Source organism: Oncorhynchus mykiss, chromosome 16 (genome assembly GCF_013265735.2).
Source record: "Oncorhynchus mykiss isolate Arlee chromosome 16, USDA_OmykA_1.1, whole genome shotgun sequence".
Lineage (NCBI taxonomy): Eukaryota > Metazoa > Chordata > Actinopteri > Salmoniformes > Salmonidae > Oncorhynchus > Oncorhynchus mykiss.
Window position 1 is genome coordinate 14,968,325 of NC_048580.1, and position 232,112 is coordinate 15,200,436.

Below are 232,112 nucleotides of genomic sequence, written 5' to 3' on the forward strand. Positions count from 1 at the left end.
AGTGTTCCAGGTCTCCTCAGTGCGTCAAAATCACTCATCCACTGCAGGGGCCTCGGTCTGGATCGGATGCCAAGGTGCCAGGGCCGGTTGATACCCCAACACACACTGGAAAGGAGTGAGGTTAGTGGAGGAGTGGCAGAGGGAATTCTGTGCGTACACACCCAAGGTAGAAAATCCGCCTACTACCCCGGCCAGTCCTGATAGTAACACCTCAGGAACCTGCCCACTTCCGGATTGACCCTCTCCACCTGCCCATTAGCTTGAGGGCGGTACCCGGAGGTGAGACTGACCGTGACCCCCAGGCATTCCATGAATGCTTTCCATATGTGTGAGGTGAACTGAGGGCCACGATCTGACACAATGTTCTCCGGGATCCCGTAATGCCGAAAGACGTGCGTAAAAAGAGCCTCCATAATTTGAATGGCCGACGGGAGCCAAGGCAGAGGAAGGAGGTGACAAGCTTTGGAAAACCGGTCCACAAACTACGAGAACAGTGGTGTTCCCCTGGGAGGGGCGAAGGTCAGTAACAAAGTCCAGCAAGAGGTGAGACCAGGGTCATTGTGGAACTGGAAGGGGAAGGTGTGTGGTTTCTTAAACTGGGCACAGATGGAGCAGGAAGAGACGTAAACCCTGACGTCCCTCTCGAAGGTACGGCCTATCACAGGATGACCCGACACAGGCACCGTGTGCACCCAAGTAAGAAGGCACACCCGTGGGCATGTAGGAGCGGTTCTCCGGGCATTGTGCAGGTGCAGGTTCTGAACGCATGGCCTGCTGTATGTCGGCGTCCACGTCCCACACCACTGGCGCGATGATACAGGATGGAGGTATGATGGGGGTCTCCTCTCCCTCCCTCTCCTCTGTGTCATAGAGACAAGACAGGGTGTACGCCTTCACGTTCTTTGAGCCTGGCCTATAAGAAAGCGTGAATTGGAACCTGGCGAAGAATAGAGCCCACCTGGCCTGTCTCGAGTTTAGCCTCTTCGCTGCCCTAATGCACTCCAGGTTACGGTGTTCCATCCACACCAGGAAAGGGTTTTTGGACCCCTCCAGCCAGTGCCTCCACGCCTTCCAAGCCTTCTTGACCACCAAGAGTTCCCGGTCCCCTACTTAGTAGTTTCTCTGGGCGGGTCTCAGCTGCTTGGAGTAAAAGGCGCAGGGCCGCAGCTTTGGAGGGGTTCTGGTGCGCTGGTACAGCGCTGCGCCGACTCCTACTTAAGGAGGTATCCACCTCGACGATGAAGGGAAGTGAGGGTTCAGAATGTGCCAGCACGGGAGCAGTGGTGAAATGTACCTTCAGTGTCTCAAACTCCCTCTACGCCTCCGCCGTCCAACGAAGCCGCTCAGCAGGGAGTTAAGGAGCACGACCACCGTGCTGAAGCCCTGGATGAACCTCCGGAAATAGTTTGACGAACCCCAGGAATCACTGGACTACTTTCACAGAGTTGGGGATGGGTCATGACCTGACTGCGCCGACGCGCTGCTCCTCCATCTCCACTCCCTCCGTGGATATGACTGTAGGGGAACCAAAGCAATGCGTAATGTAGTGGCAGCTCTGGAAATTCCCGGCAGCTCCGGAAATCAATCAGAGCTAACGGGAGTGAGGGTTAGGGGTTTAAGGGAATTTTATGGGAAAACACACTGGTTGAGTTGACAGAAAAGGAGGGGAGATCTTGCATCCTACCTGGGTTGGAGCAGGGGAATTCCCTGGCTTGTCACCTCCTCGCCTGTTAGTGGATAGAGGGCAGGTCGGAGAGAAATTACCCCTTTCTCCACAATATGAGCAGGTGCCCAGATTCCTCCTTTTCCTACGCTCTGCCTCGGGCAAATGTGCAGAGCCCACCTCCATCCTCTGGCCACGGAGCAGGTGTAGCCATGGGCTCCGGATTCTCTGCAGGTCTTCGGCTGGAGCGCAGGAGGTTGTCCAAACGAATCGCCATGCTGATGAGCTGGTCGAGTAACAGGTAGTCATCATGGCAGGCTAACTCCAACTGTACCTCCTCCCTCAGTCCGCTGCGGAACGCGGTGGCCAGTAAAACAAGTGCACAATAACACGTAGCATGGAAGCCAATACAACAGCACAGGTACTCACAGGACCAACAAGGACAATGAGGAACAGAGGGCACATATATACACATACTAATCAGTGGGAATGGGAACAAGGTGTGCGTAATGAATCCGGGGTTGGTGGTAATGATCCAGTGACGCCTAAAAAGCCGGTGACGTAGACCTCTGGAACTTGTGAACAGAATGAGCAGCAGAACAGGGGGAACTGTTCTTTGGGTTAGTATTGAGGAGTAACTACAATGTTGTTGATCCATCCTCAGTTTTCTCCTATCACAGCCATTAAACTCTGTAACTGTTTTAAAGTCACCATGGGCCTCAAGGTGAAATCTCTGAGCGGTTTCCTTCCTCTCCGGCAACTGAGATAGGAAGGACGCCTGTATCTTTGTATTGACTGGGTGTATTCATACACCATCCAAAGTATAATTAATAACCTCACCGTGCTCAAAGGGATATTCAATGTATGTTATTGTATCTACCAGTAGGTGCCCCTATTTGCGAGTCATTGGAAAACCTCCCTCGTCTTTCCCTCGTCTTTGTGGTCGACTCTGTGTTTGAAATTCACTGCTCGACTGAGGAACCTAACAGATAATTGTATGTCTGGGGAACAGAGATGAGGTAGTCATTCCAAATCATGTTAAACACTATTATTGCACACATTCAATGTATGTGACTTGTTAAGCAAATGTTTAATGCTGAATTTATTTAAGCTTGCCATAACAAATATGTTGAATACTTATTGACTCAAGACATTTAACATATAAATGTTTTATTCATTTGTAAGAATTTCTAAAAACATAATTCCATTGTGAAATTATGGGGTATTGTGTGTAGGCCGGTGAAACAATCTCAATTTAATCTATTTTAAATTCAGGCTGTAACACAACAAAATGTGGAAAAAGCCAAGGGATGTGAATACTTTCTGACGCAGCTGTATGTGTGCTTTCCCTCTTTCCCAATTCGACAAGAATTATATCGTCATTTTATATGTTATTATATGGATTAACATCTACTTTCTTGTAGTTTGAATAGTGCAGAACGGATGGTTGGAGCTTTGGGAGTTCTGTCTGTCAACAGACAAGACTTAAGGCAGCAGGGCCGGCAGATAGCTTCTGGTATCAACTGCCCAAAGGGGGGAGGGGGGGGGGGAGTAGAAAAGGGATGAATAAAAGACAGGAGACCATGTTAGCCTTCAAGGCTGCAGGAGCTCCAGTCAGCACTGTTTAGGGCCAATGTGATTCGTCAGGGATAGGGAGCAGAAGCCTTGCTGCTGTTATGTTGGCCCCTCATGTCTGTCACGTCACCCTGTGAAAGCCAATCTCTTTTCATTAGCGCCATTCTCACACTGCCATCTGAGGTGCTCCAACACACACACACACACACACACACACACACACACACACACACACACACACACACACACACACACACACACACACACACGCACACACACACACATCAGCTTCAGCCGAGACTTGAGGCAATAGGACTCCTGACAGTTGGAGACATGTACACGTATTGTATGTAGACAGATTTGCTCTTCACATACAATATTCATAAGAATACCCATGTTCTCTCCTCTCACATTTTGTCTTTCCCTCGTGCTCTGCTTCACACGCATGCACACACGTGTAATGAACTGGGGTCTCCCAAAGGAGCAACCAACATCTTAGACCGCTAGACCAAGAGGAAATTGTCCCTTGGGCTGAGGGTAGAGGTTTCAGGCCGGGCTACCTTGTCACGCAGACCATGACCGACTCATGTCTGCTACACACACACACACACACACACACACACACACACACACACACACACACACACACACACACACACACACACACACACACACACACACACACACACACACACACACACACACACACACACCACTCAGGGTAGTGCTTTACTCCTAACGAGTTAGGGTACTACATAATTTAGCAGACACACTTATCTGGGCTGATTTGCCATGCTATCAATGTCTACATCACAGCTTGGTGTTCAGAAGAGCAGAGACTGAGCCTGGAGGCTAGGCTAGCACATCCCAGTCCCCTGAGGGGACCCCACAACCCAATACTCAGGATTCATTAGAACCCAGGCTACAAAGTTAGGTCTGTGTATACAAACACTGGTAAAAGCTGGAGTTTCTAGTGCATCCACCACCAACATTAAGGGAATTTCACACATGAGCTGCTGCGGACACGACCTGCCTTACAGTTTTTTTCGATTGCTAAACGACAGTGGACACAACTGGAGTCACATGTGCAAAACTCTAACTACAGTCTGCACAGCAGCAGTTCATGTGGACCAAACTCTAGTTTGTTTTTCATTGCTTGCACACAGTTTTCAAAACTCTACACACTTATCCCATGACTTTAACCACAACCTACACAACACTGTGGATTTACAGCACTTTGTTCAAATGCTAACACACTGCTGTCAAAACTGTGAACCACACATTCAAAACGGAATAGATTTCAGCCTTGTGCCTTTCAAACACTGCTGATTGCAATTTCAGCTGAAAGGCTAAGCAGGTGTCTTGTTTTAGACTTGTTAGTGAACACACACACATATTACAGTATATATAGGTAGAGCTCAGAAAGACTCATTTTGGAAATGGAACAAGGAAGATGGGTTCGTGGAGAGAGAAGGGTGGCAGGGAGAGGGCGGATGCGTGGAGGAAGACAAAGAAGACAAAGAGCTGTTATTTCAGATGAAATAAGGGCTACACTTATAGACCATGTCGTGAACCATGGTCTCTCATTGAGAGAGGCAGGGTTGAGGGTGCAACCCAATCTGCAAAGAGCCACGGTGGCATCTGTAATGTGAATCTTCCATCATGCCAACAGGTGAGAGTTACATCCTTACAGTAAATGAAAACATTACAGGAATCTATTTTGTATTGCAATTATAGAATATTTACACAGATATATATTACAGTAAGTAACCCAAAGGCTGCCCCCAACAGGGGGAAGAGGAAAAATATTTTCAGATGCGCAGGAAAATGCTATTGTTGACATGGTTGTTGTCAACAATGCAATAAAACTGCGGGAGATTCAAGATAGAGTGCTGGCTGATAATGATATATTTGAAAATGTTAATTCTGTCAGCACAACAACTATTGCTCGAGTCCTAAAGAAACACCAAGTTACAATGAAACAGTTATACACTGTACCGTTCGAGAGAAACAGTGAACGGGTAAAAGAGCAAAGATACCAATATGTCCAGGTAAGACGTCTGAGGTTACGTACACAGCTATACAAAATATTTACAGTAAAAAAAAAACACTAGCATTTCTACAGTAAAACTGTGCACTTACTGTTTTTCAGAGAGTAATGGAGGTGGAAGCACTGGAAAGACCACATTCATTTGTATTTATCGATGAAGCTGGATTTAACCTTGCCAAAACACGGTGCAGAGGAAGGAATGTTATAGGTCAAAGGGCTACTGTGGAGGTTCCAGGCCAAAGGGGGGGAAATATCACCATGTGTGCTGCAATGGCCAATGATGGTTTGCTTCTCAACTCACCACTCATTGGCCCATACAACACAGAAAGGCTTATAGCTTTCCTAGAACAGCTCTATGCTCAGCTAGTGCCAGCAGAACAGGGGGAGCCAGTAAGAAACCCCCAAGTTTCTGTCATAGTTTGCGATAACGCTGCTTTTCACCACTCTGCAGCTGTCACAGATTGGTTTGCAGCACATCACAGATTTATGGTTTTGTACCTGCCTGCATATTCACCCTTCCTCAACCCAATAGAGGAGTTTTTCTCTGCCTGGAGGTGGAAAGTGTTTGGTCACCACCCACATGACCAAATGTCTCTTTTGGAAGCCATGCGTGCCGGATGTGAGGACACGAGTCCAGAGGACTGCCAGGGATGGATAAGGCACTCCAGATGGTTCTTCCCCAGGTGCATGGCAAGAGAAAACATTAGATGTGATGTTGAAGAAAACCTGTGGCCTGATGCTAGAGAGAGGCAGGATTAGCCCCTAAATTATTTGTTCGAATTACAGTATGTACTTTTATTTTCTACCTTTTTTTTCTCAATACCGTAATTCCGTAAATTACTACAGACTATTGAAGCAAACTGCTAATTTTCATTTACCTTAAAGAATTGTTATGTTCTAAAAATTTTAATAAATCATGTGAAAAAATGTCACTCTTTTCTTTGAAGAAAATATTACTTTGTATGAAGTCACTGAAATTGTTCAAACTGTAAAGATGAAAAGTTTGTATTTTCTGTATTGGTGTTTGATGCTAGTGTTTTTACTCTCAGTGTGTTCTGAGTGACAGTGTGTGTTATCTCAGTGAGGGTTGTGCATAGTGTTTGGCTGCACTGAGCGTGTTTTGAGCCATGTGTTAAGAGTTGTGTTGCTTGGAATGAGTTTTGCAGGTGATGTGAACTGTTTAGCTCAGGTGACTGTTGGTAGTGCAGACTGTAGTTAGAGTTTTGCACATGTGACTCCAGTTGTGCCCACTGTCGTTTAGCAATCGAAAAAAACTGTAATGTAGAGAATACGCTGTCCAGTAAGGTAAACAAGCATCATTGCTGCATGAATGAATACACACACACACACACACACACACACACACACACACACACACACACACACACTGTAGATAAATCAAATCAATCAAATCAAATTTATTTTATATAGCCCTTCGTACATCAGCTGATATCTCAAAGTGCTGTACAGAAACCCAGCCTAAAACCCCAAACAGCAAGCAATGCAGGTGAAGAAGCACGGTGGCTAGGAAAAACTCCCTAGAAAGGCCAAAACCTAGGAAGAAACCTAGAGAGGAACCAGGCTATGTGGGGTGGCCAGTCCTCTTCTGGCTGTGCCGGGTGGAGATTATAACAGAACATGGCCAAGATGTTCAAATGTTCATAAATGATCAGCATGGTCGAATAATAATAAGGCAGAACAGTTGAAACTGGAGCAGCAGCACAGCCAGGTGGACTGGGGACAGCAAGGAGTCATCATGTCAGGTAGTCCTGGGGCATGGTCCTAGGGCTCAGGTCCTCCGAGAGAGAGAAAGAGAGAAGGAGAGAATTAGAGAACGCACACTTAGATTCACACAGGACACCGAATAGGACAGGAGAAGTACTCCAGATATAACAAACTGACCCTAGCCCCCCGACACATAAACTACTGCAGCATAAATACTGGAGGCTGAGACAGGAGGGGTCAGGAGACACTGTGGCCCACTCCGAGGACACCCCCGGACAGGGCCAAACAGGAAGGATATAACCCCACCCACTTTGCCAAAGCACAGCCCCCACACCACTAGAGGGATATCTTCAACCACCAACTTACCATCCTGAGACAAGGCTGAGTATAGCCCACAAAGACCTCCGCCACGGCACAACTTAAGGGGGGGGGGGGGGGGGGGCGCCAACCCAGACAGGATGACCACATCAGTGACTCAACCCACTCAGGTGACGCACCTCCTCCAGGGACGGCATGAGAGAGCCCCAGTAAAGCCAGTGACTCAGCCCCTGTAATAGGGTTAGAGGCAGAGAATCCCAGTGATACAGTATACAGTACATGCAGAGACGAGGTGGAGGTGCAGCATTTAATCACGATGATTGGACCTCAATTGCAAAGGTCAGCCAGTTGGCAATTGTCGCTATCATAGCTGCACATAGACCACACACAGGAGCTCTCCCTCTCTATCATAGCTGCACGTAGACCACACACAGGAGCTCTCCCTCTCTATCATAGCTGCACGTAGACCACACACAGGAGCTCTCCCTCTCTATCATAGCTGCACATAGACCACACACAGGAGCTCTCCCTCTCTATCATAGCTGCACGTAGACCACACACAGGAGCTCTCCATCTCTATCATAGCTGCACATAGACCACACACAGGAGCTCTCCCTCTCTATCATAGCTGCACGTAGACCACACACAGGAGCTCTCCCTCTCTATCATATCTGCACGTAGACCACACACAGGAGCTCTCCCTCTCTATCATAGCTGCACGTAGACCACACACAGGAGCTCTCCCTCTCGATCGTAGCTGCACGTAGACCACACACAGGAGCTCTCCCTCTCTATCATAGCTGCACGTAGACCACACACAGGAGCTCTCCCTCTCGATCGTAGCTGCACATAGACCACACAGCTGAGCTCTCCCTCTCGATCGTAGCTGCACATAGACCACACATCTGAGCTCTCCCTCTCGATCGCAGCTGCACGTAGACCACACAGCTGAGCTCTCCCTCTCGATCGTAGCTGCACGTAGACCACACAGCAGAGCTCTCCCTCTCGATCGTAGCTGCACGTAGACCACACAGCTGAGCTCTCCCTCTCAATCGTAGCTGCACGTAGACCACACAGCTGAGCTCTCCCTCTCTCCTTTTCTCTTCTCTCTCCACACCCTCCCTGTCCTCACGATTCTCTCTCTCGCTCGCTCTCCCCGCTCCACTGAATCATATTCCAAAGCCTGCCACCCCTACCACTCTGCCCAAACAGGCTCCCTCCACTCTGCCCAGCTCTTGCCACCCACCACATGACCAACCGGGAACACTGCAGCAGATAATTACGGAGACTTCTGGGCAGACTCCCACTGTGAGCCCAGGTTTCCCAAATAGGCAGGCAGAAAAAGCTGGCAGGGAGGCAGTATGCCAAGACTCTGGAAAGCCAATCTCTGGTCCATGTGGATCCAGGTCTAATGAGTCAATTAGCTTCAGAATTAGCATGATTAATTACCAGAGCAGCTAACCAAGCTGGTAGCGCCTTGCAGGCCTGGCTTAGTGTAGAATAGTGAACCCAGAGTAGTGAAGGGAGGTGATAGGTGGGAATGAGGAACGCACAAACTGTACCCGTATTTATTGCAGATTAAGAATTTCAGGATACATGTCTTGTCTCAAACATTTGTCCATAGAAGCAACATTCAAGGAAGTCACAACATCAACTGGTAAGAATCACACCGTTTCACAGAGACATTATCAGTGTGCCCTCGGCTCAGTCTGGCGTCAAACTTGAACTATAAGAGTCAACACTGGCAGACATTTGATACTGGCAGTCAAACAGGTCAAAAGGTAGAAGATCATTACTTAGTTACAACAGATAACTGTAGACTCAAACACAGGAAAATAAGTTAGCAAATCATTTCTCATTACAAGTTCCTACTGCAGCTAAGACGAGGCCTAAATGCTAAACAGCATAATTAGGGATTACCCGTTTTCCAGCTCTGGACAGAGCCTAACTCTCCCCCTTAGCAATTTAAAATGTCCCCTAATCAGACCTTTACTCTGTTCCAGCTGTTTGATAGGTGTTATTAAAAGTGTAGCACAGAGGATTTAGCGTACCTTAACTTGTCTATACTTCCATGCTCGACTTGCAAGACAACCAATGTCTTCTAAATGCCCATGTCTAGTTGCAGGGGGTTCATTTGAATTTACAAAATGCTCCGTTATTGAATTAAAAGAAACGTTTTGATCCATCTAGTAATCTGACAATGCGTGCTCTGCCATCTTGTCTCTTTCAAATCTTCTCTCATTGATTGAGACAGGTAGTTGTCCACCCCGAAGGGCCGCATGTCATGATGACACTCACCTATCTCAATCAATGAGGGAACATTTGAAATAGATAAGATGGCAGCGTACACATTGTTGGATTACTTCATGGAGCAAAACCAGGGCTGGAATACCGAACGGGCATGCAGAGCCTTGGGGCCCACAACCTTCAGAGAGCCCCCCCCCCCAAAAAAAAAATATACATTAGCCTGTTACAATCTGCAAGCTACAACTTAGCAGGACTAAAGGGAGTCCCCCAGGACAGTGAACACCAAGGATGCAACAAACAAACTACTATGGAGTATATCTGATGCCTATATGATCTTATCTCCAATGTGTAAACGGCAACAATAAAAAAAAACACATGGAATCTGATCTTTTGACTCCCGATGTATGCCACCTCTATATGTGGATCTGAATCCTCATACAAACCCCATCCTCCATATGTGACCTCTGTCTGGACACTCTTTGGTGTTGCTCTGAAGTGCGTTTTTATTCATCTTTTTTTTTTCACATGCCGTTACCATGACAACCCCCCAAAATCTAAAAGGAAGAGTGACAGGAAGTGAGCATTGCATATGTGTGCTACTTCAGAGGCAATGTCAGTGTGAATGTTCAAATCTGATGTGGGTCAAATGCATAGCAGCGGGAAGCAGGGGTGCTGAGGGTGCTGAGGGGGCTGAGGGGGCTGAGGGGGCTGAGGGTGCTGAGGGGGCTGAGGGGGCTGAGGGTGCTGAGGGGGCTGAGGGTGCTGAGGGTGCTGAGGGTGCTGAGGGTGCTGAGGGGGCTGAGGGTGCTGAGGGGGCTGAGGGGGCTGAGGGGGCTGAGGGGGCTGCTGCAAGACATGTGTGAACTAGGCCGTTATTGCTCCTGTTTGTGCGGAGAAAAGATTATAAAAATGAAATCAGTTTTGGGTTCTTAGGGTGGCTGTTTAAATGCAGCCATAAACAGCTGCATTAAAAAAACCTGATTAGAGCTACTCAGGGAGATTGAAAACACAGGTGAGCTGAGTGCTAATTATTTAACTCACCACACCTGGCTTAACCTAAGCAATCAATTTGGTAGCAAACAATTAAGGTCGGGGACACCAAAACCAGTGGATAACTATGCATGGCAATGAACATGTGCACTTTGTCAAAACCGCATAGATAGATACTGATACGCATTTTAGATGATCATATTGTTAGAAAGTAAATTTTAAACATATATTAAAATGGTAAAGAGGCCAGATTCAGGCTGAAAGAAAATGGGTCTGGATGGAAGAGGAATCACAGTGGTACAATCCAGTAGCAGAGCTGTTGAATACTGAGTGGAACATCATCATCACAGAGCGTGTGCCATTGAATGCTTGCTCGCTTGTCAAATATTCGGAGTGCACTGCCTTTCAAATAGCCTGCCTGCCCCAAGTGTAATGCTAATAATGATAGCATCCCTGTATGAATGGATGGAGAGAGATATGAATATTGCTCTCTCCTGTAAAGACAGCTCATCTCCTCCCCCTGTGCTGTACCGTTCCTTTGACACACACACAGTATCCATCACACGTTAGTGGCAGTATGGAGGTGAAAGGAATTATGGGTCTGACGTGTGACAGAGCCTCCACACACTCACACACCTTAACACTTCAAACAACTACACATGCATGCACACACACCCGAAACAACATACACACACCCAAAACAACAAACACACACACACACCTGAAACAACACACACCTGAAACAGCACACACACACACACCTGAAACAACACACACACACACACACACCTGAAACAACACACACACACACCTGAAACAACACACACACACACCTGAAACAACACACAACCAAAGCAACATACACATACACCTGAAACAACACACACAACCAAAACAACATATACACACATACACACCTGAAACAACATATACACACACACACACAACCGAAGCAACATACACACACACCTGAAGCAAAACACAAACCTGGACCTAAAACTACTTTAAACCTCACCAACTCAAGACATGTTAGTTCTGAATGCAGAACTGAAAAATAAATCCTGCAAAAACATCTTCACAGACAAGCATTTTGTCGTGAGAGGATCACCATGAGGTGTAGTCGATAATTTTCACATGGAATATTATAGTGCTGTAATCTATCTCTCCATCATCCTGGCCTGATTGAGGATTTTTATTTTACCTTTATTTAACTAAGCAAGTCAGTTAAGAACAAATTGTTATTACAAATACGGCCTACCCTGGCCAAACCTGTGCGCCGCCCTATGGGACTCCCAATCACAGCCGGATGTGATACAGCCTGAATTCAAACCAGGGCCTGTAGTGACACCTCTTGCACTGAGATGCAGTGCCTTAGACTGCTGCGCCACTCGGAGCCCAATGTACAGGAAGTAAATGTTTATGAGGACGTATTTAAGTATTATCAGACATAGATCAAACAATGAATTTGTGAGTGAGGAGCCAACATCACTTCCAAAAGAGAGGACTCCTCCTTCTGCGGCTAAGAATTCCTGCCAACAGTGCTGGAACAGTGGAGCACTACTGTCTGTGTGCGTTTGTCGAGGGGATATAGTGCCCACTACTGGCCTCAAAGAGCAATTCGGGAACAACTGGTCCATACCCATAGGTTTCCAGACTGAGAGAATGGCAAGAGGGTGCACTCGTATACTCCTTTTCATGAATTTAATAGGATTGATGTAAGCATTGGTTTCCATCTTTGTTACATCCATGCGAGAAAGAGTGCAAGAGCACAATGTGGGAGACGGGTGGACAATCGGTGCGCAGACCAAGAAAGAGGTCTGTTGTTGTTGAAAAGTATTGAATGTACACAACAGGATAGTAGTATGTATTCTTGGGTCCACACCAATGCCTCCTACTGAATATCTTCCTTGAGGGAAACCAGTAGGCACACATCATAGGGTGACTAGAACTTGAAATGCAGTGACGGTTTGGGCAGAGCATTTCTAATGTCTTCACATCACAGATGTATAAGGAACATTAAGACAATGACAATTAATGTTGAAGAGGAACACTATCTGATTAACATATTGTCAGTAAATTGCTTATGAGTCTATCTTGAATGATGGTGGCATTTGGGCATGGCATTTTGGAAAAAACAGACTTTTTCAAAATGGCCTACAGGCCCTTTTTAATAGTTGTGCACTACTTAGGGAATAAGGTGTGGTTTGGGATGCAGGCTCGGTTTGAATGGAGTATATCTCCGTGGCGGGCCCAGCCTCTCCAGACGTTTACGTGATTGTATGCAGTTTCCCAGGGACACAGCACCATCCAATGGCAAATTGATGAAATCATCTCAAAGATCCCCAAAATGGAGTCTGTCTGGCCTGGGTGTACACCACTCCATACAACACGTGCCATCACAGCTCGTGGTCCAGGGACACGCTGGGGCTATGCCTGGTGGCCACCCACTGGGAGGTCCAGGGAGTCCAGGACCAGGCCCAAGGATGATGGAGAGGGTGATTAAAACACAAAGAAGCCCTGTTAATACTGGATGAGCGAGAGAGAGAGAGAGAGAGAGAGAGAGAGAGAGAGAGAGAGAGAGAGGGAGAGTAAGGTGGAGCGTGGCTCTAAATTGGACCGTATATCTCTGGTGCAGCCCAGTCCTGCGTCACCCCACTGGTGACAGATGAGGGAAGCACTGTAACTTCTTCAGCACAGGCAGTGCCCACTGAAGGAAAATCCCTTGTCCTATATATAGTGAGAGACTAAATACTCATAAAAATGCTGTAGAGCAATCCTTTAAAATCTTCCAGTAATGTCAGCTTTAGGTCATTCAGAGGCAGAGTTGGGGAAGCTAACTAAAGTTACTTTGAAAAAGTAGTTCACTACCTCTAAATTATCATATCTAAATCTCAAATGTCATAGACTACAAATTGCAAGACAGATCACTATGGAATCAGATGTTAACAGACAGTGCATTGTAGCCTATAACACAGATACTATGTTTCAAGTGAGAATTAGGCAGGTCTGATGCCGAAAATGAATGAAATTCTAACCCACTTCACCTGTATTTTATTTTTGCAAAAAAAGTAGTGTGTAGTTCCAGTAGTTAGCTACACCACTGCATGGTAAACAAAAGTAATTAACTACTGAAAACACTACTAATATTGTAATTTAGTTCAATTACCACCAAGCTACTGCAAAATGTATTTAAATGACTAGTTACTAACTACATGTAGTCTACTCCCCAACACTGTTCAGAGGTTGGAATAAAATGCTAGTCTGGGGCTGGTATAAAAATGCTACTATTTGACACATTTTCAATGTCAAAAGATTCACAGATAAACAGGAAACCTTTGGAAATCTGACTGGCTGAATGGTTGACTTTCCAGACAATAATATTGGTTTTCTACAATGTCTGAACATTTTTGGTCGACACCCTGAACAGCAAACGGTAATGAACACATTTGAAAACATGTTTTATGAGAGAGAAAAAGATGGAGATGCACGTCAAATGAGCCATAAGTTCATTGGAGAATAGTCGGTGAGATCAACAAGAAAACCAGAGAATGAGGCCAGACGGGACAGTTTTGTTTTGTTTGTTTTTCATCATTTGGCAGACGCTCTAGTCCGGAGTGACTAGGGTTAAGTGCCTAGCTCGAGGGCACATCAACAGATTTTTCACCTAGTAGGGACGGGGATTCAAACCAGCAGCCTTGAGAGCATGCTTCCTGCTGTTTGACAGTCAGTGTACCCTGTCTCCCTGATAGGAGTGGTCGAGGCCTCCTCTCACACCAGACAAGGTTGATAATAGGACCTGACGTGTATGAGACACCAGCTCAGAACTCTCTCCCATCCATCCTGGCTTTATCCATAATTAACAGATCAGAAGAGGTGCTACACGTTCATTCTGGAAACGCAGTGAGACACAGATGAAAGGGTCACGTTATAAAACCTTTCCCCCAAAAAATGCTGTCAAACTATGTGATATTTTATGCAACAGCTCACTGCATATAGATAGAGGAATTAACCAGCAGGAAAATGTACTCTCTGTTTCTACCATCTACATCCCTTCAGTAGAGTTCTTCCACTATATCTGTTCCACCACCCAACCATAACTTAGTATGGTGCATCCATCTATTCAACGCTATGTATGTAAATACCATACATCTACCCAAAGCACAAGCCATCTAGTCATTCTGAATAGCTCATCCATCTGGCCTAAACAACACAGCACACTGTAGATATTCAGAATATGGCCTATCTATCTACCCTTACTACAAATCATCCATAAACGAGGTGTAGTATCCATCTATCCATCGATCCATCCACACCGTGTAGTGGAGGTGCACATCTGTCTGGCACCCTAAATATGGCCCATATCTGTTACAGACACACAGTGCTCGAGGGTATGAGGGTAACACTCCTCAAAACATTTCTCTGAGTCAATTATACAGGGGGATGCAAATAGGGGTCCTTTGGGTCCGGCCTCATTTTGGAAATAGTTTGTGGTTGGGGAAGATGCAGAGAGCCTTGGTTTTGCTCTGAAATGAATTGTCCTCCTGTGTGAATATGCTAGAGATGTGACGCTGATGACATGTGGGGTGGAACAGTGTGTTGTTCCTCCATGTCAAACCAAAATGAAGATTTCACAGCTTTTCCAATTAATTTCCATTACATTGCTGGAGGAATCCTCTAAATAGGAGGGGGTTCTGAAAGCAGAATTTGTTAACCAGGTAGGTGTTGATTCTACTCCAAGTCTGAAGTCCATATATACGATTTGAAGCTAGAAGTTTGAAATGAATTACAAAATGGAATCTACTGTACAGTATGGCCTTCCAACATTGAATTGCACATGAAAAACATGAAAATGCATAATTCAAGGAAAAGTCTGTGGGTGAATTGGAGGGAAAATCATGTTCTGTGCGCTTCACTCCTACTTCGTGCTAGTCCTATTAGCTGCCATGGAAATCAACGTCTCTGCACATTCTCTGAAGGGTTCGCATTTACTCCTGCAGATGTTGAATATGTATTAAGTTGTTCTGCCTATGACCTGCTTTCCTCTGCTCTCCTGCCTGTCTAAATGGCGAGCCTGCCTTGCTAATTGTAATAATATGGCTAATGTCAGTAGTTGTTCTGCTTGTCTGGAGGTCTAGGCTCCCTGCTAATGTCAGTAGTTTTTCTACTGCCTATCTGAAGGGGTGGGGAGTGAGTGAGTGAGTGAGTGAGTGAGTGAGTGAGTGAGTGAGTGAGTGAGTGAGTGAGTGAGTGAGTGAGTGAGTGAGTGAGTGAGTGAGTGAGTGAGTGAGTGAGTGAGTGAGTGAGTGAGTGAGTGAGAGAGAGAGAGAGAGAGAGAGAGAGAGAGAGAGAGAGAGAGAGAGAGAGAGAGAGTATAAAGGGACAGGGGGCATAGCTAGAGAGAGAGAGAGAGAGAGAGAGAGAGAGAGAGGGAAAAGGGGCGAGATAAACAGAAGCGCCGGTGCATTCAGAGATGCATCAGAGGATCCGCACCAGGCTGTGGGCATCTTTCCCCATAATGGATTTAATGACACATAAACACACACACACACACACAAACTAAAACACAACTCCAGCCCCACACCTCACACTCAAAAGAAGAGTGGGATTGTGATTTTACACATTAGCATTTGTACAGAACACATGCTATGAAGAGGAGAGAGGTGGGCAGTTAATGTAATCTCTAGGATTAGTCATCCTCTATGTGCTCTTTGATGGGAAAAGACTGGCTATCCTGATGTGTTGTTAACATCGTGGGCCAGCACTGCGGGACACAGACCCACACCGTGCACCACAGTCCATGGGCACCAAAGAGCGGGGGTGTCCCCGCCCCTCTTCACTCACACGGATGTTAGATTTGTTGGTGAGCAGAGCAGAGCAGGGTTAAGGTTAGGGGAAATGGGACTGAGAATGGGAATTAATTGTGTGTGTGTGAGTGTGTGAGAGAGAGAGAGAGAGAGAGAGAGAGAGAGAGAGAGAGAGAGAGAAAATATATATATATATGGAGAGAGAAAAGAGAGAGAGAAAATGACTCTTCATTAATTTTTCAACATTTATCTGCACAAGACAAATTCACAAACCTTACTGGGGACGCCAGCACATTACTTATACATTTCCAGGAATAGCGTTGACCAATTTCACGAGATTCAGCTCAGCCCAGTACCCAGCACACTAGTTGGTGAAAGTAATGTGATTCTTATACTCCAGTGCCAGGCTTAAACCCAACACGTGAATACTGAAGTGTGACAATAAGAATATATTCCAAGCGGTGGAGGCATGTTTGATGTAGTTGATACCTTTCCACCTATTCCGCTCCAGCTCCATTACCATGAGCCCGTCCTCCCCAATTAAGGTGCCACCAACCTCCTGTGATTCCAAGATATTGTTTTTCTATCCATTTTGTGCTAACTCACTGACTGAGCTACCTAACAGGTTTCCTAAGATGGCTGCATCTTCTTCACTCAGAAAAACGACAAGCAGAAAGCCATATTCACACCGTCTGGATATGCACAAACATACATAATGCTGTGTTCATAACCAAGTGGGAAGGTGGTAATTAAAAGTGGTGAAGTCGTAAATACCAGCTGGATGCATTCACGTACTTTAAACTCATTGAGAAACGCTAATAGCCAACCAGCTGCGTAAACCAAAAACTAAAGGTACAGCTGTCATTCTTGTAAACAAATTATAGTGTTTAAAAAACATGCTTTTTTTTGTAAAAATAAATGTAACTGCCAAAAACACTGTCAATGAGGTCATTTCCTTAGTAGGGTACGTCAGAGGTCTGCATGTGGGAGAAGTCAGAGCTCAGAGATGATAGACAAGTTTCCCACTAGTAATTATAGTTATAGGGCTGTTCTAGACTATTTTTCCCAGTCGTGTGTGGTAAATACCACCTTCCCACTTGAATGCAGCATAAATAAGGCTACAAATACATACCCATACAGAGCCTTCAGAAAGTATTTATACCCCTTGACTTATTCCACCATTTGTTGTTGCTTTTTTCTCACCCTCTTACACACATTACCCTGTAATGAAAAAGTGCAAACATGTTTCTTAAAAAAAAAAAGCTAATTTATTGAAAATGAAATACTGAAATATATCATTTACATGAGTATTCACACCCATTTGCTATGACCCTCAAACCCTCAAAACCCCAAATTGAGCTCAGGTGCATCCAATTTCCTTTGATCATCCTTGAAATGTTGGTACATTTGTGGCCAATTCAATGATTTGGACATGTTTTAGAAAGAAACACACCTTTCTATATAAGGTCCCACGGTTGACATTGCAGGTCAGAGCAGAAACTATACCATGAAGTCCAAGGAACCGTCCGTAAATCTCCGAGACATAATTGTGATGAGGCGTATATCTGAGGAAGGGAATAAATCTATTTCTAGAGTGTTGAAAGTTTCCAAGAGCACAGTGGTCTCCATGATTGGGAAACTCTCACTAGAGTTGACCGTCCGACCAAACTGAGCAACAATGCTAGAAGGACCTTGGTCAGGGAGGTGACTAAGAACCCAATGGCAACTCTGACAGAACTACAGAGTTCCTTCGCTGAGATGGGAGAACCTGCCAGCAGTAAAGTTTCTACAGCACTTCACCAAGTTGAGCTTGAGTTGCCAGACAGAAGCCACTCCTGAGAAAAAGGCACATCACAGCATGCCTGAAGTTTGCGAAAAGGCACGTGAAAGACTCTGACATCAAACAAATGTGAATTTGGCCTGAATGCAAAACGCTATGGTTTGGAGAAACCAGGCACCCATCTAACACCATCCCTACCGTGAAGCATGGTGGTGGCAGCATCAGGCTATGGGAATTATTTTCAGTGGCAGGGACTGGAAGACTGGTAAGGATAGAGAGAACAATGAATGGAGCCAAACACAGGTGAATCCTTGATGAGAACCTGCTTCAGAGTGCAAACAACCTTAGGCTGGGGGGCGAAGATTTACGTTCCAACAGTACAATGACCCCATACAGCCAAAGCAATGCTGGAATGGCTTCATAACAAGAATGTGAAAGTGCTTGAGTTGCCCAGCCAAAGCCCAGACTTCAATCCCATTGAAAATATGTGAAAGGACTTGAAGATTGCTGAGAAAACCTGCAAGAAAATATTTGAGAAGATTTTCAAAACCAGATGTGCAAAACTGATGCAGACATACCCAAGATGACTCATCGCCGCCAAAGGTGCTTCTGCAAAGTATTGACTCAAGGGTGGAAATTCTTATGTAAATGAGACATTTCTGTATTTCATTTTCAATACATTTTCAAATATTTCTAAAAACATCTTTTCACTTTGTCATTGTTGGGTATTGTGTGTAGATGGGTGAGAAAAAAATATATAAACGTAATCCATTTTGAATTCAGGCTGTAACATAACAGAATATGGAATAAGTCAAGTGATATGAATACTTTCTGAAGGCACTTAGGCTGTTAGGCGCCATTAGGTATCAATTGCTTCATAATACCATTAATCCACATAGTTAATAATACATGGTCACTGCCATAATAATCGTTTGAAAGCAAGCAGAAATTTGATCCCAGTGGATGATGTACAGACTTGAAAATTGCTTTTGCAAATTAACGACTCCTTGATGCAGCCTAAAGTAGATACAATACAGTAATCCTATATGTTTCTCAGGAGTAGGCAGAGAGGAAGAGAGGCAGAGAGAGAGAAAGTCAAAGGAAATAGTTAGGTGGAAAGAGAGAAGGGAAAGGAAGAGAGAGAGGTGGGAAGAGAGAGAGAGAAACCAGTGCACGCAGCAGAGAGAAAGAAGCAGAGCTCTGGTGGAAAGAGAAAACATTGATCCCCAATTTAATTGGCTTCACACCACCAGTGTGTCTTATGCCCACAGGCTAATAAATAAACCCTCCAATCTGGCAACCGCTGGCTCTCAGTATGCAGTGTTCCCCATTTATAATACATAATGTTATTTTTTATTTTAAATACAGATCTCTTCTATAAACTACAAATAGAAATGTGTTTTCAAACTAGCCTTGACTTCTTTGTGCATAAAAATATCAAAGTCTGGTTTTCAAACGTGAAATGTCTCTTAATCTTCTTCATTTGGTTTTCAAAGAAAACCTATTTTAGTATCAATAAAAGGTATTTGATAAATGCATGGAAGTGAAAACAAGAGCTAGTAACATAAGCATTTCACTGCACCTGCGATAAAATCTGCTAAATATCTGGACCTGACAAACATTTTTTTATTTGATTTGTGAAGACTCTACTGTGTAAGTAAGACCTTCAACTGGCAATGTCATTTTTATTTCTCTCTCTCTCTCTCTCTCTGAATTGTTCTCTCTTTCCCCAAAGGTTGTCATAACAGTTGAGGTTCATGATGTTCTGAGAGAGAACTGAGGTGCTTTTCTACCTTCAGAGTATTCTCATCCTCACCTCTACTGTTAAAATAATTATGCCCTTTCGAAAAGTGCATAAATAAAAATGTTTTCATGTAGGCCTACCAGATCTTGGAATTTTAACAGCAATGCTGAGAAAAATCTCCAGTATTCTGATTTGAAACCCTGTATCCAAGCCATTGGTTGCATCCCAAATGGCACTCCATTCCCTATTTAGTGCACTACGTTTGACCAGGGCCATTGGAACTGGTTAAAAGCAGTGAACTATATGGGGAATAGGGTCCCATTTGTGGCTAATCCATCTTTTAGAATATTCATGAGAGTCATCCCATTCAATCCCTATTTCTTTGGCACACTGATAGCTCAGTAGTTGATATTTGTTAGAGGCGTGTTTCACACATCAAGCTCACAGATAGCAACAGGAGGGAATCAGTGGAGGCCACTGAGGGAAGGACGGCTCATAGTAATCGCTGGACTGGAGTCCCTGAAATGGTATCAACCACATTTAAACCACAAGTCCATTGACTAAATTCCAGACATCATTATGAGCTGTCCTCTCCTCACCAGCCTCCACAGGAGGGAATGCTGTGCATGTGTGTCCTCTGCTTAGCCTAATGCCCTAAAATTCAACTCTGGACATCAAAGCTAGTTCCACTGTTTTTTTTATCGTTCCCCTCTAACCAGGGACTGATTTAGACCTGGGACACCAGGTGGGTGCAATTAATTATCAGGTAGAACAGAAAACCAACGGGCTCTGGACCTCGTAGGGTCAGAGTTGAATACCACTGGTCTATATATTCTAGTCACCCAAACCCTTCTGGCCTGCTATATTGAACACGGTAATGATAGAAAGAGATATTGACAAAATTTCAGAGAGAGGGAACTGTTAGATGTAATAAAAGGCTTCCATACAAAATGCATTTGCTTGGATCGCCTCCCATCTGTACCAGTCTGATTGGGCTTCATTCACTGCGGTGAAGATGGATAAAAACACATCTCATCTCCCAGCGCGGAGGACTTGGCCAAGGCCAGCCAAACTGTTTCTTAGAAGCTGTTTCAAAGTGTAAGTCCTGGCCTCTGCACACAATTTAGCGTCATTTAACTTTGATTTAGTTAGTTCAATTGATGGGCTTTGCCAAAACAGAGTCAGATACTGTATGTTCAAATATACTGGATGGAGGGATGGAGTGATATGGACTGGTAAAAAAGGAAGATTGCACATTAGATTGAACCTACTGACTGTGCAGTGCAGTTATAAAACACATGAACTCTGTAGCCAATATATAAACACTATTATAAACTGGATGGTTTGAGCCCTGAATGCTGATTGACTGACAGCCGTGGAATATCAGACCATATACCACAGGTATGACAAATAATATTCATTTTATTATGTTGGTAATCAATTTATAATAGCAATAAGGCACCTTGGGGTTTGTGGTATATGGCCAATATACCACGGCTAATGGCTGTATCCAGGTACTCTGCGTTGCGTTGTGCATATGAACAATCCTTAGCCGTGGTATATTGGCCATATACCACACACCTCTGGCCTTATTGCTTAATTATAGTGTACCATAGACTCCACACAGACAGAGCACTGATTACTTGACATTACACATTCACTTGTTAAGAGGCTAACCTATTACCACTATTTTGGGGGCTTTTGTGGGATGTTGTGTCATGGTCCGCTGGAGAATTTTGTCTATTTACTGGTTTGTCCCAGGGACACCACCTGATGGTTGCAAAGAACCCCCCCCCCCCCCCCCCCCCCCCATTTTTATTCTACCTAGGACTTACACACCCTAGTTTCATTACACAGCACCCCTAGTTACTGTTGCCAAGCCCATCATCAAGACCCGTATTGGTAAACCACTGATCCAGTCACAGCTCTTTGTCTTTTGGCAATGCTAGGGAAACCCACACGCAATGCTTTTAACATAGTGTTTTCAATTGACATATTTGACGTACATGATTACATTGTGTATGTTCATTCATACATAAACTGTTATTTTATAGTGTCCTCGCCTGGGATTTGAACTCACAACTTCTTTGTTGTCTGATCTTCCTGCTACGTATCAATTACTTATTTCACCTGTTGGCGTTGCACTTCAATGTAAATCTCAGATCTGTTAAAAAAATACCCTGAAGAAAAACTACTATATTTATCATAGTGATTTAGGAGTTTGATTAAAATCGAATAACATCCAACAACATTAGGAAACTATACTGAAAATCCAAACGCTGAAATAAGTCAATTAAATCAATAGAGAATAGTCAGATTAATTTATAATTAAAATAGCAGGGCAGATGGCACTATTTCGCTAAGTGCAGAGATATATTATAGGTAATGAACATGCAGGGGACTTCTGTAATTCGACACTACAGCCAAACTACACCGTCTTTACGCAACCGCAGAAGAATAAAAAACAGGAAGTAGTTGGTTGTTGTTAGCTAGCTACTATTTTTGACAATCCCTAATGTAACATCTTACATCCTTTGTCATCCCGTCTTTCATAGCCCTTATGCTGGCATTATCTGTTTAACTTTCCTTTATGTTTTATAACTACTTTGATGCTTAGCTGTTTACTATCCCCATTGAAATGTAGCTATAAAGCTTCTGTTTTTGTCATGTTAGCTAAAAGGTATATGTGCTTGTAGGATGTTCATAATGGTATACTTACCCATTCTACTTACCTCTTTTGACCTGTTGCCAAGGACTCCCTCGACTTAAGACTGAAAACTGGAGGCCATTGTTGGAAAGATTAACATTGTTTATCAAATGTTTTTCTGTGTTGTCTTATGTCAGCTCTGTTAGTAGAAGATTGATAATGGCTTTTAATTGGTTTTCTCTTGTGCTTGTCTTTATTTTCTAAAAGGTTACGTGGTGGAGAAATGTGGCTGCAACAAAAAAAGAGGATCTGAAGATCTGTGGAGGCTCCTCAGAGGAGGAAGGAAAGGACCATCCTCCTCAGTGAATTTAGGGGGGGGGGGGGGGAATAGTGAAACATTAAAAAAGTGATGTTACTGAAACACATGGCTCAAACAGAGAGGGATGCTATGTTAGCTAGCTGGCTATGGCTACCCAACATTGGAACTCTTCCAAGTCCAGGTAAGCTTTTGGTTTGATTAATTTACTGCCACCGGGGCCCAGCGGTGTGAGTGCTAAACTGCTTGCTGACTGTACAATGTACTGCATGATTATAGCAGGTTTACTAACACTTTAGTTCTATTAGCTACTGCATGTTGACTATGACGTTAGCTAATATGGTGGCAACGGTGTAGGCTGTGTGTAGTGGTTAGCAGTTATGATATGAAGGTTTGGCTTGGAAAGGTTTTTTCACCTGGTCCCAGACAGCTGATGTGTTTTCCACAAGAGAAGGGAAATGGTGAGAGGAGGAGAGCGTGTAGATGCGAGAAGGAATTGTGTAGCCTCTGGAGGCACGCGAAGGCTCAATTGAGCTCAGTACCGCATCACTGTGCTTCTCTTAGTATGTGTAACAATGTGGAGGGCTCCATATAGCTTGTATTGACATGACTGGTTGACGGTAGGTGGGGGCGCGAGGTCCTGTATCATCACAAATTAACTTCCTTGACAACAGCTCTGCACAACTAAGCGCAAGTATGAATGATTGCCCTGACCGCTGCAGAGGCCATATCACCGTAAATGCCGCACGGTCAATGCAGACGTCGGATTGACCACGCAGAGCCTTTTATGGTGGTGCACATCTGTCTGTGCCTAGAGGATGGTTTTGACTAGATGGGATGCTGCTAATGTCACAAGTGACTTTTCCTAGCATGTTTGGATAATTTACGCAGTAGGTTAGAGAATTAACGTAGCAGGTTAGAATAATTAGGTTAAGGTTAGGACAAGGGTTAAGGTTTGCTAAAATTATAGGTGACGTCTAGAAGGGTTGTTCCTAATGTGAAAGTGACGAGACCCTAGATGATGGCGAGGGCTTGCTACCGCAGCCAGCACGGTAGCCTCAAACAGGTGCAAGGTTAGAAATCAACTCGGCGCCGGATTATAGACGGAATGTAGTTTACAATATTTTTACACTATTTTATACAAAATTATCAAGCAATAGCCTGGCTAGCCAATATTTGAGGAATATACTATATAATGACCAGTGGTGGAAGAAGTACCCAATTGTCATACTTGAGTAAAAGTATAGATACGTTGATAGAAAATTACTCAAGTAAAAGTGAGTTACCCAGTAAAATACTACTTAAAGTAAAAGTTTAAAAGTATTTGGTTTTAAATATACTTAAGTATCAAATGGAAATGGAATTGATCAAATGTACTTAAGTATCAAAAGTAAAAGTATAAATCATTTCAAATTACTTATATTAAGCAAACCAGACGGCACCATTTCTTGTTTTTTTTTATTTATGGATAACCAGGGGCACGCTCCAACAGTCAGACATAATTTACAAACAAAGCATGTGTTTAGTGAGTCTGCCAGAACCGAGGCAGGAATGTACTCTTTACATGTGCTTGAATTTGACAATTTTCCTGTCCTTCTAAGCATTCAAAATGTAAGGAGTACTTTAAGGTGTCAGGGGAAATGTATGAAAAAAAGTACATTATTTTCTTTAGGAATGTAGCAAAGTAAATTGTCATGAAATAAAAATAGTAAAGTAAAGTATACCAAAAAAACTCCTTAAGTAGTACTTTAAAGTATTTTTACGTAAGTACTTTACATCACTGATGATGACCATGGGTTCTGTTTCCTCTGCTGTTATGAACTAAGTGTATTTCCAATAGGCCTAGATGAATGCCCTCTTTTTCTTCTCCCAGTAAAATGCTAATTAGGTTTCAAATTAGGCTAATTTGTGAAAATAACGGATATGGTGATGTTTTACTTCTTCGCTAAAAGCAATGGTTTATTAGCAATCTACCATGACACAATTATTTTTCAGATTTGATCCGTCTTAAATCAGATAGGCCTACTAATTTCATCAAGTGAATTGTTTTAGGCCTATTAAAATCCGCATATCAGGAATAACTCGAATAATTTGATTATAATTTCCAGGTAAATCCCTTTTCATTAGAATGCGCTTGTTTCATTACTTTACTCGATGCGCAGCCGAATTTAATGACTTCTGACAAGTGTGAGCCTCTCTCCAACACTTGGCTCGTGCGTCCGGTTTGCGTCTTTTGTTGGTGATGGCAAACACTGAAAAGAAGAAGCTTTTCCCCTTTTACCCTCCACGGCTAATCCCGTCAGTGAAATTTGGCCTCATTTCTTCTTGTCTTGCTCTGACAGACATGTATGCACTCCAATTTACCCTCGTCATGGGGGGGGGGGGGGGGGGGGGGGGGGCGCTCTAATCTACTCGTCCGGCGGGGTTTGATCGCAGGCCTGCCTCCTCCGTTCAATGAGACGCTTCATTAAGTTTAATATGAGGAGTGTGCCAACAACTGTCAGGACCTCCTACCACGTGTTGCTGGAGCTCGCCAACTATCCAACTCTGAGACCACTCTACAATATGTGTGTATTATTCATTTACAGATTTTTGAAGAGGCAGATGCCAGAGTAGGGAAAGCGTGGGTTACCGCAGTGTTGATGTGCGCAGAGAAAATAGGGCCCACATCGCTTTAGTGGACAGCGCTAAATCGGATGAGATTATACACATTGCGTTTGTGTCTTGCCTGTCCGTTATCTTACTGTTCATTTATCTTTTTACATAAGTATAAATACATGTGACCCAAGGTTTTCCTCTCTCTCTTTTGTGAGCATAAGGCTACACCCTTGAATTAAATGATCCAGCCTAAAAAACAATTTGTGACTATGTAAATGAAGGCCTATGATATCTCTTAAAAGTCTATTTCATTTACGAAATTATGAAAACGTTGTTTTGGGAATTAGGGGGGGGGGGGGGGGGGGGGGAGAGAGAAGATATTAGCTATTAGCATATAGGATAAATCTTAATAAAATTATTAGACAACAAGCTCTAAAAAAGTGGCCTGATCGCACTTCTGCCCAGAGCCCAGCCAAGCCCCATGCGCAGAGTGATCACTCAGATGGACCTAATCCACTTTTGATGAACTTGGTTAATAAGACTTCCTGCTGACATTATCAAAGGGATCTAACTCTATTCATTACGCGCACACGACCCTTGCCACGCCCATAGCATCCTCACAAACTCTGGCGTTTGTCAATAAATTCTCCCCTCACACCAGAAACTTTTTTAAGCCACGGGTGTAGAAGTTCAGTTACGTCTGCACTGTTGAATCTATACCCTAGTCAGGACAATGCAACGCCGCAAAAGTCTATTTGCGCCATACATCTCCAGAAACGCAGACACTGTTGTGGATTTGAAAGTGCATCCTATAGACCTGCCACATGGAGCTCTTGTGCAGACCAGTTGGATAGAGGAGAGAGCAGAGCGCAGGAGCGAATGTGACACGTGCGCTATTGGGGAACTCAGATTGCCAGGGCTCGGATACATCGAACAGGACCAGAGCACCATCGACAGAGCGCAAAGGCGGCGGCGCATGGCTGCAAACGCCCGGGAGAGGAGGAGGATGCTCGGCCTCAATGTTGCCTTCGACCGGCTCAGGAGCGTTATCCCTAACCTGGAGAGCGACAAGAAGCTGTCCAAATCAGAGACTCTTCAGATGGCGCAGATATACATATCGACGCTCAGCGACTTGTTGCAGGACAGGCCCTCCGTAGCGGAATTCAGCACCACTGCATTTGAGAGCACGGCGAAGGTGGATACGGCCCCAACCGGAAGGTCAACAATGAACTCCACAGAAGACGCAACTGTAAAGCTACCTGGGCCAGGTACATTCAATATATGTAGAGACAGTGGAAACGTGATGCGCGCGCCTTTCGAAGAACAGAAGACAGAGCTGCGAGGGTTTATGAACCTGTGGGAGAGAACTAGTGGCACAAAATAACTGATTCTATTTGTTTGTGTTTACTAATGTTTTTTTTCTTCATACAAAACATGTTGATTCTTGTTTGAAACCTTATGTAGATTATCTGGCTGAAGTAAAAAAAACATATTTACGCATCAATGTGAGCTTTATCTAAAGGCTTCGGCTTCTTTCGCATGCCTGAAAGTTATAGGGCCAGTTTATGCTCTGTAAAAACGGGCAATAGATTCTTCCAAAACATGATACAAAAATACAAAAAGTATCAGACACCGGTATACTGAAAGTAGCAATTTTTATTCTAGTTAAAATTATATACAGGTAACCAAAGACATTCTTGAAATTGGTACAAAGATCATGTTCCTGCATTTGGCTTTGTATACCTTTTTAATCTGACTTTCAAATAACTGAGAAATGCTGTATAAAATAAAAATAGGGTTGGATTCAGAAAAGTAGTCTACAGTTTCTAATTTCCAATAGGCAATATTTACAAATGTATTTACATTATTCCATTCATTTCCAGATTTGTGAATAAAGCTCTTGTAAACTTTAGAAGTGTTGAAATAGCTTAGAAAGTACTGATGAGGGTGTGTGTCTTAGCACAGCCATGAGAAACAAAACAACACAGAAATACACACCAAATGAGAATAAATGCAACTTTAGAAAATTTAAATCTTAGCCTCAACAACCACAACATCCAAGGTAGGATAAAATGATATTAGTTTTATGGGAGAAATCTATGGGAAACAGCATATGACCAATGCAGTAGCTGACACTGTTCTAAAGCCGATAGCAGTCCTAATCTAGCCTGAAATTAACAAAATTGAGAGCCCCGGTTATGAAACTTAGATGGAGTATGGGTACAGCAACCACTAGAGGCTTGGTTCATGAATAGTCATCTTATCAGTTCTAGTGCTTCATTTTAAAAGTTTGAAATGCTACAAATATGGTAGGCTTCCAGTCCCGTTGATTTATTATGTTGAAATTAACTGAGAAACCTCAATAAAGCAATTGAAACATTGCAGAGAAAAGGGGACTGTTTTTTTATTTATTCAAAAACAGAAGTGTTGCTGGCGAGATTGGAAACCAACAATTTGTGAAATGTTCTACAGCCTTCAATTGGTAGGTGAAGCACTGTGGTCATTCAGACTAACAGAGGCTCTCCCGTCCAAATTCAAAGGCACAAACATCCATACTTTCCTGTTGGCCATAACTAATAATGATGGGGGTAAGACTAAGTTAAATTATGCAGTTCTCGTACGTTAGTGAACACTACAGATGGGGACCATTTCAGGTCTGTCCTCGAAGAGCTAGAATCTCTGATAATATTGATTTGGACAGACCGAGAGGTGAGGGACTGACCAAACTAACAATTCTGTCTCACCCTCACCTCTTTGTGCACATTGAAAGAGAACTCAAATCTATTCGAACTGGACAAACACTGGTTGAATAAACGTCGTTGCCACATCATTTCAACAACAACAAAATGTATGTGATGACGATGAATCAACGTGGAAAACTGATTGGATTTGCAAAAACTCATCAACGTATTTAATCAAATTGTTCACCCAACTTTGAACCTAAATCCAATGACCTAGTGAAATCTTTTTGATTTCACATTAGTTGATAACTCAACCAAATGTAACAGATATCCATTAACGTCTGTGCCTGGTGGGTTCGACACCCCTCACTCAACTACAAAGAGGTTTTTAGAACACAAAAAAGCAGAACAGTCGTGAAAGCAATACAATGGCATCAGTGCAGCGGGTCAATGGGGCTCTGGAGGCTTTCAGCATTTCAAAGAAGGCTGAGAGCTCTGGCTCCTATTCCAGTTCTGTGGGTCACTGCCCAACTCTTTCTATGGATTCAGAGGGGGGAATTCAGGCACTTCGATGACAATTGAAAGTTAACAGAGGAAGAAGGCAGGGAAAGAGCCATCTTTTACAGCAGACAGAAAACAAAACCCAAAACAAAGGAGGAAATTATGTCACAGTCTGGCCCTTCCACAAAAACATGTCGAGGCAGATAGCTGTAATAAGGAGGGGAAATATTGATTTGGAATACAAGGAGTTTTTATATAAATGTACAACCTGAATAGAACAAGTGGGGAAATCAATTAAAGAAAAAAAATCATATTGAATGAATATCAATGAGTCAATCATAAATTATATTTTCACGAGGGAACAGAACAACCCAACGTTGAGAACAAAGTCAAGAATTTAACGGGAGTTTTATTGGATTTACTTCTCTGGTTATTCCAAGCAGACGTCATAATAATAGGAGTGGTGGAATGCTGAAACAGTGCTTCAGGCCTCACGTGTGTGAGGGGAGACCATCACAGTTTGTATAGTGAACGTGGGGATGACAATGATGGGTGGTCGTTATTAGCAGGCTGTGTGGGTGGTCTCTGGGGTAGGGTCCACCCAACTGTCCTGGTCTCTGTGTGAGGCGAGCAGTAAGTCCCCAGTGTGACCAGTGTGGGCCCTTTCTGCAGAGCCAGGCCTCTCTAACAGTGCTCTAGATAGTCAATGACCCGAGAGATGGACTTCTGCCCTGCGGTGCCCACATCACACTATGGAGAGAGAGGGGGGGGGGGGGGGTGAAAGAGAGAGAGAGAAAGCAGAGGTCAGTTACCACACACTGAAGCACTCTCCACACAACATCCCTATTTAAACATAAGGCTACAGGAACCAGAGAGGGATACTACTCATGAGCCTGTACAAGCTCAATGACACAATGAAGAAGCCACAATAAAGACATTTAAAAACAGACATTTTGCCTCCCGAGTGGCACAGTGGTTTAAGGCACTGCATCGCAGTGCTTGAGGCATCACTACAGACCCGTTACGTCCGGGTTAGGGGAGGGTTTGGCTGGCCGAGATTTCCTTGTCCCATCGCACTCTAGCGGCTCCCTGTGGCAAGCTGGGCACATGCAAGTCGACTTTGGTCGCCAGCTGGATGGCGTTTCCTCCGACACATTGGTGCGGCTGGCTTCCGGGTGAAACAAGCAGTGTGTCAAGAAGCAGTGTGGCTTGGCAGGGTCGTGTTTCGGAGGACGCATGGCTCTCGATCTTCGCATCTCCCGAGTGCGTAGGGGAGTTGCAGCAATGGGACAAGACTAACTACAAATTGGATATCACGAAATTGGGGAGAAAAAGTAGTTTTTAAAAAAGTTATAAAAACTGACATTTTTTTTATGTGAGAGAACTTACTGTAAGATTCATGAAATTGAGGAACTTCTTGAGCATTTCTGTCATTATTGAGAAATCTCCTTTGGGCAGGCTTTCCCTCACAGTAGTCACATTCATCTGAAAGAGAAGACTATGAATCAGCATTGAAACCATTGTTAGTTCTACTCATGTCCAATCTCTGATGATATTCAATCACAACAGGCAGATATAGAATGTCAGCGAACAGTAATTCTAGTGATAAACTAATCTCCATGTCCAAATCATCTCTTCGAGGGAAGACGCACCAGAACTGTAGCCACCATAACCAAGGTTAGTCATGCGCAGTGGATTACATGCTGGGTGTCAACGAACGGTGGTGATACAACATGTAGAATCGTTGAGAAAAGAAAATGATGGCCGATGTTCTGTGGTCAGAGGCGCTAGAATGGCCGGTCCACTCAGCCATCCATCTCTCTGATGCGATTCCTCCATTAAAAGCCGTATTCAGTTAGTTTAGGCTAAAACTTAGGAATTCAGTCATTGGAACTTGTCCAGTCCTTCTAGTGTACCCAACTAGTTATTTTGTTTGATATATGTTTTTGTTTTATTACAGATGACAGAGGTAGCGAGTAAAAGTTGGAGGGCGCTGAAAGAACAATGAGCCGGGTTTGGAACCATTCTGGCAGCAGTATGTATTCTACAGGCCGCTAGACCAGCCAGGCCACAGTCATTTTGTTTTAAGACAAAAGTCTTGTTTAAAGTCTGAGGCGTGACCTTTATGAGATAGAACACAGAGCCCTGTCCAGATAAAAGCCACAGCCTGGGACTGGTACAGGTTTATCAGAGAGGGATAACGTCCATGGCACATCAATCACAACCTAGCTGCCCTATGGGAGACTCAGCGAGAGAGAGTCCATTACTGCAGATGTACTGAGCTCTCAAGGCATCATTGGATCACTAATAACATCTTCAAAAGATTAAAGCCAGAATAACATTATCACAGCTTTTATTTTCCTTTTCCACAGTCGGGCCGTGAAACTTTTAAGATGGCAATTTTGAAGGAAACCATTGATGGTCCCTGAGAGAGGCTTTAAAATGACACAGATGACGGATGTTTATTGCAGCCGTTCGAACGAGCCATCGCAGACGAGTCAACTTGTCTAAATGGTGATGTGGGTATTTGAAGTGAACGTTGGGTACATGAGGAAACGACAGTCTAGTTTAACATGCATAATGGGGTGACCTCGGCACTAGCTATGCTGTACACAATGGATTAGTTCGCCTTACCTACGTTAAGATAAATGGCCAAAATGTAATGTACAGTGCATTCAGAAAGTGTTCAGACCCCTTGACTTTTTATTTTCCACATTTCGTGACATTACAGCATTATTCTAAAATTGATTATTTCCACCCTCAATCTACACAATACCCCATAATGACAAAGCAAAAACCGGTTCTAGAAATTTTGGCTAATGTATTACAAGAAAATAAAAATATCACAAGTATTCAGACCCTTTACTCAGTACTTTGTTTAAGCACCTTTGGCAGCGATTATAGCATTGTAGCAAGTCTTCTTGGGTATGACGCTACAAGCTTGGTAAACCTGTATTTGGGGAGTTGGTCCCATTCTTCTCTGCCAATCCTCTCAGGCTCTGTCAGGTTGGATGGGGAGCATCGCTGCACAGCTATTTTCAGGTCTCTCCAGAGATGTTCAATCGGGTTCAAGTCCAGGACACTCTAGGACCTTGAGACTCGTCCTGAAGCAACTCCTGCGTTGTCTTAGCTGTGTGCTCAAGATCGTTGTCCTGTTGGAAGGTGAACTTTCGCCTTAGTCTGAGGTCCTGAGCAGTCTCAAGCAGGTTTTCATCAAGGATATGTGTACTTTGCTCCGTTCATCTTTCCCTCAATCCTGACAAGTCTCCCAGTCCCTGCCACTAAAAAATATCCCCACAGCATGATGCCGTCACCACCATGCTTCACTTTAGGGATGCTGCCAGGTTTCCTCCAGACATGACGCTTGGCATTCAGGCAAAAGAGTTCAATCTTGGTTTCATCAGACCAGAGAATCTTGTTTCTTATGGTCTGAGTCCTTTAGGTGCATTTTGGAAAACTCCAAGCGGGCTGTCATGTGCTTTTTACTGAGGAGTGGCTTCCGTCTGGTCACTCTACCATAAAGGCCTGGTTGGTGGAGTGCTGCAGAGATGGTTGTCCTTCTGGAAGGTTCTCCCATCTCCACAAAGGAACTCTGTCAGTGACCACCAGGTTCTTGGTCACCTCCCTGACCAAGACCCTTCTCCCCCGATTGCTCAGTTTAGCCGGGTGGCCAGCTCTAAGAATAGTCTTGGTGGTTCCAAACTTCTTCCATTTAAGAATGATAGACACCACTATGTTCTTGGGACCTTCAATGCTGCAGACATGTCTTGGTACCCTTCCCCAGATCTGTGCATCGACACAATCCTGTCTGGGACCTCTACGGACAATTCCTTCAACCTCATGGCTTGGTTTTTGCTCTGATATGACCTATATAGACAGGTGTGTCTTTCCAAATCATGTCCAATCAATAGAATTTATCACTGGTAGACTCCAATCAAGTTGTAGAAACATCAGAAGGATGATCACCGGAAACAGGATGCTCACTCATAGCAAAGGGTCTGAATACTTATGTAATTAAGTTTTGTTTTGAATTTTGTATAAATGTATAAAAATGTATACAAACCTGTTTTCAATGTCATTATGGGGTATTGCGTGTAGATTGATGAGGAAAACAAATCATTAAATCCATTTTAGAATAAGGCTCTAAACTTAAAATGTGCAAAAAGGGAAGGGGTCTGAATACTTCCCGAATGCACTGTAAACTGTAGCCTAAAGTCTGCATGTCTAATGAACAAGGCCAAACTAGGTCTATACAACCCATTATGTGATGTGACCTTGTCTCATTGCTTCAACATGAAGTTGCTGCATCGGTTCAGGGTTAAACAGTTGTGTCGAGAACGGATCAATGATTTCACTGTTATTATCGACATTCGTTATGTTTCTTTATTCATCTCTCATCTCGCCTATTGCTTGTGTTTTTATCATTTAAATGATTTTCTGTAAAGTGTGTTCCGGATTTGAACTGCAATTTAAATAACAGTTTATTTGATTATGTAGAGCAGCCATGCCACTCAGAGCTGGCAGTGTGAGTGTCAGGAGTGCAAGGAGAGTGTCCTTACCGGACTCCCCTGACAGAGACAGCCCAGTAGCAGTGCTGTGTAGGAGGCCACTATGCTGTCCTCCATGTGCTTCCCAGCATGCTGAAGAGCTGCAGCAGGAAGGGATGGAGGGAGAAGGGAGAAAGTGTCAGTCACCAAAATATTCATAGAATAACCAATACAACTCCTAACCTATATTCCAAACATGGGTTCCTCCGAATCTCTTTTCAGAGTTACCTAGGTGCCATTATGCATCTATTACATTACACTCGGTTATATTTTATTGACTTATTTTGCGTTTATTTAACCAAGTAGGTCATTGGTAAGACCTTTGGTAAGGTCTATCTCCTCGTTCTCTTCCTCTTTCTTGGCCTTCTCTTTCTCGCTGACGGCATTGGCGTTGTTGTTCTCTGAGGCCACCCATTGGATCTCGCCACCAGACTCCTGCCACTCGCCGCTCTGGTCCAGCTTGGGCTTGGGCACATCATTGATGAAGTCATCAGTCTCCGCCTCTGCCGCTATGGCCGCTTGCTCCCGCTGGAGGAAGAGCTGAGGGCACAAACACAAATCGGGTCAGAAAAGGTCGCACGTACATGTAAATCAGTAATCAACCCACCCATAAAAAAAATCCAATCAAACGTTATTTGTCACATGCACCAAATACAACAGGTGTAGACTTCACCACAAAATACTTACTTACGAGCACTTTCCCAACAATGCAGAGTTAAATAGTTTTTAAAAATGTAGAAAAGGGAAATAGTAACAATAATGAGGCTATATACAGTGGGGCAAAAAAGTATTTAGTCAGCCACCAATTGTGCAAGTTCTCCCACTTAAAAACATGAGAGAGGCGTGTAATTTTCAAAGGTACACTTCAACTATGACAGACAAAATGAGAAAAAAAATCCAGAAAATCACATTGTTCACATTGTTTTTTATGAATTTATTTGCAAATTATGGTGGAAAATAAGCATTTGGTCACCTACAAACAAGCAAGATTTCTGGCTCTCAGACCTGTAACTTCTTCTTTAAGAGGCTCCTCTGTCCTCCACTCGTTACCTGTATTAATGGCACCTGTTTGAACTTGTTATCAGTATAAAAGACACCCGTCCACAACCTCAAACAGTCACACTCCAAACTCTACTATGGCCAAGACCAAAGAGCTGTCAAAGGACACCAGAAACAAAATTGTAGACCTACACCAGGCTGGGAAGACAATCTGCAATAGGTAAGCAGTTTGGTTTGAAGAAATCAACTGTGGGAGCAATTATTAGGAAATGGAAGACATACAAGACCACTGATAATCTCCCTCGATCTGGGGCTCCACGCAAGATCTCACCCCGTGGGGTCAAGATGATCACAAGAACGGTGAGCAAAAATCCCAGAACCACACGTGGGGACCTAGTGAATGACCTGCAGAAAGCTGGGACCAAAGTAACAAAGCCTACCATCAGTAACACACTACGCCGCCAGGGACTCAAATCCTGCAGTGCCAGACGTGTCCCCCTGCTTAAGCCAGTACATGTCCAGGCCCGTCTGAAGTTGGCTAGAGAGCATTTGGATGATCCAGAAGAAGATTGGGAGAATGTCATATGGTCAGATGAAACCAAAATATAACTTTTTGGTAAAAACTAAACTCGTCGTGTTTGGAGGACAAAGAATGTTGAGTTTTATCCAAAGAACACCATACCTACTGTGAAGCATGGGGGTGGAAACATCATGCTTTGGGGCTGTTTTTCTGCAAAGGGACCAGGACGACTGATCCGTGTAAAGGAAAGAATGAATGGGGCCATGTATCGTGAGATTTTGAGTGAAAACCTCCTTCCATCAGCAAGGGCATTGAAGATGAAACGTGGCTGGGTCTTTCAGCATGACAATGATCCCAAACACACATCCCGGTCAACGAAGGAGTGGCTTCGTAAGAAGCATTTCAAGGTCCTGGAGTGGCCTAGCCTGTCTCCAGATCTCAACTCCATAGAAAATCTTTGGAGGGAGTTGAAAGTCTGTGTTGCCCAGCAACAGCCCCAAAACACCACTGCTCTAGAGGAGATCTGCATGGAGGAATGGGCCAAAATACCAGCAACAGTGTGTGAAAACCTTGTGAAGACTTACAGAAAACATTTGACCTCTGTCATTGCCAACAAAGGGTATATAACAAAGTATTGAGAAACTTTTGTTATTGACCAAATACTTATTTTCCACCATAATTTGCAAATAAATTCATAAAAAAATCCTACAATGTGATTTTCTGAATTTTTTTCCCTCATTTTGTCTGTCATAGTTGAAGTGTACCTATGATGAAAATTACAGGCCTCGCCTTTTTAAGTGGGAGAACTTGCACAATTGGTGGCTGACTAAATACTTTTTTGCCCCACTGTACAAGGAGCACCGGTACCAATGTGCAGGGGTACGAGGTAGTTGAGTTAATATGTACATGCGGGTAGGGGTAAAAGTGACTAGGCAATCAGGATAGATAATAAAACAGAGTAGCAGCAGTGTAATGTGAAGAGTGAAATAGTGTGAAAGTGTGTTTGGCGTCAACATGCATGTGTGTGTGAGCGGAAGTAGTCTGTGTGTGTTGGAGTGTCAGTGTAGTATCTGAGCGTGGGTAGAGTTCAGTGAGTGTGCATAGAGCCATTGCAAGAAAGATAAAAAGGGGGTCAAAGCAAATAGTCTATGTAAGGGATAATCAACGAGGGGCTAGGAGTTCTCTGGAAAATAATGAACGGCGTGGAAGGTGTGTTCCACGACGAGCTAGCGGAGTGGAACTGACCTCCCACAGAGATGCATTATTTTCCAGACAACGCAGAGCCCCAAGCTGATTGTCCCTTTTATACCATGGCTATAATTTAACACATTTACTGCTGTTAATGTGTTTATTTTGCAGGTAGACGTGTTCAACATCCACTGAAGTAGCTAGCAAGTTTACTAGATAGGACAGTAGTTGCCTAGACAACCAAAACCAGCACTAGCTATTATGAAAATCTAACTCAACAATGTTTTCAATTTGACTTTTGCTTTTCAAAAGCAGCTCAAAGAGCATAGCCATTGAATTCTACCGTGCAAATAAACCATGTGTTATAGAAATAATGCACGCTCTAGAATGCACATCAAGCCAATCAATATTCAACAATGCCATGGTATAAATCCATTTATAAACTGGGTAGGTCGAGCCCTGAAGGCTGATTGGCTTACAGCCGTGGTATATCAGGGGTATGACAAAACAATATTTGCGTATGTAACCAGTTTATAATAGTAATAAGGCACTCTGGATCTTCCTGTGGCGGTCCTCATGAGAGCCAGTTTCATCGTAGCACAGTTGGTTTTGGCGACTGCACTTAAAGACACTTGAAATGTTCCGGGTAGGGGTAAAAGTGACTAGGCAATCAGGATAGATAATAAAACAGAGTAGCAGCAGTGTAATGTGAAGAGTGAAATAGTGTGAAAGTGTGTTTGGCTGACCATGTCTTAAAGTAATGATGAACCGTCGTTTCTCTTTGCTTATTTGAGCTATTCTTGCCCTAATATGGACTTGGGTCTTTTACCAAATAGGGCTATCTTCAGTATACCACCCCTACCTTGTCACAACACAACTGATTGGCTCAAATGTATTAAGGAAAGAAATTCCACAAATTAACTTTTAACAAGGCACAACTGTTAATTGAAAAGCATTCCAGTTGACTAACGCATGATGCTGGTTGAGAGAATTCCAAGAGTGTGCAAAGCTGTCATCAAGGCCAAGGGTGGCTACTTTGAAGAATCTCAAATATAAAATATATTTTGACTTGTTAACTACATAATTCCAAATGTGTTATTTCATAGTTGTCATGTCTTCACTATTATTCTACAATGTAAGAAAACAGTACAAATAAAGAAAAACCCTTGAATGAGTAGGTGTGTCCAAACTTTTGACTGGTACTGAATATACAACTCCAATAAAATATATTATTCTATATCTATGCCTATGAGATCGCATTATTGCTCATTGAAGTGTAGGAGACCTCAATACGACCTATGAGCCCACAAACACACACACCCTTCAGTTCTCTAACCCACCTGCACCAGGGCAGCGATGGCAGTGAGCGATCCTTCTGTCTTGAGCTCCTCTTTGTCAGCCACCAGGACAGAGTTGAAGGGAGCTCCTCCATCCATCGCCATCTCCACCAGGCAGTAGCGGTTCCTGGCACTGTACTCCACCAGGTTGATCAGCAGGCCCAGCCCCTGGAGAATCATCACACGTCAAATTGAAGAAATACACCCCCCCCCCTCACACGCAAACCGAGCTATACAAACCCCTACAAACCCACACTACACCCCCCTCACCAGTACTCGGATGTCGAACCTCCTCTCCTGAGGAAGGTACTGTGGGACCCGGAGCACACAGTTCAACGATGTCATCATCATGTCCTCCTGCTCGCCTGTCTTGGTGCTTCCCCATTCTACACACACAGGGTAGAACACAGTCACTATGGGGCCTCATCAACAGTTATGTGCATAACACATTTTGGAAGCCGAATTTCTTTAGGGGTCAAATTAAAAAGCATTAACGCACTTCTGTGAATGAGAGGCGAGTGCTGCCCAGTGCCCAAGATGGTGTAGGTATGCTTATGTCCTCAATAACCATAATCATATACGACCACCACAGTGGCATTGGCACCATCTGCTCATTCTGTGTCCAGATGATACTTTGTGAGCCATGGAGTGTGTGTGTCTCTATATTCAAGTGTGTGTGTGCGCACGCCTCACCATTGTCGTGGGTGAGGTTTAGCAGCACGCCGATGATGGCCCTCATGCAGTCCTCCACGGCTTTGCCCACATTGCTGTGGCTGGTGTAGGGCAGGGCGGTGCCCGCCAAACACAGGGCGCTGTTCACTCCCATCTCCCGGCTATAGCGCTGGATCATCTCCTCGCAGTGCCACAGAGCCCTGTCAATACCCCCACACAGGGAAAATGGATTATTCATTAGTTTATGTACCAAGGACCAAGGAAGCACAACAGTATTGAACCAGAGGTAGTCAGCTATATAGCGCACTTCCATTTACGGCCCCTTACGTCCACTCAAGTTTGAAGATTCTCATATTTCAGCATTGAACTTTTAGCCTTCTGATGTTGTGCTGGGAGATAATAGTCTTAATATTTGATGGGAGGATTGTTTGGCTGACAGACTGGACTGAAAGGGTCTGGAAGACAGCTCTGGAGGGACTTGATACTGAATTAAACACTACCACAACGGCAGTGTGTGTCTGGCAAATAAGCTTCAACGATTTCTTCAGGGCAACAATTCTTCCTATTGGGTTTTTGTATTATTCAGACAACGCGGGAAAAGCTAGTGCTTGTAAACCAATGAAAAACTGGTATGAAATTATTTGAATGCAGTAACACACGTTTACGTTGTGTCTCTTTACACATACAGTGGGGTCCGAAATGATAGATTAAGATGATTGATTAAGATGATTAAGATGAGCCATAATGACAATTCAAATAATGAGCTATATTACATGCAAAAAAAGGGGGACATTTTGTATACTAATACAATTGCCTAGATAGAGTTGAGAGAATTTAAAAAAATGTTTTTTAATTTTTTTTTAAAGGTATTGGGTCAAAATTAGACACCCCTACATATTCTCATCAACTAGTCAAATGTTTTGTATTTGATGTCATATTCCTAGCACCCAATGACTGCATCAAGCTTGTGACTCCACAAACTTGTTGGATGCATTTGCAGTTAGTTTTGGTTGTGTGTCAGATTATTTTGTGCCAAATAGAAATGGTAAATTTGTCATTTTTGAGTAACTTATTGTAAATAAGAATAGAATCTTTCTTGTGGATGCTGCCATGATTACAGATAATCCTGAACGATTGGTGAATAATGATGATTGAGCAAGAGGGTCAAAGACCATTACCCGCCAGAAACGCTAACCTCTCACCATTACCAATAACGGGAGGGTTAGCATGACTTGGTGGTATCATCTTTCACCCTCTAATTTCCTCATGCATAATTCTTCACGATTCATTCAGGATTATCCGTAATGGTAGCATTCACATTAAATGTAGAAGAGTTTAGAAACATTCCATTCTTATTTACAATAAAAGTGACTACAAAATGACAATACAAAATGTATAACCAAAATTAACTGCAAATGCATCCAACAAGTTTGTAGAGTCACAAGATTGATGTATTCAATGCATGCTGGGAATATGGCATCAAATACTAAAAATGTTTGAGAACTTTAACAAATCTGAACAATTGTATTAGCATACAATATAGCTCAGTATATTTGGGGGTATATATTTATTTTCAATAGTCATTATTGCTCATCTTTATTAAGGGTGTCAATTTCGGACTCCACTTTAGACATACGCCTACACCATTAGGAAGACAGCATCCCCGACAATACATTTTAAAAAAGGCAGTGCGAAGCGGGAGAGAACGAAGGGTGAATTTAACCATAACAAAAGGTTAGCAACAGACGTGCATGACTGCAGCATGGCTAACCAGCAGCAAAACAGCTTCATGCAAAATAAAAACAATAATGAGATTTGAAATAATGGGGGATCATCCGTTAAGGCAGAGAGGAGAGCAAAGGCAGAGTTAATATATTATCTGGCGGAGGGGGCTGTTAATGAGGGCCTCTGCGCTGCTGTGTACTGCTGTGTGGCTCGACCCCTCCGATTTCTCCCCCCGTAATAGAATTAGCGCGGCCGGCTGAATGCGGCTAATGAAGCTGCTGTGTGCGATGTCAGAGCGGCTCTTTGTTGACCCAGTCGGAGAAGCCTCCTGGCTGGGGGTGCAAGGGGTGACGCAGGGGTTAGGAACCTGAGCAGAGCGACCAAGGCCCTGGCTGCAGGCAACGAACCCTGCCCGGGACAGGGCTAATTCAGGTATAAAGACAGAACAGTGGCTGTGGTGGGACGAGGGGTGGAGGGGTTGGGGCACTGGAACGATTGGGGGGTGGCTGAACCATACAAGGGGAGAGTGGGGGTATTGAAAGGGAGATGGTAGGTAAGGCAAACGTATACGGGGCAGAGTTAGCTTTACAGACCGGCATAGGAGCAGGACGAGGGGGGAATGCCGTGATTGACTATGTCAAAACAGAACCCAACACACAGCATAATGAAAACTGACATTTCCCAATACAGCTGCATACAGACACTTTTGTACATTAATTACTCTTGTAACACAATGTAGTGTCAGTGAGGAGTCCGGTGCATTTCTGTAGCCAAAGAAGACTGAATTGTGTGGGTGTTAGTGGCCCACTATATGGCATGCATCCAAAATGGCACCCTATTCCTTATAATGCGCATCAACTTTTGACCAGGGCCCCTATGTAGGGAACAAGATGACCCCTCAACCTCATGACCAGGGGCCCTATGTAGGGAACAGGATGACCCCTCAACCTCAATGAGATGCTGTCTGGCGATACAGGTGATAAATGCAATACACAGTCTGGAGCTTAATGCACAACACACAATGTGTGTGTGTGTGTGTGTGTGTGCGCATCCATACAGGCCACTTACTTGGCTGAAGAGCAGATAAGCTGGGAGTCCTTATAAGCGATCAGGTAGCCCTGGTTCTCTGGGTTGTGAACAGTTACCTGCACAGAGCAACAACAGAGTTACAGAGTAAATACAACACTTTATCTCAAATCAAGTGAATGCATTACTGCACACAGAGTCCCTTCTAGAAGACTCCCACTGGATTCACTGACTGAGTTGATCAATAAGCGCAGGCTTAGTGCCAGGTTTGCACGCACACACACACACACACTAATCTAGCCTCAGCAGACCTGCAATCTAAACCTTCACTCTGTACTCGGGCTGAGATTGAAACCGAGCACAACTGTAGGCTTAGGAGGCATGAGCAGCTGTTACTAAGATCAATATTTTCCATGGATACTTTATAAATGACATTAAATAAGATCTAGGAAGCGCTATGAGCGGGGCCCCGATTAGGAATCCAGCCTTCTGGTGGCCAGAAGTGTTGTCCATTAGTATGTGTACTCACGCTCTCCAACACCCGTAGACACCTCTCAGCTCCCCACAGTGACGCCATCAGCTTCTCCTCATCATCCTCGTGGCGCAGGTTCTCCACACATTCTTTTACTGCAGAAACAAGGAAAGTTGGTTCAACCACAACCACCTAAATCAGGTAAGAGTTGGACCAAAACAATGGAAAGGCCACGTCATGCCCACGTCCGCCCTTGGAGGACAGATCCAACATCCCCTCATTGCCTGCCATCAAAATGTGCCTACATTTAGGCTATTCTTTATTAGTGATTTAAAAAAAAACATCAATATTATTTGATGATATCATAGCAATACCGTAACTCAATGTTCAAAAATTTGCTAAGTTGCATTAGCTAGTGCCAGTCGGTTGTGCCTGCGCCAAAACACCGGTATTTATCATCCTATAGCTTGTTCTCCATCTTTTTAAATAGTGAGCCAACATGTTTTCAGCACTTTTATTTCCATGACTGACCAAAATGAAATTTCTCCTGCCCTCTCATCTCTGCAGCATACACAGTGAGCAATATGTTTGGAACATCGAATCGCAACACATATAGAATCGTGTGAATCTCAATACATATCGGCATCGAAGTATGGTAATAATATATTGTGAAGTCCTTGTCAACTCCCGGCTCCATTGTTTATATGTGTAATTCACATTACGTTGGGGTAAAAATCTGACTATAATGCTGGTATGGATGGCTCAGTCTCCATAGCAACGGCTCCGCTTGGGCTGCTCTGTTCAATGAAGAGACATAAGAGAGCAGTTAACGACTTGTCACTCAAAACTCAATGAACATTTTCTGTGAAATAATTTCCCTCTACATTTCACAAGGTTGAAGCACTTCTTGCATCATGTTCTGATCTTAATGAGACATGAAGATATCACTTAACCAGAGCAACTTGAACAGACCCTACCCGGCCCTAACCTGCTGTATAATGTCGGGGTCCGTTGGGCTCGGGGAGCAGAGCTCTAATGTCAACCCCAATACGTTCATGTCATCGCCACCAATCAACTGCATTACACCTAAGGAGGACTTCAAATACCACCAACGATTTCCAGTGGTGTAAAGTACTTAAGTAAAAAATGACTACTTAAGTTGTTTTTTGGGGTACCTGTACTTTATATTTGAAAATGTTACTTCACCAAATTCCTAAAGAAAATAATATACCTTTTACTCCATACATTTTCCCGACACCCAAAAGTATGTTACATTTTGAATGCTTAGCAGGACAGGAAAATGGTTCAATCCACGCATTTATCAAGAGAACGTCCCTGGTCATCCCTTTTGCCTCTAATCTGACAGACAAGATTTTGGAGTGCGCCCCTGGCTATCCAAAAAAATTAAATTGCTTAATGTAAGAAATTTGAAATTATTTACAATTTTATTTTTGATACTTAAGAATAATTAAACACAAATCATTTCACTTTAGTAATATTGAGTCATTTTCTAATAAAAGGTATCTTTACTTTAAGTATGATAATTGGGTACTTTTTCCACCACTGCCGATGTCTATATCATAGCTATGCCACCAGCTTATCCGAAGAGGAGTTAGCATTTAGCAAAAAATACTAAATCTGAAAATTACAACTTAGAAATATTATGGAGTGAAAACAGCCAAATAGGATTTTAACCAGACTGTGGGCCTCTAAAAATACAAATACAGTGGCTTGCGAAAGTATTCACCCCTTTGCCATTTTTCAGATTTTGTTGCCTTACAACCTGGAATTGAAATAGATTTTTGGGGGTTTGTATCATTTGATTTACACAACATGCCTACTACTTTAAAGACGCTAAATATTTTTTTATTGTGAAACAAACAAGAAGTAAGACACCAAAACAGAACTTGAGCATGCATAACTATTCACACCCGCAAAGTCAATACTGTAGAGCCACCTTTTGCAGCTGAAAATCTCTTGGGGTATGTCTCTATAAGCTTGGCACATCTAGCCACTGGGACTTTTGCCCATTCTTCATGGCAAAACTGCTCCAGCCCCTTCAAGTTGGATGGGTTCCGCTGGTTACAGCAATATTTAAGTCATGCCACAGATTCTCAATTGGATTGACCCTTAAACCACTTGAGTGATGCTTGAGCAGTATGCTTAGGGTCATTGGCCTGCTGGAAGGTGAATGTTCATCCCATTCTCAATTCTCTGGAAGACTGAAACAGGTTTACCTCAAGAAATTCCATGTATAAAGCGCCATTCATCATTGCTTAAATTCTGACCAGTTTCCCAGTCCCAACCGATTAAAAACATCCCCACCGCATGATGCTGCCACCACCATGCTTCACTGTGGGGATGCTATTCTTGGGCTGATGAGGTGTTGGGTTTACGCCAGACATAGCGTTTTCCATGATGGCCATAAAGCTCAATTTTAGTCTCATCTGACCAGAGTACCTTCTTCCATGTGTTTGGGGAGTCTCCCACATGCTTTTTGGCGAACACCAAATGTGTTTGCTTATTTTCTTTCTTTAAGCAATGGCTTTTTTTCTGGCCACTCTGTGGAGTGTACGGCTCAGTGGTCTTATGGACAGCTACTCCAATCTCCGCTCTGGAGCTTTGCAGCTCCTTCAGGGTTATCTTTGGTCTGTTGCCTCTCTGAATAATGCCCTCCTTGCCCGGTAAATGCGTTTTTGTGGGCGGCCCTCTCTTGGCAGGTTTGTTGTGGTGCCATATTCTTTCCATTTTTTAATAACGTATTTAATGGTGCTCCGTGGGACGTTCAAAGATTCAGATATTTCTTTTTATAACCCAACCCTGATATGTACTTCTCCACAACTTTGTCCCTGACCTGTTTGGAGAGCTCCTTGGTCTTCATGGTGCCGCTTGCTTGGTGGTACCACTTGCTTATTGGTGTTGTAGACCCTGGGGCTTTTCAGAACAGGTGTATATATACTGAGATCATGTAACAGAATGCACACAGGTGGACTAACTAATTATGTGTCTTCTGAAGGTAATTGGTTGCACCAGATCTAATTTAGGGGCTTCATAGCAAAGGGGTGAATACATATGCATGCACCACTTTTCCGTTTTTAAATTGAAATTTTAAAACAAGTTACTTTTTCATTTCACTTCGCCAATTGACTATTTTGTGTATGTCCATTACATGAAATCCAAATAAAAATCTAATTACAGATTGTTATGCAATAAAATAGGAAAAACGAAAAGGGGGATGAATACTTTGGCAAAGCACTGTAGCGACAGATTTGATTAATATCCACCTCATTTGACCGGCTTTGTTTTGAATAGGCACCAATCACTGCGTCCGTGTTCTATCCCCCAACAGTCTGTGTTCCATTGATCTCTTATCCCCATCCATTCTGGTATCGCTGAGCCAAAATGTCAACCCAGCTACAACTCCTTTTAAGAACATTGTTTCATTGTGTTATGGAATAGGTTAGGTAGATGGCAGACCACAGCTTACTACCACTTCCACACTCCATTTCCCCTGGTGGCAGCAGCAACCATGTCCAGACGTTGAGCCTGGTTGATAAGCACTTTAGGTGCTGCCAATTAGGGTGATCGTGACTAAGTGTCCAAGCGGTGGGTTTGTTTGGTGGCCATTTCATTCGATGTTCAGTCATGCATTGCTCTGATGCCGGAAAATGAAGGAAATTCACATGAGCACCACAATGTCTACTCCACCAATGCTCTACCAAGGTTTCCCAGCACACAGCTTTGACCCACTACAGTAGCTATGTTAGTCTATTGTACTTCAAACGATGTGTAGGCAGGTTGCGTAAGATAAAGTCTCAAACCATTGGTCTCTCAAGTCTCCACCGTTCTCTTCTCCGTAGAAGCAAGACGTGCGCACTCGTACACACACACACACCACACTCTCCGTCTATAGCCACTCAACAAAGCTCTTTTAAGAGCAATGTAATAAGTGAAAATAAGCACAGACCGTGTGTGCACTGGGGCTGGGAGCAGGGCGTCAAAAAAGGCAAACCCAGGACCTTCAGATCTCTGTGACACACACAAAAACAGTCACACAGCCAACCAGGTTACCATGCATGGCATCATCCTTTGAATCCTCAAAGGTCACGCAAGCAAGCAATGTTTGTGTTGTTTAACCTGGGTGCACTCCCACCCCAAGGATACTTTTCACTTAGATGGCAACTTCAGGTTTTAGAGAACACATTGAAAAGTAACTTGACACTGATAGTCAGCGCAACACATGGATTACAATGACATTAAGAAAATTGCATTGACAGAGGGAGTGTACTGAATCAATGCATAAGGTAAGGGCTGTATAACATTAGCTAGCTACATAGCTAAGCAAGCCAAATTGACCAGTGTATGGAGTAACGTTAGCTAACATAAGATGAACAACACCCATTGCGTGTTTTATACATTAGCAGCGTGGCAGTTTCCCAAAGTTTGGTGTTGACTATGAACTTTACATACTTTAGCTAGCTGGGCTTTGTGGAAGAATGTCAAAATACAGCACGTGTTAGAGCCTTGTTGGTTTCTAGCTAGCTAACGTTCCTGGCTAATGTTAGTTGGCTACCTTACTGGCAATATAGCGAATATCCTTGGCTGCTCTTATTTGTGTTCGTGCTTTGATTACATGCAAGTGTCAAGGTCAACAGTTTAAAACAGATGACTTCAGCCATGTGAAAAACCTTCCATAGCAAAATAAAGCTAGCTTCCTTTGCTTGTTGCTTGCCTCTCATCCAACTGGTGTTAGCTAGCTAATAGCACTGTTGCTGCGTAACCCAACTGCTTTCGTCCGGTTTTCGAACTCAGTTTTGGCTGAAAAGACCGTAGCATTGTCAGAAATGCTTTAGCATTGTCAGAAATGCTAAATAAAGGTAGCACCTCCTTGGTTCTTAAAGACAGAAATGAGCACGTAAGGGATAAATTATACATTTAATAAAAACAGTTACACCTACAAACTTAGTCAATCTAAAAAAATGAAATCCAATGGTAACTTTATGTACGCTACATTCTCGTTTTAATTCAAAGTCTAGAATTTGAGCTAAGCAGAGCGCAGAAAATACTAAATTGCTCAAAGTCTGATGTGTGGTTGTTGGTAACAGCCAGACTGCTCATGACGAGAGTGTGTTGCGTCACTCCAATTCAATTGATTAGCAAATATTCAACATTGTGTCATATTGGCTTAGATATGATGGTAGGGAGATTTGAATTTAACATTGAGCTTCAACCAATGCCATATTGAACATTAGTATACTGCCACAGTGATTCCACCATTTGGGATCTCCTTGATTTCCCCACAGGTAGTCATGAGTCAGTCATGAGTGAGCTTCAACAGGGCTGTCTGTATCCAGACAAACACAATGAAAAAGTAACACAAAATACTAATAACATTCAATACGAATACATTTTTTGTCATACCAACAATGCATTTTGAATCTAATTGAATTGTCAGCTCCTAGGATCAGGGGAACCGCCTTTCGGGGTGTTTAGCCTAGACACAGAACACACAGTTTCAGGGTAACGTGGTGTAGGTCTAGCTCACCTTTATCCACTATGTGGTCCAGGCCTCCAAGAAGCCTTAGCTCCTCTTTAAACCAGTCCCCGGCCCGCTTGGAGGTCAGCGATAACAAGGTCTCCATGGCTAAATGCCCCGTCTGCGTTCGCAACAGATACACAGGGAGTAATGAAAACACATTTACATCACACATACAGGGTATAAAATGGACATTACTGACCGTGTACTGTGATTCAAAGAGGCCAACTATGACAGACAATAACAGGAGGAAAAACAGGAACAAAAATATGACTTCCGTCCTTCCAGTGAAGGAGGGTGCCAGGAGAAGCTAGTTTGCATGCAGGTGGCGTTTGAATCCAACCAAAACAATACTGCCGTCTCTAATTACATTGTCGATAAAAATAAGCTTTCTAACACTATTAAATATTTTAAAGCAAACTGTTGAGCTCAAACGATAAGAGAATCTAATGATTCATTCAACATGGAAGCTAACAGTCTAACAGTCAGAAATATTAAGAGTGCTTAAACGAATGAAAATAAGTTGGAGGCATTGAGGTGAATGGTCAGTCTGCTCTCTGAAGAATAGGGGCTGCATCCCAAATGGCACCCTACTTTTGACCGGAGCCCTATGGGCCCTTGTCAAAAGTAGTGCACTACATAGGGATTAGGTTGCCATGTAGGACACCGACTACAACATCAGCAGAGAGGATATTTATAGAGGATGGGAGTGAAAAAATACAAACATCAAAAGGCCCTGTCATTACGTCATCAGACATTCAAATTAATCAGATCAAACTGTTTAAACTCTGCAGTTTGCCAGACCCAATTCAAATACATGATTTCCATTGGCTCTACCGTGCAAAGCCATAGTGTCAGAGTCGACTGTTCATCCCTTTCTACAAGGGGATAGGTCACCATTTTTTTAAAAATGTATACATACAGTATCAGTCAAAAGTTTGGACACCTACTCATTCAAGAGTTGTTTTTTTACCATTTTCTATATTGTAGAATAATAGTGAAGACATCAAAACTATGAAATAACACATATGGAATAATGTAGTAACCAAAAAAAGTGTTAAATCAAAATATATTTTAGATTGTTCAAAGTAGCCACACTTTGCCTTGACGACAGCTTTGCACTCTCTTGGCATTCTCTCAATCATCTTCACCTGGAGTTCCCACATATGCTGAGCACTTGTTGGCGGCTTTTCCTTCACTCTGCGATCCAACTCATCTCAATTGGGTTGAGTTTGGGTGGTTGTGGAGGCTAGGTCATCTGATGCAGCACTCCATCCCTCTCAATCTTGGTCAAATATCCCTTACACAGCCTGGAGGTATGCTTTGGGTCATTGTCCTGTTGAAAAACAAATTACATCCAATCTGGTTTGCGCTTAGTCGGACTGGTGTGTCGCTGCAGAATGCTGTGGTAGGCATGCTGGTTAAGTGTGTCTGGAATTCTAAATAAGTCACAGACAGTGTCACCAGCAAATCACCCCCATACCATCACACCACCTCCATGCTTCACGGTGAGAACCACATGCGGAGATCATCCGTTCACCTACTCTGTATCTCAAAGACACGGTGGTTGGAACCCAATAACTCAAATTTGGACTCATCAGAACAAAGGACAGATTTCCACCGGTCCAATGTCCATTGCTTGTGTTTCTTGGCCTAAACAAGTCTCTTCTTATTATTGGTGTCCTTTAGTAGTGGTTTCTTAGCAGCAATTCAACCATGAAGGCCTGATTCATGCTGAACACTTGATGTTGAGATGTGTCTGTTACTTGAACTCAGTGAAACACTTATTTGGGCTGCAATTTCTGAGGCTGGTAACTCCAATGAACTTATCCTCTGCGGCACAGGTAACTCTGGGTCTTCCTTTCCTGTAGCAGTCCTCATAAGAGCCTGTTTCATCATAGCGATTGATGGTGTTTGCGACAGCACTTGAAGAAACTTGAAATGTTCCGGATTGACTGACCTTCATGTCTTAACGTAATGATGGATTGACATTTCTCTTTGCTTATTTGAGCTGTTCTTGGCATAATATGGACTTGGTCTTTCACCAAATACACTACCGTTCAAAAGTTTGGGGTCACTTAGAAATGTCCTTGTTTTTTAAAAAAGCACATTTTTGGTCCATTAAAATAGCATCAAATTGATCAGAAATACAGCGTAGACATTGTTAACGTTGTAAATAATGACTATTGTAGCTGGAAACGGTTGATTTGTAACTGAATATCTACATAGGCGTACAGAGGCCCATTATCAGCAACCATCAGTCCTGTGTTCAAATAACACATTGTGTTAGCTAATCGAAGTTTAGCATTTTAAAAGGCTAATTGATCATTATAAAACCCTTTCACAATTATGTTACCACAGCTGAAAACAGTTGTTTTGATAAAATAAGCAATAAAACGGGCCTTCTTTAGACTAGTTGAATATCTGGAGCATCAGCATTTGTGGGTTCGATTACAGGTTCAAAATGGCCAGAAACTCGTCAGTCTATTCTTGTTCAGAGAAATGAAGGCTATTCCATGTGAGAAATTGCCAAGAAACTGAAGATCTCGTACAACGCTGTGTACTACTCTCTTCACAAAACAGAGCATACTGGCTCTAACCAGAATAGAAAGAGGTGCACAACTGAGCAAGAGGACAAGTACATTAGAGTGTCTAGTTTGAGAAACAGACACCTCACAAGTCCTCAACTGACAGCTCCATTAAACAGTACCCGCAAAACACCAGTCTCAAAGTCAACTCTGAAGAAGCGACTCCGGGATGCTGGCCTTCTAGGCAGAGTACCTCTGTCCAGTATCTGTTATTTTGCCCATCTTAATCTTTTATTGACCAGTCTGAGATATGGCATTTTCTTTGCAACTCTGCCTAGAAGGCCAGCATCCCGGAGTCGGCTCTTCACACCTATGTGAATAATCCAATAAAAATCCTTTGTTTCCAGCTACAATAGTCATTTACAATATTAACAATGTCTACACTGTATTTCTGATCAATTTCAAGACTCTTGAAATGTTCCGGATTGACTGACCATGTCTTAAAGTAATGATGAACCGTCGTTTCTCTTTGCTTATTTGAGCTATTCTTGCCCTAATATGGACTTGGTCTTTTACCAAATAGGACTATCTTCAGTATACCACCCCTACCTTGTCACAACACAACTGATTGGCTGAAACGCATTAAGGAAAGAAATTCCACAAATTAACTTTTAACAAGGTATACCTGTTAATTGAAAAGCATTCCAGGTGACTAAGCTGGTTGAGAGAATGCCAAGAGTGTGCAAAGCTGTCATCAAGGCAAAGGGTGGCTACTACAAATATATTTTGATTAGTTTAACACTTTTTTGGTTACAACATGTTTTAATATATGCTTCTTCATAGTTTTGATGTCTTCGCTATTATTCTACAATGTAGAAAGTAGTAAAAATAAAAACCCTTGAATGAGTAGGTGTCCAAACATTTGACTGGTACTATCTATATAAAAATGTTATTATAAGTCATGTTTTTTTGTTAACGGTTACAGATACCTGACTGAGGGTTTTTCCACCCAACAACGCAGTGGTGGTTAGAGCGTTGGGCCAGTAACCGAAAGGTTGCTAGATCAAATCCCCGAGCTTACAAGTTAAAAATCTATCATTCTGCCCCTGAACAAGGCAGAATGACAGCGTAGACACTGTTCCTAGGCGGTCAAATAAGAATTTGTTCTTAACTGACTTGCTTAGTTAAATAAAGGTTAAACAAAAAGACAGGAGGACAGAGGGTTGCAGCTAGCCTCCATCCTCTAAGCAAAAACCAGGGTCGTATTCATTAGGGAACCAAATGGAAAAGAACAGACAAACCGAGAAGGACCACCTGAACTTGTCCAATAGGAAACAAAAAAAGTGTGTTTTCCTTTACATAACATTTGTAGTTGAATATGACCCAAGGAGGACTATCTCTACAGGAGACCCGTACCGTGATGTTCTCCAGGTCCAGGTGCTTGTTGTGCACCGTATCGCACAGCTTGCGGATCTTCTCCTTGACCTTTGACATCTCCTTGGTGGTGAGCTGGTCGTCCTTGGCCACTGAGTGGTCCCCATCCAGCTCCAGCAGGCGGATCATCAGGTCTAGACTGGCCCGGTCCAGGTCCATGTTGAGTCTGTCTCGGCTCAGTATGTACATCAAGCTAGCTGTGCACAGGGACAGGTTCTAGAGGGGGGGAGGACAGAGAAAGGATATGTGAACCTGATATCCTGACTTTTTAAAGTGGTGTCCACAGATCTGACAGAAACCAAGTCAAGTCAGCCACCATCTCTGAAGAGGCAGGGGGCTTCACTTACCGGGTGCTGTGGGGCGTCGTTGAGTGTCTTGAAGACCTGGGCCACCTTCCCCCTGGCCCTCAGATGCATCCTGAAGCTGGGCATGGCACACCTGGTGGCCAGGCTAATGACACTGCAGGAGAGGACAGATAAATACTGTTTTATTGAATTGAACAGAGAGGGGGGGGTCACTGCCTCTGCAAGATCATCAAGCTCTTTACTGCCATGAATCATTACCTTAACCATAATGAATATGCCAAAGAATGTGACCCTGTATCAGCAGTTAGTGGAAACTAGTCTTACCTAAGGCAGCGTGTGTTGAGGGGCTGGCCACTCTTCAGGCCGGTGGCCAGGTACTCGAAGTCGTCGGTGAACTCCTGGTTCTCTCCAAACTCCACCACGTCGTTGAAGTGCTTGACATGCTGGACTACCGTGTATAGCTGGGACAAAGAGTTGTTGGGTTCATCAAATCACATAACGTAGGTACTAGATCGAGCTTAGAGCCCAGTCCTGCTATTCCCAGCATCAGAGCTATGCACCCACCAACCGCCTGCCTTGTTGGTCAGGAGCCAAGACCACAAACACAAGACAGCAAATGAAACTGCAGATGGAATTTAAAGATGTGAGATACTCATTACACTGCTCCTGCCTATGGAACTGCCCACACTGCAGTTCCTAGAGGGGCTCACACTGCTTAGCATGCAAGACACCTCTGTAATAAGATAAATAACTACAGATGGTTACATTAACCACTGTTTAGCGATTCAAGGATCCTGCAGTACTGTCTTATAGGAGGTATGGAGTAATCGATACACAGCCTCAGAATTCACTGATTCGTTTCAAGAGGCTATTTCTAAATAAGATGAATTACACCTGACCAAACAAGATATGTCTGATCGTTATCCTTTCAGTTGAATTGGTGCTTTTGTTTAACAACATTTTCAACATTGTAAACCAGGTCCCATATTCATTAGGTGATCAAGGATCAGGTCCCCCTGTCCAAATAAAACGTATTCATTATGATCTGGAAGGCAAAACTGATCATAGATCAGCATGTTTAATCCAAGATGATTGATACATACAGCCCCAGGACAATCGCTTGTGTTTTTATAGGCTGTACTTCATAGATACTGAGATCCAGACACAACCTGTGTTCGAATACCCATACTGACATACTACATACTTAATGAGCATATATACACACACACACACACACACAATGTACTAATTAGTTAATTTTAGTATACTGTAAACGAACGGTATTGTTTCAGTTGAGTGTACTAGCGCTACACCTGTCTCCCTCTTGTTAGCATAACAAATTACTAGCTAGACATTTTACAACTTCGGGTGCATTCTTCAATTCAATCTGGAGTGCCAGAGTGCGCTCTGGGCGTTAGTAAATACATCAGTTATTCTGAGCTCTGGTACACTCGAGAGTGACGAGAGTGCTTTGAAATCAGAGTAGCTAGCCAGAGCGAATTTACGAACGCACCCAAATGTCCATTGAGAACACACAACTATACCACTTAAGAATGACTGGAATAATCAATAAACGTTGGGTAGTAAGTTAGATAGCATATAGTTAATATACTGGCAAGTTAAATGCATTAATAGCAAACTAACGTTAGGTAGCTAGCTAAAATACCGGTACATACTGCTGTAATGATATGCTATGTGGCTAGTAACGATAGCCTAGCTAACAGATTGTTAGCAAACATAACGTGTAAGGTAATTTACTTGAAAAGTCATTCTTTTATTTGTCAATTATTGACAGCAAAGAATTTGTATCGGCTCTCGTTGGACTTCAGCTGCATATTTTACGCCGTTTTCTGAAGAATTACATTACAGGCACTAAAAACATGGAAATAGTGTCCACTGTTAGTATTTAATACGACATCCCGGAGCTTTTGGCATTCTAACTATATCCATTCTATGACCAATAAGCATACTACATACTAAATTTACCTCAAATAGTACGGTTAGTATGAGTATTCGAACACAGCTACAGTGATGGGCTGCCAGGTAGAACAGAAGCTCACCTCCTTGTGCTCTTTCCTACATTTCAGTGCAGTGACGATGTCCTGGTAGGGCTCAGTGGGGAACGACACAGACTTGATAACTTTGGGAGGCGGGCATGGCGGTGCCTTGAACAGGCCATCGTCTTTGTGAGAGTTAGTAGAGTCCTTGCTGCCCCCGCTTGACTGGCTAGCCTGGTAGATAGAACGAGAAAGAAACGAGAGAGAGAGAGAAACAAGAGAGGATAAGGAAGGTGTGTGTGTGTGTGAGAGAGAGTGAGAAGGGCAGAAGTAGAGAGTGGGTCAGAGGGAGACAAGCAGAACCACACAGCCACCTGCTCTCAGCTCAGTACACGGCGCTGCTGCTGATTCATGCTGTTGAATACCAGCCAACAGCATCCTGCCCCTTACATAAGGCCAGATAAGGCCCAGTAAAAACACTCAGTTTCACACCACACACAGGCTCTGAGTCTCTTCTAGCAGTTTGAGGGAAGGCAAGGGATGAGGGAGTTAAAAGGACCTGTAATATATGGCTAACATTACGGATAAGGAGGAGCGTTCAGAGCGGTACTAACATCATTGGTAAGACGGAGGAGCGCTCAGAGCCGTCCTAACATTATCGGTAAAGAGCGTTCAGAGCTGTGATGCATTTTTAAAAGGATAATGAATTCCAGGAAATGGCACGGTGCCACACATGCATCTAATGACATATGGAAAATGAATCAGACGCAGGGTGCATCCTAAAATAGCACCCGAGTGCACTATAAAAAGGGAATAGGTGCCAATTGGGACACACCATGAAGTAGAGTGGCCTTAAGGTGGTAAACCACAGTGAAGAGGCCAACTGGAGCATCGTTTGTGGTGGAGGGAGGGTGAGAGTGAGGGTGGAAAGGGAGTGTCACATGGAAGTTATGGGTCGAGGGCATGGAAAATTGCATTAGTGTTCACCATGTTGCTGGTACTTGAACAGAGAGAGCAAGAGAGAATGAGACAGAAAATGAGAGTTTGTGGTGCAGTGTTCACCAACTGCAGAAATCTCATACCTCTAGCTAGCTGGATAGGCAGGCTGATGGGAGTGCCAGGTCTAGTATTTGGCGTGGGGTTGGTGGGTGACACCCGTAACTAGGGTGGTGATTGGGGGGGTTACTCACGGGTGCAGTGGTTGAACGGAGTAAAGGTGGCGGGGGCAGCTCCTCTGGCTCTCTGTTCCAGTGTCTGGCATTGTACACAGCTTTAGTGGGAGACTACAGGTGAAACAGAAAAACACGAGGTAAGTCCATCAGGTTACTTCACATTCCATCACAGTTCAGCCCTTCCTGCTAGAACAGTGTTAGGTAGAATACATCAAATGAGAATCATTGATCACCACACACACTACATCCCAACTGCAACAGTATGCTGTGTTTAAAAACAACTAAGCTTATTCAAAGTATAGTCAATATCTCCTAATTCGAGGTGATTTCTGATACTAGACGTGATCTCTATGTCTTGGAACATAGCACCTCAATTCACTCGTCAAAGTAGAGCAGGGGTTCCCAAACTGTGTTGTGCAGTTTAAAAAAAAATACGGATAAGAAAGTATGTACGTTTTCATTAGAGTTTTATCTTTCAAAATATTTTGTAGCATAAACCGTTCAAAAGAGAGCCATATTTGTAGGAAGAAAACAGAAACCGCTGTTCACTATAACCGCATCTAGCGGCTACCGGAGGTGACTGATGTAACCCCGGTTCTATGAACCAAGGACAACTTTTCCCTCGCACCCCCATTTAGAGAGAGACGATAGAGAGAGAATATACAGAGAGCGGATTGGATACAAGACATCAGCCTTTGTTGGTTCCTATAACAAAGAAGCCCCAGGGAGAGAGAGAAACTAAATGAATGCCTATTAAACCACCAGAGGCAGTCAGGACTGCTCAAACAGCAGGACTGACTGGAGACAACAGCCAGCGCTGTGTACACACACACACAGGCATGGGTATGCACACAGTCACGTAAACCTCCTCTCTGCTTAAAGGGAGGCTATTGGCTCAGCCTGTTGCTGGGATATTAATAATGAATCAAAGAAAAAGGAGAAATAAAACAGACATTGTTGTCTGAGGACAGAGCACTGCAGGAAACAATGAACGGAGACGTTCATTTAGGCCCTCTACTCTTAACAATGATCCTAATCAAGAGGACACAGACAGGAAGATTCAACGCCCACCCCGCACCCCACCCCCATGGGAGTGTGAGCTCATGACAAAAGGCATTTTCTGTAAACATGGGCACTTATCGGTCACGCGCGCGCGCGCACACACACACAAAAACACGAGAAGGTCAGATACAAGGAAATGAACACTTGAGCCCTCCCCAACACTGCCAAATTAAGTCATGTTTGACCAAGGCCCTCTGAGACTAGTGCAAGTAAACACAGACACAGACACTTAGCAGAAGACTGAGGAGCTGTCATTTACAGCTGTAGGTGGGGTTCAATTAAACCATTCAACCAGCCATCAGCTGTTGTGCTCCAGGACCACTCAAGACAGTAACAGCAGCCCTGCTCTGGTCTTATGAGAGATGGGCAATTCCATGATAACGGAAATACGCTGAGACTCCGATTTGTCACGTAAAAAAAAAAAAAATGTATACCAATCAAAAAACATTTAAATCAAAGTTTAACCATAGAACAAGGACTACTTTTAACAACTTCCACCACTGAATATTTTACAAAAACATTTACAGGAAGAACTGTGCAGATACAACGTTTGTCAATTGTCCAAAGTAGTCTTTGTGCATATAGTTGTATGCTTTGTTAAACTGAAATCAATCGTTTTTGTTTGGCATACATTGAAGTGAAAAATCGGAATCCCGGCTTAGTGATTCCGATACCGTGGAACACACCACATGCAAACATACTTGTATGACTCATGACCACACCGTCTCACACACACGCCAATGCCGTTAAACCTCAAATGAGCCTCAGATTTAAAAGCTGTCGTTATAACACAAAAACAAAGCTGTGAAAGAAAATAGAAAAAATCCACTTAATGTTCCTGCCAGCCATCTGCCAACCCAACCCTGGAAACCAGTTGGTTTTGTTAAAGACAATCACAGAACGTGTGGAAACAGACAGAGGGCATTACTATGTATGAATCCAACATGACAACCTACACCACACATACTTGTGACCAGGGCCCCTAAAGTACTTCATATATAAGGGAATAGAGTGCCATTTGGAATGTACACTACCACCAGCAAGGTATCTGACGAGATTATTGCCTCGTTCTCTACCGTATTCAGCCCAGTCTTCTACGCCATGCTGTCGGTGAGCCACTGAAGTCATTAAGCCAGAGTGAGAATGATTATGATGAGGAGTGGGGGGAATGCTGGGACTTTAAACACCTGTGCATCTCTACCGAGGAGAGAATTGGGCTTGACACTATAAATAACCTGTGGCGCATTCTTAGGGCTCTGCAGGATATTTTAACAAGGTGATATGTCGAGAACGGCGTAACTGCCATATCCTGCAATATAGAGCAAAAAGGCCTTAAAAAGACAAAAAATATATATATATTATTTGGGGAGAACCCTGATTCTAATTGAATTACTTTTAACTGTCTGAAATGAGTCACTACCAACCATCATTAACACCCACAACAATAAACCCCGTGAGGAGAATAGCACTCAAGGTAGGTTAAAAATGTTCTGAGTCTTCCTGCAATCCAATGCTGCTGTTTTAAATCGGGCCAGCACAACCCACCCAACCAACATGCATCCTGTTACCGATGCCTGGCCTGCAGAAATCATTTTCACGGCGCAATGAGAGCACACAAGCTCTCAGGTTCAACTGTTGCATGTATAAAAATGCCCAACATCCATCTTGTGCACAAACATTGGAGCTCAAAGCCAATCCAAGAGAAGGCAGGAGCCATAAGCCTCTCCTTAGGCAACAGGCACACAAACAGGAAGAGAGGTTGGTTCAGCAGAACCAGACACAATAACAGATTGAAAACAGGAAGAGGAATCCTAGAAAAATCTATAAAGCAATAATAGCAAGACTTTTAGGAGAGATATGGGCCAAATCACTGCCTGGGGACAACCACCAGGGAGATAGAGAAAAAACAGCCAAGTTAACTAGAGGACTGCGAGTGAGGAAGATGGACAGACAAAGAGAGTTGAAAAGAGTGTGGGCAAAATGAGAGAGACAGTAGATGTATTATATCCATGATTAATGTAGGAGAGCCAACCTGGCTCAGAGTCTAGAAGTGTGCTGTGAACAGAGGGGAGGGAAGGGCAGCCTTGGAAGGTCCATAAGCAGCAGACAGAGCCCTAACCAGCCTGACAGAGAGCTACTCAATAAACACAACACACTCGCTGTTCAGCCACATCCACTCATCCAGACTGGAGCAGTGCTAGGTGCCCATATACAGAACTGACATGAATTAGTCAGAGACCACATGATAATGATGGTGGCCATTAAATCAACCTCGAACATCTGACAGCCGACATCAACAGATTGGCATACGGGCAACTCTACGGTAACAGAATGATGCGGACTCCGATGTTTCGCTTTAAAATGTACGTCAAACCAAACTCCATGCACAAGGCACACCGAAAATTAGACAAAAACACATTTACTTTAAGCACAGTGCAGATGAAAAGCTAACAGAATGAAGGCACAAACAGAGAAAACCGTCATTCTGTTACCAAACTTTGCGTCTGCACTGTTCTTCAAGTAAATGTGTTTATTTTCAAATTCAGTGGAAATTGTTATAAATTGTCCTTGTGCATAGCATGTTAAACTTTACAATCATTGGTTGTTGTTTGGCATACATTTTAAAGAGACAAATACAGAGGCCCAAAATGTCCATACACAAATAATGCATCAAGCACAACTGGTTATGCAGAATGAAAGAGGGAATTGTTGGATTATTATGCAAAACAGCAGCATTTTTTCTGTCATTTGTAAGCAAACCGCATGAGAAGAAGATAGATTGTTATGCATCCAATTCAAATCGTTTTTTTGTAAGGGTTCTTTAGTTACAGGCTATGCCCCAAATGGCAGCCTATTACCTACATAGTGCACAACGGGGCCCTGGTCAAAAATAGTGCACTATATAGGGAAGCGTACGCAATTCAGGACATGTCCATGTAAACTGCATGCGCCAGAGTGCCACTTCACTACCCCTGCAGTTGGGCCAGTCGCAATAGAAAACGCTGCCTTTTGATGACTCATGAATAGCCAGGTCCTTTTGGAGGGCTATTGTTTTTCAAACGAGTTCAGCGCTTTTATTATTTTACTTGCATGGAGTACCTCACAGGGCTATGTATGAGGAATCTCTGAGCAGAAAACACCTCCAAAGACTTGGAAGGCACCGTGGCACTCCACAGGTTTGTAGTAGCCCGAATGCAAAGACAGATTTATGAGAATACACCTAAAATGTGCAAGTTGCCTTTGACTATATGAACCATTGTATGACCTAAAACCTGTACTTAACAACCTCAACACATAAAATGTGCCGGATTTTTCCACAAAATGATTTCACATTCCATTCTAAACATGGCCTTGGTCTTAAAGATCAATAGTGGAGCACTTACAGATGAAGTCCATCTAAGCGAGATTGGAGAACGGGCATTACTGGTTCTCTGGATGAATAAAACATTAAATAAATGACCGTTGCTAGGTATGGAACTTCAGCTAAATGAGTGGAGTCCCATAGGTGGGGGCGCTTCACACCTATTAGTACCTAGGACCAGAGACCTTCAGTGACAGCTCTCATCGCTCCATTCATCCACATACAAATAATCCAACAAGCTGTTTTGGCCTGGCATCTCAGCAGCGCATACAGAGTATAGTCTACTCATTCTCTGATGAACGTTCTGGGTCTAGTTCATTGGGCACCAAACAGACTGAAACAGGGAGGGAACTACCTGACCATGTCCAATAAAAAGAGCTTTTTTGTTTTCCGTTGGAAAACGTTTCACTGAGATGTGTCGCTGTGGCCTGATGAACGCGATCCTGGACTTGAGTACAGGGAGAGTTGCCATAGAACACTTCTTACCTTTTTGGGGCCACTGAAGATCTTCCTATTGGTCTCCTTGGATTTCTCCACCTGTTTTGCCTGAGGTCTCCTGGGCATCTCTAGGCCCACAGAGGCAGAGTTGTCCTCTGGGAAGTCCATCACATCTACAGGGGACATGCCAAAAGGTGTGTTAGAATAGGACGGGAACATCACAGTTCATTACCAAGTCCATAGAACTACAAACAGAATCCTATCGTGAATTATAAGATCTGTGACGCAGACATTACTAGCCTAAATTGTTTGAGTATAGTAGATTTACATTTTAGTCATTTAGCAGATGCTCTTATCCAGAGCGACTTACAGGAGCAATTAGGGTTAACTCTCAAAAGTCGATGTTCGTGCCCCGCGGAAATCTAATTAGCGTCATTAAAAAAATCCACATCAAAATCCGCCAGGTTAAGCTAGACGTGTGTTTTTTATTTTTTTAACATGGGCTGCGTCTCAATCCACTGCACTCGCCTGACGTCGGTACAGATGATTTGCCAACTTCTGTCTGTAGCGCCCCAACAGTTTGGGCTACACACTAATCCCTCTATGGAAAGGTGAGTCTCTCACGAACATGTCGGTTGTTTTGCTCTAGGATGCCCACAAGCCTCTGAAGACAAGTCTAAAAGGTAGCCAGGTATCCGTTTTAAAAAATGAATGGAAGTATATATGGAGATGCTTTAGGCACTAAACTAAGGGGTCAATACATGTAATAAATAAATGAAGTATTTCCCTCAGATATAAGACAAACACTCCCGGACGAACTTCCTTTTGCTTTTTTTGTGACCGTTTATCCATGTACAAAGCTGTTATTCAATGCATGTCTATGGGCTAATAGCAGTAAAGCCAAATTCAAGGGTTCAAAATATTTTGACAATTTTGTATACTTACAGCAGCCCTAAAATTCCAAATCAAATCACTAAATGATCGTTGGTAACACAATTCCTTGTTGGCTTAGTAGAAACCCATATGTTAGCTTTAGCAAGGTGTACACTACACGATTTAGGCCACAATTTATACTGAACTAAATATAATAACGCAACAAAGTTAGGAGTTCATACGGAAATCAGTCAATTGAAATAAATTCATTAGGACCTAATCATTGCATTTCACAACTGGTAATACAGATATGGATCGATTGGTCACAAATACCTTAAAGGTAGGGGAGTGGATCAGAAAAACAGTATCTGGTGTGACCACCATTTGCCTCATAAATCGAAGCGCGACACATCAACCTTCACATAGAGTTATTCAGGCTGTTGATTGTGGCCTGTGGAATGTTGTCCCACTCCTCTTCAATGGCTGTGCCAAGGTGCTGGACATCAGAGGGAACTGGAACACGCTGCTGAACACGGCAATCCAGATCATTCCAAACATGATCAATGGGTGACATGTCTGGTGAGCATGCAGGAAATGGAACTGAGACATCTTCAGCTTCCAGGACTTGTGTACAGCAACATGGGGTTGTGCATTATCATGCTGAACGTAACGTGATGGCGGCAGATGAATGATACGACAATGGGCCTCAGGATCTCGTCAAGGCATCTTTGTGCATTCAAATTGCCATTGATAAAATGCAATTGTGTTCATTGTCTGTAGCTTATGCCTGCCCATAACACCACACCACCATGGGACAGTCTATTCACAACGTTGACATCAGCAAACCGCTGATGCACATAACGCTATAAACATGGTGTGCGGTTGTGAGGCGGGTTGGACATACTGCTAAATGATCTAAAACAAGGTTGGAGGTGGCTTATGGTAAATAAATAAACATTAAATTATCTGGCAGCAGCTCTGGTGGACATTCCAGCAGTCAGCATGCCAATTGCACACTCCCTCAAAACATGAGACATCTGTGGCATTGTGTTGTGACAAAACTGCACATTTTAGTAGTCTTGTCCCCACCACAAGGTGCACCTGTGTAATGAGCATGCTGTTTAATCAGCTTCTTGCTTTGCAACACCTGTCAGGTGAATGGATTATCTTGGCAAATAAGAAATGCTCACTAACAGGGATGTAAACAAATTTGTGCACAAAATCAGAGAGAAAGCTTTTTGTGCTTATGGAACTTTTCAGGGATTTTTTTAATTTCAGCTCATGAAACATGGGACCAACACTTGGTGCGTTGATATTTTTGTTCAGTGTAGCTGTCCCAGACAAGTGGGATGCTTGTTTAATGCGAGAGGTTCAGAGACGCAATCTGAGGGATACCAATCTCGTCTTCGAGCAGTTCCAGACGTCCCGATATTATCAAACATTTGATTTTATCAGCACAAAATCTGCAATGCTCCTGTAGTGTGATATGAGCAACAACAAGTTTTGAGAACGGTGATCAGCAATGAGAGCTCACCAAAAAAAGCCAGTGAGATGACATAGTTTCGCATCAACCAGAATCAACCAGAATGTGTAGACTCGAGCTAGAGCGATGACTAGTACAAGTATGCGTTTGTACTTGCCTTTAACCAAAGCCAAAGGGTAAAATCTTTACAGTTCTTAAATGTACAAGCAATGTTATTCAATTCAAAATGTTTGCTAGATATTTCAACTCTGTATGGCAAGCGTGAATGTCTGACAATGCTTATGCTACTTTACTGCACAGCTAGTAGCTACGTTAAATCTAAGCACATCCTTGTTTTTGTGAGACAACTTGGTATCTTGAATCCTCACAACCAAATGAAGAATCGTGCAGTGTGATCCGTCTGTGCCACATCGTTTAGTGCGCACCACTACGTTAGCAAGACAACTACAGGAAAGAAGGTCGTTTAACGCGAGAAGCTCAGCGACGTTAGGATTTTGAAAGTTGTGTAGTGTCCACCAGGCTTTAGAAGTGTGTGTGTGTGTGTGTAGAGAAATCCATGTTCTTGAAATTGACCTTGACTGAGTCTGCCCTGTACCGATGCTGGTCTGAGTGTGTGTGTGTGTGTGTGTGTGTGTTACTACTGGCCTCGCCTGAGGCCCTGTGCCTGACCTGAGTGGCTGCTGGTCCGACTGTCCAGCTCCTCGCTGGCGGACAAGGGGCTGTCCACACTCATCTCCATGGCAGCAGCGGAGGCAGCATAAGCTGTGGCTGCAGCCGCGGCAGCCCTTTTAGCTTTCCTCCTCTCTTTGGCCTGGGAGCCCTCGTCTTCGTCGCTGTCGCTGCCGCTCATATCGTCAAAGCCAAAATACTTGATCTTGTAGTTGGAGCTGCCGGATGCCACAGGGTCGGAACTGGCTTCCTCCTGGGTGGCACCACGGCCCGCTTCGTTTTCCTCAAAGCCAAAAAAGTCCAACTTGGTGTCTTTCTTGGTCTTGCTCTGTGTGGGTCTGAACCTGGTAGAGAGAAGCAGAGAGAGAAGTTAGAACAACCTACACATATCCAATGTCTGAGCAGGTGCGAGATATTGAAGGATGCATGTTTATCAGGAAAATAGAAAAATCCAAACACACATTTGAGAGCATAGCCTATACTGCAGTGTGCAGATTATTCCCACAGGGGGAGAGAAACATACCTCATTGTTATGACTCAGTGAAGGGAGCAGAAATAGCCCAAACATCATAATCTAACAACAACAGTGATTATCCCAGTCTAGCGGTAAGTAGGTAGGTAGCAGTAGATCACCTGGTGGGTTTAGCTGGTGCTGGTTCGGTCTTCTTTCTCAGGCGGCCAGTCTCTCCCTGGTCTGTCAGGGGGGCAGCCACGGCGGCAGCGGGGGTGTATTCCTCCATGACCCTGTCCTGAATGGTGACGTTAAACACCGACAAGCAGGACGGGTGAAGCACTGTGAAGTCTCTCGTCCGCCCGCGGCCCGCCTGCTTGCTGCTGTTCTCTGTATTGTTGGTCTTGAGAGGGCCAGATCCGGGCCCACTACTGAAGGCTGTACTGGTCCTAGTACTACTGGTACTGTCAGAGTCCCCGGCCTGCTTGCCTTTGTTGGGCCGGCGGTATGTCCGGCAGTGGGTGCTGACCCTGAGCAGAGACTGGGAGTAGTCATGGGACTCGGAGGGCTCGATCGGGATCTCGAAGTCCCCCAGGCCCACAACGTCACTGGGAGTGGGCTCTGTGGAGGTCTTGTCCTGCCTGGCCAGACTGAGACCATATCCCCACTCGCCACTCCACATTGACGAAGGGGGGCTTCTGGGGGGCTCTGGGGTGGGCCCCAGACCCATCACTGCGTCCCAGTTGTCGTAAGAGTCCTTGGCCTCGCTCTTTAGGGTGGTGGTCTGCGCAATAGGCTTCTTGTCACTTTCCGAGGCGTTGCAGTACCATGAATAGCTGTGTTTTTCCACAGTCGCACCCTCGCTGGACCAGCAGGGTTGGCTTGGCTTGGCTGGGGGGGAAAGGCAATCTATTAACACAGTGTATTAGCACCACATTTTAAAAGTGCAATATGCCGAAATCGCTCCGGCATTTCCTGGTTACTAAAATTCTAATAATAAGACTAATTTCAGTTTGTGACACAAAACAAGTGTTTAGAACCATTGTACCATCTAAAACGCTGTGAAATATATATTCTTATTATTTAAAAATAAATATAATTCAGATGTCTGAAGCTGGCGTACAAAAACAAAAGTAAAAGACGCAAAAACTAAACATACGAGAATAATAAAAATAGCACACATACAGTGCATTCAGAAAGTATTCAGACCCCTAGACTTTTTCCACATTTTGTTACGTTACAGCCTTATCCTAAAATTGTTTAAAAAAAAATACCTACACACAATACCCCATGAAGAAAAAGCAAAAACAGATTTATAAATCTGCACAAATTAGTTAAAAATAAATTAATGACATATACATGAGTATTCAGACCCTTTGTTGACCCTCAGTACTTTGTTGAAGCACATTTGGCAGCGATTACAGCCGAGTCTTGTGTACGACGCTACAAGCAGGAATTTCACCCATTCTTTTCGTCAGATCCTCTAAAGCTCTGTCAGGTTGGATGGGGAGCATCGCTGCACAGCTATTTTCAGGTCTCTCCAGAGATGTTCGATCGGGTTCAAGTCCGGACGACTCTAGGACATTCAGAGACGTCCTGAAGCCATTCCTGCTTCTTGCCTGTGTGCTTAGGGTTGTTGTCCTGTTGGAACCGCTCTGGAGCAGGTTTTCATCAAGGATGGTTCTGTACTTTGCTCTGTTCATCTTTCCCTCGATCCTCACTACTCTCGCCCAATCCCTGCCGCTGAAAAACATCCCCACAGCACGATGCTGCCACCACCATGCATCACCATAGGGATGGTGCTAGGTTTCCTCCAGACGTGACGCTTGGAATTCAGGCCAAGAGTTCAATCTTAGTGTCATCAGACATCAGACATGGTCTGGTAAGAAGGGCGGGGGTGTATGCTTCATGATTAACAACTCATGGTGTAATCGTAACATACAGGAACTCAAGAGCTTTTGTTCACATGACCTAGACTTCCTCACAATCAAAAGCCACCCATATCTCCCAAGAGAATTCTCGTTGGTTATTGTCACAGCCGTATATATCCCCCCTCAAGCCGATACCACGACGGCCCTCAAGGAACTTCACTGGACACCATGCAAACTGAAAGGCAACATTTATTAGAGCTAGGGATTTTAATAAAGCAGACGTGCGGGCAATAGACTGGATCACTGCTACAATAACTTCTGCGATGCATACAAGACCCTATCCCGCCCTCCCATCAGCAATTCTGACCACGACTCCATTTTGCTCCTCCGGTCCTATAGGCAGATACTCAAACAGGATGTACCTGTGACGAGAACTACTCAACGCTGGTCTGACCAATCGGAATCCACGCTTCAATGTTGTTTTGATCACGCGGACTGGGAAATGTTCCGGGCAGAGAATAATATCTATTTAGACTGTGTGAGTGAGCTTATAAGGAAGTGCATTGGAGATGTTGTACCCACTGTGACTATTAAAACCACTCCTATCCAGAAACAGTGGATAGATGGCGGCATTTGCGCAAAACTGAACGCACAAGCCACCGCATTTAGCCATGGAAAGAGGACTGGGAATATGTCCGAATACAAACACTGTAGTTATTCCCTCCACAAGGCAATCAAACAAGCAAAATATCCATATCGGGACAAAGTGGAGTCGCAATTCAATGGCTCAGACACGAGACGTATGTGGCAGTGTCTACAGGCAAATACGGACTACAAATAGAAAACCAGCCGCGTCAATGACACCAACATGACACTTCCAGACAAACGAAACATCGTTGCCCGCTTTGAGGAAAATACAGTGGCCCCGACATGGTCCGCTACCAAGGAGTGGGCTCTCATTCTCCGACGTGAGTAAGACATTTAAACGTGTTAACCCTCGCAAGGCTGCCATCCCAGACGGCATCCCTAGCCACATCCTCAGACATGTGCAGACCAGCTGGCTGGTGTGTTTATGGACATATTCAATCTGTCTCTATCCCAGTCTGCTGTCCCCACATGCTTCAAGATGGCCACCATTGTTCCTGTACCCATGAAGGCAAAGGTAACTGAACTAAATGACCATCGCCCCGTAGCACCCACTTATGTCATGAAGTGTTTTGTGAGACTAAGGATCATATCACCTCCACCTTACCTGCCACCCTAGACCCACGTCAATTTGCATACCGCCCCAATAGGTCCACAGATGATGCAATCACCATCACACTGCCCTATCTCATCTGGACAAGAGGAATACCCATCTAATAATACTGTTCATTGACAACAGCTCAGCAATCAACGTCATAGTACCCTCCAAGCTCATCACTAAGCGTGAGGCCCTGGGTCTCAACCCCGCCCTGCGCAATTGGGTCCTGGACTTCCTGATAGGCCACCCCCAGGTGGTGAAGGCAGAAAACAACATCTCCACTTCGCCGATCCTCAACACTGGGGCCCCACAAGGGTGCATGCTCAGCCCCCTCCTGTACTCCCTGTTCACCCATGACTTTGTGGTCATGCACGCCTCCAACTCAATCATCATGTTTGCAGACGACAACAGTAGTGGGCTTGAATATCAACAACGAGACAGACTACAGGGAGGAGGTGAGGGCACTCGGAGTGTGATGTCAGGAAAACAACCTCTCACTCAACATCAACAAAACAAATGAGATGATCTTAGACTTCAGGAAACCGCAGAGGCAGCACCCCCCTATCCACATCGACAGCACAGGAGAAGGTGGAAAGTTTTAAGTTCCTTGGTGTACACATCACGGACAAACTGAAATGGTCCACCCACACAGATAGTGTGGTGAAGGCGCAACATCGCCTCTTCAACCTCAGGAGGCTGAAGAAATTTGGCTTGTCACCTAAAACCATCACAAACTTCCACAGATGCACAACTGAGAGCATCCTGTTTATCTGTATCACCGCCTTGTCCGGCAACTGCACCGCCCACAACCGCAAAGCTCTCCAGAGGGTGGTGCGGTGTGCACAAAGCATCATTTGGGGAAAACTACCTGCCCTCCATGACACCGACAGCACCCGATGTCACAGGAAGGCCAAAAAGATCATCAAGGAAAATAACCACCATCTGTTCACCCCACCAGAAGGAGAAGTCTGTACATGTGCATCAAAGTTGGGACACGGAGACTGAAAAACAGCTTCCATCTCAAGGCCATCTGACTGTTACACAGCCACTAACACAGAGCGGCTGCTGCCTTCATACAGACTTGAAATCATTGGCCACTTTAAAAAATTTATCACTTGTAAACATTATTAAAGTGGCATTATGAAAGTGACATATCCTACATTACTCATATGTATATATTCTACATTACTCATATGTATATATTGTACTTTATACCATCTATTACATCTTGCCTATGTCGCTCGGTCATCGCTCATCCATTTATTTACATATTTTTATTTATCCGTTATTTTACCAGGTAAGTTGACTGAGAACACGTTCTCTTTTGCAGCAACGACCTGGGGAATAGTTACAGGGGAGAGGAGGGGGATGAATGAGCCAACTGTAAACTGGGGATTATTAGGTGACTGATGGTTTGAGGGCCAGATTGGGAATTTATATATGTACATATACTTACTCCACCCCTTTACTTAGATTTGTGTGTATTAGGTAGTTGTTGTGGAATTGTTAGATTACTTGTTAAATATTACTACACTGTCGGAACTAGAAGCACAAGCATTTTGCTAAACTCACAATAACATCTGCTAACCATGTGCATGTGACCAATAGAATGTACATTTTATTGGATTTTGGTGCCTTTTGGCAAACTCAAAGCAGGGCTGTCATGTGCCTTTTACTAAGGAGTGGCTTCTGTCTGGCCACTCTACCATAAAGGCCTGGTTGGTGGAATGCTGCACAGATGGTTGTCCTTCTGGAAGGTCCTTGCATCTCCACAGAGAAACTCTGGAGCTCTGTCAGTGACCATTGGGTTCTTGGTCACCTCCCCGACCAAGGCCCTTCTCCCCCGATTGCTCAGTTTGGCCAGGCAGCCAGCTCAAGGTAAAGTCTTGGTGGTTCCAAACTTCTTCCATTTAAAAAATGGAGGCCACTATGTATTTGGGGACCTTCAATGCTGCAGAAAGGTTTTGGTACCCTCCTCAGATCAGTGCCGCGACACAATCCTGTCTCTGACATGCACTGTCAAAGGTGGGACCTTATATAACCAGGCGTGCCTTTCCAAAGCATGTCCAATTTATTGAATTTACCACAGGTGAACTTCAATCAAGTTGTAGAAACATCAAGGATGATCAATGAAAACAGGATGCAACTGAGCTCAATTACGAGTCTCTGAATAGTTATGTAAATAAGGTATCAGTTTTTTTTTATACATTCAGAAAAAGGTCTAAAAACCTGTTTTTGCGTAATCGTTATGGGTTATTGTGTGTAGATTGATAAGAAAATTATTTAATCCATTTGAGAATACGGCTGTAACAAAATGTGAATACTTTCCTAATGCACTGTAGAACAGATCTATCTTTTTAAACTTGCTACCAATGAGAATGACCGATCGATAACTCACTTTTTTTTGTGAATTTGGTCAAGTTGCCCAAAAGTTACATATTGCTGTTTCAAGCATTAAGCAGTTAATGTCTCTGACAGTTGTAGCATGCAGCAGATAAATTCAAGCCATCTTGACGCCTGCCACACTACGACATGGGTGCCATTATTACATTGGAAGGTGGTTTCAACCATGTATGAGAGTTAACTAAGTGCTAGGGCTGTGAGAGGACCAGCACACCCTGGTAAAGCTTTTGGCACAACGCTGAAAAAATGCTGAGTCAGAAAATGTCTCCAACTCTGTTGGTCTAAGTCACCACAACATCAGGAGACTGGGTTAGCCTACACGTGATAGTGTGGACATTGACTACACTGGCTCTTGTAATTATTTACGTGCATTTTAAAACCTACTGGGTGGGACAATAATGGCTTGCTAAACAACTATACTGGCAGTTGAGTTCCAATAGGCTGCTACATACCACTTGCATTCAGATTCTGGTATATACCCCTCCCTAAGGAATGTTTAGGCTCGCTGGGCTATATGACTAGGGTAATAGCGCACAGAATATACCTTAGGACTAGGTTCCCCAACTGGCGGCCCGCGGCTGAATCTGGCTGATGATCCTTGCCTTAGTCTCCTCCCTAGGATAATTTTTGACAAGTCCCAAACTAATCTTTCCAAGGCTCGGAATCCCAAAATCAGTAACAGAAGATAGACGGTTCATCACTGACAAGAGCTGACACCTCAGTCCAAAATGTCCATAGAATTCAAAGTTCTTCAAACAAGGGAATTAAAGAGATTCTCCTGCACTTCTGTATACTTTTTAGCCAGAAGTTCTGAAAGTAGCACCCACGAGGCAAAAGTACTCCTCAAAAATTGCGTACTACATTACATATGTGCACCACATGCAAACAAAATTGAAAAGCTGTCTAACAAAAAAATCCTGAAAAGAGATACTTTGGCAATGAGGCCATATATCTACTTCCCCAGATTCAGATGAAAATGTGGATACCACAGTGTCCAGTATGAAGAAAGTTAGAGGTAGTTTCACGAGCCAATGCTAACTAGTGTTAATACAATTTATTCCAACCATTGCGCTAATGCTAGTTAGCAAATGCGCTAGTTAGCAACTTCTTAGTCCTAGCGCAATTATCCACAAATTAATCTGACTCTGGGGAAGTAGATAAATGGCATTACCAAAATCCCAAGTACCTCTAACTGAGCTTGGCATATCAATGAGAAATATCCTATCACAAGAAAGATAGTAAGTAGACATCCTACATCCTCAATCTACATTTTACTTCAAAATAACTTGGGTTTTGTCATTAATTCAGGGTGGTGTGGTTTTTGCTGAGCATGCCAAGACATTTGATGAAGAGGTTGTGTTTTGAATTACCCTTCCACCTCTGTAAATCTAAATATTTTTTTAATGGGAATGTTTTATTTTTAGAATCTTTTGCACTAAAAAAAAATCATTGGACTGAGAAAATGTCTGATTAGATTTCAATCAGAGCCGTAACAGGCCTGGTTTATTATGCAGTTGGTACTTGAGGGATCGCTGTCTGGACACACTCTGAATGCAAAGACAATCACGCCATTGTCGCTAAAGACTGAGCACCTCGGAGTTAAAAAGTTTTCTAGATCCAACTAAGCTTTTCAATAATTAGCCACATAAAAAAAGGGCCGGAATGCTTTGCTTGATGAATCCTTAAACGAGGTTCAATAAGTATTAACATCAGTCTGACCGCAAGTCCCAGCTGTGAAAAGTTTCCTTTAACCCCAGATCTGCTCATATTGATTTCTCCGCAAGACAAACAAGTAGAGAGTTTCTATGGGTGGACAAGTGAACACTGGGCCTTGGAGGATATCCTGGGTTTGTGTAGGAATGTGGCAGTGCTGTTGCTAAATGTGCCAATGAGTAATACTTTCAGTTCAGTTTACAGACTGACATAACTTTTACTCATCATGTGACTAGCGCTAACTTGCATGACAAAGGATATGCTTGTGGCTATTGTTCCATACCTGAGCCTGCAACTTCAATGCCTACAGAAATGTGTCAAACAAGCCCATTCTCTAAGTGACTCAAAGCCTAGACAACTTTCAGGGCCACTGATTTGAATGACAGAGTCACAGAGGGCATACAGCCATATGGAGGAGTGACAAATGATGTGATAGTGTTTTTGCAGTGGACAAGGGCACACAACAGCAGGCAGCATTGCATTGAAACGGGCCCGTAACTAGAGCAATAAGTTGCTGCCTCTGGCAGTAAATAACATTCAGCGTGTCTGCTTAGCAATGCGGAATACAATCAGAACCACCTGCCATAGAGGAGATGGCCTCCTAAAACGAGGCTGTACCCGTCAAGTGGACTGGTTTCGTATTAGAGAAGAGCATCAACATAATGCAGACTGTAAATTTTGATGGGTTTGCTTCTCCCCAGCGAGTGCTTTGGGTGTAATCCACAAGAGCCACCTGCTAGGCTGACAGTTGGTGCCCATTATTCCAGTCCAGAGGGTAAGCTAAACTCACTCCTGGCAGCCTGTTGAAGCCTGCTCCAAAAACACACTGCCAGATTAGATGTTTTTCTGTTCCAAGATTTGGGCTATCAAAGTTTTCCCAAAGTCAAAAGCTTACAACGATGATTGTAAAGAGTTAAATTGCTGTTCAATTTAAATGACTACTTGTCTGAATCCTAAGGTCAGCTACCAATCTGCTGTCTAAATCAAATGGCTGGATGACATCATATGGTCCGAAATTAACAAGACGAATTGCAAGTGCATCCTAACTTAATTTAGCATTTTCCTTTTGTAGACTCACTAGCACAACTAATTCATTCTTTACAAATCTTTTACTATATTGGATTACTAATATTGGATCACTAAAGACCATCAAAATATTTGGTACTCAGTCCTATAACTACCTTAAAAATAAATGTGCTTGAAATCAATGACAGGAAATAACAGTTTCAATAATTATAACCAAAGTTGGCTGACACGGCACACAACATTTGATCTTAACAAATGAGTCCGCCATATTGCAAGCAATTTATCCCTTACACCCCCTGGAAGCAAAGGTCTTCTGGCCCAAGATTTGATTCTACATTGGATTAGTAGTCCTACTTTGCAACACGAGGCTCCTCCTACCTGTTGTGGTGGTGGTGTTGAAGAACCTGGCTGTGTCCTCTGTGACCGTCAATTGGCTTCTGTCACTACCCATGCTAGAGGTAGCTTTACTGGGAACAAGGCTGCTCTGCTGGCTGCTCCTGGACTCCAGGCAGAAGCCTGGCCTCCCTGCCTGAGGCGGCTCTGCTGATGCCGGCTTGGCTGGGGAGGCCTTGGCGTGTGGGAAGCGAGAGGTGACCGTCTTGGACTCATCATCGCTGTCAAAGCCAAAGGGGTCCTCAGAGATCTCATCTGAGAGTTTGGGCCTCTTGGGCTGCTCTGCCACCTCACTCCTCTGGCCCGGGCGCTTGGAGCTCACCTTGGCCTTGTATGTCGTCTCGCCCCATTTGGTGCTGAGCGTTGCTCTCTTGTTGGACAGGACCTCATCAAACTTGGATGATGATGATCCATCGCCGCCCTTACGGCTGTAGGTTTTACCAAATCTCGATGTCATTGTGGCATCTGTTTCATATTCTCTGGGACGGACACAAAATATAAAATGCATTAGTTGCCGTCATCATAGGCCATTTCTCATCAACGCAATAACAATATTGTGGTTGAAATGTACTTTTACTGCAATGGAGGGCTAGAAGGGAGCACTCTTTCCTCTTGTCTAAAACAAATATCCTCATGCTCCAAGGCAGTGATTGGGGACATTGCCCTGTGTAGGGTGCCCTCTTTCAGACAGTTAAACAGGTGTCCTGCCTGTGGTCACTAAAGTGCCCATGGCACTTATGGTAAGAGTAGGGGTGTTAACCCCAGTGTCCTGGCTAAATTCCCAATCTGTCCACCTAATCATCCCCAGCTTCCAATTGTCTCATTCATCTTCAAATGGGCATAGAATACAACCTTTGTGTCAACTAAGGACCCCTTACACTTCATGTCATTGTGTTGAGACAGCCTGCGGGACCAAAAATTGTGTGAATAATTAACACACAGCTTTAACTAGGGAATCAAATGTTTCCAAGTGAGGTATGCTGCATTTTCTAGTTTAAATATGTAGTTGTGCAGTAAAAGTTAGGGAACCCTTGCGTTAGTGTGATCTTTATTAACAGCTTGAGTAAACTGAGACTACTGCCGCGTTAGCATACTAACCGGAACTAGAAAACTCGGAAATGTCCGACTTTCTGAATCGTTGAACGCAGCACGTGTATGACTACAACCAGTTAACAAGTCGCAGTTTCCTCGTTCCGATTAGCACTTTAATGCAGCATCAACTGCTCTGGATGTGGCTAACGCAATGTGTGTACAACTAGCTAACGTTAGCAACAATTCACCACAATTAGCTTAGCCACTATACAGTTAGCTAGCTAAATCAATCAGCTGACGTTATTGAAGAAAATATAGGGTGTCTAGCAGCAGTACATAGAAGCAAAGTTAACGTTAACTAGCCTCGATAATATCATGATATTGACCTAGGGAGTTGTAGTATTAATTTAGTGTTGATACCAAAACAGACCCATATGGCGAGCTAGCTAGTTGCGACGTTAGCTAGCTAACCAACTTAGCCATTAACGTCGTGTGATAGTGCGCTGGCTAGCTACCGTTAGCTAAATAACGCCAACGCCATCTGCAAAAAGTTAAACGTCCTGTGCGTTGTTCATTAATATAATAATAGTTGGCTAACACTAACATAATTTAGTCATCACATTATCGTTGTGGCTAGAAAGTGAGGAAAAAAACAATTTAGCTAGCTAAGTATAGTAACGAAATAGCTAGTTAGCTATCAGGTTAGTATCAACAGACGAAACATGATTGACGAACATCCACTTTTCACATTGATTTGAAGGTTTAAAGTAGTTTGAAAATCACTGTATATTTCATAAAACGTAAGTGAATACAACCATACATCAGCCTCACTTACTAGGTGCGCGAAAAGACCGAACCACTCAACAACACTCCGAAGGCGTCCGCTTCCCGCAGCAGATTGGGCCTCCCTTACAATATAAACAAGGCTAAATTGCCTGTAGAAATGAAAGCTAGAGGACAGTCAACAACTGCACAAAGTCTTGTGTTTTTTGTGTAACAAAGTTATTTTGATAATGTTGGTTTTACGTCTGATATATTCCCTTTTTGAAGCTATCTCAAACTCAATTGTCTCCTCTTGTGTTACACCGATGGCTTGCATTCGGGTTCCCCCTCCCTTTCGCTTCCAACCGCACTGTCAACTAGCCGCTAGTACACTGTGGTCCAATCAGGAAGCTACATATTTGGATGTGACAGTGAACTAGCGCTGCGAAGCAGTATTCTTCGTTGTGATTGGTTCAAAAGCCGACAAGACCAAACACCTTCGCATTTCATTGGACTGTTGGTGAGAGGCGTCCTCTTTGGGGGTGTCGAAGCCGTTCATATATCGCTCATTCAGTGGTTGAAGCTCCTGGATTTGTAAATAAATGTGCAAACTGAAGGCAAATTGTGTGCTGAAATTAATAAGAAATCAATCAATAAAATTGCATTTATATTGTACATTTGATTAGGTGCTGGCCAATATCCCAAAGGAACAATTAGCCTAGAAAAACATAAGTTGAAGACCCTATCAATTGCCAAAATTGGCCCAAACTCAACATGCAACAATTTCATTGATTTTACAGAGTTAAAGTTCATTAGAGGATATCAGTAAATTGAAATAAATAAATTAGGCACAAATCAATGGATTTCACATGACTGGGAATACAGTCTGGATGCAGTTTATCACAGTGCCATCCACTTTGTTACTAAAGCACCTTATACCACCCATCACTGCGACCTGTATGCTCTAGTCGGCTGGCCCTCGCTACATATTAGTCGCCAGACCCACTGGCTCCAGGTCATCTACAAGTCCATGCTAGGTAAAGCTCCGCCTTATCTCAGTTCACTGGTCACGATGGCAACACCCACCCATAGCACGCGCTCCAGCAGGTGTATCTCACTGATCATCCCTAAAGCCAACACCTCATTTGGCCGCCTTTCCTTCCAGTTCTCTGCTGCCTGTGACTAGAACGAATTCGTTGAAGTTGGAGACTTTTATCTCCCTCACCAATTTTAAACATCTGCTATCTGAGCAGCTAACAGATCGCTGCAGCTGTACATAGTCCATCGGTAAATAGCCCACCCAATTTACCTACCTCATCCCCATACTGTTTTTATTTATTTACTTTTCTGCTCTTTTGCACACCAGTATCTCTACCTGCACATGACCATCTGATCATTTATCACTCCAGTGTTAATCTGCTAAATTGTAATTATTCGCCTATCTCCTCATGCCTTTTGCACACAATGTATATAGACTCTTTAAAAAAAAAAATCTGTGTTATTGACTTGTTGTACTTGTTATTATGTTGTTATGACTTGTTATTGACTGTGTTATTGACATGTGTAACTCTGTGTTGCTGTCTGTTCACACTGCTATGCTTTATCTTGGCCAGGTCGCAGTTGTAAATGAGAACTTGTTCTCAACTAGCCTACCTGGTTAAATAAAGGTGAAATAAAAAAAATACAAAATAAACAGATATACCTCAGTTGGTCACAGATACCTTTAAAAAAATGACCTCACAATGGGCCTCAGGATCTCATCATGGTATTTTTGTGCATTCAAATTGCCACCGATAAAATGCAATTGTGTTCATTGTCCATAGCTAATGCCTGCCCATACCATAACCCCACCACCACCATGGGGCACTCTGTTCAAAATGTTGACATCCGCAAACTGCTCACCTACACAACGCCATACGTGTGGTCTGCAGTTGTGAGGCTGGTTTGGACATACTGCCAAATTCTCTAACTCAACATGGTAGAGAAATTAACATTCAATTCTCTTACAACAGCTCTGGTGTTGTCAGAGCTCTCCATCAAAACTTGAGATATCTGTAAGTGCTGTTATTGTAAAGTGTAAACGTCTAGGAGCAACAACAGCTCAGCCGCGAAGTGGTAGGCCACACAAGCTCACAGAACGAAATGACAGAGTGCTTCTACATCTGCATTGCTTGCTGTTTGGGGTTTTAGGCTGGGTTTCTGTATGGCACTTTGTGACATCGGCTGATGTAAAAATGGCTTCATAAATCTGTGGCATTATGTTGTGTGACAAAACTGCTAATTTTCGAGTGCCTTTTATTGGCCCCAGCACATGATGCACCTATGTAATGATCATGCTGTTTATTCAGCTTCTTGATATGTCACACCTGTCAGGTGGATGGATTCTCTTGGCAAAGGAGAAAAGCTCACAGACAGGGATGTAAACACATTTGTGCACAAAATTTGAAAGAAAATATGTTTTTGTGCAAATTAAACATTTCTGGAATCTTTTATTTCAGCTCATGTTTACATGTTGCGTTTGTATTTTTGCTCAGTGTAAAATGAAAGCCACTGGGATTGTTTGAGTGGTAAGGTGAAAGCAAACGACTGTAGATGAAAGTCGGGGGAGGTGCATCTGCGACAGGCGAAAGTTGGACACTAATGCCGTTTTCCAACAGCAAGGCTTAGGTCAACATGGCAATATTGCCATTGTTCATACAAGTTGTTCTTTATAATGTCTAATTAAAAATGTCTCTAACCTACATATCACACACTCATGAACTGAAATCATACGTGTGTTCATTGTACAATCAACTACTGGGAGAGAGACTCAAATATTACATTCATTTGTATATAGGCTTTTAACTGTATGAATTACGTAGGTTCCTGTTTCAGTCATGTCTTTGGTGACATTCCATTGGGTCAAACAAAAACACCCTAACGACTGATTAACAATAGAGCCTCCGAACAATGCAAGCAAGGCTGCAGGTGGAAGTTGGTGAAGAGCAACTGCAGAAACTTGGAGTCGACTGCAGTCTAAACTTGATGATCTTTGATCACATAATTTCTGTAAAGTTCATGCGGTCGTCATACAAGTCAGACAATTTTTATCCCCATAATGCAACACGCTTTGAAAGACGGTGACCATCTTGAATAACGTGATATGCACGAATGTGCTCAAAATAGGGAAGACCATAGCCCAAGACCCCTAGAGGGCGGCGTTCTTCCTGATGTGGTATACAGCCCCACAGTGGAGGTGTCATAATACGCATAAAACCTAGCAGTCAAACAGGGAAATAGTTCCAATTGTTTTTCCACCATTCATTTTTCCCATAGGGAGATTTATGAAAGACTTAAAATAAGGGCTGTGTTTCTGTAGGCTTACCCTGGCGTGATGTGTTGATAACCATTTTTACTTTCACCTCCAAAACACATAAATTCCCTTACCTCAACGTTATGTCATGCTGACATGAATTGACTAGGTGGATGAGTTCTTTCAAATAATTCACAAATGTTAAAGCTTGAAAATTCTACACAGCACCACTTACGATTGGGAATAATTAGCACTGTGACAACCAACCCTTAAGACAACCAAGCTGGTCCCCCCTAGCCTGAGCATCTGCTAGTGTGCATTATGGATCCTCACTATCATCTGGTATTCATCTGGGATTAATGCGCTCCCGGTGACCAGTTCATACATAAAGCGCCCTCCATTCAGGCTGCAAAGGCGCTGATTTCCTCCTTAACTCAATTTCAATCCGATGGCTTGTCGGTGGAAAATAAATTGGGGAAATATGCATACTGTCTTAATAGAACACAATTTTCCACCACTATTTTGGGATTTTCTGACAATTTACAGATGTTGCACACCGCATGAGTCTGTTGTTTACCTCTTGCTGGATGTGGTGGGCACCATCAGGAAGTAGCATTAGCCCCCCTAGCACGGTGGTGGAAAATAGTGTTTTATTAAGACAGTACGCATATTTTCCACTTTTATTTTCCACTGACAAGCCAGTAAATCGAGTTAACAAACCGACGCCTTCGCAGCCTTCCTTCTTCTTCGTCTTCATCTTCTTCTATGAGGTTTAACGGAGGTTAGCATCCAATTTGTTGCACCACCTACAAGACTGGTATACAACTCCCTTATACTTTGCTTGAAAAGACATCTAACATCTAACACTAATATAAAATGAAATTAACAAAACAAATGAACACTACTCCACTAATTACATGTATTTATTCCTACCTCATGCCATCATCCTGAAAGGATGGGACATCACCACTTAACACATCCTGTAACTCTTCTGATGTCAAGTCTCACACACCCAAATGCCTCTCTGCAGCTTCCACCACAGCCTCAATTTTCTGGGACTTTCGTTCCATCCCTGCAGTACAGTTGATAACTATTGCTATAAAAGCTAAAAATCCAATCTTACTGAAACTTATATAACTTTTTGGCCTATCCCTCTACACTGGGATATCTCTACTACTCTCACCACTCTTCCCCCTTAACCCATCGTCCTCTACTTTCCTCACTGCCTCAGCATATGACAACTTCTGCACTACTCAACCTGCCTCTCTCACACGGGACATTTCTGATCCCCAGCTCCATGGGCACCCCTACAATTAACACATTCCACTACTTTCCCAAATACTACACATTCCTTTGTCTCATGCCCTTCTGCACACTTTTCACACCTTAGACCCTCCCTCCTACACACTGCTGCCACAGGCCCATAAGCTTGACACCTGTCATGTATTCAGCACATACGCTAGTACAGGATAACTTATATAACCAAACTTCACTTTGTCGGGCAAAGACTCTTCAAAACTCAAAAGAACAGACAATGACTCTTCTGTTTCCCTACTCTCGCCACCCTGTTTGCCTCACATCAAACGACGACCACCACATACACAGGGAATCTTTCCCCTCAGCTGGTCAACTTTTAAATTTACTACTACCCCAGTTATCACTCCTTCCATTGGTGCCCTTTTCTTGAGTGCAAAACAATAAACTTTTCTTGCCCCCGTTTGTTTTACTCCGAGCGCCTTCTCCCTCTGACCAACAGAAACACAAACAATTATCACTAGACCACTTCTGGTTACCCTCACCGATTCCACATTACCCAATTGTTGCAGAGGGCACACTGCCGGTCGGTGCCAGGTTGGTTCCTCTGGGAGTCGAGGCAGCAGGCAGGGCACTCTGGCGTCACCCCAGGTGAGTCTGCACCACTCCTGTCCAGAGTCCTCTGTTGTCCAACTGTTTGTACCTGTTTGTTTTCCTGATTTTTATTGATTTATTTATTTTCCCAGCATAAGGCGCTCGTCGATTCAGGCGCAACTGGGAATTTTATTGTCAGAGCGCTCACTCTTTTTTTTTTTAGGGGGTGGATCAGCTTAATATTGTGGAAAGAATGTTGCTTCCAATGTAATTGTCTGCATCATTTCCAATCCCCCATTTTTTTGTAAATATATTTTTCCATACATGCACGCATACATGTACATATACAGTGGGGAGAACAAGTATTTGATACACTGTCGATTTTGCAGGTTTTCCTACTTACAAAGCATGTAGTACACTTCAGCATAGGTACACTTCAACTGTGAGAGACGGAATCTAAAACAAAATTCCAGGAAATCACATTGCATGATTTTTAAGTCATTCATTTGCATTTTATTGCATGACATAAGTATTTGATCACTCACTAACAATGTAAGAATTCCGGCTCTCACAGACCTGTTTTTCTTTAAGAAGTTCTTTAAGAAGTTATCCTGTTCTCCACTCATTACCTGTATTAACTGCACGTGTTTGAACTCGTTACCTGAATAAAAGACATCTGTCCAAACACTCAATCAAACAGACTCCAACCTCTCCACAATGGCCAAGACCAGAGAGCTGTGTAAGGACATCAGGGATAAAATTGTAGACCTGCACAAGGCTGGGATGGGCTACAGGACAATAGGCAAGCAGCTTGGTGAGAAGGCAACAACTGTTGGCGCAATTATTAGAAAATGGAAGAAGTTCAAGATGACGGTCAATCACCCTCGGTCTGGGGCTCCATGCAAGATCTTACCTCGTGGGGCATCAATGATCATGAGGGAGGTGAGGGATCAGCCAAAAACTACACGGCAGGACCTGGTAAATGACCTGAAGTGAGCTGGGACCACAGTCTCAAAGAAAACCATTAGTAACACACTACGCCGTCATGGATTAAAATCCTGCATCACACGCAAGGTCCGCCTGCTCTAGGCAGCGCATGTCCAGGCCCGTCTGAAGTTTGCCAATGACCATCTGGATGATCCAGAGGAGGAATGGGAGAAGGTCATGTGGTCTGATGAGACTCCACTCGCCGTGTCTGGAGAAAGAAGAAGGATGAGTACAACCCCAAGAACACCATCCCAACCGTGAAGCATGGAGGTGGAAACATCATTCTTTGGGAAGGCTTTTCTGCAAAGGGGACAGGACGACTGCACCGTATTGAAGGGAGGATGGATGGGGCCATGCATCGCGAGATCTTGGCCAATAACTTCCTTCCCTCAGTAAGAGCATTGAAGATCGGTCGTGGCTGGGTCTTCCATCATGACAACGACCCAAAACACACAGCCAGGGCAACCAAGGAGTGGCTCCATAAGAAGCATCTCAAGGTCCTGGAGTGGCCTAGCCAGTCTCCAGACCTGAACCTAATAGAAAATCTTTGGAGGGAGCTGAAAATCCATATTGCCCAGCGACAGCCCCGAAACCTGACGGATCTGGAGAAGGTCTGTATGGAGGAGTGGGCCAAAATCCCTGCTGCAGTGTGTGCAAACCTGGTCAAGAACTACAGGGAACGTATGATCTCTGTAATTCCAGACAAAGGTTTCTGTACCAAATATTAAGTTCTGCTTTAAAATGCAAATTCATTTCTTAAAAATCATACAATGTGATTTTCTGGATTTTTGTTTTAGATTCCGTCTCTCACAGTTGAAGTGTACCTATGATAAAAATGACAGACCTCTACAAGCATTGTAAGTAGGAAACACTGATGATTTTGCAGGTTATCAAATACTTATTCTCCCCACTGTATATACTGTACATACACATACCTATATAGACATACATACTTTAAAAAAATAATATACCTTTATTATTATTCCTCGCAAACCCTACTGCCGATCCCCCAATTGGAGTAAACTAATAAACACTTCTGCTTTTACCTTCAATTTATGCATCTTATACACATTTTACAGACACAGTCTACTTTACAATAGTTCTCTCTTGTTTGTTTTTAGTCCTACCTCTATTTATGATGTCCATCCAGTTTGATTTCTATTTGTAACTGTGCTATTTCACAAAAGTTCCGAACCTATATACATTTTACAGATCCCATGTACTTTACATTGTTTATCTTGTTATTAGTTCCACCCTTCAGCTCCACTCAACCCCTCCCATCTATCTCTCAACATCATCCATTTCGGATTTCTATTTGCCATATATTTTTCAACTGTGCTGTGATGCTTCACAAAATAATTGAAACTTCCTATTCTCATAGCTTCTCCAGATTATTTTTAATTTACAAACATTTTTGCTAAAATAATGATTATATTATTGATTGATTATGGCTTTTCACATCACCCAGTATTGCTATCTGTAGCGTTAGTTCTAGGCAAATGTTGCAATTCTTCAGCCATTCCTGGACCTGTGACCAAAAACGAGCTACATATGGACAATACCAAAATAAATGATCTAATGACTCTGCCTCCTCACAGCAGAATCTGCAGAGCTGAGAAGATTGTATCCCCCATACTGTATATATAACATTCTATTAGTTGCAAGAATTTTGTATAGTAATTTAAATTGAAAAATTGAAAGTTGTGAATCCGGTGTTGTTGTGAGTATCAATTCATAAACCAGGTGCCATGGAATGGGTACATCGCAAATCTATTCCCAACTATTTTGCAATTTATATGGCACAGCTGTCAGTTTTTTGGTCCTTAAATTAAATTGGTATATGTTTTTATTTATCACACTTTTCTTTAACCATTTACGGTCTTTAATGCCAGGCCGACAGACAAGTTCCTTACTTTTTCCCCCTTCTACTTGCCTCTTCCATTTTTGTGGTAATGCTGCAATTAATTGGTTGTAATTTTGGGTAGAGCAGACATTTCCATATGTCTGTGTTAGCTGCATGTGTGACATAACTCCACCAGTCCTATTTATGATATCATTCACTAAAATTATACATTTAAAAAAAAATTATTCGATAAAGTTTTTTTTTAATCAATTAGTATATTTTAATTTAACCACAATATTTGTTGTACTATTTGTTCCATCCTTTCAGGTGGATTAAACTGATATTGCAACCAACTTTCTAAGGCTTGTTTAAAAAATAAAGATATTTTGGAGATTATTTCCTTTTCAAACAACCGAAAGTGAGCAGGTGTAATCTGAATAAAGGGGAAAAGGCCCTTCCTGAATATAGGATGAGACATTCGTACCAATTGACTAGAGAACCAGTTTGGATTTAGGGTATAACTTTTGTATGACTGATGCCTTTAGTGAGAGGTCTAATGCTTTAATGTTTAATCATTTCTGCCCACCGAATTCATATTCGTTATATAAATAGGCCCTTTTAATTTTATCTGGCTTGCCGTTCCAAATAATATTGAATCTTTTTTTGTTCATATAATTTAAAAAGCAGGTCACTAGGGGTAGGCAAAACCATAAGCAAATGGGTAAACTGTGATATAACTAAAGAGTTAATCAGGGTGATTTTTCCACAAATAGACAGGTATTTTCCTTTCCACGGTAGCAAGATCTTATCGATTTTTGCTAACTTTCTATGAAAATGTATTGGAGTGAGATAATTTCTTTCTTTTGGGATTTGTATACCGAGTATATCCACATCTCCATCAGACCATTTAATTGGTAAACTCCATGGTAATGTAAAATGTGCATTTTTTTAGTGATCCAATACGTAATATGGTACATTTATCATAATTTGGTTTTAATCCAGAGACGATAGCAAAAGTATCTAGATCCTCTAAGAGGCCGTGGAGAGACTCTAATTGTGGTAAAAATAAAAAAAAACATGAATCATCAGCGTACAATGACACCTTAGTTTTTAAGCCACGGATTTCTAATCCCTTAATATTATTGTTTGATCTAATCTTGGCAGCTAACATTTCGATGGCAATAATACATAGATATGCCGACAGTGGACAACCTTGTTTTACTCCTCTAGATAGTTTAAAACCTTCTGAGATGTAGCCATTATTTACTATTTTACACCTAGGGTTACTATACATAACCTTGACCCATTTTATAAGAGATTCCCCAAAATGTAAATGTTCTAGGCATTTATATATAAACTCCAGTCGTATTTTATCAAAAGCCTTTTCAAAATCAGCTATGAAAACCAGGCCTGGTGTCCCCGATATTTCATAGTGTTCTATTGTTTCCAGTACTTGTCTTATATTATCTCCAATGTATCATCCATGTAAAAAACCTGTCTGATTAGGATGAATAATATCTGACAATACTTTTTTAATTCTATGTGCAAAGCATTTTGCTAGGATTTTTGCATCATAACACTGAAGTGTAAGAGGTCTCCAATTGTTTTAAATGGACTGGATCTTTATATATACCGCTTGGGTCCTGTTTCAGTAATAATGATATCAGACCTTCTTGCTGCGTGTCTGATAATCTACCATTTATATAGGAGTGGTTAAAACAAGCCAATAATGGTCCTTTGAGTATATCAAAAAAGTTTTGTATACTTCCACTGGTATGCCATCCAGCCCTGGAGTTTTCCCATCCTTAAAGGCCCCAATTGCCTCAAGCAGTTCCTTCTCTGTAATTTGGCCTTCACATGAGTCTTTCTGTACAGATATTAATTTTACATTATTATTAGGAAAAAAATCCATACAATTAGTTTCAGTTAGTGGAGATGGAGGAGCCTGAAATTAAAACAGATTCTTAAAGTACTTCCTCTTTCAAAATATCATGTGGTGAATCATGCGTGACTCCATCATTTGTAACAAGCTTTAATACTTTTTTTTTTTTGTGGTAGCATTTCTATATTGAAGATTGAAAAATAATTTGGTGCATTTTCCCCATATTCCATCCAGTTCGCTTTATTATTATAATATATTACACTGGATCTTTCTTGAATAAGTTCCTCCATTTCTTTTTGTTTTTCCTCTAACTTATTCTGTGCCTCTATGGTACAGTTTTTATTGCTATCTAACTGTACTGTTAGTCCTTCAATTTCCTTTGTTAATATGGACTCTCTTGATCTAAATTGCTTTTGTTTTATAGATGAGTACTGAATTGCATTGCCTCTAAAGGCACATTTAAGTGTCCCATACAGTAAGGGGATCTGCTGTACCTATGTTATGTCTGAAAAAGTCAGTTATAAATTCTTCTGTCCTAGTTCTAAACAATTTATCATCTAGTACACTTTTTAAACTTTTGGTGCCAGAGAGAATGGTATAAGGAAGTAGTCAAGGCGACTAGCCACGTATATCTCACTAGGTCAGGGTATTTAAGTCTCCATATATCCACTAATTCCAATATATCCATGACATTCATGATTTGTGTCTGAGGGTGATAGTTTGTAGTGTGATTTCCTTTCCGGTCCATAGAGGTATTTAAGACCATATTAAAATCTCCCACCATAATAATAGAGTCTAGTGTTGCTTGTAGAGTTGATAAATTCTTATATATATTTTCAAAGAAGCTTGGATCATCATTATTCAGACCGTATAGGTTAATAAGCCATCTGTTTATTGTCCAATAACATATTTAAAATAATCCATCTACCTTGAGGATCTGTTTGGACAATTTGCACATTTGGATCAAAATGATTGTTAATTAAAACCATCACACCTTTTGAATTTCTTTGCCCATGGGAGAAGTATATTTTGTCCCCCCAGTTCTTGTCCACAAAACTTCATCTACAACTGTTGAATGGGTTTCCTGTAAACAATAGATGTTATATTCCTTCTCTTTTAGCCAGGTAAATACTGATTGTCTTTTCTTATTATCTGCTAGGCCATTACAATTGTAACTGGCTATACTTGTTTCACCACAACTTTCAATTATTTTTATCAAAATATATGTTTGTAAACGTACCATTAAAAAGTAACATGATGATTGAGTGTCTATATAGCTGCACCATGATCTTTGCATTTCTACTAAGTAAACCTCCAATTGGTCCCTACTATTCCACCCGCTAAAAGCCCTCCTCATCCCAAGTTGGGTTGTCATCCCAATGCCCGGCAGACCACCCTCGACCCCCTGTATCCCATAACCGACTGGGATCCATCCTTTGAAAGGATCTCACAGTGCCATTTACCAAATTGAAGTAGATTAACTGCCAAATGCATTTCCATCGCCCTCACCTCGATTTGTATTATATATAGCTGTGGATCATCCTCTATTGTCCCTAACATCTTTTACTCCTTCGCAACAGTTGTGGGATACACACATACACCCACCCACACACACTCAACCCATACCCCCACACAACCATAAGCTTACTTACTCAACAATTGCACCACTCCAGAGCCCAACTCAAGATAGGTCTTGATTTACAAATGCACTTGCAGTTGCAGCTGCATGAGAAGGCCTGCAAGACCGCACAAAAAATAGGCAAAAATTGAGAGATTTTATTTACCATTGTCACATCCTAGATGATGGAGGTCAAATGTACACCTTTCCCTGAAACACCCACAATACGGTCACCCGTATTGACCATATTCCCAAGCATTTCCATGCAGTCCGACTTTGATTCTGTGCCACTAGGGTCACAATAATATACCCCCTCTCTGCATGTCCGAGCGTGACCCCCTCCCCATGGGTTACTGCAGCTAGTGTTACCAGCACTGCCACTGCCTGGGTGGGGGAACCCCACCGGAATCCCCACCGGCTAGGTACAAGGTCATCAAGGTTCTCATTAGCAGCTTTGAGAATTTCCTTGTGTAGTATGCTCTCCCTTTAGGGGGCTTTGGCTTTGCAGGACCAACCCTGCCAAGCAGGCTCAGAATCTTGAGGGGGCAGTGCTGCTCTTGGTCTCTGTCCATCATTTTGGCTGCATACAGACCGCTTACAGCATGCACATAAAACAGTTAGGGACTTCTCCTGAGTCTCTGGGTCATTCAGGTGGGTGTCTAGGGTATGGGGTCATGGGACCGTACCATTAAAATAGGATCATAAATAAATAATTAGATATAATTTATTTTAAAAATGTAGTTCCCTATGATAGGACAATAACAAATCAAATGTGTCATCTATTTTAAAACTGTTCCACCATGATAGGATAATAACTAAAGACATAATTCATTATAAAAGTATATCCATTATCTGAACAACATTGAGAGCTCTCTCATACCCCGGCCCACAGCAATACATTGTCTCTGGGATATGCAGCCATTTCATTACTCACTCACTCAACTTTCCAAACATAACAAATCAAAATAAACACACACCACACCATCCACACATACTGTGCCTTCTGTTTACATAGTTTTTATCTTCACTATGTTGAATTAGTGCTTGTGTGTTCAATTAGTTATATGTGAAGATATATAGAACAGCTATATTGTTTATTGTATTGTTACAATCCATAACCGGGCTAGAATTGTGTTTATTTTCCTCATCTATGAGAACTTTGTAATTTTTAAAACAACCATGGAGTAGTCTTTGTGTCTCTGAACAACTGGTTATCAATATATAGTTTATCAACGACGACAGCTACTCGTTTCCCTTTTCATCTTTTTTCTTTGAAAATTGGATACAGAACTTTGCGCCGTTCTGCAATTTCTTTCAGAAACTGATCATTCATGCCAATTTTGGTCCCAGCAAGTCTTTTACCCAGGCTTTTAACCATTATTTTATCTTTAAATGAAGCAAATTTGGCAACAATTGGGCGTTCATACCTTTGGACTCTCTGTCCGAAGTGGTGTACACGTTCAAGATGGATTTTGTCGACAACTTTGCGTGGGATCTGAAGCGCTGAATCTCTAACTACAGATTCAGGAACTTCCCCTTCTTTCTCCTGGATACCTGTAAGTACCAGATTCTCTCTCATTGATCTAGTTTGTATGTCCAGTAAGGCTTCCATCAGAATGGTGTTCTCCTTTTTAATTTAATTCATTTCGGTTTCAATCTTATTGACTGTCCCTTTTAGCTTGTGTGTTTCCTTCTCCAATGTCGCAGCTTTTTCATCACTCATCTCGAGGCTTGCCTTCAACTCTTTTACATCCTTACTAACAAATTCAAGTATACCCAGCTTGTCATTTATTGAGTTTAACAGATCGGTTTCAACCTTTACCATCCCCGGTGGTGAAAATATGAAATCGTCTGTGTCTGTAGAAGAGTCACGTTTTCATTTTGAAATCGGTTCCCCTGTCTTAATCTCCGTCATGTCTAGGTGTTTCTTGTTTTCGTAATATTTGTCGATACATGTCTCTAGTCTTAAAATTTGTTATGTGTTATTATCCAGATTGAAGTTTATGACACACACTCCCTGTGCTGGTGGACTGTTGACCTTTCTAAGAGCGCTCGCTCTTAGTTTAGCGATCCCCATTATTCCTGTGGTTAGACAGTTCCCCGTACACGCTCTGGATAGTCGACCATTGGGGACCGGGCTAATCAGGGAAACCACTATCTCCCTGGCCATAGTGACGCAGGGGAGTCACGAGGAGAGAATCAGTCTCTTTCTCATTGACTCTCCTGCGTTTCCCATGGTACTGGGTATTCCCTGGTTGGCTCGTCGTCATGACCCCACAATTTCATGGCAACAGAGGGCTCTTGCAGGGTGGTCGCAAGAGTGCTCGGGGAGGTGTGTAGGGGTTTCCGTTGGTGCTACTACGGTGGAAAATCCAGACCAGGTCTCCACTGTGCGATCACCCCCGACTATGGCGATTTGGCTCTTGCCTTCTGTAAAAAGAAGGTGACTCAATTACCCCCCCATCGATGGGGGGTTTGTGCGATAAATCTCCTGGTGACTCCTGAGAAGTGCAGCGTCTACGTGTATCCTCTTTCACAGGAGGAGACGGTGGCTATGGAGACATGTGTCTCCGAATCCCTGCGTCAGGGGTACATTCGGTCCTCCACATCACCTGTCTCCTCAAGTTTATTTTTTGTGAAGAAGGATGGAGGTCTGCGCCCGTGCATTGATTATCGAGGTCTCAATCAAATCACAGTGAGGTACAGTTACCTGCTACCCCTTATCGCCATGGCGATTGAGTCAATTCACAGGGCGTGCTTCTTCACAAAACTGGAACTCAGGAGCGCATACCACCTGGTGCGTATCCGGGAGGGAGACGAGTGAAAGACAACGTTTAGTACCACCTCATGGCATTATGAGTACCTCGTCATGCCGTACGGGTTGATGAATGCTCTATCAGTCTTCCAATCCTTTGTAGATTAAATTTTCAGATACCTGCAGGGTGTAGTGGTGTATATTGATGACATTCTGATATACTCCGCTACACGCGCCGTACATGTGTCTTTGGTGCGCAGGGTACATGGATGACTGTTGGAGCATGACCTGTACGTCAAGGCTGAGAAATGCCTATTCTTTCAGTAAGCCGTCTCCTTCCTAGGGTATCACATTTCCACATCAGGGGTGGAGATGGAGAGTGAACGCATTTCAGCCGTGCGTAATTGGCCGACAGCGATTTTTAGGGTTTGCCAATTACTACCGGAGATGTATCTGGTGTTTTGGTCAGGTGGCTGCTCCCATTACCTCACTGCTGAAGGGGGGTACTGTACGTCTGCAGTGGTCAGTTGAGGCGTGCAGGGCTTTTGGGCAACTAAGGGCTCTGTTTACATCGGCACCCGTGCTGGCCCATCCGGATCCCTCTTTGGCGTTCATAGTGGAGGTGGACCGTCCAAGGCTGGGATAGGAGCGGTGCTCTCTCAGCGCTCGGGTACGCCACCGAATCTCCGCCCCTGTGCCTTCTTCTTGAAGAAGCTCAGCCCGGCAAAGCAAAATTATGATGTGGGAGACCGTGAGCTGTTGGCTGTCGTCAAGGCCTTGAAGACATGGAGACATTGGCTAGAGGGGGCTAAACACCCTTTTCTCATCTGGACTGACCACAGCAATCTGGAGTACATCCGGGCAGCAAGGAGACTGAACCCTCGCCAGGCAAGGTGGGCCATGTTTTCACCTGTTTTGTTTTTGCCCTTTCGTACAGACCAGGTTCCCAGAACGTTAAGGCAGACGCACTGTCCCGGCAGTATGACAAAGGAGCGGCCCATGGATCCTACTCCCATACTCCCTGCCTCTTGCTTGGTGGTGCCGGTAGTGTGGGAGCTGGACACAGACATTGAGCGGGCGTCACGTGCAGAGCCCGCTCCCCCTCAGTGTCCAGCTGGGCGTCTGTACGTTCCGTCTGCTGTACGTTCCGTCTGCTGATCTATTGGGCCCACATGTCATCCTGGGATCGGTCGGACGGTGCGCTGTCTTAGTGGGAAGTACTGGTGGCCCACTTTGGCTCAGGATGTGAGGGTTTATGTTTCCTTCTGCTCGGTGTGCACCCAGTGTAAGGCTCCTGGGCACCTGCCCAGAGGTAAGTTACAACCCTTACCCATTCCACAACGGCAGTGGTCACACCTGTCGGTGGATTTCATAACCGATCTTCCACCTTCACAGGGTAACACCACGATCCTGGTCGTTGTGGATCGTTTATCTAAGTCCTGTCGTCTCCTCCCTTTGCCCGGTCTCCCTACGGCCCTACAGACTGCGGAGGCCCTGTTTACTCACGTCTTCCGGCACTATGGGGTTCCTGAGGATATAGTGTCTGATCGGGCTCACCAGTTCACGTCGAGGGTCTGGAGGGCGTTCATGGAACATCTGGGGGTCTCGGTCAGCCTTACCTCAGGTTTTCACCCTGAGAGTAACGGGCAGGTGGAGAGAGTTAACCAGGATGTGGGTAGGTTTCTGAGGTTTTACTGCCAGGACCGGCCAGGGGAGTGGGCAGTGTTCGTGCCCTGGTCAGAGATGGCCCAGAACTCACTCTGCCACTCCTCCACTAACCTCTCTCCTTTCCTGTGTGCATTGGGGTATCAGCCGGTTCTGGCTCCTTGGCATTAGAGTCAGACGGAGGCTCCTGCGGTGGATGACTGGTTCCGGCGCGCGGAGGAAACATGGGACGCCGCCCTTGTCCATCTTCAGCGTCACCGCAGTAAGGCCCCGATGTTCGCACCGGGGGACCGGGTCTGGCTCATCGCCTGCCCTGCCGGAAGCTGGGTCCACGGTTTGTGGGGCCATTTAAATTCCTGAGGAGAGTGAACGAGGTATGTTATAGGTTACAGCTTCCCCTTGATTACCGCATTAACCCCTCATTCCATGTGTCTCTCCTCAGGCCGGTGGTGGCTGGCCCGCTCCAGGAATCGATGCGAGAGGTTCCTCCGCCCCCTCTGGACATTGAGGGGGAACCAACGTACTCCGTTCGATCCATCCTGGATTCGAGACGTCGGGCGAGGGGCCTTCAGTACCTCATGGACTGGGAGGGGTACGGTCCGGAAGAGAGATGCTGGGTTCCGGAGGAGGACGTGTTGAACCTTCTATGCTGCGGGATTTCCACCGTCTCCTTCCGGATCACCCTGCACCTCGCCCTCTGGGTCGTCACCGAGACCGGTGTCGGCGCGCGGCTGGATCCGCGCGTCAAGAGGGGGTACTGTCACGACTTCTGCCGAAGTTGGTCCCTCTCCTTGTTCGGGCGGTGTTCGAAGGTTGATCACCGGTCTTCTAGCCATCTCCGATCCATTTTTCATGTTCCATTTGTTTTGTCTTGTTTTCACACACACCTGGTTTCAATTCCCTAATTACATGTTGTATATTTTCCCTCTGTTTCTCCCGATGTCCTTGTCGGGAATTGTTTATTTGTAAGTACTCATGCTATGCGCTACGGGTTTTGTACCCATGTGTTTGTTGTTTTGTATGCTGTTAGTTTTATATATTAAACTGCTCCGGCTATTCACCAAGTTCTGCTCTCCTGCGTTTGACTTCCCTGCCATCAGTTACGCACCCCTTACACACTTTCATTTCTCCTCCTGTCTTCCGCTCCCTCTTCTTACACTTTCTACCATTCTTCTTAAACAAACCATCTCCAATTTTCCCACCATTTTTATCCGACTCAAGCTCACCCTCTTCAAGCTCAGTCTCTCTCTTAGACCTCCTCTCCTTCTCCTTTTCCCTCCATTCCTCCTCCGTTTTCCAAGTATACATCTCCTTATGATAATACTGCACTACTCCTGACAACCATCTTCTTCTTGCTTTCCCTAGGGAATCCATTTCCCTTTGCAGCCTGAATGGAGGATGCTTTATGTAGGAATCTGTTGCCAGGGGACACAAGTATATTACCGGCTGGGCTGACTGCGTTCACACCTAGAGGAAATACCAAAGACAGTAAAGTATGAAGGCAGAAACTGCTTCTCCAATAGAAATCCCAAATCATGCTTGTAGGTGATGTCATGGTGATGTTGACTAGCTGAGCTCATGCGCAGAAACACGTCATCGGGTTTAACGGTTGTCTCGCAACAAACTGCACATGTGCAGGCCTTCAAATCAAAGGCACACTTTCGATATAGAGTAAAGTTGTTTTTGACAAAAATGAAAATGTGTCAGTTTTCTACTTTCACGAGGTTGGAGTAAAAACATGTTCAACTACTTAAGACATGGCTCAAATCTAGGTTGTGCCTTATATTTAGAGAAAATTAACAACTAAAGAAGAATTTTTCACTTCTCTCATTGACTTCTTAAACCCCAAACCCACGCCTGGTCTGCTTGGTCTATTTCGCAAGCGTTCCTGGAAGTCTGACGATGTTGCACCTCTGGGTTTAGAAACTCTGTGGTAATAGCACAGATAGAACAAGGAGGAAATTATTTCACACGATGTATAAAGCTGAAGCATCCGGTTGGAATTCCACTCGCCACCTGCTTGATCTCAATACAGTTTTCTGTGCCCAAAACAATAATCTGTTATGAACAGAGTAGATGACATGTTGCAGACTTGACCATTTGCCAAAGTTTCTAAAAAGGTTTTTGTTTAGAAGGAGTGCAAGGGCGAATTGGGTAATTGCACATGAGCACTTCACATAGTAGGTGTTCCCTAACGGAAATATGCAAATACATGCTAGAACGCAACCAATACGATCTTGCTAGCTCGTGCTTGGCTCTGCCCACCTGCTTGCTTGTTCTGCCCACCAAGCTTAATTTTCTCCAAATGGAAAGGACAGGCTGTGGTATATCTTGGGATAGTTATACAATTATTAGAGTATCACAGTATGAGTCATACGTGAGCTGTTGTAACTACTCAAGGGAAATGTTCTGTGATGGACTGTGACTTTTTCCACATTTTGTTACGTTACAGCCTTATTATAAAATGTATTACGTTTTTTTTCTCTCTCATCAATCTACACACAGTACCCCATAATAACAAACCAAAAATAGTTTTTTAGAAATGTTTGCTAATTTATTTTAAAAAACAACTCATATCACATTTACATAAGTATTCAGACCATTTACTCAGTACTTTGTTGAAGCACCTTTGTCAGCGATTACAGCCTCGAGTCTTCTTGGGTATGACGCTACAAGCTTGGCACACCTGTATTTGGGGAGTTTCTCCCATTATTCTCTGCAGATAATTTCAAGCTCTGTCAGGTTGGATGGGGAGCGATGCTGCACAGCTATTTTCAGGTCTCTCCAGAGATGTTCGATCGGGTTCAAGTCCATGCTCTGGCTGGGCCACTATAAGACATTCAGAGACTTGTCCCAAAGCCACTCGTGCCTTGTCTTGGCTGTGTGCTCAGGGTCATTGTCCTGTTGGAAGGTGAAGTAGGGAAGTAGGGAAGTAGGGAAACTCTGCTTACCCTGGGATTTGCAGCCATTGTGTTTGCGGCCATCTTCTGGATGGTAGCAGACTCCGAGCTAGTAGCCTCTCCCCATCCTCTCTGCTCCAACGAGGCCCGGCTTCCACAGGGGGAAGGCCAGAAGTAGACTACCCCTCTGACCTGAACCTTGACCCGACGACCGCGCCGACCAGAAGAGAAGAAAAAGAGGACATGAACGTTATGGGGTTTTCCCCGGGTCAAACACTTTCTTACAATTAGCTAGTAATATCTCTGCACTACAGAATGGATCAGATTGTTGGGGTTGTGGATTGTTACCAGACAGTGCTGAGACTATGCTGTCACTAGCGATACCACTAGGTGCGTATGAAATATTGATGTGGTCCAAAGCAGGTGACCTTACAAACAGAGAGCTTGATTGGGTGGAGGATAGGGTGTTTAATATGAGAATAGTTGATTTTAATAGTCCCACCTCTCTGCGCAAGCAACCCATCACCCTGGCCTAATCTCCCACAGGTTATTTGTGTTATATAGCAAATGGAACCGGTCTCCAGTTGGGGGAAAGTATACTATTATCTGCCTACGAATTGGTCAGGATCCTGCTATGATGCCTATGTTGTTCCTGCTGTGCGTGCTACCCCAGTCCCAAAAATCACCCTTTTCTCATTTGTATAAGGAGAACCCTTGTAGCTGGCCCCACAAAACAGGTTTTCTCTGCATTACTTCCAAATTATGGCATGACAACTGTGCTTGATTCCATTTGAGAACTAGCCAATGAAGTAGAAAGATTGGGTAATGTTACTGCCACTGAATTGAAAGCATTTACTGCTGAACTTGTAGCTACACGTACCATGGCTTTACAAAATAGATTGGCTTTGGATATTCTCCAAACGGATAAGGGGGAGGCTTGTGCGGTGGTGGGGACAGTGTTGTATTTACATCCCAGATTCCTCCTGTGGGGTTGCTAAGTCTGTGGCAACTATCAGACAGGTGGTAGCTACTGTAAACAAGCGAGATATTGAGTGGGGTTGGGATCTGTTTGCATGGGTGAGAACTAGACTGGGGCACATTGGAACTCTCGTCTTGCAAGGTCTCCTAGGCCTGGTTGGAGTCCTTATGCTATCACTCTGCCTGTTCTCATGCCTGATGACCTTGGTGAGGAGATTGTGTGAAACAGCAGAATCTCTTCCCAACCAGATGGTCATGACCACCGAAGTCAACTTGAATGACCTGGCGGATCTCGCCACTGATTCACCCTTTATTGGGAATCCAAATTGCCCTATTGGAGATGATAGTGCCTACTGCCATCGAAATGACCCCGATCCCTACGAACCTCCCTTTTCACTGGATTGTTATTATTAAATGACCTTTTCGGAGTTTCATTCAGACCACCCTTTCTGTGTAAAATGCCAATTTCCCATCAACCAGAAGGTTTTCAATTCTCTCGGACAGCTCAGATACTGTATGTCATGTATGATGATGCCTACGGTTTCCATGGCATCAAAGTGGGAATTGTGGAGGCAGAATTTGGGGTGAGCTGTTGTAACTTCTCAAGGAATATGTTCTGTGTTGGACTGTGATCTTATGCCTTTCATAGACTCCTGGTATGTCTGCAACCTAACACAAGGCCATTGTGTTCCGGAACGGTTGCTTCTATTGAAAGTGTGATTGTATTATTACCTCCCACTATATAAGGGACATATAACCCTTTATTCTTGGAGTTCTTCCCTGTGAAATCAGAGGTGGATCTCCCCTGCTGCTGCTTGTATTAAGGATGTTTCTATTATATCATTAAATTGTCTCTGTCTTAATCTTTGGATCAAATTTTCCACAGCAATACCCATAAAACCTAGTTGTCAAACAGGGAAATGGTTCCAATCGTTTTCCCACCATAAATTTTTCCCATATTGGTATTTTCTTTGATAAAGATGGAATCCGCAGTAGGGGGAAACCGTGCCACTGGCCGCCTCACCACCATTGTTATTGTTTTTGTTGCCGAGCTGAGGAGCATCCAGCTATCAGCGCATGCAACGATGTCTGAGGGGAAGGAGGGGGGGGGGGGGGGGGGGTTAAAAAGGGTCCCCATTTCAACCCAATACCTTGGTCTTTCTCCTCATATTGAAACGAGTCCTGTAAGATATACTGGTGCTGAGAAATACACATGAGAGTAAAACGTGTGACAACCAACCCTGGTCTCCCCTTCCATTCTGTAGGCTTGTTGAAAATGTCTTCACCTGTCCTAGAAAAGTCTAGGTCGCCATCAAATAAGCGAAAGTTTGAAGGCCCAGTTTGATGGACCAGTTGCATGAAATGATGCCTCCGATCAGAACACGCTCACCAGATACCTCATAGGAGCATCATTCATCAGAAAAAATGTAGTCAAAAAGTCAATGTAATTCTTTGAATGTCTGGTTGGTGGTCATGTGGGCGGGTACGTTTTCAACGTCAATATTTACTGTTGTAGGTTCCCCATGGAAGGCGCTGACTAAACTCAACTCTAACGATGTACTTACAGTACTTCGTACTTGAAATACATGTTTACTGTATTTACAATATTTGCTGTTGTAGAGTCCCATGCACCTTGCTGACTAAACTGAACTCCACTATGTGCTTCCGTTGATGTGAAGTACATCGTGGAATTTACTTTAATCAGCCCTCGGCAACCTTCACCCGGACCGATTTATAACAGTAGATGTTGGTTAACCTTTATTTGATACAGTAAAGATATTCTGTGATTCCGTAGCCTCTTCGATGTGGGAGACCTGGAGCTAAGAGGCTGGCTACATGTAGCCTACATATGAGATGATTGCCTACATCAGATGTGTGAAGTTTTATTGTATCCATGCATGTAAAGTTAAATGTAACTTGGTTTGAAATGTGAATGTGGGTATTTGTGCACTTCTATTCTGTTTGACTTGACGAAGATCCCGCTAGTTGGTAATTATGTTATTTTCAAATTAATTGATACACAGCGGTGATTGACTTGGACATAATATCTCTCACTCAATTAATTTCTGGACTGACTGGGGTTTTTTGGCACATAGATTGTGACTTTCAATTGAGAGTAAAATTAATTGGCATCTACTGGGAAATGCTTTTGAATTAATGTGGGGCCTAACGTATAGGAATAGACGTAATATATCTTGTACATATTCACTTCTTAACGGCGAAGTGACCATTTTCGCGATAATTTTACTTCTGGGTAGACGTGGTCCCTATGATCATATGGCAGTACAGATCAATTTCAATGGTCAAGGAATCGGACAGTGTGTGCGTAATAATCACCTGTCACTTTTAGAACATCTTGATTCTATTTCGAATGAAAGATTTTGACAGTTTTTTGCCAACAGAGTCACACTTTCCAAAGGGTCCCTTTTCTGTCTTTGGTGTGAGAGGGGATCCCGTATGGCGACGATGACGCATATATTGCCTATGAATGGAGGTGGATGCAGCTCGGGCAACTCTATTGGAAAAATCTTCGGAAACCCCCTATTTCATAGGGGCGTGACGTCTGGCTTTCAGCCCGTGTAAGTCAGAAGACATAAAAATACTTAACTCTGTGATTAACCATTATTAACGACACTTTGCTAAATGCACATTCCCGATCTTGATGTGCATAGATCAGTGTTGAAGGCTCCGGTCAAGGCATTCCGAGGCCATTTGTCCCTAGAGAGAATGGTGAGAGAGACATGTGGAGTTATACTCCCCAGTACTGATAGTTCGACATTTTTATTTTACTTCTAGCAGGGTAGTTGAAGGACTAGAACAGAACCACGATTATTGCTGTGTCAAATTGAGTAGGTTAGAGATACATGTAAATGTCCTAATCCTGACAGGCAACCAATGATTTATAGTAATCAGTCTTTACCCGAGAGCTGCATGAGCTGGTGCATGAAGGGACTATAGGGATAAGATGAGCATGAATGTGTACCAAACATTTCTATCTTAACCACATGGTTATTATTTTCTATCTTATCTTGTTATTTTGACTGGTTACTATTTGTGTCCAGCTGTCTGCCTCCTCACATGGCCGTCAAAGGACACAAGCAGGCCACACCAACCGCTGGCAGCTGCGCCACCCCCTTGGCAGTGATCTGCTGGGGCAAGCACAAGCTGAGAGAACCATGAGAGTGGCCCTCAACACATCACTCAGGACCATAAGGACAGGTGTGTGTGTGTGTGTGTGTGTACGCGACCTATGTGCTACAGTTTGACAGAAGTTTATTATCCTAAGATAAAGGTCTTGAAGGGTACAGTATTAACAGTGTTAAGATCAGTTGAGGTTGGCAGAGGGCCTTGGTTCTTCAAGAGGTACTCCTCCAATGTTACCACAGAGCTCTAAGCCAGCCGAAATCTGTACGTGGCATGCTGTGTCCACAGTGCCAATGTCAGTGTGACCCAACCAAGAGCCCTGCCTACCAGGAGGGGTGCTAGACCCGATTGATGCCAACCACGCCAACCTGGTGTTGAGAAACTGGCAAAGTTATGGGGAGATTGGCACCTGGAGAGATCTGACAGCAGCCGGTTTCCAACTAGACTGGCAGTGCCATCCCAGAGACAATTAGGCCTTTGACATCTTCCAGATACGCTGTGTGCATCTGTGAGAGCAGAGGAGAGTCACAGGGGAAAACAATCGCCGATAAACTAAACTATTACGAATACTTTGTAAAGGTTACATTGGGATGCAAAATGCCAAGTCAAGTTGAACACGAGAGGTTTTTATTCAACACGGATCCTTTGGGGGGGCGTTTACAGTATCACAACAATTTCAATGCCAATCCATCATTGCACCTCCAAACTTAACGTGAAAGTCTGCCGTTGTTACTGTCTCAGAGTCGTATGTGTCTACTGTTGAGTCCAAACCCCCCTTGTGTATCACCCCTCTCCTCACCCCTCTCCCGTCTGTTTGTTTTCCAGCTGACTCTCCACAGCCCTGCACTCATGATGAGCCCCCCCTGCCACGGCTTACCCTCCTAGCGAGCACCAGCCTGCCCAGAAGCCCCAGACGCTGGTACGCTGCCAGGCCCGCAAGGGCACACACTGACAACCATAGAGAAGGAGAGACAGAGGGAGGACAGTTGATTGGACATTTGGGGCCTGCTGCCAGCCGCATGCAACCAGTGTGGAGCAGGCTGCATGCCACATTGGAACATGATTATCTTTCATTTGGTCTGCTTTTGTGTGGAGCACAATGGCCACCATAAAGGGGGCAGACCCACCTGTAGAGTTGGTGAGATGGTCACGCTGGGAGCGTTTGGGCTGGACGGGAGGGGTGACTTCTGATTGGGACAAAATGGTTGTGTTCTGAAGGGCTCACCTTGTGTTAGTTCGCCTTTTCAAGTTGCTGACAAGAGTTAGATGATTTTCCATGAGTTAGGTGTTTACCATTTTAGTTTTTGATTTGTGTGCTTAGGATGATGTGTTTTTGTGTGTATTTGTTATGTAGTGTGCCAAGTCATCCCAGCAAGGCTACACCAGAGGACCTGTTCTACCTCCTGTCCCGCAGTGTTGTCCATTACAACCAACCAGGTTTTTCTTCGCCTGTCTCTCTCTCTCTCTCTCTCTCTCTCTTCTCTCTCTCTCTCTCTCTCTCTCTCTCTCTCTCTCTCTCTTCTCTCTCTCTCTCTCTCTCTCTCTCTCTCTCTTCTCTCTCTCTCTCTCTCTCTCTCTCTCTCTCTCTCTCTCTCTCTCTCTCTCTCTCTCTCTCTCTCTCTCTCTCTCTCAATTTAAAATTAAATATGCTTTATTGGCATGATGTAACAATGTACTAATTGTCAAAGCTTACTTTGGAGATTTACAATTTTAACATAATTAAAATAATAATAATCAATCTTGTCAACGTGACAACATTAACAACAATAATCAAGGGTCAAAATAACCATACATTGAACAATAACAATAAGCGTAGAGGACATGTTGCAGGTTGGTTGGTCTGTCAGACACTGTCCCTCATCTTATGGCAGGCGGCAATGTAGTGCGCTGCCAACCCACAGCTCTCTGCGTCCTCCCCCAACAGGACGGGTAGCCTATTCTCACCAGAGAGGTCTTTGAAACCTTGAACAAGGGGTTCAAATTTGGGGAAATGACACTCAATTTAAAAATATATTTTGTAAAAATGGGAAATGCAGCTCTCTCTCTCTCTCTGTCTCTCCCTCTTTCTCTGTCTCTCTCTCTTCCCTCTTTCTCTCTCTCCCTCTTTCTCTCTCTTTCTCTCTCTCTCTCCATGAATGCTGTTTCCATTTATTTTATCCCCTCTTGCTCTTTTTAATAAGGTGAAATATGTAATGCACCATTTTTAAAGTAAAGTAACAAAATGCTTGGAGGGTGCTGTGTCACTGAAAGGTTGACGACCCCCAGTTAAAAAATTTGCCATGAAAGGTCATGATACCGTAGCAGTGGGAGCTGTCAGCATACGTAACGTCAACAACAACAACAAAAGCAAAAACAAGCCTGGCTCAGTGTGTTGTCTGTTTGTTGTCAGACGTGGTGCTGGAGTGCCTGGGAAGCCAGTGGGAGCTGCACTGCCCTAATCTCACCAAGTCAGGCACCCTAAGCAACCTCTACATGTCAACCAGACAGCAGAGGGCAAGGAGCCTTCAGGACAGAGCAGGTGCGCTTCTTAAATGTGTCTCCCAGAGGCCAGAGTTCTGATCTGATTACAGTATCTCTGCATCTCTTACTGACTTTGCTATACTTTTTAGCGTTATCTGTGCTGTGTGCTGGAGATAAGAGTATTACAACCCTAATGTCTCTGCATCCTCTCTCTGGTCTTATGTGTTGTGGGAGACGGACTTCCCAGTTAGCACATTTGGCTCCTTGGAAGTTGTGGAAACGTACATTTTCCGTTTCCCACTGGATCTAGGAACGAATCCATAAGTTTCCTCACCGGAAAAACTTAACTTTTTTTTTAAACGTTCTGAGAACTGAAGTGAAAATGTTGTCTGTTCTGTGAATGTTTATTTTAAGTTGCAGGGAGGTTCTGAGAACATTTTACTCTGGTTCCTTTGAAAGTTTAACAAAAATTAAAGAAGAGTAAAAATAGTGATACAAATTCTAACTTGGGTTGGTTTATGTCGTCCATGTCTAACTGGGTCCATGTCTAACTGGGTCCATGTCTAACTGGGTCCATGTCTTCTACAAAGGATAGGAAAGGTTGCCAGATATTATCAAATGTAATTGCAGATCTCCTAACGGAGTAGTGCATTTTCTCTAGTTTGAGATGTTGCATAACTTCCTTTATCCAATGGTTAAAAGTAGTAGGAAACCTATCTTTTCACTTAAATAGTATAAGAAGTCTAGCTAGAAGAGTAGTTAGTACATGTCAGTATGTTGCCCACAGAACTGTTTAGAGGGGCCTCCTGTGGTGCCACTCCGATTAATGAAAAAAAAGCAGATTGTTTATAGGCCTCGCCACTAAATTAGAAAACGTCTAAAAAATGTATATCCAGAAATCCGTCACTTTTGTTCAAAACATGTGCAATAAAGTAGCAGGAGCCTGCTTATGTCGGTCACACGTGGGATCTATTTCTGATCTAATCTTGGACAATTTTGCCTTTGACCAATGCAGCCAATTAACAATTTAAAAAAATATCTCGTAGACAAATAGATGAAGAATGTATTCTCTGAAGCATATTCTGCCAAATTTCATCTGAAAGTTGCTCACCTAAGTCCACTTCCCATTGGTTTTTAAGAGATTATCAAATACTTTTTAATATATATATATATTTGATACTTACAGGGGTCAATAAATTCCAAATCAAATAGCTAAATGATCATTGGTATGACCTTCTTAAAACAATTCCATATGTTTGCTTAGTAGAAACCCAGCCCCGGGCCCTTAAATCTTATAGAACCATGAGGAAACTTGTAGGAAATGTTAGAAACATTGTTTCTTAACGTTCTCTGGACTATTTGAGAACATTCTCAATGTCAAATCAGTTGGCAAACGTTCCTAGAACATTACCAAAATTGAAATTAACGTTTAGTAAACGTTCTGTTAAGTAATGAAATACCAAGAAAATAACATATTTTTTGTCAAGTTCCTTAAATGTGCTGACAATGTTCCAAAGCCAAGCAACTAACCTGCACCATTCCTAGAAAGTTGTGGAAAGGTTGTATGCAAAATAACCATAGGACAACCACGCTCTCACCAAGCTCTAAGAAACATATGGTTCTCAGAACAAAATGTGCTAGCTGGGTTGGCCCTATTCACAGAAGTTAGTGCCAAATGCTTGTCCTCTGATGACATTTTTAGGAAATTTGTGAGGAATTAACACCTCTATATAATGTTTTATAGAGACAATCCGGAATTCAGACAGCTGGTTTCCATTAGTCCTTTCCGCAAAGACATACAGTATGTTATTAGATTATTGGGAGTGTTCTCCCCCAGCGTATAGGTCTAATTTTTCTCATTCAGTAAATAAAACCAATAAATTGGTCCTTTCAAGTGTTGTGTAGTTGATGTTTTCTTGATGTTTTTCTTTTTTTCACTGCCTTATCGTTGCTATATTTGCATCTTAGGTGTATCTTTAAGTGTGTGTTAGTGTACAGTTGTGTAAATATCTACAGTTGAAGTCAGAAGTTTACATACACTTAGGTTGGAGTCATTAAAACTTGTTTTACAACCACTCCACACATTTCTTGTTAACAAACTATAGTTTTTTCATGTCAGTTAGGACATCTACTTTGTGCATGACACAAGTAATTTTTCCAACAATTGTTTAAAGACAGATTATTTCACTTATAACTCACTGTATCACAATTCCAGTGGGTCAGAAGTTTACACTAACTTGACCATGCCTTTTGAAAAAAGGTTGGGAAATTCCAGAAAACGATGTCATGGCTTTAGAAGCTTCTGATAGGCTAATAGACATAATTTGAGTCAAATGGAGGTGTACCTGTGGATGTATTTCAAGGCGTACCTTCAAACTCAGTGCCTCTTTGATTGACATGATGGGAAAATCAAAAGAAATCAGCCAAGACCTCAGAAAATTGTAGACCTCCACAAGTCTGGTTCATCCTTGGGAGCAATTTCTAAATGCACGAAGGTACCATGTTAATCTGTACAAACAATAGTACGCAAGTATAAACATCATGGGATCATGCAGCCGTTATACTTCTAATAATGACCATTGTTATGTTTGGAGGAAAAAAGGGGGAGGCTTGCAAGCTGAAGAACACCATCCCAACTGAAGCACAGGAGTGGAACGGGAGTGGCAGCATCATGTTTTGGGGGTGCTTAGCTGCAGGAGGGACTGGTGCACTTCACAAAATAGATGGCATCATGAGGGAGGAAAATGATGTGGATATATTAAAGTAACATCTCAAGACATTAGTTAAAGCTTGGTCGCAAATGGGTCTTCCAAATGGACAATGACCCCAAGCATACTTCCAAAGTTGTGGCAAAATGGCTTAGGGACAACAAAGTCAAGGTATTGGAGTGGCCATCACAAAGCCCTGACCACAATCCTATAGAAAATTTGTGGGCAGAACTGAAAAAGTGTGTCCGAGCAAGGAGGCCTACAAACTTGACTCAGTTACACCAGCTCTGTCAGGAGGAATGGGCCAAAATGCACCTAACTTATTGTGGGAAGCTTGTGGAAGGCTACCCAAAACGTTTGACCCAAGTTAAACAATTGAAAGGCAATGCTACCAAATACTAATTGAGTGTATGTAAACTTCTGACCCACTCGGAATGTGATGAAAGAAATAGAAGCTGAAATAAATCATTCTCTCTACTATTATTCTGACATTTCACATTCTTAAAATACGGTGGTGATCCTAACTGGATCAGGGAATTTATACAATGATTAAATGTCAGGAATTGTGAAAAACTAAGTTTAAATGTATTTGGCTAAGATGTATGTAAACTTCCGACTTCAACTGTATGTAATCTGATTACTTCAGAAGTACAGTAGTTGTAGCATGTGCCTCTTCTTGCATGGATCAGGAAGTGGTAAGAATGGGAAAGACAAGGCATACAGCCGACCTGGCAGCAGCAACTCCAGCAGAGACAAACAGAATGGGAAGAAACCCGCAGGCCCCCTGGTCCTCCAACTCTCTGTGAAAGAAGCCACCGTCACCAAAGAGGGTAGCTACAAGAATCATACACCCATGACATACATCCAAGACAAATTTCCCCCTCGGGGTCCAATAAGTAAATCCTAATTCCCATTGACAAACAGTACATTTGGTTCAATGACAGTTCATGTACCCATATAGCTCATACAGTATACCCACGGCTGATGAATGAAATTAATGGTCAGACTGTTAACCCTGTGGTTTCCCCCAGCCCTCTCCTTTGCCCTCAGGACCCTCTATAACCCAGAGGCATGTCCTGAACACTGGGGAGAGGGGGTGCTCTCTACCGCCGCCCTGCTGGGCCTGCCACACCTTTTCCAGAGGTGAGCCGGACTACCACACCGCACTACTAGTCCTGGGGAACCCATAGGAGTGCATATTTGTAACACTAACACACCTGATTGAACTAATCAAGTGCTTGATGAGTAGTTGAATCTGACATGCTAGTGCTGGGTTAGAACAAGTACGTGCACCCCTGTGGGTCACCAAGTTCCATGTTTGAACGTCGCTACGCAACACTGTCCAGCAACACCGTTGGGAGGATCACTGTGTTGTAAAACAATGCTGTGGCGTGCAAAAACGGGCCATCACTCAGCCAAAACGGGTTAATCTTCTTTTCAACAAAAACAAGGTCAAGGAGGAACAGGAATTAACTTTTCCCTGCTTGTATACATGTATGTCACATTGGATAACTTGTGATACTATGATGCCTCCAGAATACACGCCCATCTCTTGTGGGACCTAATTTGGCCCAGTTGAAGTGGTTGATTCATGTCCATGAAACTGGGTGGGGATGGGTTTGAATGAGATGAATCCATGTCGACATTGGCCTTATTTCCTCAGCTTGTCTTGAATGTACTGTAAGCTTGAAATCACCAACACCCTTACAAGAGTCGCACCCGGTCACTTAGTCACCCTGGGTGCCCACATAAAAAAAACTACAGTTTACAATAGAATACTACACTACTTACTATAGAATTCTGTAGTAAACTGTAGTATCCCTTGTTCAGTACTTACTATTTTATAGTATACTGTAGAATACTATTGTAAATAATACAGTATTATCCACAAAAAACACTGACATTTCAGCAAAAACACTACAGTCCACTATAGTAAATACTACAGTATATAACTGGCATATACCCATTCCCTTCCCTCATATCCCAATTTGTGCGACCCGTAAGTGAGAAACCTACAAGCCAAGTATAGACCATATATTGTGTTTCTTATAGCAAACTGTAAACACTATAGTAAACTCCACAAAAACACTACATTATTCCTACCATAGTATACACTATAGTATGTTTTCATGTGGGTGTATCGTAAATAAAGCAGAAGTTTATTATGAGGTGACAGACAATATGTCTGTGATTGACAGGTGCCTAACAGAGATGATAAATAAGATCAGCTCCTCCACTGTGTGTATCTTTCATCGCGTGTCCTGCAAGGTAAGCTGCACTAGCTACCGGTGTGTGAAGTAGTACTAAAAGTTACTGCTCAAAAATATACACTAGGGGGAGCCAAATCACCTCAAACACATAAATGCACTGCTGTCTGAATATGTCCATCCACGTTTGTCTATGTGACGTTTTGCATGATGGTATATGTTTTTGTGTGTGTGTGTGTTTGCCTATTTTTCCGTGTGGTTCAGTTTAAGGAGACCAGTCTTCAGAGAGCGTGTGAGCGATGGTTGGAGCTTTACCTGGTGACTGAGTTGACATGTTTCATCTACCTGAGAGACTTACCCTTTGAACTCCTCCACAAGACCCTAAGATCACCCAGGTAGCTGCTAGAGTAAGGTCCAACTTAAACAACACACTATTCTAGTCATAACTCACAATGTTGGTTTTTAATCGCCTTCTCCAGGGTCTTTGCTGCCTGTGAGTACCAGCTCCTGAAGACAGTGCTATACTGGGTATTCCTACAGTTCAACCCTGCAGCTCAGATCCTTCCCTCTCATAGGTTCATTATGACCTTCTTCTCCAGGTACTGGTCACATAGTCATCAGGAGTAAGTTAAATTGTATGTCGTTCAAGTGTTGGGAATTCGTAGACTACTGTCCGTGAGTAACATGTTAGGCCTGTTTGTTTGAACAGTGACTCTGGTAGACATATAACTACACTGCCCCACAAGCTTATCTCTCGTTATTTATCTCTCTCACGCTCTCTCACTCTCTTACTCCAGTTGGCCAAGGGCTGGCGTCTTCTTGGAACAGCCTGTGGGACAGAGGTTCACCGTTCTCTTCCGGGCCCTTCGCTTACATGGCATCACTCAGCGTGAGTGACAACGGCAATTTTATTTTTTTCTTTTACCTTTGTTTAACTAGGCAAGTCAGTTAAGAACAAATTCTTATTTTCAATGACGGCCTAGGAACAGTGGGTTAACTGCCTGTTCAGGGGCAGAACGACAGATTTGTACCTTGTCAGCTCGGGGGTTTGAACATGCAACCTTCCGGTTACTAGTCCAACACTCTAACCACTAGGCTACCCTGCCGTCCATCGACCTTTTAAAGCTCGATGACATAACATTAAAACCTAGAAAACATCAAGTCTGTTTTGCTATTATTACGTTTATTTGTTAAGTTTGTGCATTAGTTCATGTACACAAGGCCTTTCATAGTACAATGTGTTCATCATTACTATGTTGCAATGGTGTAAGGGGAAGGACTCTAAACTAAAGCCAGACCTGTTGGCCGTGGCCTCGGAATGTGACTACATCACTCTGGCACCCGTGTCCGAACCATCATGCAGCTGGAGACACATAAAATGTGTTGCTGCCTGTTGCCAGAAGACCAGCGGTCCATAGGAGAGCAGCCAGTTTAAAAAACAGTTTGATATTAAAGAACCACGCAACGTGACTCTAACCAGTATGATTCTGATAAGCAGAACTGATCAAATCATACACAGTACACACCCTGGGCCAAGTGGGCATGTTCCCAGGCAAATAACACGTTTTCATCCTTTGCTTGGATGGAATCTGATTCATTCTGAAACTGCAGATGTCTTTTCCGTTTTTATTGACTTGAGGAACTGATTGTATTCGTTCAAATTAAATGCAACTCAGACGAGTTGCAATAGATTATCATTGGTGGGTTATGATTATGTTTAGGTATTAACTGTTTTCACATAGATACTTTTGAATTGTTAGGAATTCATTTGTGTTAGAGTGAAAGGGTAAATGTGAGTGATATTTTGGCGAGTGAGTGTTTGCTTGATGGCAAACCCTAACCTTTGACCCCCTCCAGGAGCCCATCTAGAGGAGATGCAGCAGATCCATGTCTTTCCTCAGTCCTGGCTGCTCCTCATCTTCTCCAAGCACTACTACACTGTGAGTTCATGTAGACAGGCAAAACCTAAGAATATAAGAGGATCATTGGTCAAACATACTGTTTGACAATCTGCTCCTGGACGTAGCCCTTTTTCTCCCTCGTTCGCCCCCATCCCAGCTCCACAGTGGAGGAGACATGCAAGTAACAGATTTCTCCCAACAAGCAGTGCGCTTCGGCATGGTCATTGAGAGGGTAAGCCATCTCACTTAACTCTGTAACTGCAAAATGGTGCAAGTTGAAAAGGAATCAGTTGTGTTAGTCATTGGCGATATTGTCTTGGTGTCGTCCTACAGGAGCCTCAATACTGCACGCGAACCATTGGACTGTATGGCTTCTACTTCCTGCTTAAAGCAGCCAGCATGGGAGAGCTGGACTCACATGGCTTCTTTCTGCAGGTCAGGGTGCATCAACGCTGCATCTCAAATCGGGACATTTGCTCTTGAGTGCCTATGGCACGGTTCAGAGGAGGCTGGTGGGAGGAGCTATAGGAGGATGGGCTCATTGTAAAGACTGGAATGGATTAAATTAAAAGGAATGGAAACCACATTTGACTCCTTTCCATTAATTCCATTCCAGCCATTACAATGATCCCATCCTCCTATAGCTCATCCAACCAGCCTCCTCTGGCAGGGTTATAAGTAATAACCAGCAGATAAATTACACCAGTAAACACTGCAGAGACTGACGGGTGAATGGCTGTGTACCTGTGTATCCACTGCAGAGACTGAGACACTGGGACCCTGCCATGTCTGTGCGGGCGTGTGAGAGGCATCCTTTCAGTATGATGACAGAGCGGGCCTTGTCCTATCAGATCAACGTGCAGGCCCATGTGCACGGCCAGTGGCAGGAGTTCAACAGTGGTCCCATCAACCAGGAGTTTGGCCTGACCAAACGCACCTGCAAGAGCCAGGTATGGAAGGTTCAGGACGGATTGATGCAGGAACAGGGAGGAGGGAATCGGTGGCTGTGTGATTTCAGGACAGGAGATAGGGTCTAGTACTTTAATGATATGAGAATTGCAATGTTGTGATTTTTCATATTCGTTGGATACAAGTAAATTGATATTTCTGGGGGGAAAATGTAGCTTAAACAAAGAAACTTCACAAGGTTTGACTTGGATACTAGCTAACAGAGCATTGTATTTCTGTTGTATTTAGAGGGGTCTACTATCTGAACTGCTGTACCTCTTCCCTCTGTGTGCAGGTGTTTAAAGTGAGGGGCCTCAGCTTGCCCATCTTTGTGACCTTTGCCCTGGCCTTCGCTGCAGTCTGATCCCCTGCCAGACAGTCACCATGGTGCTCGTTATCACACGTAAACATCATACTTCCTGTCTGATTAAAAGTATCCAGGAGGACTTGTCTTAGTGAGGTAGCATTGATAGCAAAGAAGAAAGCCACTTCAGAGACGATCTGTTAGGCACGCAGCCTGTTTTAACCCAAACCATGCTAAATGCTCTGCCCGTTGACCAAATCCGGTAAAATAGTAGTCTTGGACACTTGCTTCTTCCACGGAGACAGGTAATGGTCTGTCGAGGTACAAGGGACACAATTATAGTAATATGATTCATGCACTTTCACATCACTTGGCAGTATGAGGTTGTGTCCCAAATAGCACCCTAGTCCCTATACAGTTTGACCTGGCTCCTATGGGTCCTGGTCAAAAGTAGTGCACCATAAAGGGAATAGGGTGCCACTTGGGATGCAATCTGTGCCAGCTGTAATGTATCCTAACCACAAGGGGTGTTGCAAACCCTGCCCTGGAAGAGAGCTCTTTGAAGGAAGTTGTTGGCCAGTAGGTTGTCTGGAGGCTTTATAACTGTTGCTCCTTGTGGTTCAAACTCTACTCAACCAGGAAGCAGAGTGATGAGTCTCTCTGTGTCCGAAAAATGCTGACTGTCAGTGGGCAACATTCTGACCAGTGGAGGTACTGTAGGGTCATGTACAGCTGAGAAAACACACAGGAAGAGTTGCCCAGGAAAGCAGAGGTTTATTGGCGAACTCTAGTGAATGATAAACATGGTTTGTATTTACAGTACCAGTCAAAAGTTTGGACACACCTACTCATTCAAGGATTTTTCTTTTCTTTTTTACTATTTTCTACATTATAGAATACTAGTGAAGACATCAAAACTATAGAATAACACATGGAATCATGTAGTAACCAAAAAAGTGTTAAACAAATCAAAATATATTTTATATTTGAGATTCTTCAAAGTAGCCACCCTTTGCCATGATGACAGCTTTGCACACTCTTGGCATTCTCTCAACCAACTTCATGAGGTAATCACCTGGAATGCATTTCAATTAACAGGTGTTGTTAAAAGTTAATTTGTGGAATTTCTTTCCTTAATGCATTGTGTTGTGACAAGGTAGGTGTGGAATACAGACGATAGCCCTATTTGCTAAAATACCAAGTCTATATTGTGGCAAGAACAGCTCAAATAAACAAAAATAAATGACAGTCCATCATTACTTTAAGACATGAAGCTCAGTCAATCCGGAAAATTTCAAGAACTTTGAAAGTTTCTTCAAGTGCAGACGCAAAAACAATCAAGTGCTATAATGAAACTGGCTCTCATGAGGACCGCCACAGGCAAGGAAGACCCAGAGTTACCTCTGCTGCAGAGGATAAGTTCATTAGAGTTAACTGCACCTCAGAAATTGCAGCCTAAATAAATGCTTCACAGAGTTCAAGTAACAGACACATCTCAACATCAACTGTTCAGAGGAGACTGCGTGAATCAGGCCTTCATGGTCGAATTGCTGCAAAGAAACCACTACTAAAGGACACCAATAATAAGAAGAGACTTGCTTGGGCCAAGAAACATGAGCAATGGACGTTAGACCAGTGGAAATCTGTCCTTTGGTCTGATGAGTCCAAATGTGCGATTTTTGCTTCTAACCGCTGTGTCTTAATGAGACGCAGAGTAGGCGAATGGATGATCTCTGCATGTGTGGTTCCCACCGTAAAACATGGCAGTGGGGGTGTGGGGGTGCTTTGCTATTGACTCTGCCAGTGATTTATTTAGAATTCAAGGCACACTTAACCAGCATGGCTGCCACAGCATTCTGCAGTGATACGCCATCCCATCTGGTTTGCGCTTAGTGGGACTATCATTTTTTTTTCAACTGGACAATGACTCAACACACCTCCAGGCTGTGTAAGGGCTATTTGACCAAGAAGGAGAGTGATGGAGAGCTGCATCAGATGACATGGCCTCCGCAATCACCCGACCTCAACCCAATTAAGATGGTTTGGGATGAGTTGGACCATAGAGTGAGGAAAAGCAGCCAACAAGTGCTCAGCATATGTGGGAACTCCTTCAAGGCTGTTGGAAAAGCATTCTTTATGAAGCTGGTTGAGAGAATGCCAAGAGTGTGCAAAGCTGTCATAAAGGCAGAGGGTGGCTACTTTGAAGAATCTCAAATATAAAATATATTTTGATTTGTTTAACACTTTTTTGGTTACTACATGATTCCATCTGTTATTTCATAGTTTTTATGTCTTCGCTAGTGTTTTTTATTTTTATTTTTTGTATTATTATTTAACCTGAGTAGGTGTTAGTAGGTGTGTCCAAACTTTTGATTGGTACTGTATATACACCTGGCAGGAGCACATGCTGTGATTGGCTGTTTGTAAGATGTAAAGTTTTACACTGTCAGCAGGTCCTTAGCAGGGCCTGCCAAGACTCCAAATCTCTCATTTCTGTATTAGTATGAGTGATGCCAGTTCAACTAAAATGTGACACGTACATCTCAATTCCAAATGCTTGTTTGATTCATTTATGGCAAATTGCACCATTCATAAAACACTTATTGTTAAGCTGTCCACTGACCCAAACTTTCTATTGCTCAAAATAGAGTACAGAACCTCTGGCCCTTCAGCTCGCCAACTCAGGAAATACAGTATGTTCCATGCATGGATATTGTTTTCAAGAGCGCTCCAATTGGATGGGGAAAAAGGAAAAGCATGGTTTCTCTGTAGTTGATGTTTTTTCACATGGGCAGACTGCCCTGAAGGAAGCAAGAGATCAATCCAGTAGCTCCTATCGTGGACCATCCCATCCCTGGTCCAGCACTGAGTAGTTGTTTCAGACCGGACAATTGCAGATTCAGAAGTGGTTACTCTGCTGCTCCATGCTGCCTAAGGCTGTGCAAAATTTCCCCCACCCACTTTGTGGCTCTGGTAACCAACAACTCCACATGAACAAATACAATACTTTACTATGGTATAAATACTGTGGTATTACTATATCTATATACTGTAGTGTTCCCTGTAGTGTTTTTGCAGACATGACTGTAGTATTTACTATAGTGTTTTTGTTTTATTATTTTTTATATGGAAATGGTGTCTTTGTCCTTGAGGAAACCGACCTGACAAATACAAAAACAGCAAATTGTCCATAACCAGTAGGTAGGTCTGGAGTCTAAACAGAGAGTTTAGCACTTCGGGTCCTTTCAATGATCTTTAGGAAAAAAATAAAAGATCAGTGTTGTCTATACTTGGCATGTATGTTTCTCATTCATGGGTGGCAGGAATTGGGGGAGGGGAATGGGTGGGGTATATGCAAACTAAATACTGTAGCATTACTATAGTAAATAAAACTGTAGTGTTTTGATGGAAACTGTAGTGTTTTTGCAGACATTTCTGTAGTATTTACTACAGTCTTTTTATGGATAATACTGTAGTATTTACTATAGTATTCTACAAAATTATGTAGTAAGTACTACACATGATTAAGGGACACTACAGTGTGGAGTATAGCATTCTACAGTGTATTACAAAATTATATAGTGAATACCACACATGATTGAGGAATACTATAGTTTGTTTTTACAGTATACTATGGTTCACTACAGAATTTGATAGAATTCTATAGTACGTACTATAGTATTTTATTGAAAACTGTAGTATTTTATTTTTCACTCTCAACTACTGTGCAACACCCATCATGTCAGGAATGGATGCTGTGCATAATTTACTGACCACTTCGGTGAGCTAATTGCCATAGAAAAACGGGTGTCTGCAGTCTTGTTCTCAAATCACAAGGGACTGTCATGGACTGATTAAGCGATGGCTCAAAAAACACATTTCATCTACAGTATATCCAGATCTCTTCTTTTGAACCTGTGATCCCATTTTTAGGTTAGAGAGACTAGAAATGCACTGTAGTGGAAATGCAGTGCACAGCTCCCACGGTGAGTGTGAGTGGGTACGAGAGGGTTGTAGGTCACACTGTCTGCCCGTTTTAGCATGAGTGTGCATTTTGCTCACATCGTTAAACTCTCTTAAACTCACATCTTCACAAAGACTCTACTGTCTAAACGCGGAAATGCTCTCCATCCAAGAGCAACTCGCTGCACATTAAGGACCAGTTGAGGGCTAGGAAGTTCCCCTGTGAAATGTAAAATGGTAAACCAGATGTTGTTTTCTTTTTTTGCATTCATCCAGTCCCAGGTTCCACCCCAATTAGTGACAATAGAGAGGGATATATGGCACATATTTCCATCAAAGGGCATGTCCTCATCTGTCAGGAAAGTGTTGATCAGGAAATAACTGGGGTACTCTGGCCAAGGATCAAAGGATTGGATCTCTTGCAGGCATCCTCTTTTACTGGGAGGCTATGTGAAAGAGTTTATTTAGAGGGGATATAAGAGCCTTTAATAGGTTTGAATTCTGCTGGCAAATGACCTTAGTGGCTTTTCAGGGAACATACTAGAATAGAAGGGATCAGAATGGAGTAGAGTAGAATAGAAAATAAATCAATAGAATAGAAGGGATCAGAATGGAGTAGAGTAGAATAGAAAATAAATCAATAGAATAGAAGGGATCAGAATGGAGTAGAAGTCAACAGAGTAGAATAGAATAGAAGTGAACAGAATAGAATGTAAGGGATCAGAACGGAATAGAATAGAAGTCAACAGAATAGAATAGAAGGGATCAGAAATAGAGTAGAATAGAAGTCAACAGAATAGAATGTACGGGATCAGAAATGGAGTAGAATAGAATAGAAGTCAACATAATAGAATAGAATATACCAAATATGCGAAAGTATGATAGGTTTGAATTAATCTGTGCCATTAGAAGTTTGAAATACAGTATATGCCATTCAAAAGACACTTTTTTTTAAATCCAAAGCGATTTACAGTTGAACTAAGGCAGTTGAATACAATTGAATAATGTGGCCTCATAGAGGTTGCCCTGCTGCATACAAATATTAATACTACTCCTACCATAGTTCTTTGCGGCACCCCAAAAAAATTGTAATCGCTCTGCTCCACGCCCCTGCCCTCTACCTAAGCATTGGGATATGTAGGAAATATCCGTGGAGAGATGGGCTGAAACTTCTTTCGGTTCATCCTAAAAGATCTCTCAAGCGGCCTATAGTATTCCCGAAAGAACATAAATATGTAAGTATTCACAAATGTTCTTTATTGTGGGAGCATTCGATGTTGGGATACAATGTAGATTGGTATGCGCATGTAGCGCGCGCGAGGCACTATGAACGCAGCCTGAATGTAAATATTCTTAGCCACTTTTCCAGTAGCGGACTTCAGTCGATCATACACAGTATCAAGACACGTATCAGCAGAATATATCTTTAGAATTGAAGTTACTTCATAAATCATCATGTTACACTCTTGTTTAATGAATGATATAAATCGATGTGTTGCTCGTCATATCAGGAAAGTGTTATGGTTGTGTGAAATGCTGAACTATCCTCCGTCTGTTATTGTTACGAACTGCTATATAACAGTAGACTGACTATACATCCTACACATTCACAAACAACACGTTCATGCGCTGTAGCCTAGGCTATTTAGGCTACTATACTTACGGTATGATCTGTGTTAGCTTATCTGATATCAATACCAGCCAGCCATACCTCGATCTGTATCAATATGCCAGATTCTCCCCCTTTTAAATGTCAATTGGTAGATTTGTTTCTCATAACAAGAGTTTGATTAAATATCATGAGCTCCAGATGTTTCACTTGTGTGATAGCATGGTTAGGCCTATTGTAGCTAATATTATTATGTGAAACATACAGGTAACTGCCAAAATAAAGGAAACACCAACATAAAGCGTCTTAATAGGACGTTGGGCCTCCACGAGACGCCAGAACAGCTTCATTGCGCCCTGGCATAGATTCTACAAGTGTCTGGAACTCTATTGGAGGGATGTGACACCCTTCTTCCTCGAGAAATTCCATAATTGGAGTGTTTTGTTGATGGTGGTGGAAAATGCTGTCTCAGGCGCCACTCCAAAATCTCCCATAAGTGTTCAATTGGGTTAAGATCTGGTGACTGAGACACACACGTGCACACACTCTTTAAAACCCCCTATGCTCCTTTGAGACGCCTCTTTCAAAGTCACTGTGACCTCTTCTAGCCATGGTAGCCATAATAATGGGCAACTGGGACATTTTATACATTATAATTTTTTATTTTTGTATATTATTTTTTTATACAGGTCTCATTAACAAGTGAACATGACCCTAAACATTATGGGATGTTAATTTGTTAACGACTGTGTGGAAGAACCTGCTTTAAATATACTTGGTGTCCCTCATTTACTCAAGTGTTTGCTTTATTTTGGCAGTTACCTGTACTTGTGATGTTTTTCTAGGTGATTGGCCTTTAATGTTTATGGTGACACCAACCACCCACTCATCCAACTGGTTCACATTCAAGGATGTGTTATTTCCCTTTCCTGTCACCGAATACAATCATTGGCTTAGTTGACTGTATAGGAAGGCTTACTGCTGCTGCTGGCTTTGGAAGGTTTGAATTACCTCTAGGTGCTCTCGGGGCAGTGTGCTATGTAGGCCTTCATAAAGGGATGCAAATTCCGTGGTTTTCATTGCACCCAGCTCCATACAATGGCAGAGAATGTTAATCCGTTTCAGGTGATAGAGGATGGCTAACACACAAGCCTTCTCATTGGTTGATTACACACATTGTATAAATGTGTGTTTGTTTTTTTTACTCTCCCTCTTCATGCCTAGCAACTCACTGTTGAATGTCTCCTATTTGTCAGAATGATGAGATGGTCTTTAAAAGGTATGACATCTATTTCCCTATTGCTGTCTTGTTGTCATACAGTTCAGGGTCAGACCCATGTTTGTTTTGGGCTTGTGGTTGGTTTGCCTAAACTCCAAACACTCACACCCTCTCCCCATGTTTATAATGTCAATACGGGGGGTGCTACTTTTGACCAAACCCTATAGTGCATAATGGGAAATAAGATGTCATTTGAGACAGGATTGCTGTCAGATATTTTTTTTTTTTTAGCTCACATTAGATTAGATCACATTAAATTAGGTCACACATTTTGCAGTCCATAGACTCGTGTTTTTGCGGACATAACTGTAGTATACTATAGTATTCACTGTAGTGTTTTTGTGGTCTTTACTGCAGTATTCACTGTAGTGTTTTTGTGGTCTTTACTGCAGTATTCACTGTAGTGTTTTTGTGGTCTTTACTGCAGTATTCACTGTAGTGTTTTGCGGACATGACTGTAGTACACTAGTATTCAATATAGGTTTTTTGCGGACATGACTGTAGTATATTGTAATATTCACAAGTGTTTTTGAGGGGGTGAATGTAGTATACTGTAGTATTATTATTTTCTGGTCCACAGATGCCACTGCTTGTCTTTGTACCAGCAGTGCACAACTAGCTAGGCCTAAACAGCAATGTAATCTCTTCAACATTATAAGCCTCCTCCTCGGCCAGAGGTGTGAGGATTAGGTTAGCCTCAGCAGAATTCAGCTGCATAGCGTGCCGTCTGTATGTAATTAACTACCGGTGTAGAATTGAACAGTATTAGAGCAGATATCCTTTTTCCTCTTTCTACTCTGTAACGGTATTTGGGGCAACCTTGCTCACAAGGAACGAACCAATGTGTTCAGCTCAAAAGACAAGACTTGAGCATTCTGTTGTTTGTCTCAATTCAGCATTTTGTCATCTGAGATTTTGGGTGAATTAGCATTTATTCGATTCTGAATTGTTCAATTGTTTGTTGTATTTTAAAGACGCTTCCAGTTGATCTGGAAATACAAATCTTGAGGCACTATTCAGAGCAGAGGTGTCTTCTTCTAGACCCCAAACATGCACAATGCTATAACATAGTAGATGCACCACTGTTATGGTTTGGGGTTTTCAGTTATTCAAAGAGTCACAGTGTGTTTTTTGGCCAAAGAAATGAGCAACATACTAGTGCAGGTATGAAGTAAGAGGAAATGGAATTTGGCCGAAATACCCTCTTCACTCCCTTCAGTGTTGCATTGATTGGCCCTGAGCTTATAGTATATACTGTAATTCATAAACCACACCTTTTATTGCGCTGCAATTCATTTTCCCTTATACTGTCCCTATCAGTGACAAGCCAAAGTAAGCATGTGACAATGTAGGAGTGTGTGTGTTGATAGGTACTGGTTACAGAGCGGTTGGAAACAAGGACATGAGTAAAAGTTCAGTGTGTGTGTGTGCCTTGTACGTGTGCTGTGGGTGCGTGCGTGTGTGTGTATGGTCGACTATGAAAATGTGGAAGGTCACCTCAGCCACATATTCAGGTTCTCTATTTTCTTTTTCGCTCTCTCTCTGTTTTCTGGTCCTAAAAATAATACCAAAAGCCCAATCCCCTAGAGGGCATGTGTTCAGGCAACCATGAGATTTGGAAGGCTAGGACTGAGTCACAGCTGTACACACACACACACACACACACACACACATACACACACAAAGAGACACACACACACACAGAGAGACACACACAGACAGACAGACACAGGCAGACAGACAGAGGTGTAAGTAGGGATAAAGTCAGAGGGAGGAGGGAAGCAGATGGAGAGAGGGAAGAAGTGAGCTAGCTCTCTGAGTGTATTGCCAAGGGAATCCAGTGAATGGTCCATTAACACCCGAGCTGTAATGGATCTGTGCTGTTAGCATTCATCCCCATATCCAGAGACCCAGTCAAGGAGCACCATGTCACGACTGAATGGACACATGGAGTGGTTTCATGGTTTCACGTATCTGTCCAAAAGCCTCAGACCTGTCTTCTTGACACACTAACCCCGCAGAAATGTCTGGAGAATGAGAACGACTGAGCTCTGGGCAGTTCCATGTGAAGGAGCCATGAGCACCAACATGGGAAGTTCATAGGAGCATATCTAATTGGGTGTCAAATGAATGCTAAGAATTTATTTTGAGGAAATTAAGGCATAGATCCATTCTTCAACCATTATACATCTTAAAAATGAGGCATAATTAATGGCTTTGATTTCTGGTTGAACAGATTGAAAAGGGTGTTGTGGAAAAATAGAAAGAGAACAAATGTGAACGAAGATGGTCATTGATTAAGATGAGTCTAGCAACTTGCAGGTGCCGAGGCCCAGCGTGAGGGCTCAATCCCGATTTATGGCATTGTCTGGATGGCAGACCATATGATGGATATCATAAAAGTTTAACACAACCTTATCCATGGCTTTCTCCGAGGCGGGAGGTTCCCATAGATCCCTGGGAGCACGGACACCTTAACACCGTGTGTTAAGACCGAGGAAAACTTGTATTGACTAAATTAATGTTACTTTGTGAATTCAATTGTCTTGTTTGGATTGTTTCAAGAGTTCATAAAGAGTTCATAAAGTGCTATGGATTTATTTTTGCAGAGTTACTGCGTTATTCTGCCCATCGGACAGTGGCAGTTTTGGAAACAGTACTCAATTGTCATACTTGACTAAAAGTTAAGATATCTTAATAGAAAATGAAAGTCACCCAGTGAAATACTACTTGAGTAAAAGTCTAAAAGTATCTGGTTTTAAATGTACATAAGTATATTGGCAGAAAAAAAGTAATCAAGTGTCATACTTGAGGGAAAGTAAATGGTAATCAAATTCCTTATATTAAGCAAACCAGATGGCAGTATTGTGTTATTTATTTTCATTAACGGACAGACGGGGGCACACTCCAACACGCAGACGTAATTTACAAAAGCAATATTTGAGTTTAGTGAGTCCACCAGATCAGATTCAGTAGGGATGACAACACGTTCTTTTAATAGGTGTGTGAATTGGACCATAATTCTATCCTAGCAATGAAATGTAACAAGTACTTTTAGGTGTCAGGGAAAATGTATGGAAGTAATGGAGTAAAAGTAAAAGTTGTCAAAAATATAAATAGTGAAGTATAGTAGATACTAGAGGTCGACCGATTAATCGATTAAATAAAAAAAATAAAAAATATTTTTTTTTACACTTTTTTTATTTAACTAGGCAAGTCAGTTAAGAACACTTTCTTATTTTCAATGACTGCCTAGGAACTGTGGGTTAACTGCCTTGTTCAGGGGCAGAACGACAGATTTTCATCTTGTCAGCTCGGGGTTTCAATCTTGCAACCTTCACAGTTAATTAGTCCAACGCTCTAACCATTGCACTCCACGAGTAGCCTGCCTGTTACACGAATGCAGTAGAAGCCAAGGTAAATTGTGTCATTTCTCTTGCGTTCATTGCACGCAGAGTCAGGGTATATGCAACAGTTTGGGCTGCCTGGCTCATTGCGAACTAATTTGCCAGAATTTTACGAAATTATGACATACATTGAAGGATGTGCAATGTAACAAGAATATTTAGACTTAGGGATGCCACCCGTTAGATAAAATACCGAACGGTTCCGTATTTCACTGAAATAATAAACGTTTTGTTTTCGAAATGATAGTTTCCGGATTCGATCATATTAATGACCTAAGGCTCGTATTTCTGTGTGTTATTATGTTATAATTAAGTCTGATTTGATAGAGCAGTCTGACTGAGCAGCAGCAGGCCTGTAATCATTCATTCAAACAGCATTTTTGTGTGTTTTGCCAGCAGCTCTTCGCAAGCACAGCGCTGTTTATGACTTCAAGCCTATCAGCCTAATGGCTGGTGTAACCAATGTGAAATGGCTAGCTAGTTAGCTGGGTGCGCTAATACCACCAACTTTCATATGTTCTCATGTTCTGAGCAAGGAACTTAAACATTAGCTTTTTTACATGGCACATATTTTACATGGCACATATTTTACATGGCACATATTTTACATGGCACATATTTTACATGGCACATATTACTTTCTTCTCCAACACTTTGTTTTTGTATTATTTAAACCAAATTGAACATGTTTCATTATTTATTTGAGGCTAAATTGATTTTATTGATGTTTTATATTAAGTTAAAATAAGTGTTAATTCAGTATTGTTGTAATTGTCATTATTACAAATAAAAAAACTGTATGAAAATTCGGCCGATTAAGCGGCTTCGGCTTTTTTTGGTCCCCCAATAATCGGTATTGGTGTTGAAAAATCATAATCGGTCGACCTCTAGTAGATACCACAAAAAAAATGTTGAAAGTAGTACTTTAAAGTATGTTTTACTTAAGTACTTCACACCACTGAATGGCAGTCAGTTCAATGGGGGAGTGACAGAGATGTGCGCCCCTATCATTCAGATAAGAGTTCTGTTTATTGTTTTGGCCTAGCATAGTGATGTTAATTAGACAATGGGAGATACTGAGATTTGGCGCTCTGGGGAAAATAAAAGATTGGTGGAAACTTTGTTCTTGGAGTCATTCTTAACCAATCTCCAGTGTCTGCTAAATGACTAAAGAATATTTAGAATATTGTGTATTCTTTTGACATTGAAGACTTCTGTTATGCCATTGTATTCTTATTGCATAACTGTAATAAATGTGATTACTTTTAAATGGATACGAATGGTTGTCCTCATATTTCTGAGTAATATTCCTTGAATTATTATTTTATGTATGATGTAATGGTAAAAAACTACACATAGCATATATGCTCGGCCTCTAACTGTGCAGCTCTGAGCTGAGGTTAACTCAATCATTTAATGCTGGGACATTGATCGCAAGATATTAGCTCTTTGTCTCTCAGCCTGTTAATATTAGGGTTATGTTGGACACATGTAACTTATAGTATTCCGAGTGGTGACGCAAGGCTCGCTACTTTGACTAGAACCTTCGGATTCGCTTATGGGCCTATAGCATTCACATGATAATGGAGTCCGATTGAATATTATCTTATGGTCTTATTGCTCCTACACTAATCTCTGTCATCAGACGGAGTGGATTTTCACTCTTTTACAGGGGTCTTAGAAAACATTGATCACAAAAAGTCAAAACACAATAATGTGGAAGTAAAGAACCCTGCTAACTAATATCAACACTTATTATTTCGTTTTGGAGAAGTGTTTTGGAATATGGGTTGGAATAATACATTATGGCCTTTCTCTTGCATTTCGAAGATGATGGTACAAAAAAAATCATTTTTTTCCCCTTTTTTGTATTATCTCTTACCAGATCTATTGTGTTACATTCTACTACATTCCTTTCACATTTACACAAACTTCAAAGTGTTTCCTTTCAAATCGTACCAAGAATATGCATATCCTTGCTTCAGGGCCTGAGCGACAGGCAGTTCGATTTGGGTATGTCATTTTAGGCGAACATTTAAAAAAAGCGGCGGATCCTTAAAGATGCAGTAGGCCCAGATCAAAGAGGCACGTCTTACTCTTCATTGTATTCAGAGGGTGAAAATCAATAGTATGCATGCCAGTCTCTCTTGGCTAAGAGTTGAGGGAAGACTGCATCGCTTCTTGTTTGTATTAGAAACATGAAAGTGTTGGAAATTCCAAATAGTTTGCATAGTCAACTTACACACATCACTGACACACACACTTACCCTACCAGACATGCCACCAGGGGTCTTTTTCACAGTCCCCAGGTCTAGAACAAATTCAAGGAAACGTGCAATATTATAAAGAGCCATGGATCTCCCTTTCATCTCATATTGCACAAGTGAACAGCAAACCTGGTTGCAAAAAAACAAATAAGCATCACCTCACGGCACAACGCCTCTCCCCCATGTGACCTACTTGTTCTATGTATGTACTGACATGTATAATATACAATATAAGCATGGCCTTCCTTATACCTTGTAATTCCATTAGAAACTTCCTCATATCTTTAAGCTGAGGAGAGAGGATAATGAAAGTCCCAGTAACAAGTAAATGTAGACCTACCAATTAGTTAGTTTTTACATTTTATTTTATTAATTAGTAAAGATGCACTATGCAGAAAGCACTAATTCTAATAGTTTGCCTAATTTCAGTTTGTGCCTAAACAAGCAGCTATAGTGTAGAGAATCATTGTACAATCTAAACCGCTGTGAAATATATTTTCCATAACCAACAATATTGTATTTTCAGCTGCTTGATGCTGGTTTACAAAACCAAAAGTAAAATACGCAAAAACGAAACTTAAGCATGGGAAGCATAAAATAGAGCACATAGAACAGACCTACCACTTCTTAGACTTGCTTTCAATGAAATGACGGATCTATAACTCACATTTCAATGTACATTTGGTTGGGTCGCCCAAAAAGTCACATATTGCAGCTTTAAGTGATTAAAACTCGTAATTGGTAACAGAATTTCAGAAAAATCTGTAATGGAATTACTGCAATTGAATTGGCTAAATTGTTGTAGTCACAAACTACAGTTGGGTACCTGCTGTCCTCTCTTCCACTGGCATACTGTTATGTTCAGCTCATAACTGTTTTCTTTCTCTATCTGTCATCTGTCGGTCAAAGCAAAACTGGGAAAACCGTATGAACAACCCCTTCCTCTCACTCTGCCTCTCTCTCTCTCTCTCTCTCTCCATTTAATGTTACCTCTCCAGACTCGTACTGACACCGACCCATGAGCCTCCTCTCTTTCCGTTTACTGCATTTGCGCCCACTGAGCACCGACCAACACCGGACGTCCATGGACATTGAAAAATAGTTTACATTTGGTCAGTTCGCCTTGGCTTTGATTTCAACGTCGTCAGATGTTTTTTTGGGTCGGATCGGCCTAGATTTCCATGTTCACCCATGTTGATTTTTGGTCCGTTCCGACCTTGATTTGGTGCGAATGTAGACGTCCATGATTGGTGACCGGAACCAAATCTGAACCAATCATAGATGTCTATGTTTCACCAGTTTAGACATTAAAGTACAGCACAGCACACTAGAGTAGAGTACAGATAATGTACTGTATTGTACTGTACTTGTTTTGTACTGAACGATACTTTACTATACTCTACTCTACTGTACTGTCCAAACTTGTGAAACATAGACGTCTAGGACTGATTCAGATTTCCAAATTCGGTCTTGTTTAGGGGCGGAGCTCATTAGAATAATACCCAAATATGCAAAGGAGGATATTGCATATTTTTACCTTTGTGGACCTATTCAGATACATCACCATGAAGAGAATGACATTCATATCCACAATTATACAGATCAGCGACCTATGATGTAATTCCTTTTCGGTAATTCAGTTACTGGGTGTAAATCCATTCCACTTACTGTAGTTCAATAACCAAAATATATATTTTTTAAGCTCAAGGTGTCATGTCATAGCTGACACCCCATTCCTTCTACAGAAATCTTTGAATCTTAATTCGGAGCAGATATGGCCAGATGGTGCCGACAGAAATGGTCACCTCGCTTCAAGTCCTGAGGAAACTATGCAGTAATTTTGTTTGTTTATGTATTATTTCTTACATTGTTAGCCCAGAAAATCTTAAGTGTTATTACATACAGCCGGGAAGAACTATTGGATATAGAGCAACGTCAATTAACCAACATTACGACCAGGAATATGACTTTCCCGAAGCGGATCCTTTGTTCGGACCTCCACCTTGGACATTGGATCTAATCTCAGAGGCCGACCAAAAACAACGTTGTCACCGCAGGAGAAGCAGATCGAGCGGCCTCCTGGTCAGACTGAGAAGGCGAGCATATTAGTCGCCAATGTCCAGTCTCAAGACAACAAGGTGGACGAAATTAGGGCACGAGTTGCCTTCCAGAGAGACATCAGAGATTGTAACATTCTCTATTTCACAGAAACATGGCTCACCCGGGATATGTTGTCAGAGTCGGTACAGTCACCGGGGCTCTTCATGCGTCGCGCCGACAGAAACGAGGGGTGTGTGCCTCATGATTAACGACTCATGGTGTAACAATAACAACACACAGGAACTCAAGTCCTTTTGTTCACCTGACCTAGAATTCCTTACAAATACATGCCGTCCACACGATCTCCCAAGATAATTCTCTTCAATTATACTCACAGCCATGTATACCCCCCCCCCCCCCCCCCCCCCCCCCCCCTCACGTGGACTGGAAAATGTGCCAGGAAGCCTCAGACAATAACATTGATTTATACACTGACTCTGTGAGTGAGTTTATTAGGAAGTGCATTTGAGATGTTGTACCCACTGTGACTATTAAAACCTACCCCAACCAGAAATCGTGGAAAGACCACGGCATTCGCGGAAAACTGAAAGCGCAAACCACCGCATTCAACCATGGAAAGAGTTCGGGAATATGGCAGAATATAAACAGTGTAGCTATTCCCTCCGCAAGGCAATCAAACAAGCAAAATGTCGGTATAGAGACAAAATGGAGACGCAATTCAATGGCCCAGACATGAGACCTATGTGGCAGGGTCTACAGGCAATTACCGACTACAAAAAGAAAACCAGCCACATCAAGGACACCAATGTCTTGCTTCTATACAAGCTAAAGACCTTCTTTGCCCGCTTTGAGGATAATACAGTGCATCCGACACGACCCGCTATCAAGGACTGCGGGCCCCCCCTCTCCTTCTCTGTGGCTGACGTGAGCAAGACATTTAAACGTGTTAACCCTCGCAAGGCTGCTGGCCCAGACGGCATCTCTTGCCGCGTTCTCAGAGCATGCGCAGACCAGCTGGCTGGTGTGTTTACGGACATATTCAATCACTCCCTATCCCAGTCTGCTGTCCCCACATGCTTCAAGATGGCCACCATTGTTCCTGTACCCAAGGCAACGATAACTGAACTTCTGTCATCATGAAGTGCTTTGAGAGACGAGTCAAGGATCATATCACCTCCACCTTACCTGCCACCCTAGACCCACTTCAGTTTGCATACCGCCCCAACAGGTCCACAGACGATGCAATCGCCATCACACTGCTCACTGCCCTATCCCATCTGGACAAGAAGAATACCTATGTAAGTATGCTGTTCATTGACTCCAGCTCAGCATTCAACACCATAGAGCCCTCCAAGCTCATCATTAAGCTCGAGATCCTGGTTCTCAACCCCGCCCTGTGCAGTTGGGTCCTGGACTTTCTGACGGGCCGTCCCCAGGTGTTGAAGGTAGGAAACAACATCTCCACTTCGCTGATCCTCAACACTGGGGCCCCACAAGGGTGCATGCACAGCCCCCTCCTGTACTCCCTGTTCATCCACAACTGCGTGGTCATGCATGCCTCCAACTCAATCATCATGTTTGCAGACGACACAACAGTAGTGGGCTTGATTACCAACAACAACGAAACAGCCTACAGGGAGGAGGTGAGGGCACTCGGAGAGTGGTATCAAGAAAACAACCTCTCACTCAACGTCAACAAAATAAAGGAGATGATCGTGGACTTCAGGAAACAGCAGAGGGAGCACCCCCCATCCACATCAATGAGACAGCAGTGGAGAAGAAAGTTTTAAGTTCCTAGGAGTACACATCACGGACAAACTGAAATGGTCTAACCACACAGACAGCTTGGTGAAGAAGGCTCAACTTCACCTCTTCAACCTCAGGAGGCTGAAGACATTTGGCTTGTCACCTAAAACCCTCACAAACTTTTACAGATGCACAATCGAGAGCATCCTGTTGGGCTGTATCGCCGCCTGGTACGGCAACTGCACCGCCCACAACCGCAAGGCTCTCCAGAGGGTAGTGCGGTCTGCACAATGCATCACCGGGGGCAAACTACCTGCCCTCCAGGACACCTACTGCACCCGATGTCACAGGAAGGCCAAAAAGATCATCAAGGACAACAACCACCCGAGCCACTGCCTGTTCACCTCGCTATCATCCAGAAGGCAAGGTCAGTGCATCAAAGCTGGGACCGAGAGACTGAAAAACAGCTTCTATCTAAAGACCATCAGACTGTTAAAACAGCCACCACTAACATAGAGAGGCTGCTGCCAACATTGAGACCCAAATCACTGGCCACTTTAATAAATTGATTTAATAAAGCTATCGATAATCACTTTAAATAATGCCACTTTAATAATGTTTACATATCCTACATTACTCATCTCATATGTGTGTGTATACTGTCTTTCATACCATCTATTGCATCTTGCCTATGCCGTATGACCATCGCTCATGCATATATTTATATGTACATATTCTTATTTCATCCCTTTAAGGTAGTTGGATAAGGTAGTTGTTGTGAATTTGTTAGATTACTTGTTAGATATTACTGTGCTGTCGGAACTAGAAGCACAAGCATTTAGCTACACTCACATTAATATCTGCTAACCATGTGTATGTGACAAATACCATTTGATTTGATATTTAAGTTTTTGGAAAATGTGGTCGCATAAGAAACTGAGGGAGATTTTACCATAGTTCTCTTACCAAACTTTTTTATCTGCACAGTTCTTCCAGTCAATGTGTTTTTATGAAATGTTCTGTGCACATTGTTCGAAACAGTCCTTGTGCATACAGTTGTATGGTTGTGAAATCAATAGCTTTTGTTTGGAAGGCATTTTAAAGTGGAATTGCCCTTCTCTTTCTCTTACTACACGTGCCTCTGCTTCCTCATCTCACACACACACACACACACACACACACACACACACACACACACACTGAGCTGCATTGTTTGTAACCTCACTGCAGACTCTTTCTTCCTCTTTTTCTTCATTAACTTCACCCAGTGGTGGAAAAAGTACCCAATTGTCATACTTGTGTAAAATTAAAGATAACTTTGAAAATGACTCAAGTTAAAGTGAATGTTACTGTCACGTTCTGACCTTAGTTCCTTTGTTTTGTCTTTGTTTTAGTATGGTCAGGGCGTGAGTTGTGCTGGGCAGTCTATGTTATTTTTTCTATAATTTGGGATTTCTGTGTTTGGCCTGGTATGGTTCTCAATCAGAGGCAGCTGTCAATCGTTGTCCCTGATTGAGAACCATACTTAGGTAGCCTGGTTTCACCTTTGAGTTATGGGTGATTGCTTTCTGTTGAGTGTTTGTGTATTCACCAGACAGAACTGTTTCGGTTGCGTTCGTTCACTTAGTTGTTTTTGTTCAGTGTTCTTTTACTTTATTAAAAAGATGGACACTTACCACGCTGCGCATTAGTCCTCACCTTCTTCCACCAACGACCGTTACAGTTACCCAGTAAAATACTACTTGAGTAAAAGTCTAAGAGTATTTGGTTTGAAATATACTTAGGTATCAACAGTAAATGTAATTGATAAAATATACTTAAGTATCAAAACTGAAAGTAAAAGTATAAATCATTTCAAATTCCTTTAAGCAAACCAGACAGCACTATTTTCCTGTTTTGTTATTTACGGATAGCCAGGTGCACACTCCAACACTTAGACATCCTTTACAAACAAATAAGTTGTGTTTAGTGAGTCCGCCAGATCAGAGGCAGTAGGGATGACCAGAGTTGTTCTCTTGATAAGTGTGTTAATTTGACCATTTTCGTGTCCTGCTAAGCATTCAAAATGTACTTTTGGTTGTCAGGGAAAATGTGTGGAGTAAAAAGTACATTTATTTTGTTTTGGAATGTAGTGAAGTAAAAGTTGTCAAAAATATCAAAAGTAAAGTACAGATAACACAATTTTTTTTAAAACTTACAGTGCATTCGGAAAGTATGCAGACCCCTTGACTTTTTCCACATTTTGTTACGTTACAGCCTTATTCTAAAATGGATCAAATCGTTTTTTCCCCTCATCAATCTACACACAATAGCCCATAATGACAAACTAAAACAGTTTTTTTTAAATATCACATTTACATAAGTATTCAGACCCTTTACTTAGTACTTTGTTGAAGCACCTTTGGCAACAATTACAGCCTTGAGTCATCTTGGGTATGACTCTACAATCTTGCCACACCTGTATTTGCTCTCCTGTTCTTCTCTCAAGCTCTGTCAGGTTGGATGGGGAGCGTAGCTGCACCTCTATTTATAGGTCTCTCCAGAGATGTTTGATTGGGTTCAAGTCCTGGCTCCGGCTGGGCCACTCAAGGACATTTAGATAGGCCACTCCTGTGTTTTCTTGGCTGTGTGCTTAGGGTCGTTTCTCCTGTAGGAAGGTGATCTTTCGCCTCAGTCTGCGGTCCTGAGCGCTCTGGAGCAGGACCTTTGCTATGTACTTTGCTCCATTCATCTTTCCCTCGATCCTGACTAGTCTCCCAGTCCCTGCCTCTGAAAAACATCCCCACAGCATGATGCTGCCACCACCATGCTTCACTGTAGTGATGGTGCCAGGTTTCCTCCAGGCATGACACTTGGCATTCAAGCCAATGAGTTCAATCTTGGTTTCATCAGACCAGAGAATCTTGTTTCTCATGGTCTGAGAGAATGAGGAGTGGCTTCTGTCAGGCCACTCTACCATAAAAGTCTGATTGGTGGAGTGCTGCGGAGATGGTTGTCCTGGAAGTTTCTCCCATCTCCACAGAGGAACTCTGGAGCTCTGTCAGAGTTACCATCTGGTTCTTGGTCACCTCCCTGACCAAGGCCCTTCTCCCCCGATTGCTCAGTTTGGCCATGCGGCCAGCTCTAGGTAGAGTCTTGGTGTTTCCAAACTTCTTCCATTTAAGAATGATGGAGGCCACTGTTCTTGGGAACCTTCAATGCTGAAGAAATGATTTGTGAATGGTGTTGTAGAATAATGTAATAAGATGCTGTAGTAGGATGGTGGTGTGTGTGTGCGTGTGTGTGTGCGTGTGCGTGCGTGCGTGTGTGTGTGTGTGTGTGGCATCTTCACATCTTCATTTGTTAATCCCAGTGTGTTAATTTACCAGCACTATACTGTTCCTGTCCATCAGCCTGAACCTCAACCTTAACGCTGCATGTTAGTTATTCCCCCTGGACCAGAGGTCACGTCATTACCTAGCAGAACCTCTGAACACCAAACTCTCCTCCAATGTGGGGGGGGCGACATGGGAAACTGGCCTTGGAGTGATCCCATGGAGCGGCTTGTTTGTATATAGGCCCATGCCTTAGCCATGCTCACACTTCCTCCCCCTGGACGGACCAAGGCGGCAGGAAATGTGGACCGTTGGTATGTGTGCCAACGTTGTGTGTGTGCGGGTGGGTGGGTGGCTGGGACTAGCTTTGAGTACCATTAACCTCTCAACACCACAAACAGGAGCTGGGGACTCAGGGGCCTGGGCCCTTTGATGTCTAAAGGCTTTGGATGGTTTGGCTATATAGGGCCACATTGGTACACAACACCACAGGGAAACCATATAGCATTTTTTTTATTGTTTTAATCATTTTCGTTGTTGTACATAAAACACTGTAAAATCACCAGGAAATGAGCTGTGAAAGGAGATTTGAAGTGAAAGGAATTCTGTTCCCAAGGATTCCCACGCATAAATAGAGAGGCATATGCGATCGTATCCCAATGTAATCACTAATCAAGGTTAGAAATGAATCTGTTTTTGTTTCCGTTGTAATTGGGATTCTTGCAGTCAATTTTCAGTGTACAAATATTTATAGCTATGTTCCGACCCCTCAACCATCCGCTCAAGGCAAAATCAGTCCACGGCTGAATGTACAGTGCCTTGCGAAAGTATTCGGCCCCCTTGAACTTTGCGACCTTTTGCCACATTTCAGGCTTCAAACATAAAGATATAAAACTGTATTTTTTTGTGAAGAATCAACAACAAGTGGGACACAATCATGAAGTGGAACGACATTTATTGGATATTTCTAACTTTTTTAACATATCAAAAACTGAAAAATTGGGCGTGCAAAATTATTCAGCCCCTTTCCTTTCAGTGCAGCAAACTCTCTCCAGAAGTTCAGTGAGGATCTCTGAATGATCCAATGTTGACCTAAATGACTAATGATGATAAATACAATCCACCTGTGTGTATTCAAGTCTCCGTATAAATGCACCTGCACTGTGATAGTCTCAGAGGTCCGTTAAAAGCGCAGAGAGCATCATGAAGAACAAGGAACACACCAGGCAGGTCCGAGATACTGTCGTGAAGAAGTTTAAAGCCGGATTTGGATACAAAAAGATTTCCCAAGCTTTAAACATCCCAAGGAGCACTGTGCAAGCGATAATATTGAAATGGAAGGAGTATCAGACCACTGCAAATCTACCAAGACCTGGCCGTCCCTCTAAACTTTCAGCTCATACAAGGAGAAGACTGATCAGAGATGCAGCCAAGAGGCCCATGATCACTCTGGATGAACTGCAGAGATCTACAGCTGAGGCGGGAGACTCTGTCCATAGGACAACAATCAGTCGTATATTGCACAAATCTGGCCTTTATGGAAGAGTGGCAAGAAGAAAGCCATTTCTTAAAGATATCCATAAAAAGTGTCGTTTAAAGTTTGCCACAAGCCACCTGGGAGACACACCAAACATGTGGAAGAAGGTGCTCTGGTCAGATGAAACCAAAATTGAACTTTTTGGCAACAATGCAAAACGTTATGTTTGGCGTAAAAGCAACACAGCTGAACACACCATCCCCACTGTCAAACATGGTGGTGGCAGCATCATGGTTTGGGCCTGCTTTTCTTCAGCAGGGACAGGGAAGATGGTTAAAATTGATGGGAAGATGGATGGAGCCAAATACAGGACCATTCTGGAAGAAAACCTGATGGAGACTGCAAAAGACCTGAGACTGAGACGGAGATTTGTCTTCCAACAAGACAATGATCCAAAACATAAAGCAAAATCTACAATGGAATGGTTCAAAAATAAACATATCCAGGTGTTAGAATGGCCAAGTCAAAGTCCAGACCTGAATCCAATCGAGAATCTGTGGAAAGAACTGAAAACTGCTGTTCACAAATGCTCTCCATCCAACCTCACTGAGCTCGAGCTGTTTTGCAAGGAGGAATGGGAAAAAATTTCAGTCTTTCGATGTGCAAAACTGATAGAGACATACCCCAAGCGACTTACAGCTGTAATCGCAGCAAAAGGTGGCGCTACAAAGTATTAACTTAAGGGGGCTGAATAATTTTGCACGCCCAATTTTTCAGTTTTTGATTTGTTAAAAAAGTTTGAAATATCCAATAAATGTCGTTCCACTTCATGATTGTGTCCCACTTGTTGTTGATTCTTCACAAAAAAATACAGTTTTATATCTTTATGTTTGAAGCCTGAAATGTGGCAAAAGGTCGCAAAGTTCAAGGGGGCCGAATACTTTCGCAAGGCACTGTAATTGGGGATCCCTGCCATATAGGCTACCCCACCTGAATTGCCTCACTACAGCACCATGGTCATGTTCTTGGCCACATAAAATGTTAAAACGTTTTGCAACTAAAATGAGCATGTCTTATTGGACAGTTCCAGGTAGTCCCTCCCAGTTTGGTCTGTTTTCTTCCATTTGGTACCTAATGAACACGACCCTGGTTTGGACAGCCTCTAGTATACAGAGTGTCATTTTAAAACCAATGCATTTTTGGGGAATCTAATCGCCAACATATCATCAAGATCATCAGCAGATGCACTTCTTAAATCTTTACACAGTGAGACAAGGACAAGGACTGTGCCGGGAGAAGTTGGGCCGTAGTTTGTTCGACAAACCTAAGGGGGAAAGTGGAGAAGGTCACTGAATGTTACCACATTAACATTTAGATGACCTGTTTTTTTCCTGCACTTCCTCTATACTTTATAGACAGAAACAACTTTTCCAGAGAGGAAATTATAAAGATAGTTGGGCTTAGCCTGTGTTGAACTCATCAGTGGGATGGAGGGAGGTAGAGTCTGATGGAAGTGAAGGAGGGAGGGAATGTTGACTGTGCATGTCCCATAAAGAGTAGGAATGGTGTAGTAGGATGGTGTTGTAGAAGGCGGTTGTAGAATTATGTAGTAGGATGATGTTGTAGAAGGTGGTTGTAGAATGATGTAGTAGGAGGGTGTTGTAGAAGGTGGTTGTAGAATGATGTAGTAGGATGATGTAGTAGAAGGTGGTTGTAGAATGATGTAGTAGGATGATGTAGTAGAAGGTGGTTGTAGAATGATGTAGTAGGATGGTGTTGTAGAAGGCGGTTGTAGAATGATGTAGTAGGATGGTGTTGTAGAAGGCGGTTGTAGAATGGTGTAATAGGATGGTGTTGTAGAAGGCGGTTGTAGAATGATGTAGTAGGATGGTGTTGTAGAATGATGTAGTAGGAGGGTGTTGTAGAAGGTGGTTGTAGAATGATGTAGTAGGATGATGTAGTAGGATGACGTTGTAGAAGGCGGTTGTAGAATGATGTAGTAGGATGATGTTGTAGAATGATGTAGTAGGATGATGTTGTAGAAGGTGGTTGTAGAATGATGTAGTAGGAGGGTGTTGTTGAAGGCGGTTGTAGAATGATGTAGTAGGATGGTGTTGTAGAAGGCGGTTGTAGAATGATGTAGTAGGATGATGTAGTAGGATGGTGTTGTTGAAGGCGGTTGTAGAATGATGTAGTAGGATGGTGTTGTAGAAGGCGGTTGTAGAATGATGTAGTAGGATGGTGTTGTAGAAGGCGGTTGTAGAATGATGTAGTAGGATGGTGTTGTAGAAGGCGGTTGTAGAATGATGTAGTAGGATGATGTAGTAGAATGATGTAGTAGGATGATGTAGTAGGATGGTGTTGTTGAAGGCGGTTGTAGAATGATGTAGTAGGATGGTGTTGTAGAAGGCGGTTGTAGAATGATGTAGTAGGATGGTGTTGTAGAAGGCGGTTGTAGAATGATGTAGTAGGATGGTGTTGTAGAAGGCGGTTGTAGAATGATGTAGTAGGATGATGTAGTAGAATGATGTAGTAGAATGATGTAGTAGGATGGTGTAATAGGATGGTGTTGTAGAAGGTGGTTGTAGAATGATGTAGTAGGATGATGTAGTAGAATGATGTAGTAGGAGGGTGTTGTTGAAGGCGGTTGTAGAATGATGTAGTAGGATGGTGTTGTAGAAGGCGGTTGTAGAATGATGTAGTAGGATGGTGTTGTAGAAGGCGGTTGTAGAATGATGTAGTAGGATGATGTAGTAGAATGATGTAGTAGAATGATGTAGTAGGATGATGTAGTAGGATGGTGTTGTAGAAGGCGGTTGTAGAATGATGTAGTAGGATGATGTAGTAGAATGATGTAGTAGGATGATGTAGTAGGATGATGTAGTAGAATGATGTAGTAGGATGGTGTTGTAGAATGATGTAGTAGGATGGTGTTGTAGAAGGCGGTTGTAGAATGATGTAGTAGGATGGTGTTGTAGAATGATGTAGTAGGATGATGTAGTAGGATGGTGTTGTAGAAGGCGGTTGTAGAATGATGTAGTAGGATGATATAGTAGAAGGCGGTTGTAGAATGATGTAGTAGGAGGGTGTTGTAGAATGATGTAGTAGGATGGTGTTGTAGAAGGCGGTTGTAGAATGATGTAGTAGGATGATATAGTAGAAGGTGGTTGTAGAATGATGTAGTAGGATGGTGTTGTAGAAGGCGGTTGTAGAATGATGTAGTAGGATGATATAGTAGAAGGCGGTTGTAGAATGATGTAGTAGGATGATATAGTAGAAGGCGGTTGTAGAATGATGTAGTAGGATGATATAGTAGAAGGCGGTTGTAGAATGATGTAGTAGGATGGTGTTGTAGAAGGCGGTTGTAGAATGATGTAGTAGGATGGTGTTGTAGAAGGCGGTTGTAGAATGATGTAGTAGGATGGTGTTGTAGAATGATGTAGTAGGATGGTGTTGTAGAATGATGTTGTAGAAGGCGGTTGTAGAATGATGTAGTAGGATGGTGTTGTAGAAGGCGGTTGTAGAATGATGTAGTAGGATGGTGTTGTAGAAGGCGGTTGTAGAATGATGTAGTAGGAGGATGTAGTAGAAGGCGGTTGTAGAATGATGTAGTAGGATGGTGTTGTAGAAGTTGGTTGTAGAATGATGTAGTAGGATGATGTAGTAGAAGGCGGTTGTAGAATGATGTAGTAGGATGGCGTTGTAGGACGGCGTAGTAATCGTGTACCGCTGACACAAACTGTAGACGAGACTCACTCATCTCTTCATTGGCTGCTTAGCTGAGAGACAGACTCTCACTCCTGCTCGCTCTCTCTCGCTCTCTTGTCTCTCTCTGGCTCTCGTCTATCTTTCTTCCACCCCGCCTCTCTCTCTATCATCCCCCATTCCTCTTACACTTATCGTCTCATCTCTCTCTCTTTCTCCACATCCACTTCTCTTTCTCTCATCTATTTATCTCTCCCTCTCCTTATCTCCTCAGCATACAGTGGAATGAGCAGGCTGAGGTGGGGAGATGCCTTACGTGGATCGGCAGAACCGGATCTGTGGCTTCCTGGACATTGAGGAGAATGAGAACAGCGGCAAGTTCCTCCGACGCTACTTCATCCTGGACACCAAGGAGGGTAGCCTGGTGTGGTACATGGACAACCCACAGGTAGGACAGCAGGGTGGTAAACACACACACACACACACACACACACACACAGAAGCTGACAGAAGTACACGCACAAATATGCAGAACAGACATAGTGTAGCTATTGACTACATACAGTACCAGTCAAAAGTTTGGGCACACCTTTATTTATACTATTTTCTACATTGTAGAATAATAGTGAAGACATCAAAACTATTAAATAACACTTGGAATCATGTAGTAACCAAAATAGTGTTAAACAAAACAAAATATACAGTGCCTTGCGAAAGTATTCGGCCCCCTTGAACTTTGCGACCTTTTGCCACATTTCAGGCTTCAACATAAAGATATAAAACTGTATTTTTTTGTGAAGAATCAACAACAAGTGGGACACAATCATGAAGTGGAACGACATTTATTGGATATTTCTAACTTTTTTAACAAATCAAAAACTGAAAAATTGGGCGTGCAAAATTATTCAGCCCCTTTACTTTCAGTGCAGCAAACTCTCTCCAGAAGTTCAGTGAGGATCTCTGAATGATCCAATGTTGACCTAAATGACTAATGATGATAAATACAATCCACCTGTGTGTAATCAAGTCTCCGTATAAATGCACCTGCACTGTGATAGTCTAAGAGGTCCGTTAAAAGCGCAGAGAGCATCATGAAGAACAAGGAACACACCAGGCAGGTCCGAGATACTGTTGTGAAGAAGTTTAAAGCCGGATTTGGATACAAAAAGATTTCCCAAGCTTTAAACATCCCAAGGAGCACTGCGCAAGCGATAATATTGAAATGGAAGGAGTATCAGACCACTGCAAATCTACCAAGACCTGGCCGTCCCTCTAAACTTTCAGCTCATACAAGGAAAAGACTGATCAGAGATGCAGCCAAGAGGCCCATGATCACTCTGGATGAACTGCAGAGATCTACAGCTGAGGTGGGAGACTCTGTCCATAGGACAACAATCAGTCGTATATTGCACAAATCTGGCCTTTATGGAAGAGTGGCAAGAAGAAAGCCATTTATTAAAGATATCCATAAAAAGTGTCGTTTAAAGTTTGCCACAAGCCACCTGGGAGACACACCAAACATGTGGAAGAAGGTGCTCTGGTCAGATGAAACCAAAATTGAACTTTTTGGCAACAATGCAAAACGTTATGTTTGGCGTAAAAGCAACACAGCTGAACACACCATCCCCACTGTCAAACATGGTGGTGGCAGCATCATGGTTTGGGCCTGCTTTTCTTCAGCAGGGACAGGGAAGGTGGTTAAAATTGATGGATGGAGCCAAATACAGGACCATTCTGGAAGAAAACCTGATGGAGTCTGCAAAAGACCTGAGACTGGGACGGAGATTTGTCTTCCAACAAGACAATGATCCAAAACATAAATCAAAATCTACAATGGAATGGTTCAAAAATAAACATATCCAGGTGTTAGAATGGCCAAGTCAAAGTCCAGACATGAATCCAATCGAGAATCTGTGGAAAGAACTGAAAACTGCTGTTCACAAATGCTCTCCATCCAACCTCACTGAGCTCGAGCTGTTTTGCAAGGAGGAATGGGAAAAAATGTCAGTCTCTTGATGTGCAAAACTGATAGAGACATACCCCAAGCGACTTACAGCTGTAATCGCAGCAAAAGGTGGCGCTACAAAGTATTAACTTAAGGGGGCTGAATAATTTTGCATGCCCAATTTTTCAGTTTTTGTATGTTAAAAAAGTTTGAAATATCCAATAAATGTCGTTCCACTTCATGATTGTGTCCCACTTGTTGTTGATTCTTCACAAAAAAATACAGTTTTATATCTTTATGTTTGAAGCCTGAAATGTGGCAAAAGGTTGCAAAGTTCAAGGGGACCGAATACTTTCGCAAGGCACTGTATGTTATATTTGAGATTCTTCACCCTCTGCCTTGATGACAGCTTTGTACACTCTTGGCATTCTCTCATCCAGCTTTATGAGGTAGTCACCTGGAATCCATTTCAATTAACAGGTGTGCCTTGTTAAAAGTTAATTTCAGGAATTTATTTCCTTCTTATTGCATTTAAGCCAATCAGTTGTGTTGTGACAAGGTAGGGGTGGTATGCAGAAGATAGCACTATTTGGTAGAAGACCAAGTCTATCTTGTGGCAAGAACAGCTCAAATAAGCAATTACTTTAAGACATCAATACTTTAAGACATAAAAGTCAGTCAATCCGGAAAATGTCAAAAATGTTGAACGTTTCTTCAAGTGCAGTCACAAAAACCATCAAGTACTATGATGAAACTGGCTCTCATGAGGACCACCACAGGGAAGGAAGACCCAGAGTTACCTCTGCTGCAAAGGATAAGTTCATCAGAGTTACTGGCCTCTGAAATTGCAGCCCAAATAAATGCTTCTCAGAGTTCAAGTAACAGACACATCTCAACAATCAACTGTTCAGAGGAGACTGCGTGAATTAGACCTTCATGGTTGATTTGCTGCGAAGAAACCACTACTAAAGGACACCAATAATAAAAAGAGAATTGCTTGGGCCAAGAAACACGAGCAATGGACATTAGACCGGTGGTAATCTGTCCTTTGGTCTGATGATTCCAAATTTGCGATTTTTGGTTCCAACCACTGCGTCTTTGTGAGACGCATAGTAGGTCAACGGGTGATCTCAGCATGTGTGGTTCCCATCGTGAAGCATGGCAGAGGAGGTGTGATGGTGTGGGAGTCCTTTGCTGGTGACACTGTCTGTGATTTATTTAGAATTCAAGGCATACTTAACCAGCATGGCTACCACAGCATTCTGCAGCAATACGCCATCCCATCTGGTTTGCATTTAGTGGGACTACCAGTTGTTTTTAAACAGGACAATGACCCAACACACCTCCAGGCTGTGTAAGGGCTATTTGACCAAGACGGAGCATGATGGAGTGCTGCATCAGATGACCTGGCCTCCACAATCACCCAACCTCAACCTATTTGAGATGGTTTGGGATGAGTTGAACCTCAGTGTGAAGGAAAAGCAGCCAACAAGTGCTCAGCACATGTGGAACTCCTTCAAGACTGTTGGAAAAGCATTCCAGGTGAAGCTGGTTGAGAGAATGCCAAGAGTGTGCAAAGCTGTCATCAAGGCAGAGGGTGGCTACTTTCAAGAATCTAAAATATTAAATATATTTTGATTTGTTTAACACTTTTTTGGGGGTTACTACATGATTGCAAATGTGTTATTTCATAGTTTTGATGTCTTCGCTATAATTCTACAATGTAGAAAATAAAGAAAAAACATTGAATGAGTGGGTGTGTCCAAAATTTTGACTGGTACTGTACATTTCACAGAGGAAATCATGAGTTAGGCTATGATGCTCTCACCTCCCTCAAGTCATCAGTCTCTCATGTCTGTGTGTTTAATCAACGCATGCATTTAGGCTGATGTCATTTTTTGAGTGGGCAGCAGCTGACACGGTCCTATGTACTTACAGTATGCACTGGAGTAGAACATTAGCGGTAGGATGAATTTAATAGTTGCTTCTGTTTGGACTGACCTAATCTCATAAAGTATTGCACTGGATTCATCCGTCTGGTCTGGCCAGACCACTCTGGGCCATCAAGAGGAAATGTGTGTGTCGTCGGCTGGGGAGATGATGCTACGTCTGGGGAAACCGAGTCGAGTTACACGTCTGCCCAGACGTCCGTCCGTCCGTCCGTCTGTCTGTCTTTCCCTCCCCCAGATATTGGCGTGAACAGAAACAATCAGACTTAATGTTTTACAGGTCTATTAAATGCATGTCATCTGTTTGGTGGGGAGTGGGAGCTCAGTGAGGAATACCTGTACAAAGACAGACTTGGTTATGCCCTCAAAAAATGATATCATTTATTGATGCTGCCATGGGCTCTGAATTATTCATTTCAGTTTAGTTTCCATCTCCAAGACTTGAAAATCGTTTAATGTTTTCATCACTGTTCAATCCTCTGTTTAGAACCTGCCCAAAGGAGCTGAAAATGTTGGCTCCCTCAGACTCACCTACATCTCCAAGGTCAGTCAAGTTGTCCAATAATGTTATTGAATTAAATCCTGTCTGACAGACACAGACATGGCCAACCACAGTCTTAGGTGTGAACATCTGTCTCATTCTCTCTCTCTCTCTCTGTCTCTCTCCCTCTCTCTCTCTCTCTCGCTCTCGCTCTCTTGCTCTCTCGCTCTCTCTCTCTCGCTCTCTCTCTTTCCCCCTCTAGGTGAGTGATGCCACAAAGCTGCGACCAAAGGCGGAGTTCTGCTTCGGTAAGTCCTAAAACCTTTGGATTTGATTCAGTGTTTGTAAAACATTACTGCTAGTTGTGTGTATTAGTATGTTTATGTATTGTCTCTCTAGGAGTGTGCTGTCTGGGGGGTTCTGTGAAGGAGGAAGCATTGGGAGGAAAGTGGGGGGGCACTGGGCAGGGAGTGTGGGGGGGGTGGGAGTAGGGGGCAGCTTGTAGCAAAGACACCGTTGACCTTTAGCTATTGAACTAGAATGATTTTATTTAGTTCACTAAGGTCGATGATTTGAGCCTCCCCCCCATCAGTAATTGTTTCACTGTTCACCTGTCCCCTCTTTCCATAGATTCCCTCCCCCCTCCCTCCCTCGCTGGGGTTTAAAAGGGACCATTTTCTGTATGACGTGCTGTTGTTCAACAGGCCCTTTGTCCCTCAGCAGCCCCAGTCAGGAGTATACAGTAGCTCCCCCACTCAATAGAAGGAAGCAGTAGGATGACCCACCGGTGACCGCCAAGAGCTGGCTCGACCCAACCATGTTGTTCGATGAGCGGGGGTGTCGAGTTTGGGGCATGGGTGGGGGTCTTTCCTGCATGACAGGATGCTGGAGTCCAAATCGGAACCCCCCTCTCTAAAACCCTGGGTTTATTTTTAACCTTGGTATTTGCATGATCCAGGTCCACTTTTGGATAGTCTCATCAATCTATTCCAGTACTGTAGTTTTAGGATTACCTGACTGTCCAAGTATGAGGAAAACCTACCTCAGCCCTGACTGAGTCTAGTGTGTATATGCATGTGCATTTGCATTTGAGTGTGTGGGTTGGTGCGCTTTGGTGAATCATTGTGAGGATCACAAAACTGAGACGTTGAATAGGACGGCAGAAGACAGTCCACTGGTATTATGTCTCCTTGAATAGGACGGTGGAAGACAGTCCACTGGTATTATGTCTCCTTGAATAGGACGGTGGAAGACAGTCCACTGGTATTATGTCTCCTTGAATAGGACGGTGGAAGACAGTCCACTGGTATTATGTCTCCTTGAATAGGACGGTGGAAGACGGTCCACTGGTATTATGTCTCCTTGAATAGGACGGTGGAAGACAGTCCACTGGTATTATGTCTCCTTCAATAGGACGGTGGAAGATAGTCCACTGGTATTATGTCTCCTTCAATAGGACGGTGGAAGACAGTCCACTGGTATTATGTCTCCTTCAATAGGACGGTGGAAGATAGTCCACTGGTATTATGTCTCCTTCAATAGGACGGTGGAAGACAGTCCACTGGTATTATGTCTCCTTCAATAGGACGGTGGAAGACAGTCAACTGGTATTATGTCTCCTTCAATAGGACGGTGGAAGACAGTCAACTGGTATTATGTCTCCTTGAATAGGACGGTGGAAGACAGTCCACTGGTATTATGTCTCCTTCAATAGGACGGTGGAAGACAGTCCACTGGTATTATGTCTCCTTGAATAGGACGGTGGAAGACAGTCCACTGGTATTATGTCTCCTTGAATAGGACGGTGGAAGACAGTCCACTGGTATTATGTCTCCTTGAATAGGACGGTGGAAGACAGTCCACTGGTATTATGTCTCCTTGAATAGGACGGTGGAAGACAGTCCACTGGTATTATGTCTCCTTGAATAGGACGGTGGAAGACAGTCCACTGGTATTATGTCTCCTTGAATAGGACGGTGGAAGATAGTCCACTGGTATTATGTCTCCTTGAATAGGACGGTGGAAGACAGTCCACTGGTATTATGTCTCCTTCAATAGGACGGTGGAAGACAGTCCACTGGTATTATGTCTCCTTGAATAGGACGGTGGAAGACAGTCCACTGGTATTATGTCTCCTTGAATAGGACGGTGGAAGACAGTCCACTGGTATTATGTCTCCTTGAATAGGACGGTGGAAGACAGTCCACTGGTATTATGTCTCCTTGAATAAGATGGTGGAAGACAGTCCACTGGTATTATGTCTCCTTGAATAGGATGGTGGAAGACAGTCCACTGGTATTATGTCTCCTTGAATAGGATGGTGGAAGACAGTCCACTGGTATTATGTCTCCTTGAATAGGATGGTGGAAGACGGTCCACTGGTATTATGTCTCCTTGAATAGGACGGTGGAAGACAGTCCACTGGTATTATGTCTCCTTGAATAGGACGGTGGAAGACAGTCCACTGGTATTATGTCTCCTTGAATAGGATGGTGGAAGACAGTCCACTGGTATTATGTCTCCTTGAATAGGATGGTGGAAGACAGTCCACTGGTATTATGTCTCCTTGAATAGGATGGTGGAAGACGGTCCACTGGTATTATGTCTCTGTTAGGGATGGGAAACATAATACTGCCGGACAAAGGTTGTGTTCCAAATGCCACCTTATTCCTGATAGGGAAAAATGGAAATGTCTCTCTCTGGATTCTGAACATGGGACTCAGCCGAGCACTCTAAACAGCATGTGTCAGACTACTTAGCAGAAATATGTTACTGAAATACAGAGATGCATAATTAAACTCTGCTAATGGGCCTAACTGACAGAACTGCTGCTATGGTCAATCCAACGTCTGCATTGGCCATGCAGCGTTTACGGTGATAGTGCCTCTGCAGAAGGCAAGGCAGAGGTGTTGTGAAGGAAGTTGTCAGGGAAATGAGGCTGTGTTTGTACAGGCAATGCAGTACGGAGCACAATTTGGCCTCTGGAGGCGCCGCAATTGTGTCACACCATCCACATGGTGGCCCGAACACATTTTGGGACACACACCTTGACTTTTCTCACATTTAGTTACATCTCTCTGCCCCTCTCTCCCCCTCCCTCTCTCTGCCCCTCCTCTCTCTCTCTCTCTCTCTCTCTCTCTCTCTCTCTCTCTCTCTCTCTCCTGCCCCCCCCCCCTCACTCTCCTGCCCCTCTCTCTCTCTCCCCCTCTCTCTCTCTCGCTCTCTCCCCAGTCATCAATGCTGGTATGAGGAAGTTCTACCTCCAGGCCAATGATCAGCAGGATCTGGTAGAGTGGGTCAACGTGCTCAACAACGCCACCAAGATCACAGTGAGTCCCCTGCCCTGTCTCTTGTCATAAGTCTCCCGTAGTACAAGACCGCTTCCATCTCAACGCCGGCTAGGAAAGGACCTGTGATTCAGAATTAGGATGTGTTATCCCAGTTCAGCTGGCGTGAGTGAGTGGGATGGAGGAGGATGACAAGGCCGGCATACCTCACGTGTGTCTACTGTCAAGTCAACAGTGGAGAGAAAGACATTATGAAGCAGTCACTTGCTGGGCCCAGGAACCCCTGTCTGTTTCCTACAGGGCATCCAAACCCCTCTGGACGGGGGATCTTTTCTCTTACTGTGTCACTGAGGGCCCATCTGACTAGCCCTCACAGATACAGACACACACACGGACACACACACACAGACACACACACAGGCAGGCACGTACATACACACACACACACTCGCCTTGCACAAATGTAAACACACACACACACACACACACACACACACACACACACACACACACACACACACACACACACACACACACACCAAAGCACACAGGACAAAGGGGAAGGCGAGTGCTCTGAGTCACGGACTGTTGCTACAGAAAAGGAAGTAATGGGACAGAACAGAATGGGACAGAACAGAACGGGACAGAACAGGGCAGAACAGAACAGGGCAGAACAGAACAGGGCAGAACAGAACAGGGCAGAACATAACATAACAGGGCAGAACAGAACGGGGCAGAACAGAACGGGGCAGAACAGAACGGGGCAGAACAGAACGGAGCAGAACAGAACAGAACGGGGCAGAACAGAACGGGGCAGAACAGAACGGAGCAGAACAGAACAGGGCAGAACAGAACAGAACAGGGCAGAACAGAACAGAACAGGGCAGAACAGAACAGAACAGGGCAGAACAGAACAGAACAGGGCAGAACAGAACAGGGCAGAACAGAACAGGGCAGAACAGAACAGGGCAGAACAGAACGGGGCAGAACAGAACGGAGCAGAACAGAACAGAACGGGGCAGAACAGAACGGGGCAGAACAGAACGGGGCAGAACAGAACGGGGCAGAACAGAACGGGGCAGAACAGGGCAGAACAGAACGGAGCAGAACAGAACGAGGCAGAACAGAACGGGGCAGAACAGAACGGGGCAGAACAGAACGGAGCAGAACAGAACAGAACGGAGCAGAACAGAACAGGGCAGAACAGAACGGGGCAGAACAGGACAGAACAAGACAGGACAGGGCAGGACAGAACAGAACGGGGCAGAACAGAACGGGGCAGAACAGAACGGGGCAGAACAGAACGGGGCAGAACAGAACAGAGCAGAACAGAACAGAACGGGGCAGAACAGAACGGGGCAGAACAGAACGGGGCAGAACAGAACGGGGCAGAACAGAACAGGGCAGAACAGAACGGGGCAGAACAGGACAGAACAAGACAGGACAGGGCAGGACAGAACAGTGTGCTTTCACTGGGATTCACTGGAGAGGATGTTCCACTCTAATTACTCTTATAAACTGGGTGGTTTAAGCCCTGAATGCTGATTGGCTGACAGCCATGGTTTATCAGACCGTAACGAAACAATATTTATTTTTATTGCTCTAATTATGTTGGTAACCAGTTTATAATAGCAATAAGGTACCTTGGGGGTTGCGTCGTGCCTAAGAACAGCCCTTAGCCTTGGTATATTGGCCACATACCACATGCCTTATTGCTTAATTAAACCACATCCATGTATGGAACATGGACTGGGCGTTAAGTATAACGTAACATAATAATCAGTTATGTAATAACTTCACAATACACGCACTGTATTGAAGTCTCATCAAACTCTGTTGACTCATGTTCTCTTTACTGAGTTTAGTCCTGCCGCTGACACTGCAATACAGTCTCACAGTCCACTCAACAAGGTCACGCACACAGACGCACACACACTCATACATATTGTACCACACACTTCTACAGACGGCTGTCAATGTTTGACTGTGTGTGTGTGCACTGGAGTGTGATACCTGGCCTGAGCGCACACACACACACACACCAATCGATTACCCCAGTCACCACTCAGTGTAGCAGTTTGTCTCTGAGCCCCCAGGCTAGAGTTGATGGAAAATAGACTAACGAGCAGGCAGGGAGTACATCATCATGTCACTACAGAGACCGCTGAGGGACACATCTAACAAGGTTTTGGGGCATGTTGGCCCGATGCACTCTGGGAGTTGATGTTTATTTGACATGTTCCAGGTGCCAAAGTCGGGGGATGGCCAGCCCAGTGCAGAGATGACCCAGGAGGGGCTGGGTGCCACAAAGCAGATCTCCTATAAGACAGAGATCATAGGTGGAGTACCCATCATCACTGCCACACAGGTAAGGAAGATGCACCAGTCTGGCCCAGCACTAACCAGGCCCTAACCAAACATGAGTAAGGAGTAAGGATCAGATTTTCCAGATGTCCGGGATGGGATATTCCTGGAATCAAGAAGGAATATCCTGGATTCCCTCACCTGGGATTTCTGGAAAACCTGGGGGAGTTTCTGAAAATCTGCAACCCTTAACACGAGTAAATAGACATATCTGACATATGTTTGAAGGCCATTTGCTCAGCTGTGGCTTGGAACAGTTCAGTCAAATCTGTCAAATTGGGACAGTAACAAGCAACATTCCATAACTGAGTTTTTGTTCCCTTAGTAACTTGATTTCAGCCATGTTAATCAGCAATATAAATAGATGGTCTGACTGAATAGAAATGTCCATGGATCAGGCAATATTTTAGATAGTGACAGACATTGAACTTAATGTTCCTCTGAGGAGGAGCTCACTGTGTGGTGTGTTTTCTGGTACGTATGAGCAGTACCAGTCATATCCTGTCTTGTGTTGGTATATGGTATGTAGCAAGGCCTCTTAAAAAACACGGGCTGAAAGTGAAAAGTTACATCCAGATGCACAAGCTATGATGTCACTTCCTGTGTGGGCAGTGGCAGTGCAGTGGTCTGGCCTCAACTTCAGATTATGGAACAGCCAGTGAATTCGCTATCATTATTGTTTGCTGTAAACACACATTTATAGTCACTGGAGATGAAGATATGGTGGGGGCTTGCCACACACACGTGTGTGTGTGTGTGTGTGTGTGTGTGTGTCCGATATACTCCCATGCGTGTGTGTGTTTGTACACTTACCTGTGTGTGTCCTGCGGTGCAGGAGCAGGGCGACGGGGGGCAGAACGGAGCAGAGCGGGGGGGCCAGCGGAAGGCCCACAGCCAGCTGCCCTACTTCCTGGGGCGAGGGGCGCAGGACCAGGCGCTCATCAAGGCTGGATACTGTGTGAAGCAGGGAGCCGTGGTGAGTAGAGACGGTACAGACAGTGGGAGAACTCTTCCCGGTGCTGTAGCCCTAGAAGCCCGCAGTAGGACCACCGTTCGTAACGGAACGCAATGGAAAACGTTTCTGCCGTGTGGTTCCTAATGAGTACACCACAAGCTCAGAGGGATTCTCCCTCAGCTACAAGCTTTTTATACTAGTGGAATTCCTGGCTGTGTGTGTTTGTCAACCTATATGATTATGATGTGTTGGAGTTGGATAGCAGCAGGCATCTGACCAGCTGTTTCATAGGGTGAATTATATCCCTCATCGTTGTTCTGCCTTTGACCTAACTTCTCTTAGCTAATCTATTAATGGAACATATTAACCACAGTAATCCAGACCTTCTAAAGCAACCAGTGGCCATATACAATGTCGGAATAGCTATCAATTAGCAGAATTCTTAGCAAGTCAAAAGGATTTGGAGGAGCTGGAAATGTTGCCAGCCATCTGTAATGTTTTCCTTTCTCTTCCGCAGATGAAGAACTGGAAGAGGAGATACTTCTTACTGGAGGAGAATGCAGTCAGCTACTTTAAGTCAGACCTGGTTAGTGGGAATGTGTCTCTGTCCTCTCCTCCTTCTGTGGGCGGCTGTGAGCAAGGTGACACACACTCCACACAAAATTACCTTGAGCCGCCCACGCCAACACACAATTGAAAGGAGCTGCCTGACCCCGTTGGCTAGCAGTTCGTCTTTGTTTTGCACCTGTGTTTCACAGACCCCTAGAGCTCCTGACAGACACACACAGATTAGATAAGAGCCGACTCCAGGTCTGTGTATTGTTGCAGGCTCCCAAAGCTCTTGGCACAGCTACTAATAAATAGGACTTCCAAATGGACAAGCTGGGTTTTGATTCATCATCCATGCTGGCCCAGATTCTCAGCATTTCTATTCTGTACTGTAGCTAGATGAATGCAAGATTGTTGATAAATCTGTTTGTCCCACTCACATTCTGCACCTCCTCTCTCATGGTCTGAGAGGTAGAGAACGAGTTCAGACAAGAGGGACAAGTTTTCTCCCTCCTTTACTCCCTGCGTTTTTAGAATAAAGAGTGGCTTGTGTAGTGAATGAGCTTGTCTCCCATTGGCCCTAACAGATTTTTGGACAATTTAGAATGTTACACACCACGTATAGCCACGGGTATGCAGCATTTTAAATGTATAAGGGAATAAGGCGAGACTCAGATGCAGACACGGGAGGCAGATGGTTTGAGTCTTTGATATTTATTATAATCCAAAAGGGTAGGCAAGAGAATGGTCATGGATAGGCAAAAGGTCAAAACCAGTTCAGAGTCCAGGAGGTACAGAGTTGCAGGCAGGCTCGACATCAAGGCAGGCAGGTACAGAGTCCAGAAACAGGCAAGGGTCAAAACCGGCAGGACTAGCAAAATGAGAATAGGAAAAGTAGGAACACGGAAAAAACACGCTGGTTGACTTGAACATACAAGACGAACTGGCACAAAGAGACAGGAAACACAGGGATAAATACACCGGGAAAAATAAGCGACACCTGGAGGAGGTGGAGACAATCACAAGGACAGGCGAAACAGATCAGGGCGTGACAGTATCCCCCTCTAGGGACGCCACCAGGAGTCCTACCTGGGTGCATACCTGGCTGACCGGGGTGTCGGTGATTAGGGCCGAGTCCAGAATGTCTTTAGCAGGAACCCAGCACCTCTCCTCCGGGCCATAACCCTCCCAGTCAACCAGGTACTGGAAACCCCTGCCCCGTGGTCAAACCCTCAGGAGGCATCTCACCGTGTACGCTGGCTGGCCATCGATGACTCGGGGGGGAGCGATGGGCCTAGAAATAGAACACTGTGAGACAAGGGCTTAATCCTGGACACCTGAAAAGTAGGGTGAACACGGAGGGTACAGGGCAACAGCAGTTGGACAGCCGTGGGACTAATGACTCTAGAAATGGGGAAAGGACCAATGAGATGGGGGAAAGTTTATGGGCTTCTACCCAGGTGGGTAGGTCAACCATACCATACCCCCGAGTGGACAGTCCGGTGGCGGTCTGCTTGTTGACAATACCTGGAGATGGTCTTGAGAAGAGCCGCCCAAGCGAGAAGAGAGAAGAGAAGAGAAGAGCCGCCTTTTCCAGGTACGCCGACAGCGGACAAACTTCTGGGGTGGAGGTATGTTGTCCTCAACTTCTTGCTCTGGGAAGAGTGGAGGCTGATACCCCATGGAGCATTCGAAGGGGGATAGTCCAGTGGCGGAGCAGGGGAGAGTGTTCCTGGCATATTCCACCCAGACCAGTTGCTGACTCCAGGTGGTGGAATTACTGACAACAAGTCACCGGAGTGCCATCTCCATATCTTGATTGGCTCGCTCTGACTCGCCGTTAGATTGGGGATGAAACCCAGAGGACAGGCTGGCTGACGACCCGATAAGAGTACAGAACACCTTCCAGAACTTGGACGAGAACTGAGGACCCCGGTCCGAGACAATCTCAACTGGGAGTCCATGGATTCGGCAGACGTGCTGCACCATAAGCTGGGCCGTCTCCTTGGCTGAAGGTAACTTCGGAAGAGGGATGAAATGGGCGCCCTTGGAGAATCTGTCAACCACCATCAGGATGGTGGTGTTGCCATCTGACGGAGGAAGCCCAGTGACAAAATCCAGAGAAATATGGGACCAGGGGTGATGAGGGACAGGGAGTGGCTGTAGGAGGCCAGACGGAGCTTGCCGCGGAGTCTTGCTTTGCGTACACACCATGCATGCGGCGACGAAGGCCGAGACATCAGAAACCATGGTGGGCCACCAGATGCGTTGACGAAGGAAAGCCAGGGTTCGACAAGTACCAAGATGACAGGTAAGCCTGGAGGAGTGAGCCCGTTCCAGGACCTGAGACCGGTGCATTGCGGAACAGAGCCTCAATTCCCCAAACAATAGAAGCCATCAAATAAGAGGCCTGGGAGGATGGTCTCAGATTCAGAGGGTGTGGCAGTGGAACTGTACAGACTGGATAGAGCGTCCGGCTTCACGGTTTTTGACCCTGGGCGGTAGGAGATGGTGAAATTGGACCTGGTAATTAACAGAGCCCAACGAGCTTGCCTTGGGTTGAGGCGCTTGGCAGGGCAGCGGTATTCTAAATTCTTAGGATCCGTCCATCCAGAAATGGATGTTCCGCCCCTTCCAGCCAGTCTCTCCACTCCTCCAGAGCCATCTTAACCGCTAGGAGTTCCCGGTTCCCAACGTCATATTTCCTCTCCGCAGAGTTGAGGTGATGGGACCTGAAGGCACAGGGAAGATGATTTTGGTCCTGGACGGATTGCTGGGAAAGAACGGCCCCTACTCCCACATCGGAAGCATCAACCTCAACCACAAACTGGCAAGTCGGGTCCGGGTGGATGAGGATGGGAGCAGTAGTAAATCGCTGCTTTAGATCCCCAAAGCCTTGTCCGCTGCTGGAGACAATGTGAACGGTACCTTGGGAGAGGTGAGTGCAGAGAGGGGAGCCGCCAGGTTGCTGTAGCCCCGAATTAAAGGGCGGTGGAATGTGCAAATCCCAGAAACCGTTGTAGCTTCACCCTGGACGTGGGCTGGGGCCAAGCCACCACCGCTCTCACCTTCTCCGGATCCATCAGAACATTCCCCTCAACAATAATGTATCCCAGAAAGGAGATAGTGGAGCGTTGGAACTCACACTTCTCAGCTTTTACAAACAACTGATTCTCCAGGAGGCGCTGAAGGACCTGTCGAACATGTACTCCTCCATGGCCTTGGTCTCAGGACCAGACAGAGGATATAGCCGGTCTTGAGGCGGTGTGGTTCCCGGAAGAAGGTCAATAGCACGATCGTAAGGAGGATGTGGAGGAAGGGAGGTAGCACGAGCCTTGCTGAAAACCTCCAGGAAGTCATGATACTCTGCGGGCACGGCAGAAAGATCCAAGACCGTACTTAACCCTGGAGGCAGACGTTTCGGAGAAGGCTGTGCCGCCTTTAGGCAATGTTAATGGCAGAACAAGCTCCAACTCAGGATGGAACCCGTAGTCCAGTCAATATCTGGGTTGTGCTTCTGGAGCCAAGAAAACTCCAAAACAAAAGGTAGGTGAGGGAACTCAATGAGGAGGAGCTGAATTGACTCACTCTGATTTCCAGATACCCGCATATTAATGGCAACTGTGCTGTTTGTGACGCTACCAATGGAGCGGCTCTCTAGTGCCCTGGCATCCATGGTAACAGAGAGGAGTTGAGTAGGGATACTTAGTTCTGATACCAAGGTAGCGTCCATGAAACTCTCATCTCCCCCAGAGTCAATAAACACCCGGAGAGACTGAGACTAGTCTCCCCACAGCAAGCTCACATAAGGAGTTTGGGTAATGGGACTTAGAGGGTTCCCAGTCAGAGTCACCAGAGTAGTTGTACCTACTAAGGCTTCAGGTCGCTTTACTGGGCAGGTGGCTATGTAATGCCCTACAGCTCCACAATACAGACAACAATTGGAGCTTAGCCTGCGGGAACGTTCCCTAGGCGATAACCTAGCCCTTCCCAGTTGCATAGGTTCTGGTGTATCAAGCTCATCCGTCATCGATGATTCTCGGAAAAATAGCCTTCGGGGACATCCGGAATCCTTTGAAGATGAGCGAGCCACTGCGGATGAACGATTGTGACCTAAGCCAGACCTCCTCTCACTCCTGCATTCCCTTAGATGTCCATCAATTCTAATGATGAGGGGCGATGAGGGAATCGAGGTCCACCGGTAATTCCCGAGCAGCTAGCTCATCTTTTATCACCTCAGATAGTCCGTGAAGGAAGGTATCGGAAACGGGACTCCGGATTCCAGGCACTCTCAGCGGCCAATGTGCGAAAATCAACAGCCTAGTCTGCCACACTACGGGAGTCTTGACGTAATTCAAGAAGATTTCTCCCGGATACCGGAGAATCGAATACCTTCCTCACCTCTGCCATGAAATTCTCCAGATGACAACAAATGGCGGATTGTTGCTCCCAAACTGCCGTAGTCCAGGAGAGCGCCCTTCTTGACATTAGCGTAATAATATACGGTATCTTCTAAAGTTCTGAAGGAAACGAAGATGGCTGTAGCTCAAAAATAAGGGAGCAGTGAGAAAGAAAACCCTGGCAGGTACCAGAATATTGTTCCGGAAGAGGTAAGCGGGGATCTCGGGGAGCTGGGGGAGGCTGTACAAACTCACCACTAAAGAGAATAGAAAAAGCAGGAACACGGGATAAACACACTGGTTGACTTGAACATACAAGACGAACTGGCACAGAGAGACAGGAAACACAGGGATAAATACACCGGGGAAAATAAGCGACACCTGGAGGAGACAATCACAAGGATAGGTGAAACAGATCAGAACGTGACAAAATTGTCAGAAAATCTGAAAATGGTGGTGGAAAATTGTGTTTTATTAAGACATAGTGGCGGGAAAGTATCCAATTGTCATACTTGAGTAAAAGTAAAGATACCTTCATAGAAAATGACTCAAGTAAAAGTGAAAGTCATCCAGTAAAATACTACTTGAGTAAAAGTCTAAAAGTATTTGGTTTTAATATACTTACATATCAAAAGTAAATGTAATTGCTAAAATATACTTAAGTGTTAAAAGTAAAAGTATTAATAATTAATTAAATAATTCATAATTAAGTAAACCAGATGGCACCATTTAAAAAAAATACATTTTTACGGATAGCCAGGGCACACTCTAACACTCAGGCATAATTTATAAATGAAGCATTTTTTTTAGTGAGTCCCCCAGATCAGAGCCAATAGGGATGACCAGGGATGTTCTCTTGATAAGTGCGTGAATTGGACCATTTTCCTGTTGTGCCAAGCATTAAAAAGGTAACAAGTAATTTTGGGTGTCAGGAAAAGGCCAAAACGGCATCCCCAGCCGCGTCCCCAGAGTATTTGCAGACCAGCTGGCTGGTGTGTTTACGGACATATTCAATCAATCCTTATCCCAGTCTGCTGTTCCCACATGCTTCAAGAGGGCCACCATTGTTCCTGTTCCCAAGAAAGCTAAGGTAACTGAGCTAAACGACTACCGCCCCGTAGCACTCACTTCCGTCATCATGAAGTGCTTTGAGAGACTAGTCAAGGACCATATCACCTTCACCCTACCCGACACCCTAGACCCACTCCTATTTGCTTACCGCCCCAATAGGTCCACAGACGACACAATCGCAACCACACTGCACACTGCCCTAACCCATCTGGGCAAGAGGAATACCTATGTGAGAATGCTGTTCATCGACTACAGCTCAGCATTTAACACCATAGTACCCTCCAAACTCGTCATCAAGCTCGAGACCCTGGGTCTCGACCCCGCCCTGTGCAACTGGGTACTGGACTTCCTGATGGGCCGCCCTGAGGGTAGGTAACAACATCTCCACCCCGCTGATCCTCAACACTGGGGCCCCACAAGGGTGCATTCTGAACCCTCTCCTGTTTCCCTGTTCACCCACGACTGCGTGGCCATGCACGCATCCAACTCAATCATCAAGTTTGTGGATGACACTACAGTGTCACAGCTTGATTACCAACAACGACGAGACGGCCTACAGGGAGGGGGTAAGGGCCCTTGGAGTGTGGTGTCAGGAAAATAACCTCACACTCAACATCAACAAAACAAAGGAGATGATTGTGGACTTCAGGAAACAGCAGAGGGAGCACCCCCCTATCCACATCGACGGGACAGTAGTGGAGAGGGTAGTAAGTTTTAAGTTCCTCGGCGTACACATCACGGACAAACTGAATTGGTCCACCCAACAGACAGCGTTGTGGAGAAGGCGCAGCAGCGCCTCTTCAACCTCAGGAGGCTGAAGAAATTTGGCTTGTCACCAAAAGCACTCACAAACTTCTACAGATGCACAACCGAGAGCATCCTGTCGGGCTGTATCACCGCCTGGTCCGGCAACTGCTCCGCCCACAACCGTAAGGCTCTCCAGAGGGTAGTGAGGTCTGCACAACGCATCACCGGGGGCAAACTACCTGCCCTCCAGGACACCTACACCACCCGATGTCACAGGAAGGCCATAAAGATCATCAAGGACAACAACCACCCGAGCCACTGCCTGTTCACCCCGCTATCATCCAGAAGGCGAGGTCAGTACAGGTGCATCAAAGCAGGGACCGAGAGACTGAAAAACAGCTTCTATCTCAAGGCCATCAGACTGTTAAACAGCCACCACTAACATTCAGTGGCTGCTGCCAACATACTGACTCAACTCCAACCACTTAAATAATGAAAATTGATGTAAAAATGTATCACTAGCACTTTAAACAATGGCACTTAATATAATATAATGTTTACATACCCTACATTACTCTTCTCATATGTATATGTATATACTGTACTCTATATCATCTACTGCATCTTTATGTAATACATGTATCACTTGCCACTTTAAACTATGCCACTTTGTTTACATACCCTACATTACTCATCTCATATGTATATACTGTACTCGATACCATCCACTGCATCTTGCCTATGCCGTTCTGTACCATCACTCATTCATATATCTTTATGTACATATTCTTTATCCCCTTACACTTGTGTGTATAAGGTAGTAGTTGTGGAATTGTTAGGTTAGATTACTCGTTGGTTATTACTGCATTGTCGGAACTAAAAGCACAAGCATTTCGCTACACTCGCATTAATCTGCTAACCATGTATATGTGACAAATAAGATTTGATTTGATTTGATGAAGGATGTTTTATGTGCGAGACGGTCCACGGGGGAAACAAGTGTATTACCGGGAATACACATTAATCCTAGACGATAGTGCAGATCTAGCGAGCACTATTGGATGTCTCGGCTAGGCCTGGGTGTGTTCTCTCTCCAGACCACTTAATCTCTCCATCCTCTCCTACTAAAGTACCATTAGGGCCACTAACCCAGGGCCAAAGACATGCAGAGATCCGTCTCTTATAGAGATTATGCTGAAATTGAGCCAGTGTGTGTGTGTGTGTGTGTGTGTGCGTGTGTGCGTGCGTGCGTCCGTGCGCGGTGTTATAGGGAGACAGGGGTGTTCCCTTTAGGGATTTTGCGTCCAAACCGTTCAAAAGTTTGGGGTCACTTAGAAATGTCCTTGTTTTTGAAAGAAAAGCAAATGTTTTGTCCATTAAAATAGCATCAAATTGATCAGAAATACAGTGTAGACATTAATGTTGTAAATGACTATTGTTGCTGGAAACGGCTGATTTTTTTATGGAATATCTACATAGGCGTACAGAGGCCCATTATCAGCAACCATCACTCCTGTGCTCCAATGGCACATTGTGTTAGCTAATCCACGTTTATCATTTTAAAAGACTAATTGATCATTAGAAAACCGTTTTGCAATTATGTTAGCACAGCTGAAAACTGTTGTTCTGATTAAAGAAGCAATAAAACTGGCTTTCTTTAGACTTGTCGAGTATCTGGAGCATCAGCATTTGTGGGTTCGATTACAGGCTCAAAATGGCTAGAAACAAAGACCTTTCTTCTGAAACTCGTCAGTCTATTTTTGTTCTGAGAAATTAAGGCTATTCCATGCGAGAAATTGCCAAGAAACTGAAGATCTCGTACAACGCTGTGTACTACTCCCTTCACAGAACAGCACAAACTGGCTTTAACCAGAATAGAAAGAGGATTGGGAGTCCCCGGTGCACAACTGAGAAAGAGGACAAGTACATTAGAGTGTCTAGTTTGAGAAACAGATGCCTCACAAGTCCTCAACTGGCAGCTTCATTAAATAGTCCTCAACTCTTTCTATTCTGGTTAGAGCCAGTTTGCGCTGTTCTGTGAAGGGAGTAGTACACAGCGCTGTACGAGATCTTGAGTTTCTTGCAAAAGGGTTTTATAATGATCAATTAGCCTTTTTAAAATGATAAACTTTGATTAGCTAACACAACGTGCCATTGGAACACAGAAGTGATGGTTGCTGATAATGGGCCTCTGTACGCCTATGTAGATATCCCATTAAAAATAATCTGTTTCCAGCTACAATAGTCATTTACAACATTAACAATGTCTACACTGTATTTCTGATCAATTTGATGTTATCATAATGGACAAAAAATGTGCTTTTCTTTCAAAAACAAGGACATTTCTAAGTGTGTGTGTGTGTGTGTGCGTGCTGCCGTTGTGCCAGAGCCTCTGGAGGCTTCCCCTGTGTAACTCTACCCTGCTTTATGGTTTAGCAGGATGAGAGAAAGAATTGCATACAGTTATTAGGCTTCATTCTGGACAGGTATCCTATTAGTATAGCATAATGCCAATGATCATGAATACTCCCCTTCTACCTTCTCTGTGTCCTCTCTATTCAATGAACATCAGGAACTAGCACTTAGGTTGTCATGCTCCATTAGGCTTTACTTTTAGTTGTTGCCATGTTGTCATGTTGTCAGGTGAATTACGTCTTGTATAAATGTTCTGTCTCTCGCTCTCTCTCTCTCTCAGGAGAGGGAGCCTCTGCGTGTGATCCCGCTGAAAGAGGTTCACAAAGTTCAGGAGTGCAAACAGAGGTCAGTGTCTTTTTCACGTTAGTCACTGAGCTGAACAGGTTGGCTATTGACGTTGACAGGCATAGTGCCAAAGTGAACGGACATGGCATGTCTCCCAAATGGCACCCTATTCCTTATTTAGAACACTGCTTTTGACGAGGAATAGAGTGCCATTTGGGACGCAGAAATGGTTAACAACTGTAGCGAGCTCACAGATAGGAATACATGTTGGACATGGACCAACAGAGTGAGCTTACCGTCGCCCTTTGATGGCGATGCGCTCTTGCATTCACACCCAGTGATTCCTGTCACTGGGATGTTGGAATATTATTGAAAGTGGTGTCATCTCTTTCCATCCAGTGACTTAATGCAGAGGGACAATCTATTTGAAGTCGTCACAAGCTCAAGGACCTTCTACATGCAGGTGGGACATGTTCTTTCTCAGGGTAATAGATGAACATATAGATTTCATTCCAGCAAAACTGACGAAGAGATACAGTCAGTGTTCCTTGCCATTGTCACCCAGTGACCTCCTCCTTTTCTCTCTTGTTTCCTACGTGTCTCCTTTTCTTCCTCCCCCTCCTCCCTTTCTAGTCGGACAGTCCAGAGGAGATGCACAGCTGGATCAAGGCCATCTCAGGAGCCATTGTGGCCCAGCGGGGGCCTGGACGCTCAGCTGCGTCTGTACGTATTCAGTCTGGGGCTGGGCCTGAGCCACTGGTCCTGCATACTGGTTCTGCATGACCAATGGGGTGTCGACACTTTAGTTGTAGCCAAGGGCTTGATGGTTAGTTGGATCAGGTGTGTTTGTGCTGGGTCAGAATAAAAGCCTGCACCTCCTGTAGACCAGTATTAGAGATCTCTGCTCGGAGGGGAGATACTTTACTGTCTTTGGAGGAAATCCATGTTTGAGTCTACATCCGTGTTTCTAGTTTCCAGATGTTTCTGTCTGTTGAAGAGCAAACATTAAAATCCGGTTTGGATGTAACCCATTCACCCACCCACCACCCCAGCTTACAAACTGGACATCACAGTTAGATTTCTGTACCTGTGTGCCGCCTTGATTTTCCTAATTGTTTTGTTGGTTTCCATGTTCTATTTTTGCATTGACATAATTATAGTACACAAGGCAGTATTCAATCTCTACTCACAACCAGGTGATGCAGCTAGATCCACACTTCAAACCCCCAACCAACGGGTACCCTAACACACACACACACACACACACACACACACACACACACACACACACACACACACACACACACACACACACACACACACACACCCCAGCCCCTCTCCTGTTCTCTCTCTAATCCCTTCCTCTCTCAGCCGGAGTGTCCTCCCCCTCCTCCTCCCATTCTTTCTCTTCTAATGAAGATGTGCACTACTGTGTTCTTGCAGATGCGTCAGGCCCGTCGGCTGTCGAACCCTTGTATACAGAGGTATACATTCCGCAATGGTGAATGCAGCACGTATGTGAGCCCCCGTGTCAGTCAAGCAGCTTCCTCTGTTTGTTTTGCAGACGTAGTCCTAGGTTGCATCTGAAATGGCACCCGTTTCCCTATTTAGTGTACTGCTTTTGACCAGGACACAAAATAAGTGCACTATATACGGAATAGGGCACCATTTCGGACACAGCCCTAGTCTAATGTAGTGGAATGGAGCTTTGATGATTGCTTAATCCCCTCTGAAACTCTCAAGCAAGCTCATTTAATAGATAACTTCCATATCATGCTTGAGTGTTGATCATTAGCCCCTCCCCCTTCTCCATCCTAACTGGTCTGGACAGGCATAATCTAATCTGCCATTGATTGGTCAGACTAACTCGCCTGGTCCACATGACCTCACTCCTCCTCCTCCTCCTTCCGGAGCTTAGTATGGTCTGGTCCTGACCAGGCTTCTTTGAAAACCCCCTCTATGTCATTGTTGGTTTTCAGTACCTTCTGCCTCTTCTTCCTCCATCCTCATCTGGCAGGTAGCCTAGTGGTTAGAGCGTTGGGCCAGTAACCGAAAGGTTCCTACTTTAAATCTGTCGTTCTGCCCCTGAACAAGGCAGTTAACACACTGTTCCTAGGCTGTCATTGTAAATAAGAATTTGTTCTTAACTGACTTGCCTAGTTGAATAACAAAATCCCACTTTAATGCATTTATAACTGATTTTGTGACCTCCAGTCTGCGTGTCTGTTTCTTTATACAGATAATACAGTCATCTGGCCTCCTTGTGCAAGAAATTATTTCATATAGAACCGTCTTGCGTCACTGGGTTCCAATGTAGCTTGGGAAGCTGTAGTGAAGTAGCCTGTAGTACAGTTACCGGTAGCTGCTAGCTAGGTCTGGTAGCTGCTAGCTAGGTCTAATAGCTGCTAGCTAGGTCTGGTAGCTGCTAGCTAGGTCTAATAGCTGCTAGCTAGGTCTGGTCGCTGCTAGCTCGGTCTGGTGATGCATGTTCCCCCACCTCTCCTAGAAACACACACAGCAATCCTCAAGGTTGACCATTATATCTTCATTCATTCATTCATTGGCTTCAACATCTTACACTTGCCAACTTTGAGACTTTTTAACATTGCCACATTGCTTTTAGAGTCTCTTGTTACTAGCACTGGCTGCTAAGGGGAGGACGGCTCATAGTATTGGCTGAAATTAAGTGAATAGAATGGCAACAAACACATGGAAACCACATGGAGTTCGATTCCATTGATTCCGTTCCAGCCATTACTATACCATTCCGTATAGCCCGTGCTCCCCATTTAAGGTGCCACCAGCCTCCTGTGATGTCTAGTAGTTTGAAGCCTCTCATGTTCTCTAATGACCCAGTAAAACTGTGATTTCATGTCAACATGTCCTCATGCACCCCACACCTTCAACACATACTTATGTTCTCTGAGCTCTACCCATCTATTCTAAATGTCATCCCTCTGCCCATTTTTCCTGGATTCTCGTGCTGTGTCACTTTTTCCATCTATCACTTCCTCTTCATCTAATATTTTCACGCCCTTGCTAAAACTAGATACTCCTAAACAGTTTTTTCGCTCGCTGTAACTGGTCATCTTTTCACTAACTTTTGGGCGTCTGTTTTCGTTGTTGTGTCTTTTCTCCCTGTCGTGTTTTTCAGAGATTAAAATGTGACAGTGAGTTACTAACATTCCCCAAGTGAGCTCTACTGTACCATCCCTTCTGATGCTGCTGCTATTCTGCTTCCTCTTCCTCCAACTACATCTGCTGCCTTTGTTTCACTCCTGCTTCCACTACTGTAACCCTTTGCACCAGCACCACTGTAGATACTACTACTATTACTACTACTACTACTGCTGCTGCTGCTGCTGCCCTGCCCTGCCCTGCCCTGCCACCCTGTCCACTGCCCTCACTACAGCACTGTGACTGACCTGACTGAGTCCCCTGCGTCCAGTGCTTCTGAATCTGAATGACTTTGTCCCCCTCCTCCGTCCGTTCCCTCAACCCCTCCCTCTCCTACACTATGCAGGAGCACAGCGACCACTCTACCACCAGCATCCCTTCCAGCTTCTACTGCAGCAGCAACCACGGGGGACCCCCCGCCCCTCGCTCGCCAGTCCAGGCAGAGCCACCCTACCCCCAGCCCCAGGGGGGCCCGAGCCCTTACCTGGGACAGCCAGGACTTCATGGGCCTGCTGCCCTGGCGAGGCCACCCGGGGGCACCACCCCGCTCCCGCCTCTCCCTCCAGGAGACCCCCCGCCTGTCCAAGTGAGCGCCTCGTCCCTGTACCACACCAACGCCGACCGGGAGGACCTGTCGCCATGGAGACGGCGCAGCGAAGTAGAGGGCGACCAACCGGAAATCTCCACCCTCAGCTTCGAGGACTCAGACCTGCATGTCAGCCAGGTGTGAGCCTTTAGTCTAACCCCTGACCTTTGACCCCTAACCCCTGCCTCATAGGACACCGCAAGCTCTCACCCATAACCCCACTCCCCTATTCCCTCCACCACCTGACCTTCACTCCCCATGCACAGAACCTGCTCATTGGATGTGGATGCAGGTGGATTCACACTGACACAAAGCGGACTGGACAGTTATCACCAACGACAAATGGAAAGCCAATCAGAAGTTACCAAAAAATGGAGCTGAACCAATCAGAGCCGACCTGGCCCTCAGGAAGACAGGAAGTGGTCCCTGGTTGTGATTGGTGATCGTCTACTCTACCCCTGTATCGAGAGCTTCTCTTAACACAGCCAATGGCGTGATGTGTCAGGGCAAGGAGACCTCGTCAGGTGTTTGGTTTTAGTTCTGTCTCTTTTGTTGTTGATATTTCTGTTGGGTGTTGCTCTTTCTCTTTCGTTGTTGATATTTCTGTTGTGTGTTGCTCTTTCTCTCTTGGTGTTGGCATTGTGTGGTATGATTCAATAACATCATCCCCTGTCCATTGGCTAAAGAGGTTACTGATTTGGCTTACTCTGCTGAGAAACTCACTGCTCACGTTTCTCCACCTTCTCCTCCTTCTCCCTGACGTCACGTGATTTACTGTTATCAGGGTCGTTGGGCCTAATTTAAAGAGGCGCTAGATGTTATTTTTATTGACAGTTATGTCAACAAAAAATGTGTAACTGTCGACAATGAGACAACCCCACTCATACACACAAATGGTTTAGATTTGTATGTACTTTTAAGATGTTAAATATATTTGATTTTAAGCAGACCATTTAGTTTTTATCCAAAGCATGCCGTTATGGAAGCACCGGACGAAATATGAAACCAGAATCTTAAAAATAACCTGTCGAAATTCCGTGCGCCAGTCTTGCTTTCAGGTGTTTTTTGGAGTGAGAGGGTCTTGTGTATATTTATGTCTTTAGTAATCCTTTAGAAATGCTTTGAGTCCTTATGTTCTAATGAAAGTTACACCTGTTGTGTTCGTTCAGACTCTGTCTTTCTCTCTCAATCATTCACACACACACACACACACACACACTGTCACACCTATGTGTTTTGCCAAATGTAAGTCCTGCACTGTAATGTTATGTGCCTGTCAATGTGAGCATGCATTTGTATAGTGACTTCTCCCTCAGGAGGACAGATATGCACAGTTACAGTACATCTATAGGCCTGTGGGTAGGGCCTTTTAACTGGCACTTTGTGGATACAATGTGGGCAGATAATCTGCCCGCTACACTTGATCTGTTTTATGGGTGTTTCTTCGACATCCTCTTCTCTTTTCTACTGTATGAGTACTGTGCTACTTTTCTCAATGCTGTGACGGTTTGTTTGTGTGTCTGTGGGGGAGACATAGGGTACCTGCGTTGCCAATATGGTGGAAGACGGGAGGAGGGTTTGACCTTTGGCCTCAGCTGTGTGCTCTTCCTGTTTTTACTGTGTTGCACAACTCTTACTGTAACAGCTGCTAAAGTGCCTGCGTTCTTTCTATAGAGGAAAAAAAAAACAAGAAGCTATTTTGACCCTTTTAATTGTGTACCTGATGTTCTTAAATCGTGTGCATTATTTATTAAGTGGAGTTTGAAAATAAATCAATGGATTCAAGTTGGTGTGACTTTTTGCTTCATGTTTGATTTGACTCAAGTCATGTAAATAGTGTAATTTTTGTGTTGGCTGTAGATTGACACTATGTACTGGCTGAAGGAAATAACTACATGTCCTTATTTGATCAAATATTTTTATTGCGTTCAATACAATGTCTGCTATGTTCTTTTGTAACCCCACATTTTCCAGCGTGTAACTAGATTGCATTTAGAGGTGTCACCAATTTACAGCGTCAACAGTTGCCATTTCCAGGCCTGGTAAGACCATAGGAAAGAAACCGGCAAAGCAGGGTTCTAGCGCCATCTATTGGCATTGTTTATAGGCATCTATGGTCAACTGAGATGGTTGATAGAGGTTTACTGTCAATTGGAAATATTTTGTATTATTAATACATCTTAACCTAACGTAGCAGGCTTTTTTTTTTAAACGCCTGGGCAGCATCGCGACATCTGTTTTTTAGGTGAAACGGAAGTAAGGTTGAAAATACTGTATCCCTGAAAACCGGAAGAATCCGCTTTCTACCGACCCCATGGAGAGTGAATACATCTAAATATTTAGTAAATATCTATCTCATTCACCACTGTTTGGTCTTCTGAACTACACACTGTGGTCTTAATGTGAATCCTAACGGTATGAATGATTACGGCGACATCATACCCCTAAGGTTGCATCCTAAAAGGCAGCCTATTCGCGGTGGCAGGTAGCCTAGTGGTTAGAGCGTTGGGCCAGTAACTGAAAGGTTGCTTGATTGAATCCCCGAGCTGACAAGGTGAAGATACGTTGTTCTTCCCCTGAACAAGGCAGTTAATCCACTGTTCCTAGACTGTCATTGTAAATAAGAATTTGTTCTCAACTGACTTCCCTAGTTAAATAAAGGTTCAATTAAAAAAAATAAATTCCCTATATAGTTTGACAAGGACCCATAGAGAATAGAGGGAAAGTCGTCCACAAAACTCTGCCTAAACCTGGAGCTGGCCTGTCCCTCACACTGAGCAGTTGGCGAGAGCTGTCTGTTTTGACTGAGAGGCCCCTGGTTTCTCGTAGGAAAAACCAGCTGGAATACATTGTGCCCTCGGAGCAGGCCAGGCATGACTCATGGTCACAATGTTATGATGCATAGGTATAATGAAAGAAATCCTGCTCTGAAGCTCTTGTTTGGATTGGGAACAAAATGGCACTCCTCTTCTGCTCCCATTTGAGTCTCGTTAAACGAACATACTTCCAATAAAAACACAGAAATAACAAACTGCTTAAACACATTGGAACAGGTTTCCGAGAGTTTGGATGTTACTGGGAGGGAACGAGTTCAGCCAGTGCTTGTTGCAGCAAATTAGATTCAGGACCTAACAATTGGAATCTGTCTCCATTGTTGAGTTCATGTTTGAATAACTCTGACTTTGATTCAAAGGGACATTCGTAGTGCTTCATTAGATCTCGTAAGTTCACACTTAATGGGCTTGTATTGTCAGATAGTGTCACTCTAAAGAACACAAACTGGAAAGAAACCTCTGGGAAATCTATCTATATTGATGACTGCAGTGAATACAGTTGACCTTGGTCAGGACATGGGGAACTAGGGACCTAGACATGCAGGCTGGACACCACAGTGTAATGATGCTGCGAAGACCGCAGGTCTCTGACCACTGATCTCAGGTCTGTTCTGCTGGCCCTTGGCTGTCAGGGTCAGTTGTACGCATCAGGTGTGTTCTGATCCCAGGGCCTGTGCCGGGAAGTGATGATGTCAGCAATGATGACATGGCCCCTAACGGAGGCCTCTAAGTGAGTTGAGGATAACATAAACAGCTGGAAGAACTCTGTAACCAAAGCAGAGCCTCCATGGTCCAACCCAGTGCCTATCAATGGCTGGGTCCAGCTCTAGATCATCCTCATTTTTCTGGGGTGCTGAGGCTTTCTCCACACTGGTTCTGGGTGCCTAATGGAGATCTCACTGAGGGAGTGGTTGGAGCCTAACATCTGCACAGCCAGAGAACACAGGAAGCTTCCTTCCCTCCCTCATCGATTCATCGCTGTGCCAGAATATGTTAAGTAACCACAGTTATTTGTGTGTGTGTGTGTGTGTGTGTGTGTGTGTGTGTGTGTGTGTGTGTGTGTTCCAATGTAATGGTGCAAAAGTGCAACTGAATATTATAGATATACTTCTACTTCTTTTTCAGAAATATATGCATTAGACTGGTTCTGAGAAACTCCATTCATTACAGTATATAAGCAACTGTGGATCCTTGATAAGCACTATATAAAACAAATGTGTTATTATTATCATCATTATTATTAGACGTTTCCTGCTCAACCAATCACTGCTTTGCATGCCTGGCTTCCAGTTTCTTTTTTTCACATCTCCCATGATTCAAATTAGGAGAAAGACACAAACAGCACAAATCCCCCACCACCAAAATAATGTATAAAACAAAACAGAGTAGTTCAATTATCCTGAGATGGTAAGCTCTCCACTCTGTCATTGCATTGCTGCAATTAACTTAATTCCCCCCACATGTATTATTTATTTCCCGCTGTAAAAATAATAAGCACTCCCAGATTAAATTGAAAGTGAACAATAAATGTTACAAGAGGTGATGTAAGTTATCAACAATGTCAGGTAGTCTAGCGGGTGGGTAGTTAGCCTATCGGTTGGCAGGTAGCCTAGCGGGTGACAGGTAGCCTAGCGGGTGACAGGTAGCCTAGCGGGTAGCAGGTAGCCTAGCGGGTAGCAGGTAGCGTAGCAGATAGCCTAGCGGGGAGCAGGTAGCCTAGCAGTTAAGAGCTTTGGGGTAGTAAACAAAGGTCACTGGTTCGAATCCCAAAGCCAACTAAGTGAAAAATCTGTTTGTGCCCATGAGCAAGGCACTTAACCCTAATTGCTCTGGCTAAGAGCAACACAAACCTATAAACTTCCAACTGCACTGCTGCCTCCCTGTGCAACTTTAGACTCACTTCCATAAGAAAGAACTACATTTGCTTCGTCAGCACTTGGTAGAAGCTTCTTAATCAATTTAATAGACCAGCAACACTTCAGCACCTAATAAGATAAATGGTAGAGCTCAGCTGGATCTTTTGCCCACTAGTACGGTTCAGGATAAAGAACAATGTGTTCCCACAGAAAGATGGCTCTCTACAGCCAGCTGTGGTTAACCAACACCCCCAACCACTGCCAATATATTTTGGGGACAGGACAATGACGATTAGGAGTGTTGTGGTCAGATTTTAATCAAGTAAAGAACATTGTCTCTTGTGGCTAATGTGGCTTTCTTTGACATCCAGCACCTGGATGCAGTATTACTGTACATCTTTCTCCCTCAAACTGCTGGTGGTTCTTGTTTCTCAGCTGTAATGGGGATGTACTGTAGCACTGGCAGCAGCATGGCATGCACCAGGAACGTGGAGGGTGAACAGGATATGTCCTGGACAAGGGTGGGGAACGAGATAACTGTTTTTGACACCACACTCCAAAAAGCAAGTTCTGCAGGCTCTAGTTTTGTCTAATCTTGATTATTGTCCAGTCGTGTGGTCCAGTGCTGCAAGTAAAGACCTAGTTAAGCTGCAGCTGGCCCAGAACAGAGCGGCACATTTTGCTCTTAATTGTAATCAGAGGGCTGAAATAAATAATATGCATGCCAGTGTCTCTTGGCTAAGAGTTGAGGAGAGACTGAGTGCATCAAACATTGTGTTGAAAATCCTAAATTGTTTGCATAGTCAACTTACACACAGCTCTGACACACACACTTATCCGACCAGACATGCCACCAGGGGTCTTTTCATTGTCCCCAAATCCAGAAACAAATTCAAGAAAATGTACAGTATTATTTAGAGTCATTTTTGCATGGAACTTCCTTCTATCTCATATTGCTCAAATAAACAGCAAACCTGGTTTCAAAAAGCAGATAAAGCAACACCTCGCGGTACAACGCCTCTCCCCTATTTGACCTAGATAGTTTGTGGGTAAGCATTGATATGTAGGCTACGTGTGCCTTTTTAAAAATGTATGTAGTTCTGTCCTTGAGCTGTTCTTGTCTAATGATGTTCTGTATTATGTTTCATGTTTTGTGTTGACCTCAGGAAGAGTAGCTGCTGCTACTGGGGATCCTAGTAAAATACCAAATAATTCAAGTCAAAACCCTGTTTGTTCTGCTTGTGGTGTCTCGGCTGGCAGAAATATAATTATAAACTAGGTGGTTCGAGCCCTGAATGCTGATTGGCTGAAAACCGTGGTATATTGGCCATATACCACACCCCCTCTGGCCTTATTACTTAATTATAGAGCATTGCAATTTAACCATGCTGAAATTACCTCCCCCTGGCTGATATAAGACATTCATAGTGTCTTGTCCCGCCAATGAACACAAACGTTCTTACTTATCAACATCCACAGTATTACATAAGCTACAGTAAAGTAATGTTTCTGCTGGTGGTAGTCAAAACCACAAATAGAGCAGAGCTGTGCTGATGAGAATGGGTTGAGACTCATTCGTTTTGTGGGCCATTTGGAGTCTGTCTATGTGTTGATGATGGGGCTGTGAAAGGCGAGCGGGTGTGACTCATACGTGCTGGAACAGCCAGGTTCGGAAGACATGGATGAGGGGATGGAGAGGGGGATAGAGAGGAGTGGAGGGGAGGATGTTTCCCGGAGCTCTGTTTGACTCCCCTCCAGCATCACTCACATCGTAAACTGTGATGAGATGTCGAGGGTCCCATAAACGATCCCTGAACATGCCAGTGGGTCAGAATCACTGTTCTCAGACCAGCAGCACTGTGTGAGTTCTCTTAAGCTAGGCCCTTAAGGACGCTCCGATTCAGTCAACTCTGACACTCGTTGATGTTAGTTGTTTTCTGCAGTGGCATCCTCGAGAATCTAATTGTGATTATACTTAACAATGTCCTGTCATAATCTGGCAGATTAGATTTATAACAAAATGATAATTCATATTTTTCAATTTAGTTATTCAGATCCTACAAGTGATCAACACAGCTCCCAAACACTCCCAACGCTCTCACTCCCAGTGGCAATGAGAGAAGTGAAGAGTGGGCGGTTTCTCCAGCATAACTGCCTGGGATTTAGTGTTACATTCACTGTAGCTGTCGACACTTAAAACAACATGAGCAAGCTCTCGTTGTTCCTGTTCCTGTTGTTACTGTTGTTCCAGTTGTTTCTGTTGCCTTGGGGCAACAGGTAGCCTAGTGGTTAGAGCGTTGGGCAAGTAACCAAAAGCGTTCTAGATCAAATCCCTGAGCTAAAAATCTGTTGTTCTGCCCTTGAACAAGGCTGTTCCTAGGCTGTCATTGTAAATAGGAATTTGTTCTTAACTGACTTGTCTAGTTAATTTAAGGTTAAACAAGAAAAAAAGTTGTCAATCATACTAAAGGCCTCAGTCATGGCTAGAAAGAATACAGCTTTTGTCAAATGAATATCAAAAGTTGAAACATTTTAGCTAACCATAACCCTTTTCCTAACCTTAACCTAATTCTCCTAACGTGCTACCATAATTATCCTAACCTGCTGCGTAAATTCTTCTAACCTGCTACAGAAATTGTAATCTGACAAAAGCTGTATCCTGTTTAGTCGCAATGAGGGTGGTAATGGCAACGAACACAAAACCAGCGTTAGGCTAACAGCACCCTTGGAAATTATGCATTGTGGGAGAGAAACTCTTCAAAGACCATTACAAGCATCTGTCGTTTAAAGTGCATTAGGATTAGAGGGTATTCGATCAATCCATTACAAACAGCACATGGAAGTGATTATATTTGCTTTTGGATTCCAGTACGATGCCATGGAATGGATGAGCATTCCAGAATACTGACGTAGACATTAGGGTTCTCAGAATCATGCACTAACATTAACGGACATAACATACTGTAGGCGTTTGCCTGGCCCTTACCCAGACCCAGACCATCAACAAATCAAGGACTGCAACCCCAAATCTTTAAACTGAACTATGATAACCTTTGCATCACTTTCCCGGCTGTAAATTCAACTGCTGAGGATTCTATCATTTAAAAAAAAAAAATGCACCAAGCATATATAGTGGCTTTTGTTTTACGTAACCAGATTGTTGAACATTGATAGTATGGCAAAGGAAAATCAATTATCAAAGAGCATGCAATTGCTTTGGGCATCTTTGAATTTCCACAACAATAATTAGGCCAAGTCCAGTGCCGTAATTAAATCTATACAACTCAGTTATATGATGTGGAAATTAATGGGTAGGCGATGCTACTATAAGAGCAAAAGTGTATTGCCATTGTTTCTTTGAACAACTGAATGAAGCAATGTATGATCAGTTTGAAATGAACTCAGGGTACATTCTGATGCTCTGACATAGCCTCAGTAACAGGGCGGGTGGAGGAGGCATATGTACTGAACCCTCTGCACGTCAGTAGAGCCCACCCATCGCCTGTCTTGTTTATATTGCTACAAGGTGTTGTTGCCTTTATAAACTCTGCAACATCACAGAGGGAGTTACAGTAGCGTTGTTGTCTGACAGCAGTAGACTAACGAAGCACAGTTTAGTGAAAAGCGACTGACATTTATTTTCACATTTATGCATCGTTTATTATTTATGCAGATAAAACATTTTTGTAGAAACGTTTGAAAATTCGTTTTCTGGCATCATTGCTTTTTTTCAGTTTAATATTTAACAATGTTTTGGTCGGTCATCTGCGCAACTTTTCTCCTTGCTCCTTTAGTTTGCGAGGCAAGAACCAAGCGATATGTCATCGGCTGTCCAGATAAATGTGACAAATCTCTATGTCCCCCGATCCCTGCGGACTGCATGGCCGGCGACATACTTGACCAATGCGACTGTTGTCCGGTCTGTGCGTCCGAAGAGGGTGAGGCATGCGGCGGCACAGGGAGATTAGGGGACCCGGAGTGCGGAGAGGGCATGGAATGCTCGATAACGGACGGAATTGGGGTGTCCGCCACAGTGAGGCGTCGGGGCAAAAGCGGTGTGTGCGTCTGCAAAGGTTCGGACCCGGTGTGCGGCAGCGACGGGGTGTCCTACCAAAACATCTGCGAACTGAAGAGAGTGAGTAATCGGGCCCTGAAGCTGCAGCAGCCACCGGTCATCTTCATACAGAGAGGAACCTGTGGCAAAGGTATTGGAATTCAACACAATGTATAACAAATTACTGGTTGTCTTGATAAAAGCCACAGCAAGTGCAATATTGTGCGTAAAACCATAATGCATAAAAGGTCCAAGAAAGACCAAATATAAATAATATTATCCATTGAAATGGTCTGCGTTGAAATGTCATAATTGCTTGCTCATTAAAACATCCCATCTCCCGAAATTACATGTTACCGAGTTCAACTGGATCTGTCTTAACTGTAGCCTAGCACAGTGGTAGAGCCAGTATGTGCCAAGATGTATAACAATCACACCCAACACATTTACCAGTAGCCTACGGTTAAACCAGATAGAGATTTTGTGTCGTACATGTTTTTCACAAGGAGATACCATATCCTACAAATATCTTAATTTGTTGGTTAATAACACATTTTACTTGCAATTTGATTGACATTTCAATGGTGTGTCTTCGTGGCTGTTTAGGTTTTCTTCCCTGTCCGTGTTATTTTGACTAATGAACCGGTAGGGCTTCACGTGCCGACCTGGACGTAGTAAACATACATCTGGGACACTCCAATTAGTATGATATGTTACATTTCGTATAGTATGTATTAATATGTGGATGTCCATCATCCATGTCGTATGATATGTTACGAATTGCAATTCTTACAATATGTTACACATTTGCAAAATATATGATATGTTGCTAATTCTAATTTGTTGTAGCTAACGTCATCTATCTATTGGTCAACGTTAACTAGATTATGGGTTGAGGTTAGCAATTAGGTTAAGGGTTAGCCAACATGCTAGTTGCAAAGTTGCTAATTAGCTCAAATTGTCCTGACGAGATTTGAACACGGAACCCTTGGGATGCAAGACATTTACGTTATACGCCTACCCATCCACCCCAACCAACTGCCATACTTTAGTTTTTGCGTGAAGTAACTTTCTGTCTTAACTAACTATTGACCCAGGGTGAAAATCTGTTGAAATCTAACAAGGCTTTCTTGGGAACTTGGTGTATGCAGTGTAAATAAATACTGTCTTTCTGCTTCTGGGATGTGTATAGTTGTGATGCTTGGCCTCAAGGTACACATTGAAAACGCACAAAGCTATGAACACACCATTCACACCTGGATCATTCTGTGCCAGCCAGCTTTCTGCTACAGTAAACTCTTGGAAATAAGGTGCTATCTAGAACCAAAAAGGGTTCCATCAGCGGTTCCTATAGGAGAACCCATTGAATAACCCCTTTTGGTGACAGGTAGAACCCTAGCGGGTATCCAACTCCTGCTACCCACTCATCACTCCCTCATTCTTCTCCTCCCTCTCCCAACTTTTGAACACAAAACTCCTTTTCAGATTTTGGGATTCTGTTTAGCACCTTCAGGTCAGAGGACTGGCTTACCTTGATACCTCAAAAAAGAGCTGTTTCACTCAATAACTGAGGACAGGATCGCTCAGCCAAGCCAAAGATATGGTAGAACTCGGTCATAAAGCCATTACATGAGCTGCTCCCACCTATGTTATCATGGCATCTGGACCTCATGAAGTCAGTCGATTGTATAACTTCTAAACAGATCAAGATCTAGGTCAAATTCGACAGTCATTGAGCCATGTTTCGTCATGAGGTGACTTGTTGCATATATACTGTATATGTGTGATTGACAGGCATGGATATAAAATCAACTAAACTCTGTCAGTAGAAAGTGAATGGAATGGTGTCTTAATACCTTTTGAATGGAAAGAAGTGTCAATAAAATCTCTAACAATAAGATGTTTTGTTGCTGGAGAGGTTCAAATCAAATTTGAGACATGTTTAGTTAATTGGTAGCTAAGTTTGTTAATACTATGTTAATACCTGTTTATTTATTTGCTCTTGATGATGCTCAGCTCTCTGTATGAGTGACATGATGGAGAGTGCTGTGACGAACTGCTCCACAGCTGACCGTGAAAGACAGTGACAGAGCACAAGCTGTTCCAGACGACTGTGTGATCTCGCTCTCTGTAGCCGATGTGAGTAAGACCTTTAAACAGGTTAACATAAGACCTTTGAACAGGTTAACATTCGCAAGGCCACAGGGCCAGGTGGATTACCAGGATGTGCATTCAGAGCATGCGCTGATAAGCGGGCAAGTGTCTTCACTGACATTTTCAACTTCTCCCTGACCTAGTCTGTAACACCTACATGTTTCAAGCAGACCACCATATTCCCTGTGCCCAAGAACGCCACAGTAACCTGTCTAAATGACTATCACCTCGTAGCACTCGCATCTGTAGCCATGAAATGCTTTGAAAGGCTGGTCATGGCTCACATCAACACCATCATCCCAGACACCCTGGACCCACTCCAATTCACATACCGCCCCAACAGATCCACAGATGACGCAATCTCTATTGCACTCCACACTGCCCTCTCCAACCTGGACAAGAGGAACACCTACTTGAGAATGCTGTTCATTGACTACTGCTCAGAGTTCAACACCATATTGCCCACCACTAAGCTCAGGACCCTGGGACTGAACACAACTTCCTCTGCAATTGGATCCTGGACTTCCTGACGGGTCGCCACCAGGTGGTAAGGGTAGACAAGAAAACATCCGCCACACTGACCCACAACACGGGGGTCCCTCAGGAGTGTGTGCTTAGTCCCCTCCTGTACTCCCTGTTCACCCACGTTTGTGTGGCCGCGCACGACTCCAACACCATTTGTTGATGACACGATGGTGGTAGGCCTGATCACCGACTACGATAAGACAGCGTACAGGGAGAAGGCCTGAGACTGGGCGGTGTGCTACCAGGACAACAACTTCTCCCTCAACGTTAGCAAGACAAAGCAACTGATCGTGGAGTACAGGAAATGGAGGGCCGAGCATGGCCCCATCCATATCAACAGGGCTCGGTGTTCCTCGGTGTCACTAAGGAATTAACATGATCCACACACACCAACACCTATTTCCCCTCAGGAGGCTGAAAATGTTTGGCGTTGTCCCTCAGATTCTCAACTGCTGCACAATTGAGTGCATCTTGACTGGCTGCATCACCGCCTGGTATGGCAACTGATTGGCATAATAATAATAATACAGTAGAACAAAAGAAAACAAAAAGTCTAGATACAGTGAGTGCAAATGAGGCAAGATAAGGGAGTTAAGGCAATAAATAGGCCATGGTGGCGAAGTAATTACAATATAGCAATTAAACACTGGAATGGTAGATGTGCAGAAGATGAATGTGCAAGTAGAGATACTGGGGTGCAAAGGAGCAAGATAAATAAATAAATGCAGTATGGGGATGAGGTAGGTAGATAGATAGATGGGCTGTTTACAGATGGGCTATGTACAGGTGCAGTGATCTATGAGCTGCTCTGACAGCTGGTGGTTAAAGCTAGTGAGGGAGATATGAGTCTCTAGCTTCAGAGATTTTTGCAGTTTGTTCCAGTCATTGGCAGCAGAGAACTGGAAGGAAAGACGACCAAAGGAGGAATTGGCTGGGGGTGACTAGTGAGATATACCTGCTGGAACGCGTGCTACGAGTGGGTGCTGCTATGGTGACCAGTGAGCTGAGATAAGGGGGGACTTTACCTAGCAGAGACTTGTAGATAACCTGTAGCCAGTGGGTTTGGCGACGAGTATGAAGCGAGGGCCAATCAACGAGAGCGTACAGGTCGCAATGGTGGGTAGTGTATGGGGCTTTGGTGACAAAATGGATGGCACTGGGATATGGACTCACAGATTCTGCAAGAAACCCCTCAATCATGCAAAACTGTTGCTGTAGTCAAATAAAGAAGAACCTATTGAGGAAGATCTATTCCACACAGTTGTATTTGACCATGTTTACAGTATTAAGACATAACACTTCCTGCCAGCCTGTGTCTCTCTCTTTATGCACTCACTTCAGATTGTGAGAGGGGCCAAAGCAGCCTGACAGCCAGTCAAGCCAAGCACCCCTTGTCAAATAGCTGATGGACTCATCAGGAAACCATCAGTGGGTAAGAATAGACAGACAGGCCATGGCATGCCCCATAATCGGGAGTTCCACTTGGCAGAGAAACGCACATCTGTAAGGTTAGAGGGCTATTATTTTCTCGCTCCACGTGATACAATTTCAATTGGGGTGTGTGTTTGTTTGTGTGTGCATCTGTGTGTGCCTGTATCTGTTCGATCATGCTATAGGCTTTCAGTGCACAAAATAGCTGGTGTGACTGATAGTGATTAAGAAAGATAGAGTGTCCTCAATTTTACAACTGATCTTTTGACCTTTTATCAAAGCTGAAGTATTTGTATGTGATTTGATTTCACATGGCGTGCCTGAGTGCATGTCTCTGTGTGCAGGTCAGGTCGAGAGAACTCTCTCCTCTCTCTTACTCTTTTCGGCAACATGATGACAAGAATTATTACAGATAAGTTGACTAGTCATGATGGTGGAGGCTGGATCTGGAGACATATAGCCTGCTATGGCTCAAGCACATACCACAATCCACTTCTCTGGGTGGTTTGAGGTCAGTTAAAGTCCTTATAGCCTTAGATAATATTAATGAAACAAACACAGACTAGGCTGTCATGACCTGTTGGATTGAAGTTGCCAGAATCTAATATGCCAATCTATACCGAACAAAAATATAAATGCAACATGTAAAGTGTTGGTCCCATGTTTCATAAGGTGAAATAAAATATCCCGGACATTTTCCATACACACAAAAACCTTATTTAGCAACAATTATTTGTCCAAATTTGTTTTACATCCCTGTTAGTGAGCATTTCTCCTTCGCCAAGATAATCCATCCAACTGACAGGTGTGGCGTATCAAGAAGATGATTTAACAGCGTGATCATTACACAGGTGCAACCTTGTGCTGGGCACAATAAAAGGCCACTCTAAAATTGTCACACAACACAGTGCCACAGATGTCTCAAGTGTTGTCTCAAGTGTTGAGGGAGCGTGCAATTGGCATGCTGACTGCAGGAATGTCCACCAGTACTTTTGCCATATAATGTTCATTTCTCTACCATAAGCCAAGGCACATACTGTACATCAGCTGTATGTGACCAGGCGAAAAAACCTTTCCAAGCCAAACCATACCATAACCTCTACACACAGCCTACATCGCTGTCACCATATTAGCTAAAGTAACATAGTCAGCATAGCTAATAGAACTACAATCGTGCAGTAACGTTAGTGAACAGTCAGTAAGCAGTTACCCCGGTGGGCCCCCGGGACAATACATTTGTCAAACCAAAAGCTTACCTTGACTTGGAAGAGTTTCAGTGTTGTGTTGGAAAGTAATAGCCAGCTAGTTAACATAGCATCCCTCTGTTTGAGAAGGGTGTTTCAGTAGGCTACACTAGCTAGCTGCATTTTCTAGCTAAGTAAGTGAATATGAAAGTGAAAAAAATATGACAATCTCTCTCGCTCTCTATTTCTCTCTTGCTACTCTTTCATTTTGGAAGTAATTAATTTCTTCAAAACTGTTCAACTACTGTATTTCTTTCTCATTGTACATGCATGTATGTACTGCAGTGCTAGATAGCTGTAGCGTAAGCTTTCAGTACTAGATTAATTCTCTGATCCTTTGATTGATTGGACAACATTGCAGTTCATGCTGCAAGAGCTCTGATAGGTTGGAGGACGTCCTCCGGAAGTTCTCATAATTACTGTGTAAGTCTATGGAAGGGGGTGAGAACCATGAGCTTCCTAGGTTTTGTATTGAAGTCAATGTACCCAGAGGAGGAAGGAAGCTAGCTGACCTCCGGCTACACCATGGTGCTACCCTACAGAGTGCTGTTGAGGCTACTGTAGACCTTCTTTTTGAAATAGTGTGTCTTAATAAATTATTTGGTGACATGAATATATTTAGTATAGTTTTATCTAAAAATGATAACTTTTTAAATGTTTTACAATTTTTATTTGTATGAAATTCACTGGGGAGGATAGTCCTCCCCTTCCTCCTCTGAGGAGCCTCCACAGGTCTCATTGTGAATGTCCATGATGTTGTGGTTGGGGTGATTGGGAGTGCTCAGCCCAGTTCAGCAGCCCTTCTGCAGTGCATTATTGTTGGAATGTAAGATAAAAGGGGGAGACACCAGTTATTGTTTTGCCTATCATAGGTTGTGTGAGACCAAACCACACAACCTATATGAACTCTTTTGTCAGTTTGCGAGGTGGTTTGGAAAGATGCTATTTATTAGAGGGGGAGATGGAGGATAGGCCTAGGGATATTATTTGACTGGGCCGACACAGACCCAAAGGGAGGAGGGGAAGGCGTAATTGCACATGTTTTGCACGCACTGCAGCTGTTCTGTAACCAAAGGTTGCGCAAGGTAAAAATCAAGTGTTATGGTTATAAAACTTCCTGAGTTTTATAAGCTCAGTGAGGAGATCAGAAGATCTTCAGCTGGACTGACCATGCAGTACAATACGGAGCCTCAAAGCAGATGTTCCAATTTCCCTTTTTTAGATTCAGCTGAGTTCTGTCCCTCGCACTACCGATCTGGATGTTATCAATAGAGAATATGCTTATGTTTATACAGTATAGTGATGATAGGAGGTCCCCTGCGCTCTTTAAAGTTCCTTTATAAGAGTATAGTGTAGAGCAGTGGTTCCCAAACTTTTTATAGTCCCGTACCGCTTCAAACATTCAACCTCCAGCTGCGTACCCCCTCTAGCACCAGGGTCAGCGCACTCTCAAATGTTGTTTTTTGCATTGTAAACCTGCCACACACACACTATATTATACATTTATTAAACATAAGAATGAGTGTGAGTTTTTGTCACAACCCGGCTTGTGGTAAGTGACAAAGAGCTCTTATTGGACCAGGGCACAAATAATAATAGAACAACAATCAAACATTTTGGTCTTTATTTAACCATCTTACATATAAAACCTTATTTGTTAATTGAAAACGGTGAATAACTCACCACAGGTTAATGAGAAGGGTGTGCTTGAAAGGATGCACATAACTCTGCAATGTTGGGTTGTGTTGGAGAGATTCTCAGTCTTAAATCATTTTACACACACAGTGTGCCTGTATTTAATTTTAATGCTACTGAGGGCCGAGAATCCACTCTCACATAGGTATGTGGTTGCAAAGGGCATCAGTGTCTTAACAGCGTGATTTGCCAAGGCAGGATACTCTGAGCGTAGCCCAATCCAGAAATCTGGCAGTGGCTTCTGATTCAATTCAATTTTCACAGAACCACTTTTTGGATGAGGCTCTCTTGTTCAGATATCGGTAAGTGGACTGGAGGCAGGGCATGAAAGGGATAACGAATCCAGTTGTTTGTGTCGTGCATTTCAGGAAAGTACCTGCATTATTGTGCACCCAACTCACTCAGGTGCTTCTCTATATCACATTTGACATTGTCCGTAAGCTTGAGTTCATTTCCACACAAAAAAAATCATACAATGATGGAAAGACCTGTGTGTTGTCCTTGTTGATGCAGACAGAGAAGAGCTTCAATTTCTTAATCATAGCCTCAATTTTGTCCCGCACATTGAATATAGTTGCAGAGACTCCCTGTAATCCTAGATTCAGATCATTCAGGCAAGAAAAAAACATCACTCAGATAGGCCAGTTGTGTGAGAAATTCGTCATCATGCAAGCGGTCAGACAAGTGAAAATTATGGTCAGTAAAGAAAACTTTAAGCTTGTCTCTCAATTAAAAAAAACATGTCAATACTTTGCCCCTTGAAAACCAGCGCTGTTGTAAACGCGTTACATGCTCGCTGCCCATATCATTGCATAGTGCAGAAAATACACAAGAGTTCAGGGGCCTTGCTTTAACTTCTTATGGCTGGGGGGCAGTATTGAGTAGCTTGGATTAATAAGTTGCCCAAAGTAAACGGCCTGCTCCTTAGTCTCAGTTGCTAATATATGCATATTATTATTAGTATTGGATAGAAAACACTCTAAAGTTTCTAAAACTTTAGAAATCAAAACAGGAAGTGAGAAATCTGAGCTTGGTATGTATTCACTACAGTTCCCAATGAAATCCCCTTGAGATATTAATGATGTTGCACTTCCTAGGGGTTCTAATTGAGGTCAACCATCTATAGAAATTTGAATGAGACGTCTACTGTGTTGTGGGACTGAAGGAGAGCAGAATCTAGCAGTCAGCCATTTTCTGATCACGCGCATTCCCACTTGCTCATCAAGACACAAAGGAATACCCCGGTTGGAACTTTATTGAAGCTATATGTTAAAAACATCCTAATGATTGATTCTGTACTTAGTTTGAAATGTTTCTTCGACCTGTAGTATAACTTTTTAAAGTTTTTGTCCGACGTAACGCTGACCAGAATGAGCGTTTGGATATGTATACCAAACGCGCTAACAAACGGAGGTATTTGGACATAAATATCGGACATTATCGAACAAAACAAAAATGTATTGTGGAACTGGGATTCCGGGAGTGCTTTCTGATGAACATCATTAAAGGTAATGGAATATTTATCATATAATTTCTTGTTTATGTTGACGCCAACATGGTGGCTATTGTGACTATTTCTTCTGAGCGCCGTCTCAGATTATTGCATGGTTTGCTTATTCCGTAAAGTTTTTTTTTAAATCAGACACAGCGGTTGCATTAAGGAGGCTGGGAAAATGGCTGTTGTGGTTTGGTGGTCACCTAACATAATCGTTTGTGGTGCTTTTGCCATAAAGCCTATTTGAAATCGGACCCGGGGTGGGATTAACAACAAGACTACCTTTAAAACGGTATAAGATACATGTATGTTTGAGGACTTTTCATTTTGAGATTTTTGATGTTTCGAATTTGGCGCCCTGCACTTTCACTGGCTGTTGTCATATCATCCCGTTAACGGGATTGCAGCCATAAGAGGTGCTTTAACAAAGTTAACCATTTTCACTGTTGTGTCCAAAACGTATTTCAAGCTGCCAGGCATTCCCTTGGCAGCAAGAGCCTCTCCGTGGATGCTGCAGTGTACCCAAATGGCGTCGGGAGCAACTGCTTGCACCATCATTACAGATGCCAACATGAGCAGCAGCTACGTTTGGCTACATACGGACCATTAGTGGAATTCCCGCGAGAGAGTAATGGTTAATATGATTGGATGTTAATAATTTGACTAGGCTACCTGTATTTGACATTGTGTTGTTATTTCGCTGAATGCAGATGGTTTAATTCTATTTTTGGCAGTGAAACAATGCTACTCAGGCGAGAGAAAAAAACTAATTGGACGGCATTGCGCGTATCCCTGGGAGTTTGGGAATACCTTGTGTAGACTTTACAGAGTGTAGTGTGTATATATATACAGTATATATATATATATACATGCACAGTATAGTGCTTAGACTTTGAGCAAACATTTTATACAGATAGATATGCCCACTGTTCCAGTCCAAGCCAAAATAATCCTTTTCCTACCCTGAAGTATTTGGAAATATTTCGGGGCTTGTGGTAAATATATAATCCTGTATGTGTTTGATGTTTTCCAGGCCAGGAGAATCCAGACAGTCTGCGCCACAGATACAACTTTATTGCTGACGTGGTTGAGAAGATTGCTCCTGCTGTGGTTCATATTGAACTCTACCGCAAGTAAGAACCTCTCTTCTTTGCATCACATTCACACACACGCCCACACACACACACACACACACACACAAACACACACACACACCAACACACAGAAACATCGAACATGAAAAAATACTATAGTGTATACTGTAATATTTACTGTAGTATACTGTAGTATTTCCAGTTTACTATAGTGTACATACTGTAGTAAAAAAGAGCAGTATATACTGTGGCATTTACTGTAGTGTTTTTGCAGACAGTTATTTACTGTAGTGTTTACTGTAGTCTTTTTGGGGACATTACTGTACTGTTTCCTAAAGTGGTTCTGTTTTATTATCTTTAACATAGAAGTGTGGTCTTTCTCCTACTGGAGAGGTACTAAAAGAGCTAATGTTCCATAACCTGTAGGTAGGACTGGGTTCTGAACGGAGAGGTCAGAGCTTCTGCTCTTTTCTATAACCTTTAGGGAACACAATATATGCTGTATACTTGGCATGTAGGTTTCTCACTTATGGCACAAATTAGGGTTGTGTTTTTGTGGACTGTAGTGTTTTTGTTGACATTTCTCTAGTATTCACTACAGTGTATTTTATTGTGGTTACTACTGTAGGATTTACTATAGTACTCTACAGTATACTACCAAATGCTATTTTACGTACTACACATGATCGAGGGATACAACAGTGTGTAGTATATTATTCTACAGTATACTACAGTTTACTACAGAATTCTATAGTAAGTACTGTAGTATTCTATAGTAAACTGTATTTTTGTATGTGGGATGGCCAGGTCTGACAGACCAAGCACACACACACACACACACACACACACACACACACACTGACCACAGTAGAACAGGTACTGTATCGCATGCGGTTTTTCCCAGTAAAAGTTATGATAAGAAAGTGACCAATTTCACTCTAAGGTATATAGGAGTGGATGGAGTGTTAGACAAGTATAGACCTATATTAAACACTGTAGATCAACCACCAGATCTCCTGCCTGTCACAGCTGTGTACATAGTTGTCTGCCTGACTCAGGACCTTGTATAAATTGTTTACAAAGTTGATCCTGCTGTTGCTATGAGAACACAAACATTCTCCTGCCCTCCTGTTGATAAACACATCATCAGGAAATTTGTTCAAGGGATCTTTAAGAGGGGCTTTGGGCTAAATGGTATACAGTATGTTTTGTAGTACCATGTGGTCTTCTGCTCATGGACATGTGGATTTACAGATATTGCAGAACATGTACTTTGGCCGATTTTCTGAAATTCTTCTACAGGACATCACAGAGCTTGGTTGCAGGCACTACAAGGTGGAACAGTTTTAGGTGAAAACCAATGAAGGATGTTTCCCTGTCTCGCTATTTTTCACCCTGTCTCTCTGTCTCGCACCTTTGTCACCCTGTCTCTCTGTCTCACCCTCTGTCTCCCTGCTTTACCCTCTGTCTCCTGTCTCTGTCCTCTGTCTCCTGTCTCTGTCCTCTTCCCAGGATGGTATTCTCTAAGCGGGAGGTGGCGGTGGCCAGTGGTTCTGGCTTCGTGGTATCAGAGGACGGCCTGATCGTGACCAACGCCCACGTGGTGGCCAATAAGCACCGGGTGAAGGTGGAGCTGAAGAGTGGCGCTACCTTCGACGCCAAGATCAAAGACGTGGACGAGAAGGCCGACATCGCCCTCATCAAGATCGACGTCCCAGTAAGGCCTGTTACCGCTCTCCAAACCTCTCTTCTTCAGGAGTCTCTGAATGCACCGGTGCTTCTGTTTACCTCAACCTCCCTTTTCTCTCTCTTTCACTCCCTCCTTCCCTATCTCTCTTTCACTCTTGCTCTCTCTCCCTCTCCCCCTCTCCCCCTCTCTCTCTCGCTCTCTCTCTCTCTCTCTCTCTCTCTCTCTCTCTCTCTCTCTTTCTCTCTTTCTCTCTCTCTCGCTTTCTCTCTGAGATGGTGCCAGAGAACAGGAATGTGATGGAGAGATTTTAACAGTGGCTCTGAATGGTCAAGACAAATAGCATCAGTCTTTCAAAGATTGTCATTCATCTGCTCACACAGGCTGGATTAATTTATGGCCGACAAATCCCTGCATGAAAATAATTGTGAGAATGTGTGAAAATAGGGTCTTTTTGTGGTATGATTTAGATTGAATGAACAGTTTTTCATCTTTGGTCCAGTTTGTTCTAATAACTAGGGGTCAACATTATGTTTTATATGGCTGCTTCTCCCTACTATTACCAAAAGAGTAATCACCCAGTTGAGGGTTAGAGCTGTTTGGGTGTCAAGGAGGAAAATGTTCCTCTGTGTGTGTGAACCAGTCCCAGGCTTAGTTCCAATGAACTAGTCCCAGAAGACTGGAGGAAGTGTGTGTGTGTGTGTGTGTGTGTGTGTGTGTGTGTGTGTGTGTGTGTGTGTGTGTGTGTGTGTGTGTGTGTGTGTGTGTGTGTGTGTGTGTGTGTGTGTGTGTGTGTGTGTGTGTGTGTGTGTGTGTGTGTGTGTGTGTGTGTGTGTGTGTGTTTGAAGAGGTGTATCTGGAGCATAGGGTGTCTTACTCCCCTACACTGGCCGGCTCCCGTGCCACGTTACTGTGAGTCCTCCCAGACAAGCCTCTGGCTGACTCCTGGATGCTGCTCAATAGCGTGTCACTTTTAATTTGATTTGCAACTGAAAGTGTCAACATTATAAATCCACTTCTGAAAGGTTTTATTGTTTGTCTCTGAACATAGACAGTGTATTTTTACTTCCATAATGACTTCAAGTACTTATAAGTTAGAAACCTAAATTGTCGAAAGTCATTAAACCGACAATTACACTGTAATAACCTCACCAAAAACACAAAGAGAACCCTTAGGAGGGAACCCAAGGACTGACGGACCCGTTCCAGACAGAGTGGTCAAACTCCCTGACCCTGTCTTGGAGCGTGAGGTGGAAAGATTACATTGCGTTGGTGTGATGGCGGAGGACCGCCCTCAAAGCGGAGTGGGAGCAGCACAGACGTACTCCTGCGAGGCATATATCTGCATGTGCCGTGGCTCGCTCACTGCTCCTGTTTCCATTGCGTCAAAGGATGAGTCTGTACAGGCTTTGACAGACAGTGAAGAGAAATGGTCTCCTGTTGGCAACAAGGACAGGATTCTGTTTCTCTGTTTCTCTCCCCGCTCAGTGACTGATTGACTAAATGTGGATCTGGGTCGTTGTGCTCATCCCCAGTCTTTTCTTTAGTCAAATGGCTGCTGAGGCCCACTCCTTCTGAGCATGTGCAAACACAGGGCTGAAACGACAGAGATGGTCGCCTCACTTCGAGTTCTTAGGAAACTATGCAATATTTTGTTTTTTTTTATGAATTATTTCTTACATTGTTAGGCCAGGAAAACTTAAGTCTTATTACATACAACCGGGAAGAACTATTGGATATAAGAGCAACGTCAACTTACTAACATTACGACCAGGAATACGACTTTCCCGAAGTGGATCCTCTGTTCGGACCACCACCCAGGACAATAGATCTAATTCCAGTAGGCGACCCAAAACAACGATGCCGCAGAAGGGGCAGACGAAGCGGCCATCTAGTCAGGCTCCGTAAACGTGCACATCGCACACCGCTCCCGAGTATACTACTATCCAATGTCCAGTCTCTTGACAACAAGGTAGACAAAATTTGAGCAAGGGTTGCCTTCCAGAGAGACATCTGAGATAGTAACATTGTCACGTTCTGACGTTAGTTCCTTTGTGATGTCTTTGTTTTAGTATGGTCAGGGCGTGAGTTGGGTGGGCAGTCTATGTTCTTTTTTCTATGATTTGGTATTTCTGTGTTTGGCCTGGTATGGTTCTCAATCAGAGGCAGCTGTCAATTGTTGTCCCTGATTGAGAACCATACTTAGGCAGCCAGTTTTCACCCTTGAGTTGTGGGTGATTATATTTTCTGTTTAGTGTGTTTTGCACCTGACGGAGCTGTTTCGGTTGTGCTTTTTTGTTTCTTTGTTTGATAGTGTTCAGTTTAAATAAATAACATGAACAAGTACCACGCTGCGCTTTGGTCCTCACCTTCTTCCACCGACGACCATTACAAACATTCTCTGTTTCACGGAAACATGGCACTCTCAGGATATGTTGTTGGAATCGGTTCAGCCACTGGGCTTCTCCATGCATCGCGCCGACAGAGATAAACACTTCTCTGGGAAAAGGAAGGGCGGGGGTGTATGCTTTATGATTAACAACTCATGGTGTAATCATAACAACATACAGGAACTCGAATTCCTTTTGCTCACCCGATCTAGAATTCCTTACAATCAAGTACCTACCAAGAGAATTCTCGTAAGTTATAGTCACAGCTGTGTAAATTCCCCCTCAAGCAGACACCAAGATGGCCATCAAGGAACTTCACTGGACTATATGCAAACTGGAAAACATACATCCTGAGGCTGTAGTTATTGTAGCTGGGGATTTTAACAAAGAAAGTTTGAGAACAAGGCTACCTAAATTCTACCAGCATATTGATTGCGCTATGCGCATGCGCAATACCCTTGACCACTGCTAATCTAACTTCCGCGATGCATACAAAGCCCTACCCCGTCCTCCTTTCAGCAAATCCGACCACGACGCCATCTTGTTCCTTCCGTCTTATAGGGAGAAACTCAAACATGATGCACCATTGACTAGAACCATTCAACGCTGGTCCAACCAATCGGAAGCCACGCTTCAATATTGTTTTGATCACGCGGACTGGAATATGTTCCCGTCAGCCTCAGAGAACAACATCGACCTATACCCTGACTCTGTGAGTGCGTTTATAAAGAAGTGCATTGGATATGTTGTACCCACTGTGACTATTTAAACCTAACCCTAACCAGAAATCGCGGATGGATGGCGGCATTTGCGCAAAACTGAAAGCGCGATTTACCGCATTTAACCATGGAAATTGGTCTGGGAAAATGTCTGAATATAAACATTGTAGCTAATCCCTCCACAAGGTAAACAAACAAGCGAAATGCCAGCACAGAGACAAGGTGGAGTCACAATTCAACAGCTCAGACATGAGACGTATGTGGCAGGGTATACAGGAAATTACTGACTAGAAAAATAAATCCAGCTACGTCACAGACACCGACGTCATGCTTCCAGACAAACTAAACACCTTCTTTGCCCGCTTTGAGGATAATACAGTGCCACCGTCACAGCCCACTAACAAGGACTGCGCCCCCCCCTCCGTGGCTGACGTGAGTAAAACATTTAAACTTGTTAACCCCCGCAAGGCTGCTGGCCCAGATGGCTTCCCTAGCCGCGTTCTCAAAGCGTGTTTACGGACATATTCAATCACTCCCTATCCCAGTCTGTTGTCCCCACATGCTTCAAGATGGCTACCATTGTTCCTGTACCCAAGAAGGCAAAGATAACTGATCTAAATTATCTGCAATCGCCATCACACTGCACACTGCCCAATCCCATCTGGACAAAAGGAATACCTATGTAAGAATGCTGTTCATTGACTACAGCTCAGCATTCAACACCGTAGTACTTTCCATGCTCATCATCAAGCTGGAGGCCCTGGGTCTCAACCCCGCCATGTGCAATTGGGTCCTGGACTTTGTGAGGGGCTGCCCCCAGGTAGTGAATGTAGTAAACAACATCTCCACTTCACTGACCCTCAGCACTGGGGCCCCACAAAGGTGCGTGCTCAGCCCCTTCCTATACTCCCTGTTCACCCATGAATGCGTGGCCATGGACGCCTCCAACTCAATCATCAAGTTTGCAGATGACACAACAGCAGTGGGCTTGATTACCAACAACGACGAGACAGCCTACAGGGAGGAGGTGAGGGCACTCAGAGTGTGGTGTCAGGAAAACAACCTCTCACTCAACATCAACAGATGATCGTGGACTTCAGGAAACAGCAGAGGGAGCACCCCCTATCCACATTGAAGGGACAGCAGTGAAGAAGGTGGAAAGTTTTTAAGTTCCTCTGCGTACACATCACAGACCAACTGAAATGGTCCACGCACACAGACAGTGTGGTGAAGAGGGCGCATCAGCGCCTCTTCAACCTCAGGAGGCTGAAGAAATTTGGCTTGTCACCCAAAACCCTGACAAACTTTTACAGATGCACAATCGAGAGCATCCTGTCGGGCTGTATCACCGCCTGGTACAGCAACTGCACCGCCCTCAACCGCAAGGCTCTCCAGAGGATAGTGCAGTCTGCACAACGCATCACCGGGGGCAATCTACCTGTCCTCCATAACACCTACTGCACCCGATGTCACAGGAAGGCCAAAAAGATCATCAAGAACAAGCCACTGCCTGTTTACACCGCTACCATCCAGAAGGCGAGGTCAGTACAGGTGCATCAAAGCTGGAACCGAGAGACTGAAAAACAGCTTCTTCTCAAGGCCATCAGGCTGCTAAACAGCCATCACTAACTCATAGAGGCTGCTGCCCACATTGAGACCCAATCACTGGCCACTTTAGTAAATGGACCACTAGTCACTTTATACAAATCACTCTAAATAATGCCACTTTAATAATGTTTGCATATCTTACATTACTCATTTCACATGTATATACTGTATTTTATACCATCTATTGCACCTTGCCTATGCCGCTCGGCCATCGCTCATTAATATACGACATGTACCTACTCTCATTCACCCTTTTAGATGTGTGTATCTTGTAGTTGTTGGGGAATTGTTAGAATACATGTTAGATATTACTGCACTGTCGGAACTAGAAGCACAAGCATTTCGCCACACTCGCCTTAACATCTGCTAAACATGTGTATGTGACCAATAAAATTTGATTTGATTTGATCTTGCATTTACTATAATAACAACTAGATGGTTGATGATAAAGTAAGTACTAGTTGTTGACATGACTGTATTATAATTACTGTATATGGATTGCTTGGGATATTTAGAGGAACTTTAGAGGAAGCCTGGAAATCAGTGGTAAATGACTGATCCTCTGTGACAGGAATTACAGTCCTCCATTGCATAGCTTATTGACAATGATCAAACATGTTTTCGGGAGTGCATTAATATTTTCACTGATGCTATCTGCACACTGTGTAATTATGGCCTTTGGGACTTGGCTGAGGAAGTTCACTAATCGTAATGCTTGGATCGGCAGGGGCTAAAGCTGATATCAGAGGGGAGTAGGTTTAAGACTATAGGCTTGTAGAGTGCATAGGGCTCTATTTTAACAAACCTAAAGCTTTGAACACACCTGACAGCGTAATTGCATTTTGGTACACCAGAATTACATTCATTCGGTGTGTTTTTTTTCTCTCGATTGTGCACGTTGGATTTTTCATTCGAAATAAATCTAATTCTGGTGTACCAAAATGCAATGATGCTGTCGGTGCGTTCGAAGCGTAAGCTCAGGGTCCTAGGTTCAGGGGTGTGTCAGAAATATTTTTGCTATTTTCCCTGTCACCATTGTCGGCGCACTTGCTGGCATTGGCGCGAAAGGGATGGGTTGATGAATAAACAAGTTGTGAGTTTGTCGAGGTTTGGTCCCTCACTGGCCAATCAGAACGTGTTCCATGGCCAAATATGTGGTTGCTTCAGGTTGTGTATTTACGTTATTTTATGTATCGCCTTGGAATCAATTCCAAGGTTAGTCAAATGGTTTACAGAAACAAATTAACAAAATGTAGACCTTTCCCATCTTTGCTAAATAAATGAACTTGAACCCATTAGCAGACCGTATTGTTCTAAGTAATTGCGTGGCTTCAATAAACAAACGTGGTCAATAAACAATATTAAATTAATTATTTATAAGGGCTATAAAGAGAACATATATTTATAATCAAATTCTAAACAAAACGAAACATCAACTTGTTTTAAGTAGGCTATGTCACACTTACAGGCACCATAATCTCTCCCCGTGTGTTTTATATTGTCTAGGGGATTTTGTATGTCATTGGGGTTTTGTAAGTCTAGGTGTTTATATGTCTATGGTTGCCTCGATTGGTTCTCAATCAGAGGCAGCTGTTTATCGTTGTGTCTGATTGGGGACCATATTTAGGTAGCCATATTCCTTGGGTAGTTTGTGGGTTCTTATTCTATGTTTAGTTGCCTGTCTGCACTAGCTATGTTAGCGGCACGGTTTGTATAGTTTGTTCAGTGTTCTTTCTTTCATTAAAGAAGTATGTACGCTTACCACGCTGCGCCTTGGTCTCCTCCATATGACGACCGTGACACCGTGGACATATAATATGAAAACAACATAGACTATGGAGGCTTTTACTCACACCAAAACGGGACCTGCATGGCTAAAATCATGTGGGCTTGCCTACAATGCGTAGATTAAAAGGGAATGTCAGCTCAAAGTTTAACTCCTCTTAAACTTGATATTTTATGAAAGCTTTGGTGATTAAGATTGACTTCCAAGCGGTCTCAGGAGCCAAACCCTTTATCGACAGTCTTGACTACTACGCGATTGCATTGGGCAGACAAAAAAGCCTTAATTGAGAGGAGGCTTTGCTTGGTTTTTAATCAAATAAAAAGGGGAAAACGTTAGTCTTTTATGTTTTTAAATACGAAGTATACAGGCACCAAAAGCCCGTCAGGCTACTCTAGGGCAGTGTGCGTCACGGCTGGATAGGGCAGTGTGCATCACGGCTGGATAGGGCAGTGTGCGTCACGGCTGGATAGGGCAGTGTGCGTCACGGCTGGATAGGGCAGTGTGCGTCACGGCTGGATAGGGCAGTGTGCGTCACGGCTGGATAGGGCAGTGTGCGTCACGGCTGGATAGGGCAGTGTGCGTCACGGCTGGATAGGGCAGTGTGCGTCACGGCTGGATAGGGCAGTGTGCGTCACGGCTGGATAGGGCAGTGTGCGTCACGGCTGGATAGGCTACGTTTCAGCTGTCAAAATCCATGACATAACCAACTGCGTTACCGCTAAAACCAGCTATTGGTTGGTCTTAAATATCTCTATGAACGCTGCCTGGAATTAGAACGTTGGATCATGTTTTGAACGACACATCTCAAATATTTCCACCCCTCCCATCTGAGCGCAAGCAAGCTGATATAAGACAGGTAAATTGCCGAATCTGGTGTTAGGGCGCCAGTTTTTACATGACAAGATTGCAAACTAACGTGCATTTGACACTAGTTCCACCTTAAATAGAAAATGAGCCCATAGATTTGACACCTGTTGTGCTGTTGAAGTTCTCTATCGAGGACAAATAGATACTGGTTGGGGAAATGTGTCCATCTTGAAGTGTCACTAAGTGACTACCTATGGATGAGTCACATCCCAACGCTATGTACAGTTCTGTCAAACCACAGGAGCGCCATAGTTAATCACAGTCCACACAACAAGAGAAGCCATTGTTTTTCTGGCTGGTGCTCTGTTGTGGTGGCTGGGTTTGTATGTAGTTTGTGTTGTGAACTGATGTGCTGTGCCATTGGAAGACAGTTTGCACATACACAGACCTGTCGTATCTCAGTCTTATGCGAGACACCTAAACCAATATTATGCTCTCTTGCTATTCTTAAAGATTCCAGTCTTCGTGTCTGTGCGGTGTGTTTGTTCAGCAGAAACACAGCGGAGTCTAGATTTGGTTGTCGTCCAAAATGGATTCTATGGTCACAAAGGACCATTGATTATATTCCCTCAATGCCGCCAAAGCGTGGATGATGGAAAAGAACTGTTACTGCATCCGTAAGAGTCCATTGTTTACGTGCTCGTTAATAAAGCATCTACATTGAAAAGTCAGTGAAGTGGACCTCAGCTGACCTTTTCATTCTCCTGGATCTGAACAGTACAGAACATTTTCCTGTAGCCATGCTTCCTGCATAGAGGAGGATAAGGTTCCCAATTGTGCTATAACCACAATCTGGAGGGCATTACCCTGTCATACTGAATTAACTGCCTTAAGATGTATTTTACAGTAGTAGTACATGGTATACAACTTATTCAAATCTATCAAAGTACCGCTGTCCAATTCCCCTCTTAAGACCTGTTTTTATGAAGGTTGTTGGAGTAGTCAGATGTACTGGAAAGAGGAAGTTCCTGGCACCATTTGGTTCACAGGTGGAGGCTTGATACTGTATGCATTCATATCAGAGATAAGGTCATGAAGAACTTGTTTCTACTGATCAGTAAAGAGATGCTGCCTAACTCTGTCGTCCGAGTTAACCCTCTTTTACACTGCTACTGTTGACAATGATAGCCTGAATTATAACTTGGGGTTTGCATGCGTTACGCAACTCGTTTCACATCAATCATTCATTGGTGTCAATGAGAGATTTGACAGACATCAAGTTAGGATTCGGTCTGAAGATCCAATTGAGAAATGTTGTTGAATCTTCTTGACGGAGACAGAGTCGTCTCAACACCCCCGCACTGATGGAGGCGAATCAATCCAAACATTTGGATAAAGTAAACAAGTGTTAGGTAAACGAAACAGATGTTTAAACTCTACCATTCAGCTCTCTCTCCATCTAGCAGATGTTGCATTTTTTTTTATGTTCCATGACTAATCCAAACCAAAGAGCAGAGAAGGAGCCGGCCCATCCCAGCCCATAGGTAGACCCTTCATACCTGTGGTTTGATCCACCTAGTCGATTTGTGCCAATCAAACAAGAGTACAAAGAGAGAGATGGAATTTTCTAAGTGGAGACGCTACCTGGCATCAACAAAGTCATCACTCATCCTTGCATTCTTTTATGACGTGCAGTAAGACATATCCAAACTAGGTCAAAGCCTGCACTCTGTTACTTGAGAGTAAATTTGCAACATGTGTGTTATTCAATTGGAGAAAAGTAAACTGGACTGGAGTCTGTTAGACAAAAGAGAGTCACACTCTAGTGGTGCAGAACAGAGATGAAAGACAGCCCAATATATATCTCTGCCAGCATTCCCAGGCTTGTGTTTCTTTCTTGGCTCTGAATTGGGTTATTTTTGCTCCCTCAGGGACATTCCCCGATTATAAATCTCTGGGATACAATGTATTTCCAGTTCCTAATGGTTGGAAAGAAGGAGGCAATTTGTGTAGTTCTCAGTAACCAACATTACTTCTGTCTGCATAGATTTGCTATATCTCTTAATAACCGGAAAGAAAGTGACATGGTAAGTTCACTGTAACAACCAGTAGAGCTCTGAAGAAGGAGCCCCGTGACCCAGGGCTGGCTAACTTGCCCAGAATCAGGTCCTGAAAACGTAATCCCATAGTCTGAGGGTTTGAGTATGATTTACTGAGCTTGTCCCTGATCTAAGAACAGCCAGTCACAAGCTTCCCCTTCTGCCTGGATTGAACATTGACATTCTTGTCAAAATCTGGGTTTGATTAGCCTTTATTGGAATGGGTTATATATATGTGTGTGTGTTAGTCTTTATCTCATCCTTTCCCCATTTCAGCAGCCTCAGAGGGCATTTGTCATCCATTTAAAGCTGGTGCAGAAAGACCACATCAACAGAGAGGGAAATGGTGAATCACTTCAGATGCTCATACTTGCTATGGTCAGTGCCAGAAAGGATCCAGCCAAAGAAAACACATTCTCAAGTCCAATGGCCCCATTTCTCAAAGTTAGCCATTTTCCCATTTGTCTTTCCTCAGACAGAAGATAGCCAGACCAGGGTGACCCCTTAGGAATGTCCAGGTCAGTCACAGACGGATCCTGTGGACTCAAACGATTGTAGAGACACGGAAAATGTCACCAAATGCAATTCCTTGCCTTCAGAAAAGCCAACTTGGCTATGGTGTTATCAGTCTTTTCCCAATGTTATATCGTACACTTATAGGTTTAGAGTTATGAGAGACTTTGATCGTATTTTCTCACCATGTTTGAATGCTAGAGTATCCCAATGTGAAGAGCAGCTCTGGCCTGGAGGACAGGACGGGTTGTTACACTACAGGAATTGGAATAGGTATTTGTGGGTCTGTACACTCAGCTGTGGCCTGGGCAGATACAATCAATCAATCAAATGTATTTATAAAGCCCTTCTTACATCAGCTGATGTCACCTTAGAACCCCAAACAGTAAGCAATGCAGGTGTAGAAGCACGGTGGCTCGGAAAAACTCCCTAGAAAGGCCGGAACCTAGGAAAAAACCTAGTGAGGAACCAGGCTATGAGGGGTGGTCAGTCCTCTTCTGGCTGTGCCGGGTGGAGATTATAACAGAACATGGCCAAGATGTTCAAATGTTCATAGATGACCTGCAGAGTCAAATGGTAATAATAATCACAGTGGTTGTAGAGGGTCCAACAGGTCAGCACCTCAAGAGTAAATTTCAGTTGGCTTTTCATAACCGATCATTCAGAGTATCTCTACCACTCCTGCTGTCTCTAGAGAGTTGAAAACATTAGGTCTGGGACAAGGTAGCATGTCTGGTGAGAAGGTCAGAGTTACATAGCCACAGGCAGAACAGTTGAAACTGGAGCAGCAGCACGACCACGTGGACTGGGGACAGCAAGGAGTCACAAGACGCAGGCCTCCTAATTGTCCCTAGAATTTCTACGCAAACAGCTGGAGGCAGGGCTTTCTCCTATAGAGCTCCATTTTTATGGAATGGTCTGCCTACCCATGTGAGAGACGCAAACTCGGTCTCAACCTTTAAGTCTTTACTGAAGACTCATCTCTTCAGTGGGTCATATGATTGAGTGTAGTCTGGCCCAGGAGTGTGAAGGTGAACGGAAAGGCTCTGGAGCAACGAACCGCCCTTGCTGTCTCTGCCTGGCCGGTTCCCCTCTTTCCACTGGGATTCTCTACCTCTAACCCTATTACAGGGGCTGAGTCACTGGCTTACTAGGGCTCTTTCATACCGTCCCTAGGAGGGGTGCGTCACTTGAGTGGGTTGAGTCACTGATGTGATCTTCCTGTCTGGGTTGGCGCCCCCCCTTGGGTTGTGCCGTGGCGGAGATCTTTGTGGGCTATACTCGGCCTTGTCTCAGGATGGTAGTCGGAAGACTTCCAGTTTGGTGTAGTGCCATCTCCGTTCCAATTTTCTGGAAGCTTGCTTCAGAGCTCGGGTATTTTCTGTTTACCAGGGAGCTAGTTTCTTATGACAAATGTTTTTTGATTTTAGGGGTGCGACTGCATCGAGGGTATTGCGCAAGGTTACATTTAGTTCCTCAGTTAGGTGATTAACTGATTTTGTACTCTGAAGTCCTTGGGTAGGTGGAGGGAGTCTGGAAGGGCATCTAGGAATCTTTCGGTTGCCCAAGAATTTATAGCATGGCTTTTGATGATCCTTGGTTGGAGTCTGAGCAGATTATTTGTTGCTATTGCAAACGTAATAAAATGGTGGTCCCATAGTCCAGGATTATGAGGAAAAACATTAAGATCCACAACATTTATTCCATGGGACAAAACTAGGTCCAGAGTATGACTGTGGCAGTGAGACATGTTGGACAAAACCCACTGAGTTGATGATGGCTCCGAAAGCATTTTGGAGTGGGACTGTGGACTTTTCCATGTGAATGTTAAAGTCACCAAAAATTTTAATATTATCTGCCATGGCTACAAGGTTCGATAGGAATTCAGGGAACTCACTGAGAAATGCTCTATATGGCCCAGGAGGCCTGTAAACAGTAGCTATAAAAAGTGTATGTGTGTGTGTGTGTGTGTGTGTGTGTGTGTGTGTGTGTGTGCGTGCGTGCGTGCGTGCGTGCGTGCGTGCGTGCGTGCGTGCGTGCGTGCGTGCGCCCACGGCTAAAGGTTATTAATGAGAAGTGAGGGAGAAAAAGTAAGGTGCCCTCTTTCCTGGCAGGAAACCGTAGCAGTAGAAGATGAGGTTTTCCATAAGCATGTGTGATTGGCCTTGAATACAGACTGAGGAATCTGTTGATACCTTTACATTGTTGTTCATCCCAAATAGAAACACAAGCTGCTTCTCAAATTGACTAATTAGGATGTCTGCAAACAGTTTGACCCTGGATATAATCATTTCTCATCTAGCTCTGGATTTAATGTGTGTGTATAAGACACTGCTTTTATTGGCAGTCACAGTCCTCTTGTGTACGATATACAGTATATTTTATTTTTTAAATTATATTTCAGCATTTATCAGTACTGAGCAAACAAGTCTACCTCTCTTGGTGATCTGACTGTTCAGTCCCTATTGACTCAGGTACACACACAGACACACAGAAACACACAGAACAAGCTGACACACACACAAGCAGACAGGCACAGGCACACACACACACACACACACGCACGCACACACACACACACACACACACTGTGCCAACAGGTGCCTCGTCAATCACTCCAGCAGCAACAGACAGCAGCCTTGACTAGTGGATCCTTCCTGCAGACGGCTGCCAGGTCTGACAGTCCCTTCTGCACCCATTATCCCCCCTGTTCCCCCCTGATGTTTACCTCTCTGACAGTCTGGTCATTTCCACTGACACACACAGTCCTGTCTCTCACCGTTCCACACTGGCACTGTATCAGAGGGCTCAGCAGCAAATATCATCCCAGTCACTGAGAGCTGACAAGGTATCCTATTAGCTTAGGAGCACAATGGAAACTGGAAAGTCAAGGAAACGTTAGGCTGCATCATTGCATCAAGTCTAAGGTCCTGTTACATCGAGACACACTCAGGGACAGACAAAGCAAGACTAGTTTCACTGCCCTGCATCCTTGCAGAAACCGAGCACCGATGAAGCTTCTGTTTTAATCAAATGGCTTCCCGGACTATTTACATTGACCCCCTTCCCCCCTTTTCTTTTACACTGCTGCTACTCGCTGTTTATTATCTATGCATAGTCGCGTGTACAAACTACCTCGACTAACCTGCACCGCCACACATTGACTCGGTGGCGGTACCCCCTGTATATAGCCTCGTTTTTGTTATCTCATTTTATTGTTACTTTTTATTTTTTACTTTAGCTTATTTATTATTTAGGATGGAAGAGGAGGGTGGAGGGTAGAGGTCGACCAATTATTATTTTTCAACACCGATACCGATTATTGGAGGACCAAAAAAGCCGATGCCGATTTAATCGGCCGATTAAAAAAAAAAAAATTATTTGTAATAATGACAATTACAACAATAATGAATTCACTTATTTTAACTTAATATAATACATCAATAAAATCAATTTAGCCTCAAGTAGATAATGAAACATGTTCAATTTGTTTTAAATAATGCAAAAACAAAGTGTTGGAGAAGAACGTAAAAGTGCAATTTGTGCTATGTAAGAAAGCTAACGTTTCAGTTCCTTGATCAGAACATAAGAACATATGAAAGCTGGTGGTTCCTTTTAACATGAGTCTTCAATATTCCCAGTTAAGAAGTTTTAGGTTGTAGTTATTACAAGACTATTTCCCTCTATACCATTTGAATTTCATTAACCTTTGACTATTGGATGTTCTTATAGGCACTTTAATATTGCCAGTGTAACAGTATAGCCTTCGTCCCTCTCCTCGCTCCTCCCTGGGCTCGAACCAGCAACACAACGACAACAGCCACCACATCGAAGCAGCGTTACCCATGCAGAGCAAGGGAAACAACCACCCCAAGGCTCAGAGAGAGAGTGAAGTTTGAAACGCTATTAGCGCGCTCTAACTAGCCAGCCATTTCACTTCGGTCACACCAGCCTCATCTCGGGAGTTGATAGGTTTGAAGTCATAAACAGCGCAATGCTTGACGCACAACGAAGAGCTGCTGGCAAAACGCACGGAAGTGCTGTTTGAATGAATGTTTACGCGCCTGCTTCTGCCTACCATCGCTCAGTCAGATACTTAGATACTTGTATGCTTGTATGCTCAGTCAGATTATATTCAACACAGGCGTGTTATTACTAGATAATATTACTAGATAATATCTAGTAATATCATCAACCATGTGTAGTTAACTAGTGATTATGATTGATTGTTTTTTATAAGATAAGTTTTATGCTAGCTAGCAACTTACCTTGGCTTACTGCATTTGCTTAACAGGCAGTCTCCTTGTGGAGTGCAACGAGAGAGAGGCAGGTCGTTATTGCGTTGGACTGTAAGGTTGCAAGATTGGATCCCCCGAGCTGACAAGGTGAAAATCTGTCTTTCTGCCCCTGAACGAGGCAGTTAACCCACCGTTCCTAGGCCGTCATTGAAAATAAGAATGTTTTCTTAACTGACTTGCCTAGTTAAATAAAGATTAAATAAAGGTGTAAAAAAATATATATAATTAAAATAATAAGAAAATGGCAAATCGGCGCCCAAAAATACCGATTTCTGATTGTTATGAAAACTTTAAATCGGCCCTAATTAATCGCCCATTCCGATTAATCGGTTGACCTCTAGTGGAGGGGGTAGAGAAGGGTGGAGGGGGATGGAAGAGGAGGGTGGAGGTGGATGGAAGAGAAGGGTGGAAGGGGGTAGAGGGGGCAGAGTTGTCACTGGGAGACGGGTGATCTGATAATGCATCTGTGAGTACAACACCATGGAATGCAAAAAACTGCCTGTTTGTCAGTCTGCCTCTCACTGCCCAGAGAGAACTGGGTCACTCAAGCCCACGTCCTTATCTCACTATACTAGAGTGATGTGCTCCAGGTACTGGAGGTAGTATACAGAGTACTGTGCTGTACAGGAGTTGTTTTCCTCCAGAGATGTAGTAGATGTAATCCTGACTTGAGAAATCTTTTCAGTAGCTTGGGCTGTTCTATTGTTCTGATCTACAGTGCATTCGGGAAGTATTCAGACCCCCTTTTCCACATTTTGTTATGTTACAGCCTTATTCTAAAATGGATTCAGTTGTCCCCCCCCCCCCCCATCAATCTACACACAATACCCCATAATGACAAAGAAAAAAACGGTTTGTTTTTTACTTTTTGCAAATTAATACAACAACAAAAATATGTAAATATCACATTTAGATAAGTATTCAGACCCTTTACTCAGTACGCTGTTGAAGCACCATTGGCAGCGATTACAGCCTCGATTCTTCTTGAGTATGACGCTACAAGCTTGGCACACCTGTTTCTCAAAATAGTTTTTGTTTGAGTTTTTGTTTGTTCGGGCTCTGGCTGGGCCACTCAAGGACATTCAGAGACTCTTGCATTGTCTTGGCTGTGTGCTTAGGGTCGTTGTTCTGTTGGAAGGTGAACCTTCACCCCAGTCTGAGGTCCTGAGCGCTTTAGAGCAGGTTTTTATCAAGGATCTCTTTATACTTTGCGTCGTTCATCTTTCCCTCGATCCTGACTAGTCTGAAAAACATCCCCATAGCATGATGCTGCCACCACCGTGATTCACCGTAGGGATGGTGCCAGGTTTCCTCCAGATGTGACGCTTGGCATATAGGCCAAAGAGTTCAATCTTGGATTCATAAGACCAGAGAATCTGGTTTCTCATGGTCTGAGAGTCCTTTAGGTGCCTTTTGGCAAACTCCAAGTGGACTGTCATGTGCCTTTTACTGAGGAGTGGCTTCTGTCTGGCCACTCTATCATAAAGGCCTGATTGGTGGTGCTGCAGAGATGGTTGTCCTTCTGGAAGGTTCTCCCATCTACACAGAGGAACTCTGGAGCTCTGTCAGTGACCACCGGGTTCTTGGTCACCTCCCTGACCAAGGCCCTTCTTCCCCGATTGCGCAGTTTAGCCGGGTGGCCAGCTCTAAGAATAGTCTTGGTGGTTCCAAACTTCTTCCATTTAAGAATGATAGAGACCACTATGTTCTTGGGGACCTTCAATGCTGCAGACATGTCTTGGTACCCTTCCCCAGATCTGTGCCTCGGCACAATCCTGTCTGGGAGCTCTACGGACAATTCCTTCAACCTCATGGCTTGGTTTTTGCTCTGACATGACCTATATAGACAGGTGTGTCTTTCCAAATCATGTCCAATCAATTGGAATTTACCACAGGTGGACTCCAATAAAGTTGTAGAAACATCTCAAGGAGGATCATTGGAAACAGGATGCACCTGAGTCCCCTAGCAAAGGGTCTGAATACTTATGTAAATAAGGTATTTCTGATTTATCTAAAAACCTGTTTTCGCTTTGTCATTATCGGCTATTGTGTGTAGATTGATGAGGATTTTTATTTATTTAATCAATTTTAGAATAAGGCTGTAACATAACAAAATGTGGAAAAAGTCAAGGGGTCTGAATACTTTCCGAATGCACCCAACAAGCTTTCGCAGTCTCACTGCAGAATCAAACGTTTTGAAGGTTTAGGCATTCATTCTGAATGCTTAAGTTCCGCAACGCTCTAGCATAACCCAAGCCTACTTGATGGCAATAGAGCTCACTGTTGCTCTTAGTGGCCAGTTTTAAAGCAATCTCCTCCTTACCTGGACAGACGTCTAATTTCACAGTGGATCTTGAGAGACCAGTGTGACAGATAACCTGCTGACTGCTGGGTGGCAGACAAGACACACTGACACTGTGTGCCAAAAGCCCTTCCTCCCAGTCTTTCCCATCCCATCCACCTGACCTCCTTCCTGGAATGTGTCAGTTTATCCCATTTCCAGCCCATCTGGCAGAGTGCTTAGAGCTGTCGGCCAGGGAGCAGCCTGCTGTTCCTGAGTCAGGTCTGGATGTCAGGTCTGGATTCCTGGAGCACTGAGCCCAGGGTAGGGGGCCAATGGTTCCTCTCCCCATATACCTGTGGCTGTATCCCCATGACCCATCTCCACATCCTGCCCCCCCTGCCCTGTCCCGACCTATTCATATCTAGGTCTAGTGTAACCCAGCCATAGTGACAACTGTATAACTCTTATCCATTCTCCTGTCATTGTTGATGGATTTTGTCTGTTGTAGATTGTGTCAGTGAGATGGAGGAAGTGGCAATTCATTGCCTTGATATCTTTTCATAAAGCATGCAGAGTATGCAGACATCAGGGCATATCGTCACTTCCTCTCAGTGGATTTACGGAACGCTATGTTGACCCCCATATGTTTGTTGCTTTTCAAGCATAAACAAACAGGATGTAACGAAGGCACTTCCGGCATGTCTCAAAAGAGGGGTGGTCTTGTTACCGTAGATACTGAATGTACTGTAGCTACAGCTAGTACTGTATCTTCATGCCAACTGTTTCTGTTCAGAATGCACTCTATAGAATACACATCTTGACTGATCTGAGTCCTGTGTCTCTGTGTTTAGATGAAGCTGCCAGTGCTGCTGCTGGGTCGTTCAGCTGACCTGAGGCCTGGTGAGTTTGTGGTGGCCATCGGCAGCCCCTTCTCCCTGCAGAACACGGTCACCACAGGTATCGTCAGCACCACCCAGAGAGGAGGCAAGGAGCTGGGCCTGAGGAACTCTGACATGGACTACATCCAGACGGACGCTATCATCAATGTGAGTGATACATCCACATCATCAGCACACACACAAGCAGCTGTCACACAGGGCATTTAGTTGTGGAACACAGCTGTCACACAGGGCATTTAGTTGTGGAACATAGCTGTCACACAGGGCATTTAGTTGTGGAACACAGCTGTCACACAGGGCATTTAGTTGTGGAACACAGCTGTCACACAGGGCATTTAGTTGTGGAACACAGCTGTCACACAAGGCATTTAGTTGTGGAACACAGCTGTCACACAGGGCATTTAGTTGTGGAACACAGCTGTCACACAGGGCATTTAGTTGTGGAACACAGCTGTCACACAGGGCATTTAGTTGTGGAACACAGCTGTCACACAGGGCATTTAGTTGTGGAACACAGCTGTCACACAAGGCATTTAGTTGTGGAACACAGCTGTCACACAGGGCATTTAGTTGTGGAACACAGCTGTCAGAGCAGGGCATTTAGTTGTGGAACACAGCTGTCACACAGGGCATTTAGTTGTGGAACACAGCTGTCAGAGCAGGGCATTTAGTTGTGGAACACAGCTGTCAGTGCAGGGCATTTAGTTGTGGAACATTTAGTTGTGGATATTTAGTTGTGGAACACAGCTGTCACACAGGGCATTTAGTTGTGGAACATTTAGTCGTGGAACACAGCTGTCAGTGCAGGGCATTTAGTTGTGGAACACAGCTGTCAGTGCAGGGCATTTAGTTGTTGAACACAGCTGTCAGTGCAGGGCATTTAGTTGTTGAACACAGCTGTCAGTGCAGGGCATTTAGTTGTTGAACACAGCTGTCAGTGCAGGGCATTTAGTTGTTGAACACAGCTGTCAGTGCAGGGCATTTAGTTGTTGAACACAGCTGTCAGTGCAGGGCATTTAGTTGTTGAACACAGCTGTCAGTGCAGGGCATTTAGTTGTGGAACACAGCTGTCAGTGCAGGGCATTTAGTTGTTGAACACAGCTGTCAGTGCAGGGCATTTAGTTGTGGAACATTTAGTTGTGGATATTTAGTTGTGGAACACAGCTGTCACACAGGGCATTTAGTTGTGGAACATTTAGTCGTGGAACACAGCTGTCAGTGCAGGGCATTTAGTTGTGGAACACAGCTGTCACACAGGGCATTTAGTTGTTGAACACAGCTGTCAGTGCAGGGCATTTAGTTGTGGAACACAGCTGTCAGTGCAGGGCATTTAGTTGTTGAACACAGCTGTCAGTGCAGGGCATTTAGTTGTTGAACACAGCTGTCAGTGCAGGGCATTTAGTTGTTGAACACAGCTGTCAGTGCAGGGCATTTAGTTGTGGAACACAGCTGTCAGTGCAGGGCATTTAGTTGTTGAACACAGCTGTCAGTGCAGGGCATTTAGTTGTGGAACATTTAGTTGTGGATATTTAGTTGTGGAACACAGCTGTCACACAGGGCATTTAGTTGTGGAACATTTAGCTGTGGATATTTAGTTGTTGAACACAGCTGTCAGTGCAGGGCATTTAGTTGTGGAACATTTAGCTGTGGATATTTAGTTGTGGAACACAGCTGTCAGTGCAGGGCATTTCGTTGTGGAACATTTAGTTGTGGATATTTAGTTGTGGAACACAGCTGTCAGTGCAGGGCATTTCGTTGTGGAACATTTAGTTGTGGATATTTAGTGGATATTTAGTTGTTGAACACAGCTGTCAGTGCAGGGCATTTAGTTGTGGATATTTAGTGGATATTTAGTTGTTGAACACAGCTGTCAGTGCAGGGCATTTAGTTGTGGATATTTAGTTGTGGATATTTAGTTGTGGAACACAGCTGTCAGTGCAGGGCATTTAGTTGTGGATATTTAGTTGTGGATATTTAGTTGTGGCATGCAGCTGTCAGTTCAAGGCATTTAGTTGTGGAACACACAACAGTAGCTCCCCCTTATTTGCCCCGTTACACACGAAGGAGCTGTAGATGAACCATCTGATCATCCTTTTAACCTGAATGTTGTTCCTTTTCAGTATGGGAACTCTGGCGGACCCCTGGTCAATCTGGTAAGATATAATTTCTTATTGATAAGAATTCATCTTTCAGAATGGTCTTAAAGGTCCAATTCAGCTGTTTTTATTTCAGTATCAAATAATTTCTGGGTAACAATGAAGTACCTTACTCTGATTGTTTTCAGTTAAAATGGTTAAAAATATACTAAAATAGCTTCTTAGCAAAGAGCAATTTCTCAAGCAAGAATTTAGCTAAAACTGTCTGGGAGTGGTCTGAGTGGAGAGGGGAAAGCTGAAAATATGCTGCTATTGGCAGAGCGGTTTGGAAGTCTCTTTCTTATTGGTCTGCTAACTAATTTGCCACCGGGTGATGTCACAAGGCAGGCCAAAACTCCATCCCACCAAAACAGGCTGAAATTTCAGGCGGTCTTATCAAACAGCTCTTTACACCAAAAGGATATTATCATCATTTTCGCAATTTCACAGTGTTATTCCAACCTCATGGTGTGGAAATATATATAAAACACAGGAAATCACGTTGTTAACTGCACTGGACCTTTCATTGTAAATCTATGACACATCTGGAGGATGTATTTTAATAATGTGTGTTGTTTCTGTCTTCAGGACGGAGAGGTGATTGGGATCAACACACTGAAGGTGACAGCAGGAATCTCCTTCGCCATCCCATCAGACAAGATCCGTCAGTTCCTGGCAGAGTCCCATGACAGGCAATCTAAAGGTACAGATTACCAATCTAAAGGTAGGGCTGTGACGATTATGGAATTTTGGGGTAACGATAAATTGTCACTCAATTGACCACGGTTATTGTCATAGTTGTCATTTTTTTCAACAATTGTTTTGAGCTTGTAATGCATCATAAATTAATGCATCTTTGAAAATTACCAATGACATACCTAATGAATATAACTCAGGTTTGGTGAAACCCCTGTTTTAAAAATATATTTTGATTGTGCCGTTCTGCTCATAAAACCAACTTTACCCTCTTCATGTATAAAATAAACAAGACTGCTATTGGGTTAGTTTTATCTACTTGAAAATAAAGTTTTAAAAATATATATATTATATATATATAATCTCCCCCTCTTAAAATGCATGTATTAAGACAATTTTGGCAATTTATTTTTAAGTTTCCGGTTATTACCGGTTAGACCAGGGTTTCCCAAACTCAAACTCACTTATTGGGCCAGACCTATCTAAAGTTTCATGGTTTTGACCAGGTACTGCATATTGAATTTCCAATGTTTATCACCATGTGCATGCTAACGCAGCATTTATCCTCTTTTCTTTAGGGAAATTATCAACAAGTAAGAAATATATCGGTGTGAGGATGATGACTCTCACACCAATGTAAGTTTCAGACAGCCTGGTTCACCTTGTGAATGAAATTCTTCCAAATACCTGCGTTACATTAAACACATCTGTGTTTTCATTGGTTCCTTTCCCATAGGCTTGCAAAGGAGCTGAAGGAGAGACAATCAGACTTCCCCGATGTTACCTCAGGGGCATATGTAATCGAGGTCATCCCAAAAACACCAGCTGAGACGTAAGTAGTATCTAGGACCTGAAAGGGTTCTTTGGCTGAAAGGGTTCTTTGGCTGTCCCCATTAGAGAACCCTTTGACGAATGGGTTCTACATGGAACCCTTTTGGAACCATTTTTTCTAAGAGTGTACTGAGAACAGGACAGTTAAAGTCCTCGACCTTAGATTAGGACAGGAGCATTTAACGACTCATTTGGTAGTTGGCTAAGTCTCCGTCCCTCTCATAAAGGTTGCTAAGAGTTCATTGTCGTCTACTCTTAAAATTAGACTGGCCTCATAGCACAATGAATTAGCATTTCATGACCACATAAACAGCATGACAGACCAGTCTACAGAATGCACTCTCTGTATATTTTTTGTGGCCACATAAAATCATTTGCGCTGAGGCGGTGGTCTCCCACTCAAGGAAATTAATAGCTTTCTTTTTGTCTGGTGGAGTTTGTGGTACCAAGGTTAGCAAAATGGTCTTAGATTTTTCAGAGACTATGGTCAGATTTATTTTCTCACAGTGTCTAACAAGAATGTTACTGCCTCTGTAAGTTCATTTAGCTTTTTTTGGAATGGGGAAAACTCCCTTCTCTCAAATTTAAGAGGCTATATTTATATTCTGTGGATTGAGAGATCTAATGGTACACACTGCTTATAGAGCCTAACGTACTTTATCAGTAAAGCGCATTTATTTTTTGCTACATTCCCTCTCCTCCACAGAGGTGGCCTGCAGGAGAGTGATGTCATAATCACCATCAACAGCCAGCGAATCACCTCGGCCAGTGACGTCAGCAGCTCCATCAAGAGGGAAGACACGCTGCGGATGGTGGTCCGGCGGGGGAACGAGGACATCATGCTCACCGTCGTCCCAGAGGAGATTGACCCTTGACTTCTCAGCAACCACGAGCTGGTTCTCGGTGTTGAAAATCACGGACCTTAAACCGGGTGTGTCTGGAGCCACACCCTACCTTAGAACCTGTAACTACTAGTGTTTCCCCCCCCTCCACTCCCCTCAAACTAAAGAGGTCTGTGAGGCCCACACCTACCCCTCTGGGAGCTCAAATGTGTCCAGGCTAATAAAGACATATTTTAGCACCCCTGCTAGTTTTTTAGTATTATTTGTCCTCATGTATGAGTCAAAAAGATACTTCCACACTCATTGACACTGATTATTGCCATCACGTTTGTTTTTATACTCTATTAACATCCTTGCACAGAGAACCCTCCTCAGTCAGAGAGAAGAAGTGAAGGGTGTCCTTAATCTGGTTTGTTGTTGATATTGATGATGTTTTTTAATTGTATTTCTCTTGGTATGTTTTGACGACAATTTCACAGAGGGAATAAAATGTTTTTTAAAAAAGTGGTGTTCCTTACTGATATGAAAATCCTAACTCTGACTGCATGAATGTTGATGGTTCAACTATACACATCTAGTAAAGGCCAGTGTACACATCCAGCTTGGCTGCTCTATTCACAGACTGGGACTATGACCATGGCATGATTATGGTTTGGATCATAAACGTCCTCTCACTGTCAACTGCGTTTATTTTCAGCAAACTTAACATGTGTAAATATTTGTATGAACATAACAAGATTCAACAACTGAGACATAAACTGAACAAGTTCCATAGACATGTGACTAACAGAAATTGAATAATGTGTCCCTGAACAAAGGGGGGGTCAATTCCAAAAGTAACAGTCAGTATCTGGTGTGGCCACCAGCTGCATTAAGTACTGCAGTGCATCTCCTCCTCATGGACTGCACTAGATTTGCCAGTTCTTGCTGTGAGATGTTACTCCACTCTTCCACCAAGGCACCTGCAAGTTCCCGGACATTTCTGGGGGGAATGGACCTAGCCCCCACCCTCCAATCCAAAAGATCCCAGACGTGCTCAAAGAAAGATGCTCAGGGTCCCTGCTCATCTTCGTGAACGTGCCTTAGGCATGCTGCAAGGAGGCATGAAGACTGCAGATGTGGCCAGGGCAATAAATTGCAATGTCCGTACTGTGAGACTTCTAAGACAGCACTACAGGGAGACAGAACGGACAACTGATGGTCCTTGCGTGGCCGACCACGTGTAACAACACCTGCACAGGATCGGTACATCCGAACATCACACCTGCAGTACAGGTACAGAATGGCAACAACAACTGCCCGAGTTACACCAGGAACGCACAATCCCTCCATCAGCGCTCAGACTGTCTGCAATAGGCTGAGAGAGGCTTGACTGGGGGCTTCATAGGCCTGTTGTAAGGCAGGTCCTCACCAGACATCACCAGCAACAACGTCACCTATGGGCACAAACCCATCGTCTCTGACCCAGACAGGACTGGAAAAAAAGTGCTCTTCACTGACGAGTCGCGGTCTTGTCTCACCAGGGGTGATGGTCGGATTTGCATTTATCGTCGAAGGAATGAGCGTTACACTGAGGCCTGTACTCTGGAGCGGGATTGATTTGGAGGTGGAGGGTCTGTCATGGTCTGGGGCGGTGTGTCACAGCATATCAGAGCTTGTTGTCATTGCAGGCAATCTCAACGCTGTGCATTACAGGGAAGACATCCTCCTCCCTCATGCGGTACCCTTCCTGCAGGCTCATCCTGACATGACCCTCGAGCATGACACTACCATCAGCCATACTGCTCATTCTGTACGTGATTTCCTGCAAGGCAGGAATGTTAGTGTTCTGCCATGGCCAGCGAAGAGCCCGGATCTCAATCCCATTGAGCACATCTGGGACCTGTTGGATCGGAGGGCTAGGGCCATTCTCCCCAGGAATGTCCAGGAACTTGCAGGTGTATATATATATATATATATATATATATATATATATATATATATTGTGGGAACTCCTTCAAGACTGTTGGAAAAGCATTCCAGGGGAAGCTGGTGGAGAGAATGCCAAGAGTGTGCAAAGCTGTCATCAAGGCAAAGGGTGGCTATTTGAATAATATCAAATATAAAATCTATTTTAATTTGTTTAAAACTTTTTGGGTTACTACATGATTCCATATGCGTTATTTCATAGTTATGATGTCTTCACTATTATTCTGCGATGTTGAAAATAGTAAAAATAAAGAAAAACCCTTGAATGAGTAGGTGTTTATATACACTGCTCAAAAAAATAAAGGGAACACTAAAATAACACATCCTAGATCTGAATGAATGAAATATTCTTATTAAATACTTTTTTCTTTACATAGTTGAATGTGCTGACCACAAAATCACACAAAAATTATCAATGGAAATCAAATGTATCAACCCATGGAGGTCTGGATTTGGAGTCACACTACAGGCTGATCCAACTTTGATGTAATATTCTTAAAACAAGTCTAAATGAGGCTCAGTAGTGTGTGTGGCCTCCACGTGCCTGTATGACCTCCCTACAACGCCTGGGCATGCTCCTGATGAGGTGGCGGATGGTCTCCTGAGGGATCTCCTCCCAGACCTGGACTAAAGCATCCGCCAGCTCCTGGACAATCTGTGGTGCAACGTTGGTGGATGGAGCGAGACATGATGTCCCAGATGTGCTCAATTGGATTCAGGTCTGGGGGACGGACGGGCCAGTCCATAGCATCAATGCCTTCCTCTTGCAGGAACTGCTGACACACTCCAGCCACATGAGGTCTAGCATTGTCTTGCATTAGGAGGAACCCAGGGCCAACCGCACCAGCATATGGTCTCACAAGGGGTCTGAGGATCTCATCTCGGTACCTAATGGCAGTCAGGCTACCTCTGGCGAGCACATGGAGGGCTGTACGGCCCCCCAAAGAAATGCCACCCCACACCATGACTGACCCACCGCCAAACCGGTCATGCTGGAGGATGTTGCAGGCAGCAGAATGTTCTCCACGGTGTCTCCAGACTCTGTCACGTCTGTCACATGTGCTCAGTGTGAACCTGCTTTCATCTGTGAAGAGCACAGGGCGCCAGTGGCGAATTTGCCAATCTTGGTGTTCTCTGGCAAATGCCAAACGTCCTGCACGGTGTTGGGCTGTAAGCACAACCCCCACCTGTGGACGTCGGGCCCTCATACCACCCTCATGGAGTCTGTTTCTGACCATTTATGCAGACACATGCACATTTGTGGCCTGCTGGAGGTCATTTTGCAGGGCTCTGGCAGTGCTCCTCCTGCTTCTCCTTGCACAAATGCGGAGGTTGCGGTCCTGCTGCTGGGTTGTTGCCCTCCTACGGCCTCCTCCACGTCTCCTGATGTACTGGCCTGTCTCCTGGTAGCGCCTCCATGCTCTGGACACTACACTGACAGACACAGCAAACGTTCTTGCCACAGCTCGCATTGATGTGCCATCCTGGATGAGCTGCACTACCTGAGCCACTTGTGTGGGTTGTAGACTCCGTCTCATGCTACCACTAGAGTGAAATAACCGCCAGCATTCAAAGTGACCAAAACATCAGCCAGGAAGCATAGGAACTGAGAAGTGGTCTGTGGTCACCACCTGCAGAACCACTCCTTTATTGGGGGTGTCTTGCTAATTGCCTATAATTTCCACCTGTTGTCTATTCCATTTGCACAACAGCATGTGAAATGTATTGTCAATCAGTGTTGCTTCCTAAGTGGACAGTTTGATTTCACAGAAGTGTGATTGACTTGGAGTTACATTGTGTTGTTTAAGTGTTCCCTTTATTTTTTTGAGCTTGGATCCCTTATTGATGTCACTTGTTAAATCCATTTCAATCAGTGTAAATTAACGGGCGGAGACAGGTTATTGTGTACGTTTGCCATTCAGAGGATGAATGGGCAAGACAAAATATTTAAGTGCCTTTCAACGGGGTTTGGTAGTAGGTGCCAGGCACACTGGTTTGCGTGTGTGAAGAACTGCAACACTGCTGGGTTTTTCACACTCAACAGTTTCCAGTGTGTATTAAGAATGGTCCACCACCCAAAGGACATCCAGCCAATTTGACACAACTGTGGGAAGCATTGGAGTCAATATGGGCCAGCATCCTTGTGGAACGCATTCAACACCTTGTAGAGTCCATGCCCTGACAATTTGAGGCTGTTCTGGGGACAAAAGGGCGGGTGCAACTCAATATTATGAAGATGTTCCTCATGTTTTGTACACTCAGTGTGTATACTGTATATATTTCTGTCTCTGACATTGCTCGTTCGGATATTTCTTCATTTCTACATTTTTCTGGATTATGTGTGTATTGTATTTGTATTGCTAGGTATTACTGCACTGTTGAAGCTAAAAATACACAAGCATTTAGCTGCACCTGGGATGACATCTGCAAATCTGTGTACGCGACCGATAACATTTGATTTGATTTGCAGTAAAGGAAAGACACAGACAGAATTAGGTCAACTCTCAAGCCATTGGTCATCTCTTACATTTTATTATGGTCATCCATATATCCTCAGCGAACTGCTTAAGGTGCGACATTAAGTGTCATGTGAATTAGCCACAGTAGGAGGTGATTTATATATAGAGAAGGATCCATTACGTTAACTTGTGGAATAGACACCGTCTGGAAGGCAGTTTCAACCAGTCAGCATTCAGGATTAGACCCACCCGTTGCGTAATATGTAATAATTAGACAGTATCCTTTCCGTTACATGTTCTTTGGGCTCGAATCCTAGATAGAAAACACGACCTCACCCTTACCTTTCAAGTGTCCCAAATGGCACCCCATTCCCTATGAAGTGTGCACTGCTTTTGACCAGGGCCCTTAGGGATATGGTCAAAAGTAGTGCACGATATAGGGAACAGGGTGCAATTTGGGACATAGGGAACAGGGTGCAATTTGGGACGTACACACCGTGTGACATCAGTTACAGAGGCCTCGTTGATTAAATGTTTGATTAATGTACTGTAAAGGATAGCTCAAGGTTTCTAGAAATAGTGTAAATGTCCCATTAGTCAGACTATGTGATCTGATGTCAATGTAAGTCCCATGTGTTAGTGGGGATGTAGACTACCCCCTGAAAGGCTACAGTTACAGTGTAGATGAACGTTGAGGATGTGATGAGCGTGTTTTAATAATAGAGACTAGTTTACTGGATGACTCATCCATCCAGGTTAATATCAGTGTCGGGCTTGGGGCCAAATGAGAATACTGTTGTGCTAACTAACAATACAATCTATCTGCAATATTAAAACTAACAGTACAATAAATCTGAATTATGTCGATCTGAGAAGGGTTTCTTACCGACAGGCCGGAGGCCATTCTTTCACTGTTGCATTCAAATCATTAAAATATTGATTGCTCTGGGCTTGTATTCATAAAGCCTCTCAGAGTACTGACCTAGGATCAGGTCCCACCTGTCAATGCCGCAACATGGTCACACATCTAAAAGGCAAAACTGATCCTATAGAGAAACACTCCAACTCAGTGACATACAGGCCCTAATCTGTATGTTACAGAGTATTCATTTCCAAGAGCACACAAGACATAGTAGGCTACAGTACTGAAATGCTGTGTTGATTTTTTCCCACTACTTTACACTTCATAAAGATCCTAATACAACAGGTTTTGATTAGTTCCCTTCATTGCCATGCAGAGTAGCAGCAGCAGCAGTTGGATAGTGTTGATACAGTTGGTACCACTCTACATGCTTTTCTTGGTGAGCGTACTAGGACCTGCCCTTTGCTCACAGGAAGCTTTGCCCTACTTTTGCCTTGCCAGGTCCAGTCAACCAGCACTGACCTACGGCTCTGTAGTTCGAAGCGGTCTGAAGTATACATGTCTAGTCTACAGATCCTGGAGGAAAACACTGGCCCACTCTGTAATCTGGCCCAATGGATGAGTGCAGACTGATCAGGAGTGAGGACAACAGAGACATCATCCAGGGTTGTTAAAGCAGGCAGTGGCAGACGTCACATGGTGTCTCTCCCACTAAATGTTTTACTGTGTCTGTGCCCAGTGGGATTCAACTGTTTCCATCCAGTTTGATGCATGATCATGATTTATACAAAGGATTATTGTTTTCTGACATAGCTATTTATTGATTTAGCTGGTACGGTAATCCACGCCAAACATCCAGCACATCATTCTGGTAAATTCATGTTTCACATAATCCTTAAAATATTTAGTCAGCTGAGCTTTTCCCGGAAAGATCAGCCCGGGGTGTGTTGACCTGTTCAAGGATGCAGCAATGGAGCCCTCTGTAATGTAGTAATGGAGTCCTACCAAAGACACGAAACCAACGGCTCCACCTAGTGCTTCTCCTTTACCAACATAAACATTTCATGTTTTACATTAGAGGAATGAATATGTTTAGCAGGTGTGGACTGGAGAGCAGGTTTTGTTAGATTTTTAAAAAAAACTATTTTTTACCCTTGCACATAAAATAAACATATTCTGTAGTTTTGTTACAGTATAAATATATTTATTTTCACTCTTGATCATACAGTGCAGTTATTTAAACCAGTCTGTTAATACACAGAATATGAAAGAGAGTCAAATTTACAACAGTTAGACATTATTTTACAAACATGCACAAGTGGTAAAACTACAGTAAAATAAGCAGCTTGTCTCTGGGGAGTTGGGTGATTGGGTTCAGGTTATTGGGTGTGGGTTATTGGTCGCAGCCAGTGTAGGGGCTGTGCATGGGGCAGGGGATAAGGTAGGGGCTGGAGTCAGTGGGGGCTAGGGCTGGGGATAAGGTAGGGGCTGGAGCCAATGCAATGGGCTAAAGTCAGTGGGGGCTGGGGATAAGGTAGGGGATGTGGCAGGGGCTGTGGCTTGGGTAGAGGCCGGAGTTGGGATGGAGTTAGTGCAGGGCCTGAGGCTGGTCAGGCGTGGGTGCTGTGGTCTTGAGGTGGTTAAGGGGAAGGGCCAGGGTCTGCAGTAAGGCCGTTTCCAGGCGCAGCTGCATGGCATCCAGTCGCTGGTCCATGTGTTCCATCAGCCTCCTCTCCATCTCGCCCAGACATCTCTCCAGGACCTGCTCCAGCCCTCTGCAGCATGCATGCTCCTGCCTGCAGAATAGGTTTTCAGAAGAATTAAAGTACCTCCCTTTGGTGCTGTCGCCCTCCCATGTTAACATTGCCCTTGAACATATCGCTATCCTCACAGGTTTCACTGGACCGGGAGTTTTCCCTGACAACAAGACCTTTACGGTCATACAGACACAAACATTTCCTGGAACATAAACAGACACACGACAATGCCGCCAGAACCATTACCAAACCCAGACAGACATGGTCAGCCCTAACATACCCCATCCACTTGACTCCTAACCACAACATCTGGACGCCATTCTACTCCAACCACACCATGTAAACGTTCAGAGGGAGTTTTACATTGTAGTTAGACCCACCACCAGTCATCATACTCACCGCGGGCCGTTGGATGTCTTTGAGGCATCCTCGATGCGGAGCTGCGTCACCTGCCCACACACACTTTGCAGCATAGGGAGCAAGTCTGGGCTGATGCATGGCCTCCGTCCTCCTGGCTGGCCGTTAAGAAAGGGTGACATCATGTCTGCCAGGCCGGTGTGAGTATCGCAGGCTGCACGAGACTGGGGCCATGGATCTGAGGAGGCAGAGTCAGACATCTCGTCTGGCTGGAGGCTAGTGTTGACTGAGGGGTGTTGAATGTCAGCTGGAGCTGAAGAGGGTCCGTTAGTTACTCTAGCAAGAGCAGAGAGAGCCCCACTGCTCACGAGGAGGGGCAGAAACCCACTCAGTGAGTCAGCTTTGTTCTGGAAAAAAAATACCAAAGAGCTCGATTTACCATACAATACAGCGATTGTCTTCGGTGTTCTCTGTTCACTAGTCTTGAGCTTCTCGCTATCTGACAGCCATCTTGGTGGGTAGAAGAATGAACAATACAATACAATACGAGCCAGTGTCTTCTGTGTCATTTCAGACTGCGTCATTTTCCACTGAGGCTTCTATTGACTGGTATTGGTGACTGTGGTGCATTGACGTCAGCGGAGAACCCACCTTCTGCTGAAACTGGACCATGTTCATGAGGCTCTGGGCCCCCGGTGAGAGGCTGGCGCCCATCTCCTCCACCATGGACTGCACACGGAGCATGTCGATGCTGGGCCCCAGGCTCAGAGAGCAGTCCACAGGTGTCAGTGTCTGTAGGCCCATCACGACCCGAGCCACAGCTACGCTCCCTCGCCCACCAAGAGACAGCAGCTGAGAAAACACAGAGGTTAGCCCAAGAAAGGGCACCACCCATAATAACCCTAACTAGACAGGTAAAGGGGATGAGTCAATGGATTTCATGTTCCCAGAGCCATTGCTATGTGCTAGTAGAGAATAAACAGGAACGGGACTGAAGTAGTAACAGAAACTACTGTTGATTTGAAAGCTGTGGTCGACATGCATACCTTCACCTCACATGATGCGGCGGGGGACTCCAATATTAAGTGTTTCCTGTAGAAGGGTCCTCTCTCTGCACTGAAAAGCAAAAATATATATATTTTTAATAAGGACGTACCACATTACACCCAAGTATCATACTGTATCCATTTTTCGCTTTAAAATGTATGCCAAACAAAAAAACATGAATTTCTAAGTTAAACCATACAACTCCATGCACAAGGAATGCTTTTAATAATTTACTCAGAAATGTTTATACAAAAACAACAACATTTACTGGACAAACTGTGCAGATGCAAAGTTTGGTAACAGAATTTCTGTCAAATCTGTCGTTTTTTTAGGTGACCACGCTTCCCAAAAGCGTAAATATCTGCTCTGGATTAAAGTTTAAAAAATGTATGCAGAAAGAATGGTGTGTCAGCTATGACATGACAGCTTAACTTAACATTTAAAAAAAAAAAAAAAAGTGGGTTATTGAACTACAGTATTGCAGTAATAGAACTTCATCATGGGTCCCTGATTTGTACTACACAGAAGTGCATAATTTTGGATATGAATGTCAGTCTCTTCATGGTGATGTATCATGTATAGGTACACAAAAAAGGTAGAAATAAGTAATACTCTCCTTTTCGTATTTGGTATTATTCTACACACGGGCTATTATTTACATATTCCCTACATATATACACACTGCCATTCAAAAGTTTGATGCCACTTAGAAATGTCCTTGTTTTTGAAAGGCAACATGTTTTGTCCTTTAAAATATCAAATTGATCAGAAATACAGTGTAGACATTGTTAATGTTGTGAATGACTATTGGAGCTGCAAACGACTGATTTATAATGGAATATCTACATAGGCCCATTATCAGCAACCATCACTCCTGTGTTCCTGTGTATATAATACACACACCTGTCAGGCTGTGTGTTGGGGTCTCTTTCCCCGCGACTGGTGCCACAGTAGTCCCCAGCCTGGGAGTAGACCTCAATTGTGCGGGCCTCGCTGGTCACCAGCAGGCTGGTGATGAGGGCAGGGCAGTGGGGTGCACAGCACAGGGTGATGACACACGGAGACCCCTGCTCAACCTGCTCCAGGAGCACTGGAACACACCTGAGGACAAACAAGAGAGTGATCAAAATGTCAAAGGGTAGCAGTATTTTTATTAAGAAAATCAAGGATTTTAATATCGGTGCTGTAACTATTCTAGAGAGTGGAAGTTAGTCTAGATTGCTAACTATGACCGTCTGGGGCTTCCTGGAACGTTTCAATGAGTTACGGCATGCATAAACCGTTTATGTGTGGTCATTTAAAGGTTGACGAGGTCACTGCGGTATGGGAATGTGTGGCAGTGGAGAAGATGATAAACAAGGTGTCTTACCCGTTTGGTGTGTCTCTGTCGATCTGACTGATGTCAGTGTTGATACTTGACTGTACTGGGAGAAGGATGTCAGAGAGTTGGCGCTCCTGTGATTTGCAAGCCCATGACGTGTGCCCGTTGACAGGTCCATCTTTGCTTGTACTCACGTCAATACTGGCCATGATGATGACCGCTTTCCCTAAACGTAATGCCTATCTAGCCAAATGGACTAGTAAAATACAAAACAGATTCCTCTTCTACAGCACAGTGACGTTATGAACAAATGCTGGGCAGAAACGGTTATTTCAGTCACACTGTTGGTTTGTCTATGCCAGTCGGTAACCGTGCAAAAATATCTCAAACAATCCTATCGACTCTCAAGGAAATGCTAGCTAACGTTAGCATGTTAGCTAGCATACAGGCGGCCCGTCCATTCTTGGGTCAATGGATGGAAACGTCAGTTAAAACGCTACAATTCATACCTTACATCAACTAATAGTTTTAGAAAGCATATCTGGCGACCAGACGACTAAATAGCTGGCAACTTCGATGAAAGCACGGCTCGTTTATGATGTTACACCACCAATGAAGCACTTCCGCGTTACGCTTTTTTTTCCCTTCTGTGGATCGGTTTCTACTAAATAGCACAGCCACAAACTGAAAATTAGCCTCAGGCCGATCGATCAAAAATCATAAAAACGAATTAATTTTTGGTCTTAATTTAAGATTAGGGCTAGACATAATGTTAGCCTTGTGGTTAAGTTTAGGCTTAAAATCAGATTTTAATAAGAGAAATTGTAGAAATAGGTCATACGACTTTGTGGCTGTGTTGACTAGCGACGACCCTGTGGATCTTCTACTGCTGTAGAACGCTTTTCTTTCTTCCTTCAAAATAAGAGTCCTAACCAGTAGACTGTATAAATGAATAATGATATTAGTAACCATCCAATTACATATATTATCATGCAATTATTAGCTAACTATTAATTAATGGTGACATTTCGTGGATGAAAAACAAAACAAATTCTATTAAAAACAACAAAAAAATATATGTACATTTTTTTTTTAAACAACATTTAAAAACAAATGAAAACAACTAGCCTTAAAAATGTTATTTCTTTTCCCTCTTTTGTTTTTTTTTAACATGCTGTTTTATTGAAAGACTGACTGGAGTAGTTTTGAGTGAATTTACCATAGATATTAAAACCAGGGCACAGATTTACACAGCACAACTGTATTTCACTCACTGTTTAAATCCAACCGCCAGGTGGCGACATTCACCATCCTGTATAATGGCAATAAAGAGAAAATGGAAACCGGTACATAAACCTACCAGTTAACCGCAGCCCAGTTCAAAATACCGAGGATTTTGAGAAAACAGCGGTGGCATTCGACGTGGGGATTTTAACCCTCTTCCGAAAGCAGTGCTGAGCCGAATAAGGTACCGAAATATGTAATTGATTCTCTAAATTATTGCATGATATTGCTCACTGAAGTATTAGAGGAACGTTAGTCACTATGACCATTCGTTTTGGTCTGCTGCGTCCCTCTCTGAAATAACACCTTGATGTTACCGCTATTTTACATTGTAAAATTGCCAGTCACATCGTTGTTGTAAATTGAACAATAGATTTTAGTTATTTTTATTTTATCGCAGCTGATATTTGGCCTGCTGTACAGTAGGAACAAAATGTGTTAAGGTATAAAACAGAAAGTTTTGTGTCGCAGCTGCAGTAAAATGTAGCTATGCGCGGAGTTTTTTATTTTTATTTTTTAAATCTCCTTAGTATTTATTTGCTTGCTACGTGTGACAATAACATGTTGCTGGAAACAATTGGTTGATACATTGTTGCACACATGTCGCACATCCTCCGCTGACAAAGATTTCTTCACATGTTGCAACGCCGAGAGTGTCGGCATTTCAAGAGTAGATAATTGCCTAATTTGAACGTTCAGAAACATATCTGCAAGCCCATAAAACATTTGTTAAAACATACATTTGCAGTCAACTCTAGTTTTTGGCAGTATGGTTTACTCCAAGGCTAGGGAATCTATTTTGATGGTGGTCCCAAAAATCCCTGCGATGGGGGGAGGGGCATGTACGTGGCAGTCTTTTCTCCCTGAATTATACTCACTGGTTTGAACCTCTCCACAATTGTAGGGTCCTTGCTGTCTGGGAGCCTTGGGACGTCCATACTCTCCATTGAATTTTAAATGTATTATATAACAATTACACTTTATTTTAGTGAACAGTAATAACAGACACAGATGCATCACCTCTGCATGTCCTCACCAGTTTTCTTAATCTAATAGCTCTTTGTAGTCTTGTTGGGTCACATCTCACACATTCCTGACCTTTTGATGAAAGAACTACTTTCCAATTACCTAGATAGGGTTGGGTGATAGGTCATCTGCCCTGGGCCTCTGTTCACCTGTTGCACATCTGTTTCAAGGGTACCTACCTATCCAAAATCAAATCCAGACCATCATAAAAGGAAATGAAGCTCATTGGCCTATTTATTTACAGCACCTACTGCCAGCCGTTTGTGTGAACTTGTGTACTCTCCCGGGTATTTGATTGCCCGTCGTAAATACTCGCGCGACCCAAAAGGGAAATCAAGCCTTTCCCTTCCACCTCGGCCTCCGCCCCCTCTGCTCCTTGCTCTCCTTGGGATGCAGCTGCTGCTCTCACTGTCCGGCTTGTACTCTGTCATCCTAAAGCCTCAAATGCCCTCTGGTCAAACGGAGTACTTACCTGTTAGCTAGATATGTAGTTAAAACATGTTTTTTTATAGACAAAGGAATTTAAAATCCCTGCTTTGAGTCTATTAAGTTTATTTTTTATATATTTTTTTTAGCAGCAGCATGGCTGACACAGTAGTAGTTGTGTAAAGAACGAAGGCGCAGTGAAAAGGGTCATGCAGGGTGCGTGAGCTGGCAGTGGCTGTATATTCACTTGGTGGGTTCTGAAGGCAAGTCTGGCAAAGCCGTATCCCCAGCGTGGTTAACACATCTTTACAAGCTTCCGCTCAGCCACTTAGCATGCCGAGACTCGCAAAAGTATTTTAATTGGTGCTGTTAGTTTCATACAAATATGTATTTCTGAAGATTCCTGTCATGAGATCATCAGTGGATAGTGTGTCCAAGTGCCCTTACATCTCACAGGTATTAATATGATATGTAACGGGCTAACAACTCATCTACCTCGTTTTACAGACCCCTGTGCGGCAGTGTAAAGATGGAGTTGAGGGGAGTCTGTTGTGTGTTGTTGACCTGTCTATTCTACACATCCTCTGCTGACAAAGATTTCTTCACTTCCATCGGTAGGTTAAATGTCCTCTCCTTTCATGAACATCTCTCTGTTGATCCCTTTATTCAGTAGTTTCATCGCTTCCAGCCTGTCTTGGTCACAAACATTGGCTTGAACGGCATTGCTCCTTATGAAAATCGTTGTTTATCACCGACATAAACATTACTAACATGTCAACATGTTCAACGCATAGAAGAACTAGTACAACTTTTGACCCCTGTGTTTCACTGTGTTCACTAGGTCAGATGACCGATCTGCTGTACACAGAGAAGGACCTGGTCACCTCTCTGAAGGATTACATCAGAGCTGAGGAGGACAAACTAGAGCAGGTCAAAAAGTGAGAGGAGAGCCCCGGTGCATAGGCAGTCTCTTTTATATCTCTCCATCTTTCTCCCACAGTCACAGGCTCTGGCAGGTTATAAAGTGAGAGGAGAGCCCTGGTGCATAGGCAGTCTCTTTTATATCTCTCCATCTTTCTCCCACAGTCACAGGCTCTGGCAGGTTATAAATTGAGAAGAGAGCCCCGGTGCATAGGCAGTCTCTTTTATATCTCTCCATCTTTCTCCCACAGGCTCTGGCAGGTTATAAAGTGAGAGGAGAGCCCCGGTGCATAGGCAGTCTCTTTTATATCTCTCCATCTTTCTCCCACAGTCACAGGCTCTGGCAGGTTATAAAGTGAGAGCCCCAATACCCAGATAGCTACTCTCTTTCTTGGTCACGTTGCTCTCTCCCACAAGGCACCATGCTATAAAGACTGTCAAAGAGAGGAATGTACATCACAGGAGGTTGGTGGCACCTTAATTGGGGAGGATGGGCTCGTGGTAATGGCTGGAGCGGAATCAGTGGAATGGTATCAAATACATCAAACACATGGTTTCCAGGTGTTTGATGCCGTTCCATTTGCTCCATCCCGGCCATTACCCTGAGCTGTCCTCCCCTCACCAGCCTCCTGTGGTGTACATATCCTGCTTCACAACACTACCTGTATCTGTAACATGTCTTTAGAGGGTGTCATATTGCCATGTCTCTAGCTTACAATGGGCCTGGCTAACCAGAGACCTAGTTTCTCTGGCTATGAAGATGGCACAATAAACCAACAGGGTGTGTCAAGTGCAGGACATGATATAACTGTTTTTTCTTTTGCCTTCCGGGGGGGGGGGGGGGGGGGGGGGGTGTACATGAGTTCATATATGAAGTTGCATGTCATATGTAAACGTGCATATGAAAATGATTCACCGTTTGCTTCTGAGTCACTTGTTTTTTTCTTTCTTTATTAGTCACATGATTCACAGGGTACAGTGAAATTCTTAACTTTCAACAGTGCAGGTCAAGAGGAGTAGCCTATATTGAATGCCTTTTCTCTCCGTGGTGTGTCCAGGTGGGCTGAGAAGCTGGATGTGTTGTCGGCCACAGCCACTCAGGACCCAGAAGGCTTCCTGGGCCACCCGGTCAACGCCTTCAAGCTGATGAAGAGGCTCAACACAGAGTGGGGAGAGCTGGAGAGCCTGGTTCTCAAGGACATGTCTGATGGTCAGGGCTACTCACACGCCTCTATTCTAATGACTATAAATGCTACGTTACCACATACAGATTCAATTATTGCTAAGTGCTAATTTGACAACTTAATAAAATAAAAACAATATAATCAGTCATGTTGCATTTTAAGCAATCACTGAAGTGATGTAACAGGGTCTGTTTTCTACAGAGATGAGTGAAATAACAGAGGCTCACATAGATGACGGCCTCCAATCACTTACCACATTCCTCGTTTTGCGAAGTTCACCGTATTGTACATTGCTCTCCAATGTTTATTGTTTTGTATGTATGTTCATTAGCAGAGTACACACAATCCCATTTTTAGCTTCAGAGTAGATTGTGCTGATTTATTGGCACATATAACCATGTAGTGCGCCGTAGTTTTACAAACTCAGTGGCTAGTGCTAAAACAATGACGTCATACCATTTGTTCTCCTAGCATCTATACCACCCTGTGTGAAGATGGTAGAATTAAGGTTCCTAACCATCTTTCCTTCCCATACTCCAGGGTTCATCTCTAACCTGACCATCCAGAGACAGTACTTCCCCAATGATGACGACCAGACGGGGGCAGCCAAGGCCCTGATGAGGCTTCAGGACACCTACCGGCTGGACACGCACACCATATCCTCAGGAGAGCTTCCTGGTGAGTGGGGCTGGGACGTAGAGGCTAGGGGCTTAGGGCATCTACTGGCTAGACACGCTCACCATCTCCACGGGGGAACTGCCTAGTGAGGGCCAGGCAGGGAGAGGCTGGCTAGGGGCTTAGGGCATGCGGTGGGAGCTTCATACCAGGACTGGGTTAGCAGAGGACGTGTTGCCGGCAGAGGTTCTGTTAGAGCTTCAGTGATGGCTGCTCCTACTGTTAGAGGGGGAAATCGTGCACCGTGCTCACCACATGCAGTGGAGCACCCCATTTAGTCCACATGGATGCTTGAAATGCCATATAAGTGAACTGCATGCACATGCTGCTGAGATGGAGATGTGTGTGTCACTCTGCACATGTTAACATCTACACACAGGAACCAATAAGGATGTCGCTATGAGCCCTATGACAGCGGAGGACTGCTTTGAGCTGGGGAAGATCGCCTACTCTGATGCCGACTACTACCACACAGAGCTGTGGATGGAGCAGGCCCTGAAACAGCTGGACAGGGGAGAGGAGTCCACCGTGGACATGGTGACCATCCTGGACTACCTCAGCTACTCCATCTACCAGCAGGGGGAGCTAGAGAGAGCATTGGACTACACCAAGAGACTACTCAAATTGGGTGAGTGGAGACTGTTGTAGTACTTGTACATTATGTAAGGCCAAGGGCCTGTCTGAATACTTCTGAAATTGATACGTTGTCTGAATCTATAACTGAAAGCGGGGTTACCTCCCTTTGGCTTTCACCAGTCCCACCTAGTCAGATTACTGAAATACATTTTTAAGTACTGTCACCCAAGTATGTGTACGATATTTGTTTTTCATGTCTTGATTGTACTGCACAGGTCAATACTGAGTAGACTCATCTTCTGTCCTAACCGAGTCTGTTGTGTTTCTCAGACTCTGCCCACCAGCGAGCCAACGGCAACCTGAAATACTTTGAGTACCAGCTGGCCAAGCAGAACAAGGTGGAGGCGGAGGAGGGCCAGAAGGAGAAGGAGAAGAGAGAGAGGGAGAAGAGAGAGGCATCTGACAAGAAGGGCAGACCTGCAGACTACCTGCCTGAGAGGAGGAAATATGAACAGCTGTGTCGCGGCGAAGGCATCAAGATGGTGAGAGCCACTAACTGTACCACAGGAGGTTGGCGGAACCTTAATTGGGGAGGACCGTCGCATGATAATGGCTGGAACGGAATTAGTGGAATGGTATCAAATCCATCAAACGCTTGGTTTCCATGTGTTTGATGCCATTCCGTTTGCTTTGTTCCAGCCATTATTATGAGCTGTCTTCTGCTCAGCAGCCTCCACTGAACTGTACTAACCAGTGGCTGGTGGCACTTTTAAATCGGAGGACAGACTCGTAGTACTGGCTGGAATGGAATACATTGAAAGGTATCAAACGCATGGTTTCCATTTGTTTGATTCCATTCAATCCTTTCCAGCCATTACTATGAACTGTCCTCCCCTCACCAGCCTCCACTGGCTAACACACACACTCTGCATGCACAGCTTCTAATGGCTATGTATTTTAAGTCCTAGTCCTCTTGAAATACTTTATTTGAATACATTTAAGCACTGTAAATTGACCTCCACTAAGCCCAAAAATATGTTATTTTAGAGTGTGTGGGGGGAGTTCGGGTGGCCCTCTGTGATCATGTATGATCTGTATCCCTCTCTTCCATCTTTCAGACTCCTCGTCGCCAGAGTCGTATGTTCTGTCGTTACTCTGACAACAACCACCACCCCCTGTACGTGCTGGGTCCCGTCAAGCAGGAGGACGAGTGGGACCGCCCACGCATCATCCGTTACCACGACATCCTCTCCAATAGCGAGATCGAGAAGGTTAAAGAGCTGGCCAAACCCAGGGTGAGTTCAAAGTTCAACCTCCGGGGGAAGACGGGGTCTGGCGTGTGGTTTTCCAGAATTATAATTAATTATAATAAGGATCATTTTGGGGGGAAATGATGCAACTCTAGGTGTGGTAGACATTAGAATGTGTCTAAGATGCATGCTGCCATAAGAAGACTGGGGATGCCCACCCTGCATGAGGACCTGACTGTGTTCCTGTGTGTGTATTTGTTTGTTACAAACTAGCTGGATAAGAGCAACATCCCATTTGTTTGGCACATACAGTAGTATTTGATAGCTCCGTTAGATCTAGAGGTGAGTTTTGACTCGGCAATGAACATCACCTCTAATGGTCATAACTGAATCGAGTGGTCATAACTGAATCGAGTGGTCATAACTGAATCGAGTGGTCATAACTGAATTATAGCTTCATATCAACACATAATTCAGACTTTTGCATAAATCGTGTATTAATGTAAATGATAGAGATCCATAACTCAAGCTAGAGTTCAGCTCTTGGAGAGGGTAAGGGGGCCCAGCAGGGACACACAGCACAGACTTAATGTAGCCTCGTAGTGTATGTGGGTCCAGCAGCCAGTCAGTGTGTAACAGGGATTGTCCCTGTAACCCATGTCCTCTCTGCCGGTTGGCTGTTGGCTCCACAGCTGCGCCGGGCCACCATCTCCAACCCCATTACTGGTGTGCTGGAGACCGCCCACTATCGCATCAGCAAGAGGTAAGTCCAGCAGGCAGGGATGGGCACAGCGCTGTACCCCATACCCCTCCGCACCCTGCATCCTCTCCTTCTGCTTGGGCAGGAACCGTGGCAAGAGCACAACAGCTAATCGGGAACTCTGCGATTTAAGCGTAGAGGGATTATAACGGATTGTAAATGGACCGTTTGTATGTTTGGGGAAATATTGCTGGAACAAGTAACATTCTTGTGAGATGCTAGACACTTTGGGTATATTGGAAGCTAGGTTGATTTTGAAGGTATAATTCAGTCCCTCTGGGCCCGTGCTCTTGCCAAGATGTCCCGCTACTGCTTTGATCATAACAAGAGGGAGGAACAGGAGTCCAGTACCTGCTTGTTATGACTCCCTTAACAGTAGTCGGGGTGCGACCAGGCCAGTTTAATATCTTCTACCTTTGGTAATGTCTCATTTAAGTTTTGGCTGTGACCATTACAAGTTGCAAGTCGTGTGCTGCAATGGTTTTAGACCTGATGGTCCGCATGCCCTGGCCTAGCGTCAGTCTGTCTCTCATACAGTTGCTTGATCATTCAGTGATGTCTCTATCTCTCTGTCCTCTTCACTGTGATCTGTGACTGTAATGTGAACCGTCTGGGATACTAGCTAAGGCGTGCCACCGTGCATGACCCCCAAACTGGGAAACTCACTACAGCCCATTAGTCTCCAAGAGGTAAGGGGTCAAAGGTGACAGAGAGGGGCCTGCATGAGGCCCTGTCTGCCCTGCTCATCCCTACCTCTCACCCCCTTTTGTAGAACTTTACTTACGGATACACCTACCTCTCCACCTCTCTCCTCCTACTGCAATGACATCACTTCCTCTCCTCTCCAACCCATCAGATGATTGACATTATCGACATGACAACCCAATCCATGCAGTGGCAAGCACAGTTTTTCCTGCTCTTTTTCTTTGAAAACAGGAGTTTTTCTGTTATCTTGGTGCAGGCTCTGGTGTATCTTACAGAATCACGTTTCAGTGTATGGGTAGAATCTCCTCTTGTAGAAAGGGGTCTGCCTGCCTATTTGTTCCCTTCAAGCCTGTTTAATGTGGCGTGGCTATAGAGCGTCCCCTTGTGGAAATAGATTAACTGCAGTTGATGAGCAAACGGAAACATGGTGATCTTCCTCTGTTCCTCTGACCCCAGATTTCAGCTTCATTACACCAATTAACCTAAATTAGCCACATTTATTCAGCATTTAGCTCATAAAACCTGCTCAATGTGTTTATGAATTATCTTAGGGGCATTTATTTATCAGGGTTCTCGGTTAGGCTCTAGATTTTTCTTCTTGTTAGATGAATGGTTTAATGAAGCACTCCGATACAGAACATGTTTTTGTAACCATACAGCTTATATAGCAGCTGATGGAGTATTTATATCTAAGGATGTGAGCCAGCATTCTGTCCGGACTCTAATGACAGCACTTCCAACCCTGTCTTCCAGTGAAGATACTCGCACATATATACTTCAGAATGAATAGATTGAGGCCATTTTTAAGTCATTTCCTATTCATCTTTATAACATGCACAGGCTACGCTAATTGAACAAAGGACACACACATTCATGTTAAATGAGGGCGTGTAAACAGCGCCTGAGACGTGGGCCTGTCTGACTCGACTTGTTTTGAAGTGAGGCTTGGCCCTTACCCAATGAAAGGATGGGATCTTGGTCTCCCCAGTCAACTCTGCTCCCTGCTGGACTCTTACCAGCATCTTCTGTTACTCCCATAGCTTTTCAATCTATATTTATACATTTCAAACGGCAAGGTCTGTAACAGAGGGACAGAAGGGGCCTGGGGTCTGTTTGTTTAAATTAATAACCCTAACTCCGAAATGGTCACTCTTCCTCATAAATGCCCCAACTTCCTTGGTGAGAAACAGTCCGTTTTTAATGTTTTTGCTCTGAGACTGGATAAATATGGAGTTCCCTTTCACCTGTTTCAACCAGCCTGTTTCCTTCTACAGACGTAGAATCTTAATTTGAGCCAGTTTGCTACAGCAAGAAAACAATTCTGCAGCAACAGGAAATGTGAATTATTATGTGGATCATAATTGTAGGGGTCGAGAATTGTAGGGGTCAAGTCTTCCGACGCATTTTTAAACCTCAAATGCACTACAAGTTTTACATTTCCTACATTGCAGGAAATTTCTCCTGCAACAGGGTGATCAAATTAAGATCCTACATCTGTATACCCCTTCTAACCTACAGTACTACCACATGCTGTCCATGCTGCTATCTTAACTGTTAACTGTGGACACACTAATCTAGAATAACATTATTCAGCTGCCTGGCTGCAATTTTAATGCTAAATAAAGATGTATTTTACGACTCAAACTGTCCGTCTCTCATCACAGTGCATGGCTAACCGCCTACGAAGATCCAGTAGTGGACAAGATAAACCAGCGCATTGAGGACATCACCGGCTTGAATGTCAAGACTGCAGAGGAGCTACAGGTAACACAACCGAACATCAGTGAGGCTGAGGGACTTTAGTAGGACTGGAGCACTGGCAGGAGGGGATACCCTGGCAGTACATCTAGTTTAGCAACTAATGATGTGTATATACACTGGCGGGTAGGAGGAGCGTAGGGCCAGTAACCGTAAGGTTGCTGGATCGAATCCCCAAGCTGACGAGGTACAAATCTGTCGTCCTACCCTTGAGCAAGGCAGTTAACCCACTGTTCACCGGGCGCTGAAAACGTGGATGTCGGTTTAAGGCAGCCCCCTGCACCTCTCTGATTCAGAAGGGTTGGGTTAAATATAAACATTTCAGTTGAATGCATTCAATTGTACAACTGACTAGGTATCACCCTTTCCCTTTATACAGTATGCCTATTATAGCAACTATAAAAACTCAGTGCAAGCAATGAATGCAAAATGAATCCATTTTACTGCTGTTTTCTACTTAGGAAGAGCCTACCAAAGGACGATGAGTGTCTCTAATGACAACACAGCATCTGTCACTGAGTTTGTCCTCTGTTCATCTGTCCTCAGGTGGCAAATTACGGCGTGGGCGGGCAATACGAGCCCCACTTTGACTTTGGACGGGTAAACAAGGCTTCTCTTTCTATTCTGGTCAGGGAATTATGACCTTTATGCTGTATGACTGAGAGCCAGTGGGTGACTGTTGTTGGCTGGCACACGTGCATCAACTGTTGCTAGTGGGTTCATATGTGGATGGGAGTTTTTCCTTGACTTCACTGTTAGTGTTATTGAACCTTTGTTTGTTCCATGTCTTTGTAGAAAGATGAACCGGATGCATTTAAGGAGCTGGGCACCGGGAACCGCATCGCCACCTGGCTCATTTACGTTAGTATTAACCTTTCTGATCTCCCCATCCCGGATCCGGGATCGTGAATACAGACTCAAGCTCATTACCATAACGCAACGTTAACTATTCATGAAAATCGCAAATGAAATGAAATAAATATGCTAGCTCTCAAGCTTAGCCTTTTGTTAACAACACTGTCATCTCAGATTTTCAAAATATGCTTCTCAACCATTGCAAAACAAGCATTTGTGTAACAGTATTGATGGCTAACGTAGCATTTAGCATTAGCATTCAGCTGGCAACATTTACACAAAAAAACAGAAAAGCATTCAAATAAAATAATTTACCTTTGAAGAACTTCAGATGTTTTCAATGAGGAGACTCTCAGATAGCAAATGTTCAGTTTTTCCTGAAAGATTATTTGTTTAGGACAAATCGCTCCGTTTTCTGCGTCACGTTTAGCTATGAAAAAACCCCTGTATCCAGGATTGTGTAAATCTATCAGCAAGCTCATTAGCATAACACAACGTTAACTATTCATGAAAATCGCAAATGAAATGAAATAAATATGCCATCTCTCAAGCTTAGCCTTTTGTAAACAACACTGTCATCTCAGATTTTCAAAATATGCTTCTCAACCATAGGAAAACAATCATTTGTGTAAAAGTAGCTAGCTAGTGTAGCATTTAGCGTTAGCATTTAGCGTTAGCATTTAGCGTTAGCATCCAGCACGCAACATTTCAACAAAAACATAAAAGCCTTCAAATAAAATAATTTACCTTTGAAGAACTTCAGATGTTTTCAATGAGGAGACTCTCAGTTAGATAGCAGATGCTCAGTTTTTCCAAAAAGATTCTTTGTGTATTAGAAATAGCTCCGTTTTGTACATCACATTTGGCTACCAAAAAAAAATAATAATTCAGTCCTCAAAACGCGAACTTTTTTCCAAATTAACTCCACAATATCGACTGAAAACATGGCAAACGTTGTTTAGAATCAATCCTCAAGGTGTTTTTCACATATCTCTTCGATGATATATCGTTCGTGGAAGTGTGCTTTCTCTCCTGAATCCCAGGAGAAAATGCCCGCACCTGAAGATTACGCACAAATTTAGACAAAGGACACCGGGCGGACCCCTGGAAAATGTAGTCTCTTATGGCCAATCTTCCAATGATATGCCTACAAATACGTCACAATGCTGCCGACATCTTGGGGAAACGGCAGAAGGTCTAAGCTTATTCCTGTCGCATTCACAGCCATATAAGGAGACATTAGAAAACAGAGCTTCAGAAATTCTGCTCATTTCCTGTTTGACGTATCATCTTGGTTTCGCCTGTAGAATGAGTTCTGGGGCACTTACAGACAAAATCTTTGCAGATTCTGAAACTTCGGAGTGTTTTCTTTCCAAAACTGTCAAGAATATGCATAGTCGAGCGTCTTTTCGTGACAAAATACCGCGCTTAAAACGGGAACGTTTTTTATCCAAAAATGAAATAGCGCCCCTAGAGATGCAACTTAAGCAATTCACTATTTCAGCTCTACTTCATAGATTTGGATACAATTTTGGGTCTTCTGTTTTACCCATGTGTGAATCTAATTTCAAAGGTTTCATTTAAAAAGAAATGGGTTTCAATTAGTTTTTTTTTTTAAAGCTCTCGTATTAAAGTGGTGTGATGCGATGGCTTGACGAGGCTCTCTGTTGCAGATGAGTGACGTACCTTCAGGAGGAGCCACTGTCTTTACTGATGTGGGAGCTGCAGTGTGGCCCAAAAAGGTGAAACACACAGCTGTGGTGTTCACTTTTAAGTGAGTGATGGGGTTTATTTATTTGACATGTTGATGCTAAATAAAGAGCTTTGTGTATGTGTAAACTGTTCTTTTCAGGGAAGTGCAGTGTTCTGGTATAACCTGTTTGCCAGTGGAGAGGGTGACTACAGCACACGGCACGCAGCCTGCCCTGTCCTAGTGGGCAACAAGTGGGGTGAGCTGACCTGTCTCTCATTACATCCTATTTCCTACACCCTGAGAACTTCAGGTCTGCCCCGAGGGCAGTGATACGGTTGTGTCAAGTCCGCTAACGGTTTGCTGCAGCAGTTAAGTGGGTCCTTGTTTGTCACGTCCTCCTGACTTGGTTTCCTCTTCCTTCTCCAGTGTCTAACAAGTGGATGCACGAGCGAGGCCAGGAGTTCAGAAGACGTTGCACTCTGAACGAATCAGAATGATCCAACGGAATACACTTTTCTCCTCTCATCCCTCTTCCTGGACCCTCCTGACTCTCGGCTCTGTGGGCTGTGAAGTACCCTCTGACCTCTCGTCCTCCTCTCCAAAACTCAGTGTTCACTGAGGCTCTGGCTGCTCATGCGATGTCACATCTATTTGTAGTTGAAGTGTGTGTGTGAGTGGTTCACCAGTGGGTCCGAAGCGCTTCGCTCCCAGTCTGTGCCTTCCGTCATGGGTTTTGCACACTCCGACTGCACAGCTGTCTTAACCTGAGGAACTTTTTTTATTTCATTCTCACCCTTAACAGGGACTTTGATACAAGATATTAAGTTAATTAGAGCAAGCAACACAGCTGCTTATCCCGTTCAACTTCCTACACATTACATGTTTTGGTGTGCCCTACTCTTTTCCTCTACCTGAAACACTCATTTTAACCATCACGCCAATCCCTTCCTCCACTCCTTTTACCCACCACTCCAATCCCTTCCTCCACTCCTTTTAACCATCATGCCAATCCCTTCCTCCACTCCTTTTACCCACCACTCCAATCCCTTCCTCCACTCCTTTTACCCACCACTCCAATCCCTTCCTCCACTCCTTTTACCCACCACTCCAATCCCTTCCTCCACTCCTTTTACCCACCACTCCAATCCCTTCCTCCACTCCTTTTACCCACCACTCCAATCCCCTTCTCTACTCCTTTTACCCACCACTCCAATCCCCTTCTCTACTCCTTTTACCCACCACTCCAATCCCCTTCTCTACTCCTTTTACCCACCACTCCAATCCCTTCCTCTACTCCTTTTACCCACCACTCCAATCCCTTCCTCTACTCCTTTTAACCACCACTCCAATCCCTTCCTCCACTCCTTTTAACCACCACTCCAATCCCTTCCTCCACTCCTTTTAACCACCACGCCAATCCCTTCCTCCACTCCTTTTACCCACCACTCCAATCCCCTTCTCTACTCCTTTTACCCACCACTCCAATCCCTTCCTCTACTCCTTTTACCCACCACTCCAATCCCTTCCTCTACTCCTTTTAACCACCACTCCAATCCCTTCCTCCACTCCTTTTAACCACCACTCCAATCCCTTCCTCCACTCCTTTTAACCACCACGCCAATCCCTTCCTCCACTCCTTTTAACCACCACGCCAATCCCTTCCTCCACTCCTTTTAACCACCACGCCAATCCCTTCCTCCACTCCTTTTAACCATCACGCCAATCCCTTCCTCCACTCCTTTTAACCATCACGCCAATCCCTTCCTCCACTCCTTTTAACCATCACGCCAATCCCTTCCTCCACTCCTTTTAACCATCACGCCAATCCCTTCCTCCACTCCTTTTAACCATCACGCCAATCCCTTCCTCCACTCCTTTTAACCATCACGCCAATCCCTTCCTCCACTCCTTTTAACCATCACTCCAATCCCTTCCTCCACTCCTTTTAACCATCACGCCAATCCCTTCCTCCACTCCTTTTAAACATCACTCCAATACCCACCCCCCACTGCTTCCCAGCACACATTTGACCGAGACCAGTTATAAATGCACTGTCACTGTCCCCCTCTCCCTCCTCAACAGGTCATAATCAGATGACCCCACATCATATCAGACCTTCAACTTCAACTTCAATGGGGGACATCCCAATGATCCTGTAATCAGGGGTTGATGTTGACCAGAGCCACAAAATGGATGTTCTAACGGGTGTTGGGTTGGACTGGGGCTAGATAGAGGGCTCGTGGGAAGGATGGAGGTTTAGTTGGTTGCACTATGACAATCAGGGTTAGTTATTAGGACGATACTATGTGCAGGCCAGGGTTCTAAATTATGACCGTTGTAGTTGTTTATGCGCCTTAAAATGTGGCAGTACTACCTGAGGTATTCGATAGGAAAGCATCAATGTGAAGGCAAAGACTTGTTCAATGTTACCATCAAAAGTACAGTATGCACCGGGTCTGGGCTATTATCACACTTGGGGCAATTTTCAGGACAGTGACTATCTAATACTGTTTGATCCCTATTGCAGAAGGCAATGTTTGCATTCATGGTAAATGCTGCATATATCCACTCAATTGTAAATGACCTTTCAATATCGCTGCCCCACATCTCCTCTATACCATTGCCATGTCTGCCATGGGGCAAGAGCCCCGAGGTCATTCACTCCAGGGCAAACATTACTGCTGCACAGAAACTGTGTCTGAGTCCCTCTGTTCCTCCCGTCTCTCCAACTCCTCGTTCTGCCTTGGTGAAATACAGCAGTCTAAGTGCTGACTCATCCGTTTTGTTACAGAAGCAAAGCTCCTACCTAATCATTCATTGGTTTGATAATCAAAGGATTTCATCTCTGAATGAAAGATGGTGCTAAGAATCATTAGGATTATTAATCCCATGCATCACTCCACAGTTTAAGCCTTTGCTGACCCTGGGAAATCTGTTTAGAGAATGTGGCTATATACACTCCAAAGCAGAAGAGGCTGGTGGGAGACGATAGGACGGCTCGTTACAATGTCTGGAATGGAAACAACGTGAGCCCATCCTCCTATATCCTTCCACCAGCCTCCTCTGCTCCAAGGTGCAGTCCTTATTTTATTTGAAATGTAATAATGGGATGTGTGGCCAGATGTTGTACATGTGAGATTCATGTTTTCTAAATAAATAAGTGTTCACTGAAGACTACAGTGTAAGTGTGACATTTGTCCAGACCAGACTCGATTGACTGGAACTGCAGAAGTATTCCTATATTACCTCTGGTACAATATTAATACCAACCAAACCCTGAAGCAGTTCTGAAGAAAAAAAATATGGTATCTATTTTAATCTCTCCATGATTTGATACAAAGGGCAATTTGTTAACTGGATTACAGAAAAAGAGTCAAGATGACTTTGAAGTGCAGAAAGGTGGTGCTGGCCACAGCCCTTCACTGTAATCGAAGGCTCTGTGGTAGTTGGCAGCTCAAGGCAGGGGCATCTTGTAGTCTGCAGGGTGGTTTCCCTCCCGGAGCTTTCCGAAGCAGCCACGTATCAGATCTACTGCAGTGTTGACCGTGGAGCTGATCTCTTCCTCTGTCTTGCCTCTCTTTGGGTTCACCTCCACCATGTCCACTGCAGACAGCATCCCTGTGGAGACAAAACGCAGCTCAACACACACCTGACTGACCACCTGACTACATTGGAGCAGCCTCTACTGTGTGTGTGTGAGAGATCGCTCACCTGTCTGACAGATGTGCTCTGTGATGTAGACTCCCTCTCTGTAGGTCAGCCCTCCCACTACTGGTGTTCCTGTGGCCGGGGAGATGGATGGGTCCAGGGCATCGATGTCATAGCTCAGGTGGATGGGCTTCTTCACCCTGTTAAATCAATTCATTCAAATCAGTGTTTTGCCATCAGAACAATATTCACATTGATTTATCAGTGTCCGATGTAGTCTACCATTTAATAGCAAGGAATTAAAACAAAATTGTTGCGGTTATACTTTGAGAAGATGTAGTCACATGTCTCCTCCATCACTTTGGATATTCCAAGGCGATCCACCTCTGTCATGGAGTAACCTTTGACACCCAGCAACGTCAGGATATGGCTACAAATGGAAGAGTTTTTCATTCTTCAGTAAACAAATGGGTGAAGTGAAAGGTTATATAATACGATGTATGAGTCAGAATGACAGGCGAAAACTTACTGCTCTTCTGGATCCACGTCTCTCAAGCCAATGTAGACTATGTCTTTGGCTGATACACATGGCTTTATCCAGGAGAAGTTGGGCAGAACTGGAATCTAATCAATCAAAGAAAAGGAGACAAGTCCGCATCTAGAACTGTAGCTCACACCCATGTAGAATTTTGGGGCAGGTAGCCTAGTGGTTAGAGTGTTGGGCCAGTAACCGAAAAGGTTGCTGGATCGAATCCCCGAACTGACAAGGTAAAAATGTGTCATTCTGCCCCTGAACAAGACAGTTAACCCACCTGTTCCCCGGTAGGCCGTTATTGTTAAGAATTTGTTCTTAACTGACTTGCCTAGTTAAATTAAAAAGATATATACTGTCACCACCTAAAATGTAAACAACTGATATGACTAATCTCTATCAACATTTTTCATTTTATAATCAGTTCCTAAAAAATGTATGATGATCAAGGACGAGCACAGGAAGAGGAAGTCTTCCAGTAAATGCTCAAAAATAACTGACATTACATAACTGTGTAAATACTGGTATTGCGAATACCAAGGTGTGGCTGATCTAACATGTTCAACTCTGTTGCAGGGCAAAACAACCACATGTTTTATGGTACACTATTTGAAATATTAAAACTTGGGGATGCCTTTGGGGGGAATAGGAGGAGAGAGAGAAGGATAGAGAGAGATCACCTTGGAGTGCAGCTCGTGGATGAGGTAGGACATGGGCTGTCCGTGGATATTGCCTGTAGGGGAGGTCAGGGGTGTGTTGATGTCTGCATGGGCGTCCACCCATACCACACAGAGGTCCTTCTTAGCTGCTGCATGCCCCTGGATCGAGCCTATCGCCAAACTGGACACAATCATGAGTGAATTCCATATCATATAGTCAGGAAAAACACCCTGCCCACAATCCTGTGAATTTTGGCTGGTTGTTGACACTGGGCTCTTGCTCTAATATGAGTGGATATGACACACACACCTGTGGTCTCCTCCCAGCATCACACAGGTGTGTCCGTCATTCTTCACGGCGTGGACGGCAGCAGACAGACGTTGGTTGGCGCTGCCCACCGCTCTGGGTCTCTTCACATTGCCTATGGGCTCATCGTTGGCCACCTCCTCAAACGTCACGTTGCCATAGTCTTTGACTGCACAGCCTGCAGAGGATGAGATTGGGCAACACAACAGTCACCGAAGGAAATGTATTAGTCAATGCACTTACAGTAATCTAGTGTCAAAATGAATCAAGGAGCTCTCAATGCATCATTTTGAAAAGAAAAGCCACACACTCTCATTAATAAGGTATCAATGGATCACCATAGTAATTACAATGTACCATTCATGTACATCATATCAAATTCATTCCATGGGAGGGCCTAGTGTCTGCCGGTTTGGTTTTTCCTTACAACTAAGACCTATGCAACCAGATGAGGGGAGGTCCTTACTAATTTAGTGACCTTAATTCATCAATTAGGTACAAGCAAAGAGCGAAACACCCGCAGCCACTCGGCCCTCAGTAGAATGAGTTTGACATGTGATGTACATGTTATAACATAGTCCCCTCAAACTCAACTCTGGACCTCGAAGCCAGTTCCACTGCATTTTCATTGTTCCCCTCTAATCAGGGACTGAGTTAGACCTGGAACACCAGGAGTGTGCAATTAATTAGCAGGTAGAAAAGAAAACCAGCAGGCTCTGGACCGCGTAGGGCAGGCCTGTGCAATTCCAGGCCCCGGGGGCCTGATTGGTGTCACATTTTCCCCCCATCCCTAGCAAACACAGCCGATTAAAAATAATTGCATTCTAAACTGAAGATCATGATTAGTTGATTATTGTAGTCAGGTGTGTTAGCTGGGACTGGGGCACAAGTGTTACCTCAATCAGGCCCCCGAGCACTGGGGTTGCCCAGGCCTGTCAGAGTTGAATACCCCTGACCTAATCCTTGCCTCTAAGCTTATTTGCAATGTAAAACAACTCCTCCATTTTGCCTAGATGCAAAATGTTGAATCCTCCCCATTTTGCCAATGCAAATGAGCTCTCTCAAAGTTTAAATAAATTACTTATTTTACTGTGTTTGTTACTATGTTACTGGTTGAGATGTCTGTCTGATATTCTCTCTGTGGTGCACACAGGCAGGCTAAGCATTGACAGAGCACTTGTCCCCCCCGCCCTCAACTGTTGCTGGTGGGTGAGTGAGTGAGCACACTTTCACTGGCATGCATACTGTGTGCAGGAGGCTACCATTGTCATAACCCAAACACACACACACACACTCATGGAAGGGGGAGTTATGCAAGGTCAGGAGAGCTAGGCCTATCAGATCCCTTGTGCTGTGTTCCATGAATAAAACAGAGAAGGTGCCTAGGATGTCTCTGATCTCACGTGAACACACACATGGGCAGAAGCTGACACGGGGACACAGACAGACAGATCTTGCTCACGTGTTAATCCACTTGGATCACACAGATCCCTCAGTCCCTCTCACGCCTTCCCAGGAAGACTTCTCATGACTAAACACTTCCGAGGACAGGTCAGTCTCACTGGTAGTCTTTCCAAAGGACACCACTCCTGTTCGGTGATATCCTGGTCATGATCTCAAGTTTAAGTTCAGGTGTATTTTTCCCCAAAAGGATTCTCTTTGTACCCTAGCCTATGGTTCAGAACTGCCCTAGAATTGAACCTAAGTAGGCTTGTGTGAGGAGCTATAGAAGGATGAGCTCATTGTAATGGCTGGAATGGAGTTTATGGATCTGTATCAAATACGTCAAACATATGGAAAACACATCAAACATATGGAAACCCCCATATTGACTCGATACAGGTACCCCTGTATATAGCCTTGTTATTGTTATTTAATTGTGTTAGTTTAACAAAAAACGTTTGTTTATTTTGTAAATATTTTCTTTACTCTTATTTTTCTTAAAACGTCATTGCTGGTTAAAGACTTGTAAGTAAGCATTTCACAGTGAGTCACGCATGTGACATTTTTATTTTATTTTATTTGTTTGACGCATTCGCTCCATTCCAGCCCTTACAATGAGCCCGTCCTTCTATAGTTCCTCCCACCAGCCTCCTCTGAATTGAATGCGGCCATGGAAAGTCAATCATGCTGTTCGCTCGTGTAAATGCTATTGTCATTTGACACCAGGTTTCAAACTGATCCCCAATGTGTTAAATTATTTATCTCAACACTTCTGCCAAGCCAAGTAAAACAAAATGTTAGATATCTGGAGACTGATCTTAGAGAGATCACTTACTCATTTGATCAAATCAATAGCTTACAGAAAACAGATTGTAAACAGATTCCCTTCACTGTACATTATCTATTTTCACAATTTTATTCAGCGCAAGTGTCTTCCTTTCTGCACTGTAGCTACCTATAACCTATTACACAGAATGAGTGTAAAACGCAATATCAGGACCTCACCTTGCGCTCTGAGCTTTTCCACCAATCCGGCAGAGCGAATGAGGTCTGGTCCTTTCTCCACACCATCCCTCGGCTGCAATATATATAGATTAATAGGACTGTGTATTATAGCAACACATAATATATCACAAATGTATAGTTTATTGTATCTGAACAGTAGTATATTAAGCCTATTCGATAACATATCGAATGGTATACCTATCAATAGACTATAATAAATTACCTACAGTACACACCTGTCCTTTTGAAAAAGGCGCTCCAATAATTCCAACTGAGTGATGATGACTTCGCTTATAAATTCGGAAGGCGAGTTGTAATCCTCTCGAGCTCTTTATAAGGACCATTATCCTGTGTCGGGACACACTGTACAGGAGCACAGGAGAGCTGCGCAGGAGTTGCTTGCACTATCAAATTGTTCACTGAAATCAAAAGGCACACCGGCTTGAGCGTGATACAGTAGCCTAAACCCAACTGGGAGCCTATGTCCGCTGTAACGGGCCACGTCTAGAGGTAAAAGTTTCGGCACCGCCCCAGCATCATCAAGGGTTAGCGGCTCAGAATTAAAAATTGCATAACCTAATCTTCCGCCTTGTATTTAGCGTTCGGGATATGGCCGATCTTCTCTGCTGGTGTCAATAAGATAACTGAATTGAGCGATCAGTAGCCTAAGAGTTTTGATAACTAAAAGTAATACATTTACAGCAATAACCATTTGCTTTCCAAACAGTTTTTCAGTGATTGTATTTTTAAATATTGCGATATGCCTGGCTGGATCTCTGCTTTTCACCTACAGTCACAACTCAACAATCACCTATTTTGGTATTTGCAGCGCCCGCTGCCCAAATTGCGGACCCTTCCCACTAACACAATCCACACCAGTTTATATATATATATTTAAAGAGGCTAATTAGCCTCTGTGGCCAAATTATGCTTTCTGGTTTAGTGGCCAAGTTAGAACGAATTTGTTTCTTTCTGTGTAGACAGGAGAAAGCCAATTAGGCTATATATTTTGGCAATTCAATTTACTTTAGGGAAATCTTAGCCTTATGGACACGCCGCCTATGCTTTTTAATGTGGCATAAACCCAATCAGTCAATGTTTTCATCTGATTGTCAAACAATCGCTTATTAACAAAGACGCTCCTGTAGGCTACCCGCGTACGTTGGTCCACTCACAAAAGTATTTCAGCATCCAAACCCGAAAAGTCCACTCGCCTCCGTGGACTTTGTCACCCATCTTTGCCTTGACAAAATGTAAGTGTTCTCCTCCAACCACAACGCAATTTGGAGCGTATATACCACCCAGCATCCAGTCAATTCACAAAATGTAAATGCGGCTGAAATGCTGTAATAGCCTATAGTTTTTTGGGCATGTTGTATTAATTGTCATAGGCACATGTTTTAACCGTATGGCGTACCACACTATTTTTCCGGGACTCCATCCAAACCTGAAAAGTCCACTCGCCTCAGTCTCGGTCACCCATCTACGCCTTGACAAAATGTAAGTGTTCTCCTCCAACCACAACGCGCTCCTCCAACCCTACATATTTGGTTTTGTTAGATTGTATGAAAATGTCATGAGTTAAATAGTTGCCATAAAAAGCTTTTCATTATGGGAAAACAGAAATAACAAAAAATATCAATCTATTCCTATTCTCATTCCCACATGATACATATTTGGCTAACCGTTTATTATCCTATTGCTTGAGATCCATCCTACATGTACCAGATATCGATATGAATGATTGAGGCAGGGTTGACACATGGTTCTGGGAAACAGATCATGGCTAAACTGGGGACAGGGGCTGAGGCTCAGGCTTCTGATGGAGGGGGACTTACATAGTGGGCTAGGGGCCAATCTGGGCCCTTGTTTGGTGGTCAAGAGGTGGGGAGTGGGACACAGATTATAAATAACTCAGAAGAGGCTCTCCCAAAATGTTCTCCATCTCGTGGATGATCTTCTGGACTTGATGCTCCACCTTCTCGCATTCGTCTGTAACGCAGAAAACACACATACAGCGAGTGATAAGCAGGGAGGAGATCAAATCAAATGTTGTCACATGCACCGAATACAACAGGTGTAGTAGACCTTACCGTGAAATGCTTACTTACAAGTTAAAAATGTTGCAAAAAATGCATTTAAAAATATTTACTAAATAAAGTTAAAAATAAAAGACCAACAATAAAATAACAAGGATATGTGACTTGGTACTGGTACCAAGTCAGTGTGGGAGTAAAGGTTAGTTGAGGCAATTAGGTGATATGTACAGAACCAGTCAAAACTCAAGGGTTTCTTTATTTTTACTATTTTCTACTTTGTAGAATAATAGTGAAGACATCAAAACTATGAAATAACACAGTAGTAACCATAAAACGAATCCAAATCTATTTTACATTTGAGATTCTTCAAAGTAGCCAACCTTTGCCTTGATGACAGCTTTGGACACTCTTGGCATTCAACCAGCTTTATGAGGTCATCACCTGGAATGCATTTCAATTAACAGGTGTGCCTCGTAAAAAGTCATTTGTGGAATTTCTTGAGGATCAGCTTGGCAGATGTGTTGTTGCCTACCCTTACCACCTGGGGGCGGCCCATCAGGAAGTCCAGGATCCAGTTACACAGGGAGGTATTTAGTCCCAAGGTCCTTAGCTCAGTGATGAGTTGAGGGCACTATGGTGTTGAACACTGAGCTGTAGTCAATGAACAGCATTCTCAGGTAGGTGTTCCTTTTGTCCAGGTGAGAAAGGGCAGTGTTGAGTGCAATAGAGATTGCATCATCTGTGGATCTGTTGGGGCGGTATGCAAATTGGAGTGGGTCTAGGGTTTCTGAGATGACGGTGTTGATGTGAGCCATGACCAGCCTTTCAAAGCACTTCATGGCTACAGACGTGAGTGCTACGGGTCGGTAGTCATTTAGGCAGGTTACCTTGGTGTTCTTGGGCACAGGGACTATGGTGTTCTGCTTGAAACATGTACACGTTCTGGTAATCCGCCTGGCCCTGCGGCCTAGTGAATGGTTAGCAGTTGATGTTATTCAATAACCAACCCCAAAGCAAATGAGAGAAAAGTAGATTTGAGAAGGACAAATCATAGATGTTATGCTGGGAGATAGATGTTCAGTCTCCCCTGTCCTCAGCTTTTCTCCACAGAACAAAGGAACAGGATGATATTTCTAACCCCCCCCCCCCCCCCCCCCCCCCCCCCCCCTCCTAGCCTGGGGTTGACCAATAAGAAGTCCTTGCAGTACAACTGGGCCAATGGCCAAATAACAAGTATACTTATAATGAGATACTCTACCTCAGGCGAGCAAAGCCTTGAGACTTCCTTAATATTTGATTTCGTGCACCAGCTGTTATTGGTAAATAGACACAGGAGGCAGCTGTTGTCTTGCCGATGCACAGAAAAAACAGCCAACTGTATATTATCCGTGTCGTCGTTCAGCCAAGACTCGGTGAAACATAAGATATTACAGTTAATGTCCTGTTGGTAGGATAGTCTTGAATGGAGCTCATCCAGTTTATTCTCCAATGATTATACATTGGCCAATAGGACAGATGAGAGGCGGGTTACCTACTAGCGACAAATTCTCACAAGGCACCTGGACCTACATCCCCTATATCGGCGTCTTTTCTTCATACTGTTAGGTTCTAATTCTCAGTGTAAAAAACTCAGACATTATGAAAGCTTAACCAAGTTTATTCTTCCCAGAGGATCAATACAGCTGCATTAGACAAAAACATTTTTCACACAAGCAGTGATATTTTATGCTGCAGTAGTTTATGAGTCGGGGGGCTAGGGTCAGTTTGTTATATCTGGAGTACTTCTCCTGTCCTATTCGGTGTCCTGGGTGAATCTAAGTGTGCGTTCTCTAATTCTCTCCTCTCTCTCGGAAGACCTGAGCCCTAGGACCATGCCCCAGGACTACCTGACATGATGACTCCTTGCTGTCCCCAGTCCACCTGGCCGTGCTGCTGCTCCAGTTTCAACTGTTCTGCCTTATTATTATTCGAACATGCTGGTCATTTATGAACATTTGAACATCTTGGCCATGTTCTGTTATAATCTCCACCCGGCACAGCCAGAAGAGGACTGGCCACCCCACATAGCCTGGTTCCTTTCTAGGTTTCTTCCTAGGTTTTGGCCTTTCTAGGGAGTTTTTCCTAGCCACCGTGCTTCTACACCTGCATTGCTTGCTGTTTGGGGTTTTAGGCTGGGTTTCTGTACAGCACTTTGAGATATCAGCTGATGTACGAAGGGCTATATAAATACATTTGATTTGATTTTGATTTGATATTTAACCCT

At 43.7% G+C, this 232,112-nt stretch overlaps 8 protein-coding genes across 15 annotated transcripts; 5 read left to right on the plus strand and 3 right to left on the minus strand.

The window, feature by feature from the left end:
- The first annotated feature begins 26,134 nt into the window (after positions 1-26,134).
- atoh1c (atonal bHLH transcription factor 1c) lies at positions 26,135-26,957 on the plus strand. Its single transcript, XM_021564849.2, has one exon. It carries the CDS (start codon positions 26,191-26,193, stop codon positions 26,839-26,841), a length of 651 nt encoding a protein of 216 aa, XP_021420524.1. The 5' UTR covers positions 26,135-26,190; the 3' UTR covers positions 26,842-26,957.
- Positions 26,958-27,095: 138 nt separating this feature from the next.
- Positions 27,096-73,260, minus strand: LOC110491419 (wings apart-like protein homolog). Its single transcript, XM_036946263.1, has 20 exons — positions 72,951-73,260; positions 71,069-71,562; positions 62,617-63,325; positions 61,984-62,327; positions 59,007-59,131; positions 54,116-54,208; positions 52,989-53,159; positions 51,253-51,389; positions 50,971-51,082; positions 50,606-50,839; positions 46,671-46,782; positions 41,183-41,280; positions 40,696-40,772; positions 37,924-38,102; positions 37,501-37,616; positions 37,234-37,398; positions 33,507-33,726; positions 33,199-33,287; positions 30,029-30,124; positions 27,096-29,389 (listed from the first exon to the last, which is right to left on the minus strand). Exons 2-20 carry the CDS (start codon positions 71,538-71,540, stop codon positions 29,324-29,326), a joined length of 3,615 nt encoding a protein of 1,204 aa, XP_036802158.1. The 5' UTR covers positions 71,541-71,562; positions 72,951-73,260; the 3' UTR covers positions 27,096-29,323.
- A 19,906-nt stretch (positions 73,261-93,166) lies between these two features.
- On the plus strand, positions 93,167-106,377 carry btbd16 (BTB (POZ) domain containing 16). The gene is made up of 14 exons (XM_036945873.1): positions 93,167-93,229; positions 95,708-95,864; positions 96,615-96,708; positions 97,144-97,226; positions 98,179-98,307; positions 101,647-101,787; positions 101,989-102,100; positions 103,644-103,763; positions 103,962-104,053; positions 105,022-105,104; positions 105,223-105,297; positions 105,399-105,500; positions 105,827-106,015; positions 106,309-106,377. The coding sequence occupies exons 1-14, from the start codon at positions 93,167-93,169 to the stop codon at positions 106,375-106,377; spliced, it is 1,509 nt and encodes a 502-aa protein (XP_036801768.1).
- A 4,987-nt stretch (positions 106,378-111,364) lies between these two features.
- plekha1b (pleckstrin homology domain containing, family A (phosphoinositide binding specific) member 1b) lies at positions 111,365-157,141 on the plus strand. 7 transcript variants are annotated; one of them, XM_036946266.1, is made up of 13 exons: positions 111,365-111,515; positions 131,420-131,593; positions 135,527-135,583; positions 135,783-135,828; positions 138,752-138,849; positions 141,053-141,175; positions 142,007-142,147; positions 142,644-142,712; positions 151,589-151,653; positions 151,993-152,056; positions 152,227-152,316; positions 153,037-153,107; positions 155,117-157,141. In XM_036946266.1, the coding sequence occupies exons 2-13, from the start codon at positions 131,453-131,455 to the stop codon at positions 155,358-155,360; spliced, it is 1,209 nt and encodes a 402-aa protein (XP_036802161.1). In that variant the 5' UTR covers positions 111,365-111,515; positions 131,420-131,452; the 3' UTR covers positions 155,361-157,141. The 7 variants fall into 7 exon arrangements, with proteins under 7 accessions (XP_036802161.1, XP_036802159.1, XP_036802162.1 ...); XM_036946264.1 differs by having other exon boundaries at positions 153,037-153,094; XM_036946267.1 differs by having other exon boundaries at positions 153,037-153,077.
- Positions 157,142-163,557: 6,416 nt separating this feature from the next.
- Positions 163,558-197,836, plus strand: htra1b (HtrA serine peptidase 1b). 2 transcript variants are annotated; one of them, XM_036946271.1, is made up of 9 exons: positions 163,558-164,251; positions 173,678-173,777; positions 175,251-175,455; positions 192,781-192,975; positions 194,949-194,981; positions 195,552-195,687; positions 196,238-196,295; positions 196,396-196,491; positions 197,197-197,836. In XM_036946271.1, exons 1-9 carry the CDS (start codon positions 163,795-163,797, stop codon positions 197,363-197,365), a joined length of 1,449 nt encoding a protein of 482 aa, XP_036802166.1. In that variant the 5' UTR covers positions 163,558-163,794; the 3' UTR covers positions 197,366-197,836. The 2 variants fall into 2 exon arrangements, with proteins under 2 accessions (XP_036802166.1, XP_036802167.1); XM_036946272.1 differs by having other exon boundaries at positions 163,560-164,251; positions 195,552-195,666; positions 197,197-197,830.
- Positions 197,837-203,803: 5,967 nt separating this feature from the next.
- c16h10orf88 (chromosome 16 C10orf88 homolog) lies at positions 203,804-207,994 on the minus strand. Its single transcript, XM_021564853.2, has 6 exons — positions 207,152-207,994; positions 206,686-206,883; positions 205,782-205,851; positions 205,387-205,587; positions 204,778-205,142; positions 203,804-204,417 (listed from the first exon to the last, which is right to left on the minus strand). The coding sequence occupies exons 1-6, from the start codon at positions 207,310-207,312 to the stop codon at positions 204,210-204,212; spliced, it is 1,203 nt and encodes a 400-aa protein (XP_021420528.1). The 5' UTR covers positions 207,313-207,994; the 3' UTR covers positions 203,804-204,209.
- Positions 207,995-208,405: 411 nt separating this feature from the next.
- On the plus strand, positions 208,406-223,388 carry LOC110491425 (prolyl 4-hydroxylase subunit alpha-1). Its single transcript, XM_036946283.1, has 15 exons — positions 208,406-208,571; positions 210,347-210,453; positions 210,681-210,777; positions 211,819-211,970; positions 212,485-212,622; positions 212,999-213,247; positions 213,526-213,737; positions 214,314-214,490; positions 215,138-215,208; positions 217,575-217,674; positions 218,215-218,268; positions 218,464-218,529; positions 220,197-220,265; positions 220,376-220,472; positions 220,643-223,388. The coding sequence occupies exons 2-15, from the start codon at positions 210,369-210,371 to the stop codon at positions 220,711-220,713; spliced, it is 1,638 nt and encodes a 545-aa protein (XP_036802178.1). The 5' UTR covers positions 208,406-208,571; positions 210,347-210,368; the 3' UTR covers positions 220,714-223,388.
- Positions 223,389-223,501: 113 nt separating this feature from the next.
- LOC100136179 (arginase-1) lies at positions 223,502-228,588 on the minus strand. The gene is made up of 8 exons (XM_021564871.2): positions 228,047-228,588; positions 227,811-227,883; positions 225,366-225,540; positions 225,077-225,236; positions 224,394-224,488; positions 224,190-224,294; positions 223,928-224,064; positions 223,502-223,834 (listed from the first exon to the last, which is right to left on the minus strand). Exons 1-8 carry the CDS (start codon positions 228,152-228,154, stop codon positions 223,671-223,673), a joined length of 1,017 nt encoding a protein of 338 aa, XP_021420546.2. The 5' UTR covers positions 228,155-228,588; the 3' UTR covers positions 223,502-223,670.
- Between the last annotated feature and the right edge of the window lie 3,524 nt (positions 228,589-232,112).

Coding starts and splice junctions, on each gene's coding strand:
- atoh1c (XM_021564849.2), top strand. CDS start 26,191: ATGCAACGCCGCAAAAGTCTATTTGCGCCATACATCTCCAGAAACGCA.
- LOC110491419 (XM_036946263.1), bottom strand. CDS start 71,540: ATGACATCGAGATTTGGTAAAACCTACAGCCGTAAGGGCGGCGATGGA. Junction 38,103..40,695: donor CTTATCTGCTCTTCAGCCAA/GTAAGTGGCCTG, acceptor GGGTATTGACAG/GGCTCTGTGGCACTGCGAGG. Junction 37,617..37,923: donor AAACCTCACCCACGACAATG/GTGAGGCGTGCG, acceptor CTGTGTGTGTAG/AATGGGGAAGCACCAAGACA.
- btbd16 (XM_036945873.1), top strand. CDS start 93,167: ATGTATGATGATGCCTACGGTTTCCATGGCATCAAAGTGGGAATTGTG. Junction 103,764..103,961: donor ATTATGACCTTCTTCTCCAG/GTACTGGTCACA, acceptor CTCTTACTCCAG/TTGGCCAAGGGCTGGCGTCT. Junction 105,105..105,222: donor TCTCCAAGCACTACTACACT/GTGAGTTCATGT, acceptor CCCCCATCCCAG/CTCCACAGTGGAGGAGACAT.
- plekha1b (XM_036946264.1), top strand. CDS start 131,453: ATGCCTTACGTGGATCGGCAGAACCGGATCTGTGGCTTCCTGGACATT. Junction 135,584..135,782: donor GACTCACCTACATCTCCAAG/GTCAGTCAAGTT, acceptor TTCCCCCTCTAG/GTGAGTGATGCCACAAAGCT. Junction 142,148..142,643: donor GTGTGAAGCAGGGAGCCGTG/GTGAGTAGAGAC, acceptor TCTCTTCCGCAG/ATGAAGAACTGGAAGAGGAG.
- htra1b (XM_036946271.1), top strand. CDS start 163,795: ATGTTTTGGTCGGTCATCTGCGCAACTTTTCTCCTTGCTCCTTTAGTT. Junction 173,778..175,250: donor CATATTGAACTCTACCGCAA/GTAAGAACCTCT, acceptor TCCTCTTCCCAG/GATGGTATTCTCTAAGCGGG. Junction 196,492..197,196: donor CCAAAAACACCAGCTGAGAC/GTAAGTAGTATC, acceptor TCTCCTCCACAG/AGGTGGCCTGCAGGAGAGTG.
- c16h10orf88 (XM_021564853.2), bottom strand. CDS start 207,312: ATGGCCAGTATTGACGTGAGTACAAGCAAAGATGGACCTGTCAACGGG. Junction 205,852..206,685: donor CCCAACACACAGCCTGACAG/GTGTGTGTATTA, acceptor TTTGCTTTTCAG/TGCAGAGAGAGGACCCTTCT. Junction 204,418..204,777: donor AAGACATCCAACGGCCCGCG/GTGAGTATGATG, acceptor CCTATTCTGCAG/GCAGGAGCATGCATGCTGCA.
- LOC110491425 (XM_036946283.1), top strand. CDS start 210,369: ATGGAGTTGAGGGGAGTCTGTTGTGTGTTGTTGACCTGTCTATTCTAC. Junction 217,675..218,214: donor AGACTGCAGAGGAGCTACAG/GTAACACAACCG, acceptor ATCTGTCCTCAG/GTGGCAAATTACGGCGTGGG. Junction 218,269..218,463: donor CCCACTTTGACTTTGGACGG/GTAAACAAGGCT, acceptor ATGTCTTTGTAG/AAAGATGAACCGGATGCATT.
- LOC100136179 (XM_021564871.2), bottom strand. CDS start 228,154: ATGGTCCTTATAAAGAGCTCGAGAGGATTACAACTCGCCTTCCGAATT. Junction 225,541..227,810: donor GGAAAAGCTCAGAGCGCAAG/GTGAGGTCCTGA, acceptor CATCCTCTGCAG/GCTGTGCAGTCAAAGACTAT. Junction 223,835..223,927: donor AGAGCACATCTGTCAGACAG/GTGAGCGATCTC, acceptor TTGTCTCCACAG/GGATGCTGTCTGCAGTGGAC.